At 44.5% G+C, this 252,998-nt stretch overlaps 3 protein-coding genes across 4 annotated transcripts; 1 reads left to right on the forward strand and 2 right to left on the reverse strand.

The window, feature by feature from the left end:
* Nucleotides 1–14,792: 14,792 nt before the first annotated feature.
* On the forward strand, nt 14,793–55,939 carry LOC137336048 (dickkopf-related protein 4-like). The gene is made up of 4 exons (XM_068001550.1): nt 14,793–14,909; nt 35,444–35,594; nt 46,457–46,624; nt 55,559–55,939. The coding sequence occupies exons 1-4, from the start codon at nt 14,793–14,795 to the stop codon at nt 55,810–55,812; spliced, it is 690 nt and encodes a 229-aa protein (XP_067857651.1). The 3' UTR covers nt 55,813–55,939.
* A 4,460-nt stretch (nt 55,940–60,399) lies between these two features.
* polb (polymerase (DNA directed), beta) lies at nt 60,400–213,061 on the reverse strand. Its single transcript, XM_068001382.1, has 14 exons — nt 212,837–213,061; nt 206,322–206,379; nt 205,442–205,508; nt 204,463–204,537; nt 200,648–200,706; nt 199,007–199,056; nt 198,064–198,115; nt 191,764–191,818; nt 188,532–188,604; nt 188,018–188,088; nt 158,975–159,061; nt 89,216–89,280; nt 70,253–70,392; nt 60,400–60,757 (listed from the first exon to the last, which is right to left on the reverse strand). The coding sequence occupies exons 1-14, from the start codon at nt 212,895–212,897 to the stop codon at nt 60,663–60,665; spliced, it is 1,008 nt and encodes a 335-aa protein (XP_067857483.1). The 5' UTR covers nt 212,898–213,061; the 3' UTR covers nt 60,400–60,662.
* Nucleotides 213,062–218,638: 5,577 nt separating this feature from the next.
* On the reverse strand, nt 218,639–230,813 carry enkd1 (enkurin domain containing 1). Of its 2 annotated transcripts, none has more exons than XM_068001366.1 (9): nt 230,737–230,813; nt 227,914–228,015; nt 226,642–226,866; nt 225,844–226,016; nt 223,651–223,800; nt 223,081–223,250; nt 222,266–222,402; nt 220,584–220,759; nt 218,639–218,849 (listed from the first exon to the last, which is right to left on the reverse strand). In XM_068001366.1, the coding sequence occupies exons 2-8, from the start codon at nt 227,996–227,998 to the stop codon at nt 220,599–220,601; spliced, it is 1,101 nt and encodes a 366-aa protein (XP_067857467.1). In that variant the 5' UTR covers nt 227,999–228,015; nt 230,737–230,813; the 3' UTR covers nt 218,639–218,849; nt 220,584–220,598. The 2 variants fall into 2 exon arrangements, with proteins under 2 accessions (XP_067857467.1, XP_067857468.1); XM_068001367.1 differs by lacking the exon at nt 230,737–230,813 and adding an exon at nt 229,077–229,187.
* Nucleotides 230,814–252,998: the final 22,185 nt, after the last annotated feature.

The raw sequence follows: 252,998 nt of genomic DNA on the forward strand, positions 1-252,998 counted from the left end.
AGCTCGACACCATCCAAGATAAAGCAGCCCGCTTGATTGGCACCCCATCCACCACCCTAAACATTCACTCCCTTCACCACCGGCGCACTGTGGCTGCAGTGTGCACCATCCACAGGATGCACTGCAGCAACTCGCCAAGGCTTCTTCGACAGCACCTCCCAAACCCGCGACCTCTACCACCTAGAAGGACAAGGGCAGCAGGCGCATGGGAACAACACCACCTGCACGTTCCCCTCCAAGTCACACATCATCCCGACTTGGAAATATATCGCCGTTCCTTCATTGTCGCTGGGTCAAAATCCTGGAACTCCCTTCCTAACAGCACTGTGGGAGAACCTTCACCACACGGACTGCAGCGGTTCAAGAAGGCGGCTCACCACCACCTTCTCAAGGGCAATTAGGGATGGGCAATAAATGCCGGCCTTGCCAGCGACGCCCACATCCCGTGAACGAATTTTTAAAAAATTTTGGAGGTGGAGGATAGAGGATGAAGGGTGGACGCTCGCTCCACTAGGACCGGTCCTAAAAATGCCACTCATGTACAGCGTCAAGCTCTGGTATCCGGATTTATCCGGACATACCTGCAAGTGCAGACTAAGATTCCTGAGAACTTGTAAAACAGAACTATGTGGAGTTCTGCAGCCAAACTTGCAAACAAGTCCCAGGTTAGAGATGTAACTGTCAGTGGCCATGAAGGTTACAGCTGTGTTGAACTTTTATGCAGCAGGCTTGTTTCAAACAAACTGCAGTTAGACACATCTCCTGCCCTTCAGTGCATACTTGTATCAGGCAGATATTGGGACAACGCTGCCTATTGTCTGTGAATACCTCAAGAGATGGGTGTGTTCCGCCACCTCCTTGTGTTGGGTCATAAATCCCATGCAGTGGCTGCTAGGCCTGTGTGCTGGGTGATCCATCTGTGGTCATGTGAGTGGATTGGCAGGGAAACACAGATAGCTTTCTGGGGACGTCCTATCTCCATCAACCCAGGGCCTTTCCCCCGACTTGAGAAATCTGAAACCAATACGATCGTGTTCCTTTAACGACTTTAAAGCAAACATCCCGGGGATGAGGGGGCGGACATATGAGGAGAGGTTGAGTAGATTGGGACTCTACTCATTGGAGTTCAGAAGAATGAGAGGCGATCTTATTGAAACATATAAGATTGTGAAGGGGCTTGATCGGGTGGATGCGGTAAGGATGTTCCCAAGGATGGGTGAAACTAGAACTAGGGGGCATAATCTTAGAATAAGGGGCTGCTCTTTCAAAACTGAGATGAGGAGAAACTTCTTCACTCAGAGGGTAGTAGGTCTGTGGAATTTGCTGCCCCAGGAAGCTGTGGAAGCTACATCATTAAATAAATTTAAAACAGAAATAGACAGTTTCCTAGAAGTAAAGGGAATTAGGGGTTACGGGGAGCGGGCAGGAAATTGGACATGAATTTAGATTTGAGGTTAGGATCAGATCAGCCATGATCTTATTGAATGGCGGAGCAGGCTCAAGGGGCCGATTGGCCTGCTCCTGCTCCTATTTCTTATGTTCTTATGTAACATACCTGCATGAAATTTCTGTAGGCCAGGTTTCTCTGGTCTCCAGATCTCTGGATCCAACCCACAAAGTAAACAGGAAAGACATAACTGTGCCACACTGCTGAATTGTGTAGGAAGCATTTCCACATTACAGAGGGTGTGAGAGGCTCGTTTCCGGATGATAGGAAATTCTCTGCCAACTTTCTGCAAGGCACAGGTTTTGGTGAAAACTCTGGCTGAGTTTCTACCTGAATTTCCCACTGAAATTCAGGTCATTTCTGCACTGTGCCCACGGCAACCAGCTTAGCCATTTGTTACAATGATCTAATCAAATGTGGGAGAATGACGGGCTTCGAGTCAGGCTGAATGAACAAGTTTTGAAATGTGTACAGTTATGGAAACATGAAGGAAAATATTGCTATTGGAAATGTGTCAGATTTCTAATGTGACTCCCTGCACATCATTATTTTCTATTGCAAATACCTTATAGCAGAGGAACAAGGAGTCTTTAAAACTTTGTACAATGTTGGGGTTTGGCACATGGTCACGACTTCCTCATTGAGATTTGGGCTCTTCAATAAAGAGTCAATAATAAGTCCAGCTTGTGGAAAAGAGCGATGCAGAGCACAGGGGACAAATGACTTCTGATCAGGCAGTGCGTCTATTCTAAAACACGGTCACAGGTGGTTCCAGAAACCAGAGGGCTGGCAAATAAAAGGATACACATCAGTCTTGTGGCTGATGTGTTGCTTTAGAAATGCAAGAGTGTAAAAACAAATCAAACAAGGCAAACAGCAACAGAGTCAATGGGAAAATCCCTTTGAATTCCAAAGGATGTAGTAAACTTGGAGAATAAGGAGATATGGTTTGTTTGGGGAACAGATGAAAAGTAACACTGTTTTTCTCTCCCCTCTTTTCCTCAAGGTGCTGATTTGTGCTGGGTTTGGTTCCAAGTGCCTGCTCTTCATTCATGTGATCCTGCCGGATATTCCACCACAGGGACCATCGCAGCCTACAGCATTTTCCAGGAGGGGTTACTGACAGCAATCAACAACAACTTGCATATATATAGCACCTTTAACGCAGTAAAACGTCCCGAGGCACTTCACAGGAGTGTAAATCAAACAGAATTTTCCACCGAGCCTCATATGGAGATATTACAACAGGTGACCAAAAGCTTGCTCTAAAGCAATTCACCAGCCACAAGCTTGTTGTGCAACCTTGCTCTTCTTCAAATAGTGCTATGAGATAATTTACATCCACCTGAGAGGGCAGACGGGCCCTTGGTTTAACAGGTCATCCGAAAGACGGCACCTCTGACAGTGCAGCACTCCCTCAGTACTGCACTGGGAGTGTCAGCCTGGATTTTCTGCTCAAGTCTCTGGAGTGGGACTTGAACCCATGACTCTGACCCACTGAGCCTTGGGTGCCACCATGGTAGGAACTCAAACTAGTTTTTCCCACAATTTCTGTTCCAGTGTTGGAACATACTTCTTAGTGCAAGAAGTGTTTTTCTCCTTCAATAATCCTTTGACATGGAGAGACGTTGATCCGGCCGAAAGAAAAACTGTCCAAATTCCAACATGTTTTTTCTCAGGAGACTTTCTAGTGAGAACTTCTCCCCCTCCCATTTGACAATAAATAAAAGATTCCAATAATCTTCCTGTGATTCTGCACACATGACTTTATGCAATAGTGTAAAACGAGTGGTGGAGTCAGCAGCCCCTTTTACATTTCTCCCGATTTTGGAAGTTAATGGAAATAAAGATCAGGAGAGATGTAAAAAAGGCTGCCGACTCACTATCACCCACTTTACACCATTGCACAGTCCAGATCGATCCCAGCGACTTGCTTATCTTGGGGGCTTTCATCCTCATTGCGTTGTACTTGAGACTCATCGCACCGTTCTCCAATTCATTCTATCCCAGCACCTCACAACTGTGGAACTCCTCAGCTCCCTCGGTTTTCCCTTCTTTCTACAATTCTCAGGCTTTTAAAACCCAAGATTCCTGTCTCCCAAACATCACTTCTTGATTTACCTGGTGTTCTCTCCCACTTTCTCCGATCTCCAGGGTGTCCTTCACAGAGGGCCTTCCCAACCCCCCAAAAAAAAAAGGATTTCCAATGGATACACTGAACATGCTCCTTACCAGCAAATCCTTTCCCATTTCCCTTCATGTTCGCTGCTAGTCTTTCTTTGCACCCTTTCTTTGCCGTTCTAATCTCCATTTAATGGTTCCCCTCCATATTTTCGATATTCTGCTTGATTTTTCTTTTGCATTATTGAACCGAGATTTATCATTTGGAATTCATGAACTCTTTCAAGGAATTTCTGTGTTTACAGCCCCACCTCTACTTCCTGTGGGAATATATCAATTCCACACACCAGTCAGCTCACCTTTCAACATTTCCCATTGTTTCTGCAATGTCTGAATTGCCAATTCTTCTTTCTAATTTATCGGGACTAGTTCCCTCTCATCTCATTGAAATTGTTTTTTTCTCCCAGTCAAGCACCTTTATCTTTGAGTTTTTGCTCCCCTTTTCAAGTTTTATACTGAGCCTAATTATGTATGGTCACCATTTCCGATATGTTCTCCGACCCTTACATTAACTACTTTCCCCAATTCATTTCTTAGAACTAGATCCAGCACTGCCTCCTTCCTTGTTGCATTAAAAACATACTGATCCAGAAAGTAATTCTGGCCACATTATAGAAACCTCTCCATCGCCATTTACATTACCTGTTCCCCAGTCTATTGACGGACAGTTAAAGCCACCCATTATTATGGCTTTGTTGTTCTTGCAGTGCTCTCTAATATGTCTACTCTCTTCCTCTATCTCCTTCCCACTATAATATGTTCCCAATACATTAACAGTTCCCTTCTTATTCCTTAACTAAATAAATAAACTCTGGTTTTGCACCACCCCAATGTTTTCGTGCTATAATTGGAACATTTGATTAACAGAGCTTTCTTTTCTCCCTTTTTTCCTAATCCATATCTCGAATATTTTGTTCAGCCCCCCATCCTGCCTCAGCCCAAGCCCCCTCTCTGTTAATGCTATTTTATATCATGCCCCCATAGAAATTGGTGCCTCTTGTTCAGAAGTCTTATTCACAATACTTTGTGCGTTAATGTAACAACATCTCAAAACTGTCTCAGTCTCAGTTTAATTCCTCTTCCTTTTGATCTGTTCTTTATAACTTCCGTTTTACTCTTTTCTTTTTCCTAAACTCCTTGGGGTAGATTTTGATTTTGTGCGATAGTGTAGAACGGGTGACAGCGAATTGGCAGCCTGTTTCACATCTCTTCCCATCTTTATTTCCATTGAAGTCAGTGGTGGAATTAGAAATGGGGAGAGATGTAGCACAGCCTGCTCTTTCACGCTCACCCATTTTACGCTATTGCACGACGTCAAGATCCACCACCTTGTCCCGTTTACTTTCCTTTCTGCTACCTCGCCTTGTTTTTTGCCTCTCTCCCAGCCTTGCTCAGAGGGAGCCAGTCCATCCTATACAGGCCACTCGTATCCCAAAACTGGTTCCAATGTCCCAAGGACCTGAACCCTTCCTTTCTACACTATCTCTTCAGTCACACATTTAACTTAGTATCCATATACAGACCAGCGTGTGGCACTGGGAGTAATCTTGGGATTTCTGCCCTCAAGGTCCTGCTCTTTAATCTAGCTCCTAATCGCTGAAACTTTCTTTGCAGGAAAATCATTTCTAATTCTTCCCGTCATTGCTTCCTACATGAACTCTGACTTTGGGCTGCTCCCCACCCCACGCCAAAATCTTTTGCACATGCTCTATTATACCCCTTATTCGAGCACCTGGGAGGCATTTGGGACTCTTAAATGCAGTTAACAAAAGCACCTGTCCACTTCCGTCACAATGAATCTGATATTACAACTGCATTTGTGCACTTAAATTCCCCACTTAAGCCTCCATGTGCTCCCCATTGTCATACAATTGTTCTGCTTGTTACTGGTATTGACTACTTATAGACTATGATCATTGTATTTTTGTATGATACTGTATCTGATGGGATTTGGCAAATTCCTTTTATTGTTTCATCCTTCCATTGAACCGTAAATAAATACCAGGTCCCTGGATTAGCGAGCAGAAAGCTGCTCCAGGGGTCCTGCTCCTGATCACTGCCCAGCGACACCTGCTGGGTGTTGCATGTCTGGTGAGCACAGGTTCGGGCGAGGCAATCAATAACCCGCTGACACCCACAGTCTGGGCTCACCTCACGGATGAAGAATGATTACTTGAGGCAGATACCAGAGGAGGGAAGAAACAAGAAAAAAAAAGCTTTTTTAAAAACTCCTCTAATTTGTAAGAACAGAGTTTGTTAGGAGAGGGTGTCGGAGTGAAGGGCTGCATTCTGTATTTTAGAAGCTGATTATGATTCAGGTGAGATTAATGGAAAGTTCACCTCCTGAAGACAAAATGTATTTACCATGCACTTCACTTTCATCTCCAGAAATAACTGTCTCCATAAATCAAAGATTAAAGCTCCCTTGGAGGTTGGATACTACGATCCTTTTGGGCGCGAGGTGATTAATTATCTTTTTGCTCCACACTGAAAATGTAATAAAAATACTTACGAGCAACTTTTTTCCCCATGACTTTCATGTCCCACAAAAACCAGTGCGACAGCAGTCGGATAAGACTAACTGTGCATTCCCACCTGTGACTGGAGGATTTAGTTTGCTCAGGCACGTTCGCCCTGGTTGACTCACAAAGGCCAGTTTCAAAGAGCATTGAGTTCAAACCCTCCCCCCTCCTGTTTCTTCAGCCCCTGATGAAATTTCAGTGCTTTTTCAAAAACAAAAAAGGAGGCCACTCAGCCCATCGTGTCTGTGCCGGCTCTTTGAAAGAGCTATGCAATTAGTCTCACTCCCCTGCTCTTTCCCCATAGCCCTGCAAATTTTTTCCCTTCAAGTATTTATCCAATTCCATTTTGAAAGTTACTATTGAATCTACTTCCACCGCCCTTTCAGGCAGTAAATTCCAGATCATTAAAACTCACTGCATAAAAAAAGTCTCATCTCCCCCAGGCTTTTTGCCAATTACCTTAAATCTGTGTCCTCTGGTTCTTGACCCTTCCACCACTGGAAACAGTTTCTCTTTATTTACTCTGTCAAAACCCTTCATAATTTTGAACACCTTAATCAAATCTCCCCTTAACCTTCTCTGTTCTAAGGAGAACAATCCCAGCTTCTCCAGTCTCTCCACATAACTGAAGTCTCTCATCCCAGGTATCATTCTAATAAATCTCCTCTCTACCGCCTTGACATCCTTCCTAAAGTGCGGTGCCCAGAATTAAACACAATATTCCAGCTGAGGTCTAACCAGTGTTTTATAAAGGTTTAGCATAACTTCCTTGCTATTGTACTCTCTGCCTCTATTTATAAAGCTGCTTTTTTAACATCTTTATCAACCTGTCCTGCCACCTTCAAAGATTTGTGTGTGTGCACCCCCAGGTCTCTCTGTTCCTGCACCCCCTTTAAACTTGTACCATTTAATTTATATTGCCTCTCCCCATTATTCCTTCCAAAGTGAATCACTACACACTACCCTGCATTAAATTTCACCTGCCCTGTGTCTGCCCATTTCAGTCTGTCCATGTCCTCCTGAAGTCTGTTACTTTCCTCCTCACTGTTTGCTACATTTCCACAAGTTTGAAATTATGCCCCGTATAGCCAAGTCCAGGTCATTAATATATATCAAAACCAGCAGTGGTCCTAATACTGACACATGGGAAACACCGCTGTATACTACCCGACAGTCTGAAAAACAATTGATCATCACTACTCTCTGCTTTCCATCTGTCAGTCAATGGGGCCAATATTCATCCCATAGAATCTGCTCCAGTATCAGATGGTTTGCTGCTGAACCACGCCTGACTGGAACGACGCTAATCCCCAGTGGATTTCTGGGGGCTTATAACTGGGATCAGTGTTACACTACCACTGTGTGCAGTAATGAGGAAAGTCAAGGCAACAGAGCAGTGTAATGATTTGGGTAAAGATAAGTCGAGTGTGGCAGGAAGAGACAGAGAGTTTACCAATAATAGTGCATCAGCAAATAATGTCAAAGCAGGAAAAAAAAGGTAAAGAGTTAAAATTAAAGGCTCTGTTACGAATTAGTTGCACAAGTAGAGATAAATGGGTTTGATCTAATAGCCATTACAGAGACATGGTTGCAAAACGACCACAGTTGGGAACTAAATATTCCAGGGTAGATGATGTTTAGAAAAGACAGGCAGAATGGAAAAGGAGGGGGTGGAGCCCTGATAATAAAGGATGACAGAAGGACAGTGGTGAGAAAGGATCTCGGCTCGGAAGATCAGGAAGTAGAATCAGTATCGGTGGAAATAAGAAATAACAAGGGGCAGAAAACACTGGTGGGAGTAGTTTATAAGCTCCCGAACAGCAGCTATACTGATGGACACAACATTGATCATGAAATAATAGGAGCTTGTAACAAAGGTAATGCAGTAATCGTGCGGGACTTTAATCTGCATATAGACTGGGCAAATCAAATTGGCAAAGGTAGTTTGGAGGACGAGTTCATGGAATGCATTCGAGACGGTTTCCGAGAGTAATACGTCATGGAACCTAACAGGGAACAGGCTATTTTAGATCTTGTATTATGTAATGAGATAGGGTTAATTAGTAATCTCATAATAAGAGATCCTCTGAGGAAGAGTGATCATAATATGATAGAGTTTGAGAGTGACGTACTTAAGTCCGAAACTAGAGTCTTGAACTTAAAAAAAGCCAATTACATAGGTATGAGGGGCGAGCTGGCTAAGGTAGATTGGGAAATTAGATTAAAGGGTGCGATGGTAGATAAGCAATGGCAAACATTTAAAGAAATATACATTCCATTGAGAAATGAAAACTCCACAGGAAAAGTGATCCACCCACAGCTAACTAAAGAAGTTAAGGATAGTATTAGATTAAAAGAAGAGGCCTATAATGTTGCCAAGAGTAGTGAGCTTGAGGATTGGGTTTTAGAAACCAGCAAAGGATGACCAAAAAATTGATGAGAGAAAATAGAATATGAAAGTAAACTAGCAAGAAATATAAAAACAGATTATAGGAGCTTCTACAAGTGTGTAAAAAGGAAGAGAGTAGCAAAAGTAAACGTTGGTCCCTTAGAGGCTGAGACAGAAGAAATTATAATGGGAAGCAGGAAATGGCAGATGCGTTAAACAAATATTTTGTATCTATTTTCACAGTGGGAGACACAAAAAACATACCAAAAATAGTGGGGAACCAAGGGGCTAGTGAGAGTGAGGAACTTAAAGTAAGTAATATCAGTAAAGAAGAAGTACTTGAGAAACTAATGGGACTAAAAGCTGATAAATCCCCTGGACCTGATGGCCGACATCCTAGAGTTCTAAAAAAAAGGTGGCTGCAGAGATAGTGGATGCATTGGTTATGATCTTCCAAAATTCCCTAGATTCTAGAATGGTCCCAGCGGATTGGAAGGTAGCAAATGTGATCCCGCTATTCAAGAGAGGAGGGAGAGAGAAAAAGGGGAACTACAGGCCAGTTAGCCTGACATCAGTCATCGGGAAAATGCTGGAATCCATTATTAAGGAAGTGGTAACAGGACACTTAGAAAATCATAATATGATTCGGCAGAGTCAACATGGTTTTATGAAAGGGAAATTGTGTTTGACAAATAGTCAGCAAACTTGGACACATTACACTCGGTCCCTTTATTTAAATCATTAATAGAGATTGTAAATAGCTGAGGCCCAAGCACTGATCCTTGTGGCACCCCACTAGTTACAGCCTGCCAACCTGAAAATGACCCGTTTATCCCTACTCTCTGTTTTCTGTCCATTAACCAATCCTCTATCCATGCTAACCCCCAACCCCAAGAGCCCTTATCTTGTGTAACAACCCTTTATGTGGCACCTTATCGAATGCCTTTTGAAAATCCAAATATACTATATCCACTGGTTCCCCTTTATCTACCCTGCTAGTTACATCCTCAAAAAACTCTAATAAATTTGTCAAACACAATTTCCCTTTCATAAAACCATGTTGACTCTGCCTAATCATATGATGATTTTCTAAGTGTCCTGTTACCACTTCCATAATAATGGATTCCAGCATTTTCCCGACGACTGATGTCAGGCCTGTAGTTCCCTGTTTTCTCTCTCCCTCCTTTCTCGAATATCGGGGTTACATTTGCTACCTTCCAATCCGCTGGGACCGTTCTAGAATCTAGGGAATTTTGGAAGATCATAACCAATACATCCAATATCTCTGCAGCCACCTCCTTTAAACTTGTGTTTATACAGCACCTTTAACATAATAAAACTTCCCAAGGCACTTTGCAGGAGCGATTTTCAAGCAAAATTTGACACTGAGCCACATAAGGAGATATTAGGACGGGGACTAAAAACTTGGTCAAAAAGGTTGGTTTGAAGGAGCTTCTAAGAGGAGGAGAGACAGGTGGAGAGGGGAGAGGTTTAGGGAGGGAATTCCATAGTCAGTTCCAAAACAGTGCTGATATCAGGACAGATATCCTCCAATCACATTCTCCATTAATTCCCAGCAATGAGCAGAGATTTGGTGGAGATAAAAAGCCATTGGTGAAAATCTGAAATAGAAACAGAAAGTGCTGGAAATACACAGCAGGTCAATCAGTGCCTGAAAAGGGGGATTAGTAGTTTCAGGTAGAGGCCTGATAAAGATGTCCAGTTGAAATATTAACCCCTCACTTTCAAGATGCTGATGGATGCGCTGTGCATCTGCAGCACTTTCAGTTTTTGCTACAGATCGAGTGGCATTCTATGCTGGATCTGTGATTCAGTGAAGTAATTGAACTGACAGCTGCATTATGTTAGTGCAGACAACCCATCACACACGCTCAGACATCCCAGTTGCAGATTAAGAACATCACGTGCTACACCGCAGAGACCATGAAGGAATTATTTTGCCCTTCTGTACCAAGGTGACAGGGCACATGAGATCCTGGTATGAATCAAATTGTTTATGAAACGACTAATTAATAATCTCATTATGAATGGACAGCAGGTGTTCTGGAGGGTATAAATTTATCCGATGCTAGGGCACAGAGCAGCCTGCACATTCCTATTCACCAACAATTGGGTCAAGGACAGTAAGCTCCCCTGTTGTCCTTAAGGTGCTGACTCCTTGTTCGGTTATGGTTCCATGGACTCAGCCAGCTGTCCTGTATCTTCTCCAAGTGGCTAATCTTCATGTATGAGCCTCGACAGTGAGTGTCAGCAGGCTCTTTGACTGTGGAAGGCATCACAGCCCAGCCTGATCCTGTCCTCAGCCAGAGCCCACTCACTCACACCTTCTAACAAGTCACTGGGTAGTGATGAGGAGTGAGAACCCTGGGCGATTCCACCCCTCCCTGCCCTGCCCTCCTGGTGCTAAAGCTAATGGTGGTAGCAGAACTGCTACCCTAGCTGACTGAGACAGGACTGGTGCTCAGGCCTGGTCCTCACGGATATATTTATAACACATCCTGCACTCTCCCGTTAGTCACACACGATGTCTACCATCCGTTGTGCCTCTGGTATTCAATGTACAGAGAAACAAAGACTCTCCACTAACCAAAGCTGACAGATAAAGTTACTCAGACTTAAGTAAATAATTGTTACAACTGTTTAAATTTCTGGACCTTGTGTTTTTATTTATACAATTTGTGCCCTCTCTAATTAAATTTGGTCTGTTTCATATCGTCTCCTTCCTGCCTACTGCTTAGGACCACCCCACGTCTCTCCTAATCCTTCCATGTCTATGGAACCCAAATTCCCTGAGGTCATTGGCAGACAGAGTTTGGTTGTCACTCCCGACCCAAGCTTGTTACTTCCATCTACTCTTGGCCCCTTCTCTCCTCCCCACACTGCCTCCTTTCACCCACCTTTCATTTCTCCCCTCAGGTACATAAGAACATAAGAAATAGGAGCAGGACCCGGCCACTCAGCCCCTGGGCCCACTCCACCACCCACAGGGCCTTGACCGATCCGAACTCAGCTTCATGTCCAATTTCCTGCCCGCTCCCCATAACCCCTAATTCCCTTTACTTCTAGAAAACTGTCTATTTCGGTTTTAAATTTATTTAATGATGTAGCTTCCACAGCTTCCTGGGGCAGCAAATTCCACAGACCAACTACCCTCTGAGTGAAGAAGTTTCTCCTCATCTCAGTTTTGAAAGAGCAGCCCCTTATTCTAAGATTATGCCCCCTAGTTCTAGTTTCACCCATCCTTGGGAACATCCTTACCGCATCCACCCGATCAAGCCCCTTCACAATCTTATATGTTTCAATAAGATCGCCTCTCATTCTTCTGAACTCCAATGAGTAGAGTCGCAATCTACTCAACCTCTCCTCATATGTCCACCCCCTCATCCCCGGGATTAACCGAGTGAACCTTCTTTGTACTGCCTCGAGAGCAAGTATGTCTTTTCTTAAGTGTGGACACCAAAACTGTATGCAGTATTCCAGGTGCGGTCTCACCAATACCTTATATAACTGCAGCAATACCTCCCTGTTGTTATATTCTATCCCCCCAGCAATAAAAACCAACATTCCGTTGGCTTTCTTGATCACCTGCTGCACCTGCATACCAACTTTTTGATTTTCTTGCACTAGGACCCCCAGATCCCTTTGTACTGCAGTACTTTCTAGTCTCTCGCCATTAAGAAAATAACTTGCTCTCTGATTTTTCCTGCCAAAGTGCATAACCTCACATTTTCCAATATTATATTGCATCTGCCAAATCTCCGCCCACTCACCCAGCCTGTCTATATCATTGCCCCCTCCATCTCCATCCCAACGTATCACTATTCCTCTGCCTTCCCGCTCTCCTGCTGCCATTCCAGCCTTGGATAAGCCCACAGCTACCCTTGGTGCCCCTCTCGGCAACCTCCAAACCACCTGTTCAGGCACCCGTTTCTACCTCATTATGAGCAGCAACTTAAGCTGCCCCTTCCAATTCTCTCGCTGACCTACCTGCTGGGATTTAACCATACCGACGACTTGCCTGTCCCACTCACCCCATCCACTAGCGCTCTGGACTCTGCCAACAGATCAACAATCACCGCCTCTCTGCATTTCCCAACAAAATGTCTGTTCATTTGCGAACAAGATTCTTGCCATCCATGACCTTATTGTGGATAACTGTATTGACATTACGGCTTTGACAGCAACTTGGGTGATGTCATCTTCCCCCTTACTGAAGCCTCCCCACCTGGCTATACCTTGCACCCACCTGCCCTGTCCAGACCCCCGTGGTGGCAGTGTGGTCCTTATCATCAAATCTCTCCCCCCACTCCTCTGACAGTTCTCCTCCTTCCAGAACCTCACCTTGTCCGGCCCCCTCACCTCTCCTTTAAAATCATTTTTGTCTACCTTCCCCCAAGCCCCAGCCTGAGATGCCCTGTCTCCTTTCCCCCCCTTTATCCTCTGCACTGAGAAACTCCTCATCCTCACTGATTTCAATCTCTATCTCAGCTCCCCTTGCCCCGTCTCAGTTCACTGTTCTCCTGCCCTCCCTCCATATAAACTCTGCTACCCATATTGATGGCCGCCCCCTCAACCTTGCTATAGTCCATGGCCTTTCTAGTCCCATGTTCTCAATCACTAACGAGGCCATCTCCCACCACTTCCTTGTATCCATCACCATCCCCATTCTCGAAACCTTTCCAACTCCACTTCCTTCTGCACCTGCCCTTGGAAAAAGCTCTGCCCCAAATCATTTACAATTGCACTTTCAAACTGTCCAGCCTTTGGCCGTCCATTTGTCTTGATACTTCTGTATCATCACATGATGTCCACCCTGACTCAGTGGGCAGCGCAGTCACATCTGAGTCTGAAGGTCGTGGGTTCAAGCCGCACTCCAGAGACTTGAGCACAAAATCTAGACTGATGCTCTCGTGCAGTACTGATGGAGTGCTGCACTGTCGGAGGTGCCGTCTTTTGGTTGAGATGTCAAACCCGTCTGCCCTCTCAGGTGGATGTAAAAGATCCCACGGCCACTATTTTGAAGAAGAGCAGGGGAGTTCTCCCAGGGTCATGGCTTATATTTATCTCTCACTAAAAACAGATTATCTGGTCATTATCACATTGCGTTTGTGGGATCTTGCTGTGCACAAATTGGCTGCTGCGTTTCCTACAACAGTGTCTACACTTCAAAAAGCACTTCATTGGCTGTAAAGTGCTTTGGGACATCCTGAGGTGGTGAAAGGTGCGACATAAACAGAAGTCTTTTTTCTTCCTGCAGCTCTCAATTGGTTCAACCATTGCGTCGCCTTTACCTTTGATGCTCTCGCATCAAAACCTGACTCCCATCCCACTCGTTCCCACTGGCACGGCTCCAATCTTTGCCAGTCCAAGGGGCGCAAGTTGTGAACGTGTCTGGCACACAACTGGCTGAGCCATCCACCAGCAGGCCACACGGCTCGACCACATCAAACTCTACCCAGCCTCACTGTCCTCAAACTGCCCACCACACTAACCCTGCTACACCTGATCCGGGAGCACTTCTGTCTAATAACTAACCGTCGCTGCACTTAGATGTCATTTATTGCACACAAAGGATTTTGCACAGTGTGAGGTGTGATAAAGTCTTATGCAAAGTCCAAGGCTTTTCTTTTAACTTTTCAGTACAGACTCTGGGTGCCTGAATGGAAAGGATTCCATTCCCCAACACCTCTCACCCTGATGAACAAAGAATATTTCTTTTTGAAGTGGTGAAATAAATGGCACCAAGCAGTGTATTGGATGGACATCCCTCACCTATCTACTGATTAATTACAGGGTGTTGTGACTGTGTTGACAGATCAGTGTTTGAAGTTGTAGCTTGACTTGTGCTCAGCTGACTGCTGTTTCACACACAAAAGGAAACCAAGAGAAAGGGAAAATTGTGAATAATTGTGTTATGTTGTGATGTGCGTGTGGATGGGAAGTGCCTGCAGCGTCATTTATTCGGAAACAAGAGTTCAAACAGATCCTCGCGTCCGGGGCTGTGAGAAATACCTCGAGACGTCAGAGGGGGCGGAGAGCAGCAGGACTATAAGAAACACCAGCAAATTGGTGCCTTAAATAAAGGGTTATCTGGTTTACTGAGAGAGAATCAGTGTAAAGAGATAGACAGCATTCCCGAAGGGGGCAGTTTGCAATTACGTTTAGCTGGCACGCCGTGCACTTTGCAACCTGATTTTTAAAAAAAATTGTTTCCCTCTAACTATTTTGGACCATGAGCTGTGGAGTGTTCCTGCTGCTATGTTGTCTCTCCTCTCACATCAGTGCTTTGGTCCTGGATTCAAACACCATCAAAAGTTCAGCCGAAGTTGGGCAGGATCCGACCAAGCAGGTGAGTGCAGCAGCTCCAATACAATAATGTTCAGCTCCACTCTCTCAATCCAAAAGGGGCCCAGATATTGGGGCAGTCAGGACTCAGGTAACTGAGGCAAGTGTTGGGCATGTGGGAGAGAGACTCAAAAACACTTTGTGTTATTGCAAAGAAACATTAGTGAGGGACGAGGGGGTGGAAGTGACCAAATCAGGAACCAGTTATCAGAGTGCATGCGATGGGAAATTCGGCAAAAGACGCCGGAGATCCAGTCTCTCACGGATGGCCAGCAGATCTGCCTCTGGTAAGAGGAGTCTGTGAGACCTCAATGGTGCAGGGTCTGAGGCAGGGATTAGGGGGGTATTTAGGGTAAGGCCGAATCCTAGAGATGGGCACTGTTACAGCACAGTCCCTCCCGCCGATATCAAAGTAGTCGAGACAGTGGAGAACCAACGCTCAATGGAATCGGGGCGAGCAGAGTGCAGGGATTTTAAACAGGTGCCGCCAAATAGTGCTACCGTACACAAATCATTCATTACTGAAAACTGGGCACCAAGTGGAGCTCGGGTTTACGGTAACAGCAAAAAGAGGAAAGAAAGGAACTTGTCCCAACCCTGGTGAACCACTGGCCTTTCTGCTCATTCTAACCCCAATCCAAATTGTATAACACTCATTTTTACCAATCCTGACCCTGATCTCAATCAACTGACTTGTCCTTCTTATTAATCCTAACCCCAATGATATAACTCGTCCAGTCGCTTCATACTAACCCCAAATGATCTGTTAATCCTAACTCCAATGATATCATTTAGGGTTATAATTAAGAGGATAATCATATTATCTTGTTAATCCTAACACTAAATGATATGATCAACCTGTCATTACCATCCGCAATGATATGGCGATCCTGTTAATACGACCTGCAATTATACGATTATCCTGTTAATTCCAGCCCCAATGAACAGACTCGTCCTGTCTGTTAATCTTAATCCCAATGATATGACTGTCCTGTCTGCTAATCCTCTCCCTAACTCCAAAGATAAAGATTTCCTTTTGACAAATCCTCATCCTTGTTAACAGTAACAGTAAAACTGGGTGCTAGCCAAATGAAGTAACAGCCCCATCAATATGAAATTCACTTCCAAAAAGTTAGCTATCTTCTGGAATAATTTTCAGCCTCTTTCCAAGTCTGGGGATTTGCAATGAAAATGCAGGATTATTGTGCAGCTGTTAAAATGAGCTCGGCTGGATATTTACAACCTGAAAACGAACCTTCCAATGTAATATCAAGGAGAGTCTGGGTTACTACAGAGGAACTGTGTGTCAACTTGGAACTCACCAAGAACGATACTATCTCCCCAAATTGTAGTGTTTTGGGAAAGAACTATATTCAGGGGATGGAGGAGAGGAAAGTAACATTTATTTTGATGCTGTAATTGTTTGTTTCTGATTGTGGTCTCAGTCCAATCATGAAGATTTGAGTCAAATTGATGTTGAAAAGGGTTTGGCTAACAATGAGAGCAGGATTGGGTCTTTAATCCTTTGATCTCTTACCAGGGAGTCCTTGCAGCCTTCTCATTACATAATCAATAAATAACAGCAAACTTGGCTAAAAATTCAACCCAACTATTTAGCGGAGAAATACCAGAATTTGTTGCCCATGAATTTTTGCAATCACAGACTTTTATTGGGTAAGAAATTCTTTTATTGGCTGTGAACCAGAAATTTGCTGGCCATCAATTGTCAAGGCCCCGTTTACAGGTAAATCTCCCTTGGTATTTAAACTGAATCTGCCACCTTTCCATCTGGAGTGATGAAACTTTCACTGTCCACACTGCAGTGATGCTGCCTGCTACACGTTCCCTACAACAGACTGAGTGTTGCTATTCCAAACCCCCCAGGAAATAGAACTGGAATCGATGGTCGGAGTATGTGGATTATAGGTACAAACACTCAACATCCAACTCATTGTTAGAACTCTTGTTATTTTTGATTAACTAACATGACTCTGCTGAATGGCATCAGTCAACACAATGGTATGCTGGCAGGGGATTCAAATAAGCCAGAAAGAAAATCATAGAAAGTTACCGCACAGAAGGAGGCCATTCGGCCCATCATGTCCGTGCCGGCCCAAGAAGAGCTAGCCAGATTAATCCCACTTTCCAGCACTTGGTCCATAGCCCTGTAGTTACGGCACTTCAGGTGCACATCCCAGTACTTTTTAAATGTGATGAGGGTTTCTGCCTCTACCACCCTCTCAGGCAATGAGTTCCAGACCCCCAACACCCTCTGGGTGAAAAAATTTCTCCTCAGCTCCCCTCTAATCTTTCTACCAATTACTTTAAATCAATGCCCCCAGTCACTGACCCCTCTGATAAGGGAAATAGAGTGGAGGGAGGACCTATCTAGTCCAATTATAATTTTATATACAGACTGTTGCTATTCCACTGGAATAGTCCACAAAAATAGTCTGGAGTAAAGGATCTGGATGAAATATTGCCCAAGTGATCAGTGGGTTGTGTTCCGCAGAAGCTGCAACTAGTTCCAGATGCCAGTGAAGCAAATTCTGAATAAAGCACATCGATAAGTGTGGTGCTTGTAGCAGGAGGTAGAGGTCAGTCAGCTCACTCCCTCAACCCCATTGGCACCATGCTTGGGTGAACAGCCTCCCATCACTCAGGTCATTCCTAAGTAAAGATGTCATTATTGTCTAAGCCAGGATGAGGCATCCCTAAAATTTTATATCCTCTCTTTAGCTAACCGGCCCCATTATAAACATTCTCGAACACCCAGCCCCATAGAATATTACAGTGATATTTATCAATCAGTAAGAATCAGAGAGATCCCAAACATGGGGCATGTGTATATTTTTAAAGTGACACTAGCATGTTGCGAATCTCTCAAGTTACTCTGCTAAACAGTGTTTCAAGTGTCTATTCCTGGGATGTCCAAACTACAGTCCACAGACTATATGCAGCCCATAAACTGACTCTTTCTGGCCCACAAAGTCCAGGCACCTCAGTTTCTATTCGCACTGATACTTCTTAACTGGCGGTTTGTCTTGTTTGAATTCTGTCAGCCTCGAGGTTTGATCAGGTCTGTGCTTAGCGCTGTTGCCTCACTGGTGACTAAGTCCTAATCAGTATCAGCAAATTATTGGGAACACGGTTTTAAACTTTATATGTGGCCCCCAAGGGACTCCACGGTACACATCTGAATGGAAAACTAAGACCCCAAGTCTGGAGCCGCCTGGTCTATTCCACAAAAAACAGGCACCACATTCCACTTCACTCCTGGATTGGGTATCACCCCCAATAGCACAAGTATAACCACTTTTTAAAAATAAATAACAGGATTATTTTAATTACGTTGTACAAAATACATCCACTTTCTCAGGTGACGGTATACGCGCTACATTCAAGGTTACATATTACTTGCAGATACATACAGTGAGGGCCTGAGAGTTCCACAGAGTCACACACACCCACCTTTTCAAACACATTGGCAAATGTCCCAATCACACCAAAAGATCCTGCAGGTAGTTTGTCCTGTGCGAGGGAGTATCAGACTGCGAGCGGCACCGAGCGTTCAAATTCAAAGACAAAAACAATCTGTTCAACCAAAAACAAAACGATTTTTTTTATAGACTGAACATTGAAACCCGTCAGAAACAACAAAAAACCGAATCCGCAGCAATCCCTTCACACGGGATCTCTGAGCTCAGAGAGAAATCATAAACTACTCCAGCTTCCCCCTGGTTAAAAACATCATCCCATTCCCAGAAAGGCAGAATTACAACAAAGTAAATCACACAAAACAAATGTACAAGCATGAATTTAGAAAATTACAGTAATATGGTTTCAGAATTCTGTGATCCAGAAGGACTGGAGGGGATTCAGCCACAGGCTGAGATTGCTGCTTATATTTTACCGCAGTGCAGTTGGATTACAGACGGTGTTTAATTGAAGCGTGTGTTTGGTTTGTAGCGAAACCTGATAAACAGAGACATACACAGAGAGAAAGACACGAGAGATGGAGCCAGAGAGCAAAAGAAAGAATCAGAGGGAGAGAGAGTGATAAAGAGGGGGAAAAAACAAAATAGCAGGAATGAGAATACAATAACTTGGAAATAGTGAGAGCGAGGCCGAGCTGATAGAGCTGCAGATGAAGATAATACAATTTAGACCGATTAGAGTCAGCTGTTCCTTTTTAATTCTGTACAACATACGAGCATCTTGACGAGATTACAGCCTGTCGCCACTCGCCAATTTTTATTAGCCTTTAAACAAATTACACGAATTATAACCTGGAGCATTGTAACTGTGTTGAAGTCTTGGACCAGCCCGAGTAAAGCCACAATTAAACTGTATTTCTGGAATTGCGTTATTGATAGTTTTGGATCAGTCCATTACCCATTCACCCACACTTCACCGAAGCGAGTTATACAAACAAGGCGGGAGGACAGGATCTCCATCGTGTAACACGAGTATGTGTTTCAGATATGTCATGGCAAATAAAAAACCTCAGGAAATAGGAACTCCGTCGACCCATCCCCAATCTCCCACCTGCTCACCTCTGAACCTGATCATCAGACGCATTTCTCCCCAGAAACACGTGGGGCCAGATTGACCCTGCACTCCTTGCAATGCAGAGAATCTGGTTGGAAGATTTTCTCCGATCGTTATTTCTAGTAAAATCGTAAAACACATTGTTTTAGAAATTTGAAACAAACCAGAAAGTGTTTTAAGTTAACAGCGGCCCTGTCAGGAGGGAGACCATTGTCACCAGATGGTCCCAACTCTGGGTCCGACCCTGGCAACAAGCTCAACTGGGCAGTGTCCTAGACCCAACCATCTTCAGCTGCTTCATCAATGACCTTCCCTCCATCATAAGGTCAGAAATGGGGATGTTCGCTGATGATTGCACAGTGTTCAGTTCCATTCGCAACCCCTCTGATAATGAAGCAGTCCGTGCCCGCATGCAGCAAGACCTGCACAACATCCAGGCTTGGGCTCATGAGTGGCAAGTAACATTCGTGCCAGACAATGACCATCTCCAACAATGATGTGGAGATGCCGGTGATGGACTGGGGTTGACAATTGTAAACAATTTTACAACACCAAGTTATAGTCCAACAAATTTATTTTTAATTCCACAAGCTTTCGGAGGCTTCCTCCTTCCTCTGGATCGAAGGTCTTGATCAGTTTGTTGAGCTGATGGGTGTGTTCTTTGGTCGGGTCTGTGGGTAACCGTCTGTCGTGTTCCTGGTTGTCCAGTTGTCGGTATGCTTCTTTGCAATAGTCCGTTCTGTTCTGTATGACGATGGCTCCTCCTTTGTCCGCTGGTTTGATGACGATGTTGCGGTTGGTCTTGAGAGCTTTGATGGCGTTGCGTTGTGCTCGGGTGACATTCTGGACTGTCTTCCGAGTGCGGCTGATGAATCTGGCATCGACACATTTCCTGACAGCTTGAGCATACATGTCAAGCTGAGGGCAGCGACCCTCTGGAGGAGTCCAGCGAGACTCTTTCATCTTCGGTTGCTGTACCGCGGATCCCTCTGTCTGCTGTTCCGGATCGTTGATTGTCTCATTGGGTTCGCTGCTGAAATTTTGTGATTTGTGGTAGAATTCCCGGAGCCTCATTCTCCTGATGAATTCCTCTGTGTCTGCCGCGAGACTAGTGGGGTCCATTTTGGTAGTCAAACAAACCATCGTTCGCAGCAAATTACCCAGCCTTCAGGAGAACAGCGTCCACGACACCACACAACCCTGCCACGGTAACCTCTGCAAGACATGCCAGATCATCGACACAGATACCACCGTCACACAAGAGGACACCACCCACCAGGTGCACGGTTCATACTCCCGTGACTCGGCCAACGTTGTCTACCCCATACGTTGCAGGAAAGGATGCCCCAGAGCATGGTACATTGGCGAGACCATGCAGACGCTGCGACAACGGATGAACGGACACCGCGCAACAATCGCCAAACAGGAGGGTTCTCTCCCTGTCGGGGAACACTTCAGCAGTCATGGACATTCAGCCACCGACCTTCGGGTAAGCATACTCCAAGGCAGCCTTCGAGACACACGACAACGCAAAATCGTCGAGCAGAAATCGATAGCCAAGTTCCGCACCCATGAGGACAGCCTCAACCGGGATCTTGGGTTCATGTCACACTACACGTAACCCCACCAGCGAACAAATGTTATCTGTTTTTAATATAACGGGTCATTGACTGTCTTCCTTCTCTCTCTCTCTTTTTTTGGGGGTGTTTGTATATTCGGTGGCCTTTTTAGGTGACACCTTTCTGTCTGCTCACTGTGATTGCCTTGGCAACGGGCAGTAATCACCAGGCATTGTTCTGTGATTTTAAAATGCGAAGGATTCGAAAATGTCATTTCCATACCGTTCACCTGACGAAGGAGGAAGCCTCCGAAAGCTTGTGGAATTAAAAATAAATTTGTTGGACTATAACTTGGTGTTGTAAAATTGTTTACATCTCCAACAAGAGACAGTCTAACCACCTCCCCTTGACATTCAACGGCATTACCATCGCCGAATCCTCCACCATCAACGTATCATTACCATTGACCAGAAACCTAACTGGACCAGCCATATAAATACTGTGGCTACAAGAGCAGGTCAGAGGCTGGGTATTCTGCAGTGAGTGACTCACCTCCTGACTCCCCAAAGCCTTTCCACCATCTGTAAGGCACAAGTCAGGAGTGTGATGGAATACTCTCCACTTGCCTGGATGAGTGCAGCTCCAACAACACTCGAAGCTCGACACCATCCAGGACAAAGCAGCCAGCTTGATTGGCACCCCATCCACCACCCGAAACATTCACTCCCTTCACCACCGGCGCAATGTGGCTGCAGTGTGTACCATCCACAGGATGCACTGCAGCAACTCGCCAAGGCTTCTTCGACAGCACATCCCAAACCCGCAACCTCTACCACCTAGAAGGACAAGAGCAGCAGGCACATGGGAACAACACCACCTGCACGTTCCCCTCCAAGTCACACACCATCCTGACTTGGAAATATATCACCGTTCCTTCATCGTCACTGGGTCAAAATCCTGGAATTCCCTTCCAAACAGCACTGTGGGAGAACCTTCACCACACAGACTGCAACGGTTCAAGAAGGCGGCTCACCACCACCTTCTCAAGGGCAATTGGGGATGGGCAATAAATGCCGGCCTTGCCAGCGATGCCCACATCCCATGAACGGAAAAAAAAATTCAAGAATAATTGTCCCATCTCAACCACAAATACTTGCATTTATACAGCACCTTTAACGTAGTGAAACGTCCCAAGGTGCTTCACAGGAGCAATTAACAAAATTTGACACTGAGCCACGTAAGGAGATACTAGGGCAGGTGCAATAGGTTTTAAGAAGCATCTTAAAAGGAGGAGAGGTTTACAAAGAGAATTCCAGAGCTTGGGGCTGAGGCAGCTGAAGGCACGGCCGCCAATGGTGGAGCGATAAAAATCTAACCTTAACTGTGGATCTCCTCATCTTCCTCAATCTGTCCTCCATCCTGCATTTTGCACCCTCGTGTCATCTCCAGATTTACCTTGCTCTTTCATTATATTTGGCACATCTTTCACTTTTATTTAGCTTTCTCAATTAAAAAGATGTTAGGCAGCCCTGAGTGCTCAGTGAGCTGCTAGCCTCAGTTGAACTGCTGGTCAGGTGGGGCAGCATCAGCTGAGGTTGAGTTGAGTTACTGTCTCTCGCTTCTCCTGCATCTTGCTCTGTCCTGGCTGTGATTGGTAGGCACCCCACCTATGTGCTGACCTTTTACACCTGCCACCAGCCTCACACTGTGAATGGGAATTTCACTCATCACCATTCAGAAGCATACAATAGCAGGAAGGGGGCAATGAGCAGAGAAAGGGACTGGCAATTGTATATCTGACATTATCTATTTGCAAAGAGCTTGGGAATGGCCAAAAATGTTTAAGAGTCTTGGGCTGAATATGAAGAAATGAAGGAGGCAATATAAAATGCAAAACAACGAGGTCAGTTTATGTTAGAATTAAAACACTATTAAAGAACAAATTCAATTCAGGATAGCTGGAGTTGGACTGAGTTTTGAACTAATTGATACCGATTCCAGGTGTCATTCTGTTTGTGTGCAGGGATTCAGCTTCTCAACTTGAGGGAAGTCTGAATCTTTTATTGGATCTAACATTGAATCAGGGACAGTGACTTAATAAAATTAACAGAAGTAAAACAACACTAATGAAGAAAATAATAGCACTGAAGAGTGACAAATCCCCAGAACCAGATGGTTTCCATCCCAGGGTTTTAAAGGAAGTAGGTGAGCACATTGCAGATGCCCTAACTATCATCTTTCAAAGTTCTCTCGATTCAGGAACTGTCCCTCTAGATTGGAAAATTGCACATGACACTTCGCTTTTTAAGAAAGGAGAGAGAGGGAAACCAGGAAATTATAGACCAGTTAGCCTAACATCTGTTGTGGGGAAAATGCTAGAGTCTATAATTAAGGATAGGTTGACAGAACACCGCGAGAATTTTCAGTTAATCAGAGAGAGCCAGCATGGATTTGTGAAAGGTAGGTCGTGCCTGACAAACCTGATTGAATTTTTTGAAGAGGTGACTAAAGTAGTGGACAGGGGAATGTCAATGGATTTTATTTATACGGACTTCCAGAAGGCATTTGATAAGGTCTCACATAAAAGACTGTTAGCTAAGATAGAAGCCAATGGAATCGAGGGAAAAGTACGGACTTGGTTAGGAAGTTGGCTGAGCGAAAGGCGACAGAGAGTAGGGATAATGGGAAGGTACTCACATTGGCAGGATGTGACTAGTGGAGTCCCGCAGGGATCTGTCTTGGGGCCTCAATTATTCACAATATTTATTAACGACTTAGATGAAGGCATAGAAAGTCTCATATCGAAGTTTGCTGATGACACAAAGATTGGTGGCATTGTAAGCAGTGTAGATGAAAACATAAAATTACAGGGGGATATTGATAGATTAGGTGAATGGGCAAAACTGTGGCAAATGGAATTCAATGCAGACAAATGTGAGGTCATCCACTTTGGATCAAAAAAGGATAGAACAGGGTACTTTCTAAATGGTAAAAAGTTAAAAACAGTGGATGTCCAAAGGGACTTAGGGGTTCAGGTACATGGAACACTGAAGTGTCATGAACAGGTGCAGAAAATAATCAATAAGGCTAATGGAATGCTGGCCTTTATATCTCGAGGACTCGAGTACAAGGGGGCAGAAGTTATGCTGCAGCTATACAAAACCCTGGTTAGACCGCACCTGGAGGACTGTGAGCAGTTCTGGGCACCGCACCTTCAGAAGGACATATTGGCCTTGGAGGGAGTGCAGCGTAGGTTTACTAGAATGATACCCGGACTTCAAGGGTTAAGTTACGAGGAGAGATTACACAAATTGGGGTTGTATTCTCGAGTGTTTCGAAGGTTAAGGGGTGATCTGATCGAAGTTTATAAGATATTAAGGGGAACAGATAGGGTGGATAGAGAGAAACTATTTCCGCTGGTTGGGGATTCTAGGAGTAGGGGGCACAGTCCAAAAATTAGAGCCAGACCTTTCAGGAGCGAGATTAGAAAACATTTCTACACACTCAATTGCTGAATTTAAATCTGAGATAGATAGCTTTTTGGCAACCAAAGGTATTAAGGGATATGGGCCAAAGGCAGGTATATGGAGTTAGATCACAGGTCAGCCATGATCTTATCAAATGGCGGAGCAGGCTCAAGGGGCTGAATGGCCTACTCCTGTTCCTATATTCCTATGGATCTGTACGCTGGGACATTTCTACAGCTGGGGCAATCAAGGTATTATATTGGAATGAAAGTATGCATGAAGTGTTCCAGAGAATAAGCATTATCCTACCAATCACCTGATCCTCTCCAGTGCATATCCCAGTTTGTATAAAATTGTTTTTTTTTTAATAAAACGATGACTATTGCAGGTAGCTTTCTGAACGAGGGAATATAACTATTGCCATGTATACTGTTTAGCTTCAGCTAGAATTGGCCTTCAACACCCTGGGTGAGTGAGGGCAACCTTGGACCTGGTCCTGTGTAATGAGCCAGGATTAATTAATAATGTCCTAGTTAAGGATCCCCTTGGAATGAGTGACCATAACATGGTTACATTCCATATCCAATTAGAGGGTGAGAAGGTTGGTTCTCAAACAAGCTTACTGAGCTTGAATAAAGGAGACTATGATGGTATGAGGGCGGAATTGATTAAAGTGGACTGGGAAAATAGATTAAAGAGTAAGACGGTACATGAACAGTGGTGTTCATTTAAGGAGTTATTTTACAACTTTCAAAACAAATATATTCCACTGAGGAAAAAAGGGTGTAAAAGAAATGACAGCCATCCGTGGCTAAGTAAAGAAATTAATGACAGTATCCGACTAAAAACAAGGACATATATGGTAGCCAAACGTAGTGGAACGATAGAAGATTGGGAAGTCTTCAAAAGACAGCAAAAAGTAACTAAAGGATTGATTAAGAAAGGGAAGATAGATTATGAAAATAAATTAGCAAAAAATATAAAAACAGATAGCAAGAGTTTCTACAGTTATATAAAAAGAAAAAGGGTGGCTAAGGCAAACGTAGGTCCCTTAGAGGATGAGACCGGGAAATTAATGGTGGGAAACATGGAGATGGCAAAAATGCTGAACAAATATTTTGTTTCAGTCTTTACGGTAGAGGACACTAAGAATATCCCAACACTGGACAAACAGGGGACTCTCGGGGGGGAGGAGCTTAATACGATTAAAATCACTAAGGAATTGGTACTCAGTAAATTAATGGGACTCAAGGCGGATAAATCCCCTGGACCTGATGGCTTACATCCTAGGGTCTTGAGGGAAGTGGCAGTGGGGATTGTGGATGCTTTAGTAATAATTTTCCAAAATTCTCTGCACTCAGCAAAGGTCACGGCAGATTGAAAAACTGCTAACGTAACACCCTTATTTAAAAAGGGTAGTCGGCAGAAGGCTGGAAATTATAGACCAGTTAGCCTAACATCTGTGGTGGGTAAAATTTTGGAGTCTATTATTAAGGAGACAGTAGCGGAACATTTGGATAAACATAATTTAACAGGACAAAGTCAGCATAGCTTTACGAAGGGGAAGTCATGTCTGACAAATTTGCTTGAGTTCTTTGAGGACATAACGTACAGGGTGGATAAAGGGGAACCAGTGGACGTAGTGTATTTAGACTTCCAGAAGGCATTCGACAAGGTGCCACATAAAAGATTATTGCTCAAGATAAAGAATCACTGGAGTGGGGGTAATATTCTGGCATGGGTGGAGGATTGGTTATCGAACAGGAAGCAGAGAGTTGGGATAAATGGTTCATTCTCGGACTGGCAACCAGTAGCCAGTGGTGTTCCGCAGGGGTCGGTGCTGGGTCCCCAACTCTTTACAATCTATATTAACGATTTGGAGGAGGGGACCGAGTGTAACGTATCAAAGTTTGCAGATGATACAAAGATGGGAGGGAAAGTATAGAGTGAGGAGGACATAAAAAATCTGCAGGGGGATATAGACAGGCTGGGTGAGTGGGCGGAGATTTGGCAGATGCAATACAATATTGGAAAATGTGAGGTTATGCACTTTGGCAGGAAAAAACAGAGAGCAAGTTATTATCTTGATGGCAAGAGACTGGAAAGTACTGCAGTACAAAGGGATCTGGGGGTCCTAGTGCAAGAAAATCAAAAAGTTAGTATGCAGGTGTAGCAGGTGATCAAGAAGGCCAACGGAATGTTGGCTTTTATTGCTGGGGGGATAGAATATAAAAACAGGGAGGTATTGCTGCAGTTATATCAGGTATTGGTGAGACCGCACCTGGAATACTGCATACAGTTTTGGTGTCCATACTTAAGAAAAGACATACTTGCTCTCGAGGCAGTACAAAGAAGGTTCACTCGGTTAATCCCAGGGATGAGGGGGCGGACATATGAGGAGAGGTTGAGTAGATTGGGACTCTACTCATTGGAGTTCAGAAGAATGAGAGGCGATCTTATTGAAACATATAAGATTGTGAAGGGGCTTGATCGGGTGGATGCGGTAAGGATGTTCCCAAGGATGGGTGAAACTAGAACTAGGGGGCATAATCTTAGAATAAGGGGCTGCTCCTTCAAAACTGAGATGAGGGGAAACTTCTTCACTCAGAGGGTGGTCGATCTGTGGAATTTGCTGCCCCAGGAAGCTGTGGAAGCTACATCATTGAATAAATTCAAAGCAGAAATAGACAGTTTCCTAGAAGTAAAGGGAATTAGGGGTTACGGGGAGCGGGCAGGAAATTGGACATGAATTTAGATTTGAGGTTAGGATCAGATCAGCCATGATCTTATTAAATGGCGGAGCAGGCTCGAGGGGCCGATTGGCCTACTCCTGCTCCTATTTCTTATGTTCTTATGTTCTTATGAAAACAAATCAGAGTTGCCTTTCCTGATCGCCAGTCTGGTGCCCCTCTGGAAAGTGCCATGTGTGGACATAGGGTGATGACAGGGTTGGACTGGCTGGGACCTTCCACGTGGCCATACAGCACGTGGACACTGCCCGGGGCAGTAACAGACCGTGCCACTGAGCTGTACGTAGCCTAATCATGTTGACATTTGCTCACAATCTGAGCGCCCAATCTCAGGCTTGCTGTCAGGGAGACAGATGCAGTGATTCCACACATAAAGAGGGGGAATGTCCCCCTCTAATTGTGTCCTTCCAGTTTCACAGGCAGGCAGCCAGCCAACTACCCTCTGGTATATTGTTCATGTGTGAACCATGATGGTGAATGGAGGGTACCATCGCCAAGTCTGATCTGTTCCTCGTTGGATGTCCGCCTATAGCAGCAGGAACAGTTCAACGTGTTGTGTGGCACTACCTCCGTGCGAAATGGGATAGATTCATAACAGATCTGGCAGCTCAAAACTGGGCATCCATGAGGCACTGTGGGCCATCAGCAGCAGCAGAATTGTATTCCAGCACAATCTGTAACCTCATGGCCCGGCATATTCCTCACTCTACCATTACCAACAAGCCAGGGGATCAACCCTGGTTCAATGAGGAGTGTCAAAGAGCATGCCAGGAGCAGCACCAGGCGTACCTGAACATGTGATGCCAGCCTGGTGAAGCTACAACTCAGGACTACATGCATGCTAAACAGCGGAAGCAACATGCTATAGACACAGCTAAGCGATCCCACAACCAGGCTCTGGGAACATCCCCACCCTCAATGATGGCAGAGCCCAGCACGTGAGTGCAAAAGACAAGGCTGAAGCGTTTGTAAGCATCTTTAGCCAGAAATGCCAACTGGATGATCCATCTCGGCCTCCTCCTGCGATCCCCACCATCACAGAAGCCAGTCTTCAGCTAATTCAATTCACTCCACGTGATATCAAGAAACGGCTGAGTGCACTGGATCCAGCAAAGGCTACGGGCCCCGACAACATCCCGGCTGTAGTGCTGAAGACTTGTGCTCCAGAACTAGCCGCGCCTCTCGCCAAGCTGTTCCAGTACAGCTACAACACTGGCATCCACCCGACAATGTGGAAAATTGCCCAGGTATGTCCTCTCCACAAAAAGCAGGACAAATCCAATCCGGCCAATTATCGCCCCATCAGTCTACTCTCAATCATCAGCAAAGTGATGGAAGGTGTCATCGACAGTGCTATCAAGCGGCACTTACTCACCAATAATCTGCTCACCGATGATCAGTTTGGGTTCCGCCAGGACCACTCGGCTCCAGACCTCATTACAGCATTGGTCCAAACATGGACAAAAGAGCTGAATTTCAGAGGTGAGAGTGACTGCCCTTGACATCAAGGCAACATTTGACCGAGTGTGGCACCAAGGAGTCCAAGTAAAATTGAAGTCAATGGGAATCAGGGGGAAAACTCTCCAGTGGCTGGAGTCATACCCAGCACAAAGGAAGATGGCAGTAGTTGTTGGAGGCCAATCATCTCAGCCCCAGGACATTGCAGCAGGAGTTCCTCAGGGCAGTGTCCTAGGCCCAACCATCTTCAGCTGCTTCATCAATGACCTTCCCTCCTTCATAAGGTCAGAAGTGGGGAAGTTCGCTGATGATTGCACAGTGTTCAGTTCCATTCGCAACCTCTCAGGCAATGAAGCAGTCCGAGCCCGCATGCAGCAAGACCTGGACAACATCCAGGCTTAGGCTGATAAGTGGCAAGTAACATTCACTCCAGACAAGTGCCAGGCAATGACCATCTCCAACAAGAGAGAGTCTAACCACCTCCCCTTGACATTCAACGGCATTACCATCGCCGAATCCCCCACCATCCTGGGAGTCACCATTGACCAGAAACTTAACTGGACCAGCCATATAAATACTGTGGCTACAAGAGGAGGTCAAAGGCTGGGTATTCTGCGGCGAGTGACTCACCTCCTGACTCCCCAAAGCCTTTCCACCATCTCCAAGGCACAAATCAGGAGTGTGATGGAATACTCTCCACTTGCCTGGATGAGTGCAGCTCCAACAACACTCAAGAAACTCGACACCATCCAGGACAAAGCAGCCCACTTGATTGGCACCCCATCCACCACCCTAAACATTCACCCCCTTCACCACCGGCGCACCGTGGCTGCAGAGTGTACCATCCACAGGATGCACTGCAGCAACCCGCCAAGGATTCTTCAACAGCACCTCCCAAACCCAGACCTCGATCATCTAGAAGGACAAGGGCAGCAGGTACATGGGAACAACACCTGCACATTCCCCTCCAAGTCACACACCATCCCGACTTGGAAATATATCGCCGTTTCTTCATCGTCGCTGGTTCAAAATCCTGGAACTCCCTTCCTAACAGCACTGTGGGAGAACCTTCACCACACGGACTGCAGCGGTTCAAGGCGGCGGCTCACCACCACCTTCTCAAGGGCAATTAGGGATGGGCAATAAATGCTGGCCTCGCCAGCGACGCCCACATCCCATGAATGAATAAAAAAAACGACTGATTTTCCCCCCAATCCCTAACCCACAGGCTCTGTTGCCTCTCCCACTCAGATCAGCAGGCTCAGCACAATCATGGGTTCAGTCTTGGGACCTCCTGCTCTGTGTGTCTCAGAAATGGGGATGCCACCTCTGACCCTTCAGCAGGAGTCAGAGAGTGAGCCACAGTTGGCCTGTATCACGCACTCCCTACTAACTGCTCAAATACCAGCACTGTACAGAAAACATAAAATTACAAAGCGATATTGATAGATTAGGTGAATGGGCAAAACTGTGGCAAATGGAATTCAATGTAGACAAATGTGAGGTCATCCACTTTGGATCAAAAAAGGATAGAACAGGGTACTTTCTAAATGGTAAAAAGTTAAAAACAGTGGATGTCCAAAAGGACTTTGGGGTTCAGGTACTTAGATCATTGAAGTGTCATGAACAGGTGCAGGAAATAATCAAGAAGGCTAATGGAATGCTGGCCTTTATATCTCGAGTACAAGGGGGCAGAAGTTATGCTGCAGCTATACAAAACCCTGGTTAGACCGCACCTGGAGTACTGTGAGCAGTTCTGGGCACCGCACCTTCGGAAGGCCATATTGGCCTTGGAGGGAGTGCAGCGTGGGTTTACTCGAATGATACCCGGACTTCAAGGGTTAAGTTACGAGGAGAGATTACACAAATTGGGGTTGTATTCTCTCGAGTTTCAAAGGTTAGGGGATGATCTGATCGAAGTTTATAAGATATTAAAGGGAACAGAGAGGGTGGATAGAGAGAAACTATTTCCGCTGGTTGGGGATTTTAGGAGTTGGGAGCACAGTCTAAAAATTAGAGCCAGACCTTTCAGGAGTGAGATTAGAAAACATTTCTACATACAAAGGGTGGTAGAAGTTTGGAACTCTCTTCCGCAAACGGCAATTGATACTAGCTCAATTGCTAAATTTAAATCCGAGATGGATAGCTTTTTGGCAACCAAAGGTACTAAGGGATATGGGCCAAAGGCGGGTATATGGAGTTAGATCACAGGTCAGCCATGATCTTATCAAATGATGGAGCATGCTCGAGGGGCTGAATGGCCTACTCCTGTTCCTATGTTCCACTGTGCAAGGAGCAAGCAGTTTCCATGTCCTCTTATCCTAGATGACCATGCAGCACAGAAGATATAAAGGGGGAAGTGAAGAAAATACAACAGAACTGACTCAAAAAGAAAAATGAATAGTTAAGTATAAGCTTTTGTTTGTGGTGCAGAGCAATTCTGGAGAAGCAGTACCAGTGGACTGCATATAGAGCAGAGGCAGCATTACATACAAACCTGAAAATTACACCATCAGTGTCAATGGGTAAATGTTAATAAATCAAAGTTCTCTCTTCACTCTTTTACTGCACCACTAACCCAGTTAGTGACTAGCTGATGCCCAAACCTCAGTTTTAAAAGCCTGTCGATTATACAAAGAAGGGAGTCTGAGGGAACTGAGCAGATCGACAGTTTTGAGGTCCTGCAAAAGGATGAGTAAGAGACTGTACAATAAGTCTTGAAGGATCACGCTCAACATTTGATGTCAAACCCTCCCACCCTGGACTGCTCGCCACTTCAGTACTGGCTCAACAGGAGAAGGCAGTGAAACAGATGTACAAAAATAGGCCAGAAGTGACCAACTGGTAGCTGGGGACGTGCTCAGGCCCCAGGGCTTAGCATGTGTTCAGTTCCTGAGTTCAGCCAGGCTCACAGGGAATGGATGGAACTTTGTGAATGGGTAAAGCAACTTTTTTTCCGGTGACAAACAAACTGGTTTGTTATCACATAGAAACCAACAACTTTCACGTCTCCAGAGCTGTTATCGATGAACTCAGGCAGCAATTCACATTGCGGTGTAAAAATGAATGGGATTTCTTACAGGATTTCAAAAATAACTTGCATTGCCAATGGAAGTATCTCTACCTCTCTCCCTTCAGAACGGTGGTGGTGAGGGGTTATCTGAGCAGGTGGGAATAAAATCTGCGATATTCTGTCTTCAATTGATAGCTTTGTGTCGTCACTGTTTGGGTCTGAGCTGTGCCCATGCCTTGTCTGTTCAATGGACCTGTGCAGCTTGTGCTCTGTCATGGGAGATTAACAGAAAAGTAGAAATACTGAAATAAGAACAGAAAATACTGGGAATGGATAGCGCCTGAAAAAGACCAAGTGACACTTCAGGTGGAGAATCTTCATCAGAGACGCTCACTGACTGACCTGCTGAGGACCTTTTTGGGAATTTTTCCCTCATGGAAAATTGCCTGAGATTTCAGATTACATTTTCTATGGCAATCTTCTGCTCAGAGCCATGCCTGTTGGGAGTCTGGATCAGGAAATCACACAATTTGCTGATCGGTGCTCCCTGCAGGCGAGGTTCTGCTTCACAACTATGCAATCGGACAATGCAGCCTTCGTGTCACTTCTCATCACATGCTGTATTTTGTTCAGCTGTTGGAATAGCAGAATTCATGCAAGAGTTGACTGATGGTGTAATTTCAGGAACTTTTGCTGAACAGGACTAAAGAGCGAGATAGATTTGGTCACTGAACGGTTGGGTTTTGTTCATTGCCTGGGTCACTGCTGGTTTGAACAAGTATAAATAACACCATCTGGTGGCTGCACAGTGAAAGATTCAACAAAAAAGATGCTCTTCAATTGGTGCCATGGGATCTTTTACATCCACCGAGAGGGCAGAGGGGGCCTTGGTTTAATGTCTCATCCGAAAGACAGCACACTCTGGGTGCACTCTCTCATATAAATAAATATGATTGCTGACACTTCAAAGAGTTTCTGTGCTTTCATCGAGACAGATTTTCTAAGGTGAGGCACTTATAATCTGTGTTTCCTGAATTACCTCCCTCACGAAGGCGATTAGCAAGTGGCAGATACTTCCCACTGTTTCTATTTGAAGTCTGATATCAAAACTGTTGTTGTGACTTCCTGTGCAGTGCTCATGTTTCCTATTCTCAGATGTTTTTTTTTTAAAACTGGTAGCAAATAATAAAAGCCTCTCGCCTCTTCCAATTGAGCAATAAGTGTAAACATCCCAACATGGCTCCTTGCTCCCTGAAAGTTTCCCATTTCCTCAAGGCACTGAGCATTAACTCCTGTAGCATGGGTCTCACCCTAGTTTTTGTTTCAGACTGATGATTTTGTTTTATTGGGTTTTCCTGACTGTCTCTTCTTCCTTGGGGCCAGAAAAGGTACAGCATGGGTTAAATACAGAGTAAAGCTCCCTCTACACTGTCCCCATCAAACACTCCCACGGCAGGTACAACACGGGTTAGATACAGAGTAAAGCTCCCTCTACACTGTCCCATCAAACACTCCCAGGGCAGGTTCAGCATGGGTTAGATACAGAGTAAAGCTCCCTCTACACTGTCCCATCAAACACTCCCAGGGCAGGTACAACATGGGTTAAATACAGAGTAAAGCTCCCTCTGCACTGTCCCATCAAACACTCCCAGGGCAGGTGCAACACGGGTTAGATACAGAGTAAAGCTCCCTCTACACTGTCCCATCAAACACTCCCAGGGCAGGTACAGGGTTAGATACAGAGTAAAGCTCCCTCTACACTGTCCCATCAAACACTCCCAGGGCAGGTACAGGGTTAGATACAGAGTAAAGCTCCCTCTACACTGTCCCATCAAACACTCCCAGGGCAGGTACAACATGGGTTAGATACAGAGTAAAGCTCCCTCTACACTGTCCCATCAAACACTCCCAGGGCAGGTTCAGCATGGGTTAGATACAGAGTAAAGCTCCCTCTACACTGTCCCATCAAACACTCCCAGGGCAGGTACAGCACAGGTTAGATACAGAGTAAAGCTCCCTCCACACTGTCCCATCAAACACTCCCAGGGCAGGTACAGGGTTAGATACTGAGTAAAGCTCCCTCCACACTGTCCCATCAAACACTCCCAGGGCAGGTACAGGGTTAGATACAGAGTAAAGCTCCCTCTACACTGTCCCATCAAACACTCCCAGGGCAGGTACAACATGGGTTAAATACAGAGTAAAGCTCCCTCTACACTGTCCCATCAAACACTCCCAGGCTCCCTCTGCGCTGTGCCTTTCTATAATTACTCCCCAGTCAGAGAGTACACCAATTAAATGTTCAGTAAAGCACCCTCTATTCCACCCAACCAAATGTCTCCACTCTGAGAAGAGCACCCTTCCCCAACAGCGTGACAGCTTCATTTCCTGCAACAGCTCAGATATTGAAGCAGTCCGAGCCCACATGCAGCAAGACCTGGACAACATCCAGGCTTAGGCTGATAAGTGGCAAGTAACATTCGTGCCAGACAAGTGCCAGGCAATGACCATCTCCAAGAGTCTAACCACCTCCCCTTGACATTCAACGGCATTACCATCGCCGAATCCCCCACCATCTTATGTTCTTATGTTCATCAACATCCTAGGGGTCACCATTGACCAGAAACTTAACTGGACCAGCCATATAAATACTGCGGCTACGAGAGCAGGACAGAGGCAGGGTATTCTGCGGCGAGTGACTCACCTCCTGACTCCCCAAAGCCTTTCCACCATCTACAAGGCACAAGTCAGGAGTGTGATGGAATACTCTCCACTTGCCTGGATGAGTGCAGCTCCAACAACACTCAAGAAGCTCGACACCATCCAGGACAAAGCAGCCCACTTGATTGGCACTCCATCCACCACCCTAAACATTCACTCCCTTCACCACCAGCACACTGTGGCTGCAGTGTGTATCATCCACAGGATGCACTGCAGCAACTCGCCAAGACTTCTTCTGCAGCAACTCGCCAAGGCTTCTTCGACAGCACCTCCCAAACCCGCGACCTCTACCTCCTAGAAGCACAAGAGCAGCAGGCACACGGGAACACCACCAACTGCACGTTCCCCTCCAAGTCACACACCATCCTGACTTGGAAATATATCACCGTTCCTTCATCGTCGCTAGGTCAAAATCCTGGAACTCCCTTCCTAACAGCACTGTGGGAGAACTTTCACCACACGGACTGCAGCGGTTCAAGAAGGCGGCTCACCATCACCTTCTCAAGGGCAATTAGGGATGGGCAATAAATGCTGGCCTCGCCAGTGACGCCCACATCCCATGAACGAATAAAAAAAAACAGCTGCCCATGCACCCAAAGTTGGATCAGCAATTTAATGCCATTTGGTACCAAACTTTTGCCAGTTTTGTGATTTTGCTGTGCTCTCAATCCAAATCCAAATCCGAGGAACTACACTAGAGTAAGGGCGACAAAATGCATTTGGCTTAAAGTCAATATCAACCAGCAAAGAGAGAAGTTATCAAGCAGGATTGTAACAATGGGAGTTGAGATCCTGTACCACTGATTGCAACTTTCCTGGAACTTTCCCAAAGTATAGAATGGGTGCATTCGGAGAATAGATGAAAGCGTGTTGATTTCTACTCCCTCACTGACGTTACACTCCCTTTCTTGCATTGCATTACTCCCTGTACAAGGGTTGTTCTGTGCTGTATTTGGAACTTAGAACATTGTTACTTGGAACATTGTTAACTGAAATGCTGTTTTTGATTAATTCTTCAGGAGCCTCGGTGCTTGGCAGATCCTGACTGTGGACCTGGGAAATTCTGCCTTACTTCTCGTCGTGAAGAACCCATCTGCACTGCTTGCAGGGGGCTAAGGAGACGGTGCCAACGGGATGCAATGTGCTGCTCAGGAAGCCACTGTTTAAATGGTAAGAATTCAACAGCAGCAGCATAAAGTTATACCAAACAGCACTGCTGGTGTGCCACATCAAAGTAAACTAGTCCCACTTTGCATTATAGCCTGAAAGGACTCCAGGTTCAAACTGGCTCCGACTGCTTTTGTGTGTCAGTCTGTCTGTGGTGAGGCTGGATTATTCCAGGTCTCTGCTCATTCCACTCTTTAACAAGGCATTCGGAGGAGTGAGAGCATCTGGGACACCAAATACTAACCTGCTTCCTTCGGTCATCACGGGGAAATTGAGCACCTTGATTTTCTGATTGCCGTTATTTTGAAGCTAGGGTAACTAAAAAAACCATATGAGATCCTGGACTTTATAAATAGAGGCATACAGTAAAAAAGCAAGGAAGTTATGATGAATCTTTATAAAACACTGGTTCGGTCACAGCTGGAGTATTGTGTCCAATTCTGGGCACCGCACTTTAGAAAGCTGTGAAGGCCTTAGAGAGTGCAGAAAGATTTACTAGAATGATTCCAGGGATGAGGGACTTCAGTTACTTGGACAGACTGGAGAAGCTGGGGTTGTTCTCCATAAAGCAGAGAAAGTTAAGAGGAGATTTAATAGAGGTGTTGAAAATCATGAAGGGTTCAGATAAAGTAAATGGAGAGAAACTGTTCCCATTGGCGGAAGGGTCAAGAACCAGAGGACACAGATATAAGGTGACATGAGGAAATACTTTTTTACTCAGCAAGTAGTTATGATAGAGTCATGGAGTCATAGGGTTATACAGCACGGATAGAGGCCCTTCGGCCCATCGTGTCCGCGCCGGCCATCAGCCCTGTCTACTCTAATCCCATATTCCAGCATTTGGTCCGTAGCCTTGTATGCTATGGCATTTCAAGTGCTCATCCAAATGCTTCTTGAATGTTGTGAGGGTTTCTGCCTCCACAACCCTTTCAGGCAGTGAGTTCCAGACTCCAACCACCCTCTGGGTGAAAAAGTTCTTTCTCAAATCCCCTCTAAACCTCCCGCCTTTTACCTTGAATCTATGCCCCCTTGTTATAGAACCCTCAACGAAGGGAAAAAGCTCCTTAGTATCCATGATCTGGAATGCACTTCCTGAAAGGGCGGTGGAAGCAGATTCAATCGTGGCTTTCAAAAAGGAATTGGATAAATACTTGAAGGGAAAAAATTTGCAGAGCTATGGGGAAAGAGCGGGGGAATGGGACTAACTGGATTGCTCTTACAAAGAGCCAGCACAGGCTCGATGGGCCGAATGACCTCCTTCTGTGCTGTAACCATTTTATGATTCTATGAGTAGCCCGTTTCCATTTAGCGTCTGAACGCCAGTGTTAAAGTAATACAGGTTGGAAAGTCTAGGCCGTGTAGTCTGGTGTTACCCACTCATTTTTTGCTGAGGACCACAATCTCAACCAATGTCTTGCTCAAGGTCCACCTTTGATATGATGCACCTCAGACTGAGGGGAGGGAGGGGAGGGGGGGGGGAGGGGAGGGGAGGGGAGGGGGGGAGGGAGGGAGGGGGAGGGGAGGGCGGGAGAGGGGGGGCCGGGGGAGGGGGGAGGGCGGGCCGGGGGAGGGGGGAGGGGGGGCCGGGGGAGGGGGGAGGCGGGGAGGGGGAGGGGGGGAGGGGGGGAGGGCGGGCCGAGAGCAGGGGCGGGGGGGGGGATGGGGCGGGCCGAGAGCGGCGGGGGGGAGGGGCGGGCCAAGAGCGGCGGGCCGAGAGCGGGGGGGGGGGGGGGAGGGGCGGGCCGAGAGCGGGGGGGGGGGAGGGGCGGGCCGAGAGCGGGGGGGGGAGGGGCGGGCCGAGAGCGGGGGGGGGGGGGGGAGGGGCGGGCCGAGAGCGGGGGGGGGGGGGGAGGGCCGAGAGCGGGGGGGGGGGGGGAGGGGCGGGCCGAGAGCGGGGGGGGGGGGAGGGGCGGGCCGAGAGCGGGGGGGGGAGGGGCGGGCCGAGAGCGGGGGGGGGGGGGGAGGGGCGGGCCGAGGGAGGGGGTCACAGCAACAACAAAAACAAACTGCAGTGTGACGTCACAGGTGAGGCAGGTCGGTGTTTGGTGGTGAGGATCTTCTGTTTTCTCCTTTATTCGGACTGTGGGCTAAATAACTTATACCATAAAACTAAATTTAAAAAAAAACTGAACTTAATTTAATAAATTAAACAAGGCCAGTTTTTGTATCAACCTAAAAATAATTTACTTGGCATTGTAGTAATCAATTAAATAAATAAAATAGTTATGACAGGGAAGGAGATGTGTTGCGACTGCAATATGTGGGAGCTACGAGACAGTTTTGTCCAGGGCAACTACATCTGCAGGAAGTGTCTGCAGTTCGAGGAACTTCGGCTCCGAGTTGAGGAGCTGGAGTCTGAGCTGCAGACATTGCAAGGTATCAGTGAGGGAGAAAGTTACCTGGACACTTTGATCCAGGAGGCAGTCAGGCCCCTTAGACTAAATACTGTAGAATTGGCACGTGGTCAGGGACAGGAGGGTGTGACTGTGAGTGAGGCAGGTACGGTGATCCAGGAGGTAGCATTGCAGGAGCCTCAGCCTCTGCACTTGTCCAATAGATACGAGGTTCTTGCCGCCCTTGTGGACGAGTGCAGGGACTGCAGGGAGGATGAGCAAACTGGCTACGGCACTGTATCACTGGAGGAAAAAGTACTTGGTAAACTAATGGGTCTAAAGGCTGACAAGCCCCCTGGCTTGCATCCGAGGGTCTTAAAGGAAGTGGCTGCAGAGATAGTGGATGCATTGGTTGTCATCGTCCAGAATTCACTAGATTCTGGAAAGGTCCCAGCGGATTGGAAAACCGCAAACGTAACACCCCTATTCAAGAAGGGAGTGAGACAGAAAGCAGGTAACAATAGACCAGTTTGCCTAACATCTGTCATTGGGAAAATGCTAGAATCCATTATTAAGGAAGTAGTAGCAGGACATTTGGAGACTCGTAATACAATCAAGGAGAGTCAACATGGTTTTATGAAGGGAAAAACGTGTCTAACAAATTTATTAAAGTTCTTTGAGGAAGTAACGGGCAGGGTGGATAAAGGGGAACCAATGGATGCAGTATATTTGGATTTCCAAAAGGCATTCGATAAGGTGCCACATAAAAGATTACTGCACAAGATAAGAGCTCATGGTGTTGGGGGTAATATACTGGCATGGATAGAGGATTGGCTAACTAACAGAAAACAAAGAGTCGGGATAAAAGGGTCATTTTCAAAATGGCAGTCTGTAACTAGTGGAATGCCACAGAGATCAGTGCTGGGGCCTCAACTATTTACAATATATATCAATGACTTGAATGAAGGAACAGAGTGTCTTGTGGCCAAATTTGCTGATGATACAAAGATAGGTGGAAAAGCAAGTTGCGATGAGGACACAAAGTGTCTGCAAAGGGATATTAACAGGTTAAGCGAATGGGCAAAAATTTGGCAGATGGAATATAATGTGGGGAAAATGTGAAGTCATCCACTTTGGGAGGAAAAATAAAAAAGCAAAATATTATTTGAATGGAGAAATACTACAAAATGCTGTGGTACAGAGGGATCTGGGTATCCTGGTACATGAAACACAAAAAGTCAACATACAAGTTCAACAGGTAATCCGTGAGGCAAATAGAATATTGGCCTTTATTTCTAGGGGGATGGAGTATAAAAGCAGGGAAGTCATGCTACAACTGTACAGGGTGTTGGTGAGACCACACCTGGAGCACTGCGTACAGTTCTGGTGCCCTTATTTAAGGAAGGACATACTTGCATTGGAGCCAGTTCAGAGAAGGTTCACTCGGTTGATTCTGGGTATGGAAGGGTTGCTTTATGAGGAAAGATTGAACAGGTTGGGTCTATACTCATTGGAGTTTAGAAGAATGAGAGGAGATCTTATTGAAACATACAAAAGATTCTGAGGGGACTCGATAGGGTAGATGCTGAGAGGACGTTACCCCTCATGGGGGAATCTGAAACTAGGGGGCATAGTCTCAGAATAAGGAGTCGCCTGTTTAAGACGGAAATGAGGAGGAATTTCTTCTCCCAGAGGGTCGTGAATCTTTGGAATTCTTTACCCCAAAAAGCAGTGGAGGCTGAGTCATTGAATACATTCAAGGCTGAGTTAGACAAATTTTTGATCAGCAAGAGAGTCAAAGGATATGGGGAAAGGGCGGGAAAGTGGAGTTGAGGTAAAAATCAGATCAGCCATGATCTCATTGAATGGCGGAGCAGGCTCGAGGGGCCAAATGGCCTACTCCTGCTCCTATCTCTTATGGTCTTATGATACCACGGCTATAATCTAACCTCTTTGGTTTAACATTTAATGCAGAGTAAAACCTGCCTTTCAGGCTGCCAGGATCCAAGTTACCATTCAACATCAGTCCCAACTAATAAATTAACAATCCACTGTGAACCTCTGTTGAAGTCCACCTCTTGAAACCCTTATCACCAGTCATCTTTGCAACAATTTATAACACAAATTAATGTAAATAAAACTGACTCTTGGGGCCAGTGAAGAGGAACCTTGGCAGACAATAGTCTCCCAAAGCAAGTTCTTGTCACATAATACAATGAACCATAGAAAAGATACAGTACAGAAGGGGGCCATTCGGCCCATCGTGTCCACACCGATTCGAAGAACAACTAGGTGCCCATTCTAATCTCACCTTCCAGCACCCGGTCCGTAGCCCTGCAGCTTACAGCACTTTCGGTGCAGGTCCAGGTACTTTTTAAAAAGAGTTGAGGGTCCCTGCCTCTACCACCAATTCAGGCAGTGAATTCCATACACCCACCACCCTCTGGGTAAAAAAGTTTTTCCTCATGTCCCCTCTAATTCTTCCGCCAATCAGCTTAAATCTGTGTCCTCCAGTTCTTGAACTCTCTGCTAGGGGAAACAGGTAGTCCCTGTCTACTCTATCTGGGCCCCTCATAATTTTGTACACCTCAATCAAGTCTCCCCTCAGCCTCCTCTGCTCCAAGGAAAACAACCCCAGCCTATCCAGTCTCTCCTCGTAGCTGCAATTTTCAAGCTCTGGCAACATTCTTGTAAATCTTCTCTGCACTCTCTCCAGAGCAATTACGTCCTTCCTGTGATGTAGTGACCAGAACTGCGCACAATACTCCAGCTGTGGCCTTACCAGCGTTTTATACAGTTCCATCATTACATCCCTGCTTTTGTATTCTATACCTCGGCTAATAACGGAGAGCATTCCATATGCCTTCTTCACAACCTTATCTACCTGTACTGCCACCTTCAGGGACCTGTGCACATGCAGTCCAAGGTCTCTCTCTTCCTCCACCCCTCTCAATATATTCCAGTTTACTGCATATTCCCTTTTACTGTTTGCCCTTCCTAAGTGCATTACCTCACACTTCTCCGGGTTGAACTCCATTTGCCACTTTTCCGCCCACTCCACCAACCCATTGATATCTTCTTGGAGTCTACAGCTATCCTCTTCACTATCAACTACACGGCCAATTTTTGTGTCGTCTGCAAATTTGCCAATCATGCCCCCTACATTCAAGTCCAAATCATTAATATATACCACAAACAGCAAGGGACCCAACACTGAGCCCTGTGGCACACCACTGGAAACGGATTTCCATTCGCAAAGACATCCATGGACTTTTACCCTTTGTTTCCTGTTACTGAGCCAATTTTGGATCCAATTCGCCACATTTCCCTTTCTGACCAGTCTGCCATGTGAGACCTTATCAAATGCCTTACTAAAATCCATGTGGACAACATCCACTGCACTACCCTCATCAATCCTCCTCGTCACTTCCTCAAAGAATTCAATCAGATTTGTGCGATTACTAATGGATGCTCGAGCAAATAACCAGCATGGACATGATGGTCGAATAGCCTCCTTCTGTGCTGTAAATCTCGATGGTTATGTGGTTAATGAAGCAGGCAAGCAGCTAATGGCGAACTAGATCTGAGTAAGAGATGAAGAATTATGTAACCATACCAAGCAGTAATGAAAAAACTCCTTTCAAAAAGTTCTCTCAATCCTCTTGTCAAATGCCTGTAGGCAAATCCTCACTTGCAGGTTGCAGTTACAGGTGCTGCACCAAGGGGGAAATGTATAGGCAGCATTAAGAAACCCAGGCATCCATTAAGGTATGTAGTGAATCTATTCTATCGTTCGGTTCCACTGTGGTTCCTTTACTACTTTGCCTATGTAACACAAGCCAACGGATTGAAAGCAGAAGGACATTTGACTGCCAATATTGGTGGGACGTGCAGTCTGAGGGCTCACGGCAACTGTTTGGAACCACACAAGCAGCAGAAAAATGTGTAAAAAAAAAATTCCATTTCAAAAAACTTTGACAGGTAGATGAGGTTCATTACAAATCAGGCCCATGTCTGAACATTTCATCCAACTATCTTTATTCCCCACTGAAGCTGTAGATAAGGCTATCACTGACCTGCCTTTAGGGTAGAATATCTTTAATACTCATCTAAATAGTCCCACTGACAAAGAAGAATTCTCCCAGTGTCCTGGCCAACACTTGTCTTACAACCAACACCACCAGAAACAGATTAACTGGTCATTTATCTCACTGCTGTTTGTGGGACCTGTGTGCATATTGGCTGCTGAATTTGCCTACATTACAACAGTGACTGCATTTCAGAAAGTCCTTCATTGGCTGTGAAGTGCCCTGGGACACCCTGAGGCTGTGAAAAGTGTTACATAAATACAAGTTCTTTCTTGCATTACTAAAGTAGACTTGTGGCAATAAGCCATTAATTCCAAGGCTACAGAAGGGATGGAGACATCGTTGGAACAAGAGGCCATCAATTTAAAATTGTCACTGAGAAAATTTGGAGAGAGGATAGGAGCACTTTTTTTTTTAAATACAGAGTTGATAGAGCTGCAATGCATTGCCACAGGAAGTAACCGAAGCAGAGATCACTGAATCTTTGGAAGAGAAAAGTGGATAACTTTTTTTTTATTCGTTCATGGGATGTGGGCGTCGCTGGCGCGGCCGGCATTTATTGCCCATCCCTAATTGCCCTTGCGAAGGTGGTGGTGAGCCGCCTTCTTGAACCGCTGCAGTCCGTGTGGTGACGGTTCTCCCACAGTGCTGTTTGGAAGGGAGTTCCAGGATTTTGACCCAGCGACGATGAAGGAACGGCGATATATTTCCAAGTCCAAGCGATATATTTGAAGCAAAGGAAGATGTAGTGCTCTTCGGAGAGCATGGGCAGTGCGCTTACTAACGGATGCTCGAGCAAATAACCAGCATGGACATGATGGCCGAATGGCCTCCTTCTGTGCTATAAATCTCTCTGGTCCTGTGGTTAATGTTCACTGCACTCCAGAAGCAATTCACCAGAGGAACGGTTAGAGTTACAATGCGAGATTGGCAGTAACCCAGTGGAATTTCAGCATATTAGGGATAGATCTGTTTTTAGAAAATTAGAAGCCATTTAGACTAAGTTAAAGAGACTGCTTTTTGACCTCAATGAACATCAGTTTCGGTTCCACTATTTACTGACCTCATTGTTACTAGCCAAAGCCAATTTGCCTAGCAACACTATTTTATGTGGCAGTTCAGCTAATCCTACTTAATATTTTAGACCAAGGGTTTAATGAAACACACATAATAAGTCTGCAACATACATAAACTGTCAATCACATAATAAAAGTAGTAACTTGCATTTATATAGCACCTTTCATTACCTCAGGACGTCCCAAAGTGCTTTCCACTTCAAAAATATTTAATTGGCTGTCGTCACTGTTGTAATGTAGGGAAACATGCCAGCCAAATTGCACACATGCAAGCTCCCACAAACAGCAATGAAATAAATGACCAGGTAATCCATTTTAGTGATGTTACTTGAGGGATAAATACTGGCCAGGACACCAGGAGAACTTGAATAAGGCCATGGGATCTTTATGTCTGCCTGATGGGACCTTGGTTTAATATCTCATCCCAAAGATGGCATCTCAGACAGTGCAATAATCCCTCAGCACTGCACTGATTTGTCAGCCTAGATTATGGTGATAGATTGGGAAAAGGGGAGGTGCAATGAGACCTGGGTGTCCTTGTACACCAGTCACTGAAAGCGAGCATTCAGGTGCAGCAAGCAGTTCAGAAGGCGAATGGTATGTTGGCCTTCATTGCAAGGGGATTTGAGTAAAGGAGCAGGGATGTCTTCATGCAGTTATACAGGGCCTTGGTGAGGCCACATCTGGAGTATTGTGTGCAGTTTTGGTCTCTTTATCTGAGGAAGGATGTCCTTGCCATGGAGGGAGTGCAACGAAGGTTTACCACACTGATTCCTGGGATGGCAGGACTGACGTATGAGGAGAGATTGGGTCAACCAGGCCTATATTCACTAGAGTTTAGAAGAATGAGAGGTGATCTGATCGAAACATATAAAATTTTAACAGGACTCGACAGACTAGATGCAGGGAGGATGTTCCCGATGGCTGGGGAGTCCAGAATCAGGGGTCTCAGGATACACGGTATGCCATTTAGAACAGAGATGAGGAGAAATTTCTTCACTCAGAGGGTGGTGAACCTGTGGAATTCTCTGCCACAGAAGGCAGTGGAGGCCAAGTCATTAGATGTATTCAAGGAGATAGATATATTTCTTAATGCTAAAGGGATCAAGGGATATTGGGGAAAAGCAGGAACAGGGTACTGAGTTAGACGATCAGTCATGATAATTTTGAATGGCGGAGCAGGCCCGAAGGGCCGAATGGCCTACTCTTGCTCCTATTTTCTATGTTTCTATGATCATGTGCTCGTCTCTGGATTGGGGCTCGAACCCTTGACTTTCGGACTCAGAGATGAGAGTGCTAGCAACTGAGCCAAGGCAGACACCTAATTAAGTTGGCCTTTCATCATGAAGAAAGACACAACTTAACCAGTTGTCACATGGGCAGAGTGCCAGAGTATCCTGACGTTGAACCATAAAGTTGTAACATACAGGGTTGGAAATGCCACTTGCCAGACTAGTTAAGGGGAAGGAGTGAGCTTGTGGGCTGAGTGGCTTTCTATTGTTTTGTGATTTATGTTCCAGGCTTTGCTGACCCAAAACACAAAGCAATTGGCAATTTGAGTTCCAATCCTTTGGCATTTCTCTCCTGCTGCTTCTCAGTTGCGGCAGTGCATCCAGCTCTTCCCTAACCAATTCATCCCCGTCTAACATCCACTGAATTGCTCTCATCCACTGATTTAGTCTTAAATTGGATTTGCTGCTCAGAGTCCCATTGATAATATCAACTGAATGGAACTTTACAATATGATAATGCCTCTTCTCACCTCATCCACTTGGCTGCTGAAACCCTTATCCATGCTTTAGACTCAATTTTTGCAATGCCTTCCTTGCTGGCCCTTCATCCTTTGCCCCCCACAAACTCCATCTTATCCAAAACACAGCTCTCTGTATCTTGTCTCACTTACCCATCGCTCCCATCTCTCTGACCCCCAGCATATCAAATTTAAACTCCTCTTTCGTGTCTTCAAATCCTTCCATGGCCTTTCCCCATCCTCCTTACCTCCACAACCCCCTTCAACCTCACATATCCCCACATCCTTCGGTCACAGCCCTCAATGCTCTGACTCTGGCCATGTGAGTTGCCCCCTCCCTTCACCTCACCATAGCTAGCAGAGGGCTCCGTAGGCCCCCTCTCCTCGTTCCTCTTTTAAAAGCATTCTCAAAAACTATCTTTTCGACCAGGCATTCAACCCCACCCCGCAAATCTCTCCCTCTGTGTCTTGGTCTATTTCTGTGTGTGAAGCACTTTGGTGTTGTGTTAATCTTAAAAGCACTACAAAATGGAAGTTACTGTTGTTAACAGAGGAAGAATTCTACACAATTCAGATGAGCCATTGAATGCCGGAACAGGCTCGAGGGGCTGAACAGCCTACTCCTGTTCCTATATTACTACAAAGTGCAGCAAGGTGAGGTAAAGACGATATGGTGTATGGCAATGTGTTGTGTCACAGATTGGTAAAACAAGGGACCGTTAATTTGATCACATGGCAAGTCCCTGATCACAACTGTGCCTTTAGGGGAAGATACAAATATCTTCCCCACAAAGAGCGAGAGACAATCAGAGGGTTCTTGAAATCATGGCTAAGTTTGGAAAAGCCAATCGATGGTTGGAGGAAGGGCGGTCTGAAGAAGTTTAGGAGTTTGACAATTTGGAACTCTTGGGAAGCAGTGATTTAGAGAAGGTAATGGCGCTTGAGTCAGACACAGGAAGGATACAGGGAGGAAGGGTGTGCCTTATGAGTTATTGGGAGCTTGAGCGGAAAGAGGAAGGAAAGTTCAGAGGAGCAATAATCATAATTACCAGCTGCGACATTGGCAGAGCTTTGTAAAGAGGGCAGCTGCCGTCCGAATGGGGAAGAGGACATGGAGAAAAATAGATCTACAAAGAAAAAAAACCCACTAACAACATGAACAATCTTCCTTGATGATTAAACGTACACAGGATCTCCCTGCATATTGTTGCGTGTGAACACTTGTAATAATTGAATGCACTTTTTGTGGCAAACCTAGTTATTCACCTGACAGGAAATTGGCTGTCTCCTGTTGTGAAGTTGAGTTCTGCACAAATTGAGAATCTTTAACTCCACTCATATTTCATTCGCAATCTACTTGGAAACATATCTTTGAAAAGTATCTTTAATCTTAGCTCCCTCCCCTTTGACTACCCCAAGGCAATGCTTTTATACAGCTGCACCCTGAGTACACCGACTGCTGTTAGTGTGACTCAATGAAGTTAGTTTTAAAAGCCTTCCCATCTTGTGAACACAATTCTGAGTAAAGTACTGAAATCATTTGAGAAGACTGATCCCTGCAGAGGGCGAGTGAATTGCGGTACAATTTCTGACAAACGTGTGTTTTGTTCTCTTTTAGATGTGTGCACACGGTCGGAAGGGCAGACCGCGGAGAAGCCATCCGACGCTGCACAGTCACGGAACACAAAGGGTGGTAAAAAGGCCAAGAAACCCAAGACCCAAAAAATAAAGGAAACACGGCGGAAGAACCAAAAGGAAAAGCTCGACAAATCGCAAGCAACGAAAGGTAACGCGTGCGACAGGCTCCAGCTGGCTATTTTTGATTTGTGCTACATCTGCATTGCTTGGACTTTACTCCACTTCAACACTAGAATCACCTAAAAGCCAGAGGCAGCAATAATCAGATTACATATCTGGACACTTCAGCAGCCTCACAGGGGTGTGCTTTAATTCTGCTCAAGATAAACAGTTTAATGTCTCCATTAAAGTAGAGGATCGAGTAATTCGGTATAAAAATTAGTCTGTGCTTGGAGTAAAGTTGTGATTAAAATATGAGAGTTAAACAGAAATGTGCGTTGCATGCCAGAAATTGCTAACTCTGCCCCTTTAACTGAATACCTCAAATCACGCACTCTTCCATGTTCCGAGTCCAACTGACTCCTAGTCATCGTCGTTATTGAAAGTTACACTGTCCGATGTCACATTTGCTATATGTCCAGGTAGAATTATTGAAGTTCATCTGTTGAAAGTTGTTTTTCCCCATTTCTGTTTTTGCAGCAAGGATTGATCTCAGTCCGGTAGGAGGTGTGTGGGGGCAACATTCTCCCTCACTCCTTAACCCCAGTTTTCTTGTTTTTGATCAAGAATTGGGAGATCAGTGCCATAAGTACATGGACACTTCAATGATATTGATCCCAGGTTGAAAATACAGAATATCTTCCTTATTTTAGCTCTTATTTTGTAATTCATATCTCCTTTGTCCTCCCCTGCATGCCACATACCAATCCCCATCTATACCAACATAGGAACTATGACAGACAGCAAAAGACCCTCTGGTCCATGCAGCCTGCCCCACACAATTGAGATACCTTGTGTGAATTTGGGGGAAAAAATCTGGGAAATTCCTCTCCGACCCCTTTGGCGATTGAAACTATTCCAGGAGGTCACTCTGACCCTGATAATTCTATGCATTATATTACCTACCTTTTGTAAGAGGTGATCTCTGCCCCAGCCAGAAACAGGTCCAGCATGAGGGCAGACACATGGCCTGTTTGTGGCCCTCTCTGATACCACGTGTCAGCTAACAGTTGAAGTGCATATTAAGACTTGGCCTCTAACTTCCTGCCTTCTTGGTAAGCATATCACACCCTTATACCACCAACAAAAATGTAGCATTTTGGACATGGATCGCATGAAAATATTTCTCATGGTTTGGCTTACTTTGTTTCTACTCAAGTCTGCAAATAACTTCTTTAAAGCTTTAAATTAAATTTGTAAAAATAGCATTGTTTATTATCGCCTTGTGTTCAGGCATGGCATGTCGGAATTGACAATATTGGCTGATGAACTGCTAATCTCGTCACAATGCCATCAATATTCTGAGAAATCAATGCAGGACATAAAAACAAAACCTTTTTAGGTTGTAACTTTCCATAAGTAGTGAATCCAATGTCCTCCCTTAACCAATAGCACCAAAAAACCCCCCACATTAATTCATCTCTGCGCATAAATTGACTGCCATGTTTATTCCGATAAGAAAAGTAACTGCATTTCAGAGGAGTTTTGTATGCAAAATGTATTGGGGTGTTTCTTAGATGGGATATATTTTCCTTCATCTGGAAATCAGGGAATACTTATGTAGAATTTACCCTCAGAAAATGAAATGGATGGTTAGTGTCCATGCTGGAGCAGATTCCATATGGAGCATGGAAGGAGCTGGACTGATTGGCCAAATGGCCTTTTCCATTCCCTATTTTCTTGTATTCATAAAGCCGCTTTCATAAATTGTTTTTTTAACTGGGATTCCGGGAGCCCATGTTAAAGCCAGTTTTGGAGACCGACAGAAAACTTGTGGCCCCAGGTATTATCCCTCTTCACTAAATGACTGCTTTTTGAAATTTACAGTACCAAAAGTGACTGGTGTAATTTTACAAATGCTGCTGCAATGCACTGTCCTACAACCACCAGAAATATTATCAGGAAAAAAAAACTTGCATTTATGCAGCGCCTTTCACAACCTCAGGAAATTCCAAAGTGCTTTACAGACAATGAAGTACTTTTTGAAGTATAGTCACTGTTGTAATGTATGGAAAAGTGGCAGCCAAATTGTACACAGCAAGCTCCCACAAACAACAATGAGCTAAATGACCAGATAATTTGTTTTAGATGTTGGTAGTGGGATACATGTTGGCCTGGACACCAAGAGAACTCCCCCACTCTGGTTCCAGTAGTGTCATGGGATCTTGCACATCTATCTGTGAGGGCAGATTGGGCTTCAGTTTAAGGTCTCATCCTAAAGACGGCACCTTGGTACGTCACTAAAATGTCAGCCTAGATTACGCTCTCAAATCTTTAGGGTGGAGCTTGAACCCACAACCTTCTGACTCAGAGGCAAGGGTGCTCGCACTGAGGTGAGGCTGACATCTAAATTGCATCTCAATAATCACACTAAGTGGCATGCTCTCCATGTGTTCATCTGCAATTACAGTATTTAACAGCAATGGGCTTTTAATTAGTTACCACTTGGCTTGTATGAAAACCCAACCAGTTTATTGCTGTGGCAATTCGATGTTCATCATCTCATTCACTGCTAAAGGCACAATTCAGTTTCCATCCTGTGGAAATCATTAGTGCCAAGGAAATGTCATTGATTTATAGTATTTTATGAATCATCTTTCAGTGACTCCCAGGTCAGGCATAGCTGAGTACTACAATTAATGTCTCACAGTCAGCTTCTCTACGTACAGTGAAGAACACTGCAAATGTTTGACGGGGACAATGTGGCTGAGTCGGGGGGGGGGGATTTCCCCTATGCAATTTTGTAACATCTAGAACAAACATATTTATAAAGAACTGGTTTATGATTTCACTATACTGAGTGGAGCAGAGGCAATCTCTTCCTCCTACACATGTTGGAAATGGAAGAGTATGTACCTGGAAGTAGTGCGGGCTGTGTTGGGATAGAAGGGCTAGTACTGGAGAACACCATAGGCTGGGAGGCCCGCGATGCAGTGTTTAGGTACCCTTGCAAATGGGCCCAAGGTACTTCTCCAGGGAGAGGATGGCAATCAACAGCAGTTCGCTCTGGGCTCCTCTTTCAATCTCTTAGCGGTCAGCTCCAGAAAGGCATGAATAAAAACCTGTCAACAAGGGACTTCCTCCTTCGAGGCATTAAAACAATGGTTTAGTTCCTGGTGGACAAACTGAAAGTGGGGCAGGCCATGTCTGTTGAGCAGTAGTCACAGTAGTCTGTCTGTGATGGGCATCTATGATACCGGTCACATCTGCATTCATACTTGTGCTATCCAAGTACTGTACTAAACTTTCCATACTTTGAGCATCAGTCTTACAGCTGAGCAGAGTGGATGGAAACTGTTGGAAGTGGCATCACAAGACAGGGAATGAAACGGAGACTAATTCTTGCCTTTTATTTCTACTTTTTACAAAACTGTGAAAGCAGCTTCCTTTCCACATGATAAACTGAACAAAGTAAAAGGTTTGTTTAAAAAAATTCTGCAAAGAACAACAGTTTAAAAAGAAATGCAGCCAGAAAATCCTGAACAAAAAATGACTAGAACGTCCCAGGGACTCCTGATAAATGGCTCTGAATTTGCACAGCTTTGTCCCAATTTGAACTGCACACTGACTAGGAGTTCAGTTAAGAATACAGCACAAAATTGAAGAACTACAATAATAGCATTTTCACATCCTAACCTTTTAAAGGTTTTTTTTATGCTAATGATACATCCAATGTGAAGCAAGACTTTGCAGCTGTGCGGCCTCCCAAGGATCAGACTTCTTGATTCCAACTGAGACAAATTTTGAAGAGTGATAAAACGGGTTACATTCTTTACCAAAGTCAGTAAGCTTTACACAAAGACTCAGAATTAGTTGATTGTGTTATCAGGAATTCCTAACATGCAAACAAGAAGTTGCTGCTTAAAATTCTGCTTGATTTAGAGAATACTGACGACAGCAGCTGTAGCACGTTCATTGTCATCTTTGCTATCAGAATGTTTTGAACAGTATTCATCTAATCACTGTGGGTCAATGCAGTATGTGGATCGGTATTGAGCTACAGAGACCAGTGGACTTCCAGCTTTCACCCTTAATCTCTGTTCCCTATGTTAATCTTAGCCAAGACACCATTTGGGGGACTACAATTGGCCTGTGTCTTTGAACTGTGGGGAAGTAAGAATGTTGTTTGAAGCACAGTTTTTGGTCACCTGTCCTAATATCATCTTATGTGGCTCGGTGTCAAATTTTGTTTGATAATCACTCCTGTGAAGCACCTTGGGATGTTTTACTAGGTTAAAGGTGCTATATAAACGCAAATTGTTGTTGGTACCTGATCTATGTAATTAAGATTACTTCAGTTTGTTCATATCTTTTGTTCCAACATGTTTTCAAAGGATCTCGAAATATGTTAAAGAAGCAAGCCAGCCTGGGGTGGTGAAGTTGATTGACAGCTATGTCTGAGGTCTATGAGTCGGGACAGAGTCAATGATTGCATGTAGCCCTTTGATGGGCATCTGAGGCCAGTAGCCTCTGATTGGGGGTTTAACTGCAGTTGCTTGAACCATGTTATCAGTTTACAGCTAGCAGACAGTCTGGACTAGTTCAATTCCATGGTAGCTTTTTGCCATGTAAGGAGTTAGCAGCCATTTTCAGGGATTTAGTTATGTTAAAAGCTATCTCGGGATGTACCTTTGCATTTGATATATCAAGGGTAATAAAGTTTGTAAATTACTATGAATACACTGTGTTGCTTTGAACACTGTTGATTTACCTGTTCTCTATTAAATAAATCTGTTGGTTTATGGCCCGAGTCTCAGTCAGATAAGACTTTATATTCAATCCACCAACTGGCAATGAGGACAATCATCATGATACATTCCAGTAAACCGGTGTTTGGTGACGAGTTCTATGTTCAATCACTGGGTTTCACTCTTGGCTTTCTAGAGATTGGGTAGGTAAAGGCATGCGATAGATATGGAATCAATGCCAATCCTGACCAACACCTTCTTGTACATTTAACCAGAAGTGGGAATGTTTCTGTTTGGCTGAATCAGATACTTTTTTCCTAAAACTTTCCTATCCTGCCCCCAAAACAGAGCCAATTTTCTTCCCTCGTCTCCTGAAAACACAAGAGCAGAATTTCCAGGGGTGGGGGTTCCCTATCTCCTGCCATATGCCATTTTTCTGGGATTTCCTCCGATCTTCAGCTGAAGTTACAGTGGGAGATCAGCACCCCTGTGGAAATTCTACTCCACTATCTTTTGCTGGGGTACTATTTCACAAGCAACAGCTGCCCTCTGGTATTCATCCAAGTGCCCATTTATTATATTGGAGTTTTGACAGAAAATGTCAGCAGAGTATTTCACTTCTGAGTCTGATCCTGTTCTCACCCAGCACCCACACATGTGCATTTTCCAGCACCAGCCACTGGATCATCACTAACAGGAACCCCAATTTTGCCATTCCCTAGTGCACAAGCATTTAGGCCAATTGTCGTGACTGTCTCCATTTAAGTGGCGATAAACTAACTCAGCAGATGGAACCTGTGATTTTTATGGCCTGAAAGGCTCAGTCCCAAGTTGGACAGAACTATAAGGTGAACGAACGTTGGTTTATTTCCTCAACCAGAGAGGTTGGAACAACTTTTTTTTAATATATAAAGCCTGAGCTACATCAGTGCTCTGTTACAAAGTTTATTGCCAACTGGGCTCAATCTTGCATGGTTTGGTTGACTAAGTAAATGGTAATTACTCCTACAATTAGCATTGAGCAATGTTATTACTCAGCAATGTATACTTGGCAGGAACAAAGCAATTATTTCAAGGGTGTGAAAGGCAATTTCACTGCCCAAGGAGCTATTAAGAGTATTTCAGAGATATGAAACTTAATAGAAGACTTGACATTTAACACTCAACAATATGCAATATGCAATACTGTACTCTATTTTGTAGGACAATCATGGTCACAAACAATTGAGTTATTGTTGTGTTATCTGCTGTGTACTGTTAGGGTTTGCTGAAATGTTGCATAGAGCCAGCTAAATAATACCATAAACCAATAAAGGATGGTAATGCACAGTATATTTCCTGCTTGATACAGCTGCATTGTATATACTTACCAACAACTTGCATTTATAGAACGTCTTTAACAGTAAAATGTCCCAAGGCGCTTCACAGGTATTCCGGAATCTTTGATGATCGTTAACTGCACTTATTCGTACAATCTTCAATTGTGTCCTTAATTAGATATCAGCAAAGTGATGGAAGGTGTCGTAGACGGTGCTATCAAGCGGCACTTACTCACCAATAACCTGCTCACCGACGCTCAGTTTGGGTTCCTCCAGGACTACTCGGCTCCAGACCTCATTACAGCCTTGGTCCAAACATGGACAAAAGAGCTGAATTCCAGAGGTGAGGTGAGAGTGACTGCCCTTGACATCAAGGCAGCATTTGACCGAGTGTGGCACCAAGGAGCCCTCGTAAAATTGAAGTCAATGGGAATCAAGGGGAAAACTCTCCAGTGGCTGGAGTCATACCTAGCACAAAGGAAGATGGTAGTGGTTGTTGGAGGCCAATCATCTCAGCCCCAGGGCATTGCTGCAGGAGTTCCTCAGAGCAGTGTCCTAGGCCCAACCATCTTCAGCTGCTTCATCAATGACCTTCCCTCCATCATAAGGTCAGAAATGGGGATGTTCGCTGATGATTGCACAGTGTTCAGTTCCATTCGCAACCCCTCAGATAATGAAGCAATCCGAGCCCGCATGCAGCAAGACCTGGACAACATCCAGGCTTGGGCTCATAAGTGGCAAGTAACATTCGCGACAGACAAGTGCCAGGCAATGACCATCTCCAACAAGAGAGAGTCTAACCATCTCCCCTTGACATTCAACGGCATTACCATCGCCGAATCCCCCACCATCAATATCCTGGGGGTCACCAGTGACCAGAAACTTAACTGGACCAGCCACATAAATACTGTGGCTACGAGAGCAGGTCAGAGGCTGGGTATTCTGCAGTGAGTGATTTACCTCCTGACTCCCCAAAGTCTTTCCACTATCTACAAGGCACTTCAGGAATGTGATGGAATACTCTCCACTTGCCTGGATGAGTGCAGCTCCAACAACACTCAAGCAGCTCGACACCATCCAGGGCAAAGCAGCCCACTTGATTGGCACCCCATTCACCACCCTAAACATTCACTCCCTTCACCACCGGCGCACTGTGGCTGCAGTGTGTACCATCCACAGGATGCACTGCAGCAACTCGCCAAGGCTTCTTCGACAACACCTCCCAAACCCACGACCTCTACCACCTAGAAGGACAAGGGCAGCAGGCACATGGGGACAACACCACCTGCACGTTCCCCTCCAAGTCACACACCATCCCGACTTGGAAATATATCGCTGTTCCTTCATCGTCGCTGGGTCAAAATCCTGGAACTCTCTTCCCAACAGCACTGTGGGAGAACCTTCACCACATGGACTGCAGCGGTTCAAGAAGGCAGCTCACCACCACCTTCTCAAGGGCAATTCGGGATGGGCAATAAATGCCGGCCTCGCCAGCAACGCCCACATCCCATGACCGAATAAAAAAAATATTCATGCAACACCGTTAAAATGGAGTTAACTACATGTTACTGGAAGTTTTCCCTCCTACCTACATCTCTGAATCTCTACCAATACGAATCAATGTTGCATTTGTACCATCTAAGGTTAAACACATGGCTGTTATTTGAGCAGTGCAAAATGAAAAAAATAAATACAAAATACAGAAATGTGATTACAAAGTGCTTACCTTTTCATTCTGCGATGAATAATTCATTGTGGAGCCTTCATTTTCACTGTAGGATTACTCTCTGGATATTTACCTTGCTGTAGTATGTTGCAATTCTTGGACAGTTTTAGGGATAAGAATTCCTAAATCACCAGGATAAGAATTCCTCTGTGTGCTGTGTAGTGATGTTGTTAACGCATGTGTGAAGTTTTCCTCTCTTGGGTATTGCTAGCATATTCTTGAAGTATTTATTTCCAATTTGACCAAAAAAACTGTCGGACAAGCTGAAAGTGCCACTTACAGCATACGGTTATGCAGAGCTGTCAACACAGGAGAAACATGTGGAATGACATTTATAATGACAGTGAGAACCATTGTAAAGCATTTCACTGAATGAAGTTTTGGTTATTTTAAACCAAAATGATTCAGTCTCACTTCAAGTGAGCGCTTTACATTATAACCTTGAAGCACAGACATGCCCCAGTTTGACAAACATTTACATAGAAAGCAAAAGTTCAATGCCCTTTTAAATACAGAGCTATATAAATGCAAGTTCTTTCCTTAAAGCTGGAAATCCATCCTATGAAACTGTAGAAAAATACATGTTTTTGTAAGATAAAATGTGATTGAAAATTCATTACGAACGATGTGAAGTTAAGAGGAAACATGTACTATTAGAGTGTCATTTGGGAGGATTGGAGGACATTTTGTCTTGCGTATAACTCCAAATAGATCTCAACAAAATATACTTCAGCATAAGAGGTGACTTTCTTGGCTTGATTCATACACAGAGAAAAAGGACACATACCAAGATTCCTTATCTTCAGAGGGAGTACTATAAACATTCAGAAACTGACACTGGAACATGCACACGTGGCCCAAACAGTGCCAGATAGCAAAGAATCTTTTACTCTGTGTGTACTGGATATGTACAGGAGTTGACACTGAGACACATGCAAGCTAGACAATAACATATCTGAATGAATTGTTCCTTTATCCTGTTGTGTACTGAACATATACAGTTGCTGACATTGATGGATACATGAACTATAGACTGTGCCTGGTGCGATTCATTCCCTTTTGCTCAGTATGTATCGTACAGGTACAGAAGCCAACACAGACACACAGATCATATCGTACCAGTTGACAATGAATTGTTTTCTTTTAGTTAGCATATACTGTAGATAAGAAATGCTCTCTATATCTTGCAGGGCTGGAAGGAGAGACATGCTTGCGAACATCAGACTGTTCCACTGGATTGTGCTGTGCTCGTCACTTCTGGTCGAAGATCTGTCGGCCTGTCCTGAAAGAGGGACAGGTCTGCTCAAAACGGGGACGTAAGGAGGGCCCACAGGGGCCAGAGATCTTTCAAAGATGCGACTGTGGACCAGGATTAGTTTGCCGTAACCAAAACCAAGGTACAACACAACGCAAATCCAGGCTACGGGTCTGCCAACTCGTCTAGAGAGAGATCCCAGCCCAAACTCTTTGTTTAACCACATCAAATTAAAAGGATCAGCTATTGCACCAGCTCAAATTAAATTAAATCATTTAAAAAAAGCAGAAAATGCCAAACCCGGTGCATCAAAATGGACACAAAAAGTATTAAAACGAGCTCTGTGAGGTGAAGCACTTGAAGTGCAGCATGGTGTATGGTGGAAAATATGTTAACTGATTGTGTCAAATTGAATCAACAGATGAAAGTATTTGATGGCCAAAGATGGTGTCCCAGTAGGCAGCAGTCTTGAAGACAAGTAGCAGAAAACACTGGTTTATGGCAGAACCAACCAATGAAGTGTTGTCCATTAGGATTTCAGTAATGCCAATCATGTGAAATTTTCATACTGTGGCCACTTGAACTGTGAAAACACCCAGTAGTACAATTTGACACTGTGCCCTTCCAAACTTGAGTTGTGTCTGCAGAAAGCAATTTGAACCATGTAACACAAGGGTGAAGTACCAGTGGGCACAGGCTTGTGATGGAACAAAATAAACCTAACATGCGGGGGTGGGGGGGGGGCGGGGGAGGAGGAGGAGGAGAAAAATGCCTTCAATTACTTACACACACACTAAAAAGCAGAAAATGTTGGAAATATTCAGCAGGTCAGTCAACATCTGAATGGAGAAAAGCCAAGTTAATGTTTTAACCCTTCATCACAATTGGTGAAGGGTTGACAGCTGAAGCAGATGTTTACTGGCCTGCTGTTTTCTGTTTGTATTTCACATCTCAAGCACTGGCAGCTCTCCTTTTTATCTCTACCGTAAAGACGTACTGTTTTTCAACCTGAGAGCCAATAGCTAGCTGTGTAGTCAAGGCTCCCATGCAGGCAGTAAACAAAGGGTTAAAGCTGTGCATACCCAGATCTCAGTAACTGAAAGGAACCAGCAGAGCAAATTCTCCTGGTGATAATTTTACCAAAAATAATGAAGAAATGGAATTTCCTTTTTTTTTAAAGAAAAACTTACACAGATTTATCCAAAGAGAAATATCATCCCCTAGGGATTTAATTACTGCCTTCCGCAATTTAGGTTTATTTTGGGACGTGTTCTACAACTAAGAAAGCGGCGAGATTGTGGAACACAGCGAGGTCTGAATGTATTTTAACACCTTTGTCTGTTGATATGTTCTACTGCCATCCTCTCCATGTTCAGCAACCACTTCACATTAGTATAGTTACAGTATCAAAGGCAAAACAGGCTACAGCAATTTTTTAAAAATCCAGTCGTGTAAATTCATCAATCCTTAGAAAAGGCTCGTACTGTCTTATTAACCTTTTTGAAACTCCATTATTAATGTCTGACTGACAACAGCAAAAACAAGTAAGGATAATCACACCAAGGTTCTTTCATCCATTGCTTGACTCTTCCCAATACCCCCAACTTTTAATTTCTTTTCACCCTTCTATTGTTGCATTCTCCAGCCATGAGCCAACATGCTGATCTTCTCCCACACCTCTATGATGTTGCAGTGTCTGAGAGATATTCATGTCAATGCATTTCTTTCCTCTTCATGCTTCATTTCTTGTTCTCCTCCCTCCTTGTTCCATTTACTTCCACCAGATAGCCAGCCATAGCAGATGCAATAGAACAGCTTGAGAAGTCTTGCCCTCCAACTGTCTCCCCCACCCCCAACATCACTGTGTAGCAAAAGGAGGCACATTTATGCACCCAACTGCTCTATCACACAGTGTATACATTTAGAATGATCCACTATTCAAATTAACATTTCATGTAATGCTGAGTGTTAAGTGCATCTTTCAAGATCACCACACCAGTTGCTGTCTGAGCAGCACTATGAAAGCTTCATGAACAAATTTGTTTGATTTGGTTGTTTAATGCAATAATGAGAAACAGGTGGGAGGAGAGGAGTCTGCATGGTTTATAGGTTATACACTATATAAAAATTAAAAATTTGCAGCCTTTTGTAAAAATATTGAACCAAATCCGCATTATCTATATAATCCACTATCCTGTTAATTGTACAATGACATTATCTGTAACATACATTTGAAAATGGTCATAACACACATTATATAAGATATATAATTATAGAGGTAGAGGAGGACCTGTAACATAGAAGTACAGAGATGGGAAAAGGCCATTCGGCACAACCCAGCAGTGTCGGTGTTGTACCTTCCACTCAAGCAAACAGAACTCAATGGAAGCTTTGGACTCTGCAGTAAAACAGCACACATTAGGCAATGCCAGGTTCTGTTTAGAGATTGCAGAGAATAAACATGGAACTTACACACAGATCAGGAAGCTTACTGATCAACATGGAACTGTAACTAAACAAAAACAAGATCTCAGAAGTATAGATCATCCACAAACGTGACACTGCCCATGAGTAACAAGGTTGAGAAAGAGATAGTTTCCACTGCAGCCTGGACTCAGTCACAAGCCGTTCAAAGATGTTGTCAACACCAGTACCATATACAAAGCAATGCAATGACTGTACATGTAGGAGACGCATGTCATCCAACATATGTACACATGCTGTTTCTCAACGAACACTTGCAGAATAGCTTTTCTCATTTCAAGTACCAAGTCCACTGCCACGTTGGGCACGACCTACCCATCATAAGACATGATCTAGCCCAATATTATGTGAAATTCAACCTGTGCCAAGATCAGAAAGCTGCATTTCAAACCAGCACAGATACAATTTAGTCCCACCTCTAAGGAAGTCTTGTGGCGATCTCCTGTAACAAAGGACACATTCTTCTTCCCAACTACTGGCTCTTCTTCACATTATTTTGCATTCATTTCTAAAATGTTTGAGAAAGTTTGGATTCATATGAACAAACTTCTGTACATATTATAAATGAGGTAAAATGTGTAAAAGCATGTAAAACATACTGGTAAATTATTGGGTTACCAGCTATCCAGTTTGGCAAATTCTACAGAAGTGTTCAAAAATAACTACTTATACCAGAGCAATTAGCAGTATTCTCACAACCTAGAAGTTTACTGGAGTCCTCCATCCAAACTTATAAAAAGTGCCAATTATTCTAGTCAGTTTCAATTAAATTCGAGCTCCCCCCCCCCCCCACATAAACTTCACTTTGTGCCATCTCTATGGTTAGTTTGTGGTGGATTATCAAAATTGGCAGTTAATCAAGAGTTTTGACAGCCCCTACTTGGGCTGGCCTCATGATCAAACTCTACTTGACCCATCAACACAAAACTGCTTTCCAGTGCCAAAAAAAGACCCAACACCATAAGATGGAGTCCAGTGCTCCTACAAGATCCAGTCAAGCACACATAACACACCCAACCCAAAGTTGCAATTCAGCAGTTAAAAGATGTGAGCCAAACAAAATCCCAGCCTTGACTGGAAGTGACAGCCCAGCAGTTTGATAATAAACCCTGATTGGTAAAGGTCCAATTTGCAAACAGTCTTGAATGCAAATATTAGGAGGATGGACAATCATGAGCTCCAGGTTTATTGAAACAGAAAGACTGATGAGTAATATATTAAATGCAATAATCCCAGGTGGCCTGCAGTTCCCCTTTAAACCCCAATGAAATACCTGATAATGCTTCAACACACTAGGTATTGTAGTTGAAAATGTTTTGCTTGTTCTTACTAATTTATCACTACAATATTGAGATCTTGTGTATTTGTCATTTTCCATTTTAATAAGATAACAGTAAACTTACCTTTATAACCTTCCTCTACTTCCTCCAACAGTATACTGTAAAATGACAGCTAAATCACCAGTTCCATGTGATGGCTGCAATGCACCAGTGGATTATATGCAGCATATCAATATTTCCTGTATATTCTGAAAATAAACTAGAATAAACCTGCAATTCTGCACCAACAATATCAAACATCCATGGTTTTTAATTCTGAACTGTCCAACTTTTAATTCATTGCAATACAATGTCTGCTGTATTTTAAGAAACAAGATAAATAAAGTAGGTATCCTAAGAACAGCACACACTGCACTGGTAGAGATGCCACATTATATTACAAATAAGTTGTATGGTGGTTTGCACCAATTGTACAGAAGCTGTGTTCCAAGTACTGCTGCAAACAACATACAGCATTCACAACCTGTGAGACACACAATGCCGTAGAGAACCAGGTGAGAGTGTAGTGTTACCCTCTATTCAACGTACGCCATATATACAGGAGCTATGACTCTCACACACAAACATTGAATAGTAAATGCTTGTGAAGGGTCAGCTTTTACCTGGTGTATACTGTACATTACACAAGGCAGACAGAGAGTGGGTCACTAAGATTTGGGTTGTTCCTTGTTGGCTTTGCAATGAGTTCCTAGCCATATAATCTATAAACGGTACTTACTCATTTATCAAACAAGCTAAAGGGCATTGTTTCGAAAATATCAATACAATTAACATTGGAAAAGGACCAATTTTGACAGTCATTGTAATTTGTCTTGTTTGAGTTGACCTATACATCTGCATCCCTTTGGTCTTGCTAGTTTTATAAACGGTATTGATTAATCAATCTTGTGTAATATTTGTATTTAATATTCTATTTTTATTCATTATTAAATGTCGCAATGCCACACCAATGTGTCTTCAAAGTGCTTTATTGATATCACTGCACAGGACCTTATAGAAAGGCTGGTCTCTACAAATACATTTTAACTTCATGCACAATATACTAGCCATATATGCATAAGCAATGTTCTGGAGTAAAGGAATTGGGAATTGAGAAATCCTTTTGAATATTTCACCTAGTTCTACACTTATCAGGACTCATCGCACTCTCATTCCCACAGAACTGCAGAGTACTTTTTGTGTAAAGAGATTCTGTGGGTGACCCTCAGGTGGCATTCACTCACTTCGCTCTCTCGGCTCTCGATATTGCCACTCGATGTAATCGAAGATGTCCTTTTCACTTTCCACTGGAAGTGGTTCACCTGGCACTCCTGCAGTTAACACACAGCAGGATATTAATGATACAAACACCATGCCACTGAATACAATCAATTTAGGGTGGAGCTGGGCATTCATTTACAATATTCAAGCTAAACTGTGAACCAAAAATAAAAGCTACTTTAATGGTACATATTTTAACTTCAATACCCAGCAATTTATTAGCATAATTGAGATTAATCAAGTCAATAATTCTTTACTGTTAAGGGCGCCATCAGACAGTGGGCACTGCACCAAGGGTGTACTGGTAAACGTGTGGTATCTTGTTCAAGTGGGCATTCTTCATGTGTGAGACACAACAGGCTATTCGATGGCAGTATGGGGGGGGCATTACAGCTGAGCCCTGAAGTTTACGCCTGCATTTCCCAGCAGGAGTCACCAGACAATGATCAAGAACAGCAACTCTGAGTGATTCGCTAACGCAGCACAGACTAGATATTAAACCTGGGAGCTTCATGGTCTGTAAGACTCAGTACGACATTGGGATTTACCCATCAGTCCATCAAAGAACCGTAATTCTTTTAAATTATATATCTAACTATAAACTATGAAATGCATACATCAGTTCAATTAATATGAAAACAGAAAATGCTGGAGAAGCTCAGCAGGTCAGGCAGCATCTGTGGAGAAAGAAACAGAGTTAACGTTTCAGGTCGATGACCTCTCGTCAGAACTGGAAGATGTTAAAAGAGTTAGAATTTTTAAGCAAGTACAGAACCAGGGAAAAGTGGGGGAGGAGGGAGGGAAGGGACGGGAGGAAAGAACAAAAGGGAAGGTCTGTGATAGGGTAGAGGGCAAAAGTGATTAAATGACAAAAGGGATGATGGTGCACGGCAAGGAAGGTGGTAATGGAACAGGTTAAGAAACAAAAAAGGTTGGTCAGGAGTAGCTGTACATGGCAGCAGCAGAACCATTACCAGCACTTGCTGTCTGAAAAAATGGGGGCAATGGTTATCATCTAGTTATGAGTTCAATTAATATACTGATCTTACCCCACAAATTAATGTATTTAAGAAAGAATATTTAAAAACTAATTGTGTGTGTAATCACAGCATGATGTTTCAAGATGGATAAATGAAATGTTAACATAAGCTGAAAATTTCCTGTGCTCAGGTCAGACCACACAGTGGGGTTGATTTTAAACTTGTTTCGCCTGGCATTAATGGGGTCGTAGCCTTACTGCCCCTGTAACACGTGATAGCCCAACAGAGTTAAGGGGCAGGAAGAATGCAGTTCATCCACAGCAGACTGACTTCAGCATGTCCATTTACCATCTACAAGCAGAGATTATTCTGACACAAGGCTCTTCCACATTAAATCACTAACCCAATAAGTTAATCATATTTTTTTTCAAAAAAAAATAATTACAATTCATTAACAGTTGGACAGGAAGTGTTCTAAAAAGGTAGTTTACTGACATTAATAGGCTGGTTCTTCCTCCTTTTACTATACAATGAATAGTAGAAAGTGCACATTCACCAAAATAATTTGATATTTTAAAATTGATAGAATTTTCAATGGATTAACAAAAGTAAAAATCACTCACATAAGACTGGTTCTAAGTCAAAGAACTTGAAAGATGAGTGCAGTTATATTTTTCTCATGAAGGCCTTAGATGAACTATGGACACCATAACACTGCTGGTGAAGAGAAGTGAGGAATCCAGTACAACACAGGGGCAAGGAAAAACAAATATCACAATTCCTTGCTGCCAAAGGGCTTAAGTGGACTTTATCGCTGTGAGTTTTGCCTTGCTGCCATTCCAGATAAATCCTGAATTACGAAGAGTACAAAAAGTGAAGAAGGAACACTCTTAATCAAGAAGTCAGTTTAAGGACATCAGGCTTGATCTCCCACTCAGGATCTACTCTTGGTCACAAATCTACATCTCAGCCAAGAATCTGTCAATGCCTAAAAATTAATCAATAAGTTTGCTGACATTCCATCACAGGCTAAAAAGAGATTTTAAAAATACCACATAGTGCTCTCCTAATTGCTCAGTGTGCAAAGCACCAGCCAGACTGGGACCACAACATCTCAAGTTCCATCCTCAATTTTGCTGAGCTAGTTAAACTCAGCCAGGGCAGCAATTGGAGGTGGCTACAATTGACCTCAATGGCCTTGCAAGGAAAGGCATGAAAAACCTGAGGGTTCCACACTTCTGATGGCTGTTCAGTGAGCCTCATTGGAAACGGCACACATGTGAACATTGGGCGAGGACAAAATCAGGCTCAGCTATGCTACTCTCCACAGTTGGATGGCCTGGTGAACTCAGTCTAGGTTGACACATTCATGTAACAAAAAGCTGCCGGTGCCTGTGGAACTACTGTAGGAAAAGAGGAGGGAGAAATATTGGAAGGGGGAACATTTCAAAATGCAAATACCAACAACTTTGCCTTTAACAGAAAAATGTCCCAAGGCACTTCACGGCAGAAGCAAAATCAGACAAATTACAGAGCCAAAGAAGGAGGTATTCGGAGGAGTGACCAAAAGTTTGGTCAAAGAGGTGGGTTTTAAGCAGGGTCTAAAGGAGGAGGGAGGTGGAGAGGCAGTGAGGTTTAGGGAATTCTAGAGCTCAGGGCCTAGATGGACTACCTTTACTTCATCCTTCAAAAGAGACCTAAAGTCCTCCCATCATAGCCCCCAGCATTCCTTCCGTCCCAACCAAAGCATGTTTCATGGTCATCACACAGAACAACAAAAACATATGGGAGGGTAAAACAGAGCATGGTGTTCTCAGTCATTGTGTCATGGTGTTTTGGGGTACAGCTTTAGACCCATGGTTGCCCACAAACAATCACCATTTCTTGACTGTCAGCAGGAGGAGGTCCCATGGTGAATCAATGCACTATCATTGCACAGATGATATGATCAGAGGGCTAGATACTCCAGGCTGACCTCGCACCTTCAAGCAGGCAGCTGAAGAACAGAGAACCTTGGCAACAGGTTGCAAAATTAAGGAAGCTAAGAAAATAAAATTAAGACAGGACAAAGCCATACCTCTGCTGTTTGCCTTTAATTTCACAAAGATAATCAGCAGCTTTTAACTAATGTACATAAAAACATATTATCTGTCCTTGCTCAGTACTAAATGCGCTGACCTCAGATGGACTACCAGTGAGACACTAGCAACACCACATTACAAAGGCAGAGTCCAAAGATGAAATTGACTCGAATTCCTGTTCTTGATCAAAATCTAGCCACTCTCCCCACAGGACATGTGCGGACACCAGATGAAGATTAGCTTAGCCATGATGACCCCTGTGATTGAAGGGATTCAGACATGAAGCATGTCCACTTGGAAAAGATACCAGGGGTCAACTGTATCAAAGAAAGCATAGCCCAGCATAAACCTCCTCTCCTGATGGCAGAGGTTTAAGTGGAGAAAATGGGACAGAAATTTGAAAGTAGAGTGAGCAGAATGTGGGGTAAATTTTAAGATTGAGTGCTCTTAGCGCGAGCTTCTTTTAGATGGAAAATTATATGTCTGTGTATTGGTCAGGGTGATTGGCACACCAAAATCCCAAAGTGCACTCCTGTCGTGCAGGACAGTACCAAGGTTAGAAAAAGTAGGAGAGGAGAGTAGGTAAATCAGGACATAGTGATTGGGTTTGTAGGAGGAGGGCACGATTGAGGGGGATGAGGAGTTCCAAAGTTTTGAGGTCATGGGAAAGAATGTGTTTGAGTAAGAGATGGTGCGATGAGCGAGATGTCGGGTGGAGGAAGAGAGTATAGGTCAATGTACTTGGAATTTAGAAGGAATAAGTCAGGAAAGTTGAGAGAAGCACCGACTATAGTAATGCATAATAAAATAAAGATAAAAAGGAATTGTGATGGACCATATGCATAAGAATACTGGTACGGGATGCAGGACAATCAAGGAAATTCACGGTCAATCTCAGTGTCTCAAGTAGTGTAATAAACCAGTGCAAATAAAGGTTTCATACAAAGGGTCTGACATTCATAATGAGATGCCTGCAGAGTTGATTGAAATTTCCGAACTTATGTACAAGAATATATTAAGTTTTGTTGAAAGATGACAGAAATTAGTTTGACGGTTTATTGAAGCTTTGACATTATTTAATGCAACACTTGCAATACTTTTAAATACCTTCGGGGGGAAAAGGCCATCTTTCACATCACAAGCCAGTTAGTGGCAAACAACAATTTTAACTACTTTTGCAACAATACTCAGGGGCAGTTAATGCTGTAATGGCCATCTGCACTATGTCATAGGCCTCCATCATAAGTTCCTCCTAGAGAGACAAGTATATTATTCTGCAATGGAACCCTGCTATCCATTTGTAGAGAGGAATCATTTCCACCAGGTGCTGAAGGATATTCCAGATGTTCAAAACCTAGTCTGAAAACAGCTTTTTTCTGCTCTACTGAAAACTCCAACTCTTGTTGGCATATGGTTCCATGGACAGTATCTTACATTGACATGTACAACTGACAAATTCCCATACAATGGCCCAAAATTAGCTGCTTCCAAAGGGAAAAAATGGGATAGTAAATCTACATTGAAAACCCTTGCACTCCTTCTTGAAGCAAGTTCAAGAATGCCATTGCCCATGCAATAGGCTGGCAACAGATCATGAACGATTTTGATAGATTAAATAAGGAGAAACTGTTTCCAGTGGCAGAAAAGTAGGTAACCAGAGGACACAGATTTAAGGTAATTGGCAAAAGAGCCAGAGGCAGCTTGAGGAAAGAAAATTTTACGCAGCGAGTTATGATCTGGAAAGCACTGCCTGAAAGGGTGGTGGAAACAGATACCTTAGCAACTTTCAGAAGGGAATTGGAGAAATATTTGAAGGGGAAAAAATTGCAGGGCTATGGGGAAAGAGCAGGGGAGTGGGACTCGTTGGATGGCTCTTTTAAAGAGCCGGTACAGACACGATGGGCCGGCTCTTTCAAATGACCTCCTTCTGTGCTGCATCATTTTATGAAAGGCCCTTACTCGGTTTGGAAATGCTTTGTGGGGTAGGAAGGTGAGAAGTACAAAATTCTGAAATTAAGAAAAAAAACCAAATTATCGAAGTTCCTTATTGCACTGGTGGAGCCCATAGAAGGTTAAAAGATGGAGCTTTTGGAAAGCATTGTGGTACAATTTAAAATAGAGTCTGGGTAGGACATGCCGAGATACCACTTAGACCACTTAGTGACTGCCTTGTTTATCTCATTAGGGAAGTATTTTGATTGAATTTAATTATAGGCTAGTGAGGAGTTGTGAATCCAACACATACTTTTGTTGAAAACAAAAAGTTGCGTGTGCAGAGAGGCTTTCTAAATTGTATCTTATTATAGGTGTGCTTCTGAGATTACAAGCCTCTGCAATACCCTGGTACACTAATTATGGGTCAACAAAGCTCCGTCAAGGTCTGCAAATAGCCCAGGACTGATCGGCAGTACAAGCGATCCCCATACCTCTTTGTGAAGCTGCCTCCAGTCTTTGGCACAAACAGCACATCATACTTTGTTTACATTACATATAATTATTCACAGTTTTATTGTGAGGACTTTTAACTCTTTAGCAGCTGCTGGAGCAATTCTGCATCCAAATAAAAACCAAACAAGAAAACAATTTGGGGAATTACCCAAAGAATATTTTGAAATAAGGCAGGTCTTGAGAGTCTGTACAGTACCCTAATTCACCTTTATTAATATTCAGCGTCGGAAAATTATCGGTGACTAAAGTCTCCCATTTCCTGATCGTACTCTTCTAGGCCATCATCTGGAGTCAGACTATTTTACTTTTGTAATGAAAGGATGGTCAAATAACTTTTTTACTGTTTACTTTTAAATTAGCAGAAAAAAGTAATACTTGAAACAACCTCCTCCTAACTATGCCTGCTTGTTTCTTGTGCTCCATTACACTGAACTATTGCAAGTTGCTGATGTGGAGCACTTTTACTTTTCTAATATATTTAATAAATATCATTGCTGAATTAGGTGGTAGAGGTACAGTTCTGAGATGCTGATACAATTCCAACTTTTGCATGGATTAATCTGTAATCAATGCAAAATTTGGAGGTCTGATGCGGATTTTACACCGGAAAGTGGTCAGCTGCGAGTTGAATTTCTCTCCCCAAATGCATGAAGATACTGCTTAAATTAGACTGCAACTTGTAGTATTGTACCTATAGTGTCTCTCTATAAGTACTGACCTATTAAAAAAGTCAATCAAGCATAAACTCTCAAGAAATCAGAAACATATCACAGAAAGACAAGTTTGTCAAGTTCACCCCAAGATTTCTTTGAATGAAGAAATGTTGAAGATTCTGCGCTTTATAGTCATTTGAAACCAACTTATTTTCAGATGTTGTGTAACAGAAGAGGAGTTTGTATTTTAAAAACTGGAAGGGTGCTATACTCAGAGGGGTAAAGGCTAACCTTACTTCAGAGTAAAGACTATCGATAAACAGAACCGCTAATTTACATCGGCATTTCTTATTGCAGTACTGACTTAAAGATGAAAGTTGTCGGTTAATATAATATCTGATCTACCCGCAGCAAAAGCACCAAGAACAGCTGATAAAAAATGTTCCGCTTTTAGCTGAAGAATGATGAGCTAACGTGATCTCAAAATTCCAGAGACTGGCACAAGACATACATTGAAGGAAAGAAAGAGGATTCTCAATGCTCTTCCGAAAGGAGTTGTTCTTATTTAATTAAATCTTATATTGCAGTGTGCTCTTTTGGAACTGAACACGCATTTTTGAAGAATAATCACAACATCCCAGATCTACAATAACATATCATTTCATAAGGAAAGAATATAACAAATTGCTGCTGAGATTAAACCCCCAAAATGCAAGGACAAGGCAGATAAATACCTTGATGGAACTTTGGTCTTAACTACCATTAAAATTAAACAAGCCATCAGAATTTAGGGATATATACGATAATTATCCCTAAAAGTAAATTGAAAAGTTTGTGTTTAAACCTGGAAAGGTCAGTGTCACCATGCTGCAGTTTTGGACGAACCCAGCAGCAGCATGCTCATTTTCCACGAGAAGAACTGCATCTTCTTTCTCTCCTGTTAGCTTGCATCAGTCTAGAGCATGCTTTCAGTTGCCTACATCATGTAAAATGTGCAAAATAAAACTCCATGGTGGAGAATTTGCCAAGGATGCAGCTAATGATACGTCAATTCCTTTCGGCACTATATTTCGTGGGACAGTTGTAAGCATTTATTATTTAGTTTATTTTATTTGTTCCTTCCAAGGTTATTTTGTTGATTAGAATTGAAGTTTTCTGATTGCAAACATGGTTTCATTGTTGAATTGAAAAGTTGACCACAGCTGATTTCACCTGCTTTTTGACCCAAACTCAGAAAATGGAACCCACAAATCAGAATGTTCAAAAGGGAAGTGGATTTGCAACTCTGATTGATAAAATCTGTAAAATATAACATGTTGCATTCTTATAAATGTTTCATAATTTCAGCAAATGCCCGTCTACCTGAACCTGAACCAGAAGAATCACTGATATCAATCTCTTTGGGTAAAGTTGCAGTCTGATCTGCTTCCTGCACATCTATTGCCTTTTATCACTGCATTCTGTTTGGAATCTTTATCCTCTATAACACGGGGACCCTGATTTTCCTGCCCCCACATCCTAGCATAAAAGTCGAGCAGTGCACTTTTTGCAAGCACCCAACTCCACCTTGGCTGATGCCAGCCACATTTTTGGCTTCAGTTATTTTAAATATGTCAGGCAAGTGCCAAGCAAGACGAGAGCCTGAGAATTAATACTCACTCCAATTCAGGGGTGGGAACGAGTGAACTGCTGCAGGCATTAAATGAAGAATATCACATGTAGCAATGCAAATGGTTTTGTGGGCTGTTGACTGTTGTCAGAGAGAGAAACTAATCGCCTCCAGGCTGCAGTGCAGCCTGCCAGCACCTAAGAATTTTTTTAAAAAACGTATCTGTGTTGCTCATTGCTGGCTATCCTTTACAGATCCTCCAATCTGGAGGGGCAGTCCCACAACTTCAAACACCCAACTTCCATGGGCAGCCATCCAGCGCAATCCCAGGAAAATGAGATGGGTGACATGATGATGTCACTTCAGTGTTGCCTGCATTCAATTTAAATGCTGTTGTGCAGGCACAAGAATCTCTGTAGTGTGCTGGAACTCTGATTCAGCAGTAAGGAGAGGGTGGGTATTCTTTCCCCAACAGTTGCCTTTGGTCACTGCACTCATGTCTCAACGTTAGTCATTTGCTTTATCCTTCATTGCTCCTGATATGGGGAAAGGGCAAGGAACTAGGACTCGAGTAGATAGCTTCAGTTGAAGAGCTAGCATTGCACTGATGTCTGAATGGTCCCTTTCTGTGTTGTAACTTCTATATCTGCATATCATTGACTTTATTTAAAGGAAGCTTCTCAAAGACGTCCCACACTTCTTTGGATGAGGTCGTGCATTTTTCATTAGCACCGTTTCCCCATAGTTATTGAATAACAGCTTGACTGAGGATAGTCCTTTCTTAATTCAAAATGGTGAGGCATTATGGCCCATGAGCAGGACCAAATAGTTTTATCGTGGCTAATACTTCAATACCCTGAGGAGGAGGAAATCTCAAGAAGAAATATGCCAATTGGATTGAATCGCAATTTCTGCAACCTCTGACACTTGGACAGAATTCATCTCTAAACCTCCAAGTCCTTCAACAGAAGAACAAAAAAACGGAGCTCTACTAATTTTCTTTCTGCATTCCCTCCAGCAGAACAGTCAAGTAAAGCCTCGCATATGCATTTTGTACAGGCTCCAGTAATATTTGTGTAGGGTATTATAGTTAACTGATTTTGCACTGTTGCAGATGAAACTGATTAGGCTAACCAGCACACTCCTGCCAGCCTTCCCCCATCAGATCTACACCAAGATCCAGCATTGCCAACACTGGTAATCTTGTTAACTATTTATTGATTTTGCCTTATTCTTTCAACTCTCTCTCCTTTCAACACACATTAAAACAATACTGCAAAATCGATAAATAGCTAACGCTACGTCCCTTTCCTTGCACATTCTGCAGATTAATCATGGACACTTTGATTTGATTTTTTTTTTAATAAGACTTGTGAAATATCTTAAAATTGAATACTTTTGCCTTTTCTAACCAAATGTGTGCAATAAAAACACAAGCTGATTCGATTTAGCTGTAAGCACAAAGTGACATTTTCTTCAGAAACCCATGGCTCACTCCACTAAAAGGGTAAAATTAGTTCAAGTTGTAAACTCCCCATCAGGGTGACAATAATGCCCAACTTACACATTTGCTTAATAATATTTTGCCATTCAAGACTTTTTTGAAACACAATGATCATCTGCTAGTAGAAACTTTATGGGGTTTATTAAAAATAAGGAGATATTTATTTTGTATTTGACCAACATTTTTTAAACATAAATCTTTATCAATTTAGTAAAGAGGCATTCAAAGCTCTTGATAACACTAAGGCTTCCAATATCATTCAGCTCCTACCTGTGCTTCCCAGTGGGCGAATGGTGTACTCATTCAATGTGAAGCCTTTTTCCAGCGCCTGGGTTCTCATGTTCTTGTTAAAAAGGTCACTGCCAGTGAAATAAAGCACACCACAGAAATACTGATCTTTTGGAATAAGCCTACAGGAGGAAAAGCACATGGTTAGCAATCAGTATCCAAAGTAATAGACACAATATAGGACAATAAGCTACTGGAGGATGGAAAGGTTTGAATCCCAAGCCCATTCAAACTAGGTAACATGGTGTAATTAACTACAGACATAATTTGTCCAATTTCTGAAACACTGGCAACTGCAATTAGCTTTTAAGAATAAACACATTAACAACAACTAAAACTTCCTTCAGAGGCACACCTGTATCCTCTTTAGCATCGCTTCTGAACTGCTGATCCATAGTCCCTGATTCCAACGATATATCCAGAGTATCATAACATCTGCGGTCAATCTACATGAATATAGACTGGTGTTCCATGAAGGATTAGACCGCGGCTACTCAAGTCTAAAGAGAGAACAAATTCTAAATGGATGCCTCTCGCACTAAGTTTAAATGAAGGGAAGTGTCTTGGACCTGACGTGGAATAAGTTCCACCCCCATCTGGGTCATCAATATCACTGAATGATCTGTTTCGTGATGATGTTTTCAGCTGAGCAGCACTGTGTACTTGGCAAAACAGGGCTATTACTGTTAAAAATGCACGTTACAGACACAAGAACGTTACAATAAAATTACATACAATTGTGAACATAAACCATCACGTGATTATTTTACTCATGATCTCCTTAAAAACTTCTATTGGAAGTCATGGCAAGCAAATTGCCACAGTTCTAATGCTTAAATGACCAGTACAATTAGTTTTAACTTCTTGCAGGCTAAATTGCCGGACAAATAGCTATCTGTGTTATGGGTCAGATCCAAAGAATGAGTATTACATTATTTAAAAACAAAACAGAGGGAAAGAACAACCAGGGTACTTTTTGTATTAGTGGTTACAGAGTCGAGCACAAAATCATCTAAAGCTGAATCAGTCAGTCACAGAAGTGAGTTCTGTAACTTATCAACATTCCCAGATTAATACACTCCTCAATAAAACAGCATAATGCCTCTTAATTATTGGCTACTTTTACATTCATACTGGTCAGATTTTCATAAGTTTCATTTTAACAAAATTTAGTTTGTTTAAAAAAAACAAATATTGAATGCATTTCTTCAAGCTGGTTTTGATTGACTTCAAATTGAAAATTGCTGGTTGCACCAGGGTTAAGGAAAGTGGTCAGCCCATGGTTTGAAATGGAGACTCGAGTCTGATGTGAATTTAAACAATGAAGAATAGTGAGTACGGGAGGTCCACTGTGCTTAAGCTAAACAAAGACAAAACGTAAACCACAATGATGAACACATGACAATCTAAGCTGATACCCCAGCACTGGAAGAACACCAAACACAACAGTATACAGTTAGGTAATGCCTGCATCGAAAAGCAAGAAATATGTTCATTATCATTAGAATGGTAAAGGTGATGGTAAACCAAGCTATGACAGTCAGCCTTGTTGGAAGTATCTTAACCACAAAGAAGTCCCCAATAGCCGCACAGATTGGGTCATTTGAAGTTGCCTTTCCCAACCCCAAAGAATCATGTTTGGGTAAACACCACCCATTCTCAGTACTTGTGCACTAAAAATTCTCTTCAAAATCACCTTGTGCATTTCTGCAATCCTCTTGCTCACCTTTTATTCTTAACCTTCAGCAGGGTGTATTACCTAAACCCTCTGTTAGATTTTTGTTTCGTGCTCCTTTCACTTTTGTCTTTTCTCCAATGCTGGACCATTTATCTGTTACCTATAATTTGCTTGTCTATTTTTTTTGAAAGATTGGTTTTATTTTAGAGCTGGAATAATTCTGCCAGGAGTAGTCAATGTCCAAACCAGCCCGTACCTTTTTGGGAGAAGCACTATAAAAGAATTGGGAATAGATTAAATTGACCAATAAAGTAAAAGAGGTTTGTAAAAATTATTAAATGAAGATAAAGATTTAATGGACTACATTTTGGCCCAGAAATTCAGGTATGCGGGGGTGGCAGGGACCAATCTCCACATCTGAATGGTGAGTCCTCTCGATATCCCCACCATCACAAAAGCCAGTCTTCAGCCAATTCGATTCGCTCCACGTCATATCAAGAAACAGCTGAGTGCACTGGATACAGCAAAGGCGAGACAACATCCCGGCTGTAGTGCTGAAAACTTGTGCTCCAGAACTAGCTGCGCCTCTAGCCAAACTATTCCAGTACAGCGACAACTCTGGTTTCTACCCGACAATGTGGAAAATTGCCCAGGTATGTCATGTCCATAAAAAGCAGGACAAATCCAATTAGTCAAATTACCACCCCATCAGTCTACTCTCAATCATCAGCAATGTCATGGAAGGTGTCGTCGACAGAACTACCAAGTGGCACTTACTCACCAATAACCTGCTCACCGATGCTCAGTTTGGGTTCCGCCAGGACCACTCGGCTCCAGACCTCATTACAGCCTTGGGCCAAGCATGGACAAAAGAGCTGAATTCCAGAGGTGAGGTGAGAGTGACTGCCCTTGACTTCAAGGCAGCATTTGACCGAGTGTGGCACCAAGGAGCTCTCGTAAAATTGAAGTCAATGGGAATCAGGGGGAAAACTCTCCAGTGGCTGGAGTCATAACTAGCACAAAGGAAGATGGTAGTGGTTGTTGGAGGCCAATCATCTCAGCCCCAGGACACTGCTGCAGGAGTTCCTCAGGGCAGTGTCCTTGTCAAAATTATCTTCAGCTGCTTCATTAATGACCTTCCCTCCATCATAAGGTCAGCAATGGGGATGTTCGCTGATGATTGCACAGTGTTCAGTTCCATTCGCAACTCCTCAAATAGTGAAGCAGTCCGTGCCCGCTTGCATCAAGACCTGGACAACATCCAGGCTTGGGTTAATAAGTGGCAAGTCACATTCGCTCCAGCCAAGTACCAGGCAATGACCATCTCCAACAAGAGAGAGTCTAACCAGCCCCCCTGAACATTCAACGGCATTACCATTGCCGAATCCCCCAATATCAACATCCTGGGGGTCACCATTGACCAGAAAATTAACTGGACCAGCCACATAAATATTGTGGCTACAAGAGCAGATCAGAGGCTGGGTATTCTACAGCGAATGACTCACCTCCTGACTCCCCAAAGCCTTTCCACCATCTACAAGGCACAAGTCAGGAGTGTGATGGAATACTCTCCACTTGCCTGGATGAGTGCAGCTCCAACAACACTCAAGAAGCTCAACACCATCAAGGACAAAGCAGCCCACTTGATTGGCACTCCATCCACCACCCTAAACATTCACTCCCTTCAGCACTGGCGCACCGTGGTTGCAGTGTGTACCATCCACAGGATGCAGTGCAGCAATTCGCCAAAGTTTCTTTGACAGCACCTCCCAAACCCCCAACCTCTACCGCCTAGAAGGACAAGGGCAGCAGGTACATGGGAAAACCACCACCTGCACGTTCCCCTTCAAGTCACACAACACTTGGAAATATATCGCTGTTCCTTCATCATCGCTAGGTCAAAATCCTGGAACTCCCTACCTAACAGCACTGTGGGAGAACCTTCACCACACGGACGGCAGCGGTTCAAGGTAGCGGCTCACCACCACCTTCTCAAGGGCAATTAGGGATGGGCAATAAATGCTGGCTTTGCCAGCGTCGCCCAAATCCCATGAATGAATTTAAAAAAAGTCCTGAGGTTCACCCGATATTGGGCCTAAGGCATTATTTCCATTGAGCCAGCAAGCTGCGGAAAGTAACAGGCATCTCGCCAGTGAAGCAGCATTGAAGATTCAGCTGCTGCAATGCTAACAGCAGTCCTCAGGTAAATGAGGAAGGGGGAGACTGTGTCAACTCGGGAGCGGTGGGGGGAGGGGGGGGGGGTGACGGCAGGGAGGGAGAGATAGTAGCGACGATTGAAGGAGCAGGGGCTACCTTTGAATGTGGGGTCGGGGGGAGCATTCCTGCGCCTCCTGGCTTCACATTCAGGTAAACATATTTTAAAAAATAACATTATTGGTTGCGCCCTGTAGCAGTCCCTTTAAGGACCACCTGTTAGGCCACGTGTAGACTGGTTTTCTGAGTGCAGCTGGCACTGGCTGCCTCAGGTCAAACCAATCGTGCAGTGGGGGCATTAAACAGGCATCAGGCTCCTAATTTGCACGTGCAAAGAGCATAATGCCTGTATCAGGCATTGCATGCCGATTTTTTGGGACTTTACCATATTGCGGGCGATGCACCTCCAGCTCACAATGAGGATGACCTTCCTGCCTGCCATATTAGAGGCTTAGGAGACCGTTTAGCGCACAAAAAGCAGGCGCTGTGTGACTGAATTTCGAGGTCATAATGCACTGCAAGTGCCCACAAGAACCAAGACTTTGAACAAGAGTAACAGTTGAAGAGATGCCCACTTCATCTTGGTGATTTTCTACCTCCTGAAATTGCAGACTGGTTTAACTTTTAGAGCTCAATCCTTGGAGGATTGGATGAAGCTAGCTAATGTTGGCCTCTATCTATTGTTCCCTTTCAAGGAGAACATAAGAACATAAGAAATACGAGCAGGAAAAGGCCATATGGCCCCTCGAGCCTGCTCCGCCATTCAATCAGATCATGGCTGATCATCAACCTCAACTCCACTTTCCCGCCCAATCCCCATATCCCTGATTGGCCTACAGTCCAAAAATCTATCTATCTCAGCCTTGAATATATTCAATGACTCAGCCCTCTGAGTAGAGAATTCCAAAGATTCACAACCCTCTGCATGAAGAAATTCCTCCTCATCTCAGCCTGAAATGGCCAACCCCCTATCCTGAGACTATGCCCCCGAGTTCCAGACTCTCCAGTCAGGGGAAACAATCTCTCAGCATCTACCCTGTCAAGCCCTCTCAGAATCTTATATGTTTCAATGAGATCACCTCTCATTCTTCTAAACTCCAGAAAGTATGGGCCCATTACACTCAATCGCTTCTCATAGGACAACTCTCTCATCCCAGGAATCAATCTAGTGAACCTTCGTTGCACCACCTCCAAGGCAAGTATATCCTTCCTTAGGTAAGGAGGCCAAAATTGCACCCAGTACTCCAGGTGAGGTCTCACCAAAGGCCTGTACAATTGTAGCAAGGCTTCCTTACTTTTATACTCCAACCCCCTTGCAATAAAGGCCAACATGCCATTTGCCTTCCTAATTGCTTGCTGTACCTGCATGCTAACTTTTTGTGTTTCTTGTAAGAGGACACCCAAATCCCTCTGAACACCAACATTTAATAGTTTCTCATCATTTTAAAAATATTCTGTTTTTCTATTCTTCCTACCAAAGTGAATAACCTCACATTTCCCCACATTATACTCCATCTGCCACCTTCTTGCGCACTCACTTAACCTGTCTATATCCCTTTGCAGACTCTGTTGTCCTTCTCACAGCTTACTGTCCCATCTAGCTTTGTATTGTCAGCAAACTTGGATACATTACACTCGGTCCCTTCATCTAAGTCATTAATATAGATTAAGACAGTACATGAGCAGTGGTGTTCATTTAAGGAGTTATTTTACAACATTCAAAAAATATATATTCCACTGAGGAAAAAAGGGTGTAAAAGAAATGACAGCCATCCGTAGCTAAGTAAAGAAATTAAGGATAGTATCCGACTAAAAACAAGGACATATATGGTAGCCAAACTTAGTGGGAGGATAGAAGATTGGGAAGTCTTCAAAAGACAGCAAAAAGTAACTAAAGGATTGATTAAGAAAGGGAAGATAGATTATGAAAATAAATTAGCAAAAAATATAAAAACAGATAGCAAGAGTTTCTACAGTTATATAAAAAGAAAAAGGGTGGCTAAGGCAAACGTAGGTCCCTTAGAGGATGAGACCGGGAAATTAATGGTGGGAAACATGGAGATGGCAAAAATGCTGAACAAATATTTTGTTTCAGTCTTTACGGTAGAGGACACTAAGAATATCCCAACACTGGACAAACAGGGGGCTCTGGGGGGGGGGGGGGGGAGGAGGAGCTAAATACGATTAAAATCACTAAGGAATTGGTACTCAGTAAATTAATGGGACTCAAGGCGGATAAATCCCCTGGACCTGATGGCTTACATCCAAGGGTCTTGAGGGAAGTGGCAGTGGGGATTGTGGATGCTTTAGTAATAATTTTCCAAAATTCTCTGCACTCGGCAAAGGTCCCGGCAGATTGGAAAACTGCTAATGTAACACCCTTATCCAAAAAGGGTAGTAGGCAGAAGGCTGGAAATTATAGACCAGTTAGCCTAACATCTGTGGTGGGTAAAATTTTGGAGTCTATTATTAAGGAGACAGTAGCAGATCATTTGGATAAACATAATTTAATAGGACAAAGTCAGCATGGCTTTATGAAGGGGAAGTCATGTCTGACAAATTTGCTTGAGTTCTTTGAGGACATAACGTACAGGGTGGATAAAGGGGAACCAGTGGACGTGGTGTATTTAGACTTCCAGAAGGCATTCGACAAGGTGCCACATAAAAGATTATTGCTCAAGATAAAGAATCACTGGAGTGGGGGTAATATTCTGGCATGGGTGGAGGATTGGTTATCTAAAAGGAAGCAGAGAGTTGGGATAAATGGTTCATTCTCGGACTGGCAACCAGTAGCCAGTGGTGTTCCGCAGGGGTCGGTGCTGGGTCCCCAACACTTTACAATCTATATTAACGATTTGAAGGAGGGGACCGAGTGTAATATATCAAAGTTTGCAGATGATACAAAGATGGGAAGGAAAGTAGAGAGTGAGGAGGACATAAAAAACCTACAAGGGGATATAGACAGGCTGGGTGAGTGGGCAGAGATTTGGCAGATGCAATACAATATTGGAAAATGTGAGGTTATGCACTTTGGCAGGAAAAATCAGAGAGCAAGTTATTATCTTAATGGCGAGAAACTGGAAAGTACTGCAATGCAAAGGGATCTGGGGGTCCTAGTGCAAGAAAATCAAAAAGTTAGTATGCAGGTGCAGCAGGTGATCAAGAAGGCCAACGGAATGTTGGCTTTTATTGCTGCGGGGATAGAATATAACAACAGGGAGGTATTGCTGGAGTTATATGAGGTATTGGTGAGACCACACCTAGAATACTGCATACAGTTTTGGTGTCCATACTTAAGAAAAGACATACTTGCTCTCGAGGCAGTACAAAGAAGGTTCACTCGGTTAATCCCGGGGATGAGGGGGTGGACATATGAGGAGAGGTTGAGTAGATTGGGACGCTACTCATTGGAGTTCAGGAGAATGAGAGGCGATCTTATTGAAACATATAAGATTGTGAAGGGGCTTGATCGGGTGGATGCGGTAAGGATGTTCCCAAGGATGGGTGAAACTAGAACTAGGGGGCATAATCTTAGAATAAGGGGCTGCTCTTTCAAAACTGAGATGAGGAGAAACTTCTTCACTCAGAGGGTGGTAGGTCTGTGGAATTTGCTGCCCCAGGAAGCTGTGGAAGCTGCATCATTAAATAAATTTAAAACAGAAATAGACAGTTTCCTGGAAGTAAAGGGAATTAGGGGTTACAGGGAGCGGACAGGAAATTGGACATGAATTTAGATTTGAGGTTAGGATCAGATCAGCCATGATCTTATTGAATGGCGGAGCAGGCTCGAGGGGCCGATTGGCCTACTCCTGCTCCTATTTCTTATGTTCTTATGTTTATTTTGTAAATAGCTGAGGCCCAAGCACCAATCCTTGCGGCAACCCACTAGTTACAGCCTGCCAACCTGAAAATGACCCGTTTATTCATACTCTGTTTTCTGTCCGTTAACCAATCCTCTATCCATGCTAATATGTTACCCCCAGCCCCATGAGCCCTTATCTTGTGTAACAACCTTTTATGTGGCAGCTTATCAAATGCCTTTTGAAAATCCAAATATACTATATCCACTGGTTCCCCTTTATCTACCCTGCCAGTTACACCCTCATTGTAATGTGTCCAAGTTTGCTGACTATTTGTCAAACACGATTTCCCCTTCATAAAACCATGTTGACTCTGCCTAATCATATTATGATGTGGAGATGCCGGTGATGGACTGGGGTTGACAATTGTAAACAATTTTACAACACCAAGTTATAGTCCAGCAATTTTATTTTAAATTCACAAGCTTTCGGAGGCTACCTCCTTCCTCAGGTGAACGATGCGGAAATGAAGATTTTATAAATCAAATGATGATTTTATAAATCATATTATGATTTTCCAAGTGCCCTGTTACCACTTCCTTAATAATGGATTCCAGCATTTTCCGGACAACCGATGTCAGGCTAACTGGCCTGTAGTTCCCTGTTTTCTCTCTCCCTCCTTTCTTGAATAGCGGTGTTACATTTGCCACCTTCCAATCTGCTGGGACTGTTCTAGAATCTAGGGAATTTTGGAAGATTACAACCAATGCATCCACTATCTCTGCAGCCACCTCTAATAGAACCCTCGGATGTCGGGCATCAGGTCCAGGGGATTTGTCGGCTTTTAGTCCCATTAATTTCTCTAGTGATGTTAATTGCTTTAAGTTCCTCACTCTCATTATCCCCTTGGTTCCCCACTATTTCTGGTATGTTTTTTGTGTCTTCTACTGTGCAGACGGATACAAAATATTTGTTTAACATCTCTGCCATTTCCTTATTCCCCATTATAACTTCTCCTGTCTCAGCCTCTAAGAGACTTTTGCTACTCTCTTCCTTTTTACATACATGTCGAAGCTCTTACAAGCTATTTTTATATTTCTTGTTAGTTTACTCTCATTCTATTTTCTCACTTTTTATCAATTTTTTGGTCATCCTTTGCTGGTTTCTAAAACTCTCCCAATCCTCAGGCTTACTACTCTTCTTCGCAACATTATAGGCCTCTTCTTTTAATCTAATACTATCCTTTACTTCTTTAGTTAGCCATGGATGAATCACTTTTCCCATGGAGTTTTTTTCTCAATGCAATGTCTATTTGTTGAGAATTTTGAAATATTTCTTCAAATATTCACCTTTGCTTATTACCGTCATATCTTTTAATCTAATTTCCCAATCTACTTTAGCGCAACAGAAACAAAAATTGAGAAGGTCCAAAACCATAAATTGAAATTTGTAAGTATGAAACTCTTGAAACTCAGTGACCAGACACCATACATTAGTATTCCAAGCTCATCCATGCATGAACCAATGCCTTAAGTATGAGCAAGCAGTTGAAGACCATCCCAGCAAGTTTGACAAGACTTTGGAGAGATTCCCCAAGGGTATACTTAAATTGGTGGTTAATGTTGCAGGGGAAGTTTTACTGAATTGATGCACTTGTGTAACAATAAAAAAAGGTGCCAGCTTCGAGATATTAACCAAAGCACTGAGTTGCCCAACACTCTTTCTTTTATAATAATGGAACACACTCTGATGCTAAACAGGTAATGTTGTTAATGTCTCTTGACAGTTAGACAGAGAAAAGGCAAGTGAATCAGAGGATTTGAAGAGAATGCTTCCAAATAACCTCTACTGAATGAAAGGAGGAGATTTTTTGTGTCAGAAATGTGGCTGATGAACCAAGACTCAAGGTATGGAATACCACCAGTGTTTAATACAGTTGGAGAGATCAAGGCAAATCAAAGACTAGAAACATAGAAACATGGAAAATAGGAGCAAGACTAGGCCATTCAGCCCTTCGGGCCTGCTCCGCCATTCAAAATGATCATGGCTGATCGTCTAACTCAGTACCCCGTTCCCACTTTTTCCCCATATCCCTTGATCCCTTTAGCATTAAAGGAGAGATTGGGTCGACTCGGCCTATATTCACTAGAGTTTAGAAGAATGAGAGGTGATCTCATCGAAACATATAAAATTCTAACATTCATTCTCGGGATGTGGGCCTCGCTGGGAAGGCCGGCATTTATTGCCCATCACCAAGTTGCCCCTTGAGAAGGTGGTGGTGAGCCGCCTTCTTGAACTGCTGCAGTCCGTGTGGTGAAGGTTCTCCCACAGTGCTGTTTGGTAGGGCGTACCATGATTTTGACCCAGTGACTCTTGGAGGATGTGGCTGTGTCTTGATACCCTCCCACTTAGTTAAATGTCCTGCCATTGCTAATTATCAAGACTATGTGAACAATGGTTATTTGGATGCTTTGGTGATTTACTTACCCTTCAGGCTTATAGATTCCACCGTCTTTGTAGCACTCTGTGGCTCATATTCCAGTAAATACCCAATTCAGAATAAATTATCTTATATTTATGAAACAATAGAATCATCTAAAAAAAAAAACACAAAAACTCCTGTGATACTGCTAAATAGTTTGACCTGGAGCCCAGGCACCCTTCCAGTACAGTTGGCTTTTACTGCCTCCTGAACTGAAGTGTATCTGGCAACATCAGGTTAATTTTAAAAAATTTCTTTACTTCCCCTCGAATAGGCCACAGGGAAAGCATCTCCAGCTAGGAGGTCCAGGCCACAACTACAAGACTGTTATTTGAGCGGCTACTTGAAGACACAAAGCAAGCAGAATCAGATGCCAAGTCAGGAACAATTGAGCAATGTGTTCCAGCCATGTGTTAATTACAAGTCAGCCCTGGCAATTACTAATTGTGAATTGTTAATTGCAATAAGGAAAAGCCGTAGTCAAGTTTTCTGGTATCAAATGAAGGACTGTCAGTATGTTTGCCTCGTCCCCAAATTCCAGTTTTATATGAATTCAGTTCCAAGCGAGCTTAACACAGTATTATGTATTACTTTGTTAGCATTTCCGTCTCCACCCACACCGCCCCCCACTTTTTGCTGAAAAGTTGTTCCCTCCCCATTTCTCCTGAAGGCAGTAACTAATGCTGGGTTACAATTCCACAGATTCAAGCAGCCATCTTGCACCACATCCAAATAACCATTGTTCACATAGTCTTGATAATTAGCAATGGCAGGACATTTAACTAAGTGGGAGGGTATCAAGACACAGCCACATCCTGTCTCTTCTCCGTGCTCTACATTTTCCAGCCTGCAGTAAATTTTCCTCTCCTTAACCCAGGAATACTGAGACCAACTGTAGTGCCCCATTGCTGCCCCAACTAACTGAACACAGATTAGGAAATTAAATCAGGATCTTCTTGACCTAGAAAGCTCAGCATCATACTATGACTTGCATTTGCCCACTGAGTTCTGGGTACATATGTTAAGAATTTATGTTAGGTAGAATCTGGCTGTTTAGGTAAGGAATCACAGGGTAAATTCACTGAAACCACTCTTGAAGGGAGTGCAGGTGGAAAACCAATGCTGTGGGATTGTGTCCCTATCTCCAGACCCCGCTCCCTTTGAGCTTAGCTTCCTGCTGAAGTGCAGGGTCTTTACCCTTATAGTCCAAAATATTTTTTCTCAGGAGCCTTTAAATCCAGTTCAGACTGATTACATCAAAGCTACTTCTCTCCGCTGGCTGTAAAGTTTCTTGTAAAAAGGACTTTTGGTAGTCTCAACCTGGTATCCAAAAACAGGAGAAAACTGCTCACAATTCAGGATGAATTAGCACTAAATTCATAGTCACACACACATATTCATTAGCAACACTAGCTGTCTTCCATTTACATTCAATATTTAATTATAAATAAATTATATAGATGGCAATATTGCAGATTCCCATCCTCATCTTCAAATCCCTCCACATCCTGACCCCTAGCTGCCTCTGTCATCCCCGCCAGTTTGTGTCCCTGCCCCCACCATCTGGTCCACCCATCACTTGTAATCATTTCCTCCATCAGTGGCTGCTCCTTTAGTAACTTTTCTCCACCTTCAAACTCCCTCTCTGAGCAATTCCATTTTGTCACCTCCCTCCTGACTCTGGTATAGGGTTACCAACCCTCCAGGATTGCCCTGGAATCTCCAGGAATTCAAGACTAAAGTGCAGGACATTGCTGTGAGCAACACTGGAGAAAAATTCTAGGGGCATTAAAAAATTGTGCTTTTAAAAAAATTTTCTTTCACACTTTTGTTTATATATCGGACATGGGAAAAAAGGCCGTTGACCAACAGTCAAGAATCATCCAATCAGGTAATGAAGAGTCTGTTCACTTTCCGATTGGTGTAGGAAGACAGTGCACCGTGAGTATGGACACGTTGGTTGTCCAATGGCGGGAGTGTGGGAGCAGAGGGCTTGGAGACAGGAGGACATGTGCTGAAACCTCCAGGAATATGTCCAACCAGTGTTGGCAACCCTACTCTCATATCTTTTTTCATCCCAGCTGCGTATCCAATCTCTATCCATCAACCTATAAATTGCTCAGAGATGTCTCTTTGTAAATAACAAATGCTATATAAATGTAATCTGTAATATCAACAATTTACATATGTACAGAAGTATGAGTTGAATTCAAAGAGAGGCACTGGGCCATAGTTTGTGTGGAAGTGTGCTTGCAATCCTATATCAACGTTATTAACTACTGTAACTCTGGATGGGGGAAACAATCTGAACTAAAGGCAGTTTCAATAAGGTCTGATTTGATGCTGCTCCCTCTAACTCCACTTAAACCCAGCGATGTTAAGAGGAAAAAGTTCTAAATTTTTTATATGTTTTTACACTGAAAAGGCTCACTGAATCTTAATCATAAATGTGGCTGTGCAGTGAGCTGTAATTAAGGACAGCAGTTTGATTTAAAAAGATGGCGGTTGTACAGCAGACTTAGAATTCCCTAAAGGATATGAGCGTGTTAAGTGGGATCTGTGTGTGTTTTCCGCTATGGTCTCTTCCTATGCTTCAGAATCCTATTTTATTTTCTATGTGTGGCCAACATTTAAATATTGCCATTTTACATTACGTGCATCATATCAAACTAAAAGCAGAGATCAAAGAAACAGGTAAAGAACCTCTGGCATAGCAATAAACCATTCAAGGTGGGAAAACATAGGTTCAATCCCCAGTCTGTACAGAACTAACTCATCTCAGCCAGGGCAGCAATAGAAACATTACAATTAGTATAAGCGCCCACTGGCAAAGGAGGGAAAACAAAATCAGGAGGTCCAATGGGGGCCTGATGATGCTTGGGCCTCCACAGTCAAATAACCTACTGACATTCACTGTCTAGCCTCACACACAAAGAACAGCCACCTGAGCAATGGATCAGGGGATTGTTGGCACCCATGGAGCTGTACTCTAGCAAGATTCACTGCCCTTCAGGTGATGAGGGAAGAAAATATGAGAAAAATAGGAACAAACAACACAAAAGTAGGGAGTTTGGCAAACAAAGAGGATTGTAAAAGACTTCAGGAAGACAAACAACTTAGTGGAATGGGCTGACAGATGGCAGGTGCAATTTAATGTGGCGAGGTAATTCATTCCTTGTTTTCCTTCCCAGGATGTGAGTACACACTCAACAAAAAGATGCTGAAGGGCGCTGATGAACAAAATGACTTAGGGGTTCAAATATATAATTTCTTGAGAGTAAATGAAGCCATAAAAAAGGCCAATAGCGTTTTGGGTTTTATAAATAAGGGCATCGAATAAAGAAGTAACAATTGTACAAGGAATGGTTAGAGTACTGTGTGCAGTTTTGGGCATCCCATTATGGAATAGAGATGAAAGCAGTGTAATGTTGATTCACCGGGATGATGCCAGGGATCGGAATCTACAGTTATGAAGACAGACTTGGGAGATACTGGAACTATTTCCACTGGAGCAGTAAAGGCTAAGAGAAGATTTAATAGAGGTTTTAAAAATTATTCAGGATTTTGATGGGGTGAATAAGGAAAGACTATTTCCTCTGGTTGGGGATTCAATGACAAGAGGCGTCAATTTCAATGTCGGGATTTCCACGATTTTCGGAGCAAAGAGAAATTTCTTTATGCAGAGGGTTGCTGGAGCGTGGAATGTTTGCCGCAAGGTGTGCTTGAGGCAGAGACCATTATATCTTCTAAGGGAAAATTGGATAGATATTTGAAGCAGAGAAACATATAGGGCTATGGGCAGAGGCAGAGTAATGGGATTAGTTTTGGATTGCTCCAACAACAGGCTAGCGCAGTCAGGCTGAGCTGAATGGCCTCGTTTTGTGCATAAATGTCTCTGATTCTATGGATTTACAATGTTAAGAGTAAAGGGCAACAGGTCGTGGAATTAGTCTAATTCAAGAGGGAGAGGGGACAACCACGAGAAGGAGTTACAAGCAGAAATCAGCAAGGAAAACATTGGCAACAGAACATTAACATTCAAAGTTAATGATTACTTGCTAATATTTTACCAATAAAGGTATCATGGTGGACAGCAACAGACAAGTACCTCTGATTGGATCATATTATTTGCCAAGAAAGCAATATTCACCAGATGATTTAACAACTTGCATATATACAGCACCTTCAATGTAGAAAATTCACTCCAAGGCACTTCATAGGTACAAGGAAAAAATTGTTATAATTTACCAAATGATAGTGGAGAATATTGTGGCCTCTCTGTATTAATTTGCTCTGAACACTATTTTCCTGCAGTGATATGAAGTTTGCATCTGCAGTCAATTTAGATTTTAAATAGTTCTAAACTGCTTCTTCAACCTTTTCCTGAGATTGCAGAGTGGAATGGTTAATGATGATGCTTATGTAATTGTTAAAGAAAAGCAAGACTGAAAAAAAAGACCTCACAACATCTATTTGCTTCAACAAATGGCAGTTTCCAAAATATTTTCAAATAGGGCTCGATTTTGGAACGAAGTAGCGGGTGCGTTGGGGGCGGGGGGCTTCGAAAATCACGGAAATCCCGAGCAGGTTCAGAACCCAGCTCCAACCCACAGACCTCCGGGTTCCCCATTGACACGTCTGGATGCGCGCCTGCCTCCCAAATGTGGAAGTCCCACCGGCAATTAAAGTCAGCGGGATGATAGTTAAGAGACTTGTATACATACTGGAAGTACTTAATTTTGTCCACATTAAGGCAGGGGTCCGATTTTGAAACATCCTCAGCATGTTTCCCGTGCTGTGGGGAACACTCCATGTTCTACCAGATGTGTTTCAGCCAGCAGCCAGTTGCACATTCAAATGCTTGTTTGACAGATGGGGAGAAAAGGTGAGTTCTTGCTGCAGGGCACTCAGTTCTTTCACACAAACCTTTGGCTGCGAGATCTTTGTGTTTTCACTGAAAATTCTTACTTTGTGCTCACAATTCTTTTGTTCAGGCATATTTAACAACTTTTCAGACCCCCTCAAACTAACACTATCAGGATGGGGGGGGCGCCATGGCTGCATTCACCACTACATCCGAGGACAAGCAACATCACCATCCTCGTCAGGCATGGCGTGCACTTCCACCACTTGCAGCTCCACAACACAGTGCTGTGCCACAGGCTCCTGCACAAGAGCACAGAGGGCAACAACAGAGAGAACAATGTCGCAGGAGGCACTACCCTTGCCGCAGGGTCTGCAGACCGAGACTCAGCTACCTGGACCTCTCTGAGGAGCAGTGCATACGGAAGCTCAGAGTGAGTCGCCAAGTAGTCACTGACATCTGCAGCCTCCATCATGCCGAGCTGCTCCCGGCTGGGCCAAGCGGAATCTCATTCCCCGTCACTGTCAAAGTCACCACTGCCCTCAACTTCTTCGCCGCCGGATCATTCCAGGGTGCCACGGGGGTCCCTCAGTGGCCTGCGCACTAGTGCATAAGGCAGGTCACCGACGGCTTGTTTCGCAGGGCCTCGCAGTACGTCAACTTCCCCATGGACGACCTCAGCCAGACGGAGAGGGCAATGGGATTCCACTCTATGGCTGGCTTCCCACGGGTGCAGGGTGTAATCGATTGCGCCCATATAGCAATACGAGCACCTCCACACGAGCCAGGGCTGTTCATCAACCGGAAGGGGGATCACACCATTAACACTCAGCTCATTTGTGACCACTGCAAGAGATTCTTTCACGTGAGCGCCAGATTTCCTGGCAGCTGCCATGATGCCTTCATCCTGAGGGAATCCAACATCCTGCCCCTCTTCCACACACCAAACACCCTTAAGGGCTGGATCCTTGGGGACAAGGGATACCCCCTGCTTATGTGGCTCATGACACCTCTGAGGAACCCCACCACCAAGCAACAGCATCGATATAACGACAGCCACATCGTCACCAGGTCTACAATTGAGCATGCTATAGGGCTGCTCAAGATGTGATTTCGGTGCCTTGATCATTCTGGGGGAGCGCTTCAATACGCACCAGACAGAGTGGGACGCATTATAGTAGTGTGCTGCACAACATGGCACAACAGAGAGGGGTGCGCTTGAGGAGGCCCCATTCACATCTGCCACCCACATTGAGGAGGAGGAGGAGAAGGAGGAGGAGGAACTCATGGGCAGAGCAACGGCTACCTGGCTGCTCGTGAGGCCAAGGAGTCACCGATATGGGAACGGTTCTCCTAACATCAGAAAGTGTGAAGAGTCCAGTTGTCACACCACCTGGAAAGAGCAGCGCCCACACCAGGCAGCCCACACCGCCCTGCACAAAACAATCCTGCAACTACACATACACCCACTGTAAAGTGACCCAATGGGTGGCATCAAGTATCGCCATTCATGGTGAACCTCATGAAAGGGCCCTATCACAAAAGCCAGTCAACAATGGGCAAGACGTGGCAGTAATGGTGACAATAATAACATTTAATGTCACTTGAACAAAAAGCAAACATAAATGAAAAACATGACAGTCTGTCAAACACCCTTGTGCATCCCCTTCGTGCTCACAAAACCTTCGCCTTTCGCTTCCGACTACTTCTACGTGGTGCAATCCCTGTGGCTGCAGCAGATGTAGTGGCAGGTTGCTCATGTTCATGCCCTGACTGCTTAGATGCTTTGGGCCTACGCCCTCTGGGTTTTGGATCCCGTGAGAGCCCCTCCAAAGACTGCTCCACCTGCACCTGTGCAGGGACAGACTCGGCCACCTGGAGAGCAGGCAGCTTTGTGAGTACTGGTTGAGAGGGGGGCAAAGGGTGAGACGTGGGAGCACTCTGAGTGGCGTCCCCACTTCCACGTCTCCCTTCGCCATCATCACTCCTACCACCTAACTGCTGGAGAACAGTGTGGTGGACACGAGTGATGCATTGAAAGGCCACTTCTAAAGTATCCGTCAGCCTGTTTAAGGCAGCAGAATGTTATGCACAGAGTCCGAACAGCCGTTGTCAGGGCCTGAATGGACTCATTTGTGAGCCATGCTTGAAGCTCATCGGAAGCTAGCCTTCTCTCCATCGCAGACATTCCCACACTTATCTGTTACAGTAACTCAGGGAGTTGCTCATGTCCGTGTGCCACCATTCCACTCATGCAGGAGTTGGACTCCTCCATTCTCTGCGCTATTCTGGAGAGCGCACGTGGCACCTGTTCCAGTATCTTTCAAATGTGCTGCTGTCCCTCAATCATTCTCCTTTTAAAGGATGGCTCCCAGGGTTTAGTATCTGCGTCCAGCTGAGCAGAGCCTGGAGAGGAGTGCTCCCACTGACGCGGACTCTCCACAGCTGCCCCTGCCACCAATGTCTGCTTGTGCTCACTTGTGTGTGGTGACTCACCAGGGGCCAACATTTCTAAATGAATACTAGGACCCACCGAGGTGTGAGCATCTGCGCTGGTGAATGGCTCGCTCAGATGTGACTGTGCCCCCTCAAAGGCTGGCAGGTCCTCCGAGGAATCGCCCTCTGCCGTCACTGAAGGCCCTGTAAGAGAACAGAAGGCAATATTAAGCAACATCACAGATGTGTCATGTTGCGAGAGCATACTGAGGTGTTGAAGATGGCAAGGCATGTTAACATCAATTCATATTTTGTGTGATGTTAAAGTTGTGTCACCAGACGTTTGTGGGGTGCCAGTCTTGGCGTCCCCGACGGACAGGCACTCGAGGGTGCGGCTCAGCTCCAGCGCCTCCTGCTCAGTGACTGTGAGGACCAGTGTTCGTTGTGGCTCCCCTCCAGTCCTCACCCTCTTGCGTGCATTTTGCACTCTCTTCTAGAAGGGGACAAAGAACAGACATGTGAGTGAATGATGCTGAAGTGGCCAACCAATAAATGCATTGCTTTGGGTGCGGCTGACCGTGAAATAGATACATCAGAAGGTGAGTATGAGACAGTGCCATCACATTGGATGAGGATTGGGGTGAGTGGTAGCGGTGGGGTGACTAATGTGGGGGGGGGGGGGGGGGGTGAGGAAGTGCTGGTAAGTTGAGAATGAGCCTTAAGTGGGTGTGAGCAGTGATGTGATAGAGTAGTCTTGGCAGTGCAGAATGAGCTGGGCAGGGTGGGGGGGGGCGGGGGGAGGTGGGGAGCAGTAATGTGCAGCGCGGAATGCAGGAGAATCAGTTAGTGTACTCACTTTGCATGATCTAGTTAGGTCATTGAAGCGCTTCCTGCACTGATCCAGGTGTGGGAGATGTTGCTGCTGCTGGTGACCTCCTCTGCCACCTCGAGCCAGGCCTTCTTGGTGCAGAGGCAGGGCACTTCCTCCCGTCCGCTGGGTAAAACACATCCCTTCGCCCCCTCACCCCATCCAGTAGCACCTGGAGCGAGGCATCATTAAACCTTGGAGCAGCCTTGTCCCTGTGCTGCTCCATTGTGGTGTGTGGGCGTTTGAAACCTTTGGAGCAATGGCCCTTTAAATAGAACTCCTCCAGCTGACAGCCTGTGATGCGGGTGCGCAGTCCGCACGCTACACAGCTTTCAGTCGGCAAACCCGGAAGCCACGTTAAGTGGCACCAACTGAATTGCGATCGTGTGGGAAAAGGACATTTTTTTATTGGTCAGGTTACCCACGTGCCCAATCACCGCCCCCCCCCGCTGCTACCCTGCCTCCATTCTAATATCAGGGTCATAGAGTCTGATATCAAATCAGATCACTACCTTTGGGCTCTGACCAGATAAATGTGTGTTGGGGGAGTAGCACCCATTCTAGGTGATTTTCTGAGAGCTTTTAAATATGTAATTAACTCACCTAATGTCAATTCTCCTGAATGGATACTCACTGCTATCACCATCATCTGGCAACCGGCAGACACCCTATTGAAGGAAGGGGAAGCAAAGAAAGAGAGTCAGAAAAACACGATGGCACAGGTACACCAGGCCCCAGTGACTAGGGAGCACAGTGACAAAACAATTAACAGCACCATTCTTTTGGTATCTTACAAGTTGAAGCTCATGGAATTGAGGGCAAATTATTGAACTAGTTAGGAAGTTGGCTGAGCAGCAGGACATAGAGAGTAGGGATAATGGGCAAGAATTCAAATTGGCAGGATGTGACTAGAGGTGTCCCACAGGGATCTGTGTTGGGGCCTCAACTATTCACTGTATATATTAACGACTTCGATGACGGGATAGAGCGCCACATATCCAAGTCTGCCGATGACACAAAGATAGGCAGCATTGTAAGCAGTGTAGATGGAAGCATAAAATTACAGAGAGATATTAATAGATGAAGTGAATGGGCAAAACTGTAGCAAATGGATTTCAATATAGGCAAGTGTAAGGTCATCCACTTTGGACCTAAAAAGGATAGATCAGAGTACTTTCTAAATGGGGAAAAGTTCGAAACAGTGGAGGTCCAAAAAGGCTTAGGGGTCCATGTACACACGTCATTAAAATCTCACGGACAGGGACAGAAAATAATCAAAAAGGCTAATGGAATGCTGGCCTTTACATCTAGAGGACTAGAATACAAGGGGGTAGAAGTTATGCTACAGCTATACAAAGCCCTGGTTAGACCACACCTAGAGTACTGTGTTCAGTTCTGGGCACCGCACCTTAGGAAGGATATATTTACCTTGGAGGGAGTGCAACGTAGATTTACTAGAATGATACCTGGACTCCAAGGGTTGAATTATGAGGAGAGATTATACAAATTGGGGTTGTGTTCCCTGGAATTTAGAAGATTAAGGGGTGATTTGATTGAAGTTTTCAAAATATTAAGGGGAACTCAGAGAGAAACTATTTCCGCTGGTTGGGGAGTCTAGGACTAGGGGACATAGCCTAAAAATTAGAGCCAGGATTTTCAGGAGTGAAGTTAGGAAACACTTCTACACACAAAGAAGGGGTAGAAGTTTGGAACTCTTTTCCGCAAACGGTAGTTGACACGAGCTCAATTGTTAATTTTAAACCTGGGAATGATAGATTTTTGTTAACCAAAGGTATTAAGGGATATGGGGCTAAGGCGGGTATATGGAATTAGGTCACAGATCGGCCATGATCTCACTGAATGGCGGAACAGGCTCGAGGGGCTAAATGGCCTCCTCCTGTTCCTAAGTTGTATCAGCATGGTTGCCGCAAACTGTCACCTAAGTTCAAGGCTACCACTCTAACAAAGCAGATTGTAAGGGGAGACTGACATTGCTAATTCTCACTCTGCTGGCTTTAATGGCCAGGGAGCAATTTTACAGAATGCTGCCTCAGAAAATTGGATAAGTTGGGATGAAATGCACACATTTGTGAAAGAAATAGGCTTGATGGGCTAAATGACAGGATTGGTTCAGTACCAATCTCCCATCACAAGAAATGTTATCTTCAAGCCAAATCAAATGCAGGTACTGCCATCCTCCATCCAAGGGGAAAGGTCACTATTTGCTCAATACGGTAACTATAATACAATGACTTATGCACCACTTCAATGAGCAACAATACTGCACTCTTGTGGTTGAAATCTTCCTGTATGGCTCATTCCAATCAAATGCAGAAAGCATCTACTGAAATCAATGAGAAGCACTCGCATGCAGCAAGTAAACGGAAAACGACCCTGGAGCCTAATGTGCAAGCGTTCGAGTCAGAAAAACAGTGAGGAGGACTTGTAAGATATATTAATACAAAACAGCAATGTGCTGTGCCACAATGACACAATGCAACTGCTCAGTTCTTAAACTCAGCTGAAGTTGCTGAGATGACAACAGACAGTTCCCAATGAGGGGGAATTTAAGAAATGGTCACCTTTGGTTATTCCAGTCTTCTCTTGCATGTTTCTTCCAAACTAGTTACAGGGTGACAGAGGCAGATCACTCATTGCAGCATAAATAAATTGTTCAAAGTCAGACAATCTTATGTTTCACTGTATATTTTCCCTTTGGTTCTTGTAATACTGCTTTTTGTTGCATTCTTTTATGTTGACTGATAACAATCTTAGTCTTCATTGTGAATTAATGACTGCTAGTAGGCAAATCAGACTGTGGATTTTATGAGCTTTTATGTTAATATAGCACCAATGAACATTCCAGTGTGTTTCACAATGGAGATACAGCCATCTGGTTAAAAACCCAAGGTATACCCAAGTGCCTGAATCCACCTCAGATCTCCCAATCTACCCCAGAAACACGTTGGAATGTTCACTGCAATCACAAACATAGGACATGAACTTGTGATTTAACTGTGAGTTGGAATCGGTGCACTCATTTCAGAAATGCTGCCCTTTATCCCATTCAATTGGGCCAACTGAATTCCTCTTTAACACTTGATGAATAACATGGGTTTTACAATACAGCTCAGGCAAAAAGGGATCATTCTGTAATCTTGCTTGTCATTTAAAATTACAAATAACATGACTGCAGTCCTCACTGAGCACTTTGTAACTCGAAAGAGGAATGGAGAACTTGTAAAATAGTGATATTCAAAGTTCCACTGGGCGGATTGGCGTCTGGAAGTTTTTATTTTAAGGTATTTTTGTCCTACCTTTTCTTGGATCATTTTACCATTGAATTCATAACAGTATCTCTTACAAAGTGCAAAGCATAATAACAAAACATGGACAGAAATATGGATATAGGAGTAAGATTACTAACTTCAAAGGATGTGTTTTTTTTTGAATAAAGCATCCTCAAAATAACAAGTTACTAGTGGGGGTAATCAGAATAGACACAGTCCCTTTCAGACACTTTGAATTTCAGTGATGTTATGACAATATCCATGTGATTTGCCCGTCCCAAGGTTCCTAGAGCTGATGTGTCAGTATTTCTTTCCAAAGGAGTCAGAATATACCAACCAGGGGCAGGAGTGCTCCTCCGGGTAATCACAGTAAAAGTCACAGCCTCTCCTGCTCCCAATAACACCCCCACCCAAAACCCTCTCCCCACCATTTACATGGAAGTCTCTGGACGGCCCTTGGCCGTCTGATCTTCACCAGCTGGCAGTCGCTCTGCATTCTCTTAATGCCCATTCTGGGTGGGAAGTGAACCGGCAGTAACTAAACAAGGCCTGGCAGTTAAAATCATGTTGCCTCTGCCCGGCAGGAAATTAACTCACGAGAGCAGTTTCCCACTAGATGCTCAGAGTTCAAATCCGCCCAAATATTTCCTGGTTGACAAAGTAAGCAATGCAATCTTTTTCTTAAGAACATTAACATTTTAGGAATAGGAGATACCATTAAGCCCAAATAAGCCAGTCCTTTCTCCAGGTGAATCTTACCGACCGACTCGCTATATCCCTCAACTCTTCTCTCTCCAGGAATGTTTCCAATTGTCTCTTTGACCCATTTACACCCTTTGCTTCAATAATCTTCCCTAGTAACTTCTTAAAAAGCCAGTTACCCGTTGGATGAAAAAAAGATTCATCTGTCTTCCCTTCTTACTCCTAACTCCTTCATTTTAACCTGTGTCCTTGGGGATTTGAAATCTTTACCACAGTGAAAATCTTCATCCAAATGCTTCTATAACATGCACGGCGATGATTATCATGAGGGAAGTGTTCAAAAGAAGCAAATTCTCCAATTGCATTGGGAGGCATATTAAAGTATAAATGGTAAGTTGTTTCTGTCAGAAGTTTACTGTAATGCTGGAAGATGAAAAGGAAGAATCGTGTGATATTAATAAAACTTTTCATTTAGAGCAAATGGAAAAGATATGTAACAAGAAGAAAGTAATCAAGGAGAAATGATGAACAGTTTTGACAGAGTAAATAAGGAAAAACTGTTTCCAGTGGCAGAAGGGTTGGTAACCAGAGGACACAGATTTAAAGTGATCAGCAAAAGAACCAGAGGCGACATGAGGAAACATTTTTTTGTCCAGCGAATGATGATCTGGAATGCACTGCCTGGAAGGGCGGTGGAAACAGATTCAATAGTAACTTTCAAAGGGAATTGGATAAATACTAAAAGGGAAAAAAATTACAGGGCTATGGGGAAAGAGCAGGGGAGTGGGACAAATTGGATAGCTCTTTCAAAGAGGTACAATGGGCCAAATGACCTCCTTCTGTGCTGCAGCTACTATGATACTTTTGAAAGTTATTAAATCTGACACTGGAGTTCCCCTTTGTGTAATTTACAGTTGACAATTAAACTAATCCTTTATTTGGTGGAAATCAATATTTTTTACGCCATTTGCTTAAAATTGGAATGATATTCCTTTCACGAATGCAGTCTATCTTCAGCCTCAAACTATAATCCAATCATTGTGCATCTGTACAGAAAGAACACCTTTAAAACAAAGGGCCCTGTACAGGGAAAGGCAAACCAAGTTACAATAGTTTGACAAGGTGAAAATAGGGAAGTGTTGCATAACCATTCGAACATACCTAATATAGCGAGGCCTGCAATAAACCAGTCAATTAAGCTAAAACAAATAAGATGTGACTGAAAATCTACATGTTTCAGCACCAATAGATTAGCCTTATGGAAATCATTACAAGCCCCTCCAGACGCACCTTCAATTTTTTTTTGATTACACATTCACAAAGTCACAGCAAAATTAAGCTTGCATCGAGAGAGATAAATATATTTTTCATGTTGAGAAAACAAAAAGGTCCCTTTTTGGAAGAAAAACAGAGATTGTGAAAAGCACCAAAAACGTCATTCTGGAGTTTTGCTCAAACCACATTTCCAGTGGAGCATGACAGCATATCAGAACCATGGAAAAGATACAGCACAGAAGGAGGCCATTCGGCCCATCGTGTCCGCGCCGGCTCGAAAAACAACCAGGTGCCCATTCTAATCCCACCTTCCAGCATCTGGTCTGTAGCCCTGCAGCTTACAGCACTTTAGGTGCAGGTCCAGGTACTTTTTAAAAGAGTTGAGGGTCCCTGAATCTACCACCAATTCAGGCTGTGAATTCCATACACCCACCACCCTCTGGGTAAAAAAGTTTTTCCTCATGTCCCCTCTAATCCTTCTGCCAATCAGCTTAAATCTATGTCCTCCAGTTCTTGAACTCTCCGCTAGGGGAAACAGGTACTTCCTGTCTACTCTATCTGGGCCCCTCATAATTTTGTACACCTCAATCAAGTCTCCCCTCAGCCTCCTCTGCTCCAAGGAAAACAACCCCAGCCGATCCAATCACTCCTCGTAGCTGCAATTTTCAAGCCCTGGAAACATTCTTGTAAATCTTCTCTGCACTCTCTCCAGAGCAATTACGTCCTTCCTATAATGTGGTGACCAGAACTGCGCACAATACTCCAGCTGTGGCCTTACCAGCGTTTTATACAGTTCAATCATTACATCCCTGCTTTTGTATTCTATACCTCGGCTAATAACGGAGAGCATTCCATATGCCTTCTTCACAACCTTATCTACCTGTACTGCCACCTTCAGGGACCTGTGCACATGCACTCCAAGGTCTCTCACTTCCTCGACCCCTCTCAATATATTCCCGTTTACTGCATATTCCCTTTTACTGTTGGCCCTCCCCAAGTGTATTACCTCACACTTCTCCAGGTTGAACTCCATTTGCCACTTTTCCGCCCACTCCACCAACCCATTGATATCTTCTTGGAGTCTACAGCTATCCTCTTCACTATCAACCACACGGACAATTTTTGTGTCATCTGCAAATTTGCCAATCATGCCCCCTGCATTCAAGTCCAAATCATTCATATATACCACAAACAGCAAGGGACCCAACACTGAGCCCTGTGGCACACCACTGGAAACGGATTTCCATTCACAAAGACATCCATTGACTTTTACCCTTTGTTTCCTGTTACTGAGCCAATTTTGGATCCAATTCGCCACATTTCCCTGTATCCCACGGGCTTTTACCTTTCTGACCAGTCTGCCATGTGGGACCTTGTCAAATGCCTTACTAAAATCCATGTAGACAACATTCACTGCACTATCCCCATCAATCCTCCTCGTCACTTCCTCAAAGAATTCAATCAGATTTGTAAGGCATGACCTTCCCTGAACAAATCCATGCTGACTATCCCTGATTAAACCATGCCTTTCCAAGTGACAGTTTATCCTATCTCTCAATATCGATTCTAATAGTTTGCCCACCACCGAGGTAAGGCTGACCGGCCTATAACTGTTCTGCCTTTCCCTCGTACCCTTTTTAAACAATGGTATTATGTTTGCAGTCTTCCAGTCCTACGGTACCTCCCCTGTATCTAGTGAGGATTCGAAAATGATCCTCAGAGCATCTGCTATTTCCTCCCTTGCTTCCTTCAATAGCCTAGGAAACAATCCATCCAGCCTGGTGACTTATCAACTTTCAAGGATTCCAGTCCCTCTAGTACTTCCTCTCTCATTATGTTATCCAATATTTCACACCTATCCTCTTTAACTACTACATCCGGATCATCCCTTTCCTTTGTGAATACGGAGACAAAATATTCATTTAAAACCCTACCCACATCCTCTGCTTCTACACACAAGTTACCCTCATCATCCCTGATAGGTCCCACCTTTTCCTTAGCTATCCTCTTGTTCTTAATGTACTGATAAAACATCTTTGGGCTTTCTTTAATCTTACTAGCTAATATTTTTCCATGCCCTCTCTTTGCTTTCCTTATTTCCTTTTTTACGTCATCCCTGTACTTTCTATACTCCTCTAGGCTTTCTGCAGTATTTAGTTTCCTGCTTTATCTTGTTGTCTAGAAGTATACGGGACCAGGGGGCTCTAAATTTGGCAGTGCCACCCTTCTTCTTTGAGGGGATGTGTCTGCATTGTACCTGTAGAATTTCACTTTTTAGTGCCTCCCACTGGCTTGCCACTGATTTCTCCTCAAGTAGTTGTGTCCAGTCCACTTCTACCATAGAAACATAGAAAATAGGAGCATGAGAAGGCCATTCGGCCCTTCGGGCCTGCTCCGCCATTCAAAATGATCATGGCTGATCGTCTAACTCAGTTCCCTGTTCCAGCTTTTTCCCAATATCCCTTGATCCCTTTAGCATTAAGAAATATATCTATCTCATTCTTGAATACATCTAATGATTTAGCCTCCACTGCCTTCTGGGAGAATTCCACAGGTTCACCACCCTCAGTGAAGAAATTTTTCCTCATCTCGGTTCTAAATGGCATACCCCGTATCCTGAGACTGTGACCCCTGGTTCTGGACTCCCCAGCCATCGGGAACATCCTCCCTGCATCTGGTCTGTCTAGTCCTGTTAGAATTTTGTATGTTTCGATGAGATCACCTCTCATTCTTCTAAACTCCAGTGAATATAGGCCTCGTCGATCCAATCTCTCCTCATATGTCAGTTCTGCCATTCCAGGAATCAGTCTGGTAAACCTTCGTTGCACTCCCTCCATGGCAAGGACATCCTTCCTCAGATAAGGAGACCAAAACTGCACACAATACTCCAGATCTGGTCTCACCAAGGCCCTGTACAACTACAGTAAGACATCCCTGTTCCTGTATTCAAATCCTCTTGCAATGAAGGCCAACATACCATTCGCCTTCCTAACTGCTTGCTGCACCTGAATGCTCGCTTTCAGTGACTGGTGTACAAGGACACCCAAGTCTCATTGCACCTCTCCTTTTCCCAATCTATCACCATTCAGATAATAATCTGTCTTTCTGTTTTTACAACCAAAGTGGATAACCTCACATTTATCCACGTTATATTGCATCTGCCATGTTCTTGCCCACTCACCCAACTTGTCAAAATCACATTGGAGCCTCTTTGCATCCTCCTCACAGCTCATATTCCACCCCAGCTTTGTGTCGTCTGCAAACTTGGAAATGTTACATTCCGTTACCTCATCCAAATCATTGATATATATTGTGAATAGCTGGGGCCCAAGCACTGATCCCTGCGGTACCCCACTAGTCACTGCCTGCCACCAGGCAGGCAGTGACTAGTGGTTCTTACTGATCTCTTAGTTCTGTAAAATTTGCCTTTCCCCAATTTAAAACATTTACTCCTGATTTAACTCTGTCCTTTTCCATAATAATGCTAAAACTAACTGAATTGTGGTCACTATCCCCAATATGGTCACCCACTGTCACTTCACCCACTTGCCCATCTTCATTTCCCAGGACTAAATCTAGAATTGCATCCCCTCTTGATGGGCTTGTCACTTACTGGCTAAAAAAGTTCTCCTGGACACTGATCAAGAATTTTGCACCCTCTGTGCCCCTCGCACTGTTTGAATCCCAGTTGCTGTTAGGGTAGTTGAGGTCCCCTACTATAATTGCCCTCTTATTTTTGCACTCAGAAATTTGCCTACATATTTGTTCTTCTATCTCCCTTTCACTATTCGGGGGTCTATAGTACAGTCCTAGTAGTGTGACTGCCCCTTTTTTTTATTTCTTAGCTCAACCCATATAGCCTTGATTGATGATCCATTTATCATATCATCCCTTCTCACAACTGTAATTGATTCTTTAACCAATAATGCTACCCCTCTTCCTTTTTTATCACCCACTCTATCCTGCCTGAAAACTCTATATCCAGGGATATTGAGCTGCCAATTATCCCCCTCTTTAAGCCAGGTTCCCGTTATAGCAATGATATTGTGCTTCCATGTATCTATCTGTGCCCTTAGCTCATCTGCTTTGTTTGTAATACTCCTTGCATTGAAGTATATACCCTTTAACCCCATCAAATTCCTGTGCTGAACACTATTTAACCTTTGCTTCTTTTGCCTTTCTGAGTCGCTGACTATGTCACTAACTGCTTTTCTATTTCCCGTTTCCTGGTCTGAATTTGTCCTATCTGTACCTGCCCTTTGGTTCCCATCCCCCTGCCATACTAGTTTAAACCCTCCCCAACAGAACTAGCAAATGCCCCCTTCTTTCATCTCTCCCTGCCTCTTGAACTTACATCATTTAATAGCATTGTCCTGTTACCAGAACAAGAATATATGGGTCACAATACCAGAGCAGTGAACAGTCTGCTTTTGAACTGCATTCAGCTGGATAAGGAGTCCTCTCTCATTGTTCACAAATGACAAATCTTATTTCAGCCTTCAACAACAGTAACTTGCATTTTAATAGCACCTTCCATTTACAAATGGTCCAAGGCCATCAAACCTGGGACCTTCTCATTTGTATTAGTTACACAGAGCACTCTAACAAACTGGGCCATTGGGAGCTTCTTATTGGATTTTACTTTCACCGCATCATCTTCAGAAAATAGCACAAAAGATAAATATATTTTTCATATAGCACAAAATAGAACTGCATTATGTTTGAACTGCAACTTAATGGAAGTAAAATTAGATTGGAGACACCACTGCAGCCCATGTACTTTTCATTGTCTCTATAAAAGTGCCCTTTAAACAGATTACAATTTTTTAATATTTCTTCTTGGGATCAGGCAAGACAGTATTTAATGCCTATCCTTAGTTGCCTTGAGGGCATTTAGCATCAGCCACATAGTGTGGGACTGGAGTCACATGTCGGACAGGCTGGATGGTCCATCCCTCATAGAATCTTCCAGCACAGAAGGCCATTCAGCCCATTGTGCCTGTGCTGGCTCCTTGAAAGAGCTATCCAATTAGTCCCATTCCCCTGCTCTTTCCCCATGGGCCTGAAAATTTCTCCTTTTCAAGTATATATCCAATTCCCTTTTGAAAAAGTGACTATCCCTGAAGGACATTATTGACCCAGTAAGTTTTTTTTTAAAATGACAAAATGCCATTTTTTTGGTACCAGCCCACAAATTTTTGAATTAAACTTCTGAGTTTGCTGCAGTAAGATTTGAACTCATAACCGCTGTGTTACTAGTCCACCACAATGACACACCTTTCTCACCCTCTGGCTAACATTGTTCTTGTGGTGACATGTTTTGAAACACTGAGTTCTCAAAGGGAAGTAAACAGATTTTTGTAAACCAAAAGCAATGATTTACAACAAATGTCAGTGAAAAGTGTCTGTGAATGAGAATTGTATGAGTCAACATCCAACTCTAACAAGGATCACTTTTGCAAACTGCCGAGAGGTGGTAGTTTACACACAAGCTGGCCTATCCTGTCTGATTTTCACTCCGCACACCAGGATATATATTGGGGTGTCTTGTACATAGAGGGATTTTGACTTTGAGTGGGCAGCGAGTGGTGCAATTGCACAGCCTGTATGAGGTCCTCGATGAGGAACCAGAGCCACTTTGATGGCCCAGCCTCATTTGGAGTAATTTTTTTTTACATTTTAACAATGATTGGCACCTCTAGCAGCAGAGACGTTGAACAGGTTGACCAGGTGTTAAGCATGGTTTTGTGTTACTGTGGTCTAGTCATGGGTAACCCCAAGAAGCTTCCTTTTATCAATTGGAAGCTAGCAACTGGAGCTAAAAAGATTGTTGAGGCAGCACATCTGTTCCCATGCAAACAGGATAAACATCTTGAACTTGTGAAGTGAATTAAGATAGATTCTAATAGAAATAAAAACAGAAAATGCTGGAGAAGCTCAGCAAGTCAGGCAGCATCTGTGAAGAAAGAAACAGTTAACGTTTCAGGTCAAAGACCTTTCGTCAGAACTGGAAGATGTTAAAGAGTTAAAGTTTTTAAGCAAGTACAGAGCCAGAGAAAGGTGGGAGGGGAAGGGAGGAGAGGAAAGAACAAAAGGGAAGGTCTGTGATAGGGTAGACGGCAAGAGTGATTAAATGACAAAAGGGATGATGGTGCAAGGCAAGGAGGGTGGTAACGGGACAGGTTAAGAAACAAAAGATTGGTCAGGTGCAGCTGTAAATGGCAGCAGCAGAACCATTACCAGCACTTGCTGTCCGAAAAAATGAGAGCAGTGGTTATGATCTGAAGTTACTGAAATCAACGTGGAGTCCGGAAGGTTGTAAATTGCCTAAATGAAAGATGAGATGCTGTTCCTCGAGCTTCATTGGAACGGTGTAAAAGGCCGAGGAAAGAGAGGTCAGAGTGGGAGTGGGACAGGGAATTAAAATGGAAAGTGACTGGCAGGTCAGGGTCTCGCTTGCAAACAGAGCAGAGGTGTTCAGCAAAGCGATCACCCAGTCTGCGTTTGGTCTCCCCAACGTAGAGGAGGCCGCATTGTACAATGAATACAGTATACTAAATTGAAAGAATTACAAGTAAACCGTTGTTTCAGCTGGAAGGAGTGTTTGGTGCCCTGGACAGTGGGAAGGGAGGAGGTGAAGGGGCAGGTGTTGCACCTCCTGCACTCGCACGGGAAGGTGCTGTGGGGAGGAGAGCGGGTGTTGGGGGTGATGGAAGAGTGGACCAGGGTGTCGCGGAGGGAGCGGTGTCTTCAGAATGCTGAAAGGGGAAGAAATGTTTGGAGGTGGTGGAAATGGTGGAGGATACGTTGAGTGTGGAGGCTGGTGGGGTGGAAGGTGAGGACAAGGGGGAACCCTATCATGGTTCTGGGACGGGGTGAGGGCAGAAGTGCGGGAAATAAGACAGACACGGTCGAGGGTCCTGTCAACTACAGTGGAGGGGAATCCTCGGTTGAGGAAAAAGGAACATATCGGAAGCACTGGTGTGGAAGATGGTATTGTCAGAACAGATGCGACGGAGACGGAGAAACTGGGAGAAGGGAATAGAGTCCTTACAGGAAGCGGGGTGGGAGGAAACATAATCAAGGTAGCTGTGGGATTCGGAGGGCTTATAATAGATATTCTAATAGATTCTAATAGGAGTGTGAACATTGCTGATTTGAAACCTGGTGGATACCAGAATTATCCCTGATCGTTGCACCAACTGGGTGCATCATTGGGCAGAAATATGAGAGGACAGATTATTTATATCACAATAAAAAGGAGGAAAAAGGAGCTGCACAAGGTGTATACTTATTAAACAATAATGTGGATTGAACTGGGGATTTCCTGGTCTGCATATGCCAGTACAACAGCATGCAGGACATTTCCCACTGAGCCATCTGGGCAGGGAGGGAGGTGGAGGGGATTAAGGAGGGAATTCCAGAGCATGGGACCTGGGCAGCTGAAGGCATGGCTGCCAATGATGAAGCAAATGATGGGGAGGAAATGTACAAGAGATAGGATGGGGCAAGGGATTTAAACATGAAGATGAGAATTTTTAGGTCAGCAAGCACAGGGGTGATGAGAGGTTTGCAACCTCAAATTCCTATTTGCGTTCCCCAGAGCTGAGCTTCCAATGCCATATCCCCTCCATTACAAAGACCACCAACTTCCACCTCTGTTACGTAGTCCATCTCAGCCCCTACCCCAGTCCATCTGTTTGTGAAACCCTCATCCACAAATAATTGGATATTCTTCAGGATTCACAATACTCTGCTAACTGACACGGTTTCTTTCACAAATGGGAATGCTGTGAGCTGTGCGTGCATGTGTCTGTAAATAGTAACATCATTACCTCAGAGATTTGGATTAAAATCCTTTAACGTTGCATTGAAACTTCAGAAACAGCTTCCTCTCCACAGACACTGAGCCTCCTTCACAATTAGCAGCTGTTATTGTACGTCCCCATTTGTGAAAGAAACAGTGTCAGTTAACAAAGTATTGTGAATCTTGAATAATATCCAATTACTGACGTGTAAGTGAGCTTTCATCAACAGCCATGTATGCCGTTCGCTATTCCCCTGAAAAGATGCCAGCGTCTGATGACAACTCATTTGAAAAGCTTAAAAGTAATGGACTATTTCTTCTAAAACAACAAAAAGACTATTTTGTAAAGTAACTGTATAGACTAACTGCAGTGGCACTCATCAGTGTGGCTTACTAAGATTCTTCAAAAAGGAAACCCTGCAAGTGGCTGCTGCAGTGCTTTAAAGACTCGAGTCAGTATACTCGTGTCTCACAGGCAGCCCGCTGTGCAGGCAGCTGCTCACCCAGCTTGGAGAATTTCTGATGGGAAAGGCCTTGAGCTAAGAGTCAAACCGATCTCCTGCACGCACCATTCCTGCCAGCAACTCCTATGCTATCATTTTAATACCTGGTGCCTGATACTATGAAAATATATCCCAATTATGGATGCATGGCAAGCATGCAGCATAGAAAATAGGAGCAGGTGTCGGCCATTCGACCCTTCGAGCCTGGTCCACCATTCAATATGATCATGGCTGATCCTCTATCTCAATACCATATTCCCGCTCTCTCCCCATACCCCTTGATGCCTTTTGTGTCGAGAAATCTGTCTAGCTCCTTCTTAAATATATTCAATGACTTGGCCTCCACAGCCTTCTGTGGTAGAGAATTCCACAGGTTCACCACCCTCTGAGTGAAGAAATTTCTCCTTATCTCAGTCCTAAATGTCCTACCCTGTATCCTGAGACTGTGACCCCTCGTTCTGGATCCCCCCAGCCAGGGGAAACATCCTCCCTGCATCCAGTCTGTCTCGCCCTGTCAGAATTTTATATGTTTCAATGAGATCCCCTCTCATTCTTCTAAACTCGAGTAAATACAGGCCGAGTCAGCCCAATCTCTCCTCATACGACAGTCCTGCCATCCCAGGAATCAGTCTGGTGAACTTTCGCTGCACTCCCTCTATGGCAAGTATATCCTTTCTTAGGTAAGGAGACTAAAACTACACACAATACTCCAGGTGTGGTCTCACAAGGCCCTGTATAACTGCAGTAAGACATCCTTGCTCCTGTACTCAAATCCTCTTGCAATGAAGGCCAACATACCATTTGCCTTCCTAACTGCTTGCTGCACCTGAATGCTCGCTTTCAGCGACTGGTGTACAAGGACACCCAGGTCCCTTTGTATATCAACATTTCCCAATCTATCACCATTTAAATAATACTCTGCCTTTCTGTTCTTCCTTCCAAAGTGGATAACTTCACATTTATCCACATTATACTGCATCTGCCACGTATTTACCCACGCACTCAACTTGTCTAAATCACCCTGAAGCCTCTTTGCATCCTCCTCACAACTCACGATCCCACCTAGTTTTGTGTCATCAGCAAACTTGGAAATATTACATTTGGTTCCCTCATCCAAATCATTGATATATATTGTGAATAGCTGGGGCCCAAGCACTGATCCCTGCGGTACCCCACTAGTCACTGCCTGCCACCCGGAAAAAGACCCATTTATTCCTACTCTCTGTGTTCTGTCTGTTAACCAATTCTCAATCCATGCCAGTATATTCCCCCCAATCCCACATGCTTTAATTTTGCACACCAACCTCTTTTTGGGACTTTATCAAAGGCCTTCTGAAAATCCAAATACACCACATCCACTGGTTCTCCCCTATCTATTCTACCAGTTACATCCTCAAAAAACTCCAGTAGGTTTGTCTAACATGATTTCCCTTTCATAAATCCATGTTGACTTTGTCTAATCCCATTGATATTTTCTAAGTGTCCTGTTATCACATCCTTTATAATAGACTCTAGCATTTTCTCTACTACTGATGTTAGGCTAACCGGTCTGTAGTTCCCTGTTTTCTCTCTCCCTCCTTTTCTTTTAAATAGTGGGGTTACATTTGCCACCCTCCAATCTGCAGGAACTGTTCCATAATCTATAGAATTTTGGAAGATGACAACTAATGCATCCACTATTTCCATGGCTACCTCTTTTTGTACTCTGGGATGCAGATGATCAGGCCCTGGGGATTTATCAGCTTTCAGTCCGATTAATTTCTCCAACACTTTTTTTTATACATGCTCCAGATTAATTCCGCGTATTCAGAATCTGCGCTTAATAAATCGCTATCAAATTTTGCAGTCAGGCCGAGGAGCATTGGAAACCAAAACCACTATTAATGGAAAATGACCTTTTAGCTTAACCACAATTGCAAGGAGAAAAAAACCTGTTCTTTCAAGTCGGCTGGCACGGACACGATGGGCCGAATGGCCACCTTCTGTGCCGTAAATTTTCTAAGTCATGTCTGTAAAACAACCGTTTGGACATCATAAACTTGAAAGGGCAACATTCAAAGAGATGACTCTCTCGCCAAAATTCCAATGCTGATCCACAAGTGCAGTATTTTTGAAGTGTGATGCTATGGATTTTCGGACGTTTAAAACATCAACTAACAACTGCAGTTGCTTTAAATAAAAGAAGTTAATCTGAACGCAATGAATATTTTCAAGCAGACGTTCCTAAGGATTTGCATTCATATTATACAGCTATCAGACTAACTTCCACTACTGCAGGTTACTCATCCGAGAGACAAATTAAAAGCTGCAGTGTCCCTCCCAAATGTTAACTACGAGTATAATTAAATCTACAGCGAACAAGGAAAGCTGGTGCCAGAACACAAGTGAGGTGCATCCCTTACCACGGTGATGTGGATAAAGTACAAATCCAATACAAACCTTGGACCTACAATGTCTGTGCACGTATGATGTGCACACTACTACTACACAAACACAAACTTCAATTTTAGTAACAATAACAAAGAAGAAAATAATGATTTTATAAAATTTAAAAGAAACTGCAGATACTGGAGATCTGAAATAAAAACAGGAAATGCTGTGAAAGCACAGCAGGCCTGACAAGCACTTCTCATGAGAAAGACAGGTTAACAGTTCAGGTGGGGACCTTCAGAAGTGAAAACTGAAAATTAAGATTTTCTTTTTGCAATGCTGGTACTGCACCAAATTTCTATTATGTGGGAGAAGTAATGCTGGACTTGTTCTCCATCTCAGTTACATGGTTAAACACGTGCTCTACGTAACCTCAAACCAGTTTAAATGACCTGTGCCCAGGAAGTTGACCCATGTTACTCCTCTGTGGAAGTCTTGGAAACAGGCAAAGCAAATAGTGGAACTTTTTGATTTCTTTTTTTTAAAATCATTTGTAGAACAAAAAAGTGGATGATATGATTGCAGGACAAACATGGGTTAAGCATGAGAACAAATGCAATGGTTAGTTCCTTGAAGATCTGTGAAGGAGAAAGCACACAATGGCACCAACCAAGCACTATGAGCCAATGCTTAGCAATCTACAGTTTCAGACATGAGCAAATTTCATCAGTGGGACAAAAAGAGGTGATCAAAGAAAAGCAGCTCTTTTACTCAAATAGCAGAACATGGGGGAGTCGTTCACCAAGAGTATTGAGAACCTTGAAGACAACTGAATTTATCTCCAATCCTGTTTTTGCAAATATAGTTTGACACTGAAATGGCTAAATTAATTTGTTATAATCTGAAACCATTTAATTTTCTTTGTCTCCAATATTCTCTTGAATCTGCTCTGCCAAGTGGTCATTTCTGATAATGCTAAGGTGATCTATTCTATTCAATTAGGGAGTAAAATTATTTTGTTAAATCATTAGAAGTATATATATCTTTTTTAAAGCTGAAATACCTGTGCTGACATTTAGATCTTTCACAATTAGAAGTATTTACTCTGAATTACTACTTCTCATCACTGCAAAAGGTTTTTGACAAATGAAATCAAACCTTGCTTTGTTTCAACCTCATCCATGCAATTGTCCTCAGTTGTAAGAATGAGTTTGCCCAGCCGACACACCTCTGCAGGAGCAGTCAGGGTCGTGCTTTACCCATCCTTTCAGAGGCACTTGAAGGTCATGAGCAGCCAAGGGACCCACAGCCAGGTGAAGACGGGCAAATTCATTCTTTAGGGAAACTTTAAGTGTGAATGCCCCACATCAGAGGTTGAATTTCAAACCTTCCATATTACACATGCCTATTACATCAAAGTTTGAAGTGCTGATTTTGGTGCTGCCCAAACACAAACATTCATTTCTCCATCAATGGTACAAACGTCACCATAATTTTCATTTTGAAAAGAATATAGGCTCAAGAGGCTATGAATAACTAAGTTGAGAGGAAGGTTCATTCACAGACAGCCACATGCAGCATCATTGTTTTTAACTATTACATGTCAGTGGGCTTATGCACCTCGCCGGGGTGTTTTCTAGTGCTGTTGGGGAAGGTTTAAACGAGAATGGCAGGGGGATGGGAACCTGAGCAGGTAGATAGAGGAGGGGGAAACAAGGACAGAAACAAAAGACAGAGAGGGAAGAAGCAATAGTGGAAGGCAGAGAAATCAAGGGCGAAAAACAAATAGGGCTATAGTGCAAAATAAAACTAAGATGACTAGCAATCTTAAAAAGACAAGTCTAAAGGCATTGTGTCTAAATGCACGGAGCATTCGCAATAAGGTAGATGAATTAACAGCGCAGATAGATATTAACGGTTATGATATAGTTGCGATTACGGAGACATGGCTGCAGGGTGACCAAGGATGGGAACTGAACATCCAGGGCTATTCAATATTTAGGAAGCACAGGCAAAAAGGGAAAGGAGGAGGGGTAGCATTGTTAGTAAAGGAGGAAATCAATGCAATAGTGAGGAAGGATATTGGCTCGGAAAATCACAATGTGGAATCTGTATGGGTGGAGCTAAGAAACACCAAGGGGCAGAAAACGTTGGTGGGGGTTGTCTATAGGCCCCCAAACAGTAGTGGAGATGTAAGGGAGGGCATTAAACAGGAAATTAGAGACGCATGCAAGAAGGGTACAACTATAATCATGGGTGACTTTAATATACATATAGATTGGTCAAACCAAATGAGCAATAATACTGTGGGGGAGGAATTCCTGGAGTGTGTACGTGATGGTTTTCTAGACCAATACGTTGAGGAACCAACTAGAGAACAGGCGATTCTCGAATGGGTATTCTGAGGGAAGAGCGACCATAACATGATAGAATTCCTCATTAAGATGGAGAGTGAAGTAGTTGAATCCGAAACTAGGGTCCTGAATCTAAATAAAGGAAACTACGAAAGTATGAGGTGCGAGTTGGCGATGACAGATTGGGGAACTTTACTAAAAGGGATGATGGTGGATAGGCAATGGCTAATATTTAAAGAACGTGTGCAGGAATTACAACAATTATTCATTCCTGTCTGGCGCAAAAATAAAACAGGAAAGGTGGCTCAACCGTGGCTTACAAAAGAAATTAGGGATAGTATTAGATCCAAAGAGGAGGCATATAAAATTGCCAGAAAAAGCGGCAAGCCTGAGGATTGGGAGCAGTTCAGAATTCAGCAAAGGAGGACAAAGAGATTGATTAAGAGGGGAAAAGGAGAGTATGAGAGTAAACGAGCAGGGAACATAAAAACTGACTGTAAAAGCTTCTATAAATATGTCAAGAGAAAAAGATTAGTGAAGACAAATGTAGATCCTTACAGTCAGAAATGGGGGAATATAATGGGGAACAAAGAAATGGCAGAACAATTAAACACATACTTTGGTTCTGTCTTCACAAAGGAGGACACAAATAACCTCCCAGAAATGTTAGGGAACCAAGGGTCTGGTGAGAGGGAGGAACTGAAGGAAACCAGTATTAGTAAAAAATAGTGCTTGGGAAATTAATGGGGCTAAAGGCTGACAAATCCCCAGGGCCTGATAATCTACATCCCAGAGTACTAAAGGAAGTGGCCCTGGAAATAGTGGATGCATTGGTGATCATCTTCCAAAATTCTATAGACTCTGGAACAATTCCTACAGATTGGAGAGTGACAAAGGTAACCCCACTATTTAAAAAGAGGAAGGAGAGAAAAAACAGGGAATTACAGACCAGTTAGCCTAACATCAGTAGTGGGGAAAATGCTAGAGTCTATTATAAAAGATGTGATAACAGAACACTTGGAGGGCATTAACAAAGTCAGCATGGGTTTATGAAAGGGAAATCATGCTTAACAAATCTACTGGAGTTTTTTTTGAGGATGTAACTAGTAGAATAGATAGGGGAGAACCAGTGGATGTTTTTTTTTTATTCGTTCATGGGATGTGGGCGTCGCTGGCGAGGCCAGCATTTATTGCCCATCCCGAATTGCCCTTGAGAAGGTGGTGGTGGTGTATTTGGACTTGCAGAAGGCTTTTGATAAGGTCCCACACAAGAGGTTAGTGTGCAAAATTAAAGCACATGGGATTGGGGGGGGGAATATACTGGCATGGATTGAGAATTGGTTGACAGACAGAACACAGAGAGTAGGAATAAACGGGTCTTTTTCCGGGTGGTAGGCAGTGACTAGTGGGGTACGGGAGGAATCAGTGCTTGGGCCCAAGCTATTTACAATACATATCAATGATTTGGATGAGGGAACCAAATGTAACATTTCCAAGTTTGCAGCTGACACAAAGCTGGGGTGGAATGTGAGCAGGATGCAAAGAGGCTCCAATGTGATTTTGACAAGTTGGGTGAGTGGGCAAGAACATGGCAGATTCAGTGTGACATGGATAAATGTGAGGTTATCCACTTTGGTTGTAAAAACAGAAAGGCAGATTATTATCTGAATGGTGATAGATTGGGAAAAGGAGAGGTGCAACGAGACCTGGGTGTCCTTGTACACCAGTCGCTGAAAGTGAGCATTCAGGTTCAGCAAGCAGTTAGGAAGTCGAATGGTATGTTGGCCTTCATTGCAAGAGGATTTGAGTACAGGAGCAGGGATGTCTTACTGCAGTTATACAGGGCCTTGGTGAGACCACATCTGGAGTACTATGTGCAGTTTTGGTCTCCTTATCTGAGGAAGGATGTCCTTGCCATGGAGGGAGTGCAACAAAGGTTTACCAGACTGATTCCTGGGATGGCGGGACTGACATATGAGGAGAGATTGGGTCGACTAGGCCTATATTCACTAGAGTTTAGAAGAATGAGAGGTGATCTCATCGAAACATATAAAATTCTAACAGGACCAGACAGACTAGATGCAGGGAGGATGTTCCCGATGGCTGGGGAGTCCAGAACCAGGGGTCACAGTCTCAGGATACGGGATATGCCATTTAGAACCGAGATGAGGAGAAATTTCTTCACTCAGAGGGTGGTGAACCTGTGGAATTTTCTACCACAGAAGGCAGTGGAGGCCAAGTCATTAGATGTATTCAAGAATGAGATAGATATATTTCTTAATGCTAAAGGGATCAAGGGAAATGGGGAAAAAGCAGGAACAGGGTACTGAGTTAGACGATCAGCCATGATCATTTTGAATGGCAGAGCAGGCCCGAAGGGCCGAATGGCCTACCCCAGCTCCTATTTTCTATGTTTCTATGTTTCAACATGGTACAGACTGTCTTTATATTGAGGGCTACCCATTTTCATTGATGTTGTTTCATGGATTTTATTTCATGCTTTTGGGAAAGCCTGGTGATATTTTTCTACAATAAGGGTGCTATATAAATGCAAGTTGTTACTGTGGTTACCCGATTTTCCACAAACTCTTCTCTTCCTTTTAACTGTGGACTGAATTGTACAGACTGGAAGACAACAGCCGCTGAATAAGGTTTTTATACAATCACTTTTCTTAATATGTAGTCACAAGGTTGAAAGCAAGCCTTAAATACTAAAGTAAAAATAGAACATGGTGGAAACACTCAGCTGGTCAGGCAGCATCTGTGGAGAGAGAAACAGAGTTAACGTTTCAGCTCAATGACCTTTCATCAGAACTGGTATAGTATTAAATACTAAAGGATCTGTATGTCATAATTATGATTTTGTGTCCAGAGGCTGTCTGGACCATCTTTTAAAACACTTTTTCCTGATATCCCTCCTCTTTCAAACAAAACAATCAATTTTATTGGCATATCATCTCCCAAACACGAGAGATGTCCATTTTGGAATCAGGTCTTCAAGCACTTTGATTGTCCCAGCAGGCATTTCATGAAGCACCGCCATAACCGGTAGTCTCTTCTAAAAACTCCTGATTCACAAAGCTTCTGAGAAGCCATGAGTCCTATCACTGAAAAATTCTCGACTCAGCACTCCAACAATGTACTTCGTCTAAAAAAAACATTAGTTAGGTCAAGAATGAAAACATCCTTTAAAATGGATCTCACTAAGTGGCACATGGCTCCACAGATATTACCAGAGCAACTCAACAGTCACCAATGGCACCACATCCTTCAATCTGAAAATTATATCCCTTTCTCAAAGGTTTTTGCGTGTACTTAAAACACTAGCGTTTCCTAATTGTATCTTGGAATAAACAAAAAACATGACACATTTTGGGATACATGCATCGATGTTGGTCGTGTGTTACCCGAGCAAATCAACCCCATAAATGTCGGCGAGCATGTCAGACTGTTGAGCTACTGTAAGGATGATGTTAAGGCACTTTGTTGGGACAGATTGAAGTGACTTCTAAGATGCACCATACCGATGTTACATCTCAGCTGAAAATGCTCAAAATTCATACTGAGTACCAGAAGTGGGAAATTAATTTGCTTCCAACATTCACCCCATGTATTGAATACAATACTGACAAAACAAATTAACATTGCACTTTCTGCACTCTGAAAATAATTTCACATGTTGTCGAACTGACCCAAATTATTCACATATTAAAGAACTATCAGTAGCAGATTTTGGAGGACTACCACACAGCAGCATGGCTCTGGATCACTGTTTGTCTTCCACATCCTCTGCTCCACCATCAAAGGCCAGTCTATCAGCCAAATGCCCCTTCCTCTGGAACGCTCTTTGTGCCGATCTCCTTTGTAGAATGCTTAGAGACTTTCTCTTCCATGAGGTATGATACATAAATATATGTTATTTTTGTCGTAAAGTAAATATACAGCAATAATCTAAGCTTAAGAAGGAGCTCCAGTTGCAGAATTGCTCCCTTGGGATAATTTCATAATGTACGCTATTACTTTTTATTTTAGTTTACCAATATATATTTCTAAAGTCCCGTGATACAAAGTTTACCCATCATTCTCCCAATGTGTATCCTTGATGCTGTTTGCTCACCTATCGTAGATGCACCAAAATTGTTGAAGCAAACAAAATTCTGCATGAAGTCAGAGTAACTATAATGTAGAGGTGACCTTCCACAACCTAGCATGACTCCCAGAAGTTTCATTGGTGTAAAGTCTCCACGGTCAATGGCAGTCCGAAAGTTTATCTAGTAGATTCACAATGTTATTCTCCACTTCAGATTGTTACACCCATTCTAACTTCCTGAGACATACAAGTGTAATAGTGAATGAGAAGATGTACTTCAGTCAAGCTCAAAAGTAAATATCACTTCTCATGTTTAAACTCTGAACAAAATAATTATAGCGCTGTACATCATGATTAAAAAGGTCAATTGCTCACAGATGTCGATAATCCAAAAATGGCAAGCATCTGAAATCTGTCTTGGAATATTGTGAGAGATATGATGAATGGGCAGTAAAACTGTAAAATGGACAGGCATAATTGGATTGGCAGGAAAACACTTCCTCAGTGAGAGTAAACCACATACCTCCAACCGAGCAGTTTAACAACACAAGGCATGGGTTGAAACCAATTAAAAAGTGAAAAGGAGTAGTTAATGGAATGAAAGGTTTCTCTTTTCAGTGTGTTGATTGAGGATAACTAAAAGGGACCGATACAATGAAGATATCTCACATGGAGGAGATGAGTTCAAAAAATACTATGGCAATTACAATAAAACCTCAAACATTTTAAAGACTTGGCCATACACGATTATAAGCACTGAATCAAAGCACCTCTCATGACCAGTCAAAAATCAATAAACAAACTGCAATATTCAGCAGATGCAGAGTCACCCCTCCATCCTGGAGCAGTTAATCCAAAAACTGCACCCAGTTCATACAGATACACAAGGCTGGTGTAAGGAATGTGAACAATACCCTACAATACATGAGTTCTACTCTTTTCACTACATGTCTTTTATGACCTTCTTTCTCGTGTGTTAGGTCATAGTCGAAGGCCACTCTGCCCACTTTCTCTTCAGGACGCACACTGCCCCATTCTTTTCCACGCTCACTTTTTGCAGTGATCAGCAGACAATGTCTGATAAATTGTTCAAAGAGACAAAACATGTAAAAGGAGATAAGAAATGGATAAAATGAATCGTGGTGTGCTATTAAACCATAAAGATCACCAGAAGCATTAGTGGGCATACCTAAATTTGTTGGAACAGTCAGTTGATTGTTTTCAGTCATTCTTGTGTGTCAACTTGGCTCAGTGGTAGTGCTCGCACAGGACTCAAGATTGTGGGTTTAAGCCCCAATCCAGGACTTGATCACATAATCTGGGCTGACACTTCAGTGCTGCACTGAAGGAGTGCCATCCTTCGGATGAGGTGTTAAACTGAGGCTCACCTGCCTGATTAGGACAGAAACGATTCCATGGCACTTATTAAAATAATAGAGTTCTCCCGGTCTCCTGGACAACATTCTCAACCAACTGCAAAATATGACGTGGAGATGCCGGTGATGGACTGGGGTTGACAATTGTAAACAATTTTACAACACCAATTTTACAACACGAAAGCTTGTGAATTTAAAATAAAATTGCTGGACTATAACTTGGTGTTGTAAAATTGTTTACAACTGCAAAATAGATTAAGTTCTGATGAAAGGTCATTGACCTGAAACGTTAACTCTGTCTCTCCACAGTTGCTGCCTGAACTGTTGAGTGTTTTCCAGCATTTTCTGTTTTTATTTCAAATTTCCAGCATCCACAGTATTTTGCTTTTGTTTTAACTGATTGTTCACCTCACTGCTGTTTGTGGGACCTTGTGTGCAAATTGGCTGCTGTGTATGCCTGCAAACAACAATGACTGCTTCAAAAACAATTCAGGATCTGTGAAGCACTTTGGGATATCGTGAGGACATGAAAAGTGCTAAATGAATGAAAGTTCTTCCTTTACTCATCATCCAGCCCAAAATTTTGCAAAGACAGGCTTAAAAATATGTAAAGTATTTTAAAATTTTCTCCAAAGCTTCAGGATTTTGCACCAACAAAATTAGGTGCCAACCCCTAATGGTTTATGGTGAAATTTAGATATGATCTAACCTACTTATAATTGAGGCCTCTAAAATTCTGCTTGTGAAGGCCATTTCATGAAATTAAATTCTGCAGTATGAGATTCTAGATTGTGGGGCAGATTTGTGCTGGGTTTCGGAACATCTCAATCTCAATTTAATAAAAAACTATGTAGGAACAGTAGTCGGCCATTCATTCCCTCAAATCTATTCCACCATTCAATTATAAACAATTTTACAACACCAAGTTATAGTCCAGCAATTTTATTTTAAATTCACAAGCTTTCGGAGACTTCCTCCTTCCTCAGGTAAATGTTTCAGGAGCTCCTTGAAGCCTACGCATTTATACATATAGAACAATACATGGTGTTTACAGACTGCCCCTGCAACTGCCCGTTGCCAAGGCAATCACCGTGTTCAGACAGAGAGGTGTCACCTGCAGAACCCCCGAATACACATTCAACAAAAAACAAACAGGGAAAAAAAAAGAGAAAAAAAACAGAGAGAGGCAGAAACATCCGGAAGGCAGAGAGAGCCAGCAAATGACCCATTATATTAAAAACAGATAACATTTGTTCGCTGGTGGGGTAACGTGTAGCGTGACATGAACCCAAGATCCCGGTTGAGGCCGTCCTCATGGGTGCGGAACTTGGCTATCAATTTCTGCTCGACGATTTTGCGTTGTCGTGTGTCTCGAAGGCCGCCTTGGAGTACGCTTACCCGAAGGTCGGTGGATGAATGTCCATGACTGCTGAAGTGTTCCCCGACTGGGAGGGAACCCTCCTGTTTGGCGATTGTTGCGCGGTGTCCGTTCATCCGTTGTCACAGCGTCTGCATGGTCTCGCCAATGTACCATGCTCTGGGGCATCCTTTCCTGCAACGTATGAGGTAGACAACGTTGGCCGAGTCACAGGAGTATGAACCATGCACCTGGTGGGTGGTGTCCTCTCGTGTGATGGTGGTATCTGTGTCGATGATCTGGCATGTCTTGCAGAGGTTACCGTGGCAGGGTTGTGTGGCGTCGTGGACGCTGTTCTCTTGAAAGCTAGGTAATTTGCTGCGAACGATGGTCTGTTTGAGGTTGGGTGGCTGTTTAAAGGCGAGTAGTGGAGGTGTGGGGATGGCCATAGCGAGGTGTTTGTCCTCATTGATGACATGTTGAAGGCTGCGGAGAACATGGCGTAGTTTCTCCGCTCCGGGGAAGTACTGGACGACAAAGGGTACTCTGTTGGTTGCGTCCCGTGTTAGTCTCCTGAGGAGGTCTATGCGATTTTTTGCTGTGGCCCGTCGGAACTGTCGATCGATGAGTCGAGCGTCATATCCCGTTCTTACTAGGGCGTCTTTCAGCGTCTGTAGGTGTCCATCGCGTTCCTCCTCGTCTGAGCAGACCCTGTGTATTCGCAGGGCCTGTCCATAGGGGATGGCCTCTTTGACGTGGTTAGGGTGGAAGCTGGAAAAGTGGAGCATCGTGAGGTTGTCCGTGGGCTTGCGGTAGAGTGAGGTGCTGAGGTGCCCGTCTTTGATGGAGATTCGTGTGTCCAAGAAAGAAACTGATTCTGAGGAGTAGTCCATGGTGAGCTTGATGGTGGGATGGAACTTGTTGATGTTATCGTGTAGTCTCTTTAGTGATTCCTCACCGTGGGTCCATAGAAAGAAAATGTCGTCGATGTATCTGGTGTATAGTGCTGGTTGGAGGTCTTGTGCAGTGAAGAAGTCCTGCTCGAACTTGTGCATGAAAATGTTGGCGTATTGGGGTGCGAATTTGGTCCCCATGGCTGTTCCGTGTGTTTGGGTAAAGAACTGGTTATCAAAGGTGAAGACATTGTGATCCAGGATGAAGCGGATGAGTTGTAGGATGGCTTCCGGAGATTGGCTGTTGTTGGTGTTGAGTATTGATGCTGTCGCAGCGATGCCGTCATCGTGGGGGATACTGGTGTATAGTGCCGAGACGTCCATCGTGGTGAGAAGTGTTCCTGGTTCAACTGGTCCGTGGGTACTGAGTTTTTGTAGGAAGTCTGTAGTGTCGCGACAGAAGCTGGGGGTTCCCTGTACGATGGGTTTCAGGATGCCCTCGATGTATCCAGAGAGGTTCTCACACAGGGTTCCGTTGCCTGATACGATGGGACGTCCGGGTCTGTTGGCTTTGTGTATCTTTGGGAGGCAGTAGAAGTCTTCCACGCGGGGATTACGTGGGATGAGATTGCGTAGGATGCTTTGAAGGTCTGGATCGAAGGTCTTGATCAGTTTGTTGAGCTGGTGGGTGTGTTCTTTGGTCGGATCTGCGGGTAACCGTCTGTAGTGTTCCTGGTTGTCCAGTTGTCGGTATGCTTCTTTGCAATAGTCTGTTCTGTTCTGTATGACTATGGCTCCTCCTTTGTCCGCTGGTTTGATGACGATGTTGCGGTTGGTCTTGAGAGCGTTGATGGCGTTGCGTTGTGCTCGGGTGACATTCTGGACTGTCTTCTGAGTGCGGCTGATGAATCTGGCATTGACGCATTTCCTGACAGCTTGAGCATACATGTCCAGCTGAGGGCAGCGACCCTCCGGAGGAGTCCAGTTTGACTCTTTCCTCTTCGGTTGCTGTACCGCGGATCCCTCTGTCTGCTGTTCCGGATCGTCGATTGTCTCATTGGGTTCGCTGCTGAAATCTTGGGGTTTGTGGTAGAATTCCCGGAGCCTCATTCTCCTGATGAATTCCTCTGTGTCCGCCGCGAGACTAGTGGGGTCCATTTTGGTAGTGGGGCAGAAATGGGGTCCATTTTGGTAGTGGGGCAGAAAGCCAACACACCCGGACGTCCCATCGTATCAGGCAACGGAACCCTGTGTGAGAACCTCTCTGGATACGTCGAGGGCATCCTGAAACCCATCGTACAGGGAACCCCCAGCTTCTGTCGCGACACTACAGACTTCCTACAAAAACTCAGTACCCACGGACCAGTTGAACCAGGAACACTTCTCACCACGATGGACGTCTCGGCACTATACACCAGTATCCCCCACGATGACGGCATCGCTGCGACAGCATCAATACTCAACACCAACAACAGCCAATCTCCGGAAGCCATCCTACAACTCATCCGCTTCATCCTGGATCACAATGTCTTCACCTTTGATAACCAGTTCTTTACCCAAACACACGGAACAGCCATGGGGACCAAATTCGCACCCCAATACGCCAACATTTTCATGCACAAGTTCGAGCAGGACTTCTTCACTGCACAAGACCTCCAACCAACACTATACACCAGATACATCGACGACATTTTCTTTCTATGGACCCACGGCAAGGAATCACTAAAGAGACTACACGATAACATCAACAAGTTCCATCCCACCATCAAGCTCACCATGGACTACTCCTCAGAATCAGTTTCTTTCTTGGACACACGAATCTCCATCAAAGACGGGCACCTCAGCACCTCACTCTACCGCAAGCCCACGGACAACCTCACGATGCTCCACTTTTCCAGCTTCCACCCTAACCACGTCAAAGAGGCCATCCCCTATGGACAGGCCCTGCGAATACACAGGGTCTGCTCAGACGAGGAGGAACGCGATGGACACCTACAGACGCTGAAAGACGCCCTAGTAAGAACGGGATATGACGCTCGACTCATCGATCGACAGTTCCGACGGGCCACAGCAAAAAATCGCATAGACCTCCTCAGGAGACTAACACGGGACGCAACCAACAGAGTACCCTTTGTCGTCCAGTACTTCCCTGGAGCGGAGAAACTACGCCATGTTCTCCGCAGCCTTCAACATGTCATCAATGAGGACAAACACCTCGCTATGGCCATCCCCACACCTCCACTACTCGCCTTTAAACAGCCACCCAACCTCAAACAGACCATCGTTCGCAGCAAATTACCTAGCTTTCAAGAGAACAGCGTCCACGACACCACACAACCCTGCCACGGTAACCTCTGCAAGACATGCCAGATCATCGACACAGATACCACCATCACACGAGAGGACACCACCCACCAGGTGCATGGTTCATACTCCTGTGACTCGGCCAACGTTGTCTACCTCATACGTTGCAGGAAAGGATGCCCCAGAGCATGGTACATTGGCGAGACCATGCAGACGCTGCGACAACGGATGAACGGACACCGCGCAACAATCGCCAAACAGGAGGGTTCCCTCCCAGTCGGGGAACACTTCAGCAGTCATGGACATTCATCCACCGACCTTCGGGTAAGCGTACTCCAAGGCGGCCTTCGAGACACACGACAACGCAAAATCGTCGAGCAGAAATTGATAGCCAAGTTCCGCACCCATGAGGACGGCCTCAACCGGGATCTTGGGTTCATGTCACGCTACACGTTACCCCACCAGCGAACAAATGTTATCTGTTTTTAATATAATGGGTCATTTGCTGGCTCTCTCTGCCTTCCGGATGTTTCTGCCTCTCTCTGTTTTTTTTCTCTGTTTTTTTTTCCCTGTTTGTTTTTTTGTTGAATGTGTATTCGGGGGTTCTGCAGGTGACACCTCTCTGTCTGAACACGGTGATTGCCTTGGCAACGGGCAGTTGGAGGGGCAGTCTGTAAACACCATGTATTGTTCTATATGTATAAATGCGTAGGCTTCAAGGAGCTCCTGAAACATTTACCTGAGGAAGGAGGAAGTCTCCGAAAGCTTGTGAATTTAAAATAAAATTGCTGGACTATAACTTGGTGTTGTAAAATTGTTTACAATTGTCAACCCCAGTCCATCACCGGCATCTCCACATCATGACCATTCAATTAGATCATGACTGATCTGTCTTTCTTCTTCTTTGGCAGTCCCACAGGGTCGAGGATGACTTGCTTCCACTCCGGGAGGGTGGGTTCTGCGGTGGCTAAATAGTCCAATCCTGGAGCCGCAGACTCTGCCACAGGTGGGGCAGGTAGTGTTTAATAAGGTGGGTGGGTGAGACGCTCTGGATTCTGCACGCTCTTTCCGCTGCTTACGTTTGGCCTCCACATGCTCCACTCGGTGATGTTCGAGGTGATTGGCACCTTCGCGGATGCTTCTTCTCCGGTTTGGGGGTTCTAGGGCCAAGCGATTCCCACATGTCGGTGGAGATGTTCCATTTTTTTTTAAGGGAGGCTTTGAGAGTGTCCTCATAGCATTTCCTCTGCCCTCCTCGTGATCGCCTGCCATTGCGGAGCTCGGAGTAGAGCACTTGTTTCGGGAATCTTGTGTCAGACATGCGGACAACGTAGCCCGCCCATCGCAGCTGGTTGAGCGTGACCAGCGCCTCAATACTGGTAATGTTAGCCTGGAAGAGAACGCTCACGTTGGTACACCTATCCTGCCAGTGGATCTGCAGGATTTTGCGGAGGCAACGTCGGTGATATCTCTCTCGGGATTTGAGGTGTCTGCTGTACACTGTCCATGTTTCTGATGCGTACAGGAGGGCAGGGACCACAGTTGCTCTGTGGACCATGAGCTTGGTGCTGGACTTGAGGTCTCGATCTTCGAACACTCTGTTCCTCAGGCGTCCGAAGGTTACACTGGTGCATTGGAGTCAATGTTGAATTTCATCGTCGATGTCTGCTCGCGCTGAGGGGAGGCTCCTGAGGTACTGTCCAGAGGCTCACCGTGGATCTTGATGGTCGGGGGGCAGTGTTGTGAAGGCCATTTCATGAAATTAAACTCTGCAGCATGAGATTCTAGATTGTGGGGCAGATTTGTGCTGGGTTTCGGAACATCTCAATCTCAATTTAAAAAAAACGATGTAGGAACAGTAGTAGGCCATCCATTCCCTCAAGCCTATTCCACCATTCAATTAGATCATGACTGATCTGCACCTCAACTCCATTTACCTGCCTTTGTTCCATATCCCTTACCTAACAAAAATCTATCAATCTCAGTCTTGAAAGCTCCAATTATTCCAGCATTCACCGCCTTTTGGGGGAGAGTGTTCCAGATTTCCATTACCCTTTGTGTGAAAAAGCGATCCCTGATCTCACTCCTAAATGGCCCAGCTCTAATTTTAAGATTATGATGCCTTGCTCTGGATTCCCCCACTAAAGGAAATTGTTTCTTTGTCGCTGACCTATCGAATCCCTTTATCATTTTGAAGACATCAATTAGATCACCCCTCAACCTTCTAAACTTAAGGAAATACAAACCAAGTATGCAACCTGTCCTCATAATTTAACTCTTTAAGCCCTGGTGCCATTCTGGTGAATCTGCGCTGTAACCCCCTCCAAGACCAATGTACCTTACCTGAGGTTCAGTGCCCAAAACTGAACGCAGTACTCCAGATGGGATCTGAGCAAGGCACTGTACAACTGAAGCATCAATTCCTCACTTTTGTATACCAACCCCCTTGAGATAAAGGCCAACATTCCATTAACCTTCTTGATTACTACCTGTGCACTTTGTGATTTATGCACATGGACACCTTAATCCCTTTGCTCCTCTGCAGTTCCTGGTTTCTCACTATCAAGAAAATATTCCGATTAGTCTTTCTTGGATCCAAAATGGATGACCTCACTTCCTCACATTGAACTCCATCTACTATAGTTTTTCCCGCTCAATTAGTCTGTCTATGTTTCTTTGTAACTTCCTGCTCCCGTCGACACAACTTATTGTGCCTCCTAACTAGGTGTCATCTGCAAACTTGAATACATAAAAAGTGCGAAACTGGTGGTTTTAGTTCAGATAAATTGGACATTTTAAACTGTTTCAAAGCAGTTTACGGTGTTCAACCTCAGAGTTCTGTTTAACTGCTGACAGTACCAGCTTACCTACTACTTAACGCCTAGCTGACATTTCAAATAGCTAGCAGGGGCAACCAGGTGGCAGCTAGGTGTTAAGTTGCAAGCAACCAATATGTGGTGTAACAATATTTGGTCTCCTGAATTTGAATGATGTCAAGTGACCGCAATTTTCCAATCCCCATCGATTTTCAGATCATTAATCTACATGCATTTTACACCATGAACATTCCACCTGCTAAATGGACTGAGTTTCTGCAAAAAACAGCTGATTAAGGAGCTGAGATCAATAGGTTGTATAATCCCCAACTGTTTCACACCTTGTACACTACAACAGCATAGTGATTAATGAGACATGCAACAAACAAATCTGAATTCAAACCACAACTGAAAAGCTGCCAGATTTTAGCCAAAGAATGCCGAGAAATCATAAGATGTTTGCCTTCGGTCCTTCAAATATCGACATCTCACAATGTCTCTACTTCAAACTTTGAAGTGTTTCCAAGAGCAATTCTGGACCAATTCCTTTTCTTTTAAAAAAGAAAAATGCCAAATAAAAATAAATATTTCAAAACAATCGTGTCTCCAAAATGCTCTGCACAATATCACGGTGAAATCCAGATAAATACAAGTTTTATTTGCCAGGAAATATAGCTTGAATCAAGATTTCTATGGGCTTTTATGTGAAGTATCCAGATGGTAATATTTTTCACATAATCCTTAAATATTAAGAAAACATTGTATTTCTATAGCTATCCCCTTCCCACAACTGTCAACCTAAAAGTGCTTTACATACAATGAATTACTTTGACCTGCAATTACAGTTACGTTGCAGCCACTTTGGACACAGCAAGATCCCACAAACAAGAATGAATGACATGTTAATCAGTTTTTGGTGATATTAGTTGAAGGAAGACAGTCAGCCAAGACACCAAGCGAACTCTCTTATCATCTTTGAGTAGAGTTATGGGATCTTTAACATCCATGTGGACCACTGGAAAAGGCAGACAGGGCCAATGCTTAATGCCTCATCCAAATGGCAGCAACTGTGACAATGCAGCTTTCCACTAAATGTTGAAAGAGAGAGATAATTGTGCTCTTATTGATTACTCTTAATTGCCCCACAAGAACATATTGGCCCAGAATTTCCTGGAGATTCATGCCATTGTAATGGTGCATCTCCGTCATAGGGCCCATTTTACAGTGCAACAGTCCGAGGAAATTATGGCTTAAGTGACGCACGCAATTATTTACACCACGCCACCATTTCCTGGGATTTTTGCATTGCTCCACCCTTTCCCTCACTGAAAAAGTTGAACAATTAATTTCCATAGCTCCGCCTCCATTAAAATCAATGGCGTTTGCTGAATTAACGCCACTGTCAGCCGCTGGCATTTTGACTGTAGCAGAATGGCACTGGTGGGCCCTTGGTGACTTGGTAGCGGCATGCATTAATGAATTCATCATACTTACATTATCAGGGCAAATACATTGCACCAGTTGTAATCAGATTGAAATGGATTGTGTAATTCACAATTATATTTTTGTGTCTATATAAAATAAAGCTGACAACACATTTGACATCAATAAAACAGTACTGAATTCATTGGGTTAATAGAACAATCACTGTGAAGCAATTTAAAGTTCAAAATGTCAAACCTGGATAATGTAAATTAGATAGGTAAAATTATTTAGAAAATACAAAGCCTTGCAATTTTGGCATGTCTTTGGATAATCAGATAATGGCATCTTGTTTTTTTTAAATAGTCTACCTTTTGTGATCAAAAATCTGCTTCATAAAGGCGATTTAGACTTTGCTTTAATTGGTACAGCACAGTTCATGACCTACAGACTTCGGCGTTGTTAACTCACACAACAACACATTTTACCAGGGGAATTTTTCTAATCCTCAGGCCATTAGTCCACAATCAATTTCAGATCAATTCACAGGTACTTGTAACTAATGAGTGGGCCTTGTTTTAGCAGACTGGTGTCCTTTCACACCGTCCCAATTATAAACAGATTCGACTGTAATTAAACTAATAGATAATCAACTTTTTAAAAATTTGTTCATGGGATGTGGGCGGCGCTGGCGAGGCCGGCATTTATTGCCCATTCCTATTTGCCCTTGAGAAGGTGGTGGTGAGCCGCCTTCTTGAACCGCTGCAGTCCGTGTGGTGACGGTTCTCCCACAGTGCTGTTAGGAAGGGAGTTCCAGGATTTTGACCCAGCGACGATGAAGGAACAGCGATATATTTCCAAGTCGGGATGGTGTGTGACTTGGAGGGGAACGTGCAGGTGGTGTTGTTCCCATGTGCCTGCTGCCCTTGCCCTTCTAGGTGGTAGAGGTCGTGGGTTTGGGAGGTGCTGTCGAAGAAGCCTTGGCGAGTTGCTGCAGTGCATCCTGTGGATGGCACACACTGCAGCCACTGTGCACCGGTGGTGAAGGGAGTGAATGTTTCGGGTGGTGGATGGGGTGCCAATCAAGTGGGCTGCTTTGTCCTGGATGGTGTCGAGCTTCTTGAGTGTTATTGGAGCAGCAGTCATCCAAGCTAGTGGCGAGTATTCGATCACACTCCTGACTTGTGCCTTGTAGATGGTGGAAAGGCTTTGGGGAGTCAGGAGGTGAATCACTCGCTGCAGAATACCCAGCCTCTGACCTGCTCTTGTAGCCACAGTATTTATATGGCTGGTCCAGTTAAGTTTCTGGTCAGTGGTGACCCCCAGGATGTTGATGGTGGGGGATTCAGCGATGGTAATGCCGTTGAATGTCAAGGGGAGGTGGTTAGATTCTCTCTTGTTGGAGATGGTCATTGCCTGGCACTTGTCTGTCGCGAATGTTACTTGCCACTTATGAGCCCAAGCCTGGATGTTGTCCAGGTCTTGCTGCATGCGGGCTCGGACTGCTTCATTATTTGAGGGGTTGCGAATGGAACTGAACACTGTGCAATCATCAGCGAACATCCCCATTTCTGACCTTATGATGGAGGGAAGGTTATTGATGAAGCAGCTGAAGATGGTTGGGCCTCGGACATTGCCCCGAGGAACTCCTGCAGCAATGCCCTGGGGCTGAGATGATTGGCCTCCAACAACCACTACCATCTTCCTTTGTGCTAGGTATGACTCTCGCCACTGGAGAGTTTTACCCTTGATTCCCATTGACTTCAATTTTACTAGGGCTCCTTGGTGCCACACTCGGTCAAATGCTGCCTTGATGTCAAGGGCAGTCATTATCACCTCACCTCTGGAATTCAGCTCTTTGGTCCATGTTTGGACCAAGGCTGTAGGGAGGTCTGGAGCCGAGTGGTCCTGGCGGAACCCAAACTGAGCATCGGTGAGCAGGTTATTGGTGAGTAAATGCCGCTTGATAGCACTGTCGACGACACCTTCCATCACTTTGCTGATGATTGAGAGTAGACAGATGGGGTGGTAATTGGCCGGATTGGATTTGCCCTGCTTTTTGTGGACAGGACATACCTGGGCAATTTTCCACATTGTCGGGTAGATGCCAGTGTTGTAGCTGTACTGGAACAGTTTGGCTAGAGGCGCAGCTATTTCTGGAGCATAAGTCTTCAGCACTACAGCCAGGATGTTGTCGGGGCCCATAGCCTTTGTTGTATCCAGTGCACTCAGCCGTTTCTTGATATCATGTGGAGTGAATCGAATTGGCTGAAGACTGGCTTCTGTGATGGTGGGGATATCGGGAGGAGGCCGAGATGGATCATCCACTCGGCCCTTCTGGCTGAAGATGGTTGCAAACGCTCAGGTAAAGATAGATAATATATGAAAATGGGAAATCTGCACAAATAGTTTAGCTCTTTTATGGAAACGTTAAATAGCCTGTTGTTCCCTTCTATGTCAGGCCCTGGCACTTTGGATGTGTATTTTGACATTGGCTGTGCTGCTGCTGACTCGCCACTATGCTTACATTGGTGAATTTTAAATATTTCTCCAGCAAATTTTTGTGTAAATTTGCCACTTGAGAACCAGGCTGCACAACAGTCTACCTTCTGGCATCCATCGCCAATCTTACCATTACAGGAAATTCCGAGCCATTCATTGTGTATGGAACTCCTAATGAAACAGCATGAAGCTGGTTTACAGTAAGTGATGAATGGGGAATGCTGTTGATAGCCTTTAGATTCATTTACAGTCGAAATCATTAAAGGCAACTATGCTACTAAACTGTTACATAACTAAGCTTTATGAAAAGAGAGATCTGTACGCTACTGATTTCTCTCAGTGACTGCCTGTTAGCAGAGTTTTCAACCTCGGGAAATCCCAGATCAGAGGCTGTTTCCAGTGGGGTCCCACAGGGCTCAGTACAAGGTCCCTTGCTTTTTGTGGTATATATTAATGATTTAGATTTAAATGTAGGGGGCATGATTAAGGAGTTTGCGGATGATACAAAAATTGGCCGTGTGGTTGATAGTGAGGAGGAAAGCTGTAGACTGCAAGAAGATAGCAATGGACTGGTCAGGTGCGTAGAAAAGTGACAAATGGGATTCAATCCGGAGAAGTGTCAGGTGATGCATTTGGGGAGGGCAAACAAGACAAGGGAATACACAATAAATGGGAGGATGCTGAAAGGTGTACAGGAAGTGAGGGACTTTGGAGTGCACGTCCACAGATCCCTGAAGGTAGCAGGACAGGTAGATAAAGGTGGTTAAGAAGGCATACAGGATACTTTCCTTTATTAGCCAAGGTATAGAATATAAGAGCAGGAAGGTTATGCTAGAACTGTATAAAACATTGGTTGGGCCACAGCTTGTGTACAGTTCTCGTCACCACATTACAGGAAGGATGTAATTGCACTTGAGAGAGTAGAGAAGAGATTTATGAGGATGTTGCCAGAACTGGAGAATTTTAGCTATGAGGAAAGATTGTATAGGCTGGGGTTGTTTTCTTTGGAACAGAGGAGGCTGAGTGGTAATTTAATTGAGATGTATAAAATTATGAGGGGCCTAGATAGAGAGGATAGGAAGGACCTATTTCCCTTAGCAGAGAGGTCAATAACCAGGGGGCATATATTTAAAGTAATTGGTAGAAGGATTAGAGGGGAGCTAAGGAAATTTTTTTTTCACCCAGATGGTGGTGGGGGTCTGGAACTCACTACCTGAACCTGAAAGGGTGGTAGAGGCAGAAACCCTAATCACATTTAAAAAGTACTTGGATGTGCACCTGAAGTGGCGTGACCTACAAGGCTACGGACCAAGTGCTGGAAAGTGGGATTAGGCTGGGTAGCTCTATTTCAACCGGCACAGACACGATGGGCCGAATGGCCTCCTTCTATGCCATAAATTTTCCATGTTTCTAAGAGATGTTCACTCTTGAGGGCCATACATCATTCATAGTCTCACATCAGGGAAATCCTCCCCAAAATCCCTGCTCCCAGGCTGTTTCTAGCCAGCAATGTTAAACCAGAAAAACAAGCCAACAGCATTGAGCAGGAGTATCAAGGTCAAGATCATAATCACCTGCCCTCCGACCTCAAGGTCACAAACTCACGCCCCCACATGCCAGCAATTTGCAGCATTTCTTTTGCTTTCTCTCACTGCAAATGCTGGGATAGAAGATGAGTGAAAGTGCAAGAATGTGCTTGAAAAGTTCACAAGCATGCACAATGTGAACCAAGAAAGAAGAATACAGAAAAAAAGGAACAAGACAAAACAGAATAATAGCAGAAAGGAAGAATACATAATGCCATTTGCCTGCTCCCTACTGTCCACGTGATGGATGTAGCTTTTCACTGTTAATCATATTTAGGTTTTTCGCCTGAGAGGTATATGGGTCAAGACAGAACATCTCATAGCTGGGCTGTTGTAATGTTGAAAGCTCTGCCTACAGCCAGTAACAGAGAGAAACCAATAGTGTACAGACCTCTCTTTTTATAAAATTTACTAATATGACAATTTAGTAGCACATGGTTCCCCTTTAATGATTTAGACTGTAATTGAATCTAACTTAAAACATGCCATTAGACATAATCTTTTATGAGATACTGTTAACAAATAAAGTGGCTGACATGCTGGATAGATAATATTTAAGTGTACTAAGCAAGAACATCAATTTATTACTTGCATTATGATGAATATACATGCAGGGGATGTGCTGAGGTATGGAGTTCATTGGAACTCTCAGCGTGCAGCGAGTAGGTACATGGTAATTATGTTTTTTTTAAAAAAACAAGCCATTGTATTTGTAAAATTTTCCGCCAAAAGCATTTTTCTTCTCATCTATTTGCGCCTATAATTTCCTCACATTTGCTGCAAGGTTTAGCCTGGACAAAGACGGCCGAGTGAATCATTGCAACATTACTTATTTCAATGTGCCTCACAGTCATTTAAGTGCAGGCTGTGCAGTAGAAGTGGAAGCAACATCCTGACATTCTCTGATACTGTAAAGAGAAAGAGGCTCATGAACAGATGTACAGGAGCAAACTGAAATGAAAAAATGGAAGGTTCAGAAAGAGGGCAAATAGCTTTTTAAAAAAACTGCAGTCAGAGGTAGGTATCAGAGAAACAATATTGGTGCTTACAGAATTATTTTCCTCCCCAATTTCACTGACATTATTTTGCAACTTGCAGGGAATGGATCTAAACCTATAGTTCTGTTTTCAGGAAAAGACTCTGTTAAACTCTTAAACACCATTTCGCAATTGTTGTTTTTCACACCACTACGTGCGAGTAGAAATCAGGAAAGAGAGCGCAGAGGTATTATCATTATCATCCATGGGAAATGGAACTGCAGGATTCCCACTATGCTGGGTAAAATTGGGTGCAGTTGGTAACACACTGCTTTCATCACTGGGTCCTGACTTCAAATCTGGCTCAGGCTGATATAATAAGTCTCCTGTCTGCTAGATGCAAGTATCCTTTGTGAAATAAGTCTGAGGCAGTCTCAACACATTTTCAACATAAAACTGTCCTTAATTCAGCACAAAATTGGCAATTTCATCTAGAAACATAGAAAATAGGAGCAAGAGTAGGCCATTCGGCCCTTCGGGCCTGCTCTGCCATTCAAAATTATCATGGCTGATCATCTAACTCAGTTCCTGCTTTTTCCCCATATCCCTTGATCTCTTCATCATTAAGAAATATATCTATCTCCTTCTTGAATATATTTAATGACTTGGCCTCCACTGCCTTCTGTGGTAGAGAATTCCACAGGTTTACCACCCTCTGAGTGAAGAAATTTCTCCTCATCTCAGTTCTAAATGGCATACCCCGTATCCTGAGACTGTGACCCCTGGTTCTGGACTCCCCAGCCATCGGGAACATCCTCCCTGCATCTAGTCTGTCTAGTCCTGTTAGAATTTTATATGTTTCGATGAGATCACCTCTCATTCTTCTTAACTCCAGTGAATATAGGCCGAGTCGACCCAATCTCTCCTCATACGTCAGTCCTGCCATCCCAGGAATCAGTCTGGTAAACCTTTGTTGTACTCCCTCCATGGCAACTTATCTGAATCACAATGGAGCCTCTTTGCATCCTCCTCACAGCTCACATTCCACCCCAGCTTTGTGTCGTCTGCAAACTTGGAAATGTTACATTTAGTTCCCTTATCAAAATCATTGATATGTATTATGAATAGCTGGGGCCCAAGCACTGATCCCTGTGGTACCCCACTAGTCACTGCCTGCCACCCCGAAAAAGACCCGTTTATTCCTACTCTGTTTCCTGTCTGTCAACCAATTCTCAATCCATGCCAGTATATTTTGCACACTAACCTCTTGTGTGGGACCTTATCAAAAGCCTTCTGGAAATCCAAATACACCACATCCACTGGTTCTCCCCTATCTATTCTACTAGTTACATCCTCAAAAAACTCCAGTAGATTTGTTAAGCATGATTTCCCTTTCATAAACCCAGGCTGACTTTGTCCAATCCTGTTAATGCCCTCCAAGTATTCTGTTATCACATCTTTTATAACAGACGCTAGCATTTTCCCCACTACTGATGTTAGGCTAACTGGTCTGTAATTCCCTGTTTTTTCTCCCTCCTTTTTTAAATAGTGGGGTTACAATTGCCACCCTCCAATCTGTAGGAACTGTTCCAGAGTCTATAGAATTTTGGAAGATGATCACCAAATAAAAACAGAAAATGCTGGAAATATTCAGGTCAGGCAGCATCTATGGAGAGAGGAACAGAGTTAACGTTTCAGGTCGATGACCTTTTGGCAGAACTGGATAGAAGGTATTAAGTGCTGACGGAAGGTATTAAGTGCTGACGGAAGGTATTAAGTGCTGACGGAAGGTATTAAGTGCTGACGGAAGGTATTAAGTGCTGACGGAAGGTATTAAGTGCTCTGCTAACTGCATAGTGCAATAGGGAATACTTTTTAGGGGTTGGGTCTCTTGGGATACAATAAAGGGAACTCGGATTTACCTTTTCTGGCCAATCTAAAAGGATGTTCATCAATGTTAAATGCGCCCCCCCCCGCTCAGGTGGGTGGACTATGAATGTGCCTGAAGTTGCTTGATGCTGACAGTGGGTTGCAAAATTGGAAAAAAAGCTGTTCCACTTCCCAGCATGAATATCTTTCACTTCCATGTTATGCTCACTATGTGTTATGGTGATGAGCAGTTACAACTATCTGAATCTTAAAAGAGTGCAGGGTTGCTAATAAGTGATGCGATTACACAGTTAGTTTGTATCACCCTGATAATGCAGCACTAAGCGTTTTTGTCAATAATAGTGAAAAACTAGTAAATTCTTCAGCTCTTCAGTGAACTCATTGAACTCTTCACAATCGGTTGACAATTAAAAGGGCGCTGAGAGCAAGCTCCCATTTTTAAAAATGAATTCGGACAGCAAGCTTCTCTCTTGGAGGTTCCAACATTAAACTTATCAAAAGACAGAAATTATGTATTTTGTGGTCATTGCAACAATAGGGATTCAGAACCTGATGAGTTAATCAGGAAATTAATTCATAACAAATACGCCTGAAGACTACAGTAAGGAAGGGGTTTGGTCTGAGCAAACTAAAGCTTACAAAGGCTCTGTTGTTCAAAGCTTAATAATACTGTGAACTTCCTCATCAATGTCTCTAAAAGCAGCTGTCACTAAAAGGACTCCTGAAAAATTGGAGTCAGACTTCTCCAGCAGGTAGGCAGGCAGGCAGACAGACAAAGACTGCAGTTTGGAATGCTGGTGCCACCAAGCAATCAACATTCAGACGAGTAGTAAAAGCAGACTACTGTCCGGTGCCTCTGCACACTCTGAGCTTAGGGCAAATTCTACAACCAGCACTTCAAAGATGCACGACTGTAAATTCATGGTTCATTCTAAAAGAGACAAAAGGCAGCAGCTGGCTAACCACTAATAGTCCTCTATTTAATTTCACTCATTCAGAATTCACCACAACCCATACCACCCGGCTTCCACATAAATTACAAGGAGGTAACCGCAATTAGCCCTCCACCTCGCATCTCATTCTGTGCAGTAATGCTTTATAATAAGTGATGTTGATTGCAAATACCAAAGTTAGTGCCTGGTTCCGATTATCTAAAATAAATCATAATCATTTCAGCATTTCACAAACACTGAATAATTTTCCAAGTTTCCATTTTAAAATAAAATTTATCAGCAGTAAATCATGAGTAACAGAACCATTGATCATCTTCCAAGAATTATTTAGACTATTGAGGTTGCAATATTTTTTTTAAAATGTCCTTTTTTGTGTCTTAAAAATTAAGAAAGGGTAATCTCCTCCATGAGAAGAAGTTAACAAGGTAACGATTCCACATCAAATCCTAACCCACTGAGTAGCCCCTTCAGTAAAAGAAAAAAGAAAAACTACAAAAGCCAGAAATTTGAAATAAAAATAGAAAATGCTGGAAATACACAGCAGGTCAGCAGATTCAAAGAGAAAGGACTGGTTTTTGACATTTTGGGTGTGTACCCTTCATGAGAATGGTTCTGATCAAGTGCGCACATCCAAAATGTCACCATCTGTCTTTGCTCTTTTAGAGAAGCTGACTGACCTGCTGTATATTTCCAGCATGCTCCGTTTTTATTTCAGAGTAGCCGCTTCAGTCTTGCCAGTGTTTCCTTGTTCACCAGGCTACTGAAATGCAAAAGATTTTTTTTAGGTTAAACTTGGAAACAGTAAGACATGAAGTTGAGCTCCTACTTCACTGATATGCAATGTCTGGACACTTTAATCACTAACTCTGACCTGCCAATATTTGTAAAATTACAATTTTTTATAGCTTACCATTGGTATTAAACTTTTGAGTTGAATATGCAACTTCTTCCATGTCACACAGCTGATGTCAAGTAATAATTTGTTCAACAATCCACCTGTGCTACACGGTAACCAGTCAATCGGATGGTAATTCTGGTCAAGATCAGGAACTGACCAGGTAAGAAATATCAGAGACAAAGCATGTGGGTAGCACAATATTTTAGGAGCACCAATTCGTGACTCCATAGCAGTGGGAGAGAAAGGTTCAATCTCTCATGCCACGTGGCGACAGCTGCCATGCTGCTGTTGGGTCAGGAAATCAGTTCCCAATCTGAGCTGGAATATCACAAGAAGCAGCAAGTGGGAGCCAGGAAGGTCTGAGATTCTAACCTCTTTTGTGACAAATTAGCTGACCTCCATGGGGTAGAGGTAGAGGCAATCCAATTGGCCTTTGCCTCTGGGTAGAGAGGGTTAAAACAGACACAGGCTGAGTTCCCACTCTTAGTCGCTAGTCAGTAATCACTATTATGGTCAAAAAGCCCACCTACACCCACTGTCTAGGCTCACACATGAAGAATGGTGACGTGGGCAAGATGCCAGAGCGCAGCTAGAATCCAGGGAGCCTTAACCCAACAGGAATCCCTGCATTCAGGTGAGAGAGGGGAAAGGTTGGCAGGAATAGGTGGGAGCAGGGGTAAGAAAAAAGTTGGCATTGTGGTAGCCAATGCATAATTCCTAGTGGACTGTTGAAAAACCAATGACAAGTCTGGGAGTGGGCCATCTAGCCCCAACTTGATTGCCAGGATTGGCACATAATGTGGGGATTCCTAAGAGATGAGGGGAAAATACCCTTTTAAAAAAGAAATCATCAGATTGAAGCAATAAGCAATTTTTATTTTGTCAAAAACATCTCAAGTACATTCTAACATTATCAACAAACCAGGTTCACTGTCACTAATTCCAGATGGTATCATTTATAAAATATTTGTTTTCCACAAGGAACAGAAAAGTAATAAATCAGGAGTCTGCATCCATTGAATCTTAGCTGACTTACTAAGCCACCTCGTTCTTATAATACTTTCCTTCCTGTGTAAAATATCCGACATGCACTCAAATAAAAGCAAAAATCTCATTTAATTTGCACCCAATAAAAACTTCTGATGTGAGGGAAAAGCAAGACATCTTTAATTCCTGATGTATAATCAGTGCCAACAATTTCATAAATCTGTATGAATTTCAGACAAAGCAGGAATTCATTTGCTCTTATAGAAACATGCCATTTTTAAATAAACTTTGATTGTGTAAACATTAAAGACAAACACATATGCACACATATACTCACCTCCCATGACATTGCTCATGGTAAGTCAGAACACAGTGTTGTGTGTCAAACAATATTTAATATATTAGCAGGGCTACAGATTTATGGTGTTTGATTTAGTTAAATTGCCCAGAGTGTTCACTGTATTGGCAAATTCGTATTACCTTTATTTATGAGAAACTTGTAATATTGTTACATATCTGTTTAGCTACAGACTTAAGTTTATGTCTTACATTTTTTAAAACCCAGGATTAACAGGAAGATTGTAGGAAAAACGTTCCTGGCCGAATGTAGGAAGAAGGCACGTAGCAGTAGCAAGGTTCACGTGGTTTAGAGGTGGTGTTAGGAGGGTTGCCCTGGGGTCTTGCAGCACTGGGAGGAGCTATGGGATATATTTGCATTAATAAAGGTGTAGAAACACCAGGAGTAGTGTGTCAGGAGTGTGAAAGTGGTGGGAGAGAGGTGGTATTAATGTGAACAGGTTCTAGCACTGGGAGACACATCCAGGCAAGGGGTGGGAATCAGAGTCTAGGAGCATCGGTGGTAGATGATGGAATTTGGGAGCACCAGGTTGGTGCTGCAATCTAGAAGCATTGGAGAAGAGGATCCCTAGGGGTGAGGCAACTGGAAGAAGAGTTCTGGGGTCCCAGGATCTAAGAGTGAGTGGAGGATGGATGCTTGGAGGGTGGGAGGAGGAAGGGGTGTGGTCAGAGAATCTGGGAGGATTAGGATTGGGGAGGGGTCGTTTGGAGTCTGGGCAGCAATGAAGGCAAGTAATGTTTGGGATTATTGGGAGGGGAGCTTGGGACCCAACAACGTTAATGAGGTCTGCTAGTAATTTTGGGGCAAATTACAACAGTGGTAATTTTTTGTTAGATTAAAAAGCTCAAACACTCCCAATTGTTGAATCAGGAAACTGTGTAGTACTGAGCCAACAGAATAAAGATGAAAGACTTACATTTATATAGGACCTTTCACAACCTCAGGACGCCCTAAAGCGCTTCACAGTCAATTAACTATTTTTTGAAGTGTAGTCACTGTTGTAATGTAGGAAACGCGCAGCCACATCGCGCACAGCAAGATCCCACAAACAGCAATGTGTTAATGGCCAGATAATCTGTTTTTAGGTATTAGTTAAAAAATAAATATTGGTCAGGGTGCTGGGGAGAACTCCCCTGCTCTTCTTCAAAATAGCGTCATGGGATCTTTTACATCCACCCAAGAGGGCAGACTGAGCCTCAGTTTAATATCTCATCCAAAAGACAGCACCTCCGATAATGCAGCACTCACTCAGTACTGCGCTGTCGTGTCAGCCTTCATTTTGTGCTCAAGTCCCTGGAATGGGGCTTGAACCCACAATCTTCTGACTCAGAGGCGAGAGAGCTACCCCTGAGCCACAGCTGACACCTAAAAGATCTCAGGTTTAATATCTGGTTTGAGTTTGCTGATCTCAACCAGGTCAGGGATGGTACAATTGGCCTTGGCATTTCTGGGGTAAGGAAAGTTTGGTGGTGGGTGGGGGGGGAAATTCAACCCGGTTTTGGATTCTGGATCACTATCCAGTGACTACTAATGGAAAGTACATGCGTGTTAACATTGGGGGAGGACCATGTTTAAGAAAGGAAAAGGTAAGCAAAAAGGGGGAAAATTTCCAAAATAATTTCAAAATTTGGCATTGCGGAAAGAAGGTTACATGTCTTGGCACGGATGCCCATCTATTCACACCGCACCATGTGTGGGCAGGTGACTCATCTGTAGTTCTGTACTTTCCAGCCCTCAGGCATGTTATCTCAATAACACACCTTCCTCCATTATCCTCATGCCAAAAACAAGGGGCTATAAATTGGGCCGCGTAGTGCCCATTTTATAGGCACTACGCAACCTCCTAAGGATCCAAAATGGCGTCCTGAATGCGCGTGCACGCTTCTAGCGTGACGTGCGCCAGATGCCATCTTGGTAAAGGCGTATGCACACGGGCAGATAACGAACGCCGGCAGCATATAAAGTAGGGAGGATATGCATTAAATCAGTAACTAACGAGCTTAATCCAAGGCAAGTCGTGGCAGCAGAGCTCGCACCAGTGATGTGCTCCTCCTGCGATACTGGCTAACCGCATTTCGGAACTGGAGCTGCGGGTGGATTCACTGTAGAGCATCCGCGATGCTGAGATTATCATGGATAAGGTGAGGTGGTCACACCGCAGGTAAAGATTACGCAGGCAGAAAGGAAATGGGTGACCACCAGGCAGAATAAAAGGACTAGGCAGGTAGAGCAGGAGTCCCCTGGGGCCATCGCCCTCTCAAGCGGATATTCCGCTTTGGATATTGTTGGGGGAGATGGCATATCAGGGAAATGCAGCAAGAGCCAAGACCGTGGCACCACGGGTGACTCAGCTGCATAGGAGGGGAAGAAAAAGAATGGGAGAGCAATAGTGATAGGGGATTCCATCGTAAGGGGAACAGACAGGCGTTTCTGTGGCCGCAGACGTGACTCTAGGATGATATGTTGCCTCCCTGGTGCTAGGGTCAAGGATGTCACTGAGCAGCTGCAGGACATTCTGAAGGGGGAGGGTGAACAGCCAGAGGTTGTGGTCCATATCGGTACCAACGACATCGGTAAAAAAAGGGATGAGGTCCTGCAAGCAGAATACAGGCAGTTAGAAAATAAATTAAAAAACAGGACCTCGAAGGTAGTAATCTCAGGATTACTCCCAGTGTCACGTGTTAGCGAAAGCAGAAATTGGAGAATAGACCAGATAAATGCGTGGCTTGAGGGATGGTGTCGGAGGGAGGGGTTTAAATTCCTGAGGCATTGGGACTGATTCTGGGAAAGGCGGGACCTGTACAAGCTGGACGGGTTGCACCCAAGCAGAACCAGGACCAATATCCTCGCGGGGGCATTTGCTGGTTCTGTTGGGGAGGGTTTAAACTAGTATGGCAGGGGGATGGGAACCAAAGGGCAGGTACAGATAGGACAAATTCAGACCAGGAAACAGGAAATAGAAAAGCAGTTAGTGACATAGTCAGCGACTCAGAAAGGCAAAAGAAGCAAAGGTTAAATAGTGTTCAGCACAGGAATTTGATGGGGTTAAAGGGTATATACTTCAATGCAAGGAGTATTACAAACAAAGCAGATGAGCTAAGGGCACAGATAGATACATGGAAGCACAATATCATTGCTATAACGGGAACCTGGCTTAAAGAGGGGGATAATTGGCAGCTCAATATCCCTGGATATAGAGTTTTCAGGCAGAATAGAGTGGGTGATAAAAAAGGAGGGGGGGTAGCATTATTGGTTAAAGAATCAATTACAGTTGTGAGAAGGGATGATATGCTAAATGGATCATCGATCGAGGCCATATGGGTTGAGCTAAGAAATAAAAAAGGGGCAGTCACACTACTAGGACTGTACCATAGACCCCCGAATAGCCAAAGGGAGATAGAAGAACAAATATAGGGGCAAATTTCAAAGTGCAAAAATAAGAGGGCAATAATAGTAGGGGACTTCAACTACCCAAACATCAACTGGGATTCAAACAGTGTGAGGGGCACAGAGGGTGCAAAAATCTTGATCGGTGTCCAGGAGAACTTTTTTAGCCAGTACGTGACAAGCCCATCAAGAGGAGATGCAATTCTAGATTTAGTCCTGGGAAATGAAGATAGGCAAGTGGGTGAAGTGACAGTGGGTGACCATATTGGGGATAGTGATCACAATCCAGTTTGTTTTAGCATTATTATGGAAAAGGACAGAGTTAAATCAGGAGTAAACGTTTTAAATTGGAGGGAGGCAAATTTTACAGAACTAAGAGGTGATTTGGCAGAAATGGACTGGACACAACTACTTGAGGAGAAATCAGTGGCAAGCCAGTGGGAGGCACTAAATAAGTAAAAATCTACGGGTACAATGCAGACACGTCCCCTCAAAGAAAAAGGGTGGCACTACCAAATTTCGAGCCTCCTGGTTGTCTTGAAGTATACGGGGCAAGATAAAGCAGAAAAAGAAAGCTTATGACTGTCACAGAAAACTGAACACTGCAGAAAGCCGAGAGGAGTATAGAAAGTACAGGGATGACGTAAAAAAGGAAATAAGGAGAGCAAAGAGAGGGCATGAAAAAGTATTAGCTAGTAAGATTAAAGAAAGATGTTTTATCAGTACATTAAGAACAAGAGGATAGCTAAGGAAAAGGTGGGACCTATCAGGGATGATAAGGGTAACTTGTGTGTAGAAGCAGAGGATGTGGGTAGGGTTTTAAATGAATATTTTGTCTCCGTATTCACAAAGGAAAGGGATGATCCGGATGTAGTAGTTAAAGAGGAGAGGTGTGAAATATTGGATTAGGTAAACATAACGAGAGAGGAAGTACTAGAGGGACTGGAATCCTTGAAAGTTGATAAGTCACCAGGGCCGGATGGATTGTTTCCTAGGCTATTGAAGGAAGCCAGGGAGGAAATAACGGATGCTCTGAGAATCATTTTCCAATCCTCACTGGATACAAGGGAGGTACGGGAGGACTGGAAGACGGCAAACGTAGTACCATTGTATAAAAAGGGTACGAGGGAAAGGCCGAACAATTATAGGCCGGTCAGTCTTACCTCGGTGGTGGGCAAACTATTAGAATCAATACTGAGAGATAGGATAAACTGTCACTTGGAAAGGCATGGTTTAATCAAGGATAGTCAGCATGGATTTGTTCGGGGAAGGTCATGCCTTACAAATCTGATTGAATTCTTTGAGGAAGTGACGAGGAGGATTGATGAGGGTAGTGCAGTGGATATTGTCTACATGGATTTTAGTAAGGCATTTGACAAGGTCCCACATGGCAGACTGGTCAGAAAGGTAAAAGCCCATGGGATACAGGGAAATGTGGCGAATTGGATCCAAAATTGGCTCAGTAACAGGAAACAAAGGGTAAAAGTCGATGGATGTCTTCGCGAATGGAAATCCGTTTCCAGTGGTGTGCCACAGGGCTCAGTGTTGGGACCCTTGCTGTTTGTGGTATATATTAATGATTTGGACTTGAATGTAGGGGGCATGATTGGCAAGTTTGCAGACGACCCAAAAATTGTCCGTGTGGTTGATAGTGAAGAGGATAGCTGTGGACTCCAAGAAGATATCAATGGGTTGGTGGAGTGGGCGGAAAAGTGGCAAATGGAGTTCAACCCAGAGAAGTGTGAGGTAATGCACTTTGGGAGGGCAAACTGTAAAAGGGAATACGCAGTAAACGGGAATATATTGAGAGGGGTAGAGGAAGTGAGAGACCTTGGAGTGCATGTGCACAGGTCCCTGAAGGTGGCAGTACAGGTCGATAAGGTTGTGAAGAATGCTCTCCGTTATTAACCGAGGTATAGAATACAAAAGCAGGGATGTAATGATGGAACTGTATAAAACGCTGGTAAGGCCACAGCTGGAGTATTGTGCGCAGTTCTGGTCACCACATTACAGGAAGGACGTAATTGCTCTGGAGAGAGTGCAGAGAAGATTTACAAGAATGTTGCCAGGGCTTGAAAATTGCAGCTGTGTGGAGAGATTGGATAGGCTGGGGTTGTTTTCCTTGGAGCAGAGGAGGCTGAGGGGAGACTTGATTGAGGTGTACAAAGTTATGAGGGGCCCAGATAGAGTAGACAGGAAGTACCTGTTTCCCCTAGCGGAGGGTTCAAGAACTAGAGGACATAGATTTAAGCTGATTGGCGGAAGGATTGGAGGGAACATGAGGAAAAACTTTTTTACCCAGAGGGTGGTGGGTGTATGGAATACACTGCCCGAATTGGTGGTAGAGGCAGGGACCCTCAACTCTTTTAAAAAGTACCTGGACCTGCACCTAAAGTGCTGTAAGCTGCAGGGCTATGGACCGGGTGCTGGAAGGTGGTATTAGAATGGGCACCTGGTTGTTCTTCAAGCCGGCGCGGACACGATGGGCCGAATGGCCTCCTTCTGTGCTGTATCTTTTCTATGGTTCTATCAGCGTGCAACGCTGATTTAAAGGGACAGATATGATTTTAGAACTCAACGTTCCAGCTAACGCACTGTCTTAACCTCACACAGCTGACCTGGCCACACCTCCACAGGCAGCTCATTCGAGCGAAGAGATCAATCTCTTGCTCCTCTTGGCTCCACAGGGACGTCATTGTTATGGAATGAAAAAAAATGTAGCTTATGTTTCGTTGGTGGCTGCTGAAGAATAGTGAGTGGGACAGGCCCGACACCTGTCGCTCATGGCCAATTAATTTCTAGCTAGTGAACTTCAACAGACATTAGGCTCTTAAAATAAGTAAATTCGGGGCCGAACGCCTGTTTTAGTCATTCGCCTGGGATGCATAAAAATAATGGCCCCACAAATTAAGAGTGGGACCAACGCCTGAGTAGTCTGTACCACTACTAAATTGGTATGCTTTGCCCCATCCTAAGCCTGAAAAACACGAACACATATCAATTTCTATCCCGTAGATTTGTCCTGTCCTCACAAAATCATTCATCAAGACAAAATGCTGATAAAAACTACTCAATCCTCAAAATTAATTGATCAGCATTCCATGCCTCAGTCCTTATGTATTGTGCCTTTGTTCACAAGCGATTAACATTTCTTCAAAGGCCTTTCAACTATAATATAAACCATGATTGTAACCCTGCATTGATGAAGGAACAGCGACACATGTCCATTCAGGATGGTGTGTGACTTGGAGATGATGTTGTTCTTACAACATTGCTGCTCTTGTTCTTCTCAATAGGAGAGGTCGCATGGGAGGGAGGTGCTGTTGAAGTAACGTTGGTGAGTTGCTGCAGTACATACTGCAGCCACAGTGGAGGGGATATTGAATGCAGTAGCAGGGGCACTGATCAAGTGAACTGCTCTGTCCTCGATGGTGTTGTGGCTGTCGGTGAGTAGTGAGTATTCCATCACACTCCTGACACGAGCCTTGTTGATGATGAAGGGGCCTCGAAGAGTCAGGAGATGAGAGTACCCAGCCTCTGCCCTGCACTTGTAGCCATCATGTCAATATAGCTGGTAAATGTACCAGTTTCTGGTCAAATGGTGACTCCCAAGGTGTTGCTGGTGGGGGACTCGGCGATGGTGGTGTCATTGAAGGTCAGAGGGAAATGGTTCTCTTGTTCAAGATGGTCATTACCTGGAACTTGTGCGGCATGAATGTTATTTTCCACTTATCAGCCCAAGCATGGATGTTATCCAGGTCCTGCTGTAGGGTGGCATGAACTGCTTCATTATCAGAGGCGTTGTAAATGGAGCTGAACACAAACGATCAGCAAACAACTCCGCTCCTGACTTTATGATGGAGGGAAGATCATTGATGAAGCAGCTGGAGATGGTTGGGCTGTGGACATTTCCATGAGGATCTCCTGCAATGATTTTCTGGAGCTGCCATGACTGGCCTCCGAGAACCACAACCATCTCCCTTTGTGTCAGGTATGAATCCAGCCATTGGAGAGTTTTTCCTTTGACCCCACTGACCTCAGTTTTGCCATGGCTCCTTGGTGCCATACCCAGTTGAATACTGTTTTGATGTGAAGGGCAGATCATCTCACCTCTAGCAACCATGTCTGGATCAAGGCTGTGATAGTCTGGATTTTGGTGGCTCCAGCAGAAGCTGAACTGAGTATCAAATCATTCTAGAGATGTTAGTCTTTTGAGCACCACAGTAATATTACTGTTCCAAAGAATGCTAGTTGATGTGTATTTGACAGATAATGGATTATGAAACCTTTAGTCAATGAGTTAGAATTCAGCTCAGATTGATGGAATGAAAGTCTCCTGTTTACTGGCTGTAAGGGTCCTAAGTGAAATGACTTTGGGCAATCACATTCCTGTTCCTTATATTCCAGTTGTCCAACATAAAACCAATATTGCATGGCACCCACTTCTCCAGGTCCTTAAAAGAATATCACTACACTGTCGAATTACCTATTTTCCAAATATTCGTGCCAAGCAATTTGTACAAGATATTCTACCACCCCATAAAGCACAGCTTCAGGCAAAGCATTTCATAAAACCTCTTCCCCTTCCCACAAGGGCTGTAGAGTTCAAAGTCACAATTAAATCAATCAATCAGCCCAAAACGAGACCTGCAGACAGTAGGATGGAAAACCTTGTAGCCTCCTGTTTCCTTTTCAGCATGCCATTAGCAGACTTTGGAGAAACCACATCCTGCACTTCAGTTTCCTACTCTGAAAGCCCTTCTTATCTGTCTGTATGGTATGTCACAATCAGATCTCTGCTGCGGGCATATCATACCTACAGAACAAACACTTCTGAAGAGTTGTTACATGCTTACATGGCAAATACATGTGCAGTTACTAACAATTACTCGTGCAGTCACAAATTTAACGTTTACAGCCTCCCTTCATTTTTACATTAAAAATTCCCCTTCCTCCTTTAGGTTCCTTGCATCACATACTTTCCAAGACTGGGCAGGGAGGTGACCTGCTCTTCATTCCCTGCCTATGATGTTCAGTAACATGAGTGCTCTTCGGATAGCCCAGTGGATAAAGTCATTGTCTGCAGTAGTACTAAACCTTACAAAGCAGAAGGTTGCATGTTAAACTCGCAGTTGATCTCAACTGATTTGTTCGGAAGTGTTTTCGCTCAATGAAAGGGTAGATTACAGATTATTCAATCAAAGATTTAACTACTGTAAAGCTTCCTAATCAGGGTAAAAACTAAAGTTTAAATATGCTAAATCAGGGTTATGTATTACTGGGCAATGGAGATGAAGGACAGTATCTGATTTCCAAATCCAAACAATTCTAAATGTTGTTTGTCAGGGAAAGGCACTGAAGAGAAAATAAATGCTCCACCAAGGGCGGGCACATTATTCTGGACCATATTCACATGCATTCTGTAGCTCAAAATAGGCACTGGCAGAAGATGGGAGCAGGTCAGCTGTGGGCCCTCTCCGCAGGAACTGGGGAATGCTACAGGAACATAAAAGGTGGGAAAAAAACCTCTCTTTCTTTAATGTGCCCCTCGCAGCTGTCAGACTTGCCTATAATTTTTCTAATTTTAACCAATCCACCACTGATCCCCCCCACTTGCAGACAATGGGCACATTTTCAAACAGATAGGGTTCCCATGCAAACACTTAAAATGCTTGTGCTAAATTCTTCTGTGCATTTTTTTCTCAAAAACACTGGCATCGACCAGTTTAAAATAAATAGATTTTAACAGCTGTGTTAAGAAAGATCAGAGAGTACATTAAGCATTTGTATAGATTAGAAAATAGCTCGGTCTTCCAGAAATACGTGGCATACAACCAAAGATTTCAATGGGCGAGCAGTGGCACATACCTGATCAGGAATACCCTAGCTAGATTTGTTTCTACAGCTTATATCGCCACAGCCTCAGGCATCCCAGCAGCTGTACTGATTATTTGGTTTCCAATGCTCCCTTCTCCTCTTCACCCCTCCCTCCCTCCGCTGCAAAAAAACAAAAATAAGGAATTTTGCCAAGAGCAGGTACCTTTTCTTTTAATGTTCTCCATCGATCATCTCCATGCCTTTGGAGTTGAAAGTAACAGGAATTTCAAACCCATTCAAATTATTATAGAGATGTTCTGTCTTTTGAACGCCACAGTAATATCACTGTTCCAAAGAAAATACAGCAAGAATGCTAGCTGATGTGTATTTGACGGATATAATGGATTATGAAACCTTTAGTCAATGAGTTAGAATCCAGCTCAGACTGATAGGATGAAAATCTCCTCTATCTACTGGCTGTAAGGGTCCGAAGTGAAATGACTTTGGGCAGTCTCAATCCTGTTCCTTATAGCCATGGGTCTACAGCATAAAACTGCCCCTCATTCAGCACTAATTTTCAATCACACTCAGCTGACAGTGAGGAGAGTTTTCAAAATTGTAAACAGTTGGGGTGCCCTTCTGAGTGTGGGGCTGAGTGAAGACAGCTTCATTCTGCATCTACCCTGTGCTGTACCTGCCCTCTGATCACTTGATGCTAACATTGCAGCCTAACACAAATATTCCTCACCTACATACAACATCACGTAAATAAAAGTCACGAAAACCACTTCCAGTTCCAGCTGTGGAACCAGGATGCTACACTAAGTGCTCACTATTTCATCTTCAGGGTTATCCATCCAAAAGACAGAGGGGTAGATGTTAACTTGCACCACTGAACACAAAGCTGGCACTGGTAGAACGCCCACCCATGATACTCCCCATCCACTTTCCCTGCCCAGTGACGTCAAGGAAAAGGAAAGTTGGGCCGAGCGAATAACAGTCAGCTGATCCACTACCACCAGTTTCCACCAGACAGTGCAAGGCAAATTCTTACTGTGTCATTTCCAGTTCTGATGAAGGCTTTAACAGTAACCTCTCTTTTCTCTTTACAGATGCTGACTGAATTGCTGCGTATTTCTGGTATTTTCTGTTTTTATTTGAGAGCTTACCTGCTGTACTGCTTTTACAAAGCATGACAATTGTACTTCAATTTTTATTCCTGGACATCTTTGGTTAAATACTATAGTGATAAGTCAAGTTGACTAGGAGAAGTTCCTGAGACTAACAAAGTAGCTTGTCAGTAGAATTACATAGAATGTGCAGCACAGAGCCATTCAGCCTAAATGGTCTATGTCGGTGTTTGTGCTCCACACGAGCCTCCTCCCTCCCGATCAGCATATCCTTCTATTCCTTTCTCCCTCATGTGTTTATCCCGCTTCCCCTTAAATGCAACTATGTTATTCGCCTCAACTCCTCCTTGTGGTTGTGAGTTTCACATTCTAACCACTCTCTGGGTAAAGAAGTTTCTCCCAAGTTCCCTTTTGGAATTATTAGTGACTATCTTATATTTATGGCCCTTGGTTTTTGTCTCCCCCACAAGTGGAAACATTTTCTCTACGTCCTTATCAAACCCTTTGACAATCTTAAAACCCTCCATCAGGTCACCACTCAGTCTTCTCTTTTCCAGAGAAAAGAACCCCAGCCTGCTCAATCTTTCCTGATAGGTACAACCTCTCAGTTCTGGTATCATCCTAGGAAATCTTTTTTTGCACCTTCTCCAGTGTCTCTATATCCTTTTGATAATATGGAAACCAGAGATGTCCACAGTACTCCAAGTGTGATCTAACCAAGAGTCTATAGAAGTTTAACATAACTTCTCTGCTTTTCAATACTATCTCTCTTGAAATGAACCCCAGTGCTTGGTTTGCTTTTTTATGGCCTTATTAGCCTGCGTTGCTACTTTTAGTGATTTGTGTATCTGTACCCCCGATCCCTTTTCTCCTCTACCCCATTCAGACTCTTATTATCCAAGCAGCGAGGGGGCGAGCGGCCGTGCCAAAGGGGAGCCCCGAGGGGGCGAGCGGCCGTGCCAAAGGGGAGCCCCGAGGGGGCGAGCGGCCGTGCCAAAGGGGAGCCCCGAGGGGGCGAGCGGCCGTGCCAAAGGGGAGCCCCGAGGGGGCGAGCGGCCGTGCCAAAGGGGAGCCCCGAGGGGGCGAGCGGCCGTGCCAAAGGGGAGCCCCGAGGGGGCGAGCGGAGGGACTAAAGGGGAGCCCCGAGGGGCCGAGCGGAGGGACTAAAGGGGAGTCCCGAGGGGCCGAGCGGCCGTACTAAAGGAGAGCCCCGAGGGGCCAAAGGGGAGCCCCGAGGGGCCGAGCGGAGGGACTAAAGGGGAGCCCCGAGGGGCCGAGCGGAGGGACTAAAGGGGAGTCCCGAGGGGCCGAGCGGCCGTACCAAAGGGGAGCCCCGAGGGGCCGAGCGGCCGTACCAAAGGGGAGCCCCGAGGGGCCGAGCGGAGGTTCTAAAGGTGAGTCCCGAGGGGCCGAGCGGCCGTACTAAAGGTGAGTCCCGAGGGGGCAAGCGGCCGTACTAAAGGAGAGCCCCGAGGGGGCGAGCGGCCGTACTAAAGGTGAGTCCCGAGGTGGCGAGCGGCCGTACTAAAGGAGCGGCCGTACTAAAGGAGAGCCCCGAGGGGGCGAGAGGCCGTACTAAAGGAGAGCCCCGAGGGGGCGAGCGGCCGTACTAAAGGAGAGCCCCGAGGGGGCGAGAGGCCGTACTAAAGGAGAGCCCCGAGGGGGCGAGCGGCCGTACTAAAGGAGAGCCCCGAGGGGGCGAGAGGCCGTACTAAAGGAGAGCCCCGAGGGGCCGAGCGGCCGTACTAAAGGAGAGCCCCGAGGGGGCGAGCGGCCGTACTAAAGGAGAGCCCCGAGGGGGCGAGCGGCCGTACTAAAGGTGAGCCCCGAGGGGGCGAGCGGCCGTAATAAAGGTGAGCCCCGAGGGGGCGAGCGGCCGTACCAAAGGCGAGCGGCCGTACCAAAGGCAAGCCCCGAGGGGGCGAGGGGCCGTAATAAAGGTGAGCCCCGAGGGGGTGAGCGGCCGTACTAAAGGTGAGCCCCGAGGGGGCGAGCGGCCGTACCAAAGGCGAGCCCCGAGGGGGCGAGCGGCCGTAATAAAGGTGAGCCCCGAGGGGGTGAGCGGCCGTACCAAAGGCGAGCCCCGAGGGGGCGAGCGGCCGTACTAAAGGCGAGGGGCCGTACCAAAGGCGAGCCCCGAGGTGGCGAGCGGCCGTACCAAAGGCGAGCGGCCGTACCAAAGGCGAGCGGCCGTACCAAAGGTGAGCCCCGAGGGGGCGAGCGGCCGTACCAAAGGCGAGGGGCCGTACCAAAGGCGAGCCCCGAGGGGGCGAGCGGCCGTACCAAAGGCGAGCCCCGAGAGGGCGAGCGGCCGTACCAAAGGCGAGGGGCCGTACCAAAGGCGAGCCCCGAGAGGGCGAGCGGCCGTACCAAAGGCGAGCCCCGAGGGGGCGAGCGGCCGTACCAAAGGCGAGCCCCGAGGGGGCGAGCGGCCGTACTAAAGGCGAGGGGCCGTACCAAAGGCGAGCCCCGAGGGGGCGAGCGGCCGTACTAAAGGCGAGGGGCCGTACCAAAGGCGAGCCCCGAGGGGGCGAGCGGCCGTACTAAAGGCGAGGGGCCGTACCAAAGGCGAGCCCCGATGGGGCGAGCGGCCGTACCAAAGGCGAGCCCCGAGGGGGCGAGCGGCCGTACCAAAGGCGAGGGGCCGTACCAAAGGCGAGCCCCGAGGGGGCGAGCGGCCGTACTAAAGGCGAGGGGCCGTACCAAAGGCGAGCCCCGAGGGGGCGAGCGGCCGTACTAAAGGCGAGGGGCCGTACCAAAGGCGAGCCCCGAGGGGGCGAGCGGCCGTACTAAAGGCGAGGGGCCGTACCAAAGGCGAGCCCCGAGGGGGCGAGCGGCCGTACTAAAGGCGAGGGGCCGTACCAAAGGCGAGCCCCGAGGGGGCGACGACAAATCCAGGTTCCTGGAGAGGGAAGCAAAAAGTATTCGTAGTGTGACGTCACCAAAAAGCAGGTAAGTGATTGGTTAGTGAGTATTTTCTTTCTAAACTTATATTTTGGGATGACTCCGGTCTCTTTGTGTCGCGGGGACAACTGTTGAGCAGGGGCCCTTGAGTATATCACTTAATTCCAGTGTGATTGGTGGGATCCATTTCATTTTAATTTAATTTAAATCAATTAAAGGGTAAGTCATGGCAGGACAGCTCAGCCCCGTGGCATGCTCCTCCTGCTCTATGTGGGAAACCAGGGACACTTCCTGTGTGCGGGAAGTGTATCCAGCTGCAGCTACTGACAGACCGCATTGCGGCACTGGAGCTGCGGATGGATACATACTGGTGCATTCGCGATGCTGAGAACCACGTGGGTAGCACGTTTAGCGAGTTGGTCACACCGCAGGTAAAGGGAGTACAGGCAGGAACTGAATGGGTGACCACCAGGCAGAGTAAGAGGTGCAGGCAGGTAGTTCAGGGGTCCCCAGTGGCCATCCCACTCTCAAACAGATCTACCACTTTGGATACTGTTGGGGGGGGGGGGGGAATGACTTATCAGGGGAAGGCAGCAGCAGCCAACTTCCTGGCACAGGCTGGGAGGAAAAAGAGTGGCAGAGCTATAGTGATAGGGGACTCAATTTTAAGGGGAATAGATAGGCGTTTCTGCGGCCGCAACCGAGACTCCAGGATGGTGTGTTGCCTCCCTGGTGCAAGGGTCAAGGACGTCTCGGAGCGGCTACAGAACATTTTGGAGGGGGAGGGCGAACAGCCAGCTGTCGTGGTGCACATAGGCACCAACGACATAGGTAAAAAAGGGGATGAGGTCCTAAAAGCAGAATATAGGGAGTTAGGAGGTAAATTTAAAAATAGGACCTCAAAAAGGTAGTAATCTCAGGATTGCTACCAGTGCCACGTGCTAGTCAGAGTAGAAATAGGAGGATATTTCAAATGAATACGTGGCTAGAGGAGTGGTGCAAGGAGGAGGGATTCAAATTCCTGGGGCATTGGAACCGGTTCTGGGGGAGGTGGGACCAGTACAAACCGGACGGTCTGCACCTGGGCAGGGCCGGGACCACTGTCCAAGGGGGAGTCTTTGCTAGTGCTGTTGGGGAGGGTTTAAACTAAAGTGGCAGGGGGTTGGGAACCTGAGCAGGGAGACAGAGGAAAGCATGTCAGGAAGGGACAGAAGGTATGGAGTAAAAAGTAAAGTGTTAAAAAAGGAAAAAGCAGGAACTAAGTGTCACAAAACATATTTGAAAGTTCTTTATCTGAATGCACGTAGCATTCGTAGCAAAATGGACGAGTTAACGGCACAAATAACTACGTATGGGTATGATCTTGTGGCCATTACGGAAACATGGCTGCAGGGTGACAACGACTGGGAATTAAATATGCCAGGGTATTTAACAAATCAGGAAGGACAGGAAGGAAGGAAGGGGAGGTGGGGTGGCTATGTTAATAAAGGAAGGAATCACTGTAATACAGAGAAACGATATTGGGTCAAAGGATCAGGATAATGAAACAGTTTGGGTAGAGATAAGGAATAATAAGGGGAAAAAAACACTAGTGGGCGTAGCATATAGGCCTCCTAATAGTTGCAACTCTGCTGGAAGAAGTATTAATCAGGAAATAGTTGGGGCATATAATAAGGGAACAACTATAATTATGGGGGATTTTAACTATCATATTAACTGGACAAATCAAATTGGGCAGGGCAGCCTTGAGGAAGAATTTATTGAGTGTATTAGGGATGGATTTCTTGAGCAGTATGTAACTGATCCTACAAGGGGGAAAGCAACCTTGGACCTGGTCCTGTGTAATGAGCCAGGATTAACTAATAATGTCCTCGTTAAGGATCCCCTTGGAATGAGTGACCATAACATGGTTACATTCCATATCCAATTAGAGGGTGAGAAGGTTGGTTCTCAAACAAGCGTACTGAGCTTGAATAAGGGAGACTGTGATGGTATGAGAGCAGAACTGGTGAAAGTGGGCTGGGAAAATAGATGAAAGGGTAAGACGGTACATGAGCAGTGGTGTTCATTTAAGAAGTTATTTTACAACATTCAAAAAATATATATTCCACTGAGGAAAAAAGGGTGTAAAAGAAATGACAGCCATCCGTGGCTAAGTAAGGAAATTAAGGATAGTATCTGACTAAAAACAAGGACATATATGGTAGCCAAACTTAGTGGGAGGATAGAAGATTGGGAAGTCTTCAAAAGACAGCAAAAAGTAACTAAAGGATTGATTAAGAAAGGGAAGATAGATTATGAAAATAAATTAGCAAAAAATATAAAAACAGATAGCAAGAGTTTCTACAGTTATATAAAAAGAAAAAGGGTGGCTAAGGCAAACGTAGGTCCCTTAGAGGATGAGACCGGGAAATTAATGGTGGGAAACATGGAGATGGCAAAAATGCTGAACAAATATTTTGTTTCAGTCTTTACGGTAGAGGACACTAAGAATATCCCAACACTGGACAAAAAGGGGGCTCCAGGGGGGGAGGAGCTAAATACAATTAAAATCATAAAGGAATTGGTACTCAGTAAAATAATGGGACTCAAGATGGATAAATCCCCTGGACCTGATGGCTTCCATCCAAGGGTCTTGAGGGAAGTGGCAGTCGGGATTGTGGATGCTTTGGTAATAATTTTCCAAAATTCTCTGGACTCGGCAAAAGTCCCGGCAGATTGGAAAACTGCTAATGTAACACCCTTATTTAAAAAGGGCAGTAGGCAGAAGGCTGGAAATTATAGACCAGTTAGCCTAACATCTGTGGTGGATAAAATTTTGGAGTCTATTATTAAGGAGACAGTAGCGGAACATTTGGATAAACATAATTTAATAGGACAAAGTCAGCATGGCTTTACGAAGGGGAAGTCATATCTGACAAATTTGCTTGAGTTCTTTGAGGACATAACGTACAGGGTGGATAAAGGGGAACCAGTGGACGTGGTGTATTTAGACTTCCAGAAGGCATTCGACAAGGTGCCACATAAAAGATTATTGCTCAAGATAAAGAATCACTGGATTGGGGGTAATATTCTAGCATGGGTGGAGGATTGGTTATCTAACAGGAAGCAGAGAGTTGGGATAAATGGTACATTCTCGGACTGGCAACCTGTAGCCAGTGGTGTTCCACAGGGGTCGGTGCTGGGTCCCCAACTCTTTACAATCTATATTAACGATTTGGAGGAGGGGACCGAGTGTAACATATCAAAGTTTGCAGATGATGCAAAGATGGGAGGGAAACTAGACAGAGTGAGGAGGACATAAAAATCTTACAAGGGGATATAGACAGGCTGGGTGAGTGGGCAGAGATTTGGCAGATGCAATACAATATTGGAAAATGTGAGGTTATGCACTTTGGCAGGAAAAATCAGAGAACAAGTTATTATCTTAATGGCGAGAAACTGGAAAGTACTGCAGTACAAAGGGATCTGGGGGTCCTAGTGCAAGAAAATCAAAAAGTTAGTATGCAGGTGCAGCAGGTGATCAAGAAGGCCAACGGAATGTTGGCTTTTATTGCTAGGGGAATAGAATATAAAAACAGGGAGGTATTGGTGAGACCGCACCTGGAATACTGCATACAGTTTTGGTGTCCATACTTAAGAAAAGACATACTTGCTCTCGAGGCAGTACAAAGAAGGTTCACTCGGTTAATCCCGGGGATGAGGGGGCGGACGTATGAGGAGAGGTTGAGTAGATTGGGACTCTACTCATTGGAGTTCAGAAGAACGAGAGGCGATCTTATTGAAACATATAAGATTGTGAAGGGGCTTGATCGGGTGGATGCGGTAAGGATGTTCCCAAGGATGGGTGAAACTAGAACTAGGGGGCATAATCTTAGAATAAGGGGCTGCTCTTTCAAAACTGAGATGAGGAGAAACTTCTTCACTCAGAGGGTAGTTGGTCTGTGGAATTTGCTGCCCCAGGAAGCTGTGGAAGCTACATCATTAAATAAATTTAAAACAGAAATAGACAGTTTCCTAGAAGTAAAGGGAATTCGGGGTTACGGGGAGCGGGCAGGAAATTGGACATGAAGCTGAGTTCGGATCGGTCCAGGCCCTGTGGGTGGTGGAGAGGGCCCAGGGGCTGAGTGGCCGGGTCCTGCTCCTACTTCTTGTGTTCTTTAGATTTGAGGTTAGGATCAGATCAGCCATGATCTTATTGAATGGCGGAGCAGGCTCGAGGGGCCAATTGGCCTACTCCTGCTCCTATTTCTTATGTTCTTACCAAAAATGCAATACCTCACACTTAGCTACATTGAAATTCATTTGTCAATTACACACGCCCATTCTGCAAGTTTATTAATGTCTTCCTATATTTTGTCACAATCCTCCTTGGTATTAACTATACCCCCCCCCCACCCCCCACCACACAATTTGGTGTCGTTCGCAAATTTTGAAATTGTACTTGCAGCTAGAAGTCATTGAACGAGGTACTTCAACTGTGTGTAGGTGTTGATTGGGCACCCTTATCCTATCAGTCATTGTAAATTTTAAGATGCCCCTCTTGCTCAAACAGTTGGCAGGATGTTTCCTACCAAGTTGAAAGTATTTATGAAAAAATAACACCAGAAATAAAAATTATATTTTCACAGTAGAAGATCATAAAGCAGCTGAATATTTGACTACAAAAATCATAAAAATACCTCACAGTATTTTTAGTTATAGGATTACAACAGGAGTTACAAAGATAATAAAGCAGAGTGGCCAGCCAAGACACGCGATAAATATCTCTGCTATGAGGCAATCATAACTAACTGGTCACTCATGGATAATCTGGAAAGCAGCACTGTGGAAATATTTATTCTAAATTTTGGTTGGCCATAAACACTATGGGCTCGATTTTCGCATTGTGGCGGGGAGGCTGCGAAAATCGGGGATTCCCGGGGCGGCTCGGGAGCCCGGCTCCAACCCGCCCCATTTCCGGGTTCCCCACTGACGTGCTCACATGCGCGCGCAGCCCCCGCATGTGGGACTCCCGCCGGCAATTAAGGCCGGCGGAGTGCCACTTAAAGTACTTGAACAGGTACTTCAGGTTGTTTACAGACCTGATTGACCTGTTATTTTAGCAGGGATGGGATTTTGCAACTGGCTGAGACTGTTTCCCATACTTGGGGAAACACTCCCAGTTCAAATGGACGTGTTGCAGCCATCAGTCTGTGGCAGCTGCAAAGGTCCATTCGACAGGTGTGGGGGGTGGCGGGGGAAGACCCTCACTCATTGCAGGAGGCCACTCTATCACTTTGGACAAAGTTTGGCCTCCACCACCCTCCTCCTAACAACAAAATGCACCAACTTGCACACTTACCCCAGTGTCCAGATACATTTACCTACCTTGTGGACCCCCTCAAATGTACATCTTCCAGATGAGGGCCGCCATAGCTGCAGTCATGACCTCCTCGGAGGACGAACAGCATCACCAGCATCGCCAGCCACCTCTGACACGTGGAGCTCCACAACACAGTGCTGTGACACATTCACCTGCACAGCAGGAGGGAGGGCAACCGCAAAGAGAGATGCGTCGCAGAGGGCACTACCCTCGCCACAGCTTCTACAGACCAAGGCTCAGCTTCCTGGACCTCTCTGAGCAGCAGTGCACACGGAGGCTCAGAGTCACTCGACGTCGTCGTGGACATCTGCAGCCTCCTTCATGCCGAGCTGCTCCCGGCTGGCCCGAGCAGCTCCCGGCTGACCCGAGCACCATCTTCTTACCTGTCGCTGTCAAAGTCACCACTACCCTCAATAACTTCTCCTCCGCATCCTTCCAGGGTGCCACTGGGGACATCACCGACGACTCTCAGTCATCTGCACAAAAGAGCCCTGCAAATACACCTACACCCACTCTGCAGTGACACAATGGGTGGCATCAGTTGTGGGTCTTCATTGTGATTCTCAGGAAAGGGCATTATTGCACAAACCAGACAAGATTCGCAAAGACGTGGCAGTAGTGGTGCCAATATAATATGTTATGTGAGTTGATCAGAAATTAAATATAAGTAAAAACCATGACAAACCCTCAAACACCCTTGTGCATCCCCTTCATGCTCACGACACGTTTGCCTTACGCTTCCTACTGCACATGTGATGCATGCCCTGTGGCTGCAGCACAGGTGGTGGCAGGTTGAGTGAGGCTGACTGTGAAAGAGATGCATGAGAGGGTGAATATGAGATAGAGCCATGAGATTGTATGAGGATTGGGTTGAGCGGTAGTGGCGGGATGAGTACTGGCGAGGTGAGTAAGTGCAGGTAAGATGAGGATGAGGTTTGAGTGGGTGCGAGGGGTGATGTGACAGAGTAGTGTTGGCTGTGCAGAAGGAGATGTGGGGTGGGGGCAGTGATGTGGCAGATGGAATGTCGGGGAATGAGTAAGTGTACTCACTTTGGCTGACCTACTTAGGTCATTGCAGCGCCTCCTGCACTGTATGCAGGTGGGCAATATGTTGGTGGTGCAGGTGACCTCCTCTGCCACCTCGAGCCAGGCTTTCTTGGTGGCAGAGGCAGGCCGCTTCCTCCCGCCCGCCGGGGGTAAGATCTCTGTCCTCCCCCTCCTCCTCACCCCATCCAACAAGAGCTGGAGGTGAGGCATCATTAAACCTGGGAGCAGCCTTCCCCCTGGGCTGCTCCATGCTGTAATTTTTCCTATTTCTTGCAGCATCAGTCAGTGGAGGACTGGCCCTTTAAATAGAGCTCCTCCAGCTGACAGACCTTACTGCGCATGCGCAGTCCGCCCGCCGCGCAGCTCAGCAGCGGGGAACCCGGAAGACCAGGTAAGTGGATCCAATCAGCCTGCGATTGCACGCGGAGCAGACTGATTTCACCGGGCGCATTACCCACACGCCCAATCTACCCCCCGCCGCGAACCCGCCGCCATGGTAATATCGGGCCCTGTTATTTTTAATAAAATACACATTCACACTTCCAGGTTTTGTCCTAATTTTCCAATGTTGAACAGTGCACTTCACCTGTGAAAATTGCCCTGTGGTTTGGTTTCTTAAAATTAAATATAATCACACCTGAATCTCAGGCCCATAACAATACAAAATGGTGCAATAGAAAATTAAAACAAGGGTATATGAACAGCTTGTGATAGTGAGGGATATTTCAAATCAGATATATAAATTTAGGACTGTAGTTTACTGGAATGCAAATATTTCCTTAACATGACTATCAAAACCTGCTTCCCCACAGAGCCCCAGTGAAAACTACTTTATCAAGCTAACTCCTGCAACTCCAGTCAGCTGCTACTGTTTATAACTCAGGAGAAAGGTGCTGAAAACCACACAATGCCTTGGGTGTTTCATAAATTATCTGTGGTTCACATTTTAAATGGTCAGTTCTTGCTAATGCTCAATGAGATATATCCATTTAACATGTTCAAATACCGGCTACAAGTGTGGCTGAGAGGGGCTAAAAGTCAATACTTTGCCCAAAATCTGATCTAGTAAACAGTGAATGATGGATAGTTGGCAGTGAACTACAAGGTTATAATTCCAGCATGGAGTTCTGTCCAAAACCACAAGAACAAAGCTTAATGGCTTTATAAATATTGCCAGAATACAGAAGTTAAATGTAGCCTTGAAAGTCACTGTGCACTATTTGATAATGTTTGCAACATATAATGTACACATTTTTTATAAAGTTATTTTACTTAACATTATACAACAGGGTTGTAAGTTAAAAATACTGCAGTACAGTTAAATGGACAGTAAAGTAGATGGCAACGTTTCATCTGGAAGCTATCTTTCGAAATTTGACAAGAACTTCCAGCTTAGTTTTAGTTTGTAAATTAAACATCTAAAAAAAAATCATAGCAAAAAATGGTCTCAATACAGTAAGGCAATATGCCATGCTTTCTTTCATGTGTTCTTTTGTCAGTTCCCTACTCCTGCTCCTTGAAATCATACAATAGAACCACAGAATGGTTACAGCACAGAAGGAGGCCATTCGACCCGTCAAGCCCTTGCCGGCTCTCTGCAAGAGCAATCCAGCTAGTCCCACTCCCCCGCCTTTTCCTGACAGCCCTGCAAATTTTTACTCCTTCAAATACTTATCCAGTTCCCGTTTGAAAGCCATGATTGAATCTGCCTCCACCACCCCCTCAGGCAGTGCATTCCAGATCCTAATCACTCGCTGAATAAAAAAAGTTTTTCCTCATGTCACCTTAGGTTCTTTTGCCTTAAGTCACCTTAAATCTATGTCCTCTGGTTCTTGACCCTTCCACCAATGGGAACAGTTTCTCTCTATCTACTGTCTGAACCCCTCATGATTTTGAACACCTCTATCAAATCTCCTCTCAACCTTTTCTGTTCCAAGAAGAACAACCCCAGCTTCTCCAGTCTATCCACGTAACTGAAGTCTTTCATCCCTGGAATCATTCTAGTAAATCTCTTCTGTACCCTCTCTGAGGCCTTCACATCTTTCCTGAAGTGCAGTGCCCAAAATTAGACACAGTACTCCAGTTGTGGCCAAACCAGTGTTTTATAAAGGTGCATCATAACCTCCTTGCTTTTGTACTCTAAGTCTCTATTTATAAAGCCCAGGAGGCGTTGAGGTAGATGATCAGCCATGATCTTGTTGAATGGCGGAGCAGGCTCGAGAGGCCAGATGGCCTACTCCTGCTCCTTGTTCTTATGTTCTAGGATCCCGAATGCTTTTTTAAACCGCTTTCTCAACCTGCCCTGCCACCTTCAACGACTCGTGCACATATATCCACAGGTCGCCTGTTCCTGCACCCACTATGGCACTTTATCAAATGCCTTTTGAAAGTCCATATAAACCACATCAACCGCATTGCCCTCATCAACCCTCTGTTACCTCATCAAAAAACTCAATCAAGTTAGTGAAACACTATTTGCCTTTAACAAATCCGTGCTGGTTTTCCTTAATTAATCCACACTTGTCCAAGTGACTGTTGATTTTGTCCCAGATTGTTGTTTCTAAAAATTTCCCCACCACTGAGGTTAAACTGACTAGCCTGCATTTGCTGGGTTTATCCTTACGTCCTTTTTTGAACAAGGGTGTAACATTTGCAATTCTCCAGCCCTCTGGCACCACCCCCGTATCATAGGAACATAGAAACAGGAGTAGGCCATTCAGCCCCTCGTGCTTGATCATGGCTGATCTGTGATCTAACTCCATATACCTGCCTTTGGCCCATATCCCTTAATACCTTTGGTTGCCAAAAAGCTATCTATCTCACAATTAAATTTAGCAATTGAGCTAGTATCTAAGGATGTTTGGAAGATTATGGCCAGTACCTCTTCAATTTCCACCCTTCCTTCCCTCAGCAACCTAGGATACATCCCATCCTGACCTGGTGACTTAAAAACTTTAAGTACAGCTAGCCTTTCTAGTACCTCCTCTATTAATATTAGTCCATCCAGTATCTCAACTGCCTCCTCTTTTACTGTGACTTTGGCAGCATCTTCTTCTTTGGTAAAGACAGATGCAAAGTACTCATTTAGTACCTCCGCCATGCCCCCTGTCTCCATACGTAGTTCTCTAGTTTGGTCCCTAATCGGCCCCAACCCTACTCTTACTGCCCGTTTACTATTTATATGCTATAGAAGACTTTTGGATTCCCTTTTATGTTAGTTGCCAGTCTATTCTCATACTCTCTCTTTGCTCCTCTTAGTTCCTTTTTCACTTCCCCTCTGAACTTTCTCTATTCAGCCTGGTTCTCACTTGTACTATCAACCTGACATCTGTCATATGCCTGCTTTTTCTGCTTCATCTTACTGTCTAGCCCTTTCATCATCCAGGAAGCTCTGGCTTTAGTTGCCCTACCTTTCCCCCTCGAGGGAACGTACCTAGACTGTACCCGAACCATCTCCTCTCTAAAGGCCACCCATTGTTTAGTTACAGTTTTGCCTGCCAATCTATCTGGGCCAGATCAGTTGTCAACCCACTGAAATTGGCCCTTCTCCAATTAAGTACTTTTACTCGAGATTGCTCCTTGTCCTTTTCCATAGCTAATCTAAACCTTATGATGCGATGATCACTGTTCCCTGTTGAAGTAGCCTACAATAAAACATTAACTGTTGGCAGCAAGTGTCCTCATCATCAAAGGCAGCACTTCAAAGACTACCTCAGCATGGAGATATTGTTATGCTGGTGGCTTCATGATGAGACTGGCACCAAATAGCAAAGCAAAGATGGAGCCACAGCAGAGGATGTCAGCACAAAGACAGCCTCAATACAGACAATATCACAACAAACAGTTTTGTAATGAAGGTATCTTTGCCAGTAAAAGTACAGCATGTGGGAACTGAGTGGCACAGTGGGTAAGACAGTGGATTTTTACTTCTGGGATTTGGGTGCAAATCCAGTGATGGAATGAAAGTCTCCTCTGTGTGCTGAATGCATGAATTTTGCAGTCACAATCCTTTCCTGGGGGCATGGGTCTGGAGCATGAAACTATCCCTAATTTAGCAATGATTAACTTTAAATTGTCAGTTTCATTCAGACAGGCCAAAGGATGACTGGTGTAGGAAATGGTTCACTGCAGGTGATCATCACACGTTGAGGCTGAGGCATATTGTTGAAGACAGGAGCCTTGCATCTAACCTGGGAGTGTTTGATGCTGACATGGAGTTTCTGAAATGTGTTCAATTCCCCTGCACTAACATCCCTCACTTTGGCAAATACAAAAAGAAGTTATGGCATTCACTATAAACCTATGTACGGTCCAAGAAATCCTTACCATACAAATATGTTCAGTTTTATAGTGCACAGTCAAAACTTAAAGACGATAAGTAGCATTGTTCATTTCCCAAAGTATTCTGCCATTTTATTTACCGAAAGCAGAAGTATACTTTTCAAAATCTGTTTTCAAAAAACAAATTTTATTACTTCCTGGCAGCAATACAAGATTGGTTACTTGTTCCTTCCTACACTTGAGTGTCCACAGGCAATAGCTGTTTCAATAGCTGTTTCTGGGTCCTGACTGTGGCTCTAGATCAACTCTCAAGCCAGTTTGAAGTCTTAGCTCCAATGATTTTCTAAGAGGCTGCTCCAGGATGCACGGGAATGCTCCCCATCGGTGATGTCACTGGGCAGTTTGGCAAAGAGGGAGGCTTAAACCTGTGCAGTTCTCAGCAGGAAAGAAAACTGACTATTTTAATGTCAAATCCAATTTTGAGAAGTCTATCTTTTTCCAGTGTAAAATTCAGACTACTTGCTTAAATATAAGTACCCCATCTATGCCTACATTCCTCTTTAAATATACAGCAGTAAAAACTTCAGTTTAATGTCTTGACAGATTAATTTGATCCATGCTTACAAGATACTGTAATTGTGTTTGTAATGCAACACCCAAATTAATTTTGATGTTTCTAAAATGTGTACTTCACACCTCTTTAGGAGGAGTCCGCAAAGTCGACTAACACAGGTTCTCAAAAGCCACTACAGTAGCTGGTAACAGACACAGCAGGTGATGATATGATGATCTGAAACCAAGATCAATGAACAGACATCTGAAGTGTAAAACAGCCCTGTTCTGCCACTCCTACAGATACTTCATCACACTGTCAGGATACTTCAAAAGGGAGGAAAAAAACATGTGTGATTAAAAGTTCAAAACCTCCCTCAGATCAGGTGCTATTTTTTTTAAAAGAATAGCAACGATTGAAATGACAAAATGAAAGTGCCAGGTTACATACAGGAAGCAATTTAAGCTAAACATTACTAACTTGATTTCAAAGATCAAGATGAAAATTGAAGTGCATCCTCTTGCTCTCCTTAGCAGTGCTACAGGTTGATTAACGAGGACTCAAGCTCCACCTGCTTTTTTTGAGGCTTTGTGCATATGTGAGATTTTCTGGAAACCACAGGTCTCAGATTGTAGCTTTATGGGTGGCAGTTCATGTGCACACATTTCAGGCCAAATGCTCTGAAAATAGATGTGCACCATCACAGATAAAACACAGGGCTGAAATTGCTTTGTCTATGTCAGCCATGTTGACTGCACAGTTATATAAAATGTCAGGCTCGAGCAATGACGTCATCCTCTTTCAAACCCAACAGCACCATCAAGGCACCAGGCAACAACTTCATTCTGAGGCACATTTTTCTCAATTCATTAGTTAAATTTTAATTTTTTTTTTAACAGAATGACATCACCGATGGGGAGTATTCCCGTGCATCCTGGAGTAGCCTCTTAGATCGTTTGACAAAATCCTTCCAAAAACAACTTTGACTAAAGTAATACTCCGATAAGTCTCAATAGTATCTGTTGAAAGTATAGTTCTCAAAATAGTTGCTCTTTTCAGAAAAAATTAAATCCAAGTTCTGTTTTATATAAATACCATAAATACAGCTCGCTGCAGTCCATCATCAGCCTGATCTCGGGGGCTAAATAGCGAAATAATTTATCCCTGGCTTCTGGAATCAATCACTGTTCCACTAAGAGCTAAGAGGGATGGATGCAGAAAATAATATTCCACCTGTAAGTGGCTCCAATCAGGAGGCAGTTATCAAATGTAGACTTGGCTAGCTCTCCCTATAGCTCAGCAAATCACTGAGCCAGTGACCAGAAAGGTCCCAGGTTCCATTTGGATGCTACAATTAACCTCAGCACCCCAGGGTTTGGTAGAGGTAAAAAAAAATCTCACTGAGCATCCCAAAGCTGACTGCTATTCAGTGACCCATGCTGGAAGTACGTATATGTGGGTGTCAGGTCACGATAGGAATGGTCTCATCCAGATGCCTCCACAATTGAATGGTTTGCCCATGACACTCTCTTTCATGGCTCATACTCAAATAATGGGCACTGGTAGGGTAAGAGAAGGTGACCAGCGTCAATGTAATTGTACCCCATCAAGGCAACTATTTTTGGGGAGGAATGGAAACTGATAAGAACTTACAAATTGTTTTTTTTTAAAATAAGTTGAGGAAGTGAGTATGCTTCCTGTAAATACTCAAGAAGTCTGTGACCTTTTTCTGAAGTAATACTTTAAAAATTACAACACAATTAGAAACAAAAAGTTACAACCAAAGATGCGACAGGTATTTATATGCAGAAAACTAACAATTCTGATGTTGATATTTTTGTCTTGGTGCAACTGTTATTTGATAAACGCCCATCATGCAGGTATGCACCTAATCATTATATTCATGATTACCAGGTATCTGACAGATCAGATTAATTTAATTTCACAAGTATCCAACCAGAAAAAAATATAATATGGACCACACAAGTAATTGGACTGGAGTAGTGGGGCAATATCTGTAGTGACACTTTGATGACAGACATGGAGAAGATGCAGCTTTAATCACTACCGAAGTACTTACAGAACATGACAGACACAAGGGAACAATTCAAACCATGCTATTTGAAGCATTCCAAAAGGAATTTGGACATTGTTGTCAAGTTGGACTTTCACAACAGATTGCCTAATGCTATCCTTGTCTGCGTGATTGCATTCCCGGAGGTTAGACACCTACAAGGGCCTTTTTGCTAAACTTGGAGCAAGTTTCATCATTCTGAAAATTATGCAACCTCGATAGACAGCGCCAGTGCTATGAGTGTTGGCCATTGGGAAGAATCCATGACATTTAGTGCAGATCTTAAAGCCAGCTATCAGCATCTCCCAGAGCCAAAAAAACAATTTAATTGGAGCATATCACCCTCCCCCATATTAAGGCAAGCCTTCAGCAAGGAAAACTAAAGCTGAAACAAATAAATATTCAGTTTCCTTTTAATTTTGCTACTTAAAAAAAAACAAAGGGTTGAAGCAGAGGATCAGCTGCAGCCACTCTCTCAGCTCAGTCAGGGTTCTTGCTACTGATCACTATCCAATTATCCCTCATGGATATGGACATTGGGTAAGGGGCGGATCAGGCTCAGCTGTGATGTGCTCTAGTCAGATTGCAAGCCAATGCTCACTATCTGGGCTCTTACATTGAATGGCAGCTGGTACCTGTGGAACTGGACTCCAGAAAAAGTCAGCAACTTCAGAAAGGAGAAGAAATTGGAGTGGAAAAATAAAGTAAACTATAATTTGGAAATAAGACAGAAAGAAGAGGAATTCTTTCAAAACTGCGTACAGAACAATGGTGTACATGGTCCTACAAGGCATTTTACTGGAATCATTTTGCTGCTGGTCACCTATTCTAGAGATTTTCAAGATCTTCCTCCCTATCCCGCTGCTGTGAATAAAGGCAATGGCCCCAAAATTATGCTGTAGGATACTAGCTTATTAACGTTTAAAGCATTCATCTGAAACCCATCGCTCCACTATTTTAGCAGAGATATTAACCCATGTTAATACCTCTGCTAAACTACAGGAGAGAAGAATTTCAGACAAAGGCCTTAAGGGTTTGTATGCTAATATCATTTCCTAATTCAAGGGTCTGTAGGAATAGTCAGTGGCACTTACCATGAATTTGGCATCCCCTTTGGAAAGTGTGTTGGTGACGAATCCTATTGCCTCCAGGCACTCCACAACTTGATTGAGAAGCTTTGGCTGAAAAAATTCAATTAAAATGTCACGAACACAGCTGTAGTATATGCCTCACATATAAAAAAAATTATTCATCAGTGCAGTCACAAGGCTTATTATTTCATTTGAACCAGTAGATAAGAACAGAAGAAATAGAAGCAGGAGTAGGCCATAGGGCCCCATGAGCCTGCTCCGCCATTCAATCAGATCATGGCTGATCTTCGGCCTCAATTCCACTTTCCCGCCAGATCACCATACGCTTTGATTCCCGAGAGTCCAAAGATCTATCGATCTCAGTCTTAAATATATTCAGCGACTCAGCATCCACAGTCCCCTAGGGTAGAGAATTCCAAAGATTCACAATCCTCTGAGTGAAGAAATTCCTTCGCGTCTCAGTTTTAAATGGTCGACCCTTTATCTGGAGACTATGCCCTCTAGTTCTCGAGTCTCCAGCCAGGGGAATCAACCTCTCAGCATCTACCCTGTCAAGCCCTTGCAGAATCTTATATGTTTCAATGAGATCACCTCGCATTCTTCTAAACTCCAGAGAGTATAGGCCCATTCTACTCAATCTCTCCTCATAGGACAACCCTCTCATCCCAGGAATCGATCTAGTGAACCTTTGTTGCACCGCCTCTAAAGCAAGCATATCCTTCTTTAGATAAGGAGGCCAAAACTGTACGCAGTACTCCAGGTGGCCTCACCAAAGCACTGTACTATTGCAGCAAGACTTCCTTACTCTTGTACTCCAACCCCCCTGCAATAAAGGCCAACATACCATTTGCCTTCCTAATTGCTTGCTGTACCTGTATGTTAACTTTCTGTGTTTCATGTACAAGGACACCCAAGTCTCTGAACACCAACATTTAATAGTTTCTCACCATTTAAAAAATATTCTGTTTTTCTATTCTTCCTACCAAAGTGAATAATCTCACATTTCCCCATATTATACTCCATCAACCACCTTCTTGCCCACTCACTTAACCTGTCAATATCCTTTGCAGACTCTTTGTGCCCTCCTCACAGCTTACTGTCCCACCTAACTTTGTATCGTCAGCAAACTTGGCTACATTACACTCGGTCCCTTCATCCAAGTCATTAATAGAGATTGTAAATAGCTGAGGCCCAAGCACCGATCCTTGTGGCACCCCACTAGTTACAGCCTGCCAACCAGAAAATGACCCGTTTATCCCTACTCTCTGTTTTCTGTCCGTTAACCAATCCTCTATCCATGCTAATCTGTTACCCCCAACCCCGTGAGCCCTTATCTTGTGCAACAACCTTTTATGTGGCACCTTATCGAATGCCTTTTGAAAATCTAAATATACTACATCCACTGGTTCCCCTTTATCTATCCTGCTAGTTACATCCTCAAAAAACTCTTGGCTATTTTCCTAAATTCAAAGGAAGTGTCTTTTATCATTTTCTGGGATTTTAAAAAGATCTCGCGAAGGGCAGCAACAGAATACTGTTTGTGGTGTAGATCTAACAGGCTTCTTACAAAAAAACGTGTGATCTTTACTTGGATTTTGAAACAGAAATTCAACTCAAGTTGGGCAAAGCTTAACATTCAATGTTAGAATCATAGAATCATAGAAGTTTACAACATGGAAACAGGCCCTTCGGCCCAACATGTCCATGTCGCCCAGTTTATACCACTAAGCTAGTCCCAATTGCCTGCACTTGGCCCAGATCCCTCTATACCCATCTTACCCATGTAACTGTCCAAATGCTTTTTAAAAGACAAAATTGTACCCGCCTCGACTACTGCCTCTGGCAGCTCGTTCCAGACACTCACCACCCTTTGAGTGAAAAAATTGCCCCTCTGGACCCTTTTGTATCTCTCCCCTCTCACCTTAAATCTATGTCCCCTCGTTATAGACTCCCCTACCTTTGGGAAAAGATTTTGACTATCTACCTTATCTATGCCCCTCATTATTTTATAGACTTGTATAAGATCACCCCTCAACCTCCTACTCTCCAGGGAAAAAAGTCCCAGTCTATCTAACCTCTCCCTATAAGTCAAACCATCAAGTCCCGGCAGCATCCGAGTAAATCTTTTCTGCACTCTTTCTAGTTTAATAATATCCTTTCTATAATAGGGTGACCAGAACTGTACACAGTACTCCAAGTGTGGCCTTACTAATGTCTTGTACAACATCAACAAGACATCCCAACTCCTGTATTCAATGTTCTGACCAATGAAACCAAGCAAGCTGAATGCCTTCTTCACCACCCTATCCACCTGTGACTCCACTTTCAAGGAGCTATGAACCTGTACTCCTAGATCTCTTTGTTCTATAACTCTCCCCAACGCCCTACCATTAACGGAGTAGGTCCTGGCCCGATTCGATCTACCAAAATGCATCACCTCACATTTATCTAAATTAAACTCCATCTGCCATTCATCGGCCCACTGGCCCAATTTATCAAGATCCCGTTGCAATCCTAGATAACCTTCTTCACTGTCCACAATGCCACCAATCTTGGTGTCCTCTGCAAACCTACTAACCATGCCTCCTAAATTTTCATCCAAATCATTAATATAAATAACAAATAACAGCGGACCCAGCACCGATCCCTGAGGCACACCGCTGGTCACAGGCCTCCAATTTGAAAAACAACCCTCTACACCCACCCTCTGTCTTCTGTCGTCAAGCCAATGTTGTATCCAATTGGCTACCTCACCTTGGATCCCGTGAGATTTAACCTTATGTAACAACCTAGCTGGATTAATTTTAATTAACCTGTCAATTTGAGTACATCCAAGACTTGAATACTGCTCCCATATCTGGGGAAGCTCTTGTAACACATTAAACATTTTTTGACAGGATGCAAGAAAAATCTCTTTATTGTATCGGCAATCCCTCTCTTGCTTCCATTCTTTAATCTGTTATTGATAGTACTCCAAGCAGTGCTTCTTGAAATTTAGCCTCTTATATTCTTTTGAGCTGCAAATAAACTGGCTTACTATTTTTCCCAACTTCATTTTATTCAATTCACTGCACGATCTCCGACTCCAACCCATTCTTTCCCAGCACCTCAGAACTGTGGAACTCATCACCTCCCTCAGGCTTCCCTTCTTCCTACAATCTTCAGACTTTTAAAACCAAAGCTTGGCATCCATCACTCAATCAATATTTCCCAATTTACCTCATTTTCTCTTTCACCCTTTTGCTGACATCCTACACAATAGCCTTGGCCCTTCACCTTGGTCGAAGAAAAATTGCCATTGAGTTCACCAAGAATAGGATACACTGGTGAACAATAATAAAAGGTACAAAAATCCTCCTGCAAAAGGCATTGATATAGAAGGTTCTTGACATCATTAAATAGGGAATCAAAATGTCACTAAGTAGTGCATACAAACCCCTAAAGGGCACCACTTGCAAACTCAATACCGTTTTAACCTTAGGCTATCACTGCCTCTTTTAGTGAAGGTACAGTTTGATTAAAATCATTCATCAAGTTTGCCACTCCCTCTTCATATTTCCCCCCTTTTCAGTTGGTTCCACCAGATATGCACCATCCCAATTTGCCCAAGTAATCTTGTCCTTAATCTTCCTGCAATGGCATTCTGCAGCTAGCTAACAGAAGATCAAGTAAATGGCTGGAAAGCAACAACTTCTGATTTGTGACACTACTGAACGCAGCATCTCGGGGCTTCAAACCAACATCCCATTTGTCCAATGGCATAGGGTGTAAGCATTCCAACATACTGTGGTGCGTGTACCATCCCAAGTATGCTTTTAATTTGAGGTGAGAAGTCAGATGGGAATAAGTTCCTTACCCTTTCTACTGGAGAAGGGATTAAAAATGAACTGCACATTTAACCTCAACGTTTATAAACCAGCCAATTTCCAAATGTGCTGAAATAGGTCGGCACGGTGTCAACATGCAACCATGCCAGATGTTCAACACTGATTTAAAGTAAATCCACAAACTAATTTAGCAATTGATTTTTTTTTATTTTTCCTTCCCAGCCAATTTTCCCCTACCCTTCCTCTTCTCCTGAAACAGCTGATTTTTTGCTAATGTACAGTTCAATGGAAAATGGTGCCCCTTGGTACTTCACCCAAGTGACTCCTATTCATGCATGAATCTGGACACGGAATCTCAACAGGCTATTTGTTGTGGGAAAATCACCACTCGGAGTCAGACTTTAAAGATTCAACATGCAGTTTATTGGACAAAGTACTTTGGGAGAAGAACTGGACACTCCGCAGTGTCGCAACTACCTCCTCAACTTTAAAATGGTTGTCATGCTTTTTTATACCTTTGAAATACAGATTTTCAGTAGCTTTTACATCATTAATCTTGATTACACACATTAACCAATTAAGCCCGCACAGCAACAACGGACTGTTTACATATTAACCAATCAAATTAAAACAACTGTTATCACCTTAAGACAGTATGCCTTTGTTTCACGCAGTCTGGTTCTATAGTTTTATCAGTTCGTTGTGAAATGTCTTTTGTATTCCCAGACTGTAAGTCAGTTTTGGAATATACAAACTCAGCACTTTTAACTGTCTTTCCCACAGTCACAGAATCCATTTTGTTTAGTAGTGTCCATTTTGTTAGTAGTCAAGTGTTATGTTTAAGCTTTAATTAGGGTTAGTCTAATCTACACAAAGCGCATTTCGGTGTGGTTTTAGGGTAATGACCACCACCATGTACCCAATATGTGGAGATGCCGGTGATGGACTGGGGTTGACAAATGTACCCAATAGTCACTTCATCGTTGCCTTTAACCCAACAGCCCAAATTTTACGCTAACACTATTCATCAAGGGGAGGGGGGAGCATTAGAGCCAAGCCTAATCCTATCCACACTCGTGTTTCTGGCAGGAGTTATTGGATTGTGACTAGAAATGGAAACCCTGGCCATTTTTGCCCCTCTTCCCTGACCCAGGGATCCTGAGGCCAGTTGCATAACCCCTACTGGTTCCCCAGCTGAGTTCAGCTAACTCAGTACAGACCAATGATTCATTCTAAGCAGTGTTCTAATGTGGGTAGAGTGTAAATATTCTGTGAAATCAACTTATTTGGATAGCAATCAGGAACTCTTGCAACTTTCCCATCCCTAACCCCAGCAGACCAGGGTGAATTGCAGCATCCGTAACATCATCCCAGCCAATAGGGATTTCCTTTTATGTAGGCCTTAATTAAAACTGAAGTGGGTAGCTTTTAAATATTCCCGATAACATGATGTACTTGCATCACCCTGAGGATACATTTTAAATAATTAGTCCACCACACCTCGAATCAAATTGGACACAATAATGAGCCCATCATGAAATGAAAAGAAAAACTGCTGAAGTAACACAGTGGTCAGTCTGCATCCAATAGAGTTAATGCTTTGGGGGAAGATGTTGTATCAGTACTCAAGATCCACACTGCTAGCAAAGAGCAACAGGCTATAAGTGAACAACAACATATCCCTAATGTCAGCTTCACAGTGTCATTCCTGCTGGCAGTGCAAGAGGCCCTGCCACAAACTCCGTTCCCTCATCACTGATTACACCTCCATCCCCAGCTACTCTATCAGGTTAAATCAGACTTCCGATCCCATATCCTCTCCATCAAAAACACCGCCTACTTCCACCTCCATAACCATGCCCCTGCCCTCAGCCCTGCTGCTGAAACTCTCATCCATCCCTTCATCACCTCCAGACTCGACTATTCCAATGATCTCCTGACCAGCCTTCCATTTTCTACCCTCATTAAAATTCTGCTCATACCATTTCTTCCACTAAAAAGGGAATACGAATATGAAAAGGCAAGCGATATCAAAGCTCATAACATATTTATAAAAACATTTGCTAAGAGAAAGAGAGAGATAAAGAGCAATGTGGGCTCACTGAAGACAGATACAGGCGAGGCTATAAAAGGACGATAAGGAAATAGCAGACTTGTTAAATGAGTACTTTGTATCCATTTTCACAGTGGAGAAAGAGACAAGGGAACCTAAAAATAAGTCAAGGGTAGGAACTTAGTGGATTTAACATAAGTTTTTTTTAAATGGTAATAAAGAAAATAACAGGACTTGAGATAAGCAAATTTCTGGGACATTATGGTTTCCATCCCAAGGTATACAAAGAAATAGGCGAGGATATTTGATGTGTTCATCATAATTTTCTAAACCTCTCTAGATTCAGGAGTTGTTCCTGTTGATTGAAAAATTGTAAATTTCACTATTATTTAAGAAGTGAGGGAGGGAGAAACCAGGTAACTACAGACCTGTCAGTTTAACATCTGTTGTTGGGAGGCTACTGGAATATATCATCAGGAGCAGAATGACTGAGCACTTGGAGAAGTATGAGCTGATCAATGAAAGACAGCATGGATTTGTGAAGAGAGGTCATGTCTGACTAACATAGTTGAATTTTTTTGAGGAGTTCACTCGCATGGTGGATAGGAGAATGTCTATGGATGTTGTCTATATGGACTTCCAGAAGACATCTGATAAGGTTCCACACAAAAGATTAGAAAAAATAATATGCACGGAATTGGAGGCAAACCTTGTGACACGGGTTGGTAATTGGTTGGGAGATAAGCAACAGAGTAGAGATAAAGGGAGCGCTCTCCGATTGTTGGGATGTGATAAGTGGGATTCCCCAGGGATATGTTCTGGGGCCTTGGCTTTTGACCTTATATATTAATGACTTGGATGAAGGAAGAGAGAGTTGTACATCTATGTTTAGAGGCACAGTAAATTATGTAGATGGGAGCAGGAACTTACAAAGGGACACAGATAGACTAAATGAGTGGGGAAAACTATGACAGATGGAGTTTGATGTGGGGAAGTGTGATGTCATCCACTGTGGATCTAAAAAGACAAATCGGGATATTTTCTTAATGGTGAGAGATTAGGAGCTGTGGAGAAGCAAAGGGATTTAGGTGTCCATGTGCATAGATCACTAAAAACTAGTTGCACTGGTACAGAAAGTAATAAAAATGGCTGACGAAATGTTGGCTTTATCTCAAGGGAGTTCAAATAAAAAAAAGAGCCTTGGTCAGACCCCACCTGGAATACTGCGTTCAGTTCTGGGCACCACACCTCAGGAAAGATACATTGGCCTTGGAGGGGGTACAGCGCAGATTCACCAGAATGATGCCAGCGCTTAAAGGGTTAAATTATGAGGACAGGTTGCATACACTTGGTTTGTATTCCTTGAGATTAGAAGGTTGAGGGGTGATCTAATTGAGATCGTTAAAATGATAAAGGGACTTGACAGGGAAAATACAGAGAAATTATTTCCTCTGGTGGGGGATTTCAGAACAAGGGAGCATTATCTTAAAATTAGAGCTAGGCCATTTAGGAGTGAGATCTGGAATCACCTTTTCACACAAAGGGTAATGGAAATCTGGAACACTCTCCTCCAAAAGCCTGCTGGGACAATTGAAATTTTTAAGACCAACATCGCTAGATTTTTGTTGGGTAAGGATATCATGGAACATGGAGCGAAGGCTGGGAAATTAAGTTGAGATCAACCATGATTTAATTGAATGGCAATACAGGTTCGAGGGACTGAATGGCCTCCTTCTGCTCCTGTGTTTCCAACAAGTCACTTTCAAATGGGAATTAGATAAACAGTTGAAGGGGAAAAAAATTACAGGGCTATGGGGAAAGAGCAGGGGAATGGGACCAATTGGAAATCTCTTTCAAAGAGCTGGCACAGGCACGATGGGCTGAATAGCCTCCGCCTGTGCTGTACCTACTATGATACTATGAAGTCCCACTCACACATCACCCCTCGACTCACTGACAAACATTGGCTCGATCTACAGTCCTCCAATGCATCAAATTTAGAATTCTCATCCTTGTGTTTAAATCCCTTCATAGACCCAACCCTTCCCTATCTCTGTAACCTCCTCCAACCATCTGCAATCTCTGCGTTCCTCCAATTCTGGTCTCTTGTGCATCTCCCACTCCAATCGTTTCACCATTGTCTGCTATGCCGAGCCATCTAAACCGCACCCCCTGGAATTATCTCCACAAACCTCCATCTCCACCTCCCTCTCATCCTTATAACCCACCTCTCTGATCAAGCTTTTAGTTAGCCATCCTCTTCTTCAGCTCTTTGTCAATTTTCACTGATTACACTTCTATGAAGTGCCTTGGGATGTTTTTTCCACATTAAAGATTCTATATAAATACAATATGTTGTTACTTCAGTCAAAATTCTTTTTTTTTAAAATGGGGATGAAGAATTTAAAAATTATATTGAGAGTAGCGAATACCCAGAAGCAATTACAGGTAGTAATCATCAAGGGTTTACATATCATCAACTTCAAAGTAAAACTTCAACAGTTTGTAACCACCCATGTCTGAAGACAAAATTATAGCCTTGAAATCATTCCAACACATCCAATATTTAATCTGAAGCTGATGGGATGCTATTATTACATTTTTGTCTGATAGCAGCTGCAGCAATGAGGGATTAACCTTTGTGGCATACAATCACTGAAAGTTTATAAGTCAGAGTCATTACAGCATTTATCACTTGTTTTCTCATCCTCCTTTTCCTGCCAATTTTCTCCCCTTCTCTCCTCTCCTGACAAAATTTGACTCCTTGCTGGATTACAGCCCCACATGCACTTCTAGTATCTCACCGTGGCCATTCCTCATGTAGGACCTGAGTCAGTGCCTTGGCAAGATGCATCACAGCCAAGCCCACTTGACATTGGATTTTCAGCAGCAATTGCCGATAGCAATCAGAAGCAGGAACTTTGGTCAATTTATCTGCCCAGAGGGACTGAGGCCAACTATAGCACTTCGGTGCACATCCCAGTTAAGCTAACTCAGTACAGACTAGGTCTTCAATCGGAGACTGGCCTTAGTCAACTGATCCAATAGGGAGCCCAGCCTTGACCACTTTTTGCAAAAAACTTTCTTTATGGTTTGACTATTAATGTCTAACTTCTGGAACACAATTTTTTCCAACTTCAAAAAGTAAATGTTTCTTGTAAGTGGGATGACCAGGCCCACGTCTGACATCACAGTTCCAATGGGTCTGCAACAAGCAATAATCAAGAACTGATTTTCTGCTAATAAGGCAGTCAATCTATAATTTTAATTGGTGCATTGTAGGAGATCAATTGCAATTCTACTGCCAATGGCAGCGACTTGGTGAGTCTATAAAGAAAAGTGACCAGTCATGGGGTTTGTGTAATACTGTCTTGAAATCTTCCGGTCCTTTCAAAATCACCAATAAAACAATGACAATAATCTACTGTTACATAATCTATAGCAGGAAATAACATGTGTGGATTGGACTGTTTCTAAGTTTAGCTCTGGCAGGTCTATCCTTTGCACCCTTGTTACTTGCCCCATGTCTCCATTAAATTCAGCCAAAAAGGAAGTAATCATACAATGGATCATGCATAGCAATTTCTAAAAACAGTCAAAGGTTTAAATTCTTGGTAACACAGCAAATCCTCAAATTATTACCAAGGATTTATACCTCTCCTTGAGGTATTGACAAGATGAATTTCCTCACATTCAGTCTTAAACCCATGACGCCCCTCCAGAGGAGCTGTCCACATAAAGAGAGCAGCATCATTTCATCAAATGTAAGTAAGCACAGCTTTTTCCCCCGAGTGGGTTACAGTGAGGGTTCTGGATGTTGTAACAAGGATTCAAAATATGTACCTGAATTCAGGTTATTTTGAATCAAAGTTTGAATTGTTTCTCCACCTACTTTGATCAGAAAACATACAATTGTATATGGGCAGCACCCAATTTTAGCTTCATTTGATTGACTCAATTTTTAAGAATATTGCTGTTCTCCACACACCACTTATCACTCTCAACTGATAGAGCAAGCAGGCAACCTATTCCCCAATTCGAAAGTGCATATAAGCAATCCTGGAGGAGCCATGTCTGCAGGTTTTATTTCCCGTAGGAAAATATCTATCCTATGTTCGACATTTTCACCTGGGAGCACGACGAAGGTGGGAACCCAGTTGCAAAGTCATTTTTTGGGAAATTTAAGAATGTTAAATACAAATTGAGATTTTGTGCACCTCTCACTCCTCGAAAGTTAACTCCAATGCTGGAACTTTTTCCTCAGTGTGTCCCAGGGAGGGAGGACAGCACCCTCTGTTGTTTGTCAGTATAATACCTAAATTTGAAGAATTATATCGGATCAACAGCACAGAAACAGGCCATTCTGCCCAATTTGTCTGCACCAGTGATAATGCTCCACACGGGCCTCCTGCCTCCCCTCTTCATCTAACCCTATCAGCACATTCTTTCTATTCCTTTCTCCCGCGTGTGCTTAACTGCATCTATGCTATTCACCTCAAATATTCTTTGTAGTAGCGAGTTCCACATTCTAACCACTCCCTGGGTAAAGAAGTTTCTCCCGAGTTCCCGATTAGATTTATTAGTGACTATCTTATATTTAGGCCCCTAGTTTTAGTCTCCCTCATTAGTGGAAACATCTTCTCTACATTGACAATATCAAACCCCTTCACAATCTTTAAGACCCCTATCAGATCACCACTCAGCCTTTCCTTTTCCATTCTAGAGTAAAGAGCCCCAGCTTGCTCAGCCTTTCGTGATAGTTATAACCTCTCGCTTCTGGTTTCATCCTTGTAAATCTTTTTTGCACCTTCTCCAGTGTCTCTACATCTTTTTAGAACTGAGCACAGAACTGCTCAGTACTCCAAGTGTGGTCTAACCAAGGTTCAATACAAGTTTAATATAACTTCTCTGCTTTTCAATTCTATCCCTCGAGAAATTAACCCCAGTGCTTTGTTTGTGGCCTTATTAACCCGTGTTGCAACTCTTAGTGATTTGTGCATCTGTACCCTTAGATCCCTCTGCTCCTCCACCACATTTAGACTCTTATTTTCCAAGCAGTATTTGGCCTCCTTATTCTTCCTACCAAAATGCACCACCTCACGCTTATCTGTATTGAAATTCATTTGCCAATTACATGCCTAATATATCATTAGTGTTCATAGGATATAGCAAGGATAGATGAGGCACTGAGACTGCTCAGAAGTTGGGCAATAAAAGTGAGAAATTGCATATTAAGATTAAATAGACAGCTTGGAGTAAAATGCAGAATTAGTGCAGCTTGAGGCTAATATAGTACAAAAAAGAAACAGACAATAGGGGACTCAGAAAACAGGCAGAGGTGATGAGCGTGGAGGGAAAAGTAATCAAGAGTAGAGGGGTTAAAATATTGGCAAGTGGGAAAATAACAGAAAAAAGAACTTGACACTGAATAAATTCAAGACTTTTAGTGCATATGATGTAATTTTAAGAATGAAGGCATTTTTAATGTTTTAACCAATTACTTCTACAGATTAATGCAGGACTTTGGTGCACACCTTTCCGCCCCCTTTCAGCAGATAGTCCACAAAAGCTGGGAGACTGTCAGTTCCAGAGACAGTTGATAATCACAGCTCATGTGCCTCTGGAGGAAAGATGCATCGGCGAATTGAGATCACCAGAGGTGTTAAACGACCTCGATCGGAACATGTAAAAGATAAGAATCCAACGAACAACCAAGCTCAGATTATACTTGTATCCCATTCCCGACACGTGGAGCAGATACAAGGGCTCCTACAGTTTGTGATCAATCAAGACAGGATGCCTTTGACCAATACTAAGAGTCCACTGGTACAGCTACGTCAGGAACACAAAGATCAGAAGGTGCACAGCACAACCAGCTGTTTCAAAAACTATTAGTCTCCAACAATTACAGCTATTCGGGCATTTATCACCTGGTCAGACGAGAACTTTGATGTGAAGACAGCTCTGCAAGCAGCCCAATTGAGGTTCCCTCCAGATTGGCCATGACCTCGAGGCCAACCAACAACTGCTTGCTCACATGTAGTTATGCAGGATCTCGAAACGCTCAACTTAGGCTTCCACACGTGGCACTAAGCGCAAGACAGAGAAGGTTGGAAATGTCGCACTTACACTACTGCACTCCCACTGGTGGAGTAGGCCATCAGTAGTAGTAATCGTAATAGTTCAGTGCTATTAATCACAAACGCTCAATGCTGAAGATTTCTTCTCAGCAAAACCGAGTGAAGTCAAGTCATGAGCCCTTTACTATTCAGAAATCTAGAAAAGGTGGATTTTGAATAAAGGTGGAAAGCAGTTTACTTGAAAACCACACATTTTAATCAGAATTAAGATAGCTTTAGGTCATAGTTACTGCTGAGCATGGAGCCGTTGTACAAGTGAATGGCAAGCAAAGGACATGCTCAAATATAAAAATGCTATCATTTTACTCCTATGCTCTATGAAAAGTAGGTGTGCCCACCCTGGGGAACTTGCGTGTTAAAACAATTTTTGACTTTCTACCCCCCTTCACCCTTTGGACAGATCTGCCACGTTGGAAAAAGCATTGGATGCAAAAAAAAGGAAAGATGAATTATAATACATGTAGCAAATAGTGAACAAGGAAAAGTAGCAGAAATAGAGCAAGAGGAAACAGGGGCTTCCATACAATTACAGCTTCTGATACTGTATAAATCATAGAACAAACTTAATGATTATATTCTGCTCAGATGTGGTATAGAAACATGTGCACCATACTCCGTCCATTATAATTACATTTATATTCTTTCCAGTTGCCCTGAAGGTTGTTTAAGTTACAGATTTAGAAAAACTAAAAAGGTGGGCCCACAATATATTGCATGTCTATACACATCACACATTACAATTTCTTCCAATTCTACCACCTAGAAGGACAAGAGCAGCAGGCACATGGGAACAACACCACCTGCACGTTCCCCTCCAAGTCACACACCATCCCGACTTGGAAATATATCGCTGTTCCTTCATTGTCGCTGGGTCAAAATCCTGGAACTCCCTTCCCAACAGCACTGTGGGAGAACCGTCACCACACGGACTGCAGCGGTTCAAGGCAGCAGCTCACCACCACCTTCTCGAGGGCAATTAGGGATGGGCAATAAATGCTGGCCTTGCCAGCGACGCCCACATCCCATGAACGAATAAAAAAAAATTGGAAAGCCCAACACTGATATTCAATGGGGCTACTTTCAAGCATCTCCTGGTAACTGATTAAATGGTTGAACTTGCAATGGCCTGACAGTAGGTTTCAGTCTCTCAGAAGGGAATGGCAAATGGTGTTTTCATTAAAAATATTAATTTTACTAAGAACTATTACTACTTTTCCAAATTTTAAGCAAATGTTGGTGCAGATAGGCTGCGCATATACCAACTCCCAGGCCTCAGTCAATACGTAGGTGAGGAGGCACTTTCTTCTGATTTCCTGTGGAGAAATCCCTAATCTCGGTTCACAATTTTCCTGAAAACCCAGTCTAATGTACCCCCTGCCACACAAGCAGAGAATAGCATTTCTGTTTATTGGTGAGAAATTATCATAGATTCATAGAAGTTTACAACATGGAAACAGGCCCTTCGGCCCAACATGTCCATGTCGCCCAGTTTATACCACTAAGCTAGTCCCAATTGCCTGCACTTGGCCCAGATCCCTCTATACCCATCTTACCCATGTAACTGTCCAAATGCTTTTTAAAAGACAAAATTGTACCCGCCTCGACTACTGCCTCTGGCAGCTCGTTCCAGACACTCACCACCCTTTCAGTGAAAAAATTGCCCCTCTGGACCCTTTTGTATCTCTCCCTTCTCACCTTAAATCTATGCCCCCTCGTTATAGACTCCCCTACCTTTGGGAAAAGATTTTGACTATCGACCTTATCGATGCCCCTCATTATTTTATAGACTTCTATAAGATCACCCCTAAACCTCCTACTCTCCAGGGAAAAAAGTCCCAGTCTATCTAACCTCTCCCTATAAGTCAAACCATAAAGTCCCGGTAGCATTCTAGTAAATCTTTTCTGCACTCTTTCTAGTTTAATAATATCCTTTCTATAATAGGGTGACCAGAACTGTACACAGTATTCCAAGTGTGGCCTTACGAATGTCTTGTACAACTTCAACAAGACATCCAAACTCCTGTATTCAATGTTCTGACCAATGAAACCAAGCATGCTGAATGCCTTCTTCACCACCCTATCCACCTGTGACTCCACTTTCAAGGAGCTATGAACCTGTACTCCTAGATCTCTTTGTTCTATAACTCTCCCCAACGCCCTACCATTAACGGAGTAGGTCCTGGCCCGATTCGATCTACCAAAATGCATCACCTCACATTTATCTAAATTAAACTCCATCTGCCATTCATCGGCCCACTGGCCCAATTTATCAAGATCCCGTTGCAATCCCAGATAACCTTCTTCACTGTCCACAATGCCACCAATCTTGGTGTCATCTGCAAACTTACTAACCATGCCTCCTAAATTCTCATCCAAATCATTAATATAAATAACAAATAACAGCGGACCCAGCACCGATCCCTGAGGCACACCGCTGGTCACAGGCCTCCAGTTTGAAACACAACCCTCCACAACCACCCTCTGTCTTCTGTCGTCAATCCAATTGGCTACCTCACCTTGGATCCCGTGAGATTTAACCTTATGTAACAACCTACCATGCGGTACCTTGTCAAAGGCTTTGCTAAAGTCCATGTAGACCACGTCTACTACACAGCCCTCATCTATCTTCTTGGTTACCCCTTCAAAAAAACTCAAATTCGTGAGACATGATTTTCCACTCACAAAACCATGCTGACTGTTCCTAATCAGTCCCTGCCTCTCCAAATGCCTGTAGATCCTGTCTCTCAGAATACCCTCTAACAACTTACCCACTACAGATGTCAGGCTCACCGGTCTGTCGTTCCCAGGCTTTTCCCTGCCGCCCTTCTTAAACAAAGGCACAATATTTGCTACCCTCCAATCTTCAGGCACCTCACCTGTCGCTGTCGATGATTCAAATATCTCTGCTAGGGGACCCGCAATTTCCTCCCTAACCTCCCATAAACGTCCTGGGATACATTTCATCAGGTCCCGGAGATTTATCTACCTTGATGCGCGTTAAGACTTCCAGCACCTCCCTCTCTGTAATATGTACACTCAAGACATCACTATTTATTTCCCCAAGTTCCCTAACATCCATGCCTTTCTCAACCGTAAATACCGATGTGAAATATTCATTCAGGATCTCACCCATCTCTTGTGGTTCCGCACATAGATGACCTTGTTGATCCTTAAGAGGCCCTACTCTCTCCCTAGTTACTCTTTTGCCCTTTATGTATTTGTAGAAGCTCTTTGGATTCTCCTTTGCCTTATCTGCCAAAGCAATCTCATGTCCCCTTTTTGCCATCCTGATTTCTCTCAACTCTACTCCGGCAATCTCTATACTCTTCAAGGGATCCACTTGATCCCAGCTGCCTATGCATGTCATATGCCTCCTTCTTATTTTTGACTAGTGCCTCAATCTCCCGAGTCATCCAAGGTTCCCTACTTCTACCAGCCTTGCCCTTCACTTTATAAGGAATGTGCTTACCCTGAACCCTGGTTAACACACTTTTGAAAGCCTCCCACTTACCAGACGTCCCTTTGCCTGCCAACAGACTCTCCCAATCAACTTCTGAAAGTTCCTGTCTAATACCATCAAAATTGGCCTTTCCCCAATTTAGAATTTTAACTTTTGGGCCAGACCTATCCTTCTCCATAGCTATCTTAAAACTAATGGAATTATGATCACTGGTCCCAAAGTGATCCCTCACGAACACTTCCGTCACCTGCCCTTCCTTATTTCCCAAGAGGAGGTCAAGTTTTGCCCCCTCTCTAGTCGGGCCATCCACATACTGAATGAGAAATTCCTCCTGAATACACTCAACAAATTTCTCTCCATCCAAGCCCCTAAAGCTATGGCTGTCCCAGTCAATGTTGGGAAAGTTAAAGTCCCCCACTATTACCACCCTATTTTTCTTGCAGCTGTCTGTAATCTCCTTACATATTTGCTCCTCAATTTCCCGTTGACTATTTGGGGGTCTGTCGTACAATCCTATCAAAGTGATCTCTCCCTTCTTATTTTTCAGTTCTACCCATATAGACTCAGTGGGCGAACCCTCGGATATATCCCCTCTCACTACTGCCGTGATGTTCTCCCTAATCAAGAACGCAACTCCCCCTCCTCTCTTACCTCCTGCTTTATCTTTCCAAAAGCATCTGTACCCTGGAACATTGAGCTGCCAGTCCTGCCCCTTCCTTAGCCATGTTTCAGTAATAGCTATAACATCCCAGTCCCATGTACCCATCCATGCCCTGAGTTCATCTGCCTTGCCCATCAGACTTCTTGCATTGAAATAAATGCAGTTTAATCTAGACTTCCCTTGGTCTTTGCCCTGCTTTCTCAGACCATCTGTCCGGTCATGTTTTGTACACTCTCCCTTACTGCCTTTTGTTTCTGTCACCACTTTACTTCCCACTGACTTCCTGCATCGGTTCCCATCCCCCTGCCACATTAGTTTAAACCCTCCCCAACAGCACGAGCAAACACTCCCCCTAGGACATTGGTTCCAGTCCTGCCCAGATGCAGACCGTCCAATTTGTACTGGTCCCACCTCCCCCAGAACCGGTTCCAATAGCCCAGGAATTTGAATCCCTCCCTCTTGCATCATCTCTCAAGCCACGTATTCATCCGAGCTATCCTGTCATTCCTACTCTGACCAGCCCGTGGCACTGGTAGCAATCCTGAGATTACTACCTTTGAGGTCCTACTTTTTAGTTTAACTCCTAACTCCCTGGAATAATCCCCATAACAGCACAAGGAGCACGAGTGATGACCAGAGATTGAAGCCTGTTGGGGATGAGGTTGTTGAAGCCAGATATGAATTACTAATGATATTATTCCCCCCAATCTGGATGCTTACGGTGAGCTGACTCCGACAGTTGTGTAGTTCAGCATCAAATGCCAAAATCCCGTTTGAGTGGGTCGTCTGGGCCGCTGGTCATAGTGAACCCCTGTAGTTTTATATTGGGCCTGTAGCCGGCAACATGACTCAGGTTTGGTGCATTGTAAAAGCAGCTCCAATCAAAAGCAACAAATGACATTAATGAAGCCAATAGGAAAGAAGGCACCAGTCATGCAACTGATTTGCTGAAATCACCCCATGATCCCAAGAGCAGCAGACCCATCAAAGATTTGATTTATTTTTTGAAGTGATATTATGAAGTATGCCGGTGCAGACATGATGGGCCGAATGGCCTCCTTCTGTACTGTAAATTTTCTTTGATTCTAAGTGACTTTGGTTACGTGGGGAGACGAGAGGAGCTGGGATTGTTCTCCTCAGACCAGAGACAGTTAAGAGGAGATTTAATAGAGGCGTTCAAAATTATGAAGGGTTTTGATAGAGTTCTTTTTTATTCGTTCGTGGGATGTGGGCATCGCTGGCAAGGCCAGCATTTATTGCCCATCCCTAATTGCCCTTGAAAAGGTGGTAGTGAGCCTCCTTCTTGAATGACTGCAGTCCACGTGGTGAAGATTCTCCCGCAGTGCTGTTAGGTAGGGAATGCCAGGATTTCGACCCAGCGATGCTGAAGGAACGGCGATATATTTCCAAGTCAGGATGGTGTGTGACTTGGAGGGGAACATAGAAACATAGAAAATAGGAGCAAGAGTTGGCCCTTCGCGCCTGCTCCACCATTCAAAATGATAATGGCTGATCGTCTAACTCAGTACCCCGTTCCTGCTTTTTCCCCATATCCCTTGATCCCTTTAGCATTAAGAAATATATCAAGCTCCTTCTTGAATACATCTAATGACTTGGCCTCCACTGCCTTCTGTGGTAGAGAATTCCACAGGTTCACCACCCTCTGAATGAAGAAATTGCTCCTCATCTCAGTTCTAAATGGCATACCCCGTATCCTGAGACTGTGACCCCTGGTTCTGGACTCCCCAGCCATCGGGAACATCCTCCCTGCATCTAGTCTGTCTGGTCCTGTTAGAATTTTGTATGTTTCGATGAGATCACCTCTCATTCTTCTAAACTCCAGTGAATATCGGCCTCGTCAACCCAATCTCTCCTCATACGTCAGTTCTGCCATTCCAGGAATCAGTCGGGTAAGCCTTCGTTGCACTCCCTCCATGCCAAGGACATCCTTCCTCAGATAAGGAGACCAAAACTGCACTCAATACTCCAGATGTGGTCTCACCAAGGCCCTGTACAACTGCAGTAAGACATCCCTGCTCCTGTACTCAAATCCTCTCATACCATTCGCCTTCCTAACTGCTTGCTGTACCAGAATGCTCGCTTTCAGCGACTGGTGTACAAGGACACCCAGGTCTCGTTGCACATCCCCTTTTCCGAATCTATCACCATTCAGATAATAATCTGTCTTTCTGTTTTTACAACCAAAGTGGATAACCTCACATTTATCCACGTTATACTGCATCTGCCATGTTCTTGCCCACTCACCCAACTTGTCTAAATCACATTGGAGCCTCTTTGCATCCTCCTCACAGCTCACATTCCACCCCAGCTTTGTAACATTTCCAAGTTTGCAGACGACACATTCAGTTCCCTCATCCAAATCATTGATATATATTGTGAACAGCTGGGGCCCAAGCACTGATCCCTGCGGTACCCCACTAGTCACTGCCTGCCACACAGAAAAAGACCTGTTTATTCCTACTCTCTGTGTTCTGTCTGTCAACCAATTCTCAATCCATGCCAGTATATTCCCCCCAATCCCATGTGCTTTAATTTTGCACACTAACCTCTTGTGTGGGACCTTATCAAAAGCCTTCTGAAAATCCAAGTCCACCACATCCACTGGTTCTCCCCTGTCTATTCGACTTGTTACATCCTCAAAAAACTCCAGTGGATTTGATAAGCATGATTTCCCTTTCATAAACCTATGCTGACTTTGTCCAATCCCATTAATGCCTTCCAAGTGTTCTGTTATCACATCTTTTATAATAGACTCCAGCATTTTCCCCACTACTGATTTTAGGCTAACTGATCTGTAATTCCCTGTGTTTTCTCTCCTTCCTTTTTTAAATAGTGGGGTTACATTTGCCATCCTCCAATCTGTAGGAACTGTTCCCATGTGCCTGCTGCCCTTGTCCTTCTAGGTGGTCGAGGTCGCAGGTTTGGGAGGTGCTGTCGAAGAAGCCTTGGCGTGTTGCTGCAGTGCATCCTGTGGATGGTGCACATTGCAGCCATGGTGCGCTGTGGTGAAGGGAGTGAATGTTTAGGGTGGTGGAAGGGATGCCAATCAAAAGGGCTGCTTTGTCCTGGATGGTCAAGCTTCTTGAGTGTTGTTGGAGCTGCACTCATCCAGGCATGCCTTGTACATAGTGGAAAGGCTTTGGGCAGTCAGGAGGTGAGTCACTCGCTGCAGAATACCCAGCCTCTGACCTGCTCTTGTAGCCACACTATTAATGTGGCAGGTCCAGTTAAGTTTCTGGTCAAAGGTGACCCCCAGGATGTTGATGGTGGGGGATTCAGCAATGGCAATGCCGTTGAATGTCAAGGGGAGGTAGTTAGATTCTCTCTCTTGTTGGAGATGATGTGGAGATGCCGGTGATGGACTGGGGTTGACAATTGTAAACAATTTTACAACACCAAGTTATAGTCCAGCAATTTTATTTTAAATTCACAAGCTTTCGGAGGCTTCCTCCTTCCTCAGGTGAACGATGTGAAAATGAAATCCTCGAAATGAAATCGCATTTATAATTCACAGAACAATGCTTGGTGAGTACAGACAGTTTTTTCAACTGCCCGTTGCCAAGGCAATCAGTGTGCAGACAGACAGGTGTTACCTGCCAGGTCTCACAGAATATACAAATCACCAAAAAAAAAACAACAAACAAAAAAAAAAGAGATAGAGAGGTAGAAACATAGAAAAGACAGCAACTGACCCGTTATATTAAAAAGATAACATTTGTTCGCTGGTGGGGTAACGTGTAGCGTGACATGAACCCAAGATCCCGGTTGAGGCCGTCCTCATGGGTGCGGAACTTGGCTATCAATTTCTGCTCGACGATTTTGCGTTGTCGTGTGTCTCGAAGGCCGCCTTGGAGTACGCTTACCCGAAGGTCGGTGGATGAATGTCCATGACTGCTGAAGTGTTCCCCGACTGGGAGGGAACCCTCCTGTTTGGCGATTGTTGCGCGGTGTCTGTTCATCCGTTGTCGCAGCGTCTGCATGGTCTCGCCAATGTACCATGCTCTGGGGCATCCTTTCCTGCAACGTATGAGGTAGACAACGTTGGCCGAGTCACAGGAGTATGAACCATGCACCTGGTGGGTGGTGTCCTCTCGTGTGATGGTGGTATCTGTGTCGATGATCTGGCATGTCTTGCAGAGGTTACCGTGGCAGGGTTGTGTGGTGTCGTGGACGCTGTTCTCTTGAAAGCTAGGTAATTTGCTGCGAACGATGGTCTGTTTGAGGTTGGGTGGCTGTTTAAAGGCGAGTAGTGGAGGTGTGGGGATGGCCATAGCGAGGTGTTTGTCCTCATTGATGACATATTGAAGGCTGCGGAGAACATGGCGTAGTTTCTCCGCTCCGGGGAAGTACTGGACGACAAAGGGTACTCTGTTGGTTGCGTCCCGTGTTAGTCTCCTGAGGAGGTCTATGCGATTTTTTGCTGTGGCCCGTCGGAACTGTCGATCGATGAGTCGAGCGTCATATCCCGTTCTTACTAGGGCGTCTTTCAGCGTCTGTAGGTGTCCATCGCGTTCCTCCTCGTCTGAGCAGACCCTGTGTATTCGCAGGGCCTGTCCATAGGGGATGGCCTCTTTGACGTGGTTAGGGTGGAAGCTGGAAAAGTGGAGCATCGTGAGGTTGTCCGTGGGCTTGCGGTAGAGTGAGGTGCTGAGGTGCCCGTCTTTGATGGAGATTCGTGTGTCCAAGAAAGAAACTGATTCTGAGGAGTAGTCCATGGTGAGCTTGATGGTGGGATGGAACTTGTTGATGTTATCGTGTAGTCTCTTTAGTGATTCCTTGCCGTGGGTCCATAGAAAGAAAATGTCGTCGATGTGTCTGGTGTATAGTGTTGGTTGGAGGTCTTGTGCAGTGAAGAAGTCCTGCTCGAACTTGTGCATGAAAATGTTGGCGTATTGGGGTGCGAATTTGGTCCCCATGGCTGTTCCGTGTGTTTGGGTAAAGAACTGGTTATCGAAGGTGAAGACATTGTGATCCAGGATGAAGCGGATGAGTTGTAGGATGGCGTCCGGAGATTGGCTGTTGTTGGTGTTGAGTATTGATGCTGTCGCAGCGATGCCGTCATCCAGGAACACTACAGACGGTTACCCGCAGATCCGACCAAAGAACACACCCACCAGCTCAACAAACTGATCAAGACCTTCGATCCAGACCTTCAAAACATCCTACGCGCTCTCATCCCACGTACTCCCCGCGTGGGAGACTTCTACTGCCTCCCAAAGATACACAAAGCCAACACACCCGGACGTCCTATCGTATCAGGCAACGGAACCCTGTGTGAGAACCTCTCTGGATACGTCGAGGGCATCCTGAAACCCATCGTACAGGGAACCCCCAGCTTCTGTCGCGACACTACAGACTTCCTACAAAAACTCAGTACCCACGGACCAGTTGAACCAGGAACACTTCTCACCACGATGGACGTCTCGGCACTATACACCAGTATCCCCCACGATGACGGCATCGCTGCGACAGCATCAATACTCAACACCAACAACAGCCAATCTCCGGAAGCCATCCTACAACTCATCCGCTTCATCCTGGATCACAATGTCTTCACCTTCGATAACCAGTTCTTTACCCAAACACACGGAACAGCCATGGGGACCAAATTCGCACCCCAATACGCCAACATTTTCAAGCACAAGTTCGAGCAGGACTTCTTCACTGCACAAGACCTCCAACCAACACTATACACCAGATACATCGACGACATTTTCTTTCTATGGACCCACGGCAAGGAATCACTAAAGAGACTACACGATAACATCAACAAGTTCCATCCCACCATCAAGCTCACCATGGACTACTCCTCAGAATCAGTTTCTTTCTTGGACACACGAATCTCCATCAAAGACGGGCACCTCAGCACCTCACTCTACCGCAAGCCCACGGACAACCTCACGATGCTCCACTTTTCCAGCTTCCACCCTAACCACGTCAAAGAGGCCATCCCCTATGGACAGGCCCTGCGAATACACAGGGTCTGCTCAGACGAGGAGGAACGCGATGGACACCTACAGACGCTGAAAGACGCCCTCGTAAGAACGGGATAGGACGCTCGACTCATCGATCGACAGTTCCGACGGGCCACAGCAAAAAATCGCATAGACCTCCTCAGGAGACTAACACGGGACGCAACCAACAGAGTACCCTTTGTCGTCCAGTACTTCCCCGGAGCGGAGAAACTACGCCATGTTCTCCGCAGCCTTCAACATGTCATCAATGAGGACAAACACCTCGCTATGGCCATCCCCACACCTCCACTACTCGCCTTTAAACAGCCACCCAACCTCAAACAGACCATCGTTCGCAGCAAATTACCTAGCTTTCAAGAGAACAGCGTCCACGACACCACACAACCCTGCCACGGTAACCTCTGCAAGACATGCCAGATCATCGACACAGATACCACCATCACACGAGAGGACACCACCCACCAGGTGCATGGTTCATACTCCTGTGACTCGGCCAACGTTGTCTACCTCATACGTTGCAGGAAAGGATGCCCCAGAGCATGGTACATTGGCGAGACCATGCAGACGCTGCGACAACGGATGAACGGACACCGCGCAACAATCGCCAAACAGGAGGGTTCCCTCCCAGTCGGGGAACACTTCAGCAGTCATGGACATTCATCCACCGACCTTCGGGTAAGCGTACTCCAAGGCGGCCTTCGAGACACACGACAACGCAAAATCGTCGAGCAGAAATTGATAGCCAAGTTCCGCACCCATGAGGACGGCCTCAACCGGGATCTTGGGTTCATGTCACGCTACACGTTACCCCACCAGCGAACAAATGTTATCTGTTTTTAATATAACAGGTCAGTTGCTGTCTTTTCTATGTTTCTACCTCTCTATCTCTTTTTTTTTTGTTTGTTGTTTTTTTTTGGTGATTTGTATATTCTGAGAGACCTGGCAGGTAACACCTGTCTGTCTGCACACTGATTGCCTTGGCAACGGGCAGTTGAAAAAACTGTCTGTACTCACCAAGCATTGTTCTGTGAATTATAAATGCGATTTCATTTCGAGGATTTCATTTTCACATCGTTCACCTGAGGAAGGAGGAAGCCTCCGAAAGCTTGTGAATTTAAAATAAAATTGCTGGACTATAACTTGGTGTTGTAAAATTGTTTACAATTGTTGGAGATGGTCACTGCCTGGCACTTGTCTGGCGCAAATGTTACTTGCCACTTATCAGCCCAAGCCTGCATGTTGTCCAGGTCTTGCTGCACGTGGGCACGGACTGCTTCATTATCTGAGGATTTGCAAATGGAACTGAACGCTGTGCAATCATCAGCGAACATCCCCTTCTGATGGAGGGAAGGTCATTGATGAAGCAGCTGAAGATGGTTGGGCCTCGGACACTGCCTTGAGGAACTCCTGCAGTCACGTCCTGTGGCTGAGATGATTGGCCTCCAATAACCACTACCATCTTCCTTTGTGCTCGGTATGACTCCAGCCACTGGAGAGTTTTCCCCGATTCCCATTGAATTCAATTTTACAAGGGTTCCTTGGTGCCACACTCAGTCAAATGCTGCCTTGATGTCAAGGGCAGTCACTCTCACTTCACCTCTGGAATTCAGCTCTTTTGTCCATGTTTGGACCAAGGCTGAAATGAGGTCTGGAGCCGAGTGGTCCTGGCGGAACCCAAACTAAGCATCGGTGAGCAGGTTATTGGTGAGTAAGTGCCGCTTGATAGCACTGTCGACGACACCTTCCATGACATTGCTGATGATTGAGAGTAGACTGATGGGGGCGGTAATTGGCTGGATTGGATTTGTCCTGCTTTTTGTGAACAGGACATACCTGGGCAATTTTCCACATTGTCGGGTAGATGCCAGTGTTGTAGCTGTACTGGAAGAGTACATAAGTAAATAAGGAGAAACTGTTTGCACTGGCAGGAGGGTCAATAATCAGAGGACACAGATTTAAGATAATTGGCAAAAGGTCCTAAGGCGAGATGACGAGAAATGTTTTACACAGCGAGTTGTTATGATCTGCCTGAAAGGGCAGTGGAAGCAGATTCAATCGTAACTTTCAAATGGGAATTGGATGTAAACTTGAAAACAAAAAAATTGCAGGGCTATTGGGAAAGAGCAAAGGAGTGGGGCGAATGGAATAGCTCTTTCAAAGACCCGGCACAGGCAAGATCGGCCGAATGGCCTCCTTCTGTGCTGTATGAATCTATGATCTACACAAGCATTTTACACTAAACAAAGCTAAATGAAGACTACATCATACAGATTCAAATGACACTATCTGCACACCCAGAAATAAACACCAACTAATATAGGAGTTCAGGCCATCCACACTCCCAAAGAGACACACAAAATCCTTTGCAATCAATTAAATATTGATAATTCCATCAAGTCAAGACAGTGACTGGACAGGTTAAAAATATTTCAATTGCAACAAAGAATTTATTAAAAAGTACAATTGTTCAATACACAAAGCCAAAAATATTAATGGCAAAGATATTCTCAGCACATGTAGAATTTCTCTGCCATTACATCTCAACTCTTTGCGACGAGTTATCAGGTGTAAGTATTCCAAATCAAGTTCTCATGGCAGCTGCTGTTTCAGATGTAAACCTCAACTTTGAAGCTCCATTTTAAATAATGTTCAGAAGATCACAAGGTAAGTTTGAATAAAGAAGGCCCTTCAACATGTTGGATCGCATCCTTCCATCTTCCATTACAGTATCTAGCAGTTTCTTAACTTAGTCCAGTGCCCTGGACTCAACTACCTTTCCTGGCAATCCATTCCAACTGTCTAAGTGGTCTATACTGGAACAGCTTGGCCTCTCGCCAAGCTGTTCCAGTACAACTACAACACTGGCATCTACCCGACAATGTGGAAAATTGCCCAGGTATGCCCTGTCCACAAAAAGCAGGACAAATCCAATCCAGCCAATTACCACCCCCATCAGTCTACTCTCAATCATCAGCAATGTCATGGAAGGTGTCGTCGACAGTGCTATCAAGCGGCACTTACTCACCAATAACCTGCTCACCGTTGCTCAGTTTGGGTTCCGCCAGGACCACTCGGCTCCAGACCTCATTACAGCCTTGGTCCAAACATGGACAAAAGAGCTAAATTCCAGAGGTGAAGTGAGAGTGACTGCCCTTGACATCAAGGCAGAATTTGGCCAAGTGTGGCATTAAGGAGCCCAAGTAAAATTGAGGTCAATGGGAATCAGGGGGAAAATTCTCCAGTGGCTGGAGTCATACCGAGCACAAAGGAAGATGGTAGTGGTTGTTGGAGGCCCATCACCTCAGCCCCAGGACATTGCTGCAGGAGTTCCTCAGGGCAGTGTCCAAGGCCCAACCATCTTCAGCTGCTTCATCAATGACCTTCCCTCCATCAGAAGGTCAGAAATAGGGATGTTCTCTGATGATTGCACAGTGTTCAGTTCCATTCGCAACTCTTCAGATAATGAAGCAGTCAGTGCCCACATGCAGCAAGACCTGGACAACATGCAGGCTTGGGCTGATAAGTGGCAAGCAACATTCACACCAGACAAGTGCCAGGCAATGACCATCTCCATCAAGAGAGAGTCTAACCACCTCCCCTTGACATTCAACGGCATTACCACCGCTGAATCCCCCACCATCAACATCCTGGGGGTCACCACTGACCAGAAAATTAACTGGACCAGCCACATAAATACTGTGGCGACAAGAGCAGGTCAGAGGCTTGGTATTCTGTGATGAGTGACTCACCTCCTGACTCCCCAAGCCTTTCCACCATCTACAAGGCACAAGTCAGGAGTGTGATGGAATACTCTCCAATGTCCTGGATGAGTGCAGCTCCAACAACACTCAAGAAGCTCAACACCATCCAGGACAAAGCAGCCCGCTTGATTGGCACCACATCCACCACCCTGAACATTTACTCCCTTCACCACCGGCGCACAGTGGCTGCAGTGTGTACCATCCACAGGATGCACTGCAGTAACTCGCCAAGGCTTCTTCGACAGCACCTCCCAAACCCGTAACCTCTACCACCTGGAAGGACAAGGGCAGCAGGCACATGGGAACAACACCACCTGCATGTTCCCCTCCAAGTCACATCCCATCCCGACTTGGAAATATATCGCCGTTCCTTCATCGCTGGATCAAAATCCTGGAACTCCCTACCTAACCGCACTGTGGGAGAACCTTCACCACACGGACTGCAGGGGTTCAAGGCGGCGGCTCACCACCACCTTCGAGGGCAATTAGGGATGGGCAATAAATGTTGGCCTTGCCAGCGACACCCATATCCCATGAATTAATTTTAAAAAATGTACGCCCTGAACAACATGATCCTGGGCCCTCTTGTTCGCTGCCCTGGCGTGTCTTGAAGTATTGTTTACATGCTCTGTCTCATCCCAATATCTAGTGGGTTCAGTCAGGAGAGGTCTCTTTTGAAGGCTTTGGTTGATAGTATTTGCAATGCTATTTATCACAAAGAAGGATGGTCTTTGTGCTGAACTTATTTCCTGGCTAGAATATTTCCTTAGCAATGCTTATTTCTGCAAAAGTGCACACCAATGGTGAACTCTTAACTTGACTACAAATAAGCAATTCAATAGCCTTTTATTTGTATATGAATTTGATCTCAAACAATTATAACTGCTCTATGAAATCATAAAATGTTATTTTGTTCCACCAGATTCCTCATCCCACCATCCCAATCACTGACGTGTCAATGTTTTTCACATGCTGGTACTCCATCAAATAAAGACATTAAAGAGCTGAAAGCTCACACATTTTGTTTTTCCCAGTGGCTCAGTTGGTAGACACGGTCTGTAACTCAGCCATACAGGCTAGAATTTCAGTGACAGTAGCAGCAGCAGCAGCACTCCAATTGGCTTCAGTGACCCTGGATTCTCAGTCCTAATTGTTATCAATTGACCCTAGCTGAAAAGTGCAAGTATGTGGTCACTGGGAAAAGAGAGGTTCGAGGCTCGGCTGGGAATCAAATGGCCTACCAATACTTTTCCCATAGGGCGAGAGAGAAAGTATGAATGTTAAGAAAAGACAGTCAATGCTTCAGCTCCTGTCAACCTCTCAGCCACTACCAAAGACTATAAGCCATAGTTCCTCTGAACTTTCCAATTTTGTTTCTCTTAAGCTCGAAATCTAGCATCCTACATGCTCTCCCTCCCTACTGTGTTTAAATCAAGATGTGGAGATGCCGGTGATGGACTGGGGTTGACAATTGTAAACAATTTTACAACACCAAGTTATAGTCCAACAAATTTATTTTTAATTCCACAAGCTTTCGGAGGCTTCCTCCTTCGTCAGGTGAACGGTAAAATAAATTTGTTGGACTATAACTTGGTGTTGTAAAATTGTTTACAATTGTTTAAATCAAGTCACTGCACTTGCCCTACTGTAAGTAATTCTTTCCTGGGACCACAGAACTGTGGAGCTCCTTACCTCCCTCAGTCTTTCTGTTTTCCCACAATCGCCAGGCTTTTAAAACCCAAGCTTTGTAAATTAACTACTACTTCATTTACCTCCGCTGGTGTCCTGCACCATGGACCCTGCTGGTGTCCTGCACCATGGACCCTGCTGGTGTCCTGCACCATGGACCCTGCTGGTGTCCTGCACCATGGACCCTGCTGGTGTCCTGCACCATGGACCCTGCTGGTGTCCTGCACCATGGACCCTGCTGGTGTCCTGCACCATGGACCCTGCTGGTGTCCTGCACCATGGACCCTGCTGGTGTCCTGCACCATGGACCCTGCTGGTGTCCTGCACCATGGACCCTGCTGGTGTCCTGCACCATGGACCCTGCTGGTGTCCTGCACCATGGACCTTGGCCCTTCACCTTCATTCCTCAATTGAAAAGAAAAATAACCTTGAATTAAAAGGCTCCCACTGTTTTATAAAATTATGCTCAGCACAATATGCTTTAATGGTCAGGTTCAGTGATCTGAGGCCTCGTTCGTTACAGAAAAATCTCCCTTTTAAAAAAAGCCCCAACTTTCTTGAAAAACATCCTTTAATTTAAACAAATGGTAAAATAATCATTGTATAGGTAACCTATACAGACTGAAAATTAATAAAGATTTCTAGTGATGTTAATCTGCCCTTCAGGTAAAATAAATGAAAAATGATAATTTCCCACACCCTTTTTTGAGGTTATATTATCCTCTCATCTTTCCACCTTTTTGATCTTTCCAGGCCTCACACTTTGAGCTCCTCCCAAACCACCACTTGTTGCGAGGGGGAAAACAGAGCACAAGCAGCCCAGTGATGCTTCACCTGTTCTCTTCCGTGTCCTCCATTCGCCAAATTCTCACAGCAATTCGATTCCAAATTGGGAATCGAGCAGACCCTGCATTCTGTTGGTTCTCTGACATGCTGCTTGGGTCCCTTACCTCCCTCAAACAAGCCATTTTCAATTTTACTTGTGGCTCCATGGTTGTCACCATCAGGTGTCAATTGCCTTGCAAGTGAATGAAAAAAATTCTGTACACAGAACAGATCTGCCAGAGATTTACTGGGCACTCCAGCTGGCGAAGTGAGCACTTAACATGATGGCATTTTAAGTATTAAAGCAAGCCTGCAATATAATCTCAGTTTTAAAGAAATATATAAACAAGATGCACAATGAGGAGTAGTGAAGTACACATTGTTCCACTTGTGAAGAAGATAGAAGAAGTCAAATTGTTGCACAGTTAAACAGCTTAATAATACCGGAGTTTCTAAAAGCCACCTATCCACTTCAAAGCTACAGCTCTGGACTATAGATGCCTGTTAAGACATGAAATTGTGGCTTTCTTGAACTAAATATGCACCCATCACAGAAATTTGAACCAGTTACGTTATCCCATTACTTATTAATGATCTTGTTCAAGAATTTGGCATTCAGTTAATTAGAACTCACCCTTTTTAACGATTCTGAAGTATAGTCTGGATGAGTCAAAAGAATATCCATATCACCACTGGATTCAGCACCTAGAGGCAAAAGGGAAAAGAATAATGAGGGACACACTCCTTATAATCTGCACTGGCTGCTGTATTTGCTGCTTTCAGCTGTCTACGAAACCTACAGAAATGGCGGACAGGCAAAGACTAGCTGATCCATCGAGCCCATCTCATATGGTGAAACTGAGCATCGTGATCGCAATCAGTCCTCAGTTTTCCTGGACCTGGTTACGTTAAAAGAATTTGAGTATTTGCTGGGATTAAATTATTTCTTTGTAGAAAATATTTATTCTCTTTGAAGCCATTCCAATTTATGATAGTGACTTCCATTTTAAAAACTCTATGTTTCGATCTGCTTTGCACTTTGTTTATTTTACAGCAGACCGCTCAAAAACCAGACAGGTGCACTTCCACGTTTCTGCCCAGGAGAGTTGCCAGTTAAATGTTTAGAACTGAAAGTAGTATGTACCAACCTCGTCTGAAACTGCCACAAACGGTGGCGACGTAGCTTGGATCGAGCTTCTCCACCTCCTGCAGAACTGTGGCCTAAAGGATCAACGGAGACAAAAATAGTTACAATCTACAAGAGGAGGAGGTTGAGGAGAGGTGCAGCCTGTTGGTGCTTCACCGTGCTGTCCCTCAGGATGCCATCGCTTCAATTCATGCGAGCAGTAAATTCCCAATCTCACCACGAAGACAGGATAGCAAATCCTTCTGTTATTATTGTTATCACAGGGGTTTCAGTAAAATGCAACAGTGGGTATTATGACATTTTCATTTGATATCCAGTTGAAGTATGAAAAGAACCCAACAGTATGATTCTCGATTGTGCCTTTCCAAACTTGGGCTGTGTGTGGAGAGTGGATTTTGAGCCATAGAACACTAGAATGAGGTACTGGTGGGTACAGGGCTGCCACTGGTGGAGAGAGCATGTCTAGGTGACTGAAACTAGCTTCGAGGGAGCATCACTCCTGGACTGCAACGAGCTCAGAGGAAATGCTTGTTCCAGATTGAAAGAGACCCCAGTTTACTTTGAACAGCTCGCCTTAACAACATTTCAGACCATTTTCTTTCAGAGCAGCTGCCTTTAATCAGTGGTCTGCAAAAACTCTTTATTTTGTTATGCATTAACAATTTCATGATGCAAAATATTTAGGTTAGAACCATAGAAAAGATACAGCACAGAAGGGGGCCATTCGGCCCATCGTGTCCGCGCCGGCTCGAAGAACAACCAGGTGTCCATTCTAATCCCACCTTCCAGCACCCGGTCCGTAGCCCTGCAGCTTACAGCACTTTAGGTGCAGGTCCAGGAATTTTTTTAAAGAGTTGAGGGTCCCTGCCTCTACCACCAATTCAGGCAGTGAATTCCATACACCCACCACCCTCTGGGTAAAAAAGTTTTTCCTCATGTGCCCTCTAATCCTTCTACCAATCATCTGAAATCTATGTCCTCTAGTTCTTGAACTCTCCGCTAGGGGAAACAGGTACTTCCTGACTACTCTATCTGGGCCCCTCATAATTTTGTACACCTCAATCAAGTCTCCCCTCAGCCTCCTCTGCTCCAAGGAAAACAACCCCAGCCTATCCAATCTCTCCTCGTAGCTGCAATTTTCAAGCCCTGGAAACATTCTTGTAAATCTTCTCTGCACTCTCTCCAGAGCAATTACATCCTTCCTGTAATGCGGTGACCTGAACTGCGCACAATACTCCAGCTGTGGCCTTACCAGCGTTTTATACAGTTCCATCATTGCATCCCTGCTTTTGCATTCCATACCTCGGCTAATAACCGAGAGCATTAAGTTATATGCCTTCTTCACAACCTTATCTACTTGTACTGCCACCTTCAGGGACCTATGCACATGCACTCCAAGGTCTCTCACTTCCTCTACCCCTCTCAATATATTCCCGTTTACTGCGTATTCCCTTTTACTGTTTGCCCTCCCAAAGTGCATTACCTCACACTTCTCCGGGTTGAACTCCATTTGCCACTTTTCCGCCCACTCCACCAACCCATTGATATCTTCTTGGAGTCTACAGCTATCCTCTTCACTATCAACCACACAGACAATTTTTGGGTCGTCTGCAAACTTGCCAATCATGCCCTCTACATTCAAGTCCAAATCATTAATATATACCACAAACAGCAAGGGACCCAACACTGAGCCCTGTGGCACACCACTGGAAACGGATTTCCATTCGCAAAGACATCCATTGACTTTTACCCTTTGTTTCCTGTTACTGAGCCAATTTTGGATCCAATTCGCCACATTTCCCTGTATCCCATGGGCTTTTACCTTTCTGACAAGTCTGCCATGTGGGACCTTGTCAAATGCCTTACTAAAATCCATGTAGACAACATCCACTGCACTACCCTCATCAATCCTCCTCGTCACTTCCTCAGAGAATTCAATCAAATTTGTAAGGCATGACCTTCCCCGAACAAATCCATGCTGACTATCCCTGATTAAACCATGCCTTTCCAAGTGACAGTTTATCCTATCTCTCAGTATTGATTCTAATAGTTTGCCCACCACCGAGGTAAGACTGACCGGCCTATAATTGTTCGGCCTTTCCCTTGTATCCTTTTTATACAATGGTACTACGTTTGCAGTCTTCCAGTCCTCCGGTACCTCCCTTGTATCTGGTGAGGATTGGAAAATGATTCTCAGAGCATCCGCTATTTCCTCCCTGGCTTCCTTCAATAGCCTAGGAAACAATCCATCCGGCCCTGGTGACTTATCAACTTTCAAGGATTCCAGTCCCTCCAGTACTTCCTCTCTCGTTATGTTTACCTTATCCAATATTTCACACCTCTCCTCTTTAACTACTACATCCGGATCATCCCTTTCCTTTGTGAATACGGAGACAAAATATTCATTTAAAACCCTACCCACATCCTCTGCTTCTACACACAAGTTACCCTTATCATCCCTGATAGGTCCCACCTTTTCCTTAGCTATCCTCTTGTTCTTAATGTACTGATAAAACATCTTTGGGTTTTCTTTAATCTTACCAGCTAATATTTTTTCATGCCCTCTCTTTGCTCTCCTTATTTCCTTTTTTACGTCATCCCTGTACTTTCTATACTCCTCTCGGCTTTCTGCAGTATTTAGTTTTCTGTGACAGTCATAAGCTTTCTTTTTCTGCTTTATCTTGCCCTGTATACTTCTAGACAACCAGGGGGCTCTAAATTTGGCAGTGCCACCCTTTTTCTTTGAGGGGATGTGTCTGCATTGTACCCGTAGAATTTCACTTTTTAGTGCCTCCCACTGGCTTGCCACTGATTTCTCCTCAAGTAGTTGTGTCCAGTCCACTCCTGCCAAACCACCTTAGTTCTGTAAAATTTGCCTTCCCCCAATTTCAAACATTTACTCCTGATTTAACTCTGTCCTTTTCCATAATAATGCTAAAACTAACTGAATTGTGGTCACTATCCCCAATATGGTCATCCACTGTCAACAACAGCTCCGTGAATGATTGAAGCACTGATATTTGACAGCAGGTGAGGAGGCACTAGCATCGAACAACTGGACAGGCTGTGTTGGGCATGAGCATGTCTGTTTACCACATGTACAAGTGCGATCCGTGCATCAGGATTCATAGTCTGTACTTACAATCTGTTAACCCGAGTAGTGAGGCTTCACAATTCAATAACTTTACAAACATCTACGGGGTATATTAGATACATGCTGAGCTCTGCCTTACCTGCATTTTCACCATTTCAGATCGAGGAATTCGCTTTTCAAAATCTTCAAAATATCTGTAGAGATCAGTAAACCCAGTGTGATCATGCAGTCATTTGACAGATGTTCAGTGTGAACTCTCTCACTGAAGCGAGTTTCTACAGATTAATTGCTCAGCCGAATGCTCCCTCCCTTACATTGCTTCACTTGGGAGTAAGGTCAGGCCTTAACTTTACATTTACATTGCACAAGCTCTGCACCTGCACAAAGTGAGAATCATTTCACAACAACACCAAACGTGTAGTGTAAACGTACCCTGTAAGCGATAACATTGCCAATGAGTTAGGATTGGCATCAAGAAAAGGCTACAATCATAGAAAGTTACAGAACAGGAGGAGGCCATTCAGCCAATCGTGTCTGTGCCGGCCGAAAAGGATCTATCCAGCTTAATCCCACTTTCCAGCACTGGGTCCGTAAGCCCTGTAGGTTACAGCACTTCAGGTGCTCATCCAAGTACTTTTTAAAATGTGATGAGGGTTTCTGCCTCTCCCACCCTTTCAGGCAATGAGTTCCAGACCCCCACCACCCTCTGGGTGAAAAAATTTCTCCTCAGCTCCCCTCTAATCCTTCCACCAATCACTTTAAATCTATGCCCCCGGTCACTGACCCCTCTGATAAGAGAAATAGGTCCTCCCTATCCACTCCATCTAGTCCAGTCATAATTTTATACACTTCAATTAAATCTCCCCTCAGCCTTCTTTGTTCCAAAGAAAACAACCCCAGCCAATCCAATCTTTTCTCATTGCTAAAATTCTCCTGCTTTGGCAACATCCTCATATCCGACTGATCTTTATGTAGTGATTAGAATACGCTAAATAATTAAAATGATACGAGTTAGATAGAAACCTAAGTTTAAAATGCAAACTATATTGGAATAGTTCTGGTGAAATCACTGTAAAACACTTTTCAAACGCTGCTTATTGTGAAATATTTGATAAGGTAAACATAACGAGAGAGGAAGTACGAGAGGGACTGGAATCCTTGAAAGTTGATAAGTCACCAGGGCTGGATGGATTGTTTCCTAGGCTATTGAAAGAAGCCAGGGAGGAAATAACTGATGCTCTGAGGATCATTTTCCAATCCTCACTAGACACAGGGGAGGTACCGGAGGACTGGAAGACTGCAAACGTAGTACCATTGTATAAAAAGGGTACGAGGGAAAGGCCGGTCAGCCTTATCTTGGTGGTGGGCAAACTATTAGAATCGATACTGAGAGATAGGATAAACTGTCACTTGGAAAGGCATGGTTTAATCAGGGATAGTCAGCATGGATTTGTTCAGGGAAGGTCATGCCTTACAAATCTGATTGAATTCTTTGAGGAAGTGACGAGGAGGATTGATGAGGGTAGTGCAGTGGATGTTGTCTACATGGATTTTAGTAAGGCATTTGACAAGGTCCCACATGGCAGACTGGTCAGAAAGGTAAAAGCCCGTGGGATACAGGGAAATGTGGCGAATTGGATCCAAAATTGGCTCAGTGACAGGAAACAAAGGGTAAAAGTCGATGGATGTCTTTGCGAATGGAAATCCGTTTCCAGTGGTGTGCCACAGGGCTCAGTGTTGGGTCCCTTGCTGTTTGTGGTATATATTAATGATTTGGACTTGAATGCAGGGGGCATGATTGGCAAATTTGCAGACGACACAAAAATTGGCCGTGTAGTTGATAGTGAAGAGGATAGCTGTAGACTCCAAGAAGATATCAATGGGTTGGTGGAGTGGGCGGAAAAGTGGCAAATGGAGTTCAACCCAGAGAAGTGTGAGGTGATGCACTTTGGGAGGGCCAACAGTAAAAGGGAATACGCAGTAAACTGGAATATATTGAGAGGGGTAGAGGAAGTGAGAGGCCTTGGAGTGCATGTGCACAGGTCCCTGAAAGTGCCAGTACAGGTAGATAAGGTTGTGAAGAAGGCATACGGAATGCTCTCCGTTATTAGCCGAGGTATAGAATACAAAAGCAGGGATGTAATGATGGAACTGTATAAAACGCTGGTAAGGCCACACAGCTGGAATATTGTGCGCAGTTCTGGTCACATTACAGGAAGGACGTAATTGCTCTGGAGAGAGTACAAAGATTTACAAGAATGTTGCCAGGGCTTGAAAATTGCAGCAATGAGGAGAGATTGGATAGGCTGGGGTTGTTTTCCTTGGAGCAGAGGAGGCTGAGGGGAGACTTGATTGAAGTGTACAAAATTATGAGCGGCCCAGATGGAATACCTGTTTCCCCTAGCAGAGATTTCAAGAACTAGTGGACATAGATTTAAGCTAATTGGCAGAAGGATTAGAGGAGACATGAGGAAAAACTTTTTTACCCAGAGGGTGGTGGGTGAATGGAATTTGCTGCCTGAATTGGTGGTAGAGGCAGGGACCCTCAACTCTTTTAAAGCCTAAAGTGCTGTAAGCTGCAGGGCTATGAACCGGGTGCTGGAAGATGGGATTAGAATGGGCACCTGGTTGTTCTTCGAGCCGGCACGGACACGATGGGCCGAATGGCCCCCTTCTATGCTGTATCTTTTCTACGATTCTATGGCTTACTGCTTGTTCGCCCTTGTGACATCAATTCCATGAAATACAAAAAGTGTTTCAGGGAATGTTATCATGTGCTAGAATGAGACTTTATGGCTACAAATCAATTCTTTAATATAACGCAGTGAAACTAAATTATTGGCCTTTGCTTTGCAAATCTTTAGCTTTCAGAAGATGTTTTTTTTTATTCGTTCACGGGATGTGGGCGTCGCTGGCAAGGCCGGCATTTATTGCCCATCCCTAATTGCCCTCGAGAAGGTGGTGGTGAGCCGCCTTCTTGAACCGCTGCAGTCCGTGTGGTGACGGTTCTCCCACAGTGCTGTTCGGAAGAGAGTTCCAGGATTTTGACCCAGCGACAATGAAGGAACGGCGATATATTTCCAAGTCGGGATGGTGTGTGACTTGGAGGGGAACGTGCAGGTGGTGTTGTTCCCATGCGCCTGCTGCCCTTGTCCTTCCAGGTGGTAGAGGTCGCGGGTTTGGGAGGTGCTGTCGAAGAAGCCTTGGCGAGTTGCTGCAGTGCATCCTGTGGATGGTGCACACTGCAGCCACAGTGCGCCGGTGGTGAAGGGAGTGAATGTTTAGGGTGGTGGATGGGGTGCCAATCAAGCAGGCTGCTTTATCTTGGATGGTGTTGAGCTTCTTGAGTGTTGTTGGAGCTGCACTCATCCAGGCAAGTGGAGAGTATTCCATCACACTCCTGACTTGTGCCTTGTAGATGGTGGAAAGGCTTTGGGGAGTCAGGAGGTGAGTCACTCGCCGCAGAATACCCAGCCTCTGACCTGCTCTCGTAGCCACAGTATTTATATGGCTGGTCCAGTTAAGTTTCTGGTCAATGGTGACCCCCAGGATGTTGATGGTGGGGGATTCGGCAATGGTAATGCCGTTGAATGTCAAGGGGAGGTGGTTAGACTCTCTCTTGTTGGAGATGGTCATTGCCTGGCACTTATCTGGCGCGAATGTTACTTGCCACTTATCAGCCCAAGCCTGGATGTTGTCCAGGTCTTGCTGCATGCGGGCTCGGACTGCTTCATTATCTGAGGGGTTGCAAATGGAACTGAACACTGTGCAGTCATCAGCGAACATCCCCATTTCTGACCTTATGATGGAGGGAAGGTCATTGATGAAGCAGCTGAAGATGGTTGGGCCTTGGACACTGCCCTGAGGAACTCCTGCAGCAATGCCCTGGGGCTGAGATGATTGGCCTCCAACAACCACTACCATCTTCCTTTGTGCTAGGTATGACTCCAGCCACTGGAGAGTTTTCCCCCTGATTCCCATTGACTTCAATTTTACTTGGGCTCCTTGGTGCCACACTCGGTCAAATGCTGCCTTGATGTCAAGGGCAGTCACTCTCACCTCACCTCTGGAATTCAGCTCTTTTGTCCATGTTTGGACCAAGGCTGTGATGAGGTCTGGAGCCGAGTGGTCCTGGCGGAACCCAAACTGAGCATCGGTGAGCAGGTTATTGGTGAGTAAGTGCCGCTTGATAGCACTGTCGACGACACCTTCCATCACTTTATTGATGATTGAGAGTAGACTGATGGGGCGGTAATTGGCCGGATTAGATTTGTCCTGCTTTTTGTGGACATTACATACCTGGGCAATTTTCCACATTGTCGGGTAGATGCCAGTGTTGTAGTTGTACTGGAACAGCTTGGCTCGAGGCGCAGCTCGTTCTGGAGCACAAGGCTTCAGCACTACAGCTGGGATGTTGTCGGGGCCCATAGCCTTTGCTGTATCCAGTGCACTCAGCCGTTTCTTGATATCACGTGGAGTGAATCGAATTGGCCGAAGACTGGCTTCCGTGATGGTGGGGATATCGGGAGGAGGCTGAGATGGATTATCCACTCGGCACTTCTGGCTGAAGATGGTTGCAAACGCTTCAGCCTTGTCTTTTGCACTCACGTGCTGGACTCCGCCATCATTGAGAATGGGGATAATGCACAGAATATCTCTTGGATGACTGATCATATTTTTTTTGCCTAATTTGTCCCCTCCAACTCATGTTGAGGTCAGGTTCCACGGGCACCAGTCGACCTCCAGCTCCACAGCAAAGCAGCCATTCCTCATGTGTGAGCCTGGGCAATGACTGTTGGCAGCCATTCAACTGATTGTATGTGAAGGGCTATCACAGCCCACCCAAATACTTCCCAGCAGGGTCACTGGAGAGCGATAAAGAGCAAGAATCCTGTCTGACCCAAACTTCAAGTTATTTGGTGTGATTCCTTTTACTGCCACTGAAGAGATCGTCAGCACATTCTGTAAATATACCTGCACAGTGCAACACTTCCGAAAGAGCAATGAAATTAAGTGAAACAAAGAGTAAATAAGTGAACCTCTGCTCATTCACATTGTACTTTTACCCAAGTTCAGGAAACAATTTAAAAACTCAAGATGTGGGATTTCAACATTAAAATCCTTCAAAATATTTAAATTTATCTATTGGTCAACGTAATGCTCAATTATTGTGGATTTTTTCAGGTTGTTCTTCGTGTCCTTTAAAAGGCAGTAACAAGTAAGAGTTAATGGAGATGGCAGCGGGTGCAAATATCCAAATTGCAAAGTAACTTTCTTAACTAAGCAACTAAAATGACATATTTTCCTACATTACAACAGTGACTACATTTCATTGGCTGTAAAGTGCTTTGGGACGTCCTGAGGTCATGAAAAGCGCTTTATAAATAGAAATTCTTTCTTTCTTCACTTGGCTAGTCCTTGAAATTCCATAATCTCAAAGTCTGATCTTCCTATTATTTGAAATGACAATGGATAGGGTGAAATGTATATGCACAGTCACACAACTATGATTAAAAGATATACTTCAGCCTGTGCTTTCAAATTTGAGAGATCAAACCTTCCTAGCATTGCACACCAGTCTGTCGGTACATGGAAAATGCTATTTCAGCACAGATTATTTTTCTGTAAAGTGCATCATATGGGGACCACACTGACAGCAGGCGCTGCTATTTTTACTGTCTTATCCAAATTATTTTCCTCAAAATGGCTGTTCGATACAAATATACAAAAAGGCCCATCAGGCTCATTGCTGCTCAATCTATCCATTGCAAGTTACAACCTCCTGAGCCGCCCTCACAAACACCAACTCCAAGGGGAGGCAAAATACCAAACAAAGGGACAAAACAGTGGTCAATTTTAAGAAAAGCTCTTGGGAAATTTTTCCCTGGCTCGCTCAGGTCATTAAACAAGTTCCATGACATTATGGTTATGCATGACACATCACCAGGTCAACTTAACTAACCCACACACCCTAATATAACTCCATGTCTTCCTCCCTCAGGAATTGTCAAGTCTTAAGGATGATAGCATAACCATACTTACCAAAACCACTGGAAGTCTTTCCGCAGGAGAGTTAAGTGGGGGGTGCAGAGTCCCTGTTGTTCTGTGCAAAGAATGAGCTCAATGAGGCCAAATGGCCTTTTCTCACTGCAAAATTTCTTTTGTTTTTAAAACGATCGCACACCCCCAGAGAGGTTTCAAGCCACTGGCACATCAAGTAGTGGGCATTTTGAGGGAGATCATTTGCCCGAGTTTGTGAGTATCTTGCTTTTGATATTAGATTTGGAACAATCCCAACGAACAATGCACAAGAAAGTTTGCACAAAACAGTTTCTCATCCCATCAAATCCTACCCTAAGTGGCTACTTACAAACTTCTGTCCAGTGACTGTATCTCATCCCACTAATGAAAAAACAGCTCCACAAAGGAAAAAACTTACTTCAAACCAATCCTCTGATGATAATTTAGTACATGTTCATTTTCTCTCAGATCTAAAAGTTAAGAAAATAAATTATAGTTGTCACATTTTAAATCATTAATCTCCATTTACATTTCAAAACATAGGAAAATTTAATTGCCCTGAGGGTTAGATTGGTAAAGTCAGAGTGTAACTAAACCACACAGACTGGAAGATTCACAGTTTAACCCCGATCTGTCCCGAGTTAGCTTATTACTGCTGGGGCAGCAGTACTGGTGCTACAATTAGCCGTAGCACCCTAAACAAAGGAAAAAGTGTGTGTAGGGGACTGGACATCTCAGGCTCCTGCTCCTTATCACTGTCCATTAATCACTGCTGGGAAGTGAACGTGTGGCCTTCAGGCATGCCACGATCAAGCCCGGCCTTGATAACTATCCTTTGATCCGTCAAAACATGCCGCTCAGTTTCATTCATTAAGACTGGCCACTTTGACAAGGAGCTCGATTGCAACCTTCTCATAAAACTGTATTTCCAGCACAAGTTAAAACCTTGAGAGGAGAGGGGAGAGTGAAAATGTGGCATAAAAACAAAACTTTACTGGCTCGTAGTTCATCCCAGTATGAACTACTGCATACACATGCTGTGAACAGGATGCATATTTTAACCACACGATACCAGCAGAAAAGATGGAACTGTCAGCATGAATTTATTTGGTACCTTCAGCAGTTGTGTAATGGCATGCATTCCCACAAACAGCGCACAGATACACGAACCACAATTAAATTGTATTAGATGAAACATGTGCCCTGCATTTTGTAGAGCAAGTTTTACAGGCTTAAGAATCAAAAAGAACATTTTCAAATGCTTTATCCTTTATTGGGTAGCCAGTTTTATGGACAACTTTACTAAACTCAAAAGTGTTTACTTTTTTTTTGAAGAACAGGATGGGGCTTCTGAAACATACCATCCAAGGTTTTGATTCCCTCTTCCACAAACTTTCGTGCTGCTGCAGGTCTACAGAATGGAAACATAAATCAGTACAATTCACTGAGGCCTACAGCATGTCCAGAAATACAGATAACGACCACACCTGAAAAAGGACATAGTCGCATTACAGAGCAATGCTTCCAAACTGTAACTCAGGGCCAAGATGATAACGTTTAACCACACTTCTCCCACAGGAATCCTTCAATTGTGAGCTTAACAAACATAAAAGCTTTCCCGGGCCCCCAATATTTCAAATTTAAAATTCTCATCCTCATGTTTAGAGCTTTTCAAGGCCTCACCTTTCCCAACCTTTAACCTCTGCGATCCTCCAACTCTGGCCTCTTGTGCGTCCTATACAACCCCATCGTTAACAGCTGGGCCTTCAGCCTTCTATGCTCGACGCCCTTGAATTCCCTCCCTCAACCTCTCTCACCTCCTTTAGGACCCTCCTTAAAACCCAGCTCATTTACCAAGCTTTTGTTCAGCCTTCCTTCTTTGGCTCGGTGTCGATTTTTGTCTGATTAAACTTCTGTGAAGTGCCTTGGGATGCTTTTTCTACGTTAAAGGCACTATATAAATGCAAGTTGTCGTTGTTGTTAAAAGAAACAGGATGACTGTCAACATCTGATGAAAGGCCTGCACCTGAATTGTTTCCTATCTTTTCAGATATCGGTGGACTTGCTGGGTAAACTGGGCAAACTGGGCAAAAATAAGGCGGCTGAATAAAAATACAGAGCTGAAACTCCCTGGGCTGCAGAAATGCCTCCTTGCCCCAATACCTGTCAAATGTGCTTTGCAAAGTCACTTATTTTATTTCCATTTCTTCCTTTCTCCCATCCCACTTTTTTTTTTAAAAATCTCCTCTAGATTCTCATCTCCATGGCACACCCTATTTAAAGTGAAAAGAGAGGCAAAGAATTCAGCAAAAAAAAATGTGGGAAAAAAAACCTTCCTCAGGCTGAGTCTTAAGACCTGAAAGGTCGACTGATTCCTGTTCCTCCACAGTTGCTGCCTGACCCACTGAGTATTCCCATCTTTTTCTGTTTTTGTTTGCAAATTTGCATCATCTGCAGTATTTAATTTTTTTTTATCACTATCAGTGGCTCTCACTCCAAAAATACTAAAAACAAGAATCCAGTGATCACGTGAATTAATCAAATATTAATGGGTCTAAGCTCTTTCTTTCAAGAAGAAAAACCATCGTAATTTACACTCACCTGTGGTGTTGGGGCATTCGAGTTCACCAAAAAGCACTGAGATTATTCCATTACCAATACAATAGTACAGAAAACAACAACAGTGGAGCTTTCATTATCCACACTAATTGTCTGACTTCGTGATTATATTATCCTTTGTGAAATATCACCTCAATATACACAGTTTGCGAATGTTTCTTTTGTATTTCATCTCCTTTATATGGCAAATAAAACTGCAATTTTTTTCTTGTTATTTGCACTATTCTGTGTCAAGGGTATTGCTGTAACATATGTACAAGATTAAATTCTGGGGACTCCTGATTATTCGTCGATTTCCATTAACAGTCGGGGAGGGTCCTCTCCATTTTGGCAGATAATGGAAGCTTCACTACATTACAAGGTCTCTTATCTTTTGAGTTTACCCTATTCCAGTCACTCTTGTTAAAAAGTTAATGGATGAACTGGTATCATCTTGACGAATCTGGAAGGAAATGAAATAGAATATTCAGCATAAATATGACAATCATATAATTAAAAAGGACAGCAAAAGGGAGTGTAAATTTTCAAAGGAAAATATTATTGTAATCTAGGGAAGTGTTGCACTGGTGTACATGTGTGTGGAATTGTACACAGTGGGAAAGGGGGACAATCATTTTGATCAAGAAATCTATGCTCTTTTGTATGGTATTTTTTAATACATACCAAGAGCTGATAGTGGAGAAATAATGAGAAAGGAACATTTTTGCATATTAATTTAGTTTTATATATATTTCCACTGGAATCAATCATTGACTATTCACTAAATGTAGCGATTACTTTACAAGCAATAATTCCTTACTCAATGTCCACATGCGTCACATCAAGGGAGCACTTCCCTCAACAACTACCATGACACAAACTAAAATAGAGTAAAACATCCCTAGGAACTCAACAGTGCTAATATGGATTTCACATCGTTCACCTGACGAAGGGGGAAGCCTCCGAAAGCTTGTGAATTTAAAATAAAATTGCTGGACTATAACTTGGTGTTGTAAAATTGTTTACAATTGTCAACCCCAGTCCATCACCGGCATCTCCACATCGTGCTAATATGGGAGTGATTTCAGGGCTCGGAGCTCATTCCGACTTCACATGAGATTTCTGGCTGGGTATTTATTATTCTCCAAATAAAAAACAATTAGCAGGGCTCGGTACTAGGTCCTTTGCTTTTTGTGGTATACATTAACAATTTGGACTTAAACGTTGGGGGCATGATTAAGAAATTTGTGGATGACACAAAGATAGGCCGTGTGGTTGATAGTGAGGAGGAAAGCTGTAGACTGCAGGAAGATATCAATGGACTGGTCAGATGGGCAGAAAAGTGGCAAATGGAGTTCAATCTGGAGAAGTGTGAAGTAATGCATTTGGGGAGGGCAAACAAGGCAAGGGAATACACAATAAATGGGAGGATACTGAGCGGTGTAGAGGAAGTGAGAGACCTTGGAGTGCATGTCCACAGATCCCTGAGGGTAGCAGGACAGGTACATGAGGTGGTTAAGAAGGCATATGGAAAGCTTTCCTTTATTAGCTAAGGCATAGAATATAAAAACAGGGATGTTATGCTGGAACTAGTGTATAAAGCGTACATTGGTATAAAACACTTGTTAGGCCACAGCTTGAGTACTGCGCACAGTTCTGGTCACCACATTACAGGAAGGATATAATTGCACTACAGAGGGTGCAGAGGAGATTTACAAGGATGTTGCCAGGACTAGAGAACTTTAGCTATGGTGACAGATTGGATAGGCTGCAGTTGTTTTCCTTGGAACAGAGGAGGCTGAGGGGTGATTTAATTGAGGTGTACAAAATTATGAGGGGCCCAGATAGAGTGGATAGGAATGACCTATTTCCCTTAGCGGAGGGGTCAATAACCAGGGGGCATAGATTTGAAGTGATTGGTAGAAGGATTAGAGCAGAAATTAGGAATTTTTTTTTCACCCAGAGGGTGGTGGGGGTCTGGAACTCACTGCCTGAGAGGGTGGTAGAGGCAGAAACCCTCAACTCATTTAAAAAAAAACCTGGATGTGCACCTGAAGAGCCGTGACCTGCAGGGCTATGGACCAAATGCGGGAAAGTGGGATTAGGCTGGGTGGCTCGTTTCTCAGCCGGCACGGACACAATGGGCCGAATGGCCTCCTTCCATGCCGTAAATTTTCTCTGATTCTATGATTCAGAGACTAGAATCATTAATTAACTATGAATGTTCATTTAATAGATGTACTGTGTAAATATCCAAACTGTATACCCATTTCAATGAGTTTTTCAAAAGAACATGGAGTATGTTATCATTTACTCCTGAAAATAGTGTCCCTGAATGAAGGTACAAGACACATTCCCACTTTGCAAGGGATACTCCCATTCTTGTACTTGTATTTACACCTTCTACATTCTAAGCATAAATGACAATTTGCAGTGTAGTTGCCTGACCAAAATTATGTTTCTCTTTAATTGAGAAAGCAGAGTGAAGACCCAAGGCCGTAACGTAGGACTTCACCAAGACTTAAAAGAATATTGTAGGAGCAATGGATGACAGAGACACACGCAGTTAAACATAGAAAATAGGAGCAAGGGTAGGCCATTCGGCCCTTCGGGCCTGCTCCGCCATTCAAAATGATAATGGCTGATCGTCTAACTCAGTACCCTGTTCCTGCTTTTTCCCCATATCCCTTGATCCCTTTAGCATTAAGAAATATATCTAGCTCCTTCTTGAATATATTTAATGACTTGGCCTCCACTGCCTTCTGTGGTAGAGAATTCCACAGGTTCACCACCCTCTGAGTGAAGAAATTTCTCCTCATCTCAGTTCTAAATGTCATACCCCGTATCCTGAGACTGTGACCCCTGGTTCTGGACTCCCCAGCCATCGGGAACATCCTCCCTGCATCTAGTCTGTCTAGTCCTGTTAGAATTTTATATGTTTCGATGAGATCACCTCTCATTCTTCTAAACTCTAGTGAATATAGGCCTAGTCGACCCAATCTCTCCTCATACGTCAGTCCCGCCATCCCAGGAATCAGTCTGGTAAACCTTTGTTGCACTCCTTCCATGGCAAGGACATCCTTCCTCAGAAAAGGAGACCAAAACTGCACACAATACTCCAGATGTGGTCTCACCAAGGCCCTGTATAACTGCAGTAAGACATCCCTGCTCCTGTACTCAAATCCTCTTGCAATGAAGGCCAACATACCATTCGCCTTCCTAACTGCTTGCTGCACCTGAATGCTCGCTTTCAGCGACTGGTGTACAAGGACACCCAGGTCTCGTTGCACCTCCCCTTTTCCCAATCTATCACCATTCAGATAATAATCTGTCTTTCTGTTTTTACAACCAAAGTGGATAACCTCACATTTATCCACGTTATACTGCATCTGCCATGTTCTTGCCCATTCACCCAACTTGTCTAAATCACATTGGAGCCTCTTTGCATTCTCCTCACAACTCACACTCCACCCCAGCTTTGTGTCGTCTGCAAACTTGGAAATGTTACATTCCGTTCCCTCATTCAAATCATTGATATATATTGTGAATAGCTGGGGCCCAAGCACTGATCCCTGCGGTACCCCACTAGTCACTGCCTGCCACCCGGAAAAAGACCCGTTTATTCCTACTCTCGGTTTCCTGTATCTCAACCAATTCTCAATCCATGCTAGTATATTTCCCCCAATCCCATGTGCTTTAACTTTGCACACTAACCTCGTGTGTGGGACCTTATCAAAAGCCTTCTGAAAATCCAAGTACACCACATCCACTGGTTCTCCCCTATCTATTCTACTAGTTACATCCTCAAAAAACTCCAGTAGATTTGTTAAGCATGATCTCCCTTTCATAAACCCATGCTGACTTTGTCCAATCCCATTAATGCCCTCCAAGTGTTCTGTTATCACATCTTTTATAATAGCAGTTCCACAGTTTGAAGTTCTGATAGAATTAATTAGATTAACACATTGTTACAAATTCCATGACATTTAGGGTTTGTAAACAAAAGTAACAGAATAATGATCATTGTGTCACTATCAGAACATGTGGTGAAAGTGCCAGAAGATCATTTCTTTTAGTCAATAGTGATCTCTTGAACTATGATATAATTTCTTATTTTGGTGTGAAGGATCAATCAACCCCTTACCATTAACCTACAATAAAACTAAATAGGTGAATTGTAACTCTGAATGGGTCAAGTGACTATAAATCCACACTGTACCTTTTCCAGTTTTTGCAGCTTCCCCGTCGCTAGAAACTCATCAATCTTCTTTGCAATCCTGTCACCGACTCCTTCCTAAAAAAGTGTTGGAAATAATATTTACAAAAAGAGCTAACAACGTGTTCTCTTAGATAGTACAAATACAACAGGTGCTTACTTAAAGCTAGAATGCCAAACAAATTATTCCAACACACGTAAACACTTAATGCACTTACAACTACAGGAAGTTGAAGCCTGTAATTTGCACATTTGGAAAAAGATGCAGATTGGAAAGGGGTAAAGGGGTGGATCATGGTTTGTAGCACTGTATTCGTAGCATTTATTCCAGCACACCATGGTCAAGTTCAAAATCTCCTCCAAGTAATTTGGAAGATATGCTGGTGGAGCTCAAGTACTTTCTCAAACAGGGAAATGAAACAAAAACTGAACAAGTCAACCCAGCCCACCTTCATACAACTCCTCACAGCTGATTACAGAGCCTCACACAGAGTGCTTGTACTGTTTGGTATGGCACAGTAAACAAATGTGGTGACATCATGAAAAAAAAAGGTAAACTTGCATTTATATAGCACCTTTCACGACCTCAGGACATCCCAAAGCACTTTACAGCCAATGAAGTACTTTTGAAGTGTAGTCACTGTTGTAATGTAGGAAACGTGATACTGATTTGCATACAGCAAAGTGATAATAACTGAATCATCTGTTTTAGTGACGTCGAGGGATAAATGTTGGACAGGACACCGGGAGAACTCCCCTGCTCTTTTTCGAATAGTGCCATTGGATCTTTTTCCACCCAAGAGGGCAGACGGGGCTTCGGTATAACGTCTCATACAAAAGACGGCACCTCCAATAGTGCAGCACTCCACCTTGCAATTGAGGTCATTTAAGTATTGCTAAGATTAGGCAAAATAAATACATTTCAGGTTTAAAGCATTTTTAAAAAGTTACAAAAATGTTTTAAAAACATGAAAATGCTTACCAGCTTTTTAGCTTCTGCACCGCTCTTGATCTTTGTTGGGTACTTTGCAATAACTGAAGCTGCTTTCCTACCAGAAAGATAATAAAAAGAAAAATGACTGCTTGAAATGCCTGCATTTTGTAGTAACTATCCGTAATTAGTAGAACAGAAAGCCTCTATATGACATTACTATGGAAAGATGTTTTACATGGGTTCTCTATAACTAAAGGAGTCTCAAGTAGAAATCAGATATACCACAATAACATACTGAAAAAGAGTACAGCGCATACAATTAGTTAAAAAAATAATCTCATTTGCAGCCCAACAAAATCAGAATTAAATACCTATATACAGCTTGACTTTCCAAATAAAATGAGACAAACCTAGGTTAGATCTGTATTCAGTCTGGCTACATGTTGTTCACATTGGTATCCACTGCTTGTGTCCAGATCATTACTAACATTTTTGGTCTGGGACACGACGAGTGGCAAGGATGACAATTCATGCTCGATCCAACCAAAGTCATCTCATGAGCAAAAATACCGCGGATGCTGGAAATCTGAAATTTAAAACAGAAAATGCTGGAAACACTCAGCAGGTCAGGCAGCATCTGTGGAGAAGGAAACAGAGTTAGCGTTTCAGGTCGATAACCTCTCGTCAGAGTCGGACAAAGGTCATCGACTTGAAATGTTAACTCTGTTTCTCTCTCCACAGATGCTGCCTGATCTGCTGAGTGTTGCCAGCATTTTCTGTTTTTATTTTGGAGGCACCTCCTAATGGGGTGTCAAATTGAGGTTTACTGAGTGGACCAACATCAAATCGGAGACCCTGAACAGCAATTGCAAAAGAATCTTCTTACTGGGTTCTTACAAACATCAAAGCTGCCTCTCCTGGGATTTACCTGTATGCATTGTACTTGTGCATTGCTCGGTTCACATTCCTTTCAAAGTTAGCCAGCTCTGCAAAAATGAAAGGATAAGGTACGGTTCAGACAATTCATGTTGTAGGCAAGCATTTTCAAAAGGAGCATTCAATAAATACAGATGAAGGAAGCCATTCAACCCATCTTAACAACCATTCAGAATAAAGCTTACAAAAATGTGGCTTTCAAAAGGGAACTGGATAAGTACTTGAAGGAAAAAAATTTGCAGGCTTATGGGGAAAGGGCAGGGAAGTGGGACTAGCTGGATTGCTCTTGGAGAGTCAGGACGGGCTCAACGGGCCTCCTTCTGTGCTGTAATCATTGTATGATTCTTATATTTCCCATCACATCATTTAACAGTCATTTTCAACAAATTTCAGGCTTTGTCTCCACTACACTAATCAGCAGACCATTTCCAATTGTTCACCATTCTTTGCCTAAAGAAGATTTTCCTGACACCAGTCCCAAACGTTCCTTTCATTGGTTTTAACTCATGCCTTCTGTTCTGATATCCTGAAGTAGTGGTCCTGATTAACCTCATCTACATTGTTTAATATGTGGTATATTTTTTTAAAATTCGGTTTCCTTTCAGTCATCTGCTTTCAAGGATAAAGGGCCTCAGTTTCTCCAGTTTTTCCTGATAGCTGGTCCATGGCATGAAAGGATTGCACTTTGTGGAAAGGGTATTAAGTGTTACAGAACCAAGGCGAGTACCATTTTTTAAAACCTATATTAAATCCACTAAGTTCTTCCCCTGGACTTATTTTTAGGTTCCCTTGTACCTCTTTCTCCACCGTGAAAACGGATACAAAGTACTCATTTAACAAGTCTGCCATTTCCTTATTGTCCACTATAGTCTCACCTGCATCTGTCTTTATTGAGCCCACACTGCCCATTATCACTTTCTTTCTCTTTTGCTGTTAGCTTTGATTTTGGTTGCAAGTTTTTTTTCATATTCCTTTTTGCATCTCACTACTGTCTTTGTATCCCTTTGTTGCATTCTATAGCTATCCCAATATGTTGAATTACAATTTTTCCTTGCATTTGTGCAAGCCTGGTGCAGTCTCTTACATAAGAAATAGGAGCAGCAGTAGGCCATACAGCCCCTCGAGCCTGCTCCGCCATTCAATCAGATCATGGCTGATCTTCAATCTCAACTCCACTCTCCCGCCCGATCCCCATATCCCTTAATTACCTTAGACTCCAAAAATCTATCAATCTCAGTCTTGAATATACTCAATAACCGGAATTCTCTACCCCAGAGGGCTGTGGATGTTCAAAGATTCACAACCCTCAGTGAAGAAATTCCTCCTCATCTCAGTCTTAAATAGCCAACCCCTTATGCTGAGACTATGCCCCCTAGTTCTAGACTCTCCAGCTAGGAGAAACAGCCTCTCAGCATCTACCCTGTCAAGCCCTCTCAGAATCTTATATGATTCAATGAGATCACCTCTCATTCTTCTAAACTGCATTACTTCATTTCTTGACCATGATTGTTTAACTAAACAAGTGGAGCCTTTTGCCTTTTAGTGGGTATGGAGTGATTCTATACAATACCAAACACCTTCCCCCTGTTTGTCTGTAGATTTACCCATTAGCACCTGAATAATGCATCCCAGTGTCAGCTTTTATATACGTTACGTGGGCTCATTGAGCTTATTAAACTCGTGCACCTCACCTCACACACAATGTGCCTTTTAGCCAAACATGGCACAGTAGTGTTGGGTATCTTGAACAAGTCTCCTACACTAAACTTTTATCGGGAGGCTGGTAGGGAGACAAAAATGCATAAAATTAAGACACCATCACCCTTCAAAGTCGACTGCAACATTTCTACAACAGAAAGTCATAATAAGAATAAAACCAGATGGACCACCCCGCATCAGACCACTAGGCACCAAACACGACAAAGGCAAACCAAGCCCAGTCGATCCTGCAAAGTCCTCCTCACTAACATCTGGGGACAGGCCAAAATTGGGAGAGCTGTCCCACAAACTAGTCAAGCAACAGCCTGACATAGCCATTCTCACAGAATCATACCTTTCAGCCAACATCCCAGACCCAGCCATCACCATCCCTGGGTATGTCCTGTCCCACCGGCAGGACAGATCCAACAGAGGTAAACAGTCAGGACGGTGTGGCCTTGGGAGTCCTCAATATTGACTCTGGGCCCCATGAAGTCTCAAGACATCAGGTCAAACATGGGCAAGGAAACCTCCTGCTGATTACCACCTACCGTCCTCCCTCAGCTGATGAATCAGTCCTCCTCCATATTGAGCACCACTTGGAGGAAGCACTAAGGGTGACAAGGGCTTAGAATGTACTCTGGGTGGGGGACTTCAATATCCATCACCAAGACTGGCTCTGTAGAATCACTACTGACCGAGCTGGCCGAATCCTGAAGGACATAGCTGCCAGACTGGGCCTGCAGCAGGTGGTGAGAGAACCAACACGAGGGTAAAACCCATTTGACCTCGTCCTCACCAATCCACCTGTCACAGATGCATCTGTCCATGACAGTACTGGTAGGAGTGACCACCGCACAGACCTTGTGGAGACTAAGTCCCGTCTTCACACTGAGGACACCATCCAACATGTTGTGTGGCACTACCTCCGTGCTAAATGGGATAGATTTAGAACCGATCTAGCGGCTCAAAACTGGGCATTCATGAGGTGCTGTGGGCCATCAGCAGCAGCAGAATTGTATTCCAGCACAATCTGTAACCTCATGGCCTGGCATATTCCTCACTCTACCATTACCAACAAGCCAGGGGGATCAACCCTGGTTCAATGAGGAGTGTAGAAGAGCATGACAGGAGCAGCACCAAGCATACCTAAAAATGAGGTGCCAACCTGGTGAAACTACAACACAGGACTACATGCATGTTAAACAGCAGAAGCAACATGCTATGGACACAGCTAAGCAATTCCACAACCAATGGATCAGATCAAAGCTCTGCAGTCCTGCCACATCCAGTCGTGAATGGATGGCGGACAATTAAACAACTAACAGGAGGAGGAGGCTCCGTGAACATCCCCATCATCAATGATGGCAGAGTCCAGCACGTGAGTGCAAAAGACAAAGCTGAAGTGTTTGCAACCATCTTCAGCCAGAAGTGCCGAGTGGATGATCCATCTCAGCCTCCTCCCGATATCCCCACCGTCACAGAAGCCAGTCTTCAGCCAATTCGATTCACTCCACGTGATATCAAGAAACGGCTGAGTGCACTGGATACAGCAAAGGCTACGGGTCCCGACAACATCCCGGCTGTAGTGCTGAAGACGTGTGCTCCAGAACCAGCCGCACCTCTAGCCAAACTGTTCCAGTACAGCTACAACACTGGCATCTACCAGACAATGTAGAAAATTGCCCAGGTATGTCCTGTCCACAAAAAGCAGGACAAATCCAATCCGGCCAACTACCACCCCATCAGTCTTCTCTCAATCATCAGCAAAGTGATGGAAGGTGTCGTCGACAGTGCTATCAAGCGGCACTGACTCACCAATAACCTGCTCGCCGATGCTTAGTTTGGGTTCCGCCAGAACCACTCGGCTCCAGACCTCAATGCAGCTTTGATCCAAACATGGACAAAAGAGTTGAATTCCAGAGGTGAGGTGAGAGTGACTGCCCTTGACATCAAGGCAGCATTTGACCGAGTGTGGCACCAAGGAGCCCTTGTAAAATTGAAGTCAATGGGAATTAGGGAGAAAACTCTCCAGTGGCTGGAGCCATACCTAGCACAAAGATGGTAGTGGTTGTTGGAGGCCAACCATCTCAGCCCCAGGACATTGCTGCAGGAGTTCCTCAGGGCAGTGTCCCAGGCCCAACCATCTTCAGCTGCTTCATCAATGACCTTCCTTCCGTCATAAGGTCAGAAATGGGGATATTCGCTGATGATTGCAGCGTTCAGTTCCATTCGCAACCCCTCAGATATTGAAGCAGTCCGAGCCCGCATGCAGCAAGACCTGGACAACATCCAGGCTTGGGCTGGTAAGTGGCAAGTAACGTTCGCACCAGACAAGTGCCAGGCAATGACCATCTCCAACAAGAGAGAGTCTAACCACCTCCCTTTGATATTCAACGGCATTACCATAGCCGAATACCCCACCATCAACATCCTGGGGGTCACCACTGACCAGAAAATTAACTGGATCAGCCACATAAATACAGTGGCTGCAAATGCAGGTTAGAGGCTGGGTATTCAGCAGTGAGTGACTCACCTCCTGACTCCCCAAAGCCTTTCTACCATCTACAAGGCACAAGTCAGGAGTGTGATGAAATACTCTCCACCTGACTGGACGAGTGCAGCTCCAACAACACTCAAGAAGCTCAACACCATCCAGGACAAAGCAGCCCGCTTGTTTGGCACTTCATCCACCACCCTAAACATTCACTCCCTTCAGCACCGGCTCACTGTGGCTGCAGTGTGTACCATCCACAGATGCACTGCAGCATCTCGCCAAGGCTTCTTCGACAGCACCTCCCAAACCCGCGACCTCTACCACCTAGACAGACAAGGGCAGCAGGCACATGGGAACAACACCACCTGCACGTTCCCCTCCAAGTCACACACCATCCCGACTTGGAAATATATCGCCGTTCCTTCATCATCACTGGGTCAAAATCCTGGAACTCCCTTCCTAACAGCACTGTGGGAGAACCTTCACCAAACAGACTGCAGTGGTTCAAGAAGGCAGCTCACCACCACCTTCTCAAGGGCAATTAGGGATGGGCAATAAATGATGGCCTTGCCAGCGACACCCACATCCCATGAACAAATAACAAAAAAAAACATTAATTTCTATGTTCCCTAAATAAAATCAACAGGTCTGCTCTTTTACAGAAAACCAGCTCTCTTGTACTGAGTACGAGAATGCCTATGCAACTTATAAAATGTTAAGAAGGGCTTTTGTACAGTTTCCCATATGGAGTCCGTTGGTAAAAGTAGTGTGTAACTGGCTCACGGTCAGGGAAGTGTTAACTGTACCATTTCGATCAGAAGGTCTTTTACAGACTTGTCAACTCTCACTCATTTGGTTTAAAATTTTTACGTATCTCACTCTTAAGAATACTTGTGTTGCAATCAGTTTTCAGTCCATTTCACTCTTTGATCATAAATTGCATTCCTAATATTCCACTGGTGTTGCCAACCCTCCCGATTACTAAAATCCTACTGACTACACTGGTTGACAGAGATTTTTGATCATTACAAACCAATAAATATTCACAACATTCAAGAAGCATTTGGATGAGCACTTGAAATGCCATAGCATACAAGGCAACGGACCAAATGCTGGAATATGGGATTAGAGTAGACAGGGCTGATGGCCGGCGCGGACACGATGGGCCGAAGGGCCTCTATCCGTGCTGTATAACTCTATGACTCTAAATACAGCTGTCAAAACAAACCATATGTATCTGAATTATAAATGATAAATGTGTGCCCTCGGTTATACTTTATTATTGGCATTGCTGCCAAGAGCTCACAGAAAGAAGACATGCCTCTCACATCCTCAGCATGTCTCAAAATGCTTCACAGCCAATGAATCATTTTTGAAGTTCAGTTACTGTTGCTATGTAGGCAAACATCGCTGTCAATTAGCACATAATACGATCCCACAAACTGCAATGAGATAAATGGCCAGTTAACCTGTTGGGTGATATTGGTTGATGTATAAATGTTGGCTCGGACCCTGGGAAAATTTTCCTGCTCTTCTTCGAATAGTACCACGAGATCTTTTATGTCCACCTGAATATACAAACGGGGCATAGGAGCAGTAGGCCATTCAGCCCCTCAAGTATGTTCCGCCATTCAATTAGATCATGCCTGATCTGTATCTTAACTTCATCTATCCAACCTGGTTCCGTAACCCTTAACATCCTCACCTCACAAAATCTATCAATCTCAGTTTAGAAATTTTTAAACATAGGTGAACATGATAGCAGTCAAAAACAGAGGAGGAGGCCATTCATTCTCACTGTCGCTCACTCATTCAGGAAAACACCTTGCATTTCCCCTCCAAACCCTAGCTGCATCTTGAAGGTTGGATCCTAGGATTTCAGTAAGGAAGTGACTATAGGCAAATGCATCGCGCGATTAACACCTCATGATTTAAGGTTTAAGAATTAGGAGTGGGGGTTGAGGTTAAAAGGTTAGTTCGGGTTAGAATCCTCTATGGACACCGCATGAATTAGGCTTTAGGCTAAGGGGTTAGTGGTCAGAATCCGCTATTGACAGGCCATATTTTCCACGGTGTAAATGTACCAGGTAAAGCCGTTTAAACACAAGCGATAGAGGGAGAGAGATGCCAGGCGACACACCAGGACTCCCTTTAACCGCTGGGCGGGCCCACACAGGTCTGAGGAAGGACTGCCATTAATTCTATAATATTTATGACCAACATCTCTCCCTCTCCCACACACACAGGTACAGAGATACAGGCAGCGTTAGGCCGCCCGGCTCCGGCTCCGGCTCCGGCCCCGGCCCCATTACCGATCAGGAAGTCGGTGATTCCCTCATTTTGAGTCTCCTGCGGCGCTTTCCTTTTGCTCATGGCGGCGGCGCTGAATCCTATCCGCGCTAGAAAAAACAACCCGAACGAGCGAGCGAGCCCCTGGCCTCCCGTGCCACTCCCGGAAAGATGCCGCCAGGACAATGCGAGGCTTTCGCCGTGTTGACAGGCCGCTTGCGCGCGACCAACCGCCGCGGGGGATTTAAACCGTAACCGCCGCGCACGCGCACGCGCACCCTGCTCGACAAGAAGTTGTCTTCGGTCAGTGTGTGTGTGGAGCTTTGATCGATTATTGATTCACTGTGGGAGTGTGTGTGGAGCTTTGATCGATTATTGATTCACTGTGGGTGTGTGTGTGGAGCTTTGATCGATTATTGATTCACTGTGGGTGTGTGTGTGGAGCTTTGATCGATTATTGATTCACTGTGGGAGTGTGTGTGGAGCTTTGATCGATTATTGATTCACTGTGGGTGTGTGTGTGGAGCTTTGATCGATTATTGATTCACTGTGGGTGTGTGTGTGGAGCTTTGATCGATTATTGATTCACTGTGGGTGTGTGTGGAGCTTTGATCGATTATTGATTCACTGTGGGTGTGTGTGGAGCTTTGATCGATTATTGATTCACTGTGGGAGTGTGTGTGGAGCTTTGATCGATTATTGATTCACTGTGGGTGTGTGTGTGGAGCTTTGATCGATTATTGATTCACTGTGGGTGTGTGTGTGGAGCTTTGATCGATTATTGATTCACTGTGGGAGTGTGTGTGGAGCTTTGATCGATTATTGATTCACTGTGGGTGTGTGTGTGGAGCTTTGATCGATTATTGATTCACTGTGGGTGTGTGTGTGGAGCTTTGATCGATTATTGATTCACTGTGGGTGTGTGTGTGGAGCTTTGATCGATTATTGATTCACTGTGGGTGTGTGTGTGGAGCTTTGATCGATTATTGATTCACTGTGGGTGTGTGTGTGGAGCTTTGATCGATTATTGATTCACTGTGGGTGTGTGTGGAGCTTTGATCGATTATTGATTCACTGTGGGTGTGTGTGGAGCTTTGATCGATTATTGATTCACTGTGGGAGTGTGTGTGGAGCTTTGATCGATTATTGATTCACTGTGGGTGTGTGTGTGGAGCTTTGATCGATTATTGATTCACTGTGGGTGTGTGTGTGGAGCTTTGATCGATTATTGATTCACTGTGTGTGTGTGTGGAGCTTTGATCGATTATTGATTCACTATGGGTGTGTGTGGAGCTTTGATCGATTATTGATTCACTGTGGGAGTGTGTGTGGAGCTTTGATCGATTATTGATTCACTGTGGGAGTGTGTGTGGAGCTTTGATCGATTATTGATTCACTGTGGGTGTGTGTGTGGAGCTTTGATCGATTATTGATTCACTGTGTGTGTGTGTGGAGCTTCGATCGATTATTGATTGATTTGTTTTATTACAATGTTTACTGAGCGAAATGATGGGATGTGAGTTCGTGGCTGAAGATTGCTGGAAGACATGGCTGTGGCCTGAGAGTAAAGTGTTCGATTGATCCATTAGAATCTGACGAAGGAGATAATCTCCGAAAGCTTGTGATTTTCAAATAAAACTGTTGGACTATAACCTGGTGTTGGAAGATTCCTTACATTTGTCCATTAGAATAGAATGGCGGGACTGCTTCCAGTGGCCGAATGGTCTGGAGCCAGAGGACACAGACCGAAGGTAATTGGCAAAAGAACCAGAGGCCAGATGAGAAATGTTTCCATAATTTTTTTTTATGATCTGGAATGCGCTGCCTGAAAGGGCGGTGGAAGCAGATTCAATCCTAACTTTCAAAAGGGAATTGGATAAATACTTGAAAAGAAAAAAATTGTCGGGCTATGGGGAGAGCGCGGAGGAGTGGGACTAATTGGATAGCTCTTTCATAGAGCCGGCACAGCCACGAAGGGCCGAACTGCCTCCTCCTGTGCTGTATGATTCTATGATTGTTAATGTTTACTTTGTTTTGCTGATGAGAATTCATTTTTTTTATTCGTTCATGGGATGTGGGCATTGCTGGCGAGGCCGGCATTTATTGCCCATCCCTAATTGCCCTTGAGAAGGTGGTGGTGAGCCGCCTTCTTGAACCGCTGCAGTCTGTTTGGTGAAGGTTCTCCCACAGTGTTGTTAGGAAGGGAGTTCCAGGATCTTGACCCAGCGACGACGAAGGAACGGCAATATATTTCCAAGTCAGGATGGTGTGTGACTTGCAGGGTAACGTGCAGGTGGTGTTGTTCCCATGTGCCTGCTGCCCTTGCCCTTCTAGGTGGTAGAGGTCGCGGGTTTGGGAGGTGCTGTCGAAGAAGCCTTGGCGAGTTGCTGCAGTGCATCCTTTGGATGGTACACACTGCAGCCATCACACTCCTGACTTGTGCCTTGTAGATGGTGGAAAGGCTTCGGGGAGTCAAGAGGTGAGTCACTCACCGCAGAATACCCAGCCTCTGACCTGCTCTTGTAGCCACAGTAGTTATGTGGCTGGTCCCGTTAAGTTTCTGGTCAATGGTGACCCCCAGGATGTTGATGGTGGGGGATTCGGCGATGGTAATGCCGTTGAATGTCAAGGGGAGGTGGTTAGACTCTCTCTTGATGGAGATGGTCATTGCCTGGCACTTGTCTGGCACGAATGTTACTTGCCACTTATGAGCTCAAGCCTGGATGTTGTCCAGGTCTTGCTTCATGTGGGCACGGACTGCTTCATTATCTGATGGGTTGCAAATGGAACTGAACACTGCAATCATCAGCGAACATCCCCATTTCTGACCTTATGATGGAGGGAAGGTCATTGAAGAAGCAGCTGAAGATGGTTGAGCCTCGGACACTGCCCTGAGGAACTCCTGCAGCAATGTCCTGGGGCTGAGATGATTGGCCTCCAACAACCACTACCATCTTCCTTTGTGCTAGGTATGACTCCAGCCACTGAAGAGTTTTCCCCGATTCCCATTGACTTCAATTTTACTAGGGCTCCTTGGTGCCACACTCGGTCAAATGCTGCCTTGATGTCAAGGGCAGTCACTCTCACCTCACCTCTGGAATTCAGCTCTTTTGTCCATGTTTGGAACAAGGCTGCAATGAGGTCTGGAGCCGAGTGGTCCTGGCGGAACCCAAACTGAGCATCGGTGAGCAGGTTATTGGTGAGTAAGTGCCTTTTGATAGCATTGTCGATGACACCTTCCTTCACTTTGCTGATGATCGAGAGTGGACTGATGGGGCGGTAATTGGCCAGATTGGATTTGTCCTGCTTTTTGTGGACAGGACATACCTGGGCAATTTTCCACATTGTCAGGTGGATGCCAGTGTTGTAGCTGCACAGGAACAGTTTGGCTAGAGGCGCGGTTAGTTCTGGAACACAAGTCTTCAGCATTACAGCCGGGATGTTGTTGGGGCCCATAGCCTTTGCTGTATCCAGTGCACACAGCCGTTTCTTGTGATCACGTGGAGTGAATCGAACTGGCTGAAGCCTGGCTTCTGTGATGGCGGAGATCACAGGAGGAGGCCGAAGGGCCGAATGGCCTACTCTTGCTCCTATTTTCTATAATTCTAAGAAAGGTATGATTCTGTGTGTATGGCTATGTTAGGCTGTTGCTTGACTAGTCTGTCGGACAGCTCTCCCAATTTTGGCACAAGTCCCCAGATGTTAGTGGGGAGGACTTTGCAGGGTCGATTGGGCTTGGTTTGCCTTAGTAGTGTCCGGTACCTAATGGTCCAAAGCCGGGTGTGATCTGACTAACTTGATTTAATTTTTCGAGGAGGTGACAAGGAGGATCGATGAGGGTAGCGCAATTGATGTAGTCTATATAGATTTTGGTAAGGCTTTTGATAAGGTCCCATGTGGCAGATTGGTCAAAAAAGTAAAGGCCCATGGGATCCAAGGGAATGTGGCAAATTGAATCCAAAATTGGCTCAGTGACAGGAAGCAAAGGGTAATGGTCGACAGGTGTTTTTGCGACTGGAAGGCTGTTTCCAGTGGGGTGCCGCAGGGCTCGGTACTAGGTCCTTTGCTTTTTGTGGTGTACATTAACGATTTGGACTTAAACATTGGGGGCATGATTAAGAAATTTGCGGATGACACAAAGATAGGCCGTGTGGTTGATCGTGAGGAGAAAAGCTGTAGACTGCAGAAAGATATCAATGAACTGGTCAGATGGGCAGAAAAGTGGCAAGTAGAGTTCAATCCAGAGAAGTGTGAGGTAATGCATTTGGGGAGAGCAAACAAGGCAAGGGAATACACAATAAATGGGAGGATACTGAGAGGTGTGGAAGAAGTGAGGGACCTTGAAGTGCATGTCCACAAATCCCTGAAGGTAGCAGGACAGGTAGATAAGGTGGTTAAGAAGGCATATGGAATGCTTTCCTTTATTAGCCGAGGCATAGAATATAAAAGCAGGGAGGTTATGCTGGATCTGTATAAAACACTGGTTAAGCCACAGCTTGAGTACTACGCACAGTTCTGGTCACCACATTGCTGGAAGGATGTAATTGCAGTAGAGAGGGTGCAGAGGATGTTGCCAGGACTAGAGAATTTTAGCTCTGATGACAGATTGGATAGGCTGGGGTTGTTTTCCTTGGAACAGAGGAGGCTGAGGGGTGATTTGATTGAGGTGTGCAAAATTATGAGGGGCCCAGATAGAGTGGATAGGGAGGACCTATTTCCCTTAGCGGAGGTGTCAATAACCAGGGGGCATAGATTTAAAGTGATTGGTCGAAGGATTAGAGCGGAAAGGAGGAAAAATATTTTCACCCAGAGGGTGGTGGGGGTCTGGAACTCACTGCCTGAGAGGGTGGTAGAGGCAGAAACCCTCAACTCATTAAAAAATACGTGGATGTGCACCTGAAGAGCCGTGACCTGCAGGGCTACGGACCAAATGCGGGAAAGTGGGATTAGGCTGAGTGGCTCGTTTCTCAGCCGGCGCGGACACGATGGGCCGAATGGCCTCCTTCTGTGCTGTAAAATTTCTATGATTTCTATGATTCTATCCATCTAGTTTTATTATTATGTCTTTTTGTAGCAGGATTGTACAACTGCGTGTACTTCAGAGGGCAGTTAAGAATCAACTACATTGCTGTGGATCTGGAGTCATATATAGGCCAGACCGGGTAAGGACGGCAGGTTTCCTTCCCTAAAGGACATTAGTGAACCAGATGGGTTTTTACAACAATCCGGTAGTATCATGGTCAGCACTACTGATACTACCTTTTTATTCCAGATTTTATTTTGATTAACTGAATTTAAATTCCCCAGCTGCCACGACAGGATTAAATATTCTAATCCAGGCCTCTGGATTACTAGGCCAGTAACATAACCACTGTGCTACCGTACCCATATATCGTACCTTTCATGTCCTCAGGACATCCCAAAGAACTTCACAGCTAATGAAGTACTGTTATAACATAGGTAAAAAGTCTACAGGGAGGGAGAGAAGACCAAGGCAGCTCAAGAGTTGTACAGTTTTGTGGTCCTGGGAAAGAATGAGTTAGAGTAATAGATGGTACAATGAGTCGCAATTCAACACCGTGAGGATGTAGGAAAAAGGAAAAACAAGATTCGGAGCTTAGGAAAAACAACTGGAGCAATCGCACATAATAGTATTGATGGAGAGAGAGAGACAGTGCTGTTTGTGGTTGTATGATCTTTGCTGATGTCCCTTGTATCAACTGTCATGCCATAATACTACACATTGCCCTCCCTGAAAACATGCTTTGAATGTTCAGAAGTTTCCCTTAATTAAATATTCTAGTGCTGAAAGAATGAAAACTTACTTTTTGTTTCAAAAGCTAATTTATTTAATAAAAAGCATTACTATTACAAAATTAATATTTCATTACATTGATATCTAAAATATTCTGACAGTTTATTTATTTACACACTTGTAGGAGAAGTTAGCAACACAGACTCAGAAATCAAGGTGTGTCTTGGCCCCAAGTAGTATCAGCTCAGTTGCTGGCATCAAGCAGCTTCTCAGCTAATAGCCTGCATTAAAAATAAAGAAACAAAATCCAGCAGAGTTGGGATAAGATAATTCAGACAGTATCTTGGGCAGAAATCATAATGTTGTATCTTCACCTTCTATAAATATCTCTCTAATCATGGAGACATGAAATGGCAGGCTTTTTAAAAATAATTTCCTGCCAATATTTTTACCTTTCCTGTCATCCTCTCCTGAAGGCAGTAAATTATAAAGAGGCACAATTCTACAAATAGCAGGAGTCCTCTAGCTTTTCACTCAAATGGCTATGCTTCATGAGTGAGATTAGACATCGAGCGATGGTGAGCCATTCACCCACGGGGAGGGCATTTTAGCCAAGCCTGATTCTATCTTAACCCAATATCCATACATGCACCTTCCAGCAGAGGTCACCGGATAGGGATCAGAATCAGAAATGATCTCCCCTCACTTGCCAAGGGACGTTAAATCCAACTGCAGTGCCCCAGTGATCAGGTAACTGATCACAGCAATTTTAAGAAAAAAATCTTTTCTTTGTTAAGATGTTGACAGATCAGCTGTCGATATCCAGAGCTTTCTGTTTTTATTGTACAGCAGAAACCTCCCCAGTCTGTACACCTCCATATTATACCATGCATTGTAATTACCCATGGAGACATGAGCTTACTTTCTCGCAAACTGTAAGGCAGGCTCTGAAGCTGTTATTTCAGCACCCAAAAATCGCACTGATGCAAACCTGCCATTTGCCACTTGATGGACCTCTGTGATTTAGATTATTTGACTGTATTGCAGGTTTTACCACAAGCCTGATCATTGCAGCAAAGCCTGGTTGTACATTATTGTAATTAAGTAACACTCGTAAGATATCCTATTTCTGTAGTAAAGGATTCCAATTGTCTATATAATGCAACCAATGAGAGGAGATTCAGTTTTCTAAAAGCAGAAATAATAAAATATCCTCAGTTTTCAAAAAGTAAAAGAAATCAAGAGCTGAAGAAAAACCTTCAAACATTCCCTGTCACAACTGTTTATTCTATCTCTCATGCTGCCGACAGATTCAAATATTTGCCTGATAGATCTTATCTATTGAATAATAATTATTTCAGAAAACAGAACGTTAACTAAGAACAGAAGAATGAGGGGGAGGAAACTGTCAACCCAACTGGCACAGGCCATTTTCACCCTCCTTAACCCAGTGCCAGTTCTTTCCTCAAAGCCTTGGTTCCTTACTGGGGTACGGTTACATGGGTGCTGATCATCCTCCAGCATCTCCCCAAATGGGAATTCTTCAACTCGAGCCTCAACAATGAGCAGTGACTGACTGGGAGAGGGGGAGGGGGCATCACAGCCAAGCTCAATCCTATCTTTCCCCAGCATCCATAGACACACAATTCCAATGGGTCATTATAAAGCTGTCAGGAATAGAACCCTGCCCAATTTCCTCCTTCCTGGCTCAGGACGGTGTGGTCAATTGTAATGCCTCTACTGCTAACGCAGCATAGACCATGGATCAAACCCGAGACCTTCAGGACCATTTGGCATCAACTGAGCCACTTAGGAAGCAGTGAGATCATTTTCATCTTCCTCCAACCTTGGATTTTAAACAATTACATGTGGTGTAACTGTTGATTCAGCTTTGATATTACACACCTCAACTCTCTTCTCCCCCCTCCACATTGTAACCATCTTGATCAAAAATGTTATCTCAAACAATAAATAATACCCTCCCACAAGAAACGTTGCTACAGCCTAGATTTTACCTCACTCTGAGCTGCTCAGTCATTGATCTTGATGAAAACTTTGGGCCGCGAGAAGATTTTGATGGCCTCTTCAATCTCCGCCAGCTTCTTCTCAAGGTCAGTGCGTCTATTCCGCATGCCAATAGTATCCACTTGTACAGGGAACATCAGCAATTGTTTAGTCAGCTGCTGTTGGGCTGGGGGAGGCAGATTAAACCACGTGAGCAGGTAATGCACAGTTAATAACATATTTCAATGACCAGACTTCTGTGCAATCCAATAATCATTACAAAATGGCTCAAAACCTGTTTACAATGTCTTCCCTCGACAACACTCCTTAGAAAATGCTGGAAAGACACAGGTCTAACAGCATCTGAAAAGATTCTTTGTCAGAAGTGGAAAAAGGGAAGACAGGCCTCTCATAAAATTAACCTCAACAGAAGGGAGATTATCAGGCACAGCTATAGCAACGACAAAGAGATTTCATAGTCTAAAGACAGAATTTTGAAAAGCTGAAAAGATAATTCTGTATTGCTTTTTGTCTCCACATGACATTCCATTCTCTTTCAAAGTAGCTATAAGGGTTTTCCAAATGTTACCTGGTAACTGACTGCTGTGTTAGCAGCCCAAGTTGAGCTGCTCTTTAATCCAATTCTTCCCCCTGCCCTCCTCACTCCTTCCCACTGCAGGCACGGCTGACTTCAGGGAATTGCCACACAGGGAATGGAAGGTACAAATCACTTCCTACCCCTCCAAATTACAAAACACTGCTACACCAACCGCAATGCCGCTGTGCTCTCTTTTCTAGGTTGCATTTTTTTAGGTAGAATCCTTGAAATAGTATTATTATAAATAATAGGGTGGTTTGATGCATTTGCATTCTGTTTTTTCAGAACCTTCCAAACAGTTTCACTTATTTCAGTATGGCTTGCAAACTGCATGCACTGTTTTGCTCTTAAAATCATTATTTGCAAAGGTGTATCCACAACAAGTCTGTAAGACGAGCCAAACTCACAAAGCCATTTCAGCTTTATATGTTCATCCGGATGTGAAGCTAGAATAGGAGAAACTGTTACCTACCTTTTATAACTTTGTCAAGAATTAATCAGTACGACAATATGAAAAGGGATATAAATGTGACTATTAAATCCATGGGTTTCACACAGGAATCTCCCAACAAAAAGTTCAAACAGTAGGATGCCAGTAATGATAGCCCCCAACTTTCACTCACAAGCGGCATTGAGCATGTGCAATATGACCCAGCTATGTACATTATGATGCAGATATTGTGCCCACAACTCCCAATAACATCGGGGCAGTGCCAAGCTGGCAGCATTTGATGGACCCCACACCACCTGCATTAACACAGTCCTTGGTCAGGACAGCAGAACAGCAAGTCCCTTATAATCGCTACAAACTCCATCAGTGCCACTGCCTAAGAGTAACAAAGCCTATCCTCTTTTGAGGGTGTTGGGGATATTCAAATTCAGGCTTCTGTTGGAGTCCAACCCTCCAGTGTTGTAACTACTAGGCTATCACACTTCAGATCTGGAGTCAAATGGAACTAAATTCTACAACTACCAAATTCCAGAATAATCAGCAATTATCTACAAGTCTTAATCCATATCTGTAAATTCCCTGAAAAGATACAGATTGATTAACAAACATTATTCTCTGAAGCAGGGAGAGCACATCACACGTACTTTGTTGAAGGGAATTGAGTGTATCCAGCCGTTCGTTCTCCGGCATCCTCGTGTGGCCAGGAGGCATGCTGGGATCAGGGATGTTTTTCCGTCGTTCCTCCGCTTCTTTTCTCCACTGATTCCTCCGTTCAATCAAACTGGAAACAGTGAAAACAGAAATTAGATATTCTCAATGGAAAACCAGGAAAATGGAAAATTTACAGTTAAAAGAGAGAAAAGAACAAGCAAAGCGTGCAATTCGACAATTTAACTTTGAAAGGAAGGGAATGTCAACTAAGTGTTCTGTCTTTCAAACTAGGATCAAGGCCCAGACTAGGACACCAGCAAGGTTAAAATTAGTAAAAGAGAAGACAAGATAAATCAGCAACTAGTGATTAAGCGAGTTTTAAAAGCCTGTAGACTGTAGAAGGAAGGGAAGCCTGAGGGAGGTGAGGAGTTCCACAGTTTGAGGTCGTGGGAATGAATGAGATAGAGAAAGCAGCTGCAATAAACGTTGATTTCAACACAGTGAGGACGCAGGGAGGTGGAAGAGCATGTAAGACAGCAGATTTGGATCTTATAAAGGAACAAGAAAGTTCAGGGGAACATTGACCACAGCAGTATTGGTAAAATGGAGATGTGAAAGGTTTTGATGGTGAGACAGAGATTGGAGACTCAAGGTGAGAAAGGGAAAATCTCTGGAATGAAAACTAGCTAGTACACCAATAGTTGTATATGTGGTGGACTGCTTTAAATAAAACATCAACATGGAAGTGGAAGAGGAAAAAGAAAAGGGGTTGGTTAGGTCCCATAATTCCACAATAATCCATGCTTACTACTGTGGTAGCTGTCCTTTATTCTTGCTTATGTATTCCTGCTGTACTTTCGCTTTCCTTTCCAGCACGTCAGCAAGTGACTGCAGAGATTTGGAGCGTCGCACTGGCATTCTCCTTGCATTCTGTGCATTGTGCCTGACAAAATCTACATTAACACCTCTGACTTGAATCTTGAATAGAAAACAACAAGGAGATTGGCAATTGTGATAAGGAATTACCTTTGACTTTATCAGTAACACAACAGAACATTTACAGGCAGAGCATGATGGCTCCATAAAAGGCTTGCCAGATACATTCTGGGCATTGAATTGGTATTTAGATCCCAAGTATGAATATCCCCTCACCTTGATCAGCACAAAATTGTTACATTTAAAACACTGTGGGAGAAATTGAAAGAAAAACTGAATTGACACTTCAGTAGGTGCAGAAAGAAAGAACTTGGAATTATATGGCACCTTTCACGACCTCAGGATGACCCAAAGAGCTTTACAGCCATTGAAGTACTTTTGAAGCGTAGTCACTGTTGTAATGTAGGTGCTGAAGGTGAATTTTGTCCAAGTCTATACTCACCTCTGTGTTGGCATCCTCTACTGGTTCAGCACAAGTCTCTGGCTTCGGTGGGCTTGGTGACGAGGATCGTTTCGGACATACTCCAGTCCCACATCGTGAATGTGCTTTAAGATAGTGCTGACTCTCCGAATGTTTGGGGGATGAACTCTCCTGAGGATAAACAGCATCAAACAGTTTAAAATGGAAAAGAAATCAGTCAGACTTTGGAAAATGCTGCGAGTTTGCAACCTGCCCCAGTAATTGCTGCCACATGTCAGGAACCCAGCCCATGCTCTGTGACCAGGTAATTGACCAAAAGTGCAAAACAGCGAATGCCTCCTGCATTTGTTTTAGAAAATCTAGATTCAGTTTCTGCCACTCTCTCATCCTGCTGCGGAAATTAAGGAGGTGGAGGGATGCAGGCCAGGGTGACAATCCTGGTATGCAGGGAACCCATTTGACCGCCATGTGGCATTTTTAGCTATGCTTAAGTAATCTTAGCTCACTTTCTAAAAATAAAAACTGCATTCATCAAATGACCACATAATCTAAAAAGGGAAAACAGAAGTTACACCTGCTACTTCGTCTCTTTGTTCCTGCATTTTAGGACTGTTCTTCAGACAGTTGTGGAGGATTCTCCCTGCAGTGGCACTATGGATGGAAAAGCTTTCCTGCACCCCATGATGATAATACAGGGGTAAACCAGCACACAAAATGTCTGTTCACTGACCAACAGGTTTTAAAACATAACATTATAAAATAGAGAATTGAGAGACATCAATAAATAAGTTTGCAAATATTAAAAATATTTTCTAAACTTAACAATGAACATTTTACACCACTTTCATGGCCAGTAAACAGCCAAAGAATTATGGTGTCACGTTTAGAGTAATTTAGTTGCTATTAACAACCACACTAAAAGCACTATTAAAAATAAGCAAAATCCTACAGACACTGGAAATGTGAAATCACAAACAGAAAATGCTGGTACTACTCAGCAGGTCAGGCAGCATCTGTGGAGAAACAGAAGTCAGTCAGTTGACTTTTCAGGCCTTAAGGTCATGCGGAAGGGTCTTAAAACCTAAAAAGTTGACTGACTCCACAGCTGCTGCCTGACCTGCTGAGTATTTCCAGCTTTTCCTGTTTCTGTTTTCTAAACAAGACTGTACTGCCGTTAAAGTAGTTCACCTCTACCAGCGATCCTCATCCTGATTTTGCCAATTTTCTCTCCTAAACACACTCGGTACTGATTTTTTTTTTAAAAAGGCACCAGCCTCATTGAAGTGGCCATTCCTCATGAGCAAATCTAGTCAGTGAGTGTTGACTACCTTTTTGACCTCTGGAAGCACCAGAACCAAGTCCAATCCTGTCCTCATTTAACACCCACACATATGCATTTTCCCCTCCCTATCTTAGGGGCACCTCAATCATTGGCTGAGATCAGCTAACTCAACACAAACTGTGGAAAACTATAAGCTTTGACTGACTAAATTGACTTTCTAATACACTTAAACCATAAAGCTGACCATATTAATGTAGAAATACTGAACCATAAAAGAAGCAAAGCATGATGGAATAAGTTGACCATGTTAGCTGACCAGCTGAATACAATAGAACGCTTATGTTCGGTTCCCAGCAAAGACACACAGAAGAGCTATTGTCTGCTTATGAGATAACTGTCTGACTAGCAGAAATGAATGACCATATAGCCTTGAGACTGAGTACAAAACTGATAATAAAAACACTTTCTTAGGGGAAAGCCACTTTCCCCTAGACATTGTCTCGTGATGTTGAACAGGCATGGGAACCGAAAAGGTTGGGTTCCCTATTTTTGATTGACTAACCACTTGACCAATGAGAGTGTACATGTACGCCCATATTCTATGATGGACAGACATTACAAATTGAACCGTATAAAAGTTAACCATTTCATCTGCTCAGCGAAGAGGTGGTTCCAACCATTGTTTGGACACAGCTTCCAACTTGTACAAGTTTCTTAATAAATTCTTACTTGTCTGAATTAAGTGTTTGGAGTTAATGCATTGTGTATAATAGGTAATTAAGTTTTCGACAAAACCAAGCATCTACCCTGTTCTGGTTTGTACACCTTAGTCCTACATCAGATCATGCTTTTGCCCATTAGACATTGGGCAGCCCATCCTAATATTTGAATGTCTGTCAAGTCTTGTCCTCATAACTACCCCAAGTCTCTACCTGTAACTGTGCTATCACTTTTGAAGGAACGGATTCATATTTCTGGGACTTCCACAGCGCTTTCACGGGCTTTGGGCCACCCAGCTCTCGCTCTTGGTCCTTCTCCCTGCATTTCTTCTGTATCTCACGCATTCGCCTCACGTTCTCCTTCTCGTAATCCCTCGGCTCCTTCTCTATGGAGAAACAAGATCCCTGTGAAATGGAGTCCAAGTGTCCAGATTCTCTAGCAAGCAAGGAAGAAAGGAGAGGGCCAGCAGGAGGCCTACGGATTTGCCTGGTCAAATTAACAAACCAGGCAATGATTTCTGTCCTTCACTCTGAGTTCTACAAATATTTTCATGTTAAGTGCTGGCGACCTTGCAGATCAGTGATTGAGAAAGAGGCAGATATACTGTTTCTAATGGAAATCGGAGTCAAGTATGTACGCTCGCCACCGAAAACATCTTGAAATGACCACTCTCAAACTGGCTCTGAGATCCACTACAAGCGGTCTCAGATTCCAAGCAATTCAGAAACATATGGAATCCAGCCAGCTTAAACTGAAAGACCAGCTTAAACTCCAAGCATCAGAACGATGGCTGCCAAGACTCCTTATGGCAAAATAAAGCATACCAATAAAATATCTCTGCTCAATCACAGAATGTTATTTTATGTTTTGATTTGCTTTCTCATTTATGGAGCTGTCCAGGCAGTTAAGCAGTTCAGCACAAGAGGCTGCAGATTCCAATCCTAATGGATACCGATCCATCAGTAACATCATTCCCTGAAAGGAACTGAGCAATATAAGGGTCCATTTACTTTTTGGTGATAGCTCCCTGTGCAGTGACACTCCTTCCAACTGCAGCAGTACACCAACAGAGCCCTTTTGCCCTCTCTCCAGGATCTCTCTGGCATTGGAACGTATACGAGGAGCTGGCTGCGACAGACGGGCACTGTAGCACGAAGGGTACAAGGTGGGATCCGGAGCTAGTGGTCCTGAGAGGAAGTCGAGCTTAAGGCTATTCCCTTCTAACCTTCCCCGAGCTGCAGACAAAAACAGAAAGCAAAAAATTAGATGCACTTATTAGTAAAGACAATATGGAAGCCAGTAAATTGGTCATTCAGCTGTGGGGATCCTCACACTGAGCTGATCTTAGATCCAGTCATGCAAACTTCCAGCAGCAATGACCAGGAATGAGAACCCTGGCCACCTCTTCCCCTCTTGAGCCACATTTACTGAGGTCAGTGATGCAGCCCCAGTGCCACCTTGAGTAAAGTTGGCTCACAACATGGACTACAGATAGGAGCTCCTTCTCCAAAGTCAAATCACACAGTGCCTAGGATGTTGTGATAAGGTTGTAATATTCAGAGTTCAGCAATCATTAAAATCATCAAGCTTCAAGATAACCTTCAAGCTTTTTTGAGTGCGTTAAGAGTCTTATCACATACTCCGAGATCACTTATCCTCTATATAATATATCCTGGATAGGATAGTAACTGGTAATCTATTACAGACTATCTCTGTACAATCCTCAGTCATCCTGTGTGATCATCGTATATCAATGGTATAAACTCAAACAAAAGCACAATTCGGAATAAAATTACAAGTAAAATATTAAAACCGTATCAATTATTAATCAGGTACCATAAAAGTTTCAACATTTGGGTAATAGTTAAAGACTACGCATCTTCACTCACCTAATTAATTTCATCTCGCACTTGACTAAATCTCTGCCTTAATCACTCCTAGGTATCCAATTATTGTATACCTAAAAGATCTGAACCCCTCAATTAGATTCCAGCCTGCAGCTCTCTCCGAGGTGTCTGCGATTGTAATGTATCTGTACAATCACTCCGCTTGCAAAACAACAGCACAAGAAAGACTTAATTCTCATTCCTTTTGCACACTTCTCTCTTTCAGACACCTTTGTGCCACACACCAATCCCAGGTGGCCAAATTCCCCCTTGCCATGCAGGATCACCTGGCTTCTGCTTTGTGCCCTCCCAGATCAGACTGGGGAATTCAACCAAGAATGTAAAAGTAAAATGAAAGCATTTCACCCTAAAAACAGGCACAAAATAATGTCTCACCTGACATTGGACGCCGGTAGAATTCTGGGAACAGTGTTGGGTCCGGTGGAATGGGACCACATATCTTGGAGGGGCCCTCAGACATCCTGTTTGCTGACAATACTGTAACAGAGCAATGTCAAAACAGTTTGATTGAAAACGAGGGAAAGGAGGAACATAAAAACAGGAGGAGGCCATTCAGCCCCTCAAACCTGTTCCGCCATTCAATTGGATCATGGTTGATCTGTACCTCAACTCATTTACCCATCTTTGTTCCATATCCTCAATACCCTTCCCTAACAAAAATCTATTGATCTCAGTCTTGAAAATTTCAATTGACCCCCAGCATCCACCACCTTTTTGGGAAGAGAGTTGCAGATTTCCACTATCCTTTGTGTGAAAAAGTGCTTCCTGATTTCACACCTAAATGGCCCAGCTCTAATTTTAAGAATATGCCACCTTGTGCTGGATTTTCCCACCAAAGGAAATAGATTCTCTGTATCTACATTATTGGATTTACTACCTTGTCACTAATAAATCCAATAGGGAATTCAGGAGAAACCTCTTCACTCAGAGAGTGGTTAAAAAATAGAACTCGCCACCGTTTGGAGTGATTGATGCGAATAGCATAGATGCATTTGAAGGGAAGCTAGATAAGTACATGAGGGAAAAAGGAATAGAAGGATATGGCGATAGGGTTAAATGAAGTAAAATTTAGTCTCAGATTATTTTAAAAGAACCCCATTCACAGGAAGCTGTTCCATCAACCAAACAGAAAAGATATTAAGCCAAGGAGATCCTCTTAGTGTGCATCCAATTCCTAATCACTGGCTCTGTGATCATACAGGCACAGAAAACCTCACACAGGCATGCCACAAAAACTAAAATAGCTGAATTGAAACTTCACTGTCCCTTTGCACTGTACACTAGAAGAGGTATCTATAAATGAACCTCACTCAATGACGGGGCTCAGATTATTACGTACTGAAGAAGTGAAAGCTCGAGTGGATCATCACCGTGTAATCCATTATCTCGACAAAACACCTATACAGAGCATTGTGCATCCATATTTCAAAATAGTAACAGACCTGAATGCTCCCAGTTACTTAAATTACCTACACAGAAAACTTCATGGCAACAAAGGTGTTATAGGAATAAAGACAGTGAATGCTGGAAATACATACCAGGTCCATCAGCATCTCAAACGAGAAATGCAAGTTAACATTTTGGGTATTGTCCCTACATCAGAACTCTGAACGTTTCTGATGAAGGCTCTTGTAAGATTTTACAGAATCTGACTTTTTATTACTAGAATTAACATGCCAAGCTGCTGTTACCCGAAGTATGTGGGCCTACTGCTTCTTCAATCTATTTTTAAACACGGATTCTACGTCCTCCAGACACTGCCAGGTTCCACCCAAGCTGTTGACTAGGTCGCTCAGCATGCAGGGAGTATATTTCAGCAGGTATGCAAACACTCATTTTGGAGACACATAGATCTGGAAGGTCCCAGGTCCAATCTGTGCTCAGTTAGCTGATCTGAGCCGGAGCAGCAGTTGGGTGTGACACAGGTCCCAACATCCCTGAGTGAGGGAGGGGAAAAAAAAGTCAGTTGAATGGCCCACTATCCTGCAAAGTGTGAGCATGGGGACCTTGGGTGAGGGTAGAGTCAGCGGTGGCTGTAATGTCCTGTAATATGGTCAAATATTTCCACTGTCTAGGATCACACATGAATAGGCACCTGTGTTCTGCTCATGAAACTATAACCCAGCATCTGTCAGCGCTTTCTGGAGAGGAGGGAAGAAAATAGAAAAAAATATAAGACACAGCTCAAAGTGTTTATATAAAAAGAAAAAAATCTGAAATAAATACAGAAAGTGCTGGAAATAAACAGCAGGTCAGTCAAAGACGTTTTGGGGACAGACTCTGTCACAACCAGAGCTACAGGTATCTAACTGGGATGCACCTTCTCTCACTCTTGCTGAGAATGCTTCACGGGACATAGCCTGAGCTTGAGACTGAGACTGGAACTGCCCCTGGCAGGGGCACTGAGCCTGGCACCCTGGCCCCGCCCCTGGCACTGGCCATGAGTCTGGCACCCTGACCCTGGCCCTGCCCCTGGCACTGGCCGTGAGTCTGGCACCCTGGCCCTGAGCTTGGCGCCCTGAGCCTGATGCCCTGCCCCTGGCCCTGAGCCTGGCACTGGCCATGAGTCTGGCACCCTGACCCTGGCCCTGCCCCTGGCACTGGCCGTGAGTCTGGCACCCTGACCCTGGCCCTGCCCCTGGCACTGGCCGTGAGTCTGGCACCCTGACCCTGGCCCTGCCCCTGGCACTGGCCGTGAGTCTGGCACCCTGGCCCTGAGCTTGGCGCCCTGAGCCTGATGCCCTGCCCCTGGCCCTGAGCCTGGCACTGGCCCTGCCCCCTTGCCCTGGCACTGGCCATGAGTCTGGCACCCTGCCCCCTTGCCCTGGCACTGGCCGTGAGTCTGGCACCCTGGCCCTGAGTTTGGCGCCCTGAGCCTGATGCCCTGCTCCTGGCCCTGAGCCTGGCACTGGCCCTGCCCCTTGCCATGGCCCCGGCGCCTGGTGCCCTGGTACTGCCCCCTACCCCCTGCCCCCTGCCCCGACCTGCACAGGGTCTGTGTCCGTGTCACTATGGTGACAGGTTGCAGAAAGCAACATCCATGTTCGGCGGCCTGAGCGGGAGGAGAAGCACCGCGGACCGCGGACCGCAGCCGAAGCGGGGCCCCCTCTTTGAGCGCTGAGGGAGTGTGTGTCTCCCCCCTGGCGGGGGCTGATGCCGGTCCCCGGTCCCCGGTCCCCCGCGCCCCTCCACACTCACCCGCCTCCACCTCTCACCCACCAACCGTCCCCGAGAGCGCGCACGCACCACTCACGGCGCGCGCACGCCGCGTTGTGACCTCACCGACCGTCGCCACGGCAGCGGCGGGGAACCGCGCGCTGCACAGATCACTGTCCGCCCTCAGAGTGCAGAAAGTGCACGGACTCTCACTGTCCGCCCTCAGAGTGCAGAAAGTGCACGGACTCTCACTGTCCACCCTCAGAGTGCAGAAAGTGCACGGACTCTCACTGTCCACCCTCAGAGTGTATAAAGTGCACGGACTCTCACTGTCCGCCCTTATAGACAGTGTATAAAGTGCATGGACTCTCACTGTCCACCCTTATAGACAGTGTATAAAGTGCACGGACTCTCACTGTCCACCCTTATAGACAGTGTATAAAGTGCACGGACTCTCACTGTCCGCCCTCAGAGTGTATAAAGTGCACGGACTCTCACTGTCCGCCCTCAGAGTGTATAAAGTGCATGGACTCTCACTGTCCGCCCTCAGAGTGTATAAAGTGCACGGACTCTCACTGTCCGCCCTCAGAGTGTATAAAGTGCACGGACTCTCACTGTCCGCCCTCAGAGTGTATAAAGTGCACGGACTCTCACTGTCCGCCCTTATAGACAGTGTATAAAGTGCACGGACTCTCACTGTCCGCCCTTATAGACAGTGTATAAAGTGCACGGACTCTCACTGTCCGCCCTTATAGACAGTGTATAAAGTGCACGGACTCTCACTGTCCACCCTTATAGACAGTGTATAAAGTGCACGGACTCTCACTGTCCGCCCTTATAGACAGTGTATAAAGTGCACGGACTCTCACTGTCCACCCTTATAGACAGTGTATAAAGTGCACGGACTCTCACTGTCCGCCCTTATAGACAGTGTATAAAGTGCACGGACTCTCACTGTCCACCCTTATAGACAGTGTATAAAGTGCATGGACTCTCACTGTCCACCCTTATAGACAGTGTATAAAGTGCACGGACTCTCACTGTCCGCCCTTATAGACAGTGTATAAAGTGCACGGACTCTCACTGTCCACCCTTATAGACAGTGTATAAAGTGCACGGACTCTCACTGTCCACCCTTATAGACAGTGTATAAAGTGCACGGACTCTCACTGTCCACCCTTATAGACAGTGTATAAAGTGCATGGACTCTCACTGTCCGCCCTTATAGACAGTGTATAAAGTGCACGGACTCTCACTGTCCACCCTTATAGACAGTGTATAAAGTGCACGGACTCTCACTGTCCACCCTTATAGACAGTGTATAAAGTGCATGGACTCTCACTGTCCACCCTTATAGACAGTGTATAAAGTGCATCGACTCTCACTGTCCGCCCTTATAGACAGTGTATAAAGTGCATGGACTCTCACTGTCCGCCCTCAGAGTGTATAAAGTGCACGGACTCTCACTGTCCGCCCTCAGAGTGTATAAAGTGCACGGACTCTCACTGTCCGCCCTCAGAGTGCAGAAAGTGCACGGACTCTCACTGTCCGCCCTCAGAGTGTATAAAGTGCACGGACTCTCACTGTCCGCCCTCAGAGTGTATAAAGTGCACGGACTCTCACTGTCCACCCTCAGAGTGTATAAAGTGCACGGACTCTCACTGTCAGCCCTCAGAGTGTATAAAGTGCACGGACTCTCACTGTCCGCCCTCAGAGTGCAGAAAGTGCACGGACACTCACTGTCCGCCCTCAGAGTGTATAAAGTGCACGGACTCTCACTGTCCGCCCTCAGAGTGTATAAAGTGCACGGACTCTCACTGTCCGCCCTCAGAGTGTATAAAGTGCACGGACTCTCACTGTCCACCCTCAGAGTGTATAAAGTGCACGGACTCTCACTGTCAGCCCTCAGAGTGTATAAAGTGCACGGACTCTCACTGTCCGCCCTCAGAGTGTATAAAGTGCATGGACTCTCACTGTCCGCCCTCAGAGTGTATAAAGTGCATGGACTCTCACTGTCCGCCCTCAGAGTGTATAAAGTGCACGGACTCTCACTGTCCGCCCTCAGAGTGTATAAAGTGCATGGACTCTCACTGTCCGCCCTCAGAGTGTATAAAGTGCACGGACTCTCACTGTCCGCCCTCAGAGTGTATAAAGTGCATGGACTCTCACTGTCCACCCTTATAGACAGTGTATAAAGTGCACGGACTCTCACTGTCCGCCCTTATAGACAGTGTATAAAGTGCACGGACTCTCACTGTCCGCCCTTATAGACAGTGTATAAAGTGCATGGACTCTCACTGTCCGCCCTTATAGACAGTGTATAAAGTGCATGGACTCTCACTGTCCACCCTTATAGACAGTGTATAAAGTGCATGGACTCTCACTGTCCGCCCTTATAGACAGTGTATAAAGTGCACGGACTCTCACTGTCCGCCCTTATAGACAGTGTATAAAGTGCATGGACTCTCACTGTCCACCCTTATAGACAGTGTATAAAGTGCACGGACTCTCACTGTCCGCCCTTATAGACAGTGTATAAAGTGCATGGACTCTCACTGTCCACCCTTATAGACAGTGTATAAAGTGCATGGACTCTCACTGTCCACCCTTATAGACAGTGTATAAAGTGCACGGACTCTCACTGTCCGCCCTTATAGACAGTGTATAAAGTGCACGGACTCTCACTGTCCGCCCTTATAGACAGTGTATAAAGTGCACGGACTCTCACTGTCCGCCCTTATAGACAGTGTATAAAGTGCATGGACTCTCACTGTCCACCCTTATAGACAGTGTATAAAGTGCATGGACTCTCACTGTCCGCCCTTATAGACAGTGTATAAAGTGCACGGACTCTCACTGTCCGCCCTTATAGACAGTGTATAAAGTGCATGGACTCTCACTGTCCACCCTTATAGACAGTGTATAAAGTGCACGGACTCTCACTGTCCGCCCTTATAGACAGTGTATAAAGTGCATGGACTCTCACTGTCCACCCTTATAGACAGTGTATAAAGTGCATGGACTCTCACTGTCCGCCCTTATAGACAGTGTATAAAGTGCATGGACTCTCACTGTCCGCCCTTATAGACAGTGTATAAAGTGCACGGACTCTCACTGTCCGCCCTCAGAGTGTATAAAGTGCATGGACTCTCACTGTCCGCCCTTATAGACAGTGTATAAAGTGCATGGACTCTCACTGTCCGCCCTCAGAGTGTATAAAGTGCATGGACTCTCACTGTCCGCCCTCAGAGTGTATAAAGTGCATGGACTCTCACTGTCCGCCCTTATAGACAGTGTATAAAGTGCATGGACTCTCACTGTCCGCCCTTATAGACAGTGTATAAAGTGCACGGACTCTCACTGTCCGCCCTCAGAGTGTATAAAGTGCATGGACTCTCACTGTCCGCCCTTATAGACAGTGTATAAAGTGCATGGACTCTCACTGTCCGCCCTCAGAGTGTATAAAGTGCATGGACTCTCACTGTCCGCCCTCATAGACAGTGTATAAAGTGCATGGACTCTCACTGTCCGCCCTCAGAGTGTATAAAGTGCATGGACTCTCACTGTCCGCCCTCAGAGTGTATAAAGTGCATGGACTCTCACTGTCCGCCCTTATAGACAGTGTATAAAGTGCATGGACTCTCACTGTCCACCCTTATAGACAGTGTATAAAGTGCATGGACTCTCACTGTCCACCCTTATAGACAGTGTATAAAGTGCACGGACTCTCACTGTCCGCCCTCAGAGTGTATAAAGTGCATGGACTCTCACTGTCCGCCCTCAGAGTGTATAAAGTGCATGGACTCTCACTGTCCGCCCTTATAGACAGTGTATAAAGTGCATGGACTCTCACTGTCCACCCTTATAGACAGTGTATAAAGTGCATGGACTCTCACTGTCCACCCTTATAGACAGTGTATAAAGTGCACGGACTTTCACTGTCCACCCTTATCGACAGTGTATAAAGTGCATGGACTCTCACTGTCCGCCCTTAGAGACAGTGTATAAAGTGCACGGACTCTCACTGTCCGCCCTCAGAGTGTATAAAGTGCATGGACTCTCACTGTCCGCCCTTATAGACAGTGTATAAAGTGCATGGACCCTCACTGTCCGCCCTTATAGACAGTGTATAAAGTGCATGGACTCTCACTGTCCACCCTTATAGACAGTGTATAAAGTGCATGGACTCTCACTGTCCGCCCTTATAGACAGAGTATAAAGTGCATGGACCCTCACTGTCCGCCCTTATAGACAGTGTATAAAGTGCATGGACTCTCACTGTCCACCCTTATAGACAGTGTATAAAGTGCACGGACTCTCACTGTCCACCCTTATAGACAGTGTATAAAGTGCATGGACTCTCACTGTCCACCCTTATAGACAGTGTATAAAGTGCATGGACTCTCACTGTCCACCCTTATAGACAGTGTATAAAGTGCATGGACTCTCACTGTCCACCCTTATAGACAGTGTATAAAGTGCATCGACTCTCACTGTCCGCCCTTATAGACAGTGTATAAAGTGCATGGACTCTCACTGTCCACCCTTATAGACAGTGTATAAAGTGCATGGACTCTCACTGTCCACCCTTATAGACAGTGTATAAAGTGCACGGACTCTCACTGTCCACCCTTATAGACAGTGTATAAAGTGCATGGACCCTCACTGTCCGCCCTTATAGACAGTGTATAAAGTGCACGGACTCTCACTGTCCGCCCTTATAGACAGTGTATAAAGTGCATGGACTCTCACTGTCCGCCCTTATAGACAGTGTAGAAAGTGCACGGACTCTCACTGTCCACCCTTATAGACAGTGTATAAAGTGCACGGACTCTCACTGTCCACCCTTATAGACAGTGTATAAAGTGCACGGACTCTCACTGTCCACCCTTATAGACAGTGTATAAAGTGCATGGACTCTCACTGTCCACCCTTATAGACAGTGTATAAAGTGCATGGACTCTCACTGTCCACCCTTATAGACAGTGTATAAAGTGCATGGACTCTCACTGTCCACCCTTATAGACAGTGTATAAAGTGCATGGACTCTCACTGTCCACCCTTATAGACAGTGTATAAAGTGCATGGACTCTCACTGTCCGCCCTTATAGACAGTGTATAAAGTGCATGGACTCTCACTGTCCACCCTTATAGACAGTGTATAAAGTGCACGGACTCTCACTGTCCACCCTTATAGACAGTGTATAAAGTGCATGGACTCTCACTGTCCACCCTTATAGACAGTGTATAAAGTGAATGGACTCTCACTGTCCACCCTTATAGACAGTGTATAAAGTGCATGGACTCTCACTGTCCACCCTTATAGACAGTGTATAAAGTGCATCGACTCTCACTGTCCGCCCTTATAGACAGTGTATAAAGTGCATGGACTCTCACTGTCCACCCTTATAGACAGTGTATAAAGTGCATGGACTCTCACTGTCCACCCTTATAGACAGTGTATAAAGTGCACGGACTCTCACTGTCCACCCTTATAGACAGTGTATAAAGTGCATGGACCCTCACTGTCCGCCCTTATAGACAGTGTATAAAGTGCACGGACTCTCACTGTCCGCCCTTATAGACAGTGTATAAAGTGCATGGACTCTCACTGTCCGCCCTTATAGACAGTGTATAAAGTGCACGGACTCTCACTGTCCACCCTTATAGACAGTGTATAAAGTGCACGGACTCTCACTGTCCACCCTTATAGACAGTGTATAAAGTGCACGGACTCTCACTGTCCACCCTTATAGACAGTGTATAAAGTGCATGGACTCTCACTGTCCACCCTTATAGACAGTGTATAAAGTGCATGGACTCTCACTGTCCACCCTTATAGACAGTGTATAAAGTGCACGGACTCTCACTGTCCGCCCTTATCGACAGTGTATAAAGTGCACGGACTCTCACTGTCCGCCCTTATAGACAGTGTATAAAGTGCACGGACTCTCACTGTCCGCCCTCAGAGTGTATAAAGTGCACGGACTCTCACTGTCCGCCCTCAGAGTGTATAAAGTGCACGGACTCTCACTGTCCACCCTTATAGACAGTGTATAAAGTGCATGGACTCTCACTGTCCACCCTTATAGACAGTGTATAAAGTGCACGGACTCTCACTGTCCGCCCTTATAGACAGTGTATAAAGTGCACGGACTCTCACTGTCCGCCCTCAGAGTGTATAAAGTGCATGGACTCTCACTGTCCGCCCTTATAGACAGTGTATAAAGTGCACGGACTCTCACTGTCCGCCCTCAGAGTGCATAAAGTGCACGGACTCTCACTGTCCACCCTTATAGACAGTGCATAAAGTGCATGGACTCTCACTGTCCACACTTATAGACAGTGTATAAAGTGCATGGACTCTCACTGTCCACCCTTATAGACAGTGTATAAAGTGCATGGACTCTCACTGTCCACCCTTATAGACAGTGTATAAAGTGCATGGACTCTCACTGTCCACCCTTATAGACAGTGTATAAAGTGCACGGACTCTCACTGTCCGCCCTGAAAGACAGTGTATAAAGTGCACGGACTCTCACTGTCCACCCTTATAGACAGTGTATAAAGTGCATGGACACTCACTGTCCACCCTTATAGACAGTGTATAAAGTGCACGGACTCTCACTGTCCACCCTTATAGACAGTGTATAAAGTGCATGGACTCTCACTGTCCACCCTTATAGACAGTGTATAAAGTGCATGGACTCTCACTGTCCACCCTTATAGACAGTGTATAAAGTGCATGGACTCTCACTGCCCACCCTTATAGACAGTGTATAAAGTGCACGGACTCTCACTGTCCGCCCTGATAGACAGTGTATAAAGTGCACGGACTCTCACTGTCCGCCCTTATAGACAGTGTATAAAGTGCACGGACTCTCACTGTCCGCCCTGATAGACAGTGTATAAAGTGCACGGACTCTCACTGTCCGCCCTGATAGACAGTGTATAAAGTGCACGGACTCTCACTGTCCGCCCTGATAGACAGTGTATAAAGTGCACGGACTCTCACTGTCCGCCCTGATAGACAGTGTATAAAGTGCACGGACTCTCACTGTCCGCCCTGATAGACAGTGTATAAAGTGCACGGACTCTCACTGCCCGCCCTTATAGACAGTGTATAAAGTGCACGGACTCTCACTTTCCGCCCTTATAGACAGTGTATAAAGTGCACGGACTCTCACTGTCCACCCTTATAGACAGTGTATAAAGTGCACGGACTCTCACTGTCCACCCTCAGAGTGTATAAAGTGCATGGACTCTCACTGTCCACCCTTATAGACAGTGTATAAAGTGCATGGACTCTCACTGTCCGCCCTTATAGACAGTGTATAAAGTGCACGGACTCTCACTGTCCGCCCTTATAGACAGTGTATAAAGTGCATGGACTCTCACTGTCCACCCTTATAGACAGTGTATAAAGTGCATGGACTCTCACTGTCCGCCCTTATAGACAGTGTATAAAGTGCACGGACTTTCACTGTCCACCCTTATAGACAGTGTATAAAGTGCATGGACTCTCACTGTCCACCCTTATAGACAGTGTATAAAGTGCACGGACTCTCACTGTCCACCCTTATAGACAGTGTATAAAGTGCATGGACTCTCACTGTCCACCCTTATAGACAGTGTATAAAGTGCACGGACTCTCACTGTCCGCCCTTATAGACAGTGTATAAAGTGCACGGACTCTCACTGTCCACCCTTATAGACAGTGTATAAAGTGCACGGACTCTCACTGTCCACCCTTATAGACAGTGTATAAAGTGCATGGACTCTCACTGTCCACCCTTATAGACAGTGTATAAAGTGCATGGACTCTCACTGTCCACCCTTATAGACAGTGTATAAAGTGCATGGACTCTCACTGTCCACCCTTATAGACAGTGTATAAAGTGCACGGACTCTCACTGTCCGCCCTTATAGACAGTGTATAAAGTGCACGGACTCTCACTGTCCGCCCTTATAGACAGTGTATAAAGTGCATGGACTCTCACTGTCCACCCTTATAGACAGTGTATAAAGTGCATGGACTCTCACTGTCCGCCCTTATAGACAGTGTATAAAGTGCATGGACTCTCACTGTCCGCCTTTATAGACAGTGTATAAAGTGCATGGACTCTCACTGTCCGCCCTTATAGACAGTGTATAAAGTGCACGGACTCTCACTGTCCACCCTTATAGACAGTGTATAAAGTGCATGGACTCTCACTGTCCGCCCTTATAGACAGTGTATAAAGTGAACGGACTCTCACTGTCCGCCCTTATAGACAGTGTATAAAGTGCATGGACTCTCACTGTCCGCCCTTATAGACAGTGTATAAAGTGCATGGACTCTCACTGTCCGCCCTTATAGACAGTGTATAAAGTGCATGGACTCTCACTGTCCACCCTTATTGACAGTGTATAAAGTGCATGGACTCTCACTGTCCGCCCTTATAGACAGTGTATAAAGTGCATGGACTCTCACTGTCCGCCCTTATAGACAGTGTATAAAGTGCACGGACTCTCACTGTCCGCCCTTATAGACAGTGTATAAAGTGCATGGACTCTCACTGTCCGCCCTTATAGACAGTGTATAAAGTGCATGGACTCTCACTGTCCGCCCTTATAGACAGTGTATAAAGTGCATGGACTCTCACTGTCCGCCCTTATAGACAGTGTATAAAGTGCACGGACTGTCACTGTCCACCCTTATAGACAGTGTATAAAGTGCACGGACTCTCACTGTCCGCCCTCAGAGTGCAGAAAGTGCACGGACTCTCACTGTCCGCCCTTATAGACAGTGTATAAAGTGCACGGACTGTCACTGTCCACCCTTATAGACAGTGTATAAAGTGCACGGACTCTCACTGTCCGCCCTTATAGACAGTGTATAAAGTGCATGGACTCTCACTGCCCGCCCTTATAGACAGTGTATAAAGTGCACGGACTCTCACTGTCCGCCCTTATAGACAGTGTATAAAGTGCATGGACTCTCACTGTCCACCCTTATAGACAGTGTATAAAGTGCACGGACTCTCACTGTCCGCCCTTATAGACAGTGTATAAAGTGCACGGACTGTCACTGTCCACCCTTATAGACAGTGTATAAAGTGCACGGACCCTCACTGTCCGCCCTTATAGACAGTGTATAAAGTGCACGGACTCTCACTGTCCACCCTTATAGACAGTGTATAAAGTGCACGGACCCTCACTGCCCACCCTTATAGACAGTGTATAAAGTGCATGGACTCTCACTGTCCACCCTTATAGACAGTGTATAAAGTGCACGGACTCTCACTGTCCGCCCTTATAGACAGTGTATAAAGTGCATGGACTCTCACTGTCCGCCCTTATAGACAGTGTATAAAGTGCACGGACTCTCACTGTCCGCCCTCAGAGTGTATAAAGTGCATGGACTCTCACTGTCCACCCTTATAGACAGTGTATAAAGTGCACGGACTCTCACTGTCCGCCCTCAGAGTGTATAAAGTGCATGGACTCTCACTGTCCACCCTTATAGACAGTGTATAAAGTGCATGGACTCTCACTGTCCACCCTTATAGACAGTGTATAAAGTGCACGGACTCTCACTGTCCACCCTTATAGACAGTCTATAAAGTGCACGGACTCTCACTGTCCACCCTTATAGACAGTGTATAAAGTGCATGGACTCTCACTGTCCGCCCTTATAGACAGTGTATAAAGTGCATGGACTCTCACTGTCCGCCCTTATAGACAGTGTATAAAGTGCATGGACTCTCACTGTCCGCCCTGATAGACAGTGTATAAAGTGCACGGACTCTCACTGTCCGCCCTTATAGACAGTGTATAAAGTGCATGGACTCTCACTGTCCACCCTGAGAGACAGTGTATAAAGTGCACGGACTCTCACTGTCCGCCCTTATAGACAGTGTATAAATGCATGGACTCTCACTGTCCTCCCTTATAGACAGTGTATAAAGTGCACGGACTCTCACTGTCCGCCCTGAAAGACAGTGTATAAAGTGCACGGACTCTCACTGTCCGCCCTTATAGACAGTGTATAAAGTGCATGGACTCTCACTGTCCGCCCTTATAGACAGCGTATAAAGTGCACGGACCCTCACTGTCCGCCCTTATAGACAGTGTATAAAGTGCATGGACTCTCACTGTCCACCCTTATAGACAGTGTATAAAGTGCATGGACTCTCACTGTCCGCCCTTATAGACAGTGTATAAAGTGCATGGACTCTCACTGTCCGCCCTTATAGACAGTGTATAAAGTGCATGGACTCTCACTGTCCACCCTTATAGACAGTGTATAAAGTGCACGGACTCTCACTGTCCGCCCTTATAGACAGTGTATAAAGTGCACGGACTCTCACTGTCCGCCCTCAGAGTGTATAAAGTGCATGGACCCTCACTGTCCACCCTTATAGACAGTGTATAAAGTGCATGGACTCTCACTGTCCACCCTTATAGACAGTGTATAAAGTGCATGGACTCTCACTGTCCGCCCTTATAGACAGTGTATAAAGTGCATGGACTCTCACTGTCCACCCTTATAGACAGTGTATAAAGTGCACGGACTCTCACTGTCCGCCCTTACAGACAGTGTATAAAGTGCACGGACTCTCACTGTCCGCCCTTATAGACAGTGTATAAAGTGCACGGACTCTCACTGTCCGCCCTTATAGACAGTGTATAAAGTGCATGGACTCTCACTGTCCGCCCTTATAGACAGTGTATAAAGTGCATGGACTCTCACTGTCCGCCCTTATAGACAGTGTATAAAGTGCACGGACTCTCACTGTCCGCCCTCAGAGTGTATAAAGTGCATGGACTCTCACTGTCCACCCTTATAGACAGTGTATAAAGTGCACAGACTCTCACTGTCCGCCCTTGTAGACAGTGTATAAAGTGCATGGACTCTCACTGTCCTCCCTTATAGACAGTGTATAAAGTGCACGGACTCTCACTGTCCGCCCTTATAGACAGTGTATAAAGTGCATGGACTCTCACTGTCCACCCTTATAGACAGTGTATAAAGTGAACGGACTCTCACTGTCCGCCCTTATAGACAGTGTATAAAGTGCATGGACTCTCACTGTCCTCCCTTATAGACAGTGTATAAAGTGCACGGACTCTCACTGTCCGCCCTTATAGACAGTGTATAAAGTGCACGGACTCTCACTGTCCGCCCTTATAGACAGTGTATAAAGTGCATGGACTCTCACTGTCCGCCCTTATAGACAGTGTATAAAGTGCATGGACTCTCACTGTCCGCCCTTATAGACAGTGTATAAAGTGCATGGACTCTCACTGTCCGCCCTTATAGACAGTGTATAAAGTGCACGGACTCTCACTGTCCGCCCTCAGAGTGTATAAAGTGCATGGACTCTCACTGTCCACCCTTATAGACAGTGTATAAAGTGCATGGACTCTCACTGTCCACCCTTATAGACAGTGTATAAAGTGCACGGACTCTCACTGTCCGCCTTTATAGACAGTGTATAAAGTGCACGGACTCTCACTGTCCGCCCTTATAGACAGTGTATAAAGTGCACGGATTCTCACTGTCTGCCCTTATAGACAGTGTATAAGTGCATGGACTCTCACTGCCCACCCTTATAGACAGTGTATAAAGTGCATGGACTCTCACTGTCCACCCTTATAGACAGTGTATAAAGTGCACGGACTCTCACTGTCCGCCTTTATAGACAGTGTATAAAGTGCACGGACTCTCACTGTCCGCCCTTATAGACAGTGTATAAAGTGCACGGACTCTCACTGTCTGCCCTTATAGACAGTGTATAAGTGCATGGACTCTCACTGTCCGCCCTTATAGACAGTGTATAAAGTGCATGGACTCTCACTGTCCTCCCTTATAGACAGTGTATAAAGTGCACGGACTCTCACTGTCCGCCCTGATAGACAGTGTATAAAGTGCACGGACTCTCACTGTCCGCCCTTATAGACAGTGTATAAAGTGCATGGACTCTCACTGTCCACCCTTATAGACAGTGTATAAAGTGAACGGACTCTCACTGTCCGCCCTTATAGACAGTGTATAAAGTGCATGGACTCTCACTGTCCTCCCTTATAGACAGTGTATAAAGTGCACGGACTCTCACTGTCCGCCCTTATAGACAGTGTATAAAGTGCACGGACTCTCACTGTCCGCCCTTATAGACAGTGTATAAAGTGCATGGACTCTCACTGTCCGCCCTTATAGACAGTGTATAAAGTGCATGGACTCTCACTGTCCGCCCTTATAGACAGTGTATAAAGTGCATGGACTCTCACTGTCCGCCCTTATAGACAGTGTATAAAGTGCACGGACTCTCACTGTCCGCCCTCAGAGTGTATAAAGTGCATGGACTCTCACTGTCCACCCTTATAGACAGTGTATAAAGTGCATGGACTCTCACTGTCCACCCTTATAGACAGTGTATAAAGTGCACGGACTCTCACTGTCCGCCTTTATAGACAGTGTATAAAGTGCACGGACTCTCACTGTCCGCCCTTATAGACAGTGTATAAAGTGCACGGACTCTCACTGTCTGCCCTTATAGACAGTGTATAAGTGCATGGACTCTCACTGCCCACCCTTATAGACAGTGTATAAAGTGCACGGACTCTCACTGTTCGCCCTCAGAGTGTATAAAGTGCACGGACTCTCACTGTCCACCCTTATAGACAGTGTATAAAGTGCACGGACTCTCACTGTCCGCCCTTATAGACAGTGTATAAAGTGCACGGACTCTCACTGTCCGCCCTTATAGACAGTGTATAAAGTGCACGGACTCTCACTTTCCGCCCTTATAGACAGTGTATAAAGTGCATGGACTCTCACTGTCCGCCCTTATAGACAGTGTATAAAGTGCATGGACTCTCACTGTCCGCCCTTATAGACAGTGTATAAAGTGCACGGACTGTCACTGTCCACCCTTATAGACAGTGTATAAAGTGCACGGACTCTCACTGTCCGCCCTTATAGACAGTGTATAAAGTGCACGGACTCTCACTGTCCGCCCTCAGAGTGCAGAAAGTGCACGGACTCTCACTGTCCGCCCTTATAGACAGTGTATAAAGTGCACGGACTGTCACTGTCCACCCTTATAGACAGTGTATAAAGTGCACGGACTCTCACTGTCCGCCCTTATAGACAGTGTATAAAGTGCATGGACTCTCACTGCCCGCCCTTATAGACAGTGTATAAAGTGCACGGACTCTCACTGTCCGCCCTTATAGACAGTGTATAAAGTGCATGGACTCTCACTGTCCACCCTTATAGACAGTGTATAAAGTGCACGGACTCTCACTGTCCGCCCTTATAGACAGTGTATAAAGTGCACGGACTGTCACTGTCCACCCTTATAGACAGTGTATAAAGTGCACGGACCCTCACTGTCCGCCCTTATAGACAGTGTATAAAGTGCACGGACTCTCACTGTCCACCCTTATAGACAGTGTATAAAGTGCACGGACCCTCACTGCCCACCCTTATAGACAGTGTATAAAGTGCATGGACTCTCACTGTCCACCCTTATAGACAGTGTATAAAGTGCACGGACTCTCACTGTCCGCCCTTATAGACAGTGTATAAAGTGCATGGACTCTCACTGTCCGCCCTTATAGACAGTGTATAAAGTGCACGGACTCTCACTGTCCGCCCTCAGAGTGTATAAAGTGCATGGACTCTCACTGTCCACCCTTATAGACAGTGTATAAAGTGCACGGACTCTCACTGTCCGCCCTCAGAGTGTATAAAGTGCATGGACTCTCACTGTCCACCCTTATAGACAGTGTATAAAGTGCATGGACTCTCACTGTCCACCCTTATAGACAGTGTATAAAGTGCACGGACTCTCACTGTCCACCCTTATAGACAGTCTATAAAGTGCACGGACTCTCACTGTCCACCCTTATAGACAGTGTATAAAGTGCATGGACTCTCACTGTCCGCCCTTATAGACAGTGTATAAAGTGCATGGACTCTCACTGTCCTCCCTTATAGACAGTGTATAAAGTGCATGGACTCTCACTGTCCGCCCTGATAGACAGTGTATAAAGTGCACGGACTCTCACTGTCCGCCCTTATAGACAGTGTATAAAGTGCATGGACTCTCACTGTCCACCCTGAGAGACAGTGTATAAAGTGCACGGACTCTCACTGTCCGCCCTTATAGACAGTGTATAAATGCATGGACTCTCACTGTCCTCCCTTATAGACAGTGTATAAAGTGCACGGACTCTCACTGTCCGCCCTGAAAGACAGTGTATAAAGTGCACGGACTCTCACTGTCCGCCCTTATAGACAGTGTATAAAGTGCATGGACTCTCACTGTCCGCCCTTATAGACAGTGTATAAAGTGCACGGACCCTCACTGTCCGCCCTTATAGACAGTGTATAAAGTGCATGGACTCTCACTGTCCACCCTTATAGACAGTGTATAAAGTGCATGGACTCTCACTGTCCGCCCTTATAGACAGTGTATAAAGTGCATGGACTCTCACTGTCCGCCCTTATAGACAGTGTATAAAGTGCATGGACTCTCACTGTCCACCCTTATAGACAGTGTATAAAGTGCACGGACTCTCACTGTCCGCCCTTATAGACAGTGTATAAAGTGCACGGACTCTCACTGTCCGCCCTCAGAGTGTATAAAGTGCATGGACCCTCACTGTCCACCCTTATAGACAGTGTATAAAGTGCATGGACTCTCACTGTCCACCCTTATAGACAGTGTATAAAGTGCATGGACTCTCACTGTCCGCCCTTATAGACAGTGTATAAAGTGCATGGACTCTCACTGTCCACCCTTATAGACAGTGTATAAAGTGCACGGACTCTCACTGTCCGCCCTTACAGACAGTGTATAAAGTGCACGGACTCTCACTGTCCGCCCTTATAGACAGTGTATAAAGTGCACGGACTCTCACTGTCCGCCCTTATAGACAGTGTATAAAGTGCATGGACTCTCACTGTCCGCCCTTATAGACAGTGTATAAAGTGCATGGACTCTCACTGTCCGCCCTCAGAGTGTATAAAGTGCATGGACTCTCACTGTCCACCCTTATAGACAGTGTATAAAGTGCATGGACTCTCACTGTCCACCCTTATAGACAGTGTATAAAGTGCACAGACTCTCACTGTCCGCCCTTATAGACAGTGTATAAAGTGCATGGACTCTCACTGTCCTCCCTTATAGACAGTGTATAAAGTGCACGGACTCTCACTGTCCGCCCTGATAGACAGTGTATAAAGTGCACGGACTCTCACTGTCCGCCCTTATAGACAGTGTATAAAGTGCATGGACTCTCACTGTCCACCCTTATAGACAGTGTATAAAGTGAACGGACTCTCACTGTCCGCCCTTATAGACAGTGTATAAAGTGCATGGACTCTCACTGTCCTCCCTTATAGACAGTGTATAAAGTGCACGGACTCTCACTGTCCGCCCTTATAGACAGTGTATAAAGTGCACGGACTCTCACTGTCCGCCCTTATAGACAGTGTATAAAGTGCATGGACTCTCACTGTCCACCCTTATAGACAGTGTATAAAGTGCACGGACTCTCACTGTCCGCCCTTACAGACAGTGTATAAAGTGCACGGACTCTCACTGTCCGCCCTTATAGACAGTGTATAAAGTGCACGGACTCTCACTGTCCGCCCTTATAGACAGTGTATAAAGTGCATGGACTCTCACTGTCCGCCCTTATAGACAGTGTATAAAGTGCATGGACTCTCACTGTCCGCCCTCAGAGTGTATAAAGTGCATGGACTCTCACTGTCCACCCTTATAGACAGTGTATAAAGTGCATGGACTCTCACTGTCCACCCTTATAGACAGTGTATAAAGTGCACAGACTCTCACTGTCCGCCCTTATAGACAGTGTATAAAGTGCATGGACTCTCACTGTCCTCCCTGATAGACAGTGTATAAAGTGCACGGACTCTCACTGTCCGCCCTTATAGACAGTGTATAAAGTGCATGGACTCTCACTGTCCACCCTTATAGACAGTGTATAAAGTGAACGGACTCTCACTGTCCGCCCTTATAGACAGTGTATAAAGTGCATGGACTCTCACTGTCCTCCCTTATAGACAGTGTATAAAGTGCACGGACTCTCACTGTCCGCCCTTATAGACAGTGTATAAAGTGCACGGACTCTCACTGTCCGCCCTTATAGACAGTGTATAAAGTGCATGGACTCTCACTGTCCGCCCTTATAGACAGTGTATAAAGTGCATGGACTCTCACTGTCCGCCCTTATAGACAGTGTATAAAGTGCATGGACTCTCACTGTCCGCCCTTATAGACAGTGTATAAAGTGCACGGACTCTCACTGTCCGCCCTCAGAGTGTATAAAGTGCATGGACTCTCACTGTCCACCCTTATAGACAGTGTATAAAGTGCATGGACTCTCACTGTCCACCCTTATAGACAGTGTATAAAGTGCACGGACTCTCACTGTCCGCCTTTATAGACAGTGTATAAAGTGCACGGACTCTCACTGTCCGCCCTTATAGACAGTGTATAAAGTGCACGGACTCTCACTGTCTGCCCTTATAGACAGTGTATAAGTGCATGGACTCTCACTGCCCACCCTTATAGACAGTGTATAAAGTGCACGGACTCTCACTGTTCGCCCTCAGAGTGTATAAAGTGCACGGACTCTCACTGTCCACCCTTATAGACAGTGTATAAAGTGCACGGACTCTCACTGTCCGCCCTTATAGACAGTGTATAAAGTGCACGGACTCTCACTGTCCGCCCTTATAGACAGTGTATAAAGTGCACGGACTCTCACTTTCCGCCCTTATAGACAGTGTATAAAGTGCATGGACTCTCACTGTCCGCCCTTATAGACAGTGTATAAAGTGCACGGACTCTCACTGTCCACCCTTATAGACAGTGTATAAAGTGCACGGACTCTCACTGTCCGCCCTTATAGACAGTGTATAAAGTGCATGGACTCTCACTGTCCACCCTTATAGACAGTGTATAAAGTGCACGGACTCTCACTGTCCGCCCTTATAGACAGTGTATAAAGTGCACGGACTCTCACTGTCCACCCTTATAGACAGTGTATAAAGTGCATGGACTCTCACTGTCCGCCCTTATAGACAGTGTATAAAGTGCACGGACTCTCACTGTCCACCCTTATAGACAGTGTATAAAGTGCATGGACTCTCACTGTCCACCCTTATAGACAGTGTATAAAGTGCATGGACTCTCACTGTCCGCCCTTATAGACAGTGTATAAAGTGCATGGACTCTCACTGTCCGCCCTTATAGACAGTGTATAAAGTGCACGGACTCTCACTGTCCACCCTGATAGACAGTGTATAAAGTGCACGGACTCTCACTGTCCACCCTTATAGACAGTGTATAAAGTGCACGGACTCTCACTGTCCACCCTTATAGACAGTGTATAAAGTGCACGGACTCTCACTGTCCACCCTTATAGACAGTGTATAAAGTGCACGGACTCTCACTGTCCACCCTTATAGACAGTGTATAAAGTGCACGGACTCTCACTGTCCACCCTTATAGACAGTGTATAAAGTGCACGGACTCTCACTGTCCGCCCTTATAGACAGTGTATAAAGTGCATGGACTCTCACTGTCTGCCCTCAGAGTGTATAAAGTGCATGGACTCTCACTGTCCGCCCTTATAGACAGTGTATAAAGTGCACGGACTCTCACTGTCCGCCCTTATAGACAGTGTATAAAGTGCATGGACTCTCACTGTCCGCCCTTATAGACAGTGTATAAAGTGCATGGACTCTCACTGTCCGCCCTTATAGACAGTGTATAAAGTGCATGGACTCTCACTGTCCGCCCTTATAGACAGTGTATAAAGTGCATGGACTCTCACTTTCCGCCCTTATAGACAGTGTATAAAGTGCACGGACTCTCACTGTCCACCCTTATAGACAGTGTATAAAGTGCATGGACTCTCACTGTCCGCCCTTATAGACAGTGTATAAAGTGCATGGACTCTCACTGTCCGCCCTTATAGACAGTGTATAAAGTGCATGGACTCTCACTTTCCGCCCTTATAGACAGTGTATAAAGTGCACGGACTCTCACTGTCCACCCTTATAGACAGTGTATAAAGTGCATGGACTCTCACTGTCCGCCCTTATAGACAGTGTATAAAGTGCATGGACTCTCACTGTCCGCCCTTATAGACAGTGTATAAAGTGCACGGACCCTCACTGCCCACCCTTATAGACAGTGTATAAAGTGCATGGACTCTCACTGTCCGCCCTTATAGACAGTGTATAAAGTGCATGGACTCTCACTGTCCACCCTTATAGACAGTGTATAAAGTGCATGGACTCTCACTGTCCGCCCTTATAGACAGTGTATAAAGTGCACGGACTCTCACTGCCCGCCCTTATAGACAGTGTATAAAGTGCACGGACTCTCACTGTCCACCCTTATAGACAGTGTATAAAGTGCATGGACTCTCACTGTCCGCCCTTATAGACAGTGTATAAAGTGCATGGACTCTCACTGTCCGCCCTTATAGACAGTGTATAAAGTGCACGGACTCTCACTGTCCACCCTTATAGACAGTGTATAAAGTGCATGGACTCTCACTGTCCGCCCTTATAGACAGTGTATAAAGTGCATGGACTCTCACTGTCCGCCCTTATAGACAGTGTATAAAGTGCATGGACTCTCACTGTCCGCCCTTATAGACAGTGTATAAAGTGCACGGACTCTCACTGCCCGCCCTTATAGACAGTGTATAAAGTGCACGGACTCTCACTGTCCACCCTTATAGACAGTGTATAAAGTGCATGGACTCTCACTGCCCGCCCTTATAGACAGTGTATAAAGTGCACGGACTCTCACTGTCCGCCCTTATAGACAGTGTATAAAGTGCACGGACTCTCCCTGTCCACCCTTATAGACAGTGTATAAAGTGCATGGACTCTCACTGTCCGCCCTTATAGACAGTGTATAAAGTGCATGGACTCTCACTGTCCGCCCTTATAGACAGTGTATAAAGTGCACGGACTCTCACTGCCCGCCCTTATAGACAGTGTATAAAGTGCATGGACTCTCACTGTCCACCCTTATAGACAGTGTATAAAGTGCATGGACTCTCACTGTCCGCCCTTATAGACAGTGTATAAAGTGCACGGACTCTCACTGTCCGCCCTTATAGACAGTGTATAAAGTGCATGGACTCTCACTGTCCACCCTTATAGACAGTGTATAAAGTGCACGGACTCTCACTGTCCGCCCTTATAGACAGTGTATAAAGTGCATGGACTCTCACTGTCCACCCTTATAGACAGTGTATAAAGTGCATGGACTCTCACTGCCCACCCTTATAGACAGTGTATAAAGTGCATGGACTCTCACTGTCCACCCTTATAGACAGTGTATAAAGTGCATGGACTCTCACTGTCCGCCCTTATAGACAGTGTATGAAGTGCACGGACTCTCACTGTCCGCCCTCAGAGTGTATAAAGTGCATGGACTCTCACTGTCCACCCTTATAGACAGTGTATAAAGTGCATGGACTCTCACTGTCCACCCTTATAGACAGTGTATAAAGTGCATGGACTCTCACTGTCCGCCCTTATAGACAGTGTATAAAGTGCATGGACTCTCACTGTCCGCCCTTATAGACAGTGTATAAAGTGCATGGACTCTCACTGTCCACCCTTATAGACAGTGTATAAAGTGCATGGACTCTCACTGTCCGCCTTTATGGACAGTGTATAAAGTGCATGGACTCTCACTGTCCGCCTTTATAGACAGTGTATAAAGTGCATGGACTCTCACTGTCCGCCTTTATAGACAGTGTATAAAGTGCATGGACTCTCACTGTCCGCCTTTATAGACAGTGTATAAAGTGCATGGACTCTCACTGTCCGCCTTTATAGACAGTGTATAAAGTGCATGGACTCTCACTGCCCACCCTTATAGACAGTGTATAAAGTGCATGGACTCTCACTGTCCACCCTTATAGACAGTGTATAAAGTGCATGGACTCTCACTGTCCGCCTTTATAGACAGTGTATAAAGTGCATGGACTCTCACTGTCCACCCTTATAGACAGTGTATAAAGTGCACGGACTCTCACTGTCCGCCCTTATAGACAGTGTATAAAGTGCATGGACTCTCACTGTCCACCGTTATAGACAGTGTATAAAGTGCATGGACTCTCACTGCCCACCCTTATAGACAGTGTATAAAGGGCACGGACTCTCACTGTCCACCCTTATAGACAGTGTATAAAGTGCATGGACTCTCACTGCCCACCCTTATAGACAGTGTATAAAGTGCACGGACTCTCACTGTCCACCCTTATAGACAGTGTATAAAGTGCATGGACTCTCACTGTCCGCCCTTATAGGCAGTGTATAAAGTGCATGGACTCTCACTGTCCACCCTTATAGACAGTGTATAAAGTGCACGGACTCTCAATGTCCGCCCTTGTAGACAGTGTATAAAGTGCACGGACTCTCACTGTCCACCGTTATAGACAGTGTATAAAGTGCACGGACTCTCACTGCCCACCCTTATCGACAGTGTATAAAGTGCATGGACTCTCACTGTCCGCCCTTATAGACAGTGTATAAAGTGCATGGACTCTCACTGCCCACCCTTATAGACAGTGTATAAAGTGCACGGACTCTCACTGTCCACCCTTATAGACAGTGTATAAAGTGCACGGACTCTCACTGTCCACCCTTATAGACAGTGTATAAAGTGCACGGACTCTCACTGTCCGCCCTTATAGACAGTGTATAAATTGCACGGACCCTCACTGTCCGCCCTTATAGACAGTGTATAAAGTGCACGGACTCTCACTGTCCGCCCTTATAGACAGTGTATAAAGTGCACGGACTCTCACTGTGCACCCTTATAGACAGTGTATAAAGTGCATGGACTCTCACTGTCCGCCCTTATAGACAGTGTATAAAGTGCAAGGACTCTCACTGTCCGCCCTTATAGACAGTGTATAAAGTGCACGGACTCTCACTGTCCGCCCTTATAGACAGTGTATAAAGTGCACGGACCCTCACTGTCCACCCTTATAGACAGTGTATAAAGTGCATGGACTCTCACTGTCCGCCCTTATAGACAGTGTATAAAGTGCACGGACCCTCACTGTCCGCCCTTATGGACAGTGTATAAAGTGCACGGACCCTCACTGTCCGCCCTTATAGACAGTGTATAAAGTGCACGGACTCTCACTGTCCACCCTTATAGACAGTGTATAAAGTGCACGGACTCTAACTGTCCACCCTTATAGACAGTGTATAAAGTGCACGGACCCTCAATGTCCGCCCTTATAGACAGTGTATAAAGTGCACGGACCCTCACTGTCCGCCCTTATAGACAGTGTATAAAGTGCACGGACCCTCACTGTCCGCCCTTATGGACAGTGTATAAAGTGCACGGACTCTCACTGTCCACCCTTATAGACAGTGTATAAAGTGCATGGACTCTCACTGTCCGCCCTTATAGACAGTGTATAAAGTGCATGGACTCTCACTGTCCACCCTTATAGACAGTGTATAAAGTGCACGGACCCTCACTGTCCGCCCTTATAGACAGTGTATAAAGTGCACGGACCCTCACTGTCCGCCCTCAGAGTGTATAAAGTGCACGGACTCTCACTGTCCGCCCTCAGAGTGTATAAAGTGCATGGACTCTCACTGTCCGCCCTCAGAGTGTATAAAGTGCACGGACTCTCACTGTCCGCCCTCAGAGTGTATAAAGTGCACGGACTCTCACTGTCCGCCCTCAGAGTGTATAAAGTGCACGGACTCTCACTGTCCGCCCTTATAGACAGTGTATAAAGTGCACGGACTCTCACTGTCCGCCCTTATAGACAGTGTATAAAGTGCACGGACTCTCACTGTCCGCCCTTATAGACAGTGTATAAAGTGCACGGACTCTCACTGTCCACCCTTATAGACAGTGTATAAAGTGCACGGACTCTCACTGTCCGCCCTTATAGACAGTGTATAAAGTGCACGGACTCTCACTGTCCACCCTTATAGACAGTGTATAAAGTGCACGGACTCTCACTGTCCGCCCTTATAGACAGTGTATAAAGTGCACGGACTCTCACTGTCCACCCTTATAGACAGTGTATAAAGTGCATGGACTCTCACTGTCCACCCTTATAGACAGTGTATAAAGTGCACGGACTCTCACTGTCCGCCCTTATAGACAGTGTATAAAGTGCACGGACTCTCACTGTCCACCCTTATAGACAGTGTATAAAGTGCACGGACTCTCACTGTCCACCCTTATAGACAGTGTATAAAGTGCACGGACTCT

Source organism: Heptranchias perlo, chromosome 20 (assembly GCF_035084215.1).
Source record: "Heptranchias perlo isolate sHepPer1 chromosome 20, sHepPer1.hap1, whole genome shotgun sequence".
Classification (NCBI taxonomy): Eukaryota; Metazoa; Chordata; class Chondrichthyes; order Hexanchiformes; family Hexanchidae; genus Heptranchias; species Heptranchias perlo.

Bases quoted from the DNA above. Each gene is read 5' to 3' on its own strand.
- enkd1 (XM_068001366.1), bottom strand. From the start codon at position 227,998: ATGTCTGAGGGCCCCTCCAAGATATGTGGTCCCATTCCACCGGACCCA. The intron at 226,017-226,641 runs GTAAATGGACCC...GTTTCTCCATAG, and splicing joins CAGGGAGCTATCACCAAAAA to AGAAGGAGCCGAGGGATTAC. The intron at 222,403-223,080 runs GTAAGCATGGAT...CACTGTTTCCAG, and splicing joins AAAGGACAGCTACCACAGTA to TTTGATTGAACGGAGGAATC.
- LOC137336048 (XM_068001550.1), top strand. From the start codon at position 14,793: ATGAGCTGTGGAGTGTTCCTGCTGCTATGTTGTCTCTCCTCTCACATC. The intron at 35,595-46,456 runs GTAAGAATTCAA...GTTCTCTTTTAG, and splicing joins AGGAAGCCACTGTTTAAATG to ATGTGTGCACACGGTCGGAA. The intron at 46,625-55,558 runs GTAACGCGTGCG...TATATCTTGCAG, and splicing joins CAAATCGCAAGCAACGAAAG to GGCTGGAAGGAGAGACATGC.
- polb (XM_068001382.1), bottom strand. From the start codon at position 212,897: ATGAGCAAAAGGAAAGCGCCGCAGGAGACTCAAAATGAGGGAATCACC. The intron at 200,707-204,462 runs GTACAGTGTGGA...ATTTCCTTCCAG, and splicing joins AGCTGCAAAAACTGGAAAAG to ATTCGTCAAGATGATACCAG. The intron at 89,281-158,974 runs GTAAGTGCCACT...TTCCTTCAATAG, and splicing joins AAGGGGATGCCAAATTCATG to GGTGTCTGCCGGTTGCCAGA.